The 238,702-nt window shown below is 49.1% G+C and overlaps 5 protein-coding genes and 2 non-coding genes across 11 annotated transcripts; 1 reads left to right on the top strand and 6 right to left on the bottom strand.

Moving 5' to 3' along the window:
• Positions 1-34,920: 34,920 nt before the first annotated feature.
• TNNT2 (troponin T2, cardiac type) lies at positions 34,921-62,454 on the bottom strand. Of its 4 annotated transcripts, none has more exons than XM_038748996.1 (16): positions 60,622-60,676; positions 55,699-55,743; positions 54,919-54,929; positions 54,803-54,817; positions 50,032-50,079; positions 47,962-47,997; positions 47,625-47,679; positions 46,293-46,353; positions 44,495-44,611; positions 43,011-43,088; positions 42,615-42,725; positions 41,764-41,769; positions 41,238-41,347; positions 37,890-37,980; positions 36,786-36,826; positions 34,921-35,243 (listed from the first exon to the last, which is right to left on the bottom strand). In XM_038748996.1, exons 2-16 carry the CDS (start codon positions 55,734-55,736, stop codon positions 35,198-35,200), a joined length of 864 nt encoding a protein of 287 aa, XP_038604924.1. In that variant the 5' UTR covers positions 55,737-55,743; positions 60,622-60,676; the 3' UTR covers positions 34,921-35,197. The 4 variants fall into 4 exon arrangements, with proteins under 4 accessions (XP_038604924.1, XP_038604925.1, XP_038604926.1 ...); XM_038748997.1 differs by having other exon boundaries at positions 54,803-54,814; positions 60,622-60,669; XM_038748998.1 differs by lacking the exons at positions 41,764-41,769; positions 60,622-60,676 and adding an exon at positions 62,401-62,454.
• A 2,588-nt stretch (positions 62,455-65,042) lies between these two features.
• On the bottom strand, positions 65,043-91,151 carry LAD1 (ladinin 1). Its single transcript, XM_038748677.1, has 10 exons — positions 91,080-91,151; positions 76,103-76,228; positions 74,705-75,476; positions 73,799-73,900; positions 72,431-72,474; positions 71,132-71,204; positions 70,634-70,774; positions 68,867-68,956; positions 68,505-68,585; positions 65,043-66,961 (listed from the first exon to the last, which is right to left on the bottom strand). Exons 1-10 carry the CDS (start codon positions 91,115-91,117, stop codon positions 66,956-66,958), a joined length of 1,473 nt encoding a protein of 490 aa, XP_038604605.1. The 5' UTR covers positions 91,118-91,151; the 3' UTR covers positions 65,043-66,955.
• Positions 91,152-100,559: 9,408 nt separating this feature from the next.
• TNNI1 (troponin I1, slow skeletal type) lies at positions 100,560-108,314 on the bottom strand. Its single transcript, XM_038749089.1, has 7 exons — positions 108,233-108,314; positions 107,285-107,326; positions 106,873-107,004; positions 105,046-105,135; positions 102,926-103,102; positions 101,693-101,803; positions 100,560-101,093 (listed from the first exon to the last, which is right to left on the bottom strand). Exons 1-6 carry the CDS (start codon positions 108,248-108,250, stop codon positions 101,696-101,698), a joined length of 567 nt encoding a protein of 188 aa, XP_038605017.1. The 5' UTR covers positions 108,251-108,314; the 3' UTR covers positions 100,560-101,093; positions 101,693-101,695.
• A 1,757-nt stretch (positions 108,315-110,071) lies between these two features.
• Positions 110,072-170,889, bottom strand: PHLDA3 (pleckstrin homology like domain family A member 3). 2 transcript variants are annotated; one of them, XM_038749091.1, is made up of 2 exons: positions 170,450-170,889; positions 110,072-110,103 (listed from the first exon to the last, which is right to left on the bottom strand). In XM_038749091.1, the coding sequence occupies exon 1, from the start codon at positions 170,887-170,889 to the stop codon at positions 170,515-170,517; it is 375 nt and encodes a 124-aa protein (XP_038605019.1). In that variant the 3' UTR covers positions 110,072-110,103; positions 170,450-170,514. The 2 variants fall into 2 exon arrangements, with proteins under 2 accessions (XP_038605019.1, XP_038605018.1); XM_038749090.1 differs by lacking the exon at positions 110,072-110,103 and adding an exon at positions 164,811-165,593.
• On the bottom strand, positions 143,460-143,597 carry LOC119931117. The gene has a single exon (XR_005451978.1). It is a non-coding gene; the product is annotated as a small nucleolar RNA SNORA7 (small nucleolar RNA).
• A 22,144-nt stretch (positions 170,890-193,033) lies between the features above and the next one.
• Positions 193,034-193,171, top strand: LOC119931141. The gene has a single exon (XR_005451999.1). It is a non-coding gene; the product is annotated as a small nucleolar RNA SNORA7 (small nucleolar RNA).
• A 2,015-nt stretch (positions 193,172-195,186) lies between these two features.
• Positions 195,187-232,015, bottom strand: CSRP1 (cysteine and glycine rich protein 1). The gene is made up of 6 exons (XM_038749424.1): positions 231,892-232,015; positions 212,362-212,474; positions 203,245-203,413; positions 201,795-201,924; positions 197,837-197,930; positions 195,187-196,248 (listed from the first exon to the last, which is right to left on the bottom strand). The coding sequence occupies exons 2-6, from the start codon at positions 212,471-212,473 to the stop codon at positions 196,172-196,174; spliced, it is 582 nt and encodes a 193-aa protein (XP_038605352.1). The 5' UTR covers position 212,474; positions 231,892-232,015; the 3' UTR covers positions 195,187-196,171.
• Positions 232,016-238,702: the final 6,687 nt, after the last annotated feature.

The raw sequence follows: 238,702 nt of genomic DNA, 5'->3' as shown, positions 1-238,702 counted from the left end.
TGTGTAAAACGGCTACATGTTTGCTTCTTGGCTTCTCATTCTTAGATTGGTATGAAATGTAATGCTTTCTGTTAGCTGCCTGTTAAGTGCTGAAACAAACTGACGTCATCCAGGAGGCTCCTGCTGTCCTCCTCCTCGTTACGCCTGCCGTTCCCCTCGGACCAGCCGGCGAGGATGGCAGGTTTGGCCTCTGCCACTTGGTGATTGAGGCCAGAGGCACAGAGCCTGGTGCACGGTCAGTGCTTAGCTATTCTTCTAGGGTCAGGGCTGTTGGTCTCGAGACTGACCGTTCCCTGGGAGTGCTCTGCTGGGTGGGACGAGGTCTGTCGAGGGAGTTTGGCTGCAGCTTATCGCATCAGAAAACCTCGCAATTTACCATTTCCCAAACAATCATTCAAGATTTGACTTCCCCAACAGTGGGTCCTCCTTTCAGGTTGGGCCTCCAGGCCATGGCGAGCAGGACGTCAGTCAACCCCTGGAGCTCTGGGCTTGTGTCCACCTGACTGGGGGCCACGGGAGGGGATTTTTCTATTGTCCAGGGTAAGGTGCTGGGCTGGAGCTGGTGTAGAGCAGGTCGAATAGACCCAATCCCAGTCCTCGGGGCACGGGGAGGTCAAACAATCAATCGATGGTATTTATTGAGTGCTTCCTGTGTGTAGAGCACTGTGCTCAGCGCTTGGGAGAATACACTACAATAGAGTTGGTAGATACATTCCCAGCCCACAGCCACTCATTGCTGGAAACCAACGAGGATTAAAAAGCTACACAAGAAGCTGAGGCACTCTAACAAGAAGGCCTTTGGATGATGTCACCATATTGGTTTTCCCAGGAGAGGGGACCAGACTGGGCTGGCCCAGATGGGAGTTGGGATCCTCCTGTTGCGGAACACAATGGTGGAGTGGGCGTTTTTTTCTGGCTGGATCCCCAGCCATTATGAGAAAAGTCACCAGGAGCCCCCGGGCTTGGAGAAATCCTGGCTTTTGCATCTCTGGCTGGAGCTCTAGGCGGGTGGTGCAGCAGATTCAGGATTCTGGGCAGCCTGCAGAGGGATCAAGAGGAGGAAGATGAAAGAAGGCAGAGTAGCCAGGAAAGGGGAACAGCTATGTGGGTTGTAGGGACACCCTGCTAGGCCACAGCCCTTCTGCCAATGAAACCTGTCCAGCCAATGGGAGCCTGTCTGCCCCCATCTCGGTTCCAGGCCTTCCTTTTTTCTGGACTGGTCATCTAGGGCTTCAGCGAATGAGGCTTTCAGTACCTGGCATGTCTTCCCCACACCTGAGCTTATGTGGGGCGGGGTGGAGCCAAGGGGAGGAAGGCATTAGCTTTAGGCCTTTGCTCCCTGAGGATCAGCAGGATCAGCAGGATTTCTGTTCTGCCCCACCCCAAGCCCCCAGCTCTCCCCAGCTCTGCCCAATGAATACCGTTGTAGGGCCAGGAGCAGCAAGTCAACATGACGCTCGATTCAGACTAGCATCACGGAGAGGCTGGGTCAGGGAGCCGGCTGGGGGCGCAGACACCATCAGATCCAGACAGCGATCCAGATCCCCAGGGGTAGGGCTGGAACCTGTCTGCGAAATCACCCCCAGTCCCATCAGCCGTCCAATCCCCAGAGTCTATTGCTTCGACCAGGGAACAGCCGGGTCTCTGAAGGTGATCCTTGAGGTCTGCTTGGGAGCTGTTCTGAATGGGGAGGGGCAGGAGGGGGCCTCCAAGGTACTTATCAATTAAGTCTAGGAATAGCCCTTCAGAGACCCCCACTGCTTGTGGTAGTGATTTTCTGGGAAGATATAAGGACAATTTACTTTTACATGCTAGCGCCATTGGATGAACCACTGGGACCTTGGAGTTCCTCAGACCAAGGAAGACCTACCTAGGCTTTCAGGAGCCCCGGGACCCTACAGTTATTATTACTTCCTATACTTTGCAAGCCCAGAGTGGTTAAGTTACGGGTGCAATGTCACACAGCAAATCTGAGGCAGATCTGCTTCCCAATCCAGTGCTTTCCCTGCCTCCGATCACCCGCTTCCAGAAGATGTTCTCACAATCACACTGTCTTGATACACTAGTCAGGCTAAACCAAAGCTCTGTCCTCTCTGGGACCGAGAGACTCCCACTTGGGCCCTTTCTGATGACCTTTTCTTTGGAAAATTCAGTGACACGAGTTTATCCCTGGAACTTCAAAATGTCCTTTTCTTGTCAATCAAACAATCAATCGTATTTGAGCACTTACTGTGTGCAGAGCACTGTACTAAGCGCTTGGGAAGTACAAGTTGGCAACATATACAGTCCCTACCCAACAGTGGGCTCACAGACTAGAAGGGGGAGACAGAGAACAAAACCAAACATACTAACAAAATAAAATAAATAGAATAGATATGTACAAGTAAAATAAGTAGAGTAATAAATATGTACAAATATATATACATATATACAGCAACTGAGGAACCCGGGTGGGAGAATTCTCCCCATGTTGTCAGACCTCTTTCCTAACCCCAAGTGTCACATAGCCAAGTAGACTTACTGTGGGGCAGACAAACTTTGCAAGGGTGATTTGGGTGTTGGAAACAGGGGTTCCCAGTGGGATTCTGGGGTGGATAGCAGCTGAGGATATTGCAATCAACCCCTAGACTTCAGTAACTAGTGCTGTGAAGAAGGTGGGGCTGGGGAAGGAGCTGATGGAGAGGCAACTAGTGGCACCAGATTTTCTATTTTGGGGACTTAAGGCTTATTTTAGACTTACTAGGGACTAAATTCTCCCAGATATTCAAGATTTCAGAATTCCCCAGTCTGGCCTCAAATTGCAGAAACCAGAAACCCCAAATCTTGAAACAGACCCAGTCACTGAGGAACCAGCCATGCAAGAAACAGCATGGACTTTTAAGTTGAAGCCGGGGTCAGTTCTCCCCACTATGGTACCTCCTTCCTCACCTAGGTTTTTAGGAGTAGGCAGCTGGGGAACCAGGAAGGCTGGGAATTCTCTCTGCCTAGACCTCAGACTCTCACTGCCAGGAGATGCCAAGATGCAGTCCTAATTAGATGAATGCAAGCCTGTAGGATAGTTCCTTCCTACTGGGTACCCCCCTAAGTAACCACCCTGGAGTCGTGGAGGGACCTTGTAAATAACTGCTGATCCTTCCCCATTTGACTTGGGGTGCTGTAAGGAAGGATCGAGTATGGGTATGGCAGCTTCTTCCTTGCTTCTGTGTCCCAGGAGCTTAGGAGGGAGGTAAAGTTGGAAGGAAGCAGTTTGGCTCTTCCTGTCTCTGGGGCATTAGAATGTATGGGTCCTGGAGCATGGGACACCCTCAGCATATACTGTGTATGACCTTTATGTCCTCCAGACTCGTCAGATCTGTATGGCACTGTGTGTATTTGCTTTGTTGGAAATATAGGAAATCAATAAATTGCTGGAGTTTCTTTGAGTGTTTTGGAGAGATGGTTATTTTTATTTTTGTTTTTTTTTTGGTTTTTTTTGGTGGGTCGGGGTGGGAAACAAGATTGAGGGAAAGTTCTGTCTTGGAATCATCCAGACGCATCACCCATTTCCCAGTTAAAGTAAGATCCTAGATTTATTGATGGTGTTTATTACACATTTACTGTGTGCCAAGTACCCTGCAAAGCCCTTGGGAAGAGACAAGCTAATCAGATAATAATAATAATAATAATGATATTTGTTAAGCACTGATTATGTGCCAAGAACTGTACTAAACACTGGGGTAGATATAAAATAAGGAGATGTAGATATAAAATAAGGAGATCCCAAATGGGGCTCAAAGTCTAACTAGGAGGAAGATCCCCATTTTGCAGATGAAGGAACTGAGGCACAGAGAAGTTTAGCGATTTGCCCAAGGACACACAGGAGATGAGTGGAGGAACTAGAATTAGAACTCAGGTCCTCTGACTCTCAGTTTTATGCTCTTTCCACTAGGCCTTACTGCTTCCCAACCCAGATTCAACCCAGTTTCTGCTCCACGTGAGGCTCACAACCTAAGCGGTAAAGGAGTATAGATAGCTTATCCTCATTTGACAGATGGAGAAAGAGAGGCCCAGAGAGATTCATTGACTTAGTCAAAGTCACAAAGCAGGCATATGGAAGAACTGAGAATGCAGGTCTCCTGTTCCTTAGTCCTGTGCTCTTTTCAACTAGGGCTTGCTGCCACACAAAGAAGAACAGGAAACAGTATAGATTTATCAGGATGAAATAGCAGAATTAATAATTGAATCTACAAATAAACAAATATAAATCAATGTTCCCAAAACCTTAGTGGCAGGCAGCATAATAATAATTGTGGTATTTCTTAAATGCTTACTGTGTGCTCAGCATTGTATTGAGCTTTGGGGTAAATACAGGACAATCCAGTCAGACAAAGTTCCAGTCCCACAGTGGAGCTCACAGTCTTAGGAGAAGGGAGAACAGGTATTGAATCCCCATTTTACAGCAGGCAAGTGGCAGAGCTAGGATTAGAACCCAGTTCCTTTGACTCCTAGACCCATGTGGTTTCCCCTAGGACATGCTACCTAGGGAGCACTGTGAGGGAGAGGGCAATCCTGTTGTCAATGCGGTGGGGGCAATTTTGGAACCATTCTACCACTCCACAATACCAGGACCTCAGGTGACTGAGCCACGAGACCCTGTTGTAGTTGAGGTTACCTGAGAGTGAGGCTCCCTTCCCTGGCCCTGTAGATGCTGGAATTCTTTACCTCTTGCCTCAGATGGGGGACCCTAACATCCCTGCGATAGACAGGAGCTGAGACAACAGGTACGGCCCAAGATCTCCTCTCCAAGACGCCCCCACACCTAGTTGCAGTCTCACAGCTGGCAGGGACATTTTCAAACCAAAGGACAACTGGACTTCTAGACAAGCTCTAACGGGTCCCTGAGGGGCTTTTGAACACATGTCATCTAGCTGGGAGATTTTTTTTACCTCTACAAGCAGATAACCATCATGTACTTGGCTACTTTTCCTATTGCTATAAGGTATAAAACCCCAGGTGAATCTGAAAAAATAAAAAATAAATCATACTCTGAATTTTTTAAATCTTCAGAATGCTTTCACATACAAAATAAATCATACTCTGAAGTTTTTAAATCTTCAGAATGCTTTCACATACGTGTCATTTTATTCAGACATTTCCCTAAGGGAGCTTTCCTGGAGCCACACACATATAGAGAGTACAAATATTATTTTAATTGCTTTAAATTATTAAAAACCAAATACAAGTCTACAAATCTTCAATTGCTGTTTTTACTTTCCCTCTTACCTTTTCTTTGATCTAGCTGAATGGGTGTGTGGTCCACCTGTTTCCTGTTAAAGAAACAGGCTTGAATGGGTGTGTGGTCCACCTGCTTCCTGTTAAAGGCCAATGGCATGTGAACTCTGAACTCTTTCTGTCCTTGCTCTTCTCTTCCACTAGGCCCTTAGTGAATGTCTCCTTATCTCCTTCCTTTATCATCTTCATTCCCTTGGGTCCATTTTGAGGAAGGTCAATGACACCATTACTGAGCTAGACCAAGGGCCCAGCCCAGCATTCTTTTCCAACAGTAATAATAGGATTTGTGGAGGGGACTGTGGCTGACTTCCTTTCCAGTTATCTCCAGGGTTAGGAATGGACCTTTCCATATCCATAACTTTTCCCTCTCCCACCCTAGCTTTCCCACAAGTAACCCTCTATGGCTCCCCAACCATGAATACATCAAAACCCTTCTCAATCATAACAAAACCTGGGTTCTAATCACTTAACTTCCCTTTGCCTCAGTTCCTCCATCTGTAAAATGGGGATTCAGACTGGAGCCCCATGTGTGACAGGGACTGTGTCCAACCTGATTACCTTGTATCTCCCCCAGAGCTTAGAACAGTGCTTGACATGGTATGCACTTAACAAATATTAGTAGTAGTAGTAGTTTCTTTTCTGCCTACACAACTTCCTGTGGGAACAAATACCAAATGTTAACCATCCACATTTTTATGGTACTTGCTAAGTGCTCACTATGTGTCAAGCATTACTCTAAACTCTGGGGTAGATACAAGTTAATCAGGTTGGATAAAGTCCCTGTTCCACATAGGACTCAGTCTAAACAAGAGGAGAATAGGTATTTAATCCCCATTTTACAGATGGGGTAACTGAGGCACAGAGAAGTTAAGTGACTTGTCCATGGTCAAACAGAAAACAAGGGGCAGAGCTGGGATTAGAACCCAGGTCCTCTGGCTCCCAGGACCAGGCTCTTTCTACTATGCCACGCTGCTCCTCTGGGGGAGGTCATGTCACTGCTTGGTTTTAAATCTGTCTCCTTCAAGCTTCACTTTGGCCCTTCATCCAGGTGGTGTGAGATTTGGTGAACAACAGTTCTGTGTTGAGCTATCGTCCCCCTTCAGGATTAATAACTATGGCTAACTATGCACTAAGTATTGGAGCAGATACAAGGTTATGAGATTGGGCACAGTCTTTATCCCACCTGGAGCTCAAAATCTACCTTAGCTCCATTGTACAAGTGAGAAAACTGAGGCACAGAGAGGTGAGGTTACTTGCTCTAGGTCACACAGCAGTCTGGAGGCAGAGCTGGGGGCCAAACATGGGTCTTCTGACTCCCAGTCCAGTGCTCTTTCCACTTCTGCCTTTCATCAGAAGCAGCGTGGCTTAGTGGAAAGAGCCGATGTTTGGGAGTCAGAGATCATGCGTTCGAATCCTGGCTCTGCCACTTACCAGCTGTGTGATTTTTGAGCAAGTCATTTAACTTCTCTGGGCCTCAGTTACCTCATCTGTAAACTGGGAACTAAGACTGTGAGCCCCATGTGGGACAACCTAATAAACTTGTATCTATCCCAGTGCTTAGAACAGTGCTTGGCGCATAGTAAGAGCTTAACAAATACCATTATTATTATTATTATTATTATTATTATTATTATCAATTTCAGTCATGGTACTCTGCTCAGCTAGCATCTTAAATACTGTAGAGGCCTAAACTTTTGTCCCCGTTTGAAGGATCCACCCTCTTTCCCCAATATCTGTTCAGCAATGCCAGAAGGGGTTCACCCTCCCAACCCCATTTTACATGAGACAAACCCTAGAGGCAGTGATGTTTTGGGCAGGGCCAATTCAAGAAGGTGCAAAGAGGAAGTTCACCCTCAAACCTCTTTTCCTGACCTCCCTGCCTCCTGTCTCTCCCCACTGCAGACCATACTTCACTCTCCTGCCCAGATCATTTTTCTACAAAACAATTCAGTCCGTGTCTCCCCATTTCTCAAGAATCTCCAGGGGTTTCCCATCCACCACTGCACCAAACAGAAACTCCTTACCCTTAAAGCACTCAATCACCTCATCCCAGCCTATTACATCACAGCCTGCACACTTCACTTCTCTAATGCCAATCTATTCACTGTACCTTTATCTCTTCCATTTCGCCACCAACCCTTTACCCACATCCTGCCTCTGGTCTGGAACATACTCCCCCTTCATATCTGACAGATGATCACTCTTCCCACATTCCAAGCCTTACTAAAAGCACATCTCCTCCAAGAGACCTTCCCTGACTAAGCCCTTATTTCCTCTTGTCCCACTCCCTTCTGCATCAAGCGATTAGTCCAGTGCTCTGCACACAGTCAGCGCTCAATAAATATGATTCAATGAGTGAATCGCCATTGAACTTGGATTTGTACCCTTTATTCATCCCTCCCTCTGCCCCACATGACTTTAAAATGAGGAGGGGAGAGGAGGAGAAACCTTTAGGGAAGAGGAGGCCTCTAGACTGTAAGCTCAATTTGGGCAGGGAATGTGTTTGTTATATTGTTATATTGTACTCTCCTAAGCACTAAGCACATCACTCTGCAAACAATAAGCTCTCAATAAATACAATTTACTGACTGACTGAGGTGACACCAGCTCGGAACATTGTGGTAGCCATAAGGATAGAGACAAAGAGAAGATTCTGTAAAGTACTGGAGAGAAAGAGCTGACAGGATTTAAAGACAAAATAAATGAAGGTGGCAAAAATCAGAAAAGAATCAAGAAAATATCAAGTTTGTGGACTTTTGGGACAGAGAGAATGGTCAATTCTTTGACTATGTAGGGGAAGGGAGGAGAGGGCAGTTTAGGAGAGAAGGTGAGGAGTTCAGTGATTGCTGTATTGATTATGAGGAAATTCTCATAGAGCTGTCCTGGCAGCAGGAGAAAATGCAAGATCGTAAGGCGGATGAGATATCTGGACTGATGAGGTGGGTTTCAGGATCAACTGCAGAGAGGTGGTATTTGTAATACTGGGATGGAAAGAATAACTGAAAAGCCAAAGGAGTAAAGGTCTCAGAGAAGGGCCCTGAGGGACACCCCCTAGTTCAAGGAAGAGAGGATAAAGAAAAGTCAATGAAGAAGATGGAGAAGGGGTAGTTGGAGAGAAAGCAAGACAATCAAAAGAATACTAAGGTTGAAGAAACCAAGGCCAGGAAATGTCTAGGCAAAGGGAATACTCTACTATGTCAAAGGTGGGCTAGAGGTCAATGAAGATTGGATACCTTGATTAGAGTGTCATCTCAGAAGAAGGGGGTGAAAATTGCACTGAAGAGGGCTGAGCGTTAGAGGAGAACAGCAGGACGTACTAAGTATGTACAACCCATTTAAGGAGCTTGGACAGAAGTGAGAAGAGGGAGCTGGAGGGGTCAGAAGGTGATGAAAATTGTTGCTTAAGTGAAGGGGAGATTGAGCATGATTAAAGATATTAGAGAAAGAGCCAGAGAGGGAAAGAGGGAAAGAGTGAGGGTTTCTGAGAGGTTGCTGGTGGAGATGTGGGATTGTCCATGGAGGGGAGGGGAGGAGGGTGTCAATGGCTCAGGCAGAGGGTGTAGATTTCAACTGGGCAGGAGACCATCTCTAGAAATACAGGGAAGGGGGATAATGTGGAAGTAGAAGAAGTGAGGGGCCCCTTGGGGAAGTCCACATCCAAGGGCCTCTCTTTTGTTATTATTTGTTAGCATGGTATTTGTAAAGCTCTTACCATGTTTCAAGTACTGTTCTAAGTGCTGGGGTAGATAAAAGTTAAATAGACTGGAGCCAGTTTCTATCCCACATGGGACTCACAGTCTAAGTAGAGAGGAGAACAGTTATTGAATCCCCACTTCACAGAAGAGTAAATACAAGCTCAGAGAAGCTAAGTGACTTGCCCAAGGTCACAGAGCAGACAAGCGACAGAGATGGGATTAAAAACTGGGTCCTCTGACTCCCAAGGCCTGTACTCTTTCCACTAGGCCACCCTACTCTGCTTTTGCTAACAAAATAAGTAGAGACATCATTTGGGGTCAGGAGGATGAGGTGGATGGGGGTTACAGAGGGCTGCAGAAGGGATACAATGGTTTGGAATAGTCGGTGGGGACTGTGAGTGTGAACCATTAGGGAGGGAGAGGAGTGATGGCAAGCAGACAAAAGGGTAGAGTTCTAGTAAGAATAGACCAGCATGGAGTGGCAGAAGTCAGCCCATTCTCTGGGTACCCACCTCCATGCCCAATGGTGGGAGAACAAGCAGAAGTAGAGGAAGTGGATTATGGGGCGATCCAAGGATGGGGTTTGGAGGAGTGAGAGTAGAGTTAAGTGGAGAGTTGAGTCCCTCAGTGCTGAGGGCAGAAAGGGAGAGCTTGGAAGAGACCTCTGAGAGGTAGCACAGCTTGGAACAGATGGACCCTGGAGGTCTCAGTGGAAGCAGAGGAAAGTTTGGGAAGTGGGGGTTGACTGAGATGGCAGGTGGGGAGAGTTTGGTCTAAGAGGGATCATTCATTCATTCATTCAATCATTCGTATTTGTTAGGTGCTCACTGTGTGCAGAGCACTGTACTAAGCCCTTGGGAAAGTACAATAGATGCAATAGAGACAATCTCCACCCACAATTAGCTCACGGTTTAGAGCAGGTGAAACAGATATCAATATGAGTAAACAGATATCAATATAAGTGAATAAAATTACATATATATATATATATATATATATATATATATATATATATATATGTGCTGTGGTGGGGGGAAGCAAAGTGAGCAAGTCAGGGTGATGCAGAAGGGAGTGGGAGATGAGGAAAAGTGGAGCTTAGTATGGGAAAGCCTCTTGGAGGAGATGTGCCTTCAGTGAGGTTTTAACGGGGGAAGAGTAATTGTCTGGCAGATTTAAAGAGAGAGGGCATTCCAGGCAGAAGTAGAATGTTGGCCGGGGGTTGGCAGCAAGACGGGAGAGATCTAGGCACAGTGCGAAGGTTAGCAGCAGAGGAGCAAAGTATGTGGACTGGGTTGTAGAAGGAGAGAAGAGAGGTGAGGTAGGAGGGGGCGAAGAACTGGAATGCTTTAAAGCCAGTGGTGAGGAGTTGGGTTTTTTTTTGTTGTTTTTTTTTTATTTGGAGGTGGAAAGGCAACCACTAGAGATTTTGGGCCGGGGAAGAGGGGGGTGGCGGTGGTCACATGTCCTGAACTTTTCTGTAGAAAGATGACCCAGGCAGTAGAGTGAAGTATGGACTGCAGTGGACTCAGTGGACTCTCAAGGGAGGGAGTGGAAGGGAGGCTTCTGTCTCTGGAGAATTCTTGAAATGGGATGCCCCTCTGTCCTGGGTGGTTTAAGCATTCACTTGACTGGAGGCAGGGGGATGGCCCAAATGAACTCCTACAAGATCCCTCCCAGCTCTAACAGTCTAGGATCCTTCTGGTTTGTGATGGTTTATTACCTGGGGTGTGTGGGAGGAGAGAAGGTAAGCTAGTAGCCATTCAGTACCGAACAAGAGAAATTGGGCTGAAGTACTGCAGCTCAAACTAAGACCTAAAAGGAGAAGTTACTCAGTTTAGAAACTATGGATGACTGAGAACAGGAGAGACCACCACCTCCTCAGCCCCAGCATCAACAATTCATTACAGTGTTTAGAACAGTGCTTGGCACATAGTAAACACTTAACAAATAACACTATTATTATTATTTTTATTATAATTACTGATTGCAACTTCCTTTATGCAGAAGCTCTTGAGAGCAAAGCAGCAGACACCGTCCTTGCCCTTGAGGAGTTTACAATCTACTGTTTTGATCACCTTTAAACTGTGGACCACTCCCTTCTCTTGGAAAAGCTACCTAATCTTGGATTCACCCCACCCCAGGTCTCTCCTGGTTCTCCTCCCTCTCTGGCTGCTCTTCCTCTGTCTCTTTCACCAGTTAATCTTCCACCCCATGTCCCCTACCAGTGGGTGTCTCTCAAGTCTCTGTTCTGGATCTCCTGTGTTTCTCATTTTTTTATGGTATTTGTTAAACACGTACGATCTGTCAAGCACTGTTCTAGGCGCAGAGGTAGATGCAAGTTAATCAGGCTGGATATGTGGGACTCACAGGCTAAGTAGGAGGGAGAATGGTTATTGAATTTCCATTTTGCAGTTTAGGAAACAAAGGCGCAGACAAGCAAGTGACGTTGCGTGGCTCAGTGGAAAGAGCACGGGCTTGGGAGTCAGAGGTCATGGGTTCAAATCCCGGCTCTGCCACTTGTCAGCTGTGTGACTTTGGGCAAGTCACTTCACTTCTCTGGGCCTCAGTTCCCTCATCTGTAAAATGGGGATTAAGACTGTGAGCCCCACGTGGGACAACCTGATCACCTTGTATCCCCCCAGCGCTTAGAACAGTGCTTTGAACATAGTAAGCACTTAACAAACACCATCATTATTATTCCCCTTCTAGGCTGTGAGCCCACTGTTGGGTAGGGACTGTCTCTATATGTTGCCAACTTGTACTTCCCAAGTGCTTAGTACAGTGCTCTGCACACAGTAAGTGTTCAATAAATATGATTGATTGATTGTCCAAGGTCACATAGCAGGAAATGGAGGAGTTGAGATTAGAACTTGGGTCCTCTGGCTCCAAGCCCATGCTTTATCTACTGGGCCACGCTGCTTCCCATATTTATCCACACGCTCTTGGGGAGCTCATTCACCCCATGACTGAGCCCATTATTGGGTAGGGACCGTCTTTATATGTTGCCAGTTTGTACTTCCCAGGCGCTTAGTACAGTGCTCTGTACACAGTAAGTGCTCAATAAATACAATTGAATGAATGAATGAATGACTTCCAGGTCCTTCTTGCTTAGCCCCTGTCTCCCTCTCTATCTGAAATCTCACCTTTCCTCTTGCCTCTGGGATACCTCTAATTGGTTGATCACTGACACCTCAAGCTCTGTATATCAAAAACAGAACTCCTTTTCCCTCCCAAATTCTCTCCTCTGCCTAACTTTCCCATCCCAAGATATTATCCTTGACTTCTTGCTCTCTTTCAACTTTGACATTCCGTTGGTTAGTAAATCCTGTTGGATTTTCTTCCATTACATTTCCTGGATCCACCTTTTCCTCTCCATTCCCGTGGCCATACACTAGTCTAGGGGCTTGTCGTAACTTGACTTGATTACTGTATCACCCTCCTCATTGGTCTCCCTGCCTCCAGCCTCTTTCCTTTTTAGTTTTTTTTTTTTATGCCTTTAAAATGCCTTTAAAATGTCTGGATCATTTCTCTAAAACATTACTCTGCCCACCTCTCACTTCTCCTCAACTGCCCCCAGTGGTCACCCATTCATCTTAACTGCCTCTGTTAGCCAGCTGTTTTTCAGGGTTCCTGCTGGATGTGTCCACAGAACACCCTAGTTAATTCTTCAGTCAGAAACCTACACCATTGATGGCCTAGCCCTCTGCAGGCAGAGACAGAACTAGAACCCAGGTCTCCTGATTCCCAGATCTGGGCTCATTCCCCTGAGCCAACAGCAGGGTGATCCCAATATCCCTTCCACCGTGGCTCCAATAGGAATATTAACTCATTTCCCTGTTGCCACAGAGAGTGGTGGGAGAGTTTATATGGAACTGCTCCCAAGCTCTTGGAAAGAAAGGGACTCTGTGCTCTCCAGCACAATGTGCTATTCTTCTGTGCATTCCTACAGGGCAGTGAAACAGTGTTGAGTACATACAAGCCCCTGCAATGCAGTGAGACAGCGCTAAGTACGTAAGAGCTCCTGTGGTGTGGTAAGACAGTGTCTAGCATGTGCGGGCTCCTGCAGTGTGGTGAGACTGGACTAAACATGTATGGGCTCTCTAAGGAAACTGAGGCTCGGGGGGGGGGGGGAATAATAGTAATAATAATAACTACAACAACAATAATAATAATTGGGGTGTTTGTTAAGCACTTACTATGTGCCAAGCACTGTTCTAAGGGCTGGGTTATCTACAAGCCTTCTATTAGAGAAGCAGCATGGCTCAGTAGGAAGAGCCCTGGCTTGGGAGCCAGAGGTCATGAGTTCTAATCCTAGCTCTGCCACTTGTCAGCTGTGTGACTTTGGGGAAGTCACTTCACTTCTCTGGGCCTCAGTTCCCTCATCTGTAAAATGGGGATGAAGACTGTGAGCCTATGTGGGACAACCTAATCACCTTGTATCTCCCCCAGCACTTAGAACAGTGCTTTGCACATAGTAATCACTTAACAAATGCCATCATCATTATTATTATTACAAGGTTATCAGTTGGACACAGTCCCTGTTCCACATGGGGCTCACAAATTGTAAGATCACTGAGGGCAGGGAATATGTCTATTGCTATATTGTAGACTCCCAAGCGCTTAGTACACTGCTTTGCACTTAGAAAGTGCTCATTTAAACCTCATTTTTACAGATGAGGAAACTGAGACACAGAGAAGTGAAGTGACTTGCTCAAAGTCACACAGCAAACAAGTGGCAGAGCCAGGATTAGAACCCAGGCTCTTGGTTTTTCCCTTAGGCCAAGCTGCTTCTCTAAGTGACCAGGAAGTGACCAGTCAGTTTCTACCAAGGTCGCTAGTGACAGAAATGGCCTAACAATGGGAAAAGCCAGAGGCTGGGAGTCAGAGGACAGCCAGAGGCTGGGAGTCAGAGGACCTGGGCTTTTCTCCTGGCTCTTGAAGTTGGAGCTAATGGACTTGGGGTTGCCTACGGGCCCCCAGACTGGCAAACCAGAGTCCTTGCATAGGCAATCTCACTGATAGAAAATTTATAAAAATCTTAAATAATTCATGGTAGGGGCAAGTCACCACATAATAATTGGTTTAAGAAAAACTAATCATATAAAGTCAGTAAATAATCAGCAGCTTAAAAGCAAAGCAAATAAGCAAAATTGAAAAACCATGATAAAATCATTAAGTTTACATTATATAGTGAATTACAGCAAAAATACAATACATTTTTGCCACTGCTTTTTAAAAATGACTTGCATAGGCAATCCCACTGAGGGCAGCCTGCTGTAGGCAAAGAGGGATTTAAAGCCCAGGAGGGCCAAGTCAAGGAGAGGGATTTGGGATTTGATTTGAAGGATAAGATCAGGGAGAGGGATATGAACTCCTGAGAGCTAACGTCAGGGAGGAAGATTTGAAACCAACCCCCACCTCAAGGTCAGAGTGAGGGAAGACAGCAAGACTGTACATAGCCTGGAGTCCTACAGAGTTGATCTTCAGTATACATGCAGCTGCTTTAAATATAATGATGATATTGACCAAATGTTTACTATATGTCAGCACTGTGCTAGATGCCAACCCAATCTGACACAGTCTCTGACATTAATATGAATAAATAATTTAGACTATCATTTAAAGATATGCTCATAAGTGCTGTGGTTGAGGGTGGGGTGAATATCAAATGTCTGAAGGTCACAGATCCAAGTGCATAGATGACACAAATTTCTGGAACCGCTCAAGTAGAAGGTTCAGGCATATTAGCATCAGAACAAAGATATCAAGTAAAGTATTCCTGCATACTATCAACAAAAGGTGAAAGAATCAGAACTATTTGATAACAATAATAATTATCATTATTGTTGAGCACTTACTATGTGCCAAGCACTGTTCATAGTAAGTGCTCAATAAATATGATTGATTGATTGACTGATGGGGCTCGCTCTCTAAGAGGAAGGAGAAAGGGTATTTTATCCCCATTTTACAAGTGAAGAAACAGAGACCCAGAGAAGCTAGGTGACTCACCCAAGGACTCAAGGCAGGCACAGCGCAGAGCCGGGACTAGAGTCTCTGCCTTCTGATTTCCAGGCCGTGCTCTTTCCACTAGGACCTGCAGCTTGCTGGTCAGTGCCCTGCAGGAGGGGGTTGGGGCAGGAGCAGGAGGGTGGGTTGGGATAGTGCCGTCCCCCAGATCTGTCAGAAGTTTGGGATCTGATACCCATGTCTCCACCGCCAGACATGCACACACACAAACACGCGCAAACACACAGTGTGGCCTACTAGATAGAGCACAGGCTGGGGAGTCAGTAGGACCTAGGTTTTAATCCCAGCTCTGCCATTTGTCTGTTGTGTGACCCTGGGCAAGTCACTTTACTTCTTTGTGCCTCATTTCACTCATCTATAAAGTGGGGATTGAGATTGTGAGTCCCACGTGGGACAGGGACTGTGTCCAACCTGATTAGCTTGTATCCATTGCAGTGCTTACTACAGTGCCTGGCACACAGAAAGAGCTTAACAAGTATCACATTTACTACTACTATGCTCTCTCTCTCTCTCTTTCTCTCAATTTCTCTCTCTCTGTGACTCTGCCCTCCCCACACTTTCACGCCATCTCACCCTTGCTCATTTCCCCACAGGACTCTTCGATCCTCAGATGGCCCTGATCCCAGCTAATACCCAGCACAGGGATGTGGGCACTGAGAAGGGGGGCCCCCTGACACCAGGAGGAGGGTGTGAGGGGAGAATGCACTTCTGCATTCCTCTGGTAACTTTCCCACCCTCCCGCTCCCTGCACATCCTCCCTCTGCTAGGCTCAGCCTGGCAACTCACGCTCTCCCAACTGGCCCTGCAGGTCCCACGTTGGCTACAATCCCGGAGTCAGCAGAAGGCTGGGCTGGGCCGGGCCGGGCCGAGGATGGGCTGTGAAAATATCCTCCGTCACCTCCCTTTCTCTTCAATGCAGGTGACGCGGCCCATTTCCTCTGTTGAATGTTGCTGGGTCGTCAGTTTGGCCAACTCCTCTTCCCGCCCTCTGTGCAGGACTCCCCCACCATGGGTCACGCCTTCTGTTAGAATGGTTTTTCTGCCATTCCTCTTCCTCAGGTCCTCCCCTCCAGAGCTGCAGGAGCTTCCCTGGGCCTAAGGGGAGAGCCCCACCCTGCTCTGTAATGACTCCAGCTGCAGGACCCAGCTGGTAGTTCTGAAAAAAGCAACCTGCAACTCAGGGCAAAATGCCCACGCTGCCCAGCATGTTGGAGAGTCTGGGTGTGGCCCGATGGAGTCGCCCTTTGGTTTTGCTGTGCCATCCGTTCTGGTGCCAACAGGGCTACAGCAGCAGGGGTTTGGGCAGTAGTTAGGGGTTCAGCCAACTTTCTGTGGGAGGTACCTCTGTGCCCAACTGTCAAGGCAGTTCCCACTGGGGCACAAGCTGAAATGTGGGCCCAGGAGAGGGCAGAGGCCAGGAGAGAGACTCAAGAAGTAGCATGGCTAGTGGAAAGAGCCAGGCCTGGATGTCAGGGAATCTGGGTTCCAATCCCGGCTTTGCCACTCACCTGCTGGGTCACTTTGGACAAAACACTTCACTTCTCTGTGCCCCAGTTTCCTCAGCTGTAAAATGGGGTGTTCTCCCTGTTCTCCCTCCCTGTAGACTGTGATCCCCATGTTGGACAGGAGCTGTGTCTGACCTGATTATCTTGAGTCTATCCCAGTGCTTAGTACAGTACTTGGCACAAAGTGAGAGCTTAGTAAATACCACAACCATTATTATTATGATTGACTGGGGACAAAGGGCTAATTATGGAGGGAGGACTCAGTTTGCTAGTGCCAAATGGCTCTCATAAGCCCAGACAAAAATCCACATAGGATCCAGAGGGCTCCAGGCAGTTCTCTGGCCAGACCAGGGGTCACTGGACACTCCTTCCTGGAAGGGCTTGCCCACATCTCAAATCCTAGAGACTTAGGTAGGAACTGCCTGCTGGCTTGTGTCGCCTCCCAGCCACTTGTCCATCCCAGGTGCTCAGTATGGGCAGGGCACCTGGGGGGTGCTCAGTAAATAGTATCTCTACCACTTCGGCAATGGAGCTCCCAGGCTCTCTAACAGGGACCGTCTAAGGGAGACAGGGCCAGGGAGAAGATAAGGATTGACTCCCATCTTTGGGGAAGAAGGAGCAGGATGTGGCAAAGTGAAACTGGGCCCAGTCCAGAAAGGCTTCTTTCATTCATTCATTCATCCACTCAATCATATTTATTGAGCACTTACTGTGTGCAGAGTAGCGTGGCTTAGTGGAAAGAGCATGGGTTTGTGAATCAGAGGTTCTAATCCCAGCTCCACCACTTGTCAGCTGTGTGACTTTGAGCAAGTCACTTAACTTCTCTGTGCTTCAGTTACCTCATCTGTAAAATGGGGATTAAGACTGTGAGCCCCATGCGGGACAATCTGATTACCTTGTATCTACCCCAGCACTTAGAACAGTGCTTGGCACATAGTGCTTAGAACAGTGCTTGGCACATAGTAAGCGCTTAACCAATACCATTATTATTATTATTATTATTATTATTATTACTGTACTAAGTGCTTGGGAGAGTACAGTACAACAATGGAGGCAGTGGGCTGCAATGGCTCTTGGGAAGTGGAAAGTGGCATAAGGGAGGTTCTTGAGAGGAAAGGAGGGTTGCGAGGGGGAGTGAGGGGAGGAGTAAACCTGGAGCAATGAGGGAAAGAAGGGAAACAAGAGGGGCTGAGGGAAGCCTGAGAGCCTCATCCACAGAGTAAAGGAATCAAGGAAGCCACTGAAGGGGGTTGGAAATGCCTTTAAGCCTCCAAACCCTGGAGGAGGAGCTGAGACTCGGAGGAAGAGTAAGGGGAGGGTTGGAAGGAAGAAGAGGCCCGCCCACTGGCTGCCCTGCCCACTAATGGTAAAGCTGGGGCTGATGGAAATCACATCAGGGAAAGGCCTCAGGCCACACCCAGGAGGGGTGGAAATCCCTGAAAGGGCACTGGGTGTTGCCCCCCAAGCCTCCGCATTCAGCCTTTCATCAGTCACTGCCCAGAGAGCCTTCTGTCAGCATGTCCGTTTGATCCACAGACATATCTTTAAGTTATTCATTCATTCATTCATTCAATCGCATTTATTGAGCGCTTACTGTGTGCAGAGCACTGTACTAAGCGCTTGGGAAGTACAAGTTGGCAACAGAGACGGTTCCTACCCAACAGCGGGCTCCCAGTCCAGAAGGGGGCGACTGACAACAAAACAAAACATATTAACAAAATAAAATAAATAGAATAAATATGTACAAGTAAAATAAATAGAGTATTAAATATGTACAAACATATACATATATACAGGTGCTGTGGGGAGGGGAAGGAGGAGTTATATGTTATAAATTATTCATTGATATTAACATCTGTCTCCTCATCTAAGCTCTTTGTGGGCAGGGAATCTGTCTGCCAACTCTGTTGTATTGCACTCTCCCAAGCGCTTAGTAAAGTGCTCTGCACATAATAGCACTCAGTAAATACTCCTGATGATGAAGTTGCCTGGTTGGGTCCATGCTGGGTATGGGAGAATCATCAGAGCTGTCAACTGCTCAGTGGACCCAGGCAAGCAGGGAGTCAGTGAGCCGGATCCTCCCCGCCGCTCCATCCCTCAGCTTTGCATGACCAGCTGGAAAGGGCTAAGCTCAGGGGAGGGATAAGTGATGGGAGAGCCAGGGGAACCAGTTGGTGGAATCCTGAGGCAGCCATCCCCTGAAAGTCCCTCAAAGCTGGGAAGGGCAGAGAAATAATAATAATAATAATAATGGCATTTGTTAAGCATTTACTATGTGCAAAGCACTGTTCTAAGCGCGGGGGGGGGGATACAAGGTGATTAGGTTGTCCCACGTGGGGCTCACAGTCATCATCCCCATTTTACAGATGAGGGAACTGAGGCTCAGAGAAGTTAAGTGACTTGCCCAAGGTCACACAACAGACATGTGGAGGAGCTGGGATTCGAACCCATGACCTCGGACTCCAAAGCCCGGCCTCTTTCCACTGAGCCACACTGCTTCTAAGAGAAAGAGACATGGGCTAGAAGGAGTCACAGGAGAAAGCAGGGATGCAGCATGACCTAGTAGAAAGAGTGTGGACTGGGGAGCCAGGGGAGCCTGGTTCAAAAACCAGCTCCACCACTTGCCTCCGAATGAAATTGGGAAAGTCATTTAATTTCTGTGCCTCAGTTGGCTCAGCAGTAAAATGGGAATTTGATACCTGTTCTTCCTCTAAAAGTGTAAACCTCAGGGACTGTGTCTGACCTAGTTACCTTGTAACTACCCTAGCATACCCCAAAGTCTCTTCCCCCCTTTCTCCAACCTCCCGGCTCTCAACACTCTCTGCTACTCTCCCATCCTTCCCAGCGGTATCCTCAGAGGAACTCTCCTCCCTCCTCTCAAGTGCTACTCCGGCCACCTGTGCTTCTGACCCCATTCCCTCTCATCTTATGAAATCTCTCGCTCCATCCCTTCTCCCCTCCTTAACTTCCATCTTCAACCGCTCACTCTCCACTGGTTCCTTCCCCTCTGCCTTCAAACATGCCCATGTCTCTCCCATCCTAAAAAAACCCTCTCTTGACCCCACCTCACCTTCTAGTTATCGTCCCATATCCCTCCTACCATTCCTTTCCAAACTCCTTGAACGAGTTGTCTACACGCGCTGCCTAGAATTCCTCAACAACAACTCTCTCCTCGACCCCCTCCAGTCTGGCTTCCGTCCCCTTCATTCCACGGAAACTGCGCTCTCAAAGGTCACCAATGACCTCCTGCTTGCCAAATCCAACGGCTCATACTCTGTCCTAATCCTCCTCGACCTCTCAGCTGCCTTTGACACTGTGGACCACCCCCTTCTCCTCAACACGTTATCTGACCTTGGCTTCACAGACTCCGTCCTCTCCTGGTTCTCCTCTTATCTCTCCGGTCGTTCTTTCTCAGTCTCTTTTGCAGGCTCCTCCTCCCCCTCCCATCCTCTTACAGTGGGGGTTCCCCAAGGTTCAGTGCTTGGTCCCCTTCTGTTCTCAATATACACTCACTCCCTTGGTGACCTCATTCGCTCCCACGGCTTCAACTATCATCTCTACGCTGATGACACCCAGATCTACATCTCTGCCCCTGCTCTCTCCCCCTCCCTCCAGGCTCGCATCTCCTCCTGCCTTCAGGACATCTCCATCTGGATGTCCGCCCGCCACCTAAAGCTCAACATGTCGAAGACTGAGCTCCTTGTCTTCCCTCCCAAACCTTGTCCTCTCCCTGACTTTCCCATCTCTGTTGACGGCACTACCATCCTTCCCGTCTCACAAGCCCGCAACCTTGGTGTCATCCTCGACTCCGCTCTCTCATTCACCCCTCACATCCAAGCCGTCACCAAAACCTGCCGGTCTCAGCTCCGCAACATTGCCAAGATCCGCCCTTTCCTCTCCATCCAAACCGCTACCCTGCTAATTCAAGCTCTCATCCTATCCCGTCTGGACTACTGCACTAGCCTTCTCTCTGATCTCCCATCCTCGTGTCTCTCTCCACTTCAATCCATACTTCATGCTGCTGCCCGGATTATCTTTGTCCAGAAACGCTCTGGACATATTACTCCCCTCCTCAAAAACCTCCAATGGCTACCGATCAATCTGCGCATTAAGCAGAAACTCCTCACCCTGGGCTTCAAGGCTCTCCATCACCTCGCCCCCTCCTACCTCACCTCCCTTCTCTCCTTCTACTGCCCAGCCCGCACCCTCCGCTCCTCCACCACTAATCTCCTCACTGTACCTCGCTCTCGCCTGTCCCGCCATCGACCCCCGGCCCACGTCATCCCCCAGGCCTGGAATGCCCTCCCTTTGCCCATCCACCAAGCTAGCTCTCTTCCTCCCTTCAAGGCCCTGCTGAGAGCTCACCTCCTCCAGGAGGCCTTCCCAGACTGAGCCCCTTCTTTCCTCTCCCCCTCGTCCCCCTCTCCATCCCCCCATCTTACCTCCTTCCCTTTCTCACAGCACCTGTATATATGTATATATGGTTGTACATATTTATTACTCTATTTATTTATTTATTTATTTATTTTACTTGTACATTTCTATCCTACTTATTTTATTTTGTTGGTATGTTTGGTTCTGTTCTCTGTCTCCCCCTTTTAGACTGTGAGCCCACTGTTGGGTAGGGACTGTCTCTATGTGATGCCAATTTGTACTTCCCAAGCGCTTAGTACAGTGCTCTGCACATAGTAAGCGCTCAATAAATACGATTGATTGATTGATTGATTGATTTAGTACAGTGCCTGGTACATAGTAAGCACTTAACGAATAGCACAATATTTACTATTATTAGAAAGAAGGAGGGGCAGAGGGATGGGAACAAGGTACAAAGGGAAGGGGATGATAAAGATGGAGAGAGGATCAACCCCTTTTCAGGTCTTCAACTCCTGTCCCAGACCCCCAGCCGGTTTGCTTAGCTCCCACTCCCCTGGTCTTTGCTTTCCTCCTCCCTGACCAAGGTTTCAGTTGGGTTTTCATGGCCCTATCCACTCTTCCCAAATGACCCTGTCTTATCTCCTCCTCATCCCACTTCCCAAGTCTCCCAGCTGAAAAGCATGGACTGCTCTCCCTTTTTCCACTTTCATCACCCTCCATCTACCTCCCTAGAATAATCAGCTCCATCCCAACCCTTCCCCTAGGCTTCCTGGGGCTGAAAAGGACCTCCGGGGTTCACCTTGTCCATCCCCCTATGGCTGGGCCAGGAGGCAAGGACTAATTCTGAACAAATAGGCGTCTCTCCACCAGAGTAAAAAACTCTACTGCCTGACTCCAGCTCCAGGGTTTAATCAATCAATCAATCAATCAATCATATTTATTGAGCACTTACTGTGTGCAGAGCACTGTACTAAGCGCTTGGGAAGTACAAGCTGGCAACATATACAGTCCCTACCCAAGAGTGGGCTCACAGTCTAGAAGGGGGAGACAGAGAACAAAACCAAACATACAACCAAAATAAAATAAATAGAATAGATAGGTACAAGTAAAATAAATAAATAAATAGAGTAATAAATATGTACAAACATATATACATATATACAGGTGCTGTGGGGAAGGGAAGGAGGTAAGATGCGGGGGATGGAGAGGGGGATGAAGGGGAGAGGAAGGAAGGGGCTCAGTCTGGGAAGGCCTCCTGGAGGAGGCGAGCTCTCAGTAGGGCCTTGAAGGGAGGAAGAGAGCTAGCTTGGCGGATGGGCAGAGGAAGGGCATCCCAGGACCGGGGGAGGACGTGGGCCGGGGGTCGATGGCGGGACAGGAAGGCTAAGTAGGTGTGAATGAGGTTGTCCTTAATGTAACTTGGTGATAACAAGGGCCTTTTTCTCGGGGTGGCGGGGGGGGGGGGGGGGGGGGGGGAGACTCAGTCAGGACCGGACCGGGAAGGGGGGTTGGGGGGCACTATAAGGAGGGTCGCTCAAGAATGTTAGGGCTGGGAACATCCCTAGTGCCAACTCCATGACTCTCCTGCTGCCACCTCAGACACTTCCTTTCCTACCACTGATTGATTGATTGCCTCTGCCCTGCTGCCCACACTTCCCCATTTCCTCCCTGCTCCCATTTTCAAGACCTGGACAGCCATCAGCTGAGAAACCTGTCCTAGAGGGAGAAACGACAGCTGAGCATCTCCTGTGCCCAGGGTGATGGGCCTACCTCTCCCCCACAGCCAAAGGAGAGAAGCCCATTGCCCACTTCTAGTGGAAGATGGAGCTGGCATCTATCTGGGGGTGGGCAGAGTGGCCCAGAGGTAGGGAGGAGCTGAGCCAGCTCCAGCAGCAGGAAGACACTGCCTGATCGAATGCTTGGTCTTCCCCAAGCCCCCAGTCCCCTTTGCCTTCCCTGTTCCGCCCGGAGCCAACCTACCTACCCCATGGTCTCACCATTTTGGGAAATGGCAGGGTGTGGCTGGGGAGAGGTTGAGGCTCCTAATCCTGCAACTGTCTGCCCTCCCCATCTATTGTGCACAGCAAGCGCAAACCCCCGCCCTGGGACAACCCAGGGATCTGCCGATCTCCCACAACCTCGCCCTTCTGCTTTCCTAAAATATGGGCCCCACCCAGGCCCCTGCTAGCTCCCAGCCCTTCCCTGCCCTGGCTTCATGGTGACACAGCATTGGGCCGGTCTGGGGTGTGGGGGCCGGGGGGAAGACGGGGCTCTGGGCACCTTGTTTGGCTAGTAGTGCAGCCTGGGACCTACTAGATTGTCAGCTTCTCAAGGACAGACCAGAGTCTTCCCCTAGCGGCCTCTCAAAGTGCCCAGGCCTGGCCAGACTTTACCTCCAGTGGACACCATCTACTAACTTGCCAACAGACAGACGACTCTCTCAGGTGGGGTCCTGCATTTCGATAAGATCAGATCCCCGGGGTCAAATTTGGCATCTCACTGAGGAGCCCAACACTGTTCCCTGCTTCCCAGCCCCTGCCCAGACACACAGGATTCTGGAAAGAGGGAAGGAGGAGGAGGAGCCTCAAGGGAGCTCCCATCAAAATGGGTGTGGTGGAGGGATGGGCAGGTTTAGAACCTGCCTCTCCAGCTGGAGCAGAATTATTGTTTCTTTGGGTCTTGTTGATCCTTTGTGGGCTCAGTACAGATTTCCAAGCTCTCCATGCCTTGGATTGTCCCCCTTCAAGGCAAGAAATAGCCATTAAAGAATCTTGTCCGTTTCCTGCCTCTGACTGAGGCAGCCCCTCACCCAATCCACACATATCAGAAGTCTCTTCTGCCCTTTAAAGATCCATCTTGAAAGGCATCTGATAGCCACCCCCACTGCTTCTGGGCATCTCCGGACTAGTCTGGAACACTTCCTGTTGTCAACCCCAAGCTATGAGTCCTGGACTGCAGAACTGCCAGCCCAAGGACCCTCCCCAGAGAGGAGAAGACTTTCAATAGTTGGGATATTTGGATGCAAGAGTCGGGGGGCTGAGAGAGAGATCCTGGTGAGAACTCTGTGGAAATCTGGACTGACTAACTGCACAAGGGAGGGGCATTGGAAATGGGACATTCATTCATTCAATCATATTTATGGAGCACTTACTGTGTGCAGAGCACTGTACTAAGCGCTTGTGAAGTACAAGTTGGAAACATATAGAGACGGTCCCTACCCAACAACGGGCTCACAGTCTAGAAATGGGAGAATGATATTTTCTGTCATTCATTCATTCATTTTACTGAGCACTTACTGTATGCTGAGCACTGCACTAAACACTTGGAAAGTCCCCACCCCATTCTGTCCTCCAGAATCAACTTTTCTCCTCACAGGCCAGTTTCTCTCTCAGAGTTCCCTGCCAGGAAAATTTCAGCTCCTCTCCCTAAGTGATGGGAAGAGGGGAGATACTGAGTGAGGAAGGGAAGACTTAATAGGGCTGTTTGAGGGGGTCTGAGGCAGAGCCAGGATCAGAGAACTAGATGATGCCTCCTAAACTCATAGACTCCTCAAAGACTCGAGGAATTCCTTGGTTGTGGAATCTCCCATCATTCATTCATTCAATTGTATTTATTAAGCACTTACTCTGTGCAAAGCACTGTACTAAGCACTTGGCCCGAAGGTCTTTACAACAGAATCGACCCCCAATTGAGGCAGGAGGTTCAGATTCTGACCTACCCAGGGGGCCAGGCCAGGTAACCACCTAGATGCCCCCTTAGCTCATGGAGGAAAGAGAGAGGGCTTGGGGATTACCAGACATTGACCAGGCTCCGAGTCTGAACAGAATCTGCCCACCCTGCTGCCCAGAGCCGCTGCCCTGCCAACGAGGGCAAGCCTACCTACTTGTACCCAAACCTCCTACCCTAGGCCAGCTTCATACAGTGAAATGTGACCCCTCGGTGATGACCCAACCCAGCAGAGCAGGGCAGAGAGCAGGAATCAGCTTAGGGAGAGATCAACAGTCTGTAGAGAGAGACTAGAAGAGGGGGGATGTGGCCGAGTTGAAACAGATAGGAGAAGCAGGTGGGTCCCTTGATGAACTGTGGATAGAGAACTGCCCCCTCCTCTATCCTGCTGGATCCATAGGGATGGTAGTTTGAGGGGATACCAGGTTCTGTCATGTATGTGATTCCTCTGTGCATGTGTGTGTATTAGTTATATCATCACTCATAGTATCATAGTATCGCGATCATAGTATCATTTTACATTCATTCTCTTACCATCGACTACCTCATTCCTCCTGATGGGAAAGGAGAACTGAGCAAAATGAACTGAGGCCCACAGAGGTGAAGGAGTTAACCCGAAGTTACACAGCAGGGTAGGGACAGATTTGGGGCTACAGCCTCCATTTCCCACTTGCCTCCTGCCTCCCTCCCCGGGATCCCCCGGAGAAACCACCCAAGAGTGAAAAGGCGGACCACTGCTTCTGGGGGAGAGCTGGATCTCCAAAGCCCCACTGTGGTCACCCTGAAGGTAATCGGACTGTGGGGTACATTATCCCTAAAGAAGGCCCTCCTGGGCCAGTTCACCCCCTGCCAGTACTGCCCACCCCTTCCCACACTCAACACCCTCTGCAAGACCAGTGGGAGGGACAGGGAAAAAGAGGTGGTGGACCAGGAGCCCCCTCCCTTCCCAGCTTCAGCCCAGTCAGTGGGCCCGAACAGTGGCAGGAGGAGCGACTCATTGGAAAAGTCAGTTTTGGAACTGTAAGGAAGTGTTCAGAGAGAACTCCACTTTGAGACTGCCAAGCGCTCCTGGGTCCTGGGCCAGGCTGAGGGGCGGAGACCCCATGTACATGGAATATCCTGCGTCTACCCCACACGCAGCAGTGGTCAGTGCAGAGTGAGCACTCCATCGGTGCCGTAGCTTTCCGTTCAATGCCCGAGATACCCCGAGACCCCAGCAGTGAGGCCCACCTGCCCAGTGTCACAGGACCACTGCCCATGTCTCCCATCTCCCTCTGGACTATCCCAGCCTCCTGCAGAAGGCTGAGGACAAGTGAGATTGGTCCCAGGTCAGGGGAGGCTGGACAACTCCATTATCTCAAGGTCTGACCAGGACCCCCAGGATGGAGACAAAAACACTGAGAAATCAGGACAGGAAATGGAAAAAGCAGAATTTAACTGGTGGATTTTGAGCACTGACAAGAGGGATTCACTGAAAGTGTGGAATAGAAACCTTTGAAATAGGAAATTCCCCTCTGTCCCTCCATCCTCCTCTGCCTCCTCCATCACCCTTCACTGCTCCCAATCCTCTCTCTGGAAAAGGGGAGCTGGAGTCCAGATTGGAGGTGGAAAGCACTTATATGTACACATACATATATTATTATTTTTATTAATGTTTGTCTCCCTCTTTAGATTGTAAGATCATTGTGAGCAGCAAATGTGCCTACTAACTCGATTCTATTGTACACTCCCAAGTGCTCAGTACAGTGTTTTGCACATAGTAAATACTCAATAAAGCACTAGTAAGCACTTAATAGAGAAGCAATGTGGCTCAGTGGAAAGAGCATGGGCTTGGGAATCAGAGGTTGTGGGTTCTGATCCTGGATCTGCCACTTGTCAGCTGTGTTACTCTGGGCAAGTCACTTCACTTCTCTGTGCCTCAGTTACCTCATCTGTAAAATGGAGATTAAGACTGTGAGTCCCAGGTGGGACAACCTGATAACCTTGTATCTACCCCAGAGTTTAGAACAGTGCTTGGCACATAGTAAGTGCTTAACAAATACCAACATTCTTATTATTAAAATACCATGATTGGTTGATTGATAATAATTGTAGTATTTGGTAAGTGCTTACTATGTGCCAGGCACTGTATTAAGCTCTGAAGTGGGTACAAGTAAATAGAATTGAACACACTTCCTGTCCCACCTGGGCTCACAGCTTCAATCCCCATTTTACAGATAAGGTAACTGAGGCACAGACACATGAAGTGACTTGTCCAAGGTCACACAACAGACAAGTGGAGGAGCTGGGATTAGAACCCATGACCTTCTTCCTCTCAGGCCCGTGCTGTATCCACTATGCCATGCTGCTTCCAGAGAGAAGGAAGACCTGAGAAAAGTGGAGGAGGGGTAGACACATTTCTGAGCATTGTGACATGCAATCAGTTTACAGGTTAATGATGCAAAAATGACTGCAAATCCATCACTTCTGAGTCACGCTAACCCAGACACTTTCTGGAAGTAAGTTCCCACCCAGGATTTAATAAACAACCCTTACCTGCTCCTCTGTCCCTCAGGCCCTGGGCCCTAGCTCTTCCAGGGGTGGAGACAGTAAGGGTAAGGAGATGGCAAGGAAACTCAGACCTGGGGAATGAAGTGGGGAGGAGGAGAGGGAAGAGTTTCCTCTCTGGGGAAACTGAGGCCTGAGACTCCTGTGGGACAGGCCTTGTGGACCTCTGCTCCCCATCATCAGGGCATGCGATCTATGGGGATATCCTCCCCTTCCTTCCCATTCGTCACCACCTGGAAGACGGACCTTCCTGCCTGTTCAGTCTGGGGGTGCCTGTGACCGCTTAGCCTAGTAGCACCCCTGACTGCAGCAGTGAGGAGCCCTGGGGCCTCTTCTTCAGGCAGTCATAAACTGTGGCTCTTATTCCTGCCTTCTGTCTCCCCATCTAGACTGAAAACTCACTCATTCATTCATTCATTCAATGGCGTTTATTGAGCACTTACTGTGTGCAGAGCACTGTACTAAGCGCTTGGAAAGTACAATTCAGCAACAAAGTGAGACAACAGCACAATTCGGCAACATATAGAGACAATCCCTACCCAACAACGGACTCACAGTCTAGAAGGGGAAGAGCATTGCACTTGGGAGAGTACAATATAACAATCTTCATTCATTCAATGGCAGCGTGGCTCAGTGGAAAGAGCCCGGGCTTTGGAGTCAGAGGACATGGGGTCGAATCCCGGCTCCACCACGTCTGCTGTGTGACCTTGGGCAAGTCACTTCACTTCTCTGAGCCTCAGTTCCCTCATCTGTAAAACGGGGATTAAGACTGTGAGCCCCCTGTGGAACAACCTGATCACCTTGTATGCCCCCAGTGCTTAGAACAGTGCTTTGCACATAGTAAGCACTTAACAAATGCCATTATTATTATTATTATTTATTGAGTGCTTACTGTGTGCAGAGCACTGTACTAAGCGCTTGGGAAGTCAGTACCTCATTTCCCGGGTGAGGTCACTGAGGCCCAGAGAAGTGAAGCGACTTGCCCAAAGTCACACAGCTGACAATTGGCAGAGCCGGGATTTGAACCCATGGCCTCTGACGCCAAAGCCGGTGCTCTTCAAAATTGAGCCCCACTGGGGGAGGGCGGGAGGGTGAGTTTGGGGTCATCATCATCATCAATCGTATTTATTGAGCGCTTACTGTGTGCAGAGCACTGTACTAAGTGCTTGGGAAGTACAAGCTGGTGACATATAGAGACGGTCCTTACTCAACAGTGGGCTCACAGTCTAAAACCGGGGACCCCCGGCCCTTCCCCGGCCGGCGCCTACCTGGCAACTGAGCTCTTCCCGGGCCCGGCTCGGCTGCGCAGGGGCCGCCGTCGCCGCCATTCCCTCCGCCTCAGCGTTTCCCTCAACCTTGGCCTCGCGGCCTTCACTTCCGCCACTGTGGGCAGGGAACACGTCTACCAATTCTGTCATATTGTGCTCATTCAAATGCTTAGCAAAGTGCTCTGCACACAGAAAACGCTCAATAAATACCATTGAATGATTGATTCCTGCTGTTACACTGAAGCTCCTGACATAGCAGGGCACACATTTAATTTGCTGGATTACTGTATTTTTTAATGGTATTTGTTAATCTCTGACTACGTGTCAGGCACTGTACTAAGCCCCGGGGTAGATACAAGTTAATCAGGTTGGACGCAGTCCATTTCACACGTGGGACTCAAATCTTAATCCTCATTTTGGAGCTCACTCTTAATCCAGATGAGGTAACTGAGGGACATAAAAATTTAGTGGCCTGCCCAAGGCCACACAGCAGACAAGTGGTGGAACTGGGATGAGTCCCATGAGCCTGTTGTTTTCCTGAGCTTCAAAAATTAGATCCCTAGTGGACTTTGTCTGAAATATTCTCCCTGACCCTCTCCCCAGCTCTTAGAGACAATCCCTGCCCACTTATGAACCCAACCTCAGCCCTCCCCATCCTTAAGCCTTCCTAAAATCTCATCTCTGAGAGCTCACCTCCTCCAGGAGGCCTTCCCAGACTGAGCCCCCTCCTTCCTCTCCCCCTCCTCCCCCTCCCCATCCCCCCACCTTACCTCCTTCCCCTCTCCACAGCACCTGTATATATGTATATAAGTTTGTACTGATTTATTACTCTATTTATTGTATTTGTACATATTTATTCTATTTATTTTATTTTGTTGATATGCTTTGTTTTGTTGTCTGTCTCCCCCTTTTAGACTGTGAGCCCGCTGTTGGGTAGGGACCATCTCTATATGTTGCCAGCTTGTACTTCCCAAGCACTTAGTACAGTTCTCTGCACACAGTAAGCGCTCAATAAATACAATTGAATGAATGCATGAATGAATCTCGTTTTCCACAACATGAGAAGCACACAGCCTAGTGGATAGATTACGGGCCCAGGAGCATGGCGAAGTGGATAGAGCACCCAGGCCGGTGCTCATGGGTCATTCTCAAAAGGTCATGCGTTCTAATCCTGACTCCACTACTTGTCTGCCATGTGGTCTTGGGCAAGCCACTACACTTCTCTGTGCCTCAGTTACCTCATCTGTGAAATGGGGATTAAGACTGCGAGCTTCACATGAGACAATCTGATTACCTTATATCTACCCCAGCACTTAGCACATTCCTTGGCACATAGTAAGCGCTTAACAGATACCATAATAATTATTATTATTACTACTTCCCAAGCGCTTAGTACAGTGCTCTGCATATAGTAAGCGCTAAATAAATACGATTGAATGAATGAGTGAATGAATACTGCTACTACCACTACTACTACTGTAGGGGAGCAGAGGCAAGGCTCAATTCTCAGGACCAGGACACTTGGCTCCTCTTGCTCTCACTGATGATATTATTATTTAGGGCATTTAATGAGTGCTTCCTTCATGTCTAGCACTGAACTATCTGTTGCCAAATAGTGCTTTCCAAGCACTTAGTTCACAGTAAGTGCTCAGTAAATACAATTGATTGAATGAATGAATGAATGAATAAGAAAGGGTTCCAGGATGTGGGGAGGACATGAGCAGTGGATGCCAGCAGGGAGGAGGTAGAGGAGGGCCAATCCCCTGGGTTCATTCATTCATTCATTCATTCAATCGTATTTATTGAGCACTTACTGTGTGCAGAGCACTGTACTAAGCGCTTGGGAAGTACAAGTTGGCAACATATAGAGACGGTCCCTACCCAACAGTGGGCTCACAGTCTAGAAGGGGAAGACAGAGAACAAAACAAAACATATTAACAAAATAAAATAAATATAATAAATATGCACAAATAAAATAAATAAATAAATAGAGTAATAAATATGTACAAACATATATACATATATACAGGTCCCCACAAAGGAGGCTCCTGGGCAGGAGGCCACGGATTAATTCATTCAATCGTATTTATTGAGCGCTTACTTGTGCAAAGCACTGTACTAAGCGCTTGGGAAGTACAAGTCGGCAACATATAGAGACGGTCCCTACCCATCAACAGCCTCACAGTCTAGAAGGGGGAGACAGACAACAAAACAAAACATGTAGCCAGGTGTCAAAGTCGTCAAAACAAATAGAATTATAGCTATATGCCATTATTGACCAAATGAATAGAATAGTAAATATGTACAAGTAAAATAGAGTAATAAATCTGTATAAATATATACAAGTGCTGTGGGGAGGGGAAGGAGGTAGGGCCGGGTGGGGATAATAATCATAATGATAATAATAATAATAATAATATTTGTTAAGTGCTTACTATGTGCCAAGCACTGTTCTAAGTGCTGGGGTAGATACAAGGTCATCAGGTTGTCCCATGTGGGGCTCACAGTCTTAATCCCCATTTTACAGATGAGGGAACTGAGGCACAGAGAAGTTAAGCGACTTGCCCAAGTTCATTCATTCATTCAATTGTATTTATTGAGCACTTATTGTGTGCAGAGCACTGTACTAAGTGCTTGGGAAGTACAAGTTGGCAACATATAGAGATGGTCCCTACCCAAAAACGGGCTCACAGTCTAGAAGGGGGAGACAGACAACAAAACAAGCCCACTGTTGGGTAAGGACTGCTTCTATATGTTGCCAACTTGTACTTCCCAAGCGCTCAGTACAGTGCTCTGCACACAGTAAGCACTCAATAAATACGATTGAATGAATGAATGAATGAATGAACAAAACATGTGGACAGGTGTCAAGTCATCAGAATATACAGAAATAAAGCTAGATGCACATCATTAACAAAATAAATAGAATAGTAAATATATACAATCAATCAATCAATCAATCAATCGTATTTATTGAGCGCTTACTGTGTGCAGAGCACTGTACTAAGCGCTTGGGAAGTACAAGTCGGCAACACATAGAGACAGTCCCTACCCAACAGCGGGCTCACAGTCTAGAAGTAAAATAAACTCTTATGTATGTACAAACCAATATGTTTGGTTTTGTTCTCTGTCTCCCCCTTCTAGACTGCGAGCCCACTGTTGGGTAGGGACTGTCTCTACATGTTGCCAACTTGTACTTCCCAAGCGCTTAGTACAGTGCTCTGCACACAGTAAGCGCTCAATAAATACGATTGATTGATTGATTGATTGAATGATTACGAACAGATATACAGGTGCTGTGGGGAGGGGAAGGAGGTTGGGTGGGGGGGATGGGGAGGGGGAGAGGAAAGAGGGCAGTCACCCAAGTCACAAAACAGACAAGTGGCAGAGGCGGAATTAGAACCCACGACCTCTGACTCCCAAACCTGGGCTCTTGCCACTGAGCCGCTCTGCCTCTCAGCGCGGCTGAGAAGATGGGGAGGAGGAGAGGGGAAAAGGGGGCTCAGTCTGGGATGGGGGGGAGGCAGGGAGGCAGGCTGGGGAACCGCTCTGCCGGCCCCGCTAGGGGGCGCCCCACGGAGGCAGCGCCACGATGTTCCTGCACCGTCCCAGGACTCTAGCACCACCTGCTGGCGACAAAGAGCCTAGGCTTGAGAGCCAGGGGACCTGGGTTCTAATCCATCCCCCCCGCCGCCTTACCTCCATCCCCTCCCCACTGCACCTGTATATATGTATATATGTCTGTACGTATTGATTACACTATTTATTTTATTTGTACATATTTATTCTATTTATTTTATTTGGTTAATATGTTTTGTTTTGTTGTCTGTCTCCCCCTTCTAATAATAATAATAATGATGGCATTTATTAAGGGCTTACTAGGAGCAAAGCACTGTTCTAAGCGCTGGGGAGGTTACAAGGTGATCAGGTTGTCCCACGGGGGGGCTCACAGTCTTCATCCCCATTTTACAGATGAGGGAACTGAGGCACAGAGAAGTGAAGTGACTTGCCCAAAGTCACACAGCTGACAATTGGCGGAGCCGGGATTTGAACCCATAACCTCTGACTCCAAAGCCCGTGCCCTTTCCACTGAGCCACGCTGCTTCTTCTAGACTGTGAGCCCACTGTTGGGTAGGGACCGTCTCTATATGTTGCCAACTTGTACTTCCCAAGAGCTCGGTACAGTGCTCTGCACACAGTAAGCGCTCAATACATACGATTGAATGAATGAATGAATGAATGAATTTCACTTCTCTGGGCCTCAGTCACCTCGTCTGTCAAATGGGGATGAAGACTGGAAGCCCCACGTGAGACAACCTCCCTTCTCTCTTTCTCCAGCCCAGCCCACACCCTCCGCTCCTCCACTGCTAACCTCCTCACTGTGCCTCGTTCTTGCCTGTCCCACTGTCGACCCCCGGCCCACGTCCTCCCCCTGTCCTGTCCCTCTGCACATCTGCCAAGCTAGCTCTCTTCCTCCCTTCAAAGCCCTACTGAGAGCTCACCTTCTCCACGAGTCCTTCCCAGACTGAGCCCCCCCTTCCTCTTCTCCTACTCCCCTCCCTCTGCCCTTCCGCCCTCCCCTCCCTACAGCACTTGTGTATATTTGTACGTATTTACTTCTCCATTTTATTAATGATGACAATTATTAGACCATTATTATACATTTATAGTTATATATTATTTATATAATATTATTATATTATTAGTATTTTAAGATTATTGTTGTTAGAATCTTAGCTATAATTCTATTTATTCTGATGGTATTGACACCTGTCTACATGTTTTGTTTTGTTGTCTGTCTCCCCCTTCTAGACTGTGAGCCCATTGTTGGGTAGGGACCGCCTCTATATGTTGCAGATTTGTACCTCCCAAGTGCTTAGTAGAGTGCTCTGCACACAGTAAGCATTCAATAAATATGATTGATTGAATGAATGAACCTGTTGACCTCCTATCTACCCCAGTGCTTAGAACAGTGCTTGCTACATAGTAAACACTTAACAAATACCATTATTTTTATTATTATTATTATTAATATTATTATTATTATTATTATTATCATTATTACCCCAGTGCTTAGAACAGTGCTTGGTACATAGTAAGTGCTTAACAAGTATCATTATTATTATTATCAGTGCCCTGCAGATCTGCTGCGGGGGCGAGAAGTAAGAGGAGCGTAGGAGCATCCCTAATAATAATGATGGTATTTGTTAAGCACTCACTTTGTGCCAGGCACTGTACTAAGTGCTGGGGTAGATACAAGCAAATTGGGTTGGACACAGACCCTGTATCGCAGTTGCAGTTTCAATGCCCATTTTACAGATGAGGTAACTGAGGCACAGAGAAGTGAAGTGACTTGCTCAAGATCACACATCAGACAAGCAGCAGAGATGGGATTAGAACCCATGACCTCTGACTGTGCTCCGTCCACTACGCCATGTCCTTTAACTCCCCGAGTTCACTGCTTCTAAGAAACTGAGGCTGTGGCATTTTCTCCCTCCTCTTTTTCTCCACCTTTCTACATTGCTCCTGAGATGAAAGGATCCCCCATGCCTCATTATTATTATTATTATTATTATTATTATTATTACTATTATTATTATAATTACAAATTTGTGTAGTGCTTTGATTTTTCCAAAACACTCGACATATCTCATGTGGTCCTCCAAAATTCCCAAGTATTGGGTGATATTATTCCCATTTTCTGGAGGAGGAAGCTGAGTTCCAGAGAGGTCACCCTGCAGGCCAGTGGCAGACCAGAGTTTCCACTAGGCTGGGTGTCTTTTCTTTAATAGCTGTCTTCTCCACTAGACTGAAAAACTCCTTGAGGGCAGGGAATTGTGTCTATTCATTTCATTATATTCTCCACATATTTAACACAGTGTTCTGCACACAGTACATGATCAGTAAATACTACCAATTGATTAATTGATCATGGAAACAAACAAAAAAATCAAAAGAACAACTAAAATCCCCTGGCTGGGGGGCGGGGGGTTGTCAATGAAATAGCTTGTCAATTTCCCTGACTTTCAGCCAGAATGACCTCTAACCCATTCCCAACAAGGATGCCTCATGTTCTTAAAAATCCTTATGGGGAAGGTCACAAGGTAGCAATATTGCCTAGAGGAAAGAGTTCAGAACGAGCAGACAGGAAACCTGGATTTTTATCCCAGCTTGGCTGATGGCCTGTGATCACTGGTGCTCTCACCACTGTGGCCTGGGTTCTATTCCCAGTCATGGAAACCTATTTTAACTGGTTTGCATGACATTAAAAGAAATAAAAAAACAAAAGGTGACACAGCAGACAAGTGACAGAGCAGTGGTTGGAACCCAGGCGTCTTGACTTCCTTATTAAGTCCCAGAAAATGGTGCAGTCTGTGGTCCATGCAAGAAACTGGGAACTGTGGTGTTCTGAGTTTTAATCCCATTCTTGGCTCCCTATTGGACTGTGACCCCATCCTGCCTCCTCTGGGGACCTCGGTTAGTCTTTTAGGGAAATGGATACCACAGCCGTTTGACTGCGTTGATTTTTATTTACAGGCTCAAGAGCTCTGACAAGATGTAGCCACGGGCCCATCTCGGCTCAGTGCTCCGGACCCCACTTGGACACTCGGGGATGGGCTGAGGTGCGGGGAGGCAGCACCAGAAAAGGGGGCGTGGGGGTGAAGTGGCCTATAGGATCAATGTGATTAGGGAGGTGTCAGCTCTCAGTCTTCTCTCCTCCCTCAGCCCGGGGAGGGGGAAGGAACTGGGCCCACCAGGCCCTTCCAGGCCCAGTCAGGACTACTACTTCCAGCGCCCGGTGACTTTAGCCTTTCCTCGAGTCTTGGAGCTGCAAGGGGAACAGAGAGAGTGGGTCAGAGGAAAGAAATGTTGCAGAGCGGCTGTCAGTGAGGCCCAGTTGCCAGTCCTATCTGTCAGGGGGCAGGACGGGTGCTACTCAAGGATCAGACCCACCCAAGGTACCCCTGGTCCTAGGGCAGAACCAATATGGACCCCCTGCTCCCCACTCCTTGGGCCTGGCTTCTGTCCTAGACTTTCCAGCACAGGTCTGAACCCTCAGGTCTTCAAGGCAGCACAATGTTGAGTGTGAGCTCCCTCTAGACTATAAGCTCCTTGTGGGCAGGAAATGTGTCTACCCACTCTGTTGTATTGTACTCTCCCAAGGGCTTAGTACAGGGATCTGCACACAGTAAGTGCTTAATAAATACCACTGATTGATAGTCTGTGGGGCAGGGTGGGACTCAGATTAACTGGAAGCACCTCACTGGCAGGAAATGTGTCATTTCTTTATTTTACATTTCCCAAGCACCTACTAGCATACACTGCACTACAGGGCACTCAATACATGCTGCTACTACTACCACTCCTATTATTAACAATAACAACAATATTAATTCATTCATTCAATCGTATTTATTGAGTGCTTACTGTGTGCAGAGTACTGGGCTAAGTGCTTAAAAATAAAATGCTTACTATGTGCCAAGTACTATTCTAAGCGCTGGGGTAAATACAAGGTAATAACAGTAATGTTAAGTGCTTAGTCTGTGCAACACACCGTACTAAGCATTAGAGGGGGTTGAAGCTAATCAGATAAGACCCAATCTCTGTCCCACATGGGGTTCACTGTCTAAGAGGGAGTGAGAACAGGTATCAAATCCCCATTTTACAGATGAGGAAACTGAGGCACAGTGAAGTAAAACGACTTATCCACGGTTGTTCAGCAGGCAAGTGGCCAAGCTAGGATTAGAACCCATTTTCTCTGACTCAGGCTCTGTGCTTTACTTTAGGCCATGCTGCCACTGTTCCTCCTCCTCCTCCTAATAATAATAATAATTATGGTATTTGTTAAGTGCTTACTATGTGCCAGGGACTGTTCAAAGTACTAGAGTAGATACAGAGTAATCAGGTTGTCTCATGTGGGGCTCACACTTTTAATCCCCATTTTACAGATGAGGGAACTGAAGCACAGAGAAGTTAAGTGACTCACCTAAGGTCACACAGCAGACAAGTGGTAGATCCGGGATTAGAACCCACATCCTCTGACTCACAAGCCTGTGCTCTTTCCACTAAGCCACACTGCTCCTACTAGTCCTGCTGCTACTACTACTATAACTATTATTACTACTATAATTACTACTACTTCTGATGGGGGGAACAAGTGCAAGGGAAGGCAAAGGGCAGTTTGCTAAAGGCTAGAAAGGGAGGGAAGGTGTGAAAAGGAGAGAAGGTGGAAAAGGAAAGAGAAAAGGAAGGCACAGAAGGCAGAACTGAGGAGAGCTCAGTTTCCTATTGAGGAGGAAGAGATAGATAAGAAGGAAGAAGAGGGAGGATGCGGGGGTCAGATGACGATGGAGAGAGCCTGAATACTTACACTTTCTGGTTATCGTTTATCCGGTTCCGGAGAACATTGATCTGCAAGGAAGAGCAAGGGGGGACCAGTCAAAACAGTTCCTTGGGCGACCTTGGAGCTGGGATGGAGAAGCCAAGTGCCTGGCAAGGCCGAGGCACAAGGATGAGCATTGGCCATGACTTGGAGGGACCCAAGGGTCCTGTTTCCAGCCACCAATTTGACCCCACTGTCAGCGGTGAATCCGGTGTCAACAGTGAACCCAGTGTCAGCATTGACCTCATTGTCAGCAGTGACTTCTCTGTCATCAGTGAACCCACTGTCAGCATAAACCCCACTGTCAGTGGTGAGATCAGCACCAGAGGTGCCTACCCAGCAGATCTTTCTTCTAGAAAGCTCAGCTCCCTCTTGCCGCCAACCACCCCAGCCATAAACTAGTCAATCTCTGAGAGACCCAAGAAGATGTGGAAAGACCATAGGCCTGGAAGCCAGAAGGACCTGGATTCTAATCCCAGCTTCACCATGTGTCTGCTATATGACATTGGGCAAATCACTTCACTTCTCTGTGCCTCAGTTCCCCCATCTGCAAAATGGGGATTCAATACCTGTTCTTCCTCCTTCTTAGACTGGGAGTCCCATGTGGGACCTGCTTATCTTGCATCAACCACAGCACTAGTACATTGTTTGGCACATGGTAAGCGCTTAACAAATACAATTATCATTAAGATATCTTGCGCCCGACTAACATGGCATTGTGGTTCCAGAGACAGACCAGCAATCTCCAGATCATTAGCCAAATTTAAGTCATAGAGACAAAGCTGAAAGGGACCTGAGAAATGGGCTGGGGCTGCAGCATGAATGATTTGGGCTAGACTGAAGGAAGATCTTTAACCAGGTGTGTGTCTCTGGAACTGGTGTCTGAGGCGTGTTGCAGCATCACTTTCCTTGGAGATCTGGAGCCCCAGAAGAGCTTCCCGCCTGTGGGGGTGGGTCAGGCCAGGGGAGACCAGGTCTCTCTCCTGGCCCTCGGCGGCTGCCCAAGGGGCCGGGAGCCGGGAGGATAAGACGGGTCTTTCAAGGAGTTGGAGGGGCGAAAAGCAGGGTTGAGAACAGGATGGCCAATCTCACCTCATACTTCTGCTGCTTGAGTTTCTCCTGCAGGTCGAACTTCTCCGCTTCCAGGTTGTAAATGCTTTGCCACAGGCCTTTGGCCTTCTCCCTGCAACCCAAACCGGTGGTCCGAGTTGGGACCACAGAGGTATGGTCAGGGCTCTTCCCATCTCTAGCAGACCCCTGGTCCCAACCTCCAACCCAGCCAGGAGACGGCCTGCCAAAAAAGGTCCACCTTGGGCATAAGGCCTTTTTCAGGACTCAGAGCCACCTAAAAAAATCCCCATTGGCTCAGTGGCTCCCAGAAGCCCTCTGATTGTGAAGCAATTCCAAAAAACTGACTCAGAATCCCTAGCAGAGACATAGGCTCCCTCTTGCCTACCAATTTATTTGTTTATATTAATGTCTGTCTCCCGCTCTAGACTGTATGCTCGTTGTGGGTAGGGAACACGCCTACCAACTCTGTTATACTGTACTCTCCCAAGAGTTTAGAACAGTGCTCCACACGCAGGAAGCACACAGTAAATAGGATGGATTGATTGAGTGAATACGTCCCCTTGACTGCCCCAGTTCACTGTGATGCCCTCTCGTCCCCCAAGACAGGTCTCCTGATGTATGTTTGTGGGGGCAGAGCCAGCAGATTAGGCCAAAAGAACATTCCAGGAGCCCAGGGTTCACCAGAATGGGCTAGCCCTCCAGCAGGCACCCGGAGTTACAGCACCCCTCATAGTGGCTCAGTGGAAAGATCACGGGCTTGGGAGCCAGAGGTCATGGGTTCTAATCCCAACTCTGCCGCTTGTCAGCTCTGTGACTTTGGGCAAGTCACTTCACTTCTCTGGGCCTCAGTTATCTCATCTGTAAAATGGGGACTAAGACTGTAAGCCCCACGTGGGACAGCCTGATCACCTTGTAACCTTCCCAGCGCTTAGAACAGTGCTTTGCACATAGTAAGCGCTTAATAAATGCCATTATTATTATTACTATTATCCAACGCACAGTCTGGTGAAAGTCTGCCACCTAGTGTTCATCTTTGGGAACTGCATCTCTCCAATTGAATTGGCCCTTAAAGAAAATCCGGCGTGTCCAGCGCTCCCCTTCTAACTGTAACTTGTTCTCATCTCTCCCATTTCCATCTCCTTGCTCACACTGTTTCCCCGGGCTGGAACTCCCTCCCCACCCCCCGGACCGCAGGCCACCACATCACAGCTCTCCCCCTATTCAAAGCCTTCCTAAAATCCCACCCTCTCCAACAAACCTTCCTCCATCAATCCCCAACTTCCCAGTGGTATCTAACCAACAGCTACCTCTAGTGTCTAAAAATGTCTATGTGCCCGCTGCCCTAGTGTAAATTTGTATAGTCAATCAACTGAGTTATATTTGTAAAATCAATCAATCCTCCCTCTGACTTAGACTGTGAGCACCATATAATATTACTAATAATAATGATGGTATTCGTTAAACACTTATTATGTTTCAAGCACTGTTCTAAGCTCTGGGGTAGATACAAGGCGGGTTGGCCCAGGTGGGGCTCAAAGTCTTAATCCCCATTTTCCAGATGAGGTAACTGAGGCACAGAGAAGTTAAATGATTTGCCCAAAATCACAGCTGAAAAATGGCAGAGCTGGGATTAGAACCCACAACTTCTGACTCCCAAGCCCATATTCTTTCCACTAAACCACACTGCTTCTCTGTGGGGCAGGGACTGTGTCCAACCTGATTGTATCAACTCAGTGTTTAGTTCAGTGCTTGGCACATAGTAAGCACTTAAGTGCCAAAGAAAACAAAACAAAACAAAACAACCCCAAAGTGTGCTTTTAATTGTCTATTCCAGTCATTCTTTAGGTGAATACTTTAATGTCTTTATGTCCACCTTACCATTACAGTGTAACCTACAAGTGGGAAGGCAGGAAATACATTTCATATCCTTGTTGTACTTTCCCAGGTGCTTAGTACAGTGCATGGCACACAGAAGCTACTCAATAAATACCTTTACTCCTCCTACATCTATCCCACCAATCAATTCATAGTACTTAGTGCTGAGTATTTTCTGTGTGCAGAGCATGGTGCTAAGCACCAGAAGAATACAGAGAGTTAGTAGACATGATACGTGACTCCAAAGAACTTACATTCGATCAGGCAAGACAGAAAAATAATTTAAAAGGCGGAGAAAACAACAGCGTATAGGAATATGAACATGGGTTCTATTGGGGTGGGGTGTGAGTCTCCAAGTGCTTAGGGGTTGTGGAAGTGCTGAGCATGGGAAGGAATAGACTAGGGAGATGAGAAATGAATCAGGGAAAGCCTCCTGGTAGGGATGTGATTTCAAAAGGGCTCTGAAGATGGGGAGAGAGGAGATGAACCAGATGTGAGAGGGGAGTTAAGTCCAGGCAAAAGGGAGAGTGTGAGCAAGATGTTGAAGAGAGAAAGAGGCCTGCCGAGTAGAATGTGAGCCCCATGTGGTACAGGGACTGTGCCCAACCTGATTACCTTGTACCTACCCCAGCACTTAGAACAGGGCTTGACACATAGTAAGTGCTTAACAAATCATACAGAGAAGCAGCATGGCTCAGTGGAAAGAGCACGGGCTTTGGAGTCAGAGGTCATCGGTTCAAATTCTAGCTCCGCTACTTGTCAGCTGTGTGACTTTGGGCAAGTCACTTAACTTCTCTGGGCCTCAGTTATCTCATCTGTAAAATGGGGACTAAGACTGTGAGCCCCACGTGGGACAACCTGATCACCTTGTAACCTCCCCAGAGCTTAGAACAGTGCTTTGCACATAGTAAATGCTTAATAAATGCCATTATTATTATTATTATTAAATGCCATCATTATTATTATCAATTATTGGCTTAAGAACAGTGAAGGGTGTGAGCTGCTGTTTGGTGGGAGAAGAGGGGAGAAAGGATTGAGTGCTTTATAACCGAAGGTTAGGAGTTTCTGCATTATGCAGAAAGAAACAGAGAACCGTTGGAGGACTTTGTGAAGTGGGGAGGTTTACAATATTTTAGAAAAATGATCTGGGCAGCAGAGTAAAATGTGGTTCCTCTGAAGCCCCTCTTGTCCCAGGCCCCCTACTTCCAAACCCTCCTGCTCCCAGACTCCTGCCTGAGACTCCCTGATCCCAAACCCTCCAGTTCCCAGACACTCTTCCCCCAGGCCCCCTTGAACCCAGATCCTCCTGCTCCAGGCCCTCCCTGCCCCTAGACCCTCCAGTTCCTGAGCCCCCAAGCCCTCTCCCCCTCCCAGTTCCCCCTGATCCTGTACTCCCTGCCCCCCTGCACCTGGGTCCCCTACCACCAGGCTCCCTTCCCCAGACTCTCTGCTCCTGGACCTCCTAACACCAGTCTCCGTGCCCCCAGATTTCACCTCAGCTGATCTTCATTCAGATGGTCGATAGCCAGAACCTTCCTTCTCTCTGCCAGGATCTTCTTCTTCTTCTCTCGCTCTGTCTGCTTCTTCCCGCCTTTCCTCTCCGTCTGGAGGAGGGGGAATCCAGAAAATGGGGATGCTTATGTCTCATCCCAATCTGAATGCAGCACTGCCCCTGACTCTCAGGGGGAACCCAAGAACCCTGGAGTCCCACCCAGACCTTACCCCCTCCATCCCCTCCCCACTGGTCTACCAATGACTCTTAATCCTAGAGGTGCCCAGATAGCAACTTAGTCCACCCAAAAATTATTCTCAACTCTGCAGCCTTTGCTTTCTAAACCCCACCCCGTTTCCTGCCCACTGTTTCCTGTATTTCCACCCCTCCCATCCCCCATTCTGCCTCTTCCCCCTTGCCATTCCCCATGATCAACACCATCCCACTGCTAACTGCTCTAGCTCTTTTCCCAGAGATCCCACATTCAGGAAGCCATCCCTCATTGTGCAGTGAGGAGCAAATACCCACCTTGCCCTGCTCAAACGGGAAATCATGAGAGAGAGATAGACAGACAGACAGCAGGCAGACAGAGAGACCCAGGGAGAAAGACACAAGAGAAAGAAAGATTGTAGGGGCGGCGGGGGGGGGGGGGGGGGTTGGAAAGGGGCGGAGGAGAAGGAAAACCAGGAAAAGTTAACAATCTGGCTTGTCCCCCCCACCCCCCCGAAAACACATTTATAGATTCTTATGCCTGGTTGGCCCATGTGCCCATCAGAGCCAGGACTCAGGGGGCCTAAGGGGGCAAGAAAGAACCATTCTGCTTCATGCCATCTCACCCTGCTTTCTTGGCACTAAAATATGATGGTGGGTTGCCACCGACACTGCCTCAACTGGGTTTAAGACAGTATTGGGGTGAGAGAGCGTGGGGATGGGCAGAAGTAAGTCATAGGTGTGGCCAGGGCAGTGGTACTGGTTGGAAGCTGCCCCGAGACCACTCCTGCTGTTGATCCCACCAGGATCTTTTCCTGGGAGTAAAGGGAGTTCAAGAAGAGGCTACACAGATCGGCCTGGTGCCCCTGCACATGGAGGGGCTTGAGGGGATTTGACGCCTGGGGGGGCCAGGGTGGCTGAGGCCGAGGCTACTGGGGGCCATGGCAGCTGCAGGATGGGAAGTTTCCTCTGGGGCCAAACTCAAGACAGACCTATGACTTCTATTGGGGGTCAGAACCTCCTTCCTTAGGTCAGCCCTGATTATTCCTGGGGCAGTGGGAGCGCTTTCACCTTGGATATTTTTACGGGGAGAGGGCAACTGCCAGTGAGGACCCCAATCCTTCCCAGAAGGCCTGGTGGCACCTCGGGGAGCCTGACCATCCTCCCACCTTCTGGATATAGCCGCCGAAGTGCAGCATGTTGGAGAAGGCCTTCTTCTTCCTGGCGTCGTCTGCAGCCTTCCTCCGGTTCTCCTCCTCCTCCCGCCGCGCTTTCTCTTCCTGAGGGCACGGGAGATCTCAGGGTGCTTCTAGGGCAGGTGCCCCTCCCAAGTGTTAAGCTAGACCTTGTGACCTCTGACCCCACCCCTCACAGTCCATGGGGAATGTCAAATTGGGTCTGGTGACTTCTGACCCCACCCCTCAGAGTTAGGGGGGAATTGCCAAGGTAGGGCTCATGAACTTTGACCCCAGCCCTCAGACTCAGGGGCAGGAGGGGAGAGGGGAATTATTTTAATGCAGGTTTTCCATTCCTGCAGGAAATTCCTGCAGGAGTTGGGACCTCACCGCCAACCGTGTCTGCCGCTCCTTCTCACGCTCATTCCGGATGCGCTGCTGCTCTGCCCGCTCAGCCCTCCGGTTCTCCTAGGGATGGGAGGGGGATGGGGGTGTTGGCACTGGGGCAGGAGGCCATCTCTCTCCCTCCCTTCAGGCTCGTGTCTCCTCCTGCTTTCAAGACATCTCCATTTGGATGTCTGCCCGCCATCTAAAACTCAATATGTCCAAGACTGAACTCCTTATCTTCCCTCCCAAACCCTGCCCTCTCCCTGACTTTCCCATCACTGTTGATGGCACTACCATCCTTCCCGTCTCACAAGCCCACAACCTTGGTATCATCCTCGACTCTGCTCTCTCGTTCACCCCTCACATCCAATCCATCACCAAAACCTGCCGGTCTCACCTCCGCAACATCACCAAGATCCGCCCTTTCCTCTCCATCCAAACCGCTACCCTGCTGGTTCAGTCTCTCATCCTATCCCGACTGGATTACTGCATCAGCCTCCTCTTCTATCTCCCATCCTCCTGTCTCTCCCCACTTCAATCCATACTTCACGCTGCTGCCTGGATCGTCTTTGTGCAGAAACGCTCTGGGCATGTTACTCCCCTCCTCAAAAATCTCCAGTGCTACCAATCAACCTACGCATCAGGAAAAAATTCCTCACTCTTGGCTTCAAGGCTCTCCATCACCTCGCCCCGTCCTACCTCACCTGCCTTCTTTCCTTCTAAAGCCCAGCCCACACCCTCCGCTCCTCTGCTGCCACTAACCTCCTCACTGTGCCTTGTTCTCGCCTGTCCCGCCTTCAACCCCCAGCCCACGTCCTCCCCCTGACCTGGAATGCCCTCCCTCCGCACATCTGCCAAGCTCTAGCTCTCTTCCTCCCTTCAAAGCCCTACTGAGAGCTCACCTCCTCCAGGAGGCCTTCCCAGACTGAGCCCCCTCCTTCTTCTCCCCCTCCTCCCCATCCCCATCCCCCCTGCCCTACCTCCTTCCCCTCCCCACGGCACCTGTATATATGTCTGTACAGATTTATTACTCTATTTTACTTGTACGTATTTGCTATTCTATTTATTTTATTTTGTTGATGTGTTTTGTTTTGTTGTCTGTCTCCCCTTTCTAGACTGTGAGCCCACTATTGGGTAGGGACCGTCTCTATATGTTACCAACTTGTATTTCTGAAGCGCTTAGTACAGTGCTCTGCACACAGTAAGCGCTCAATAAATACAATTGAATGAATGAATGAATTGGCCACCTGGAGGTTGGAGGGAAAGGGGGAATAGCAGGGTTGGGATGGTCCCAGGATCTTGGGAGGACTTGGGGAGCTGGGGGATGGGGGGGTCAGCACCATGAACTGGTCACCACTTTCCTACCCTTGAGGATCAACACTGACCCTCCTACGGTGTCCTCCAATCCCTCCTAGATGGGTGAAGTGTCCCGTCCTCCCAGGGGCTGGGGGTGAGCCAGAAAACAGGGAGGCTGCTGGCATGCTCACAATCCTGTCCTTGAGGGAGATGAGCTCCTCTTCTTCCTTCTTCCTGTTCTCAAAGTGCGCCTCGATCAGAGTCTGCAGCTCCGTCAGGTCCTTCTCCATGCGCTTCCGGTGGATATCCTGCCAGGAAGGGCCACGGGGGCTCAGCTCAAGCCCTGCCTCCGTGGGCAGTTCTGAAAGTGCCTTCCCTTGGTCCCAGAGGGATCCCAGTGGGACCCACTCTTCATTGTGACTGTGGGGAGCCTAGAGGGCAGTGGGGCTTAGGCCTAAAGGCTGTCAGCTCCTTGTGGGCATGGAACATATCTTCCAACTCTGTTGTACTCTCCCAAGGGCTTGGCACAGTGTTCTGCACACAGTAAATGCTCCATAAGTACCATTGATTGATTGATCAATAAATACCATTGATTGAGGGAACTGGTGTTGCCTAGTGGAAAAAGCACAGGCCTGAGAGTCAGAGGACCTGGGTTATAATCCCAGCCCTACCATTTATCTGCTGTGTGACCTTGGGCAATCATTTCACTTCTCTGTAACTCAGTTATCTCATCTGTAAAATGCAGATTAAGACTGTGAGCCCCATGTGGGACAGAGACTGCCCAACCTGATTTCTTGTATCTACCGCAGGGCTTTGTACAGTGCACATAGTAAGTGCTTAATAAATTCCACATTTTTTTTTTGTTAGAGCTGGATGAGGACTGGGTTTTTTCAGCTCTTATGGGAAATGCTCAGGTCATGTCAGCACCCTGGGCTGGGAAAAGCTGGGAGTCCAGCTCACTCAGCTGTTGAGGCCACCAGCCCCGCCACCCCCATTGGCCCCACAGAGGAGGCACCAGTGCTTGGCTCAGAACATTTAAGTGGTAGCAGAAAATCTGGGTTGACAGGAGAGGTCACAGGATGGGGGTTATGGGTAACTGCTCACAGAAAACTGAAGAAAGGATCCTAATGTCAGTTTGGCCAGTCTTCTGCCCTGTGTAGGAGCCACATTAAGAAGTCTGGCATTTAGAATAATACTTTGCACACAGTAGGTGCCTAATAGATGCTGATAGTTCTTATAGTAATTCATAATGATAAATATTAATCATTAATTTTATATTTACTTTACCACAAAGGGCATACTTGATAAGAAAATTAATTTTGGCCCAGTGGAAAGAGCAAAGACTGAGTCAGAAGAACTGCTTCTAATTCCAGTTTCACTATGAGCACACTGTGTGGCCTTGAGCAAATCACTTGATTTCTCTTTGCCTCTATTTCCTCATCTGAAAAATAGGCCTGGAATGCCCTCCCTCTGCCCATCCGACAAGCTAGCTCTCTTCCTCCCTTCAAGGCCCTAGTGAGAGCTCACCTACTCCAGGAGGCCTTCCCAGACTGAGCCCCTTCCTTCCTCTCCCCCTCGTCCCCCTCTCCATCCCCCCATCTTACCTCCTTCCCTTCCCCACAGCACCTGTATATATGTATATATGTTTGTACATATTTGTTACTCTATTTATTTATTTATTTATTTTACTTGTACATATCTATTCTATTTATTTTATTTTGTTAGTATGTTTGGTTTCGTTCTCTGTCTCCCCCTTTTAGACTGTGAGCCCACTGTTGGGTAGGGACTGTCTCTATATGTTGCCAACTTGTACTTCCCAAGCGCTTAGTACAGTGCTCTGCACACAGTAAGCACTCAATAAATATGATTGATGATGATGATGATGATGATAAGTATCTATTCTCCCTCCCTCTTGGGTCCACACAACCCTCACCTACTGGCATACTCCCAGCCCCCTTAGTTCTACCCAATACTCCATCCAAAACTCACATCAAAGTCCACTCTCTCCCCATCTGGGATCTTTGGTGGCACCAGATTGGGCATGAAGGGCCTGGAAGGAAAAGAGAAACTGAGTCAGGAATGATAAACCAGATTTTAGGGGTCCAGAGTAGGGGAGTCCACAGTTCAGCGAATCCTTCTGTGAGTCAGCACTTGAGATTGTAAGCCTCACATGGGGCAGGGACTGGGTCCAACCCAATTTGCTTATCTCCAACCTAGAGCTCAGTAGAGTGCCTGGCACAAAATAAGTGCTTAACAAATACAATTATTATTATTATTGTTATTCCTTCTTCCCCCCAGGCAATGTTGCCAGCAACCAACTCTCAGTAATGCAGGGGCTGATGAGCTGGATATGTGAGTTATTCAGACCTCTTTGCTTATCCTACTCCCCTTGGTCCCTGCCTTTTGACCAGGCCCCTGGCCCATAGGTAGACGGATGGGGCCATTAATGATAGGGTCCTGGAACACAGTAAGACTGCAAGCATCGAGCTAATTTCAACCCATCAGAAGATGGGGCATCTAGGTATCTATATGGGAGTGTTTAGATGTGGGTGGTCTAGACAGAAGGGGTCTAGAAAGGGGGGTGAATACTGGGGGCCGTGCTGCTGCGGATGTGTAGATGGGGGATGTGTAAATGGGGGATGTGAAGATGGGAAATGTGAAGATGGGGCCTATGCAGGTAGGAGCGTGTACATAGGTAGATGGGGGATGTGTAGATGGAGAAAGAGTAGAAGGGAATGTGAAGATGGGGGATTTGTAGTTGGCGGATGTGAAGATGGGGCCTGTGTAGATGAGGACAAGAGGTAGGGAATGAACAGATGATGACATATAGGTTGGGGGGGATGTGCAGATAAGGCACATTGGGCATTGGGTATGTGTAGATGAGGCACTATAGATGGGGATGTGTAGATGGAATGCTTCTAAACAACCAGATGAGAGGTCTAGAAAGGGGTTTGTTGACAGGGACTGGCAGATGAGAGGCATCTGGATTGTCAGGAGCTGGCGAGGAGTCTACATATATTGACAGGGGACATCATGGTGTCTAAAAGAGTACATCTGGATGAGGTATCTAGATGGGGGGTGTCTCAAAGGTGTGATGTAGATTGGGGGCATGTAGATAGGGGGTGCCTAGGCAGAGAGCATCTAAATATGTCCTGACTTCTAGGCCAGGGACTTCCAGCAGAGCTCTTAACAAGCAGTCTGCCGCTGGCAGTCAGCAACTGGGAGCTAATTAGAGCAGGCTGGAGACTGGAATCCAGGAAGTCTGTTTCCCGCAGGCCGCCCCTTCCAGAGCCAGCATGGCCCAGGACCCATCCCACTTACTTGGGTTTTGGTTTCGACTCCTCCACTGGTTCATCTGCAAGACACAAGAAAAGCCCTAGGGAAGCTAGTGGACAACAGCAAATCCCTCTCTCTCTGCTTTTAAATCACTGTGGGAAAGCTGCCTCCTCCAGAAAGCCTTCCCTGATTCACCCCATCCACCCTCCAATCCTCTAGCACTGTTTATGCCCTCTTCCTGCCCCTTATCTCTCATTTCTCAACCCCAGAGAACTTCCCCACATTGCTCCAAGAGCAGTCTGATACTCCTGACTGAAGCCTTCTTTTCATCTTCCCTGCCAACCCTGGACTATTGTCCTCCTCCCCTTCCTCCTCCTTTTACCTTCTGCTTCTTTCGCTTCTTCCTCTTGTTCTGTTTCTAATAATAAAAATAATAGTATTTGTTAAGTGCCTACTATGTGCAAAGCACTGTTCTAAGCGCTGGGAGGGATAAAAGGTAATCAGATTGTCCCATTTGGGGCTCATAGTCTTAATGCCCATTTTACAGATGAAAAATGTATGAGAAGGGAGACATGTTTCTATATGAGGCAGTCTACATGTTACATAACTCCTGAATCAGAACCCCTGAGGGCAGAATCTTACACCCCAGCCCCCGATCTCCATTACTCAAAAAATATATATATATTTGTTAAGGGCTTTCTTTGTGGCAGGCACTGATATAAGCACTGGGATGGATACAAGCAAATTGGATTGTACACAGTTCTTCTCCCAGATGAGACTCACATTCTCAATCCCCGCTATACAGATGAGGTAACTGAGGCACAGGGAAGTTAAGTGACTTTCCCAAAGTCACACAGCGGACAAGTGGGCAGAGCTGGGACTAGAACCCAACTCCTTCTCTCTGGCCCGTGCTCTATCCACCAGGCCACTCTGCTTCTCAAGTCTTCCCAAGTCACAATCCCTGGGCTTCATTCTCATCTCTCCCACCTCTGACCCCTGGCTCCCTCCCCATTCATCCACCAGCTATTACCACTTTTAGAGGCCTCATGAAATCCCACCTCCTTCATGCTGCCATCCCTGATTAACTTTCTCCTCCCCGAGTCCCATCGCTACTCTTCTCATTTTACCAGTCAGGCTCCCACAGCTGCTGGTAACACTTTTGTACAAATCAATTTATGGATTTAATTATTCAGCCACTAATTCATTCCCCTTTCTATTTTCTAGTCTCTTTCAACTCCTTTAACTAATTCGTTCTGTGTTTGCCTCTCCCTCACCCTCATTAGATTGTAGCTCCTCGAGGGTAGGGATGACATCATTTATCTCTGTTATACTCACCCAAGTTTTTAGTACAGTGCTCTAGTACACAGTAAGTGCTCAATAAATAGTATTGATTGATCATATTGGAATCACAACCTCCTGTCTCTCCCCACTCCAGTCTATACTTCATGCTGTCACCCGAATCATCTTTCTTCAAAAACGTTCAGGACATGTCAGCCCCCTCCTCGGAAATCTCCAGTGGTTGCCTATCCACCTCTGTACTAAACAAAAACTCCTCACCACTGGCTTTAAAGCACTCTATCACCTTGCTCCCTCCTAGCTCACTTCACTTCTCTCCTTCTACAACCCAGCCCATATACTTTGCACCTCTGGTGCTGACCTTCTCAGTGTGCCTTGATCTCCCCATCTTGCTGCCGACCTCTGGCCCACACCCTGCCTCTGGCCTGGAATACCCTCCCTCCTCAAATCTGCCAGACAGTCACTCTCCTTGCATTCAAAGCCTTATTGAAGGCTCCAAGAAGCCTTCCCAGACTAAGCCCCACTTTTCCTCATCTCCCACTCCTTTCTGCATCACCCTAACTTGCTCCCTTTGCTCTTTCTGCCCCCCCTCCGCAGCCTCACAGCACCTATGTATAGATCCGTAATTTTAGTTATTTGTATTGATGTCTGTCTCCCCACCTCTAGAATGTGAGCTCGTTATGGGCAGGGATTGTCACTGTTCATTGATGCATTGTTCTTTCCCAAGTGCTTAGTATAGTGCTCTGTACACAGCAAGTGCTTACTAAATACAATTGAATGAACGAATGAATCCCACCAGAGTTGCCTTTCAGATGGGTTTCCCCACAAACACTCAACCTTCCTGTTCAGTTTGACCATTCACTTCCTTGGAGGAATAATCAGCATTTGTTATTCCTTCCAGCTCCTGGGATTTAAGGATTCTAGCCCATCACTTGGCAAAAACTGAGAGCCTGGGCTCTGAGTCAGGCACACAAGGTATAGATTCATGCTGACAAAATCTAGAGGGTTGCCTTGAAGGCTTCCCTCTTCCTAACAGGATCCATATGGGATCCCTCCAATAGCTCCAGATTTACACCATCTCTCGGAGTTCCAAACCGCTCTCCACCATCCTGGGGAGGGCCTGGGGACTGGTAGAGATTTCTCTTGAGTGTGATACCTTCTTCTTTGGTCTCTTCAGATTCCTCCTCTGCAGGCTCCTCTTGCTCTGAAAGACAGTGAAGATCACAAAAGGTGAAGGATTGAGCAGCCACTTGTGGGGTTTTTTTGCAATCCAGGATGGACCTCGAGCCCCTGGGCAAGGGAAAGGGGAGAGTATTTGGTGACAATTCACTTCCAGGAATTGGAAGCATTTGGTCTAGAACAGTGGCTGGCAACATTTTTTTCCTTTTCTTTTTCTTTTTATGCCATTTGTTAAGCACTTACTTTATGCCAAGCATTGTACTAAGCGCTGAAGTAGATACAAACTTGTCAGGTTGGACACAATCCCTGATCTGCATGGGGCCCCCAATCTTAATCCCCATTTTAAAGATGAGGTAACCAAGGCACAAAGAAGGAAGTGACTTGCCAAAGGTCACACAGCAGGCAAATGGCAGAGCTGGGATTAGAACCCAGGTCCTTCTGACTCCCAGGGTATGCTCTATCCACTAGGCCACTCTTCTTTTTGTTTAAAAGAGTCAAACACAATGAGAACTTTGAGCAGTTGGTGTGCAAAGAACCAATGATACAATTGAAACATGCATTGATGTAACAAACTTCTTTGTGAATTTAATGGCTTTAAATGCCTCATCCTCACCTTGCATGGCTACCACCCCTGGCTCAAGAGCTAGATATGACTCCTGAACTACAGGTCTCCAATTTCTGCCTGTTCCAACTCTTTCCTTGTACTTGATGGACTCAAGGCTTTATCCCAGGCTGGTTGACTAGAACCTACTTAACAATATTACCTTGGATTTGTAGCTGGCTTTTATTTTTTCCAGAGCACTTTCACATCACTTATTTCACTTTTAGCTGCCCAACACCCCTATTAGGTAGGGAGAGGCAGGTATTATCATCCCCATTTTACAGATGAGGAAATTGAGGCCCAGAGAGGTCCATTGACCTGGTTAAAATCACACAACAGGCCAGGGGCAGAGCAGGGACCAGAACCCAGGTCTCCTGACTCACAGCTCCAGGTTCTTTCCATTAAGCCACACTGCCTCCCATGGCCTCAAGGGGTTGTGGGTAGATCAACCATAGGGAAGACCAAAAGTTTATTTTGGGTCTTAGGCAGCCTGGTCCAAGGTGGGGGTAGGGTCAGTTCCAGCACTAAACTGGTATGGTCCATGCTTTTTCAATCAATCAGTCATTTATTTATTGGTTGCTTATTGTGTGCAGAGCAGAGCAGAGCACATGGTACTGTGAAGTATGGTACAGAGAAGCAGCGTGGCTAAGTGGAAAGAGCACAGGCTTTGGAGTCAGATATCATGGGTTTTAATTCTGGCTCCACCACATGTCTGCTGTGTGACCTTGGGCAAGTCACTTAACTTCTCTGAGCCTTAGTTACCTCATCTGTAAAATGGGGATTAAGACTGTGAGCCCCACGTGGGACAACCTGATCACCTTGTATCCCTTCCCCAGTGCTTAGAACAGTGCTCTGCACATAGTAAGCACTGAACAAATGTCATCATTATTATTATTGCTCCCAGCAGCACTGCAGGTACTAGTGTAGACTGTAAGATCGTTGTGGGCAGGAATTGTGTTTGTTTATTGTTACACTGAACTCTCCCAAGCACTTAGTTCAATGCCCTGCATACAGTAAATGCTCAATAAATGTGATTGATTGATTGATTGATTGCAGGGCTTGGAGAAAATGGGGGGAATCATCTGGCTGACATTAGCTGTAGTGAACGTTAGGGGCTAAGGGTTAGTATTTGCTAGGAGACTGTAAGTGGTGTTTGAGTTCTTCATTCTGGGCCTAGCTACTGCTAGGCCTTTCCATTGTGCAGGGGAGGACAATGGATCCATCGATAAGTCAATCACTGGCACCTTAAAGGAAAGGCTACTAAGCTCCGGTCTGACTGCCACCTTGGAGACATAATAATAATAATGATGGCATTTGTTAAGCGCTTACTATGTGCAAAACACTGTTCTAAGTGCTGGGGAGGAATTCAAGGTGATCAGGTTGTCCCACGTGGGGCTCACAGTCGTCATCCCCATTTTACAGATGAGGGAACTGAGGTTCCGAGAAGTGAAGTGACTTCCCCAAGGTCACAAAGCAGACATGTGGCAGAGCCGGGATTCGAACCCATGACCTCTGACTCCAAAGCCCGGGCTCTTTCCACTGAGCCACGCTGCTTCTCTTAAGTCAAATCCTAACCCGTATCTCCTCTCTCAGCCTTCCGGGCTCATGGAACAGAGATAGGCAACGGGCGGGGTAGGAACCCAGGATACCAGGGAGGTCTGGGCTAGAGGAAACCGACGGAGGTGGTAGCAGCGACGACGGTGGCAACACTCCCAGGACCCAGGCACCCAAGACCCTTCCACTCACTCCCTCTCAGAGGTAGGGAGGGGCAGGGGGCTTTCAATCCTCTCCTCCCTGAGGGTCTATAGCCAGCCTTAGGGGGCTCAGCCCATTGCCCTTTCAGGATGGGGAAAGCCAAGTGTGAGGAGGGTCTCTGAGGAGAGGGCAGGGTCAAAAAGGGTTTTCAGCATGGTGGGATGAAAGGGGTCCTTAAGGCAGGGAGACAGTTGTGACAGTCCTCTCACCCTGGTAGAAAAAGATTATCCGAAGAGTTTTACTGAAAACAGCCTTTGACTTAAGTGATATGGAAATGGGGTGGGGGACGGGGGAGCTGAAATAGCTTATAGGTCTATGATATCTCTGTGTGGTTTCAAGTCTGAATATTTGGGGGAATTTGTTTGCACAGACTTCAGCTAAGCACCAAGAGGGGAAAAGGCCGACCTTGATGACAGGAAGATGAGAAGCTTCAGGGCCCAAGCAGACCATGAGGGGGCCAGAGAAATGGTCAGGCGGAATGCAAGATAGCACCCCTGGCCCCCACCCCTGCTCCCACTTCTGGCAAATTGAGACCTGCTTTGGCAAGGTGGGGAACAGGAAAGAGGGGGAAAGGAAGGCAGAGAATGGGCAGGAAAGGGGAAAGGAGGTACTACCGTCTTCTTCCTCTGCCCACTCTTCTTCTTCAGAGCCTGGAAATGGCAGCAGCAAAAGCAAGAGTTGACAGTGGTTAGTTAATTGATCAGCGCCAAGCGGGGAAAGAAGTACTGCAGCTCTCCACTCCACTTTTGTTTTCTGGAGGGCTGTAGAGCCACTTTTCCAGGGTGGAGTGGAAGACCAAACCCATCCCTCCCACAGAGGGAAAATATACACCTCACTCTATCACACATACACACACACACACACACACACACACAGCTCTTTGACATGGGAAAGAGAGTCTGGTTGTCGGTCCTGCATGTAATAAAAACTTCTGTTTGGCCGTCACAATGTGTGGCACCCTTGTCTGCAGACATGTGGCCTCTGTGCCTCAGCAGGAATATGGTAGGAAGGAACGAGTGCAGCTACATGGTACAGTGCAAACCACCATCACTAGAATCAATTCCTCTGGGCAGATTCTCAGGCCTTAAGTCTCAGGACGGAGGCTTATACTCTCTCTTGGTGTGAGCCTTCATCCTTTCTACACTCATCCTCAGAAGCAGCCATAGCATCAGCAGCAGCAGCAGCAGCAGGAGCAGCAGCAGTTGTCTGGGAGTCTATCTGGAAGGTTAGTTTGGCTTCAATTCTGGCCTCCCCACAAACCCAGAGTCAGGGGTCCAGCTCCAGAACTGTGCTAATCAAGGGAGCTACTATTAGCCTGAAGGAAGCCAAACTCCATGAGTGGGGGTGGAAGGACAAGGGGTGGAAGAGTTAGGGCATCCCCTGACCCCCATTCTAGAAGCCCTGTTCCCAACACCAGCTGGAAAGAACTGGGTTTCCACATAAGAAGACCCTGTAGGGAAGTTCCATGCTGCCGCTTCCTGAGTTGATAGGTTCTCTCCAACTTCTCTGTAAATGGCTGATCTTTGGTAGAGCTTGAAGTATCTCTCTTCCAACCCAAGCAAGGGGGAAAGTTTCCCCAGAGCACGGGACTGGCAGACGTTTCAGGTGGTCCTCTGCACCCCAGCAATCTACCTGCCCCCCTGCTCCCACCCCAGCAGGTGCCCAACACCCAGAGTGGACAGAGTGTTAGTACTGGCAGGTGCCAGTTGGGTGGGGATAGGGCCCACTACCACTGGGTTGGATTAGTGAAAGAATGATCTCACTGCCACCACCAACACCAAGGTGCCCAGAGTATAAATCTTGATTGGCTCTGTGTCAATCTGAGGAGGGTCTGCCCTGCCCCACCTCTTTCCTTCCTCCCTCTCAGCAGTGCTCTGATTTGCTCCCTCCTACCTACCTCTTTCTTGCAGGGAGGACAGGGAGGCTGAACAGACCTCTCCCTAATTCCCTCCTGATGTAGCTTGGCAGCAACCCAACCCACCCTGCCCTAGAGACCTGCATGCAGGAGGAATTACCTGGCTGCACCCCTGGGGACCCCTAGGTGTGGCAGGTTGGGCTGGGCAAGGAGATGGTATAAGGGTGAATGGAGATCTGAGGGTGCAGGCAGGCTCCCGGGCTGGTCTTGATTTTGGAGGGTGGGATTTCTGTGGCAGGGCTTCCCAGGACTGGGGGTCCTTTGTGGGACTTTGGAGGAGTGGTAATTGAGCACAGCAGCTTGGACACAGTACCTCTTTCCTCTCCCTACACCCCATTACTCGACAAGACAGTGAGTAAATGTGATGAGTGACTGAGAGTCCAACCCTGCAGGTAGGGGTGCAAGGAGCTGAGGTTTCTACAGCCCTCGGTCATCAACCTCTTGGGGGTAAAAACAAAAAAGCCAGATAGAACCCACCTTCCACAGCTTCTTCTGTCCGGACGAGGAGAGGAGAGAACAGAGAAGGAGGAGAATGGTCATTTTAAAGTCTCAGCATCTCTTGAGCCAAAGGAAGACAAATTTGGTTTTCTTACCTTCCTGCTCCCTGTGAACAAAGGCCCAAGGGTTAGCCACAAGACGAGCCCGTCAACCCGACCCCTGATCCAATGACCTCATATCCCCACCCCCCAAGCCTACCAGGTCTCCTGGAATCCAAAATAGCCCTAGCACTGAGCCCTCTTATCTAAGGAGCCCCTGTCTTCCGCCTCAGCTGGAAAGAATGCAGAGCAGGACTGCCTGAAGAGGGAACTGATAATCAGAAGGGTGGAATGTGGACAGCCAGGCCAGCCCTTATCACTAAACACCTCAAATGGGTAAAAGGAGGGCAGCAGTTGTCACACACACACACACATACACATTTTTACCACCTCCACCAACCCATGAATTAACATATGCCACCATCCATCCCCAAGTGTGAACACTCCCATGTGCACATTCATATATAAACATACCACATAAACACACATATACATTCACACTCACATACTTTCGCCAAACACAAGTCTCTCACACAACCTCAGCCATCCAGCCAGTTTGGCAGATCGATTGAAATCTTCCCCTGGGAGTGTTCTAGAAAAGTGGTAGAGAAGCTTAGGGTATGGATGGGAGGTGGAGAAATTTTCTGGGAGGGGTAAAGGAGGAAGAGGATTCTTTAGGGGTGGGTGGGAAGGAAGATGAGGGAAGAGGGTTTAAGAATGGGGCAGAATGGGAAAAAGGAGTCTGGCCTGGGGGCTGTAGGATGGACAAGGTGAGTTTAAGGGCTGGGATTGCAGAGAACCAAAACACCCATTGGCTTTCCTAGATCTGCTACTTACTCTTCGTAGCTTTCCACGACTTCTTCCGTGTCAGACATGGCCAAGCTGCTTAACAAAGCAAGAGTTGATTTTGGTGAAGAGCTAAGCAGGATGGTGTTTTCTTTTAAAAATATATTATTTGTTAAGTGTTTACAATTTGTTAAGCATTGTTCTAAGCATTGAAGTAGATACAAGTTAATCAGGTTGGACACAATCCCTGCCTTACATAGGGCTTGCAGTCTAAGTAAGCGGGAGAACAGGTATTGCATCCCTATTTTACAACTGAGGAAACTGAAGCACAGAGAAGTTAAGTGACTTGCCCTAGGTCACACAACAAGCACGTAGCAGAACAGGAATTAGAAGCTAGGTACCCTGATTTCCAGGCTGTGTTTTTTCTACTAGGCCACCACTGCTTTACCATTCTTTGGGATATAGATGTGATATATGTGGTATTTGTAAAGTGTTTATTTATGTTCCAAGTACAGTACTAAGGGTTGAGGCTTGGTGGGGCTTGGGTGCTCAGGAATCATTTCACCCAACGATCCAAGGTCAGAGCAGGTCAGGTTTCCAGCAGAAGTAAGCCTGAGCCCAGAAGCCTGGGGTAGGACTTCCTTCTTGAAAGAACCTGGCAGCCAGTGAACACCCAGGCCTTTCGTCTCATGGGTCTTCCTGCTTTCCTCCCAGGGATTTTTCCTGCAGGTCTCCCATCCCAGAGCATTCTTTGGAAGGGGGAAAACACAGCTGCTTGCACAGCTGCAGATAGACTCATATTTACACCACCCATTCTAGTCATTCATTTAAAATTAAATGAATAACCTTTCAGTGTTCCAAAGCTGCAAACCTTCATTTAGTCCTCTTGAAGTTGATAAATTACCCTTCTGGCTAATCCATGTGCTGTAGCTATCATTTTACCCTCACCACCCCCGGGGAGACGTATAGAGTACTATTCCACTAATAGGGAAGCAGGGGGTGGAGAGGGGATGACAACACAGGATGGCCCAGGCACCAGTGGAAAAGCTGGACCCTGTCTGAATTTCCATGGTTCTTTCTGCTAGACCCTGTGGGCCTCTCTCAATGAGGGTCCAGGTTTCCCAGAATCCTCCACTGGGTCCTCAGGGCACCCATCAACACAAAAATAATAATTAATGAATCCCTTCTGCATGTAGAGTTCTGTCTTGGTGCTGGGGAACATTCAATAGAAATGAAACCCATCAATTGTATGTATTGTGCGCTCACTGTGTGTAGAGCACTCTACTAGGTACTTAGGAGAGTACAATAAAACAGAGACTGTAGATATGCACGGGCCCAGGAGTCAGAGAACCTGGGTTCTAATCCTGCCTCTGCCACTCACTTGCTGTGTGACCTAGGGCAAGTCACTTAATTTCTCTGTTTCACAGTCATTTCATCTGTAAAATAGGGATTAAATAACTGATCTCCTGCCTACTTACACTGTGCGCCCACGTGGGACTGGTACTCTGTCCAACCTGATTTATTTATCTACCCCACTGCTTAGAGCAGTGTTTGACACATAGTAAGCACTTCATAACTGATACTATTATTATATATTCTCTGCTCTCAAGAAGTTTACAGTCTAATGGAGAAGACAAGTAGACAAGTACTGCCAGAGAGACAATAGGCCAAAACTTAGCTATGGCAGGATAAAAACAAAAGTGGTCAAATAGCAAGGTCACAAAGAAATGAACAGATGGGCTTTTGAGTGCTTAGATGGCCAATGGGGTTTTTATGACCAGTTGGGTGGGTCATGATTCCAGAAGACCCATTTAAGCATTGACCCACCTAAGCAACAACCATCCAATAGGATGTGACTCTAAGTGGTGGGGCTACTGAGTGAGCCATCCCCTTGGCAAATTACTCCTCCACTGTTGGGATCACTTGACCACAAGGACGTAGACACCCTCAGGGAGTAGTCTTGCCAGGCAACATCTCCCCACCCTCCTGCTGCTCAGCTGTCTCATCTGAGCGCCAAACTTGGGACTCTGAAAAAGGCTAACCCTGAGTAAGACTATCTTCATCTGCCCTTGGGCAAGTTCCTGGAATGGGTGCTGAGGCTTCTGGGATTCGTTATGATCTGTGTGACATCATTAGAGAATAAGATTAGGTGATGGGCAGATGGGCCACTTGACATGACCACTAGGAATGTCCCTTGGTAGTTCAGGGCAAGCTGTCCCCTCTCCCTCATCCTGGCTAGATTGTAAATTCCCTACTAGGCTGTAGGACCCTTGAGGGCAGGGATTGTATACTCTCACTGTCTACTGTACTCCCAAGCACTTAGTACAGTGTTCTACACACAGTAGACACTCAATTAATATCCTCATTAAATATCCTCTTCTCCCACTCCCTTCTGCATCACCCTGACTTGCTCCCTTTGTTCTTCCCCACTCCCAGCCTCACAGCACTTATGTACATACCTATAATTTATTTATATTAATGTCTGTCTCCACATCCTCTAGATAGTAAGCTCATTATGGGCATGGAATGTGTCTGTTTACTGTTGTATTGTACTTTCCCAAGGGCAGAGTATAGTGCTCTGTACACAGTAAGTGTTCGATAAATATGATTGAATGAATGAATCAAATATTTCTGAATGACTGCTCAACCAGGCTCTGTATCAACACACATCTGTTTAAATGAGTTCCATGAGGGCAGGTATTGTATCTACTTACTCACTATGCATTGGCAAGTTACTTAACGTTTTTGGGCCTCAGTTATCTGTAAAATAGGGATTTAGAGTGTGAGCCCCATAGGGGACAGGGACTGTGTCCAACCTGATTAACTTGCATCTATTCCAGCGCTTAGAACAGTGCTTGGCAGATAATAAGCTCTTAACAAATACCATCATTATTAGTATTATTATTATTATTGTATGCTCCCAAGTGCTTAGCACAGTGATCTGCACACAGGAGGCACTCAGTAAATATTACAGACTGACTGCATGGCCAGGCTGTTCATCAACTTACATCAGCACTTAGTACAGTGCTTTGCACATAGTAAGCGCTTAACAAATGCCATCATTATTATCTGTCTAAAAAAGCTCCTTGAAGGCAGGGATCACTATCTACTTACTCTATTGGATTCCCCCAAGCATTTAGTACAGTACTCTGTGCAAGGTAAGTGCTCAGCTAGTAGCGATTGCTTGAGGCTAGGGAAGTGTCTGGGGAGGGGCTGCTGTGACTGTAAGAACTGAGGCTGGGGAGACTAGGCAGGGAAGAAAGCTTGACAGAGAGGAAGCTGGCAGACCCCCTATGAACACGAATGCCTGGATCAATGCCACTCCTCCTCTGGACTGGCAGTGAATACCTCTGCTCTGTGGAGCCTGTAAGACTCCAGTGCTTGGGGTCTTCCCTCCCACAAGCCCCTGAAAGAGCTCAACTTGGGCAAACCAGTCCCATTCCCAATTCCCCGACTCTCCTCCTGGTCAGAGTATTCCAGAGGGGCGGGGAGAGGAGGGTTTGGAGAGAGAGGAAACCCTGCCAGTAACACCCTCTGGACTTCCCCTGTGGGTCCAGCCCACAGATGCTGACTGCACTCTCCCCTCTGCTTCCCCATCCCAGCTAATAATTATATTAATTGTGTTTATGCAGCGCTTCCAATATGCCAAGCAAAGGTGTAGAAACCACACAATCGAACTGGTCACAGTCCCTGTCCACATTAGGCTCCCTGTCTAGGGGGAGGGGAGAACAAAGATTTAATCCACATTTGACAGATGATGAAACTGATACCCAGAGAAGTTAAGTGACTTGTCCAAGGTCAGACATCAGGAACGTGGCACAGTTGAGATTAGAACCCAAGTCCCCTGATTCCCAGGCCCATGTTCTTTCCACTATTTTTTTATGGCATTTGTTAAGCACTAACTGTGTGCCAGGCACTGTACTAAGTGCTGGGGTAGATACAAACTAATCAGGTTGACCATAGTCCTGGCCCCACAGTGGGCTTGCAGTCTTAATCTTCATTTTACAGATAAGGTAACTGAAGCACAGAGAAGTTAAGTTACTTACCCAAGGTCACTCAGCGGAACTGTGGCAGAGCCAGGTTTAGAACATAGGTCCTCCTGATTCCCAGGCCCATGCTTTCTCCACTAAGCCATGCTGTTTCTCTAGGCTGCCGGCTGTGCCCCCAAAGGTGGTGGATCTCCAGATTCAGTCCCCAAGATTGCTCTTCCCAATAAGTCTCCAACCAAGATGGCCTCTCCGTGGAGCAAAGGGGAGAGATAGCGACACCTTTCCTTTGTTCCCCTGTGAAGGGGGCCGCAGAGATAAGAGGAGAACCAGGAGAGGATGGAGTCTGTGAAGCCAAGGTCCAAGGGCCAAGGTCCAAGGGCAGGGAGGATGAGGAGATAATGAGGGAGGTGATAAGCCACTCTGCCTCTGACTGACAGTGAACATAAAGCAGGCCCTTTGGCTGTGGAAAGAGAAGGGCCTGGAAAGGAGAGGGGATGGATGGAAAGGCCGTTGGGCATCTGCTCTCCTCAGAGCACCACTTTGGCCCCCAAAGAGGAATCACCCAAGAGGCCAGTCACTATTTTCTTTCTCTCGAGCTTAGTGGGAAGAGCAAAGGCCTGAGAATCAGATGATCTGATTCTAATCTCAGCTCTGCCCCTGTCAGCTGGATGCCCTTGGAGCAGTCAGTTAACTTCTCTGAGCCTCAGTTTCCTCATCTGGAAAATGGGGACAGAATTCCTGTTCTCCCTCCTTCTCAGACTGTGAGCCCTGGATGGGGAAAAGGACTGGGTCTACCTACCCCAGCACTTGGCAGTGCTTGGCAGACAATAAGTATTTAAAGACCAGCATTATGTTTATTATTAAGATGCAGCAACCCCCTACTCCCCACAAATCCCTGAAGTCCCGAGGCCTCTCTGCTAGGTGCAGCTTAAGGGGTGGATGGATTGATGGAAAATGCCTTGAAGAGAAAGTGCCAAAGTCAAACCTGCCCAGACCAGGAAGGGTCCCAGGTCTGCTCCAGTAGAGGCTGCCTTAATCCAGGGCCTGGGACAATCAGGAGAAGGGGAGAGAGGTCAATTTAGCATCTCAAACCGTCGGAAGTGCTCCTGCCCCTCCAAAGTGGGATGGCCCCTCACGCCACAGGGGGAGCTGGAGAGTGGAGAGGGTTTGGAGAGCTCAGCTGAGGCAGTGGGATTTGAGGTGGGGGAAACCCCAACAAGATTAAGGCAGGAACAGTGGGGAGAGCCAGGACAGAGGATTGCAAAACAGCATGGCTCAGTGGAAAGAGCACAGGTGTTGGAGTCAGAGGTCATGGGTTTGAACCCCAGCTCCTCCACATGTCTGCTGTGTGACCTTGGACAAGTCACTTAACTTCTCTGAGCCTCTGTGACCTCATCTGTAAAATGGGGATTAAGACTGTGAGCCCCACGTGGGACAACGTGATCACCTTGTATCCCCCCAGTGCTTAGAACAGTGCTTTGCACATAGTAAGCACTTAACAAATGCCATCATTATTATTATTATTTGTTATTGCAAGGCTGGCCTTGCAGAAGAGCCCAGGCTGGGGTGGGTAAAGAAATATGTAGAATCCCCTTACAGTCTCCATCCGAGGCAAGGACTGAAGGGTGACTGACAAGGGGAAGGGAGGGTGGATGAGCTTCTTGTTAGATCTGGCTTCATAAAACCTTTTATGGTTTGACCCAGGCTGGGGATTCCCCAAGACTGCATCTATGGCAATTAGTGGCATGGCCTAGTGGAAGGAACACAGACTTGGGAGTCAGAGGACCTGGATTCTAATCCCAGCTAGGCCACTTAACTCCTTTGTAACCTTGAGCAAGACACAGCTTCTCTGGGTCTCATTTCCCTCATCTTTAAAATGGGGATTCAATGGCTGTTCTCCCTTCTACTTAGCCTGTGAGCCTGATGTGGGACAGGGACTTACTCAAACCTAGTTAATTTGTATCTACCCCAGCTGTACCATGCTTGGCACTTAGTAAACACTTAATACCACCATTATTATTACCTTGAAATAAACGAGGTAACAGCTGGGAACACAGGTTCCAGCTGTTGGGCTCATAACACTCTCTGACCCATTTCCAACAACAGCCCCCCACACCTGTCCAATGCCCTCTTACCACATCTCAGCAAGAAGGGAAATCTGGGGCTCTAGGGTGGGACCCAAATGTCATCTTGTTTAACCCCCCTGCTTTCAGAGTCCAGTGGGAGGGTGCCCCAACCCCACCCTATACTGGGATAACTGATTCAAAGGGCAGATGATCTCTGTTTACTGCCTGCAGAGTATCCATTTCTGCCCCCCATCCGGAGACCCTGAGCTGCTCTTCACTCCCCCCTCGGTGGAACACTGTTGAAAATGCAAAGGGAAGGATTTAGACTATACTTAAGGAAAAACATTTAGACCAAAAGGGGTGTTAGACCCTGGAGGAGATGGCCAGAAAAGCCCTGGAATTTCTTTCTCTGAAAAACTTTGAAGAGCTAGAAGGCTCCCCGCAACAACTGGGAGACTTCAGAGACAAGAGGCAGGGAGATGGATGTAATGACTCCTAATAGTCCCTGCTAATGGCCTGGGACTTGAGTCTCTGGTCTGACTCCCTCATCTAGATATAATCACCTGCTCTTGGGATCTCAGATGTGGATGGATGGCACCTGCAGACTCCTCCAAATCACATCTCTGCCCCCAAAAGTAGTCCCTCAAGCCTCTGCCCCTCCTTGCCAGAATCTGCCGGATCGAGGCCTTCGATCTTACCTCAGAGACAGTCTCAGCTCCCTTCTGCTGGTGCCTGCGAAGTGGAACTGGTGGGTGAAAGAGAGTGGAGGGAGGTTTTAACCAGGCCAGCCAGGCTCCCTGCCCTGGCCCCAAGCCCTGGCCCCGATTGGAGGAATGTCAGAGAAGAGGAGAGAGGAATGTTTGCGATAGTCACCGTGGCTATTTTGGCAGGTGCATCGGACTCGGCTCGTGGCTCTCAGCCGCTCCACACACATACACCCCCCCCACAAAGCCTTATATGCCCATGCGATTGTCCAGTGGCTGAGATGGACTATTTTAGATCGGGGCCCAGGGCCGACCCTCGAGGGCCAGGCAGAGATGGGATAAAGGACAGCTGGCCCCTGCCACCATTCAGATAAGCAGACACCCTGGTGGCGGCTGAAGGGTGGAAAGTGGGCCAGGAGGGTGGGCCAAATCCCAGCCAGTCCAAGAGTTGGCCTGGTCCCTGGGCTTTATTCTGCTCTCCGCCAACACAGGACTCCTAGGGGAGATGCGAGGACCCCCTGAAATAGGACAGTGGAATCCAGTGGTTAGAGCCTGCCACTAAATAATAATTTTGGTATTTGTTAAGCGCTTACTATGTGCAAAGCACTGTTCTAAGTGCTAGGGATGATACAAGGTGATCAGGTTGTCCCATGTGGGGCTCACAGTCTTCATCCCCATATTACAGATAAAGTAACTGAGGCGCAGAGAAGTGAAGTGACTTGCCCAAAGTCACACAGCTGACAAGCGGCAGAGCTGGGATTAGAACCCATGACCTCTGACTCCCAAGCCTGGGCTCTTTCCACTGAGCCACGCTGCTTAGAACAGCACATAGTAAGCACTTAACAAATACCATAATTATTATTATTATTATTATTGATACAAAGCAGCTGACTGCAGAGAAAGGAAATGATTGGAGGTCAAGTGGCTGGTACATGGCCATAGAATTCATTGGGAGCCTGCAATGTATAAGGCACTGTGCTGAGTGTCCTGGGGATACATGTGGTTTTTCGCCTTTCCCTCCAGGGCAAGGGTCTGCTCACTGGCTCCACTTGTCATGCTGCAGTGTGGAGCACCTTGAAGGAGGGTGCCAGACCTGGGCCAGAGTGAGGCGGGGCTTCCTGGTGGGCCCAGAACACCCTCATCTGGTCACCAAAACCCTCACAACTCACCTGGGAAGTGGTGTGGCCTTGTCGGTTCTCATCCCACATCTACCACTTGTCTGCTGTGTGACCTTGGACAAGCTGCTTAACTTCTTTATGTCTAAATTTCTTCATCTGTAAAATGTGGATTAAATACCCGATCTCCCTCCTCAGATTACTAGCTCCTCTTGGGACAGCGACTGTGTTTGATTTGCCTGTCTACTTGTTTTGTTCTGTTGTCTGTCTCCCCCTTCTAGACTGTGAGCCTGTTGTTGGGTAGGGACCGTCTCTATATGTTGACAATTTGTACTTCTCAAACGCTTAGTACAGTGCTCTGCACATAGTAAGCGCTCAGTAAATATGACTGAATGAATGTATATATCCCAACTCTTTGTACAGTGATTGGCACTTAGTAGGTGCTTAACAAATTCTACTTCTCAATCAGCTCATCCCCTCTCATTAGACAAGCAGCATGCCATAGTGGATAGAGCACGGGTTTGGGAGTCAAAGTCATGGGTTCTAATGCCAACTCTGTCGTTTGTCTGCTGTGTGAGCTTGGGCAAGTCACTTCATTTCTCTGTGCCTCAGTTACCTCATCTGTAAAATGGGGATTGAAACTGTGAGCCCCAAGCGGGACAGTGACTGTGTCCAACCCCATTTGCTTGTATCCACCTCAGCACTTAGTATAGTGCCTGGCACAAAGTAAATGCTTAACAAATACCACTATTATTATTATTCAATCTCATTGATTTCTACAATCCAACATGTATGCTTCACTCCTCTTATGCCAACCTAATTATTGTACCTCAGTCTCATCAATTTAAGCATGAGCCTCTTGCCCACATCATCCCTCTGGCCTGGAACTCCCTCTCCATATCCCACAGACCATCACTCTCCCTACCTTCAAAGCCTTATTAAAATCATATCTCTTCCAAGAGGCCTTCCCCGACTAAGTCCTCATTTTCCTCTCCCCCATCATCATTGCCTGCGTACTGGGATCTCTACCCTTTAAGCACTTGATATTCTCCCACTCTCAGCCTCATGGCCCTTACATATATATCTTTAATTTATTTTAATGTCTGTCTCCCCCTCTAGAGTGTAAACTCATTGTTGGCAGGGACTGAGCCTGCCAATTACTATAGTGTTCTCTCCCAAGAACTTAGTACAGTGTTCTGCAAACAGTTAGCACATAATAAATATAAAGTATTGATTAATGTGTTTTCTAAAATTTCTCAGTACCTAGTCAGGAGAATGGGCAGAAAGGTAAGGGAGCAGAGGGAGATTATGGGGAGAGTGGGACTGGAAGAGAGGGAGCTGGGTGTGCATCTTGAGCTGCCCTCCTCTTTTCCCCATCCTGGCCTGGGGGCCCAGAATTTCCACAGGCTCAGATGAACCTGGAAAGGCTGACCAACCTGTTCAAAGGAATAGGCCTTCCCAACCCCCCAGTATCCGTTCCCCCATCCCCATACTAAATCTCAAAAAGATGGGGAAAAAGGGTATAGGACAACTATGATTTTATTCAAGACAAAAGCTTCTCCACAGAATCATGAATTAATCCCCTGGTTTAGGAACCAGGAAAGCAGTTTCCATCAGGATACCACCTTGAAAGCAGGGGGCAGGGGAGTGGGGAGAAGGGAGGAAGGCTCGACGGAGCCTGTCAGCCACGATAACGCTCCACGGTAGTGATGCCAGGAGACTTCAGGAGAGTTCCTCACAGGGCCAAGAGCCAGGCCAGCCCCTCCTGCCCCCCAACCCTCAGGGGCCCCCCTGCTGTAGGCACTCCCAGAGATTAACCTCAGGCAGGTCAGGCTGGGGCCCAGGTTGCAGCACAGCCTCTGGACTGGTCCTTTCCTAGCACACCCCCAAACATCCCCAAACACCCCCAAACCTGAGGAAATGTCTGGAACCAGAGTATGAGCCCACAGAGGCTGAGGCCAGTGGTAATTCTCCTTTGAAAGGAAAGGGCGGTCAGCTAGCTCAAACCTACTCAGCGGAGAGATGAGTGACTCATCTGCCACAGGTTGGAAAACTAAAAGCTATGGATGCCCCCGACCCTTTCCGCCAGCCAGAGCCCGGGCTTTAGAGAGGAAATACCACTGACTGGCTATGTTATCTATGAATTTCAGCCAGCCCTGTGTCCAAGTTCAAGCTAGTTCCGGGTCCGTGTCTCACCACTGGGGGCCATCTTTTCCCTCAGGTTCAGCCTGATCTCAGCCTTGGTGGGTAATCGGCCCAAGTGGCCAATGTGTGAGTAGTCTCTTTCCCTCCTTCTCTCTGCCTCAAAACAGACTGAACTGGGTGGCACCTGCCTTCTTTATCACTCACTTGGCACAAATGACCATTCACTTCCCCAAGGAGGCAAGGGGGGCTGGCGAAACTATGCTGGCCTCTTTGGGGTCCAAGGTTCAGGGGCTACTACAAAACAGGCTGGGGTTGGGGCCTTTCTACACTCAGAATCCCCTGTACCCTCTCTCATATATCCACAGCAAAAAGTAGGGGCTTGGTGCTTGAGGACGGAAGAAGAGAAAGACAGCGAGGAGTGGAGAAACAAAGATGGAGGAGCATGATAATAATACACGGAGTGGGGAAACAATAATACTCTAAAACAGTACTCTGAACCCAGCAAGCATTAAATAATAATCTAAAACAGTACTCGGAACCCAGCAAGTGTTAAATTCATGTTGTACTGATTGGTTAGGGGACTGGTAGGGGGGCAGACTGTCTAAATGAAAGGATGAACAGCGGGCAGCTTGGAAGAAGCTTGCCTGTTTGGGTCTTCCCCGCCTTTCACACCTCCTTTGAGGTTTCGGACCTATAGCTGTTTAGGATAAAGAAAGGAGGGTGACAGGGAAGGGTGGATGGGGGAGTCCCAGAGAGCTCCAGAAGCAGATGGAGAAACACACTGGGGAAGGAAAGAAGCAAATCTGGTGGCTGAGAGATTCCACTAGGCAACCCACCCTGGGGTCACTGGTAGAGGTGGTGCACTGGAGGGAGAAGTGACTATTTCTATTCTTCTGTGGCTTCTTTGTGCTTGGTCCCCATGTCTACTGTACAGAGGCCTTCCATAGAGCTGAGTGGGAGGATTGAATCAGCTTCACAGATTCACAGCCTTGTGTCCTCAGAGGGCATGACCCCAGCACTGAGGCAAACACCGGGGCCTCAGATAGAGAAACATCTCAGAACAAGGCAACTATTTTGTTGCCCTCATTTTCTCTCAGTCCTCAACCCCAGCCAGCTCCCTCTGAGATTGCCAGTCCTCCCAGAAGCTCCCTGGTCCCCCTCCAGGACCTGGAGTCCAATCCCAGCAGGTTCCAAGGTCAGCAGTAGTAGGAGAAGCAGAGCAGGAGCGAAGGGCAAGAGCAAGGTCTGTGGGGTCCAAGCCCGGCTGGTGGATTCTGAGGCACTTCCTGCTACAGCTGTGGGGGCAAAGGTCATAGTCAGACTGGGGGACTCAATCCCAGATGGAAAACACAGTTATTCTTGGGCGAGCTCAGCTCCAGAGTGCAAAGGCCTGCCTCCTGATCCACCTTCTCTTCTCCATCCTAAATGCTTCCAATCAATGGTATTTAATTGGCCACCTACTGTGTGCAGAGCATCGTACTAAGTGCTTGGAAGAGCATGATAGCAGTAAGGCCCATAACCCCAATTGGTCTTGAAGGGTAACATATCTACCCAGGTTCTTAGCATTTAGTAAGTGCTTAATAAATGCCATAAGCTCACTGGGGGCAGAAAACATGTCTGACAACTTGGTTGTATTGTACTCTCCCAAGCACTTAGTACGATGCTTTGCACATAGCAAGCACTCAATGAATAAATATGGCCAGGCCAAGGATGTGGTTTTTAGCCCTTGTTTCATGGGGAGGCCTTAATAAGGGGCCAACCATTTTCTCTTTAACCTTGTTGCTGCAAAGTCAGGAGTGAGGTGAGTAGGAGGAAGGGGAAGTGACACTTCTCATACTTTTTACCCTACAAAGCAACTGGACACTGAGCCACAGACACATGACTAGCCACAAGTACATGATCAGCCACCAGCATAGGACTGGTCTAGGCCTCTACTCAAGGCAGGTTTCCAGACTGCTGGTTGCCTGGTTGGTTGATAGTGGCCAGACTGCCCGCTCCTTTATTAAAGGAGGGTAGTTGCTTATATAAGTGAGGTCACACACAGCCTTTGGAAACAGAGCCAACCTGGAATTTTTCCAGGCTGGGCCAGCCTAGCAGGACATGGAAGGTGTGGGGATGGCAGGGAACTGGCAAGAAAAGGAGCAGGGGCTGAAAGGATCATGGGCCTTTGGCCAGGAAATTAACCCCAGACTGGATGTTTCTGAGTCAGAGGTTCAGGCACTTTCGAGGAGGGGCCTGCAGCACAGCTGGTGGCTTTGGTTCTCCCAGCTACTATTTGATGCCCCAAAACAGAGCAGTAGGTGTGGAGTCCCAGACTGAGCCCCCTTTTTCCTTTCCTCCTCCCCATCCCCCCCACCCTACCTCCTTCCCCTCCCCACAGCACCTGTATATATGTTTGTACAGATTTATTACTCTATTCTACTTGTACATATTTACTATTCTATTTATTTTGTTAATGATGTGCATTTAGCTTTAATTCTACTTGTTCTGATGACTTGACACCTGACCACAAGTTAAGTTTTGTTGTCTGTCTCCCCATTCTAGACTGTGAGCCTGTTATTGGGTAGGGACCATCCCTATATGTTGCCAACTTGTACTTCCCAAGCGCTTAGTACAGTGCTCTGTGCGCAGTAAGCACTCAGTAAATATGATTGAATGAATGAATGAATGAATGAGTATCTGGTGCCACTCAGGGCAACAGGAATGCCCATCCCCAGGTTTGCAACTGTGGCCAATGGGGGCTTCAAAGTGGGTGGGGAGAAAGGAAAGGCCACACCAAGTTAGCAGGTCTTAGGGGCTCAGACTCCACTAGCTCCTCCGCTCAGCCACGGCTCTTACCTGTGTGTCAGTGGAAGAGGTGGTGACTTTGTCTCCCTGGAGAGGTCCCTTGATGGAAGCAGCAGGCTCCCTCTGCACATCCTGAGGGGGATATGTGGGATAGAAAAGGTAGAAAAGAAGGAGGACAAGGAGGAGGAAAAGACGAGAAGAAGGGGGAAGAAAGCGAAAAGAGAAAAGGAAACTGGAATGAGAAAAAAACTGAGAAGGCCCTAGAGGTAGGCTGGGTGGAGCAGGAGGAATAAGGACCTCGATAGACCAGGAGCAGGACTGAACCTACTCTGTACTGGTCTATCCCTGCCATAACCCTCCCTTCCCACCCCCAAGTAGAGGCACCCATGGCCCAGAGGGAGGAGGCCGGTTACCTTGGCCACTTGGTCCTCCCTGGATTTGTGGCTCCGGCTGATCCACAGGTTGAGCCGCGATGTCACCACCCCTGAGAGCTTCAGCTCCTCCTAAAGTGAGAGACCCATGCATCCGGGTAAGGGGAAGGGCACGTGGGACCCCGGAACAACCACCATGCGGGCAGGGAGAATTGAAAAGAATTTGCAAACGTGAAACTGCAATTCTTATAAGTAGACTGTGAGCTCACTGTCGGCAGTGAACACGTCTACGAATTCTGTTGTAGTGTACTCTCTCAAGTGCTTAGAAACAGTGCTTTGCACACAGGAAGAACTCAATAAATACCACTGATGATGATAACTTTTCTGTGCCTCAGTTACCTCATCTGTAAAATGGGGATTAAGATTGTGAGCCCCATGTGGGACAGGGACTATGTCTAACCTGATTATCTTGTATCTACCCCAGTGCGTACAGCAATGCTTGGCACAGAGTAAGCACTTAAATATCAAAATTATTATTATTATAACTCAGTGTATTGCAGGGAGGAGTCACAGCTCATCAGCATATGCAAATGAAAGTCTGGTCTAGGCAGGTACACCCAAGGAGTCCCCAACTTGTCCTCTTTGCCCCTTCCAAGACAATTTTCCAACTGTCCCTCATTCTTGCCTCTCCAGCCTCCATCCCCCACCCATACTATTCAGAAGCAGCGTGGCTCAGTGGAAAGAGCACCGGCTTTGGAGTCAGAGGTCATGGGTTCAAATCCCATTTCTGCCAATTGTCAGTTGTGTGACTTTGGGCAAGTCACTTAACTTCTATGGGCCTCAGTTACCTCATCTGTAAAATGGGGATTCAGACTGGGAGCCTCCTGTGGGGCAACCTGATCACCTTGTAACCTCCCCAGCGCTTAGAACAGTGCTTTGCACATAGTAAGTGCTTAATAAATGCCATCATTATTATTAAGGGCTCCTTCCTTTCCCAAGTCTGACAGACCACAGTGCTACCCACATTCAACGCCCTTCTCAAACCTCACTTCCTATAATGACTCACCCTCTCCAAGTCGTTCCCAGCACCTCGTCATACTAACCCACCAGAATCACTGACACTTGTATCTTCTGATCTGCAGCACTGAACCATTCAACTCCATGTTCCTTGACTTCCTTTGACTACTCTATTTGTAAATATTTTCAGGCCTATCTCCCCAACTAGAGGGGACTTGTGAGTAGAGAGGGTATAATTTATCTGTTTTATCTGTTCTCCCCCTCCTCCCCTTCCCCATCCCCCCGCCTTATCTCCTTCCCCTACCCACACCACCTGTATATATGGATATATGTTTGTATGTATTTATTACTCTATTTTATTTGTACATATTCTATTTATTTTATTTTGTTAATATGTTTTGTTTTGTTGTCTGTCCCCCCCCTTTCTAGACTGTGAGCCTGCTGTTGGGTAGGGACCATCTCTATATGCTGCCAACTTGTACTTCCCAAGCGCTTAGTACAGTGCTCTGCACACAGTAAGTGCTCAGTAAATACGATTGAATGAATCTGTTTTGTTCCTTCCCAATCAACGGAACTTAATTAACGCTTACTCTCAGTACCATATACTGTATCCAATGGGTGCTCAGTATTTACTACTTCTATTTTTGCTGCTATTACTATAGCTGCTACCACTGCTGTTTTTGCTATTTTGGATGCTACTACTGCTGCTGGTGGTACTCCTCCTGCTGCTGCTGCTCATCCTGCTACTCCTTCAGTTCCAGAGGGCAATTCCTCCATCAGCTGCATGCTCACCTTCCGATGGGAGGTGGGAAGTTCGGCCCGGTTTGAGCTGACCCGTTCCTTCTCAAAGAGGCTCCGCTTGCTGGCCACACCCTTAGGCGCCACGACCAAATCGGTCCGGGAGGAACTGGGACACTTGATGGATTCTGATCTCTGAAACCAACGGCAGCATCCCTCTGCTTCCCATACCACCTTCCCTTCCCCACCTTCTGCCCTCTACCCCCGACACCTAGTCCAGACCCCGTCTCTTCCCCTTCATTCCGCAGGACCAGGCCTGCCTTTTAACGCCCCCAACACCTAGACCAGCCCATCGCTCCTCCCTTCCTTGGGCCTGCTCTTCCACCCCCACACCTAATCCAGCCCCCCGCCCCTCCCTGTGACCGGGTTTTCCCTTTATCTCCCACATCCGATTCGGGCCCCGGGTCCCACCCCCATCCCATACAGAGCAGGGCCTGCCCTTGATTCCCCCACACCTAGGGCAGGCCCTCCTCAGACCTCCTCACCCCTGACCTGCACAGCAGAATTGTATTTTTCCAGCTTCTCCTCTAATTTGACCCTACTGGGTGGTATCCTCATGCTGGCACTGCGCAGGTAGGGGAGCAGATGACAAAAAATCCCAACAAAAACAAACAGTCAGTATCTCTCCCAGGAAGCTTCCTTCTCCTCCTAGGGCCCAGGCAGCCTCTGAGGGTCACACACTCTTCCCAGGAAGTTGTGCTCATACCTGTCAGAGACAAGGGGAACAAGCACCACAACCCAGGCACTCCCAAGGCCTGTGCTCAACCCCTCTCACACCAGAGGCTGCAGTGTGGCTCAATGGAAAGAGCACAGGCTGTGGAGTCAGAGGTCATGGGTTCAAATACCAGCTCCGCCAATGTCAGCTGTGTGACCTTGGGCAAGTCACTTATCTTCTCTATGCCTCAGTTACCTCATCTGTAAAATGGGGATGAAGACTGTGAGCCCCCCGGGGTACAACCTGATCACCAGCGTTTAGAACAGTGCTTTGCACATGGTAAGCACTTAATAAATGCCATTATTATTATTAATATCTCTGCTCTGACCTCAAACACCAGGGCTCAAGGTAATAATAATCATCACTGTGGTATTTCTTAAGTGCTTAACGATGAACCCAGAACTGCACTAAACTCTGGGGTAGATAAAAGACAATCAGGTTGGACACAGTCCCTGTCCCACATGGGGCTCACGCTCTAAGAGCCAGGGAGAACAGGTATTTTTTCCCCATTGTACAGATGAGGTAACTGAGGCTCAGAGAAATTAAATTGCTAGATTAGAACCCAGTTACCCTGACTCTAAGGACTGTGCTCTTTCACTAGGCTAGGCTGTTAAAGGACTGTCCCCTCTCTGTGACACTGAGTATCACCAACTGCCCTTCTGCCACCCTCCACCTCTACCCAGGGTGAGGGCAAGCAATGTCCCCAAGGACAACCCAAGTCTTCCACCTGCTGTACAGGAGGAAAAATGTGGTGTTCCATCCCTGGCCCTGCCTGGAAGCCAACATCAGCCCACGCTGCTGCCCGGACAACCTTCTCGCTCTACAACATTTTGGTTGCTCCTGCTCTTCCCTGGACTTGTGGTTCCAGGTCAACCTCCCCACCTGCCATCACTCCACCCCTACTCTGCTCAGGGCTTGTCTTGGCTCTGACATGTTGGTGCCGAGGGAAATTGACAGGAGGATGTCTGGGGTGAGCTGGGGATTGTCTCCCCTAGCCCCAAGATTCCCCCTTCCCCTGGTATTCCCATTTTGTCCCCTCTGTAATGGGGTCCAAGCCAGAAAGACTCCCCTCTCACCTGCGGGTGAAGGGCATCTCTGAGCTCTCTTTCTTGGACTTCACCTGGAAAGCACAAGGAAAGACATCACTGAAGAAGGAGCACTAAGCTGCAGCAAGGGGAAATGGAGTTAGAACCAAGGAGAGGCTGCCAAGCCACCAGGAATTTAGACAATGGAGCAGATGCCTTAAGGCAGTCATGTACTCCCAGCCCTGGAGACAGACACCCAGGGGTCTGGGGTGGTTTGTGGGCTCACCAGTCTGGAATCAGGGGGCTGGGCAGAGACCCTGAGGTCCCTTCCAGCCCTCAGAATCTGTGATTGGCTCTCTGGCCAAGAATGAAAGGAGTGGGGAAGAGTGGGGAGCGGAGGAGGTTCCCCTGGTTAATGCTAGGGGTGGTCTGGCTTGGGTAAAACTGCAAGAGCACAGGGCCTCATGGGAACCTAAGCTTGCCCCATTGAAATGTTGGAATTCAAGAATCCTCAGGCAAGAAATGACCTCTTGGGGTCGTTTAGCCCAACCCCCTGCCTCTAGGCTGGGCTTCAACCTTAAATGTCCCACACATGGGCCAGGCAGTGGCCTAGTCCCATCCGGCTGTTCATGCCTCTCATCCTTCGGTTGCCTCCCAGGGCTGAGGTAGCCTATTTCCCCACACCAACTCCCGGTCAACCCGTATCCAAACATCCCCCTTGTTCCCTCCCCTACTCCAGGGAAGGTGGGATGACAGTTGATTTTCTTGATAGTACAAACCCATTCCAGAGAGATGAGAATTTCCTGTGTTTCCAGTCCACACACGTCAGTCCTCTAACACCAACCTACTCACTGTATCTCGATCACGTCTATTTCACCACCGATCCCTCGTCGATGTCTTCCCTCTGGCCTGGAACTCCTTCCCCTTTCATATCTGACAGACCACCACTCTCTCCACCTTCAAAGCCTTACTAAAATCACATCTCCTCCAGGAGGCCTCCCCACACTTAGCCCTCATTTCCCCTACTCTCTCTCCCTTCTGAGTTACCCTTACGTTTGGATCTCAGCCCCACAGCACTTATGTACTTACCTGTAATTTATTTTGATGTCTGTCTCCCCCTTTAGACTGTAAGAGCCTTGTGGGCAGAGAATGTGTCTACCAACTCAGTTATATTTTGCTCTTTCAAACGCTTAGTACAGTGCTCTGCACATTGTAAATACTCAATAAGTACCACTGATCGATTTCTAAAGCACTTAGAAAAGGTGATTCTCAGCCTTCCTTGTTCCAACTGCCCTCCCTGTTGGGGAGGTTTTCCAGTGTCTAACCTGAATCCCTTCCCTCTACAGGGAAAGCCCTCCTCGGTCCTTGGTGGCTTGGCGACCCACCGGTTCCCACCCTCCAGAAGACCTTGGCTCTTACCCGGAAGGAGATGGTTCTAGGACTGGCACGCATGAGGGAAATGTTGCACGTACTCTGGGTGGGAGAGGTGACCTCATCTGCCTCCGCCCTGCCAACCTTCACCTGGACAAAGGGAGAGACCAGAGGGCTCAGGCTGGGATCCTGGGAATGATGGGATGCACCAGTCTGAAGAACGCTTTACAGCCACCCCTACCACCCCACACTCTGCTCTGTCAAAGGGACAGCAGGAAGCTCAGAGTGGCGGGCAAGGAGGGATGGTCTAATGAGGCCTCAGAGGGTGGCTGACACAAAGATGCCCATCCAGCAGGGTCAGGCTACCTCTGCCTATGAGTTGGGCAAATCCCCATTTTGTCAGGCCTATATGGTGCCCTTGGGGGAAGGAGTGGTGTGGGGGATGGGCATGAAGGGATGGGTCAGGGGCCCAGTAAATGATTTTTTATGGGTACCCCCTGCCTTGTCCCAAAATATGTTCCAGCTTCTCTGCAGGCCTTCAGACAAATGTCCAAGTGCCACAGGTAGTCCTACCCTGCTGCCCAGGATGCTGGAGGGGAAAGAAGGATAATAATTGTGGCACTTGCTAGACATGTACTCTGTGCCAAGCACTGTGCTTGGTGTAGATATAGTATAATTAGATTGGACACAGCCCTCTCCCACATGAGGCTCACAGTCTAAGACCAGGGAGGACAAATGGCTATTTTACATTCATTTTTGACAGATGAGAAAACTGAGGCCTGTGCTCCACACAGCAGTCAAGTGGTGGAGCCAGAGTTAGAGCTCAACTTTCCTGACTTCCAGGCCTGAACTTTTTTCACTAGGCATTGCTGTATTCCCATGTGGGGAATGGGGAGAAGGGATGGAAAGCGAAGAGGGGGAATCCTGGAGAAATTCTGAGTGCTTGCCACTGACCTGAAGAGTGATGGGCTTCCCACACACAGCTCCTATTGGTAGTGCTGTCACTTTCTGCTCTTCTCTCTGATTTTCCCTAGCAGAGACCTTCTGTCCTGATGGTTCAGGTCTCGGTTGGTCTCCAGTTGGAGTATCCTGGCCCAGAGCAGAGGCCAGAGGCTCTGCCTTCTTCCCTCGGGGTTCTACTCCCTTCAGATGTTTCTCCTCCTTGCCTGACCCAGTGGTTCCTTCAGCCTGCAGTCTCCTATGCTCCCTGATGAGTCTCTGACGGGGAGGTGGACGAGGTACTTCCTTCTGCTTTGTCCCTAAGTCCTGGGGCTGTTCTGGGCCCTGGTGTCCAACTGGCTTCACTTGCTGCCTTTTGGTCTCTCCAGGCTCTGCTTCTTGTCTCTCCTTCTCACTCTCTCCAACCTCTGCTTCATGTCTCTCCTGCTTCTCACTGCCTTCAGCCTCTGCTTCCTGTCTCTCGTTCCCTCCAGCCTCTACTTCCTGTCTCTTGCTCCTTCCAGCCTCTGCTTCCTGTCCCTCACTTTCTCTGGCTTCGGCTTCTTGTCTCTCCTGCATCTGGCTCTTCCCCGCTACTTCATCCTGCTTCTGACTTGAGTTACTCTCTGTTCTCTTCCTCTCCTTCCTCTGGCTCTGCCCAGGCTCTGCCTGCCTCCTCTGCCGCCGCTCGGATCCCGTCCGCAGTACAGCCTCGAAAGCTTCGTCCTGGTCAGGAGAGGGTGGTGATGACAACTTGAGGACATTGCCCTCATCCACACTGGGGAGCCTGCAATGGCCAAGGGAGAAGTCACCTGGAATCCGGACTAGGTGTGGGGAGGCTTCAGGGGAAGAGGCCAGGTTGGGGAGGACCTTGGGACTTGAGGAAAAATGAATCATTCTCACTTGGCACAGTCCTGCCTGCCTGGCTCCTGGGGCTATCTTCTGGTGAAAGAATTGGCCTTGAGAAAAGGCTTGCCCTCTCCCCACTCCAACAGAGAGCTTTATGGGAAAGTCATATTGTCTCCCCTTGGAACTCTGGGTGTGGGCCTGTTATGTGGAAGGAGAAGCTGGTGGAGTCAGAACCCTAGGGCTTGGGGGATGGTGGGGAATTAGGGACTTGGAAACAGCCTGAGAGGAAAGCCAGGGTTGGTCTGTAGTTTCTCCACCCCATCCTACTCCTGGCCCAGCCAGGACCTCCCCTCATCCCCCTGACCCAGGGTAATTCCAAGAAAATCTAGGCTGAGGGACTAACCCCAAACTGGATTGGAGGGGATGGAGCTTGGGAGAGGGAATTTTTAGAGGAAGAAGCAGTGCCGAGTTAGAGGGGGAAACTGGGGCATGGCATGGCTGGACCGGGCCTCCATTCCTGGGGGGGATCCCTGACACACACACCTCCGACCCGCCCCATCTCACCTCTCCACTGCCTGCTGGCCACTACTGGGGGCTTCATCATCTGTAGAGGAACTCAAGTTGCGGTATCTTCTCCGTCGTTCCCTCTTCACCTCCTCTTCATCTTCCAGCGACCACTGCTTGGCCAGGCTGCAGGACAAGGGGTTGGGTCAGATCCTGGAGCCAGAGGCAATGGCGACAGCCTCCTGGTCAGGCCATGTGGGGGTAGGGAGGGTCCCCTTGTGGGGTGCTTTGTTCCCTTGTTAAAGCCTTCTAGGTACAAGAAGGGTTAGATCCACGGTTTGTGCTCCACCCTTAGCCTCTGCACCCCTCCCTGCCACCACCACCTCCTCCTCCTCCTCCTGGTCAGGTTGGAGATAAGTGGACCTTGCAGATGGCTGCGCCCCAGGGTCGCTCCAGCTTGGGGCCCCTGGAACCTGGAGTGGAGGGTGTTGCTGCTGCTACTGTTCAGAGGCAAGGGTGCTGACCTATTCCATTTTTGCAAAAGGTTCTTGTGTCAGGCAGCGAAATGTGAGGCACAAAGACACCTCTCCTGCCCCAGATAATGAGAGTTTGGACCAGATCCCCAAGGTAATTGAGAGGACCCGATTGGAAAAGCACAGATTAGGGTGCTGAAATGGATTTATAAGGAATTTAGTGATTTGGTCCATGATTCCCCCAGCAAGGTGTTCTGCAAGTCCATCTAGGGGCTATATATTTATTGGCAAGCCACAGTTATGGGACCCAAAGACAGCCTGTATCAACACAGTGTATTCTTTTTGACAATTAATTTTCCTACAGACTACCCCTTCAAACCATCTAAGATGGCATTTTCTCCTATCATTCCTCTCCAGACTACTTCAGTGAGTTGTCTATATCCACTGTCTCCAGTTCCTCTCCTCGAAACCCTCCAATTGGCTTATGTCACCTTCACTCCACAGAAACCACCCTCTCAAAGGTCACAAATGATCTCCTTCTTGACAAATCCAATGGTCTCTACTCCATCCTAATCCACCTCAACCTCTCAGCTGCCTTCAACACTGTTGACCACCCCCTGCTCCTGGAAACATTATCCAATATTGGGTTCACTGACATTGTCCTTTCCTGGTTCTTCTCTTTCTCTCTGGCCACTCATTCTCTTTTGCAGGCTCCTCCTCTGCCTCCTACCCTCTGACAATGGGAGTACTTTCATTCATTCAATCGTATTTTTGAGCGCTTACTGTGTGCAGAGCACTGTACTAAACACTTGGGAAGTACAAGCTGGCAACATATAGAGACGGTCCCTGCCCAACAACGGGCTCAGTTCTGGGTCCCCTTCAATACTCCATTTATACCCATTTCTTTGGGGAACTCATTTGCTCCCATGGCTTCAAATGCTACCTCTATTTGGTTGATTCCCAAATTTACATCTCCATCACTGATCTCTCTCCTTCTCTGCAGTCTCAAATTTCCTCCTGCCTTCAAGACATCTCTATTTGAATGTTCTGCCATCTTCTCAAACTTAACATGTCCAAAAGAGAACACCTCACCTTCCAACCCAAACTCTATCCTCCCCATGCCTTTTCTGTCACTGTAGACAGCACCACCATTCTTTCTGTCTCACAAGCTTGTAACCTTAGTGTTATCCTCGAATCATCTCTCTAATTCAACCCACATAGTCAATCTGTCACTAAATACTGTTAGTTCAATTGTCACAACATCGTTAAAATCTGCCTTTTCCTCTCCATCTAAACTGCTACCAAGTTAATCCAATCACTTACCCTATTCTAAGCCTTGATTATGGTATCAGCCTCTTTGCTGACCTTCCTGCCTCTCCCCAATTTAGTCTATACTTCATTTTGGTGCCCAGATCATTTTTCTACAAAAATGTTCAGTCCATGTTTCCCTACTCCTCAAGAACCTCCAGTGGTTGCCCAGCCACCTCCGCAAACAGAAAATCCTTACTCCCTCCTCGCTGCTCTCCCACTACAACCCAGTCCACACACTTTGCTCCTCTAATGCCAACCTACTCACCATATCTCAAGCTCATCTATCTCACCACCGACTTCTCACCCACATCCTGCCACTGGTCTGGAATGCCCCCCTACTCCCCCTTCATACCCAACAGACGATTATTCTCCCTGCCTTCAAAACCTTACTGAAGGCACAACTCCTCCAAGAGGCCTTCCCTAAGCCCTCATTTTCTCTTCTCCCACTCCCTTCTGTGTCACCCTTACAATTGTTTTTGCTCTGTTTTTTCACCCCTCCCTCAGCCCCACAGCGTTTACGTACAAAGCCATAATTTATTTGTTTATTTTAATGTCTGTTTCCCACTCTAGAGTGTAAGCTCGTTTTGGGCAAGGAACATGTCTACCAACTCTGATATATTGTACTCACTCTCCCTAGCAGTTAGTATAGCGCTCTGCACACAGTAGCCACTCAATAAATACAATTGATTGATTACAAGAGCGAATCTCACTAACGAAGATCTGAGAGCTTGAATTGTGAACGAGGGACTCACAAAAACAGCTAATCTCTGATTATCTTTAGGAATATGCCATGGTGTACGAGCAGTCCAGCTTGGAGGCAGTGGGTGGGATGACTGGTGCAGGGGGAAAGACGGACGATTGTCTGGTGTTGTTCCCCACACACCCCCAAGAGCTTAGTATAGTGCTTATAGACATTGAAATAAACAAATAAATTATGGCTATGTACATAAGTGCTGTGGGGCTGAGAGAGAGGTGGAAATCCACAACGCAAGGGTGACACAGAAGGGTGTGGGAGAAGAGGAAATGAGGGCTTAGTGAGGGAAGGCCTCTTGGAGGAGATGTAAGTGTTCAATGCAGTAAGTGGTCAATAAATACCACTGATTGATCAATCTCCAGATCAGCATTCTCCCCATCTTCCAAACCCCACTGATATATCTCCTTCAGGAAGCCTTCCAACACTAACCTCTCATCCCCACCCTACCCTATCTTCCTTCCCTGCTGCCTTAGTCTCACCCTTTAAGCACACAGGCACTCACCACTCTCATGACAATATCCTTATACTCTGTAGCTTCCTTTACCTGAAATTTATTTTCTACTGTTGGTCTCTGACTTTAGACTGTAAGCCCCTTGAGAGCAAAGATAATAATAATAATGATGATGGTATTTGTTAAGTGCTTACTATGTGCCAGGCACTGTACTAAGCGCTGGGGGAGATACAAGGTAATCAGGTTGTCCCACGTGGGGCTCACAGTCTTCATCCCCATTTTACAGATGAGGGAATTGAGGCATAGACAAGTTGTTAAATTAAGCCCAAGTCACACAGCTGACAAGTGGAAGAGCCGGGATTAGAACTCATGACCATGATCATGTCTACTCATTCTACTGTCCCAAGAGCTTGCACACTTCAATCACTCAATAAATACCATTGATTGATTGCTGGGGGATAGTATCGGGGTTTATTTTTTCCCACTGTCTTCCCTGCCTGTAAAGCAGGGGAGAGGAATAAATCAGACCAATTACAGCTAAGGTTGTAATTTTTAGATTGTGAGCCCCACAAGGGACAGGAACCATGTTTTATGCTCATACGTGTATTTCTCCTAGCACTCAGTACAGTGCTTTGCACACAAAGGGCATTTAATAAAAATTATTACTACTACTGAGGTGGACATGGACTCACCCCATCTGATTGCCCTACTCCAGTATCAGGTTTTTCTTTCCCAACCCCATGGCAAAGAGTGCTTTCCCATGCTCTCCAGGCTGCCTCCCTTGTCCTTTAGCCCCCAACCTCTCCTCTGGAGCCTCCAGCCTGCTGCCCCCAGAAGGAATAATAATTATTAATAATAATAATAATAATGGCATTTATTAAGCACTTGCTATGTGCAAAGCACTGTTCTAAGTGCTGGAGAGATTACAAGGTGATCAGGTTGTCCCACATGGGACTCACAGTCTTAATCCCTATTTTACAGATGAGGTAACTGAGGCACAGAGAAGTTAAGTGACTTGCCCAGTCACATAGCTGACAAGTGACAGAGCCGGGATTTGAACCTATGACCTCTGACTCCAAAGCCTCTGCTCTTTCCACTGAGCCACGCTGCTTCTCTAATTGGCAGCCATCCCAATCTTCATTGCCCAAGACCTTCATCCCATTCCTTTGCACCAGCTGAGCAGCCCATCCCATTCCCTGGGCAGCCTTTTTTGACTTCAGTGTGTTTTCAACCTTGCTGGCATTGATACAAAGTTCACAGTTCTGCCATTCCTCCTTGACTATTCGCTGAGACACTAGCAACATGACAAGGTCTGAGGGGCATTTGGGCCAACACCCTCCCTCCAGAAAGGTCTGCCCGGAGGACATGGTGGGCGGACACCATTTTTTAAAGGGGAATACCACATCCTCTCTCAAGGCTGTTTCATTCCTAGGTCTCACATCTTTAACAGTCAGAAAGTTCTTAACTGCCTCTAACCTAACTCTGTCTTGCTGCAACTTGAATCTGTAAACAACTACCTCTACTGAGCTGTCTTTATTGGAGCCTGAAGGCAGTGTTTACATTACCAGATCCAACCTACCCCTGCGGAGGATCTAGTAAATTTCTCAGGCCACCAGGACCTCCCTTCCCAAAGCCACTGCTCAGCTCCCTCCTCCTCCTCTACTCCAGGTTGAACAGCCCCAGCTCCTTGAACTTTGCCTCAGCCCTCTTTTCTGCTCATTACCCTGGAAATTCCTTGAAAGCAGGGAGGGTATGTTTCTTTTCAGGTGTGCCCCCAAGTCCTCTGCACTCAGTACATGCTCAATAAATATTGATTGATTAATTTTCTGATGACCCCCTCTAAATTCTCCTAGGAGTGAGAGGTCAGAGGGTGGAGACAGCATGGCCCAAACCATTCGGAGGTCCTGGGGGCAGTCCTAGACACAAACTCACCTTTGTTCTCTTGCTTTCTGTCTTTCCTGATGCGAGGGGACTTAGAGAGTGTTGACTTGAGGGCGACCCCAGGCTGGAACGCCCCCTAAATGACCCAATCTTCCAGTCCAGGTTGTGGCCCTAGCCACTCGCGGTCTCCTCCCTGTCTGAGGGCTCAGCCTAGATCCCTGCTTTTGTTTTCTTGCTTTCTGTCTTTCCTGAGGTGAGGGGACTTAGAGAGTGCTGACTTGAGGACAACCCCAGACTGGAATTCCCCCTAAATGACCCAGTCTTCCAGTCCAGTTTGTGGCCCTAGCCCCTTGGGGCCTCCTCTCTGTCTGAGGGCACAGCCTAGATCCCTGCTCTGAAATCGTCAGCAACCCAGGCTTCCCCATACCAAGTCCTACCCCGTAAGGGAGATCCTCATAGCCCCCCAATGGGGGCTTAGCAAACCAACAAGTAGCAAGAAAGAAGGAGAGTGAACAAGGGGTGACTGAAGCAAGTTTAATTTGAGGATCTTTCTGTCGCTGTGGGTGGAGGCAGAGGAACAGACAAAATGACCTCTGGAAATTTCCTTGGCCAAAGGTCAATTGACCTGAGTTATCGGAAGAGCAAAAACTCCTTGAAAATACCCCAGTGTCCTACATCATTTCTAGTCCTATCAGGCTACTTGGCCACTGGGGGACTGAGAGGTGCCGATCCCCTCCTAATGCATCCTGGGAGTCCGAACCCTCCTCTCACCCCACTGATGCAGCCTCACTCTCTCAAACTATTCCAGAGCAGGTAGTCCGGTCCCCCTGGGACCTTGCCCCTTGTCCTCATTCATGTCCTGCTCCCGGGCACCCAGGATCGCCTTGTCATCACCGGCCTCCTGCTGGAACATCTTGCAGAGGACAGGCGGTCAGTTAGGGTTATCCAAGGGCTGGTCAGCCCCAATGAAGAATGTCAGGGCAAGAAGCTGCACAAGCATGGAGTGTTGGTGAATCATTAATACAGGGCTGGGCTGTGTAGGGCCAGCCAGAAACCCCCAGCAGCCCAGCTCGGCCATGTGGTAAGGGAAGCGGAGAGGAAGAGGAGAGAGGAAGAGCAGGGGTGCCTGGTGAACACTTTCAAGCAGAGCACAGGCCAGACAGAGGCAGGGCGGCCAAGTGGCTCGAGTTTCAGTGACTCACACCTCCATCCCTCCTCGGGTTGTTTTTTAATAGGGCTCCATGGAGCTTCCCTCTGCTACCGTGTGTTTAATCAAGGGAGCTGTGGTCTGACGGAAGGGGTGGCTCTGGTGCTCAGCTGTGCAGGGTTGCCCACACCCTGGGGGTGCGGGCCTCCTCACTCCTCCTCCCCCACTTCCTGCTGCCATGGCAGAGCAAGGAAAAGCAGAGGGTGGGAACGAAGGGTGCAGGAGGGGAACAGTAATCAGGACTGGGAGTTAGGAGGCCTGGGTTCTAATCCTGGCTCTGTCACTGCCTGTTGGGTGACCCTGGGTGAGTGTGACCCTGGGTGAGTCATTCAACTGCTCTGTGCCTGCGTATCCTCATCTGGAAAAATGGAGATAAGATACCTGTTCTCTTTCCCATTAAGCCAAGAGCCCCGTGTCCCCATGGAATAGGGACAGTGTCTGATCTGATCCAACTGAATCTACTCCAGTGTTTAGCACATAATAAGTTCCTCCCCCTCCCCATCCCCCCTCGCCTTACCTCCTTCCCCTACCCACAGCATCTGTATATATGTATATATGTTTGTACATATTTCTCTATTTATTTATTTTACTTGTACATATTTATTCTATTCATTCTATTTTGTTAATATGTTTTGTTTTGTTGTCTGTCTCCCCCTTCTAGAATGTGAGCCCGCTGTTGGGTAGGGACCGTCTCTATATGTTGCCGACTTGTACTTCCCAAGCACTTAGTACAGTGCTCTGCACACAGTAAGCACTCAATAAATACGATTGAATGAATGAATGAATAAAAAATGCTACAATTAATCATCATGACTATGGAGCACTCAACACATTGCACTGTTTCAGACCCTTGGGAAATACAGAATAAAGAAGCAACACATTCCCCATTCACAGGAACAAGGGAGACAAACATAAAAAGAAGAATCGTGTTAGACTGTAATTTCACTGTGGGCAAGGAACGTGTCTACCACATCTGTTGTACTGTATGCTCCCAAGCAGTCAGTATAGTGCTCTGCACAAAGTAAGTGCTCAATAAATACCACTGGTGAGGAAGGAGGCCACATGTGGTCGTGGATACTGTAATGGGTATCTGGGCATCGTCCCTGCCAGGAGCTAGGGCACAGGCCTCTGCTCTGGCCTCTCGGCCTGCTCTTGAGCAGGGCATTGGTCCTCTCTTTGTGCTTAGCTTCCCGCTAGGGGAGAAACAACCACCTCAAAGATACTTTTTTTTTAATGGTATTTGTTAAACACTTACCATGTTCCAGACACTGTATTAAGTACTGGGGTAGACACAAGCTAATCAGGTTGGACACAGTCCCTGTTTGGCACTGGGCTCACAGTATTAATCCCTATTTTACAGACAAGGTAACTGAGGCCCAGAGAAGTCAAGTGACTTTCCCAAGGTCACATGATAGACAAGTGGTGGAGCTGGGATTAGAACTCCTAGAGAAGCAGCATGGCTCAGTGGAAAGAGCACAGACTTCGGAGTCAGTGGTCATGGGTTCAAATCCTGGCTCCACCACTTGTCAGCTGTGTGACTTTGAGCAATTCACTTAACTTCTCTGCACCTCAGTTACCTCATCTGTAAAATGGGGATTGACTGTGAGCCCCCTGTGGGACAACCTGATCACCCTGTAATCTCCCCAGCGCTTAGAACAGTGCTTTGCACATAGTAAGCGCTTAATAAATGCCATCAAAAAAACCCAAAACCTCAGGTCCTCCTGACTCCCGGGCCTGCAGTCTATCCACTATGCCACATTGTTTCTTGTTCAAAAGGGAATGGAGAGAGCTACTTGACTCCAAATTCTATAGCCCCACTAGACTGCAAGCTCCTTGTGGACAGGGAACTCTACCAACTCCACTGATAGGAAGCTCCTGAGCACTTAGTACTGGAGCTCTGCATCCAGTAAGCACTAAATAAATACAACTGACTGATTGACTGGGGATGGAACTCCCGGCAATAAGTTCTGCTCTTTATACAATCTCCCCTCTTTCCCACCTGCCGGCACATTTCACCTTGCCTCGGGTCACCCACTCCCATCTGACCCTGGGAGGCTGACCCAGCTGCAGGAGAGCCCTGGGTGGGAAGACAGCAAACCCGGGTTCTAACCTGGTTCAACTCCTGATGCACTGTGTGATCTGGGGCAAATGCCTCCCCTTCTCTGAGTCTCGGTGTTTCTCTGTGTACAATAGGGAAAATCACCCCCACCCTTCCCTGTCATCCGAAGGACGGAGGGCAGAGATCAAAGTACTTTGGGCTCTTTGGAGATAAAATGCTCTATAAAACCAAGGGGGTATATTTTTTATTATTATTCACTCATGTGATGACAGCTTACTTGCAGTAGGGCAGAATTTTTATAAAGTTACTAAGTCTTCTCCACTTGGTTAGGCTCCCTTCCCACCACATCGGAAAGGGGCCAAGCTAAGGCCCAGAGAGGTCTGGAAGCTTGCCTAGGATTACACAGCCACTTTCAGTCCAACTCCCAAACTGGGTTTCCCTAACACCAGGGAAGCAGTGTGTTCTAGTGGAAGGGGCACAAACCTGAGAGTCAGAGGGCCTGGGTTCTAATCCAGCTCTACCACTTACCTTCTGTGTTACCATGGCAACTTCTCTGTGACTCAGTTCTCTTGCATGTAAAACGGGGATTTGACACGTGTTCTCCATCCTATTTAGAAGGTGAGCCCCTTGAGGGACCTGATTATCTTGTATTTACCCCAGTGCTCAGTGCTGTGCATGGCACATAGTAAGCACTTAATACCACCACAGGCTAACACTTCTCAGTTGTGAGATATGCACTTTGGATTCCTCCTGGGGAGGGACAGAAACCCTGTTTAATTCTCATCTATCTCCCACTACTTAGTATAGTGCTTTGTATGGAGTAAACAATAATTGTTCTTCCTACAACTAGTACTACTACTTCAATAGGAAATTTCTTCCCATAGCGGTTGGAAGGTAGAGAAATGCATCTTGGGGGAAGCAGTGTGGCCCAGTGGAAAGAGCACATGAGACAGAGGACCTGGGTTAAAATCCCAGGTCTGCTGTCTGAGCGACCTTAGGCAAGTCACTTAACTTCTCCGAGCCTCATCTGCAAAATGGAGATTCAAAACCCATTCGCCCTGTTACTTAGAATGTGAGTCCCACGTGGGACCTGATTATCTTTTATCTACTCCAGCATTTAGTACAGTGCATGGCAGAGAGTAAGTGTTCGACCCCGTCCAATCTGGCTTCCGTCCCCTTCATTCCACAGAAACTGCCCTCTCAAAGGTCACAAATGATCTTCTTGCCAAATGCAATGGCCTCTACTCCATCCTAATCCTCCTTGCTCTCTTGGCTGCCTTTGACACTGTTGACCACCCCTCTCCCCCCACCCCCCCAACTGGACACATTATCCAACCTAGGCTTCACTGACACTGTCCTCTCCTGGTTCTTCTCCTAACTCTCTAGATGCCCATTCTCAGTCTCTTTCATGGGGTCCTCCTCTGCCTCCCAGCCCCTAACTGTGGGCATCCCTCAAGGTTCAGTTCTGAGCCCCCTTCTATTTCCCATCTCCACCCACTCCCTTGAAGAACTCATCTGCTCACATGGCTTCAACTACCACCTCTATGAGGATGATTCCCAAATCTACTTCTCCAATCCTGATCTCTCTCCCTCTCTGCAGTCTCACATTTCATCCTACCTTCAAAACATCTCTACTTGGATGTCCTGTCATCTCCTCAAACTTAACATGTCAAAAGCAGAACTCCTTAGCTTCCCACCCAAACCCTATCTTCCTTCTGGCTTTCCCATCACTATAGGCAGCACCACCATCCTTCCTGTCTCAGAAGTCCATACCTTGGTGCTATCCTTGACTCCTCTCATTCAACCCACATATTCAATCTATGAGTAAGTGCTCAATAAATACGATTGAATGAATTAATTAATCTGTCACTAAATCTTGTCAGTTTGACCTTCACAATATCACTCATATCTGCTCTTTCCTCTCTTTCCAAACTACCATATTAATCCAAGCACTTATTCTATCCCACTTTGATTACTCCTTGCTAACCTCCCTACCTCCTGTCTCTCCCCACAGCAGTCCATAGTTCACTCTGCTGCCCAGATTGTTTTTCTACAAAAACGTTCGGTCCATATTTCCCCCACTCCTCAAGAACCGTCAATAGTTGCCCAGCCACCTCCACATCAAGCAGAAATTCCTTACCATCTGCTTTAAAGCACCAATCACCTTGACCCCTCCTACGTCACCTCATTAATCCCCGACTACAGCTCAGTTCACACACTTCTCCCCTCTAATGCCAACCTATTCATCGTACCTCTATCTCATCTATCTTACTGCCGACTTCTCACCCACTTCCTGTCTTTGGCCTGGAACATGCCTTCCCATTTCATGCCTGACAGACAATTATTCTCCCTGCCTTCAAAGTCTTACTGATGGTACATCTCTTCCAAGGGGCTTTCCTGGCAAAGCCCTAATATCCTCTTTTCCCACTCCCTTCCGTGTCACCCTGACCTGTTCCCTTTATTCACTACCCACACCCCTAGCCCTCAGCACTTACATAAATATCCATAATTTATTTATATTGTCTGTCTCCCCCTCATTCACTCATTCAATCATATTTATTGAGCGCTTACTGTGTGCAGAGCACTGTACTAAGCACTTGGGAAGTACACGTTGGCAACATACAGAGACAGTCCCTACCCAACAATGGGCTCACAGTCTAGAAGGGGGAGACAGACAACAAAACATATTAACAAAATAAAATAAATAGAATAGTAAATATGTACAAGTAAAATAGAGTAGTACATCTGTAAAAACATACATACAGGTGCTGTGGGGAGGGGAAGGATGTAGGGTGGGGGGGATGGGGAGGGGGAGAGGAAGGAGATTGTAGATTGTAAGCTTGCTGTGGGCAGGGAATGGGTCTGTTATATTGCACTGTACTCTCCTAAGCGCTTAGTACAGTGCCCTGCACACAATAAGTGTTCAATAAATGTGACTGATTGAAACAAATACCACAATCATTATTACTATTGCCACAGAACACCAGGCAGACCAAGATTATCAGTAGAGTTCAAGATGAGTATATAACAATTCACCCTTTAATGAATTTTTCTAGCACGCCTGTTTTCCACAGCTCATTTTTTCCCACAACGACCACCTCATTCACAAAGTCACTGCTGTGTGAGGTGGGGAGATAAGTAGGACTTATTCCTCCAATTTTACAGATGAGGAAACAAACTCAGAGAGGTGAAGTAACTTCCCTGAGGTCACAGAGCAGAGTGGAGGGCAGATCAGTTACTAGAACCTAGCACTCCTGACTCTCTCTCAGACCTCTCTGACTTCCATCATGAGCAGTGCAGATGGGAAGGGAGGCATTAAGGAGGTTAGAAGCGGAGTCCGCAGGGAAAACACTAGGGAGAAAGAGGGGAGCCCCATCCAACTGCTTAATAAATGCCATCATTATTATTATTATTATCATCATCACCACAAGGTCAGAATGAAGTAATGTGTCTACTGTTATATTGTACTCTCCCAAGCACTTAGTACAATGCTTTACACACAATAAGCGCTCAGTAAATACGATTGAATGAATGAATGAGGGCAGCCATCGCGCTGGCTGGTTGGGGCCTGTTCTGACCCAGAATGGCCCTGTTGTGGGCCTTGTGTACCTCACCCCCGTGGCTAGCTAACGCTGCTGGTGGCCCCTGGCTTGCAGCAGGGCTGGGAGCTGAGAGTTCCTTCCCGTCCAGTCCCTTGGAAACGCACAGGTTTCCGGGAGACTCCCCGCAGCTAGCTTTCTCCCCCAGAATAGAACCTGTTTTCCCTTCTGGACAGAAAGGCAAAGGGTTTCGGAGGAAGAAATTCAAATCATCCTAGGGACACGGGTCCAAGGAGGTTCTCACTTGGACAACGCCCCCTCCCTCCCTCCTCCCACCCGCCTTTTTAAACTCCTTCCTCTTTTTCCCAGGGCTTAATCCTGCCCTCTCAGTCCCCTCCCACCCCATTTCCCTGTCTTGGGGGTTAGAGCTAGGGCCGGGATGGGAGTTGGGAGGGGATATTCTCTCCCCCCTCGCCCGGGCTGCCCCTATGCTCTTCCCCAGGCCTTGGAAGCCCCTGCAGCGGATCCCCCAGCCCATGGCCCTGGGGTCCCCGAGGGTCTCTCAGTTGCACGGAGGTGGGACCTAATCTCAGTTCAATCCAGCAATACCGCTAAATTTCTCCCCCAACCCCCTCCCCATCCACCCGGGACAAGAATAATAATAATAAAAATGGTATTTGTTAAGCGCTTACTATGTGTCAAGCACTGTTTTAAAGCGCTGGGGTAGATACAAGGTAATCAGGTTGTCCCACGGGGAGCTCACAGTCTTAATCCCCATTTTACGGATGAGGTAACAGATTCAGAGAAGTTATGCAACTTGCCCAAAGTCACACAGCTGATAAGTGGAGGAGTCGGGATTAGAACCCACGACCTCTGACTCCCAAGCCCGGGCTCTTTCCAATAAACCATGGTGCTTCTCCTTAAGAAGAAGCTGCCAGACCAGTCCGAGTTTTGCGATTTGAGGCATAGTGGATAAAGCACGGGCCTGAGAGTCAGAAGGTCGTGGGTTCTAATCCCACATTCGCTTATCTGATCTGTGACCTTGGGCAAGTCACTTCACTTCTCTGTGCTTCAGTGACCTCATCTGTAAAATGGGGATGGAGACTGGGAGACCCAAGTGGGACAGGGACTGTGTCCACCCTGATTATTCATTCATTCAATCGTTATTTATTGAGCGCTTACTGTGCGCAGAGCACTGTACTAAGCGCTTAGGAAGTACAATACAGCAAATAAAGAAAGACACTTAGCTTGTATCCACCCCAGCGCTTAGTACAGTGTCTGGCACACAGTAAGCGCTTAACAAATATCACAATTATTATTTACCCCTTCCTCCACCTCGGGCTCATCTCACCCATCCTTCCCTCCCCGGGCTCCCGGCGTCCAGGATGGGGACGAACGGGGCCAGCGGACGGAGGTGCAAAGAGAAGGGGGCTCCCGGACCCCCTAGTTCTTGGAGAAGGGGGATCCTGAGCTTGGGGGGCTTTGGAGTTACCTCCTCTGTAAAGTGGGGATTAAGACTGTGAGCACTTTGTGGGACAGGGACTGCATCCAACCTGATTAGCATGTATCTTCCCAGCGCTCAGTATAGTGCCTGGCACAGAGAGAGCGCTTAACAAATACCATAAAAAAAAAGGAGAGCAACTCCTCGGGCAATTGCCCCACACCAGTCTGCTGCACTGGTCTCCCAAAGGTCCACTGCTCTGTTACTGTTAGAGCCAGTGTTTTACTCTTGTTTTAAAAGTGTTTTTCCTTCCCTTCACAGACTGAGCTCTTTGCGGGCTGGGATTGGCACTCTTTATTGTTTTATTGTAATAATAATAATGATGGCATTTGTTAAGCACTTACTAAGTGCCAAGCACTGTTCTAAACACTGGGGGGGGGGAATACAAGGTGATCAGGTTGTCCCGTGAGGCTCACAGTCTTAATCCCCATTTTACAGATGAGGTAACTGAGGCACCAAGTAGTTAAATGACTTGCCCAAATTCACACAGCTGACAAGTGGCGGAGCCGGAATTAGAACCCATGACCTCTAGCTCCCAAACCCGGGCTCTTTCTACAGAGCCACGCTGCTTCTCTAACTTTCCCAAGCGCTTAGTACCTTCATTCATTCATTCAATTGTATTTATTGAGCACTTACTGTGTGCAGAGCACTGTACTCTAAGCGCTTGCAAAGTACAAGTTGGCAACATATAGAGACGAACCCTACCCAACAACGGACTCAGTCTAGAAGGGGGAGACAGACAACAAAACAAAACATGTAGACAGATGTCAAAGTCGTCAGAACAAATAGAATTAAAGCTCAGCATAGAGTGCTCAGCACACTCTAAGTGCTTAATAAATAATAATAATAATGATAGCATTTGTTAAGCACTTACTATGTGCAAAGCACTGTTCTAAGCGCTGGTGGGGGAGATACAAGGTGATCAGGTTGTCCCTCGTGGGGCTCACATTTTACAGATGAGGTAACTGAGGCTCAGAGAAGTTAAGTGACTTACCCAAGGCCACACAGCAGACATAAGAGAAGCAGCATGGATCAGTGGAAAGAGCATGGGCTTGGGAGTCAGAGATCATGGGTTCAAATCCCAGCTCTGCCACTTGTTGCTGTGTGACTTTGGGCAAGTCACTTAACTTCTCTGTGCCTCAGTGACCTCATCTGTAAAATGGGGGTTAAGACTGTGAGCCCCACGTGGGACAACCCGATCACCTTGTAACCTCCCCAGCGCTTAGAACAGTGCTTTGCACATAGTAAGCGCTTAATAAATGCCATCATTATCATTATTATTATTATTCTCTGTGCCTCAGTTACCTCATCTGTAAAATGGGGATTAAGACTGTGAGCCCCACATGGGACAACCCGATCACTTTGTATCCTCCCCAGTGCCTAGAACAGTGCTTGGCACACAGTAAGCACTTAACAAATACCAAAATTATTCTTATTATTATTAGATTGTGAGCCCACTGTTGGGTAGGGACTGTCTCTATATGTTGCCAACTTGTACTTCCCAAGCGCTTAGTACAGGGCTCTGCACACAGTAAGCGCTCAATAAATACGATTGATTGATTGATTGATAATATGTGGCGGAGCCGGTATTAGAACCCACGACCTCTGACTCCCAAGCCCAGGCTCTTTCCACTGAGCCATGAATGAATGAATGGAGACCTGGGGGTAGACTGTGAGCCCACTGTTGGGTAGGGACCGTCTCTATATGTTGCCAACTTGTACTTCCCAAGCGCTTAGTACAGTGCTCTGCACACGGTAAGCGCTCAATCAATACGATTGATTGATTGGGGGTGGAGGCCTGGACCTCGGGACCCCCTCTTTCCCAACCTTCACACACACACACACATCTGGGCGAACTCACCTGGACAGCTTAGACCAGTTTTTCTCCCGGAAAGACATGGTCCCCGAGGACGGCGGGCACCCGCGCTGCCAGGCCGAGGACGGCCCCAGGAGTGCCCTTCGCCTCGGCCCCTCCCCTCCCTCCTCACCTGGTCCCTCCCCTCCCTCCTCACCTGGTCCCGCCCCTCCTCACCTGGTCCTCGGACCCCTCCAGGTGGGCGCCACCGGGCCCCGCCCCGCCGGCCCGTAATGTGCCGACCAGCGGCACCGTTGGAAACATTGGGGTGCCACCCAAACCCAGGGCGAGGCTCCCCCGGGGGCCCGAGTGGCCCCTGGCCCTTTCCCCCAGCAGCGTGGCTCAGTGGAAAGAGCACGGGCTTTGGAGTCAGAGGTCATGGGTTCAAATCCCGATCCCGCCACTTGTCAGCTGTGTGACTTTGGGCAAGTCACTTGACTTCTCTGTGCCTCAGTTCCCTCATCTGTGAAATGGGGATTGTCTGTGAGCCCCACGTGGGGCAACCTAAACACTTTGTATACTCCCCAGCGCTTAGAACAGTGCTTTTAGACTGTGAGCCCACTGTTGGGTAGGGACTGTCTCTATATGTTGCCAATTTGTACTTCCCAAGCGCTTAGTACAGTGCTCTGCACACAGTAAGCGCTCAATAAATACGATTAATGATGATGATGATGATGATGCTTTGCACATAGTAAGCGCTTAATAAATGCCATCATCATCCTCATCACCCCCCGGGCCCTGGGCTTGGCTGACGAGCAGTCCGGACGGATGCCCCCCTTCCTGCTGGGGAACCTGTCCGACCGGCTGCCGCCCGGTTTCAAACCCTTCTTCAAACTAGTAATAATAAAAATAATAATAATGGTGGTATTTGTTAAGCGCAGAGAAGCAGCGTGGCTCAGTGGAAAGAGCACAGGCTTGGGAGTCAGAAGTCATGGGTTCTAATCCCGGCTCCGCCACATGTCTGCTGTGTGACCTTGGGCAAGTCACTTCACTTCTCTGAGCCTCAGTTACCTCATCTATAAAAGGGGACTTGGGACAACCTGATCACCTTGTATCCCCCCAGCGCTTAGAACAGTGCTTTGCACATAGTAAGCGCTTAACAAATGCCATCATTATTATTATTATTACTATGTGCCAGGCGTTGGGGTGGTTACGAGCAAATATTCCCTTGTATCTCCCCCAGCACTTGGAACAGTACTTGGCACATAGTAAACGCTTAACAAATATCATTATATTATTATTGCATTCATTCATTCAGTCGTATTTATTGAGCACTTACTGTGTGCAAAGCACTGTACTAAGCACTTGGGAAGTACAAGTTGGCAACATATAGAGACGGTCCCTACCCAACAGTGGGCTCACAGTCTAGAAGACTTACAGTCCCTGTCCCACTTGGGGCTCCCACTCCCAATCCCCATTTTACAGATGAGGTAACTGAGGTCCACAGAAGTGAAGTGACTTGCCCAAGGTCACACAGCAGACAAGCGGCAGAGTCGGAATTAGAACCCATGACCTTTTGACTTCCAGGCCCAGGCTTAATCCACTACACCATACTTCTTCCCACATTACCTTGTCGCTCCCTAAGCACCGCGCCCTACCACCGCACCCTACCTGGGGCCCGCACCCCTCTCTCTGGCTCAGATTTTCTTACACAACTGAAATGACTACAAGGCGACTCACCTTCTCCCTCCCTCCTCCTCCCCCACGCCTCTCATCTTCCCTGCTCCTCTCCTGCCGCCGGTAACAATTATAATTATGGTATTTGTTAAGCGCTTACTATGTGCCAAGCACTGTTCTAAGCGCTAATTATCATCCTATTTGTTAAGGCCTTACTAGGTACTCAATACGGTTCTAGACACTGGAATAGATACAAGATTATTAGGTCACCGTCCCTGTCCCTCACTGGGCTCCCAGGCTGAGGGGGGCGGGGAGAACCGGGATAGAAGACCATTCATTCATTCATTCATTCAATCGTATTTATTGAGCGCTTACTGTGTGCAGAGCACTGTACTAGGCGCTTGGGAAGTACAAGTTGTCAACATATAGACACGGTCCCTACCCAGCAACAGGCTCACAGTCTAGAAGACCTGGGAGTCAGAGTCCCTGGGTTCTAATAATAATAATAATAATAATAATAATAATTATAATCAGCATGGCTCAGTGGAAAGAGCATGGGCTTTGGAGTCAGAGGTCATGGGTTCAAATCCCGGCTCCGCCACTTGTCAGCTGTGTGACTTTGGGCAAGTCACTTAACTTCTCTGGGCCTCAGTTCCCTCACCTGGAAAACAGCGATGAAGACTGTAAGTCCCACGGGGGACAACCTGATCACCTTGTATACTTCCAAGAGCTTAGACCAGTGTTTGGCACACAGTGAGCGCTTAGCAAATGCCATCATTATAATTATTAACCCCCAGAGATGCTTGCTTTGAAGTCCCTGAAGAGGAGTCTCTTGATAGGGGTTCCTAAATGCCCCAGCTGCCGGTCAGGGCCTGCAGAAGATGAGCTGCTCCCTGTGGCGGGAAGATAAGGAGTTCAGTCTTGGATAATGGACAATCCATGGTCTTTTCCAGCAATAACGAAGGGCCTTATCCGTGTTGGGAAGAGCTGTTTCTGTGGAGTGAAGTGTGCAGAAACCAAACTGGAGGAGATCCAGGAGAAAATTGGAGGAATGAAAATAGAGACAGCAAGTGTAGACAACTCGCTCAAAGAGTTTGGAGAGGAATGGTAGGAGGGAGCTGGGATGAAAACTGGAGGGAGCCATGGGGTCAAGGGAGGACTTTTTAGGGTAAGGGATAAGTGTGTTTGAAAACATGGGGAAAATGTCCATTGGGAAAATGAACAGATGAAGATGGCAGCTAAAGAGTGAAGAAGGTAGGGGGCAAGTGTTTTAATAGGTATGAAGAAATGCGGTCAGAAGTGCAGGTGGAGGGCATAGATTAGAGAGTTGGTGAGAGATCATTTCTTGAGATACTGCTGGGAATATTGGGAGAGTAGAAGAGGGAAGAGGAAGAGTGGGTGACTGAAGAGGACCAGAGGATATTTTAGGGAGATCACACCTGATGGTGTCAATTTTGTTAATGAAGTGTATGGCCGGGTCATTAGGGGAAAGAGATGGTGGGCATAGAGGGAAAGATCTTTCCTCTGACTCTCTCCTTTTGGTCACCACTTGTCAGATCATCAGATCAACAGCTGCGTTCTTTTATGGTATTTTTACTAAGCACTGGGGTAGATACAACTTAATTAGGTTAGACATAGTCCCTGTCCCACATGGGACTTTCAGTCTCAATCTCTATTTTACAGATAAGGTAACTGAGGCCCAGAGAAGTGAAGTGACTTGCCCAGGTTCACACAGCAGGCACATCGTGGAGCGGGCATTGGAACCCAGGTCCTTCTGACTCCCAAGCCCGGGCTCATGTTGTTTCCCCATAAACATACATCTTGTCCATTGAATCCATGTTGCAAAAATATTCCTTCAGTGCGATTAGGACCTAATTTTCTTGTCATTAATACTGAGTTTAGCCTATAGGTGTCCTTTCTCTCCCCCTCTTCCTCTCCCCCTCCTCCCCATCCCCATCCCCCCCACCTTACCTCCTTCCCCTCCCCACAGCACCTGTATATGTTTTGTTTTGTTGTCTGTCTCCCCCTTCTAGACTATGAGCCCACTGTTGGGTAGGGACCATCTCTATATTTTGCCAACTTGTACTTCCCAAGCACTTAGTACAGTGTTCTGCACACAGTAAGCGCTCAATAAATACGATTGAATGAATGAATGAATGAATGGTGGCTGCAGCAGGCTCTCACCCATGCGGAACGAGGCTCGGCCACAGCCTGGCCAGCGGGTGACAGGAACCACGTGGGGGGTGGCTGGGGCTCTGTGGGGGAGCAGCCAGGGCGCTGTTGGGGGGCAGCCAAGCTAATCATTGACTTCCCACTCCCTGCCAGGCTCAGCACTTTGGTCCAGCTGGAGCATTGCCCTGTCCCAGGAGGAAAAGATCCCGGCCTCTTCCTCCTTTCCTTGCTCACCCTCCACTGCTCACTGTGGGCAGGGCATGTGTCTGCTAATATTGTTATATTGTACTCTCCCAAGTGTTTAATACTCTGCTCTGTACACAGTAAATGCTCAATAAATATGACTGACAGACTGACTTCTTGCCTCTCCCTGCACGCACCTCTTCCCTTCCCCTCTCTCCCTCACCTTTCCCCTCCCCTCCTCACTCCCCTCACCTCTCATCTCTTCCCCTCTTTTCTTCTCCCACCTCTCCCCTCCCCCTCTAGGCTTCCCCTTTCCTTCCCCCCCATCTCTCCCCTCAGCTCCTTGCCTCTCTCCCATCCCCTTGCCTCTTCGCTCCCCTCCCCTTGTTACCTCTCCTTTCTCCTTTCCTGGGCTCTGACCTTTCTTTGATTGTAAGCGTCCTCCACCCTCCACCATACTAAGCACTAATCCCACCTATGTATTCTCTCAGCATTTAGTACAGTGCTCTGCACAAATGAGCATTTAATAAACACTGTCACTACTACTTCCCTTCTCAGGCTCCTCTCTTCACTCACTTCTTTTCTCTCTTCATGCCTTCTCCCTTCTCTGGTTGTCCTCTCCTCTGCCCTCCTTACTTCCTTCTTCCTTTCTCCAACCCCCCGTGGGGCCCAGCCCCCAGCCCCAGCTGGTTAGAGTCCAAACCCCTTGCCCACCCCCTTCCAGTTTCAACACTCTGAGGGGGGAAAAATTTAGGTGTGGTATTACATGGGGTCCACCATTATGGGCATTGGGGGGAGGACCCAGAGTCAGTGACCTGGCAACTACTGCTTGGACTCCTCCCTACTTTGTTCCCCCCACCAGCCCTCACAAACCGAGAGGGAAGCCAAGTCCAGAGAGACTGGTGTTGCTGGGCTGCCATACCACTGAGGAGAACACACCAGCACTCCTGTTTTTCCCCCTTTTTATAGTATTTGTTAAGCACTTACTATGTGTCAGGCACTATACTAAGCCCTGGGTAGATAGTCCATGTCCATCATGGGCCTCTATTCTTAATCCCCATTTTACAGATGAGGTCACTCAGTCACAGAGAAGTTAAGTGACATACCCAAGGTCACACAGTGGACAAGTGGAGAAGCCTGGGTTAGAACCCAGGTCCTTCTGACTTCCAGGCCCATGCTTTCTCCATCAGGCCACCCTGTTTCTCTCTTCCAAAGTCTGGTGCTAAGTGGCCTGTAATTCATTCCAAGTTAAGAGACCAGAAGAGGCCCCAGCTCCCATTCTTTTCCCACCACTTCCCAGGTCCTCCACCACTGGAATTCTCAGGCACATCAGGGTTGGGCTCTTCGCAGCCTCTGCTAACTCACAGTGCTGAGAGTGCACTCCCCTGCTGCCCTTCCCCTACCTCTCCCTAAACTTTTTTCCCCTGCCCATCCCCTGCCCTCTTCCTGCCCACTCCCTACTTCCTATACCCCTCTGAACTTTCCCTGCTCTCCCCTACCTCCTTCCCTCCTAGTGTCCCTTTCCTGCTCTCACACAGATACCTCTCCCCCACTAGGGTCCCCTCTGCAGTCTTCTAGTGCCCCTCCTCTCCTCGGTTGTCCCTCTCCCCTGCCTCTGCCTGCCTTGCCTCTTGTGTTCCCAGACTCCCTTCTCCACCTGCCCCTTCCTCCTCCCTTCTCCTGTATCCCCACTCCACCCCATCCCCAATGCTCTCCAAATATTTTTTCTTCTTCCTCCACACCTTGCTTCACTCTGAGTATATTTGATCACTCTAGGGCTCCAAGTTCAGCAGCCCCAACCCAGCATAGAGGCGTTGAAGACCTTTGGCTGGCCAAGCCCTCCAGAGATTATTTCATCCACCCCTGGCTTTCCACCAGACTGCACCTGGCCCTTTCCCAAATCTCTTGTGAGGGAGACACACAATCACCCTTAGCAAGCCATTCTAGAGTTTTACACACTCATTGTCTGGAAGCAGGGTGGGACGAGATTGTTGGAAGAGTTTCATATCAACCACCCCATTAACAATAATTGTGTGGTACTTTTCAAGAGCCTTCTCTGTGCCAAGCACTGTATTAAGCACTAAGGTAGTTACAAGACAATCAAGTTGGATACAGTTTCTGCACCATATGGAGATTACAGTCTAAGTAGGAGAGAGAACAGGAATTGAATCCCCATTTTAAAGAGGAGGAAACATAGGCCCAGAAAAGTGAAATGAGTCACCCAAGGTCACAGCAGGCAAAGGGCAGAGCTGGGATTAGAACCTAGGTTCCAGGCCAGTGTTCTTTCCCCTAGATCAAGCCGCTTTCCATGATTCACCAGCCTGATCTGATTCTTCTGGGAGTGGAAGCTGGGCCACAGATGCCGGGGGCCACAAGTCTTCTGCAGAGGACAAAACCACCCCAGGGGGAGGAGCTGAGAGTCTGCCTAGTTCAGTGCGAGGGCCTCATGGGCACTCAGAAGTCCCTACCTTCCAAGTAGGGTTAAACTTTGGGAAGTCCTGGGCAATCTTTAATTGTGTCCACTTTGGGTGAGGGGCAGCCACAAGAGAGATAGGAGGTATTACCTGGGGAATATATTTTCAGCTCAAAGACTCTAGGGTTTTGTTTGGCCCTTCTGGCAGAATTCCCAGCTGAGTCCCTGCTTCTATCCTCTCTCCACTTACTTTTAGCTCTCCCTGTCTCTGTTCCTCACTTCCCATAGCAAGAGGGCTGATTCTCAACTTGGGTTTTGTGGCCCCCCGGGCTGCTCTAACTCAGCACCCAGGGGTGCTTGGCATGGGGTCAAAGATTGGGCACTAAAAAAGGGCTATCACAGAAGCAGTTTTCTTCTGGAAGTTTTCCAGTGCCCAGGATTCTCCAATCAGAGTTGGAGTGGGACAGGGAGGGCAGGGCTGGTGGGTGTTCAGGATAGGCTGGGCAGGGTGCCCAGGTGCCAATGTCCTTGGGAGCTCCTAATCTCAGCAGGTTCCCCAGACTTCTCCCGTTGGGCAGGTGGGAAGGGCCAGATCCTTGCCCCAATGCCCACTCATGGTAGTCCCCTTCTCCAACTTCCAGACCTTTAAAGGAACAGCCAGTCAACATGGGGCCAGGTCTACTGGTCTCTGCCTCTTTCTTCCGGAGTTTACATTGATAGCGGTTGGGAGAGCAGGTGGATGGGTGGGAGGAGTGGCAGAGCTTGGCTGTGTGGTTTATGTACTTATGTTATTATCTGTAATTTATCTATTTATATTAATGATGGTGTATTTTTAAGCGCTAACTAGGTGCCAGACACTGTACTAAGCCTGGGGGTGCATAGAAGCAAATTGGGTTGGACACAGTCCCTGTTCCATGTGAGGCTCACAGTCTCAAGCCCCATTTTACAGATGAGGTAACTGAGGCTCAGAGAAATGAAGTGACTTGCCCAAGGTCACACAGCAGACAAGTGTCAGAGCTGGGATTAGAACCCATGACCTTCTGACTCCCAAGTCCATGCTCTACTATCTGGAGAGGGAGACAGACATGTGGCAGCGCAGTGAGTAAACTCATTGTGGGCAGGGAATGTGTCTATTATATTGTGCTACTGTACTCTCCCAAGCGCTTAGCACAGTAAGCTCTCGATAAATACAATTGACTGACTGACTGCCTGACTGGAACTGGTTGAGCTGAGTTTGTCAAGCCTGACTTTTCCCACAGAGGCCCTGGGTTCACTCAGGCCAAAGAGGGTCCTGTCAACTGGCTACTAGAGGTTGCTCTCTCCTTTCCCCTCATCTACTACTTGGAGGTGTCCTCTTCCTGCCCCCTGGGGCCCCCTCCCTTTTTCTAATTGTAGGGGAGGTGGGAGGAGACTTATTAAAATCACATCTCCTCCAAGAGGCCTTTCCCGACTAAGCCCTTATTTCCTCTTCCTCCCTCTTCCTCTTCCTACCACTCCCTTTTGCATCGCTCTTGAACTTGGATTTGCTCCCTTTATTCACCTCACCCTCAAAACTTATGTACACATCTGTAATTTATGTATTCATATTAATGCCTGTTTCCCTCTCTAGACTGAAACCTTGCTGTGGGCAGGAAATGTATCTAACTCTGTTACAGTGTACTCTCCCAGGCGCTTAGTACAGTGCACTGCTCATAGTAAGGGCTCAATAAATGCGATTGACTGAGATGAAGTGGGAGAATCCCTGCCCTAGAATTATGGAGGCGCCATCTAGTCGCGATTTACAAAACTGCAAGGGATCTTCGGGTTCTTGGACAGCCCAGAGGGCGTCAATCCTAGGCCGAGGGCGATTAGGAACCTCTTGCCCATCTAGGCCTAACGAGGTTTTAGGAAACTAGGACAAAGCCGTGGACATCGGAAAGGGCCTTGGCTAGAAATGAGTATATTTGGAAAATTAGAAAAACAGGGTTGCCTAGTGAAAAGAGCCCAGGATCGGGAAGAGACCTGGGCTCTCATTCAGGTTCCACCATTTGCCTGTTGTGTGACCTTTGGCAAATCACTTAACTTCTTTGTGCCTCAGTTGCTTCATCTTTAAAAGGGGACTTTTAGACTGTGAGCCCACTCTTTTAGACTGTGAGCCCACTGTTGGGTAGGGACTGTCTCTATATGTTGCCAATTTGTACTTCCCAAGCGCTTAGTACAGTGCTCTGCACATAGTAAGCGCTCAGTAAATACGATTGATGATGATGATGATGACTAAATCCCTTTTCTCTCACCTTAGACTGCCAGTGGGACAGGGATTAAAACTTATCGCACTATATCTACCCTACCGGTGCTTGGCACTTAGGAGGCACTTCACAAAGCCCACAGTTATTATTATCATTGTTACTGGAATTGGAGTTGGATCAAGTGACTGTAAAATAGCTGTAAACCCCATTTCCCCACCTGCAGTTCCTGGGGCCACCCTGTTCTGGCTTCCCAGGAAACAACTATTAAAGCTCATTGTGGGCAGGGAATGTGGCAGTTTACTGTTGTATTGTACTCTCTCAAGCATTTAGTAAAGTGCTCTGCACTCAGTAAGCCCTCAATAAATTCGATTGAATAGGAGAATGAACGAATTATGCGAAATGGAGACACTGAAGCTAGGACTTCTTGGAGGATTTTCTTTCTCTGACGTGTTCACAAAACATCCTCCCAGACCTCATTCTTTGAATATGACTCTGGTTCCAACCCTACCAATCACCTGCAGGAAACTGGAGCACAGAGGGGGAGAGGGATATTCTCCAGGACACACAGCAAGTCAGTGGCAGAGCCAGTCTGCTCCGCCGGTGTCTTCTGTTGTATCTTTCCCATGCTCTACAGGGGGACAATCCTCCCAGCACTGTTTCACAGGCTGGGAGAGATGGAGGGGAGAAGGGCTGGCCAAAGGGAAGGGCCCTAGGAATTGTGTGGTGGCCTCCCACCCCCACCCAAAGCAATAACCCAAGCACTTAGTACAGTGCTCTGCACACAGTAAGCACTCAATAAATATGATTGAATGAATGAATGAATAACCACAAGAACCTCCAACCTGCCAGGAGATGGCTTCTTTTAATGTACAGGCAAGGAGTCACACCTGAAAAGTGGATGGAAGGGAAAGGGTGAGACAAGAACAGAGAAGAGGGTGAGAGGGTTGGGAGGGGTTTGGGGGGGGAGGTTGCCAGCCTGGCACCAGCCTGGCAGAGATGCGGGGAAGCCCCCTGTGGGCAGGTGGGCAGGGTGAGTTGGGGAGAGAATGGCAGGGATGCCACGGGGAAGAATGAGCTCTGGGACCTTCCTGGCTTGGCAGGGGCTGAGATGAAACCTCAGGTCAAGCCCGTAGCCTGGGGTCGAGCTGCAGCCTCAGGTAGGGCCTCAGCCTAGGTTCCTCCCACACTGGGTGCTCCAAGTCCGCTTCCCTGGCCGGCTTCACTGGGGGCTGCAGCCCAGGGTCGTAGTATCTGGCGATGGCCGTGAGGCTAGACCCAGGAGGCCCAGGACACGAGATCCGGCAGAAGCATTTGAAGGACTGCTCTCGGTGGGGGCCGGGAGGAGGGGCGTGAGTGCAGGCAGGGTCAGTGGGCAAGGGCTGTTGCTACAGTTCAGTCAGGAAAACCCACCTAGAAGAAAAAGTCAGAGAGCATCTTCCTAGAATGAGGAGTAGGAAAGAGGGTGAGATGCTGGATTTCCCCCTTGGTCAACTGAACCTGAGGACCCTCTCCCAGGGAGGGCTGTGCTGAAATAGTCCAAAGACTGTATGCTCCATGTGGGCAGGGATAATGTCTAAAAATTCAATTGTGCTCTGCACCCAAGTGCTCAGTAAATATCAGTGTGCCCTTTAGTGGCTATGGTACTCCTCCTAAACCACTCACACAGCTCCTCCCCAATACTTCCTGGTTCCATCCCTGTATCTTCCCCCTCATTCCAGCCAAGATACGCCCCATCTCTCCCAAGCTCCTCTGCCCCATGATAGCCAGCCATGCCCCCAGCTTCCCAGGCTCCATCCCACCCTTTCACAGCCAGGCATGCCCCCTCTTCCTAAACTCCTGTCCCTGCCCCCATCTCAGCACAGCCCCCACTTCCAGAGCATCTCCAAGACTCCCGGGCTCAACCTCATGGCGACCACAGCCATGAGGAGTTGGCGGCGGGGGTGGGTGGGGTGGAGCAGAGAGTGGGGGTGACGAGGGGGCTGGAGGGCCCACAGGGCCTCACTCACTACCTTTCATTGGGTAGTTGGAGACTTGGCAGCATCAAACATCTTCTTCCGTCCCTCCATGCCAGACATGGCCTCAACATTCTTCCGCCAGTCACCCACCTCCACCGGGCGCTCCTGGAGGGACATGTAGGGTGAGGAGTGGGGGAGGGCTCACCCAGGATGACAGTTTTAAGGCACATCTTGTCTAAGAGGCTTTCCCTGACTAAGCCCTCCTTTCCTCTTCTCCCACTTCTTTCTGCACCACACTGCCTTGCTCCCTTTATTCATCCCTCCTCCCAGCCCCACAGCACTTGAGTACAAATCTGTAATGCATTTATTTATATTAATGCCTGTCTCCCCCTCTAGACAGTAAGCTTATTGTGGGCAGGGAATGTGTCTGTTTACTATTATACTGTACTCTCCTAAGCATTCATTACAGTACTCTGCATATGGTAAGTGTTCAATAAATATGATTGACTGACTGACCGATCTACCATCCACCTCTTTGTCCTCTGACCCATCAATCCATGTCCAACTCCTCTTCTCTTCAATTCAGGCTTGTCCTTTCTGTCCCTGTCTGTCTTTACGGGCTTGGGTGGTCCCAGTGCCTGACCTGTCACCCATTAGCCTCGGTATTTCTCCAGGCAGGGACTCTCTGTGCCCTCTACCATGACCCCAATCCTCTGATTTGCACTTTTTGAGCTCTCCGGATTGTTCAGACTTTGGCTTAGATCCTGGATACCCAGGCCCATAAACCCAGTCCTCAGGCAAACTGGACTTTAATCCTGGGGGAGGTCACACTCCTTTCCTGCCTCGACCCTGCCCTGCTCCCGGATCCTGCCACACTGTAGTTTTCAGGAGTCAGAGCCGAGACACCCAGGAAAGGGGCAGGGGTGGGAGTGGAGTTGGCGGCTTTCTTCCCAGAATGAGAACCTCCCAGTTACCTAATGGAGCCCCCAACGTGTGATCCTCAGATGCTAAAACTGGGCTCTCCTCCTTTCTACACCTAGGGAGGGCTGGTAGCTTCACCAGAGTTGGGTACCTGTGGTGAGGTGAATCTGAAACTCACCAGCAGAGGGTATTGTTTGTCCCTCAGGGGACAAGGGAAGTAATCTTGGATGAGTAGGGATGTACACTGTGGTTGCTCTGGCACCCTGTGGGCTGGCCCTGTCCTTATTCTATGGCCCCTCCCCTTGCCCATTTCCAGTGAAAGGGAGTCAGGGCTCTGACTCAGAGGTGGTTGGTAGTGACCCCCACCTTCTCCGAATCCTCCTTCTTGACCGACTTGAGGTTGGCTCTCAGGTCCATGGACACCTTGTGCTTGGAGCCAAGCAGGGCCCGGAGCATGGCATCAGCCGAGACCCGAACCCGGCGTAGAGGGGGGCGCTTGAACTTCCCCCGCAGGTCCATCACCTTCAGCTTCAGATCTTTGATCTGCAGGGGGAAGGGAGAGAGACTCAGCACCCAGAGGCTAGAGACTTCAGCACGAGCTTCACTGCCAGACAAGATCCGGCCCTGCCTGCTGCTTCCAACAGCCTCCTGTGCCTTTCAGGAAGCTGAGACCTTGGGACCACAGAACATGAGCTGAGAAAACAACCACAAACCCACTTCCCCACAGGAAATCCTGCTTTCTGCCAGCAAAAAAAGAGGCAGCAACGTGGCCTAGGAAAAAAAGCATAGGCCTGGGAATCAGGGGACCTGAGTTCTAATCCCTGCTCTGCCATTTATCTGCTGTGTGACCTTGGGCAAGTCACTTAGCCTTTCTACACATTAGTTTCCTCACCTGTAAAATGGGGACTAAATATCTGTTGCCCAGCTTTCTGTGAGTCCCATTCATTCATTTATTCATTCAATCATATTTATTGAGTGCTTACCTTGTGCAGAGCACTGTACTAAGTGCCATGTGGAACATGGACTGTCTGATCTGTCTGTATTGTATTTACCTCAGTGTTTGGCACATAGTAAGTGTTTAACAAATACCACTATTTTATAATGAATAATTTACTTTACAACTTGAGGTGCCCCTAGGGGAAAAGGATCTTAGACTCCTGAAATCAGCTTGTTCTTTCCCTAAAAGAGTGGCAAAGTGATCTAGTGGGGACATGAAGTCAGAAGACCCAGGTCCTAAATTAAGCCCTTCCACTGACCTGCCATATCACCTTGGGTGAGTCACTTAACCTCTCTAGACTGCAAAATGGGGCTAAAATACCTGCTATCATGACCTATTAGACCATGGGCTCCAGTGGGGACAAGAACTGGACCTGATCTGTTTTCTTTGTACCTTTCCCAGCGCTTGTCAAATAGCAAGTGCTTAATATGGGAAGCAGCATGGTCCATTGGATAGAGCATAGGATGGAGAATCAGAAGGACGTTAGTTCTAATCCTGGCTCCACCACTTGTCTGCTGTGTGACCTTGGGCAAGTCACTTTACTTTTCTGTGCCTGTTACCTCACCTGTAAAATGGGGATTAAGACTGTGAGCCCTATGTGGGACAGGGCCTGTGTCCAACCTGATTAGCTTGTATCTACTCTGGCACTGAGAACAATGCTTGACACCTAGTAAGCACTTAACAAATATTATTATTATCATTATTAATAAGCCATCATTATTTTGGAAATCTGTGCTGAATGTTTGTTTACTCAGATGCAGATACCTGCCAACCCTGGGGTTGGTAGATTGGGAATCTGTGGTCTAGAGAGTTATTCTCATCCCTGGCCTTGTGGGAAAGAGTCGTTGGGTTTTTTTTTTTAATGGTATGTGTCAAGCACTGTTCTAATTCCTGGGGTTGGGGCTGACATTCTAAGTAGGAGGGAGAACTGATATTGAAATCCCATTTACAGTTGAGGAAACTAAGTCACAGATAACTTAAGTGACTTTTCCAAGGTCACACAGCAGGCAAGCAACAGAGCTGGGATTAGGACCATTTGGTTCCACAAGGTCACACTGCAGTTCAGAATCTGCCAGCATACAATGGTGCAGAAGTTGAGCTTGAAGATGCCTCAGAGAGGTCCTTAAGACCTGCCCCCCGAGGTCATGTATGAGAGAGCGCTGTGCTCCTAGATTCAGGAGACCTGGGTTCTAAGCCCAGCTCTGTCTGTACCCAGATAACACGGGTGGAAGTGCATTTGCTAGTGGCAATGCACCACACCCCTTCCCACCCATTTTCTTGTGACATCTCAGGCCCCAGGGGAGACATAGCCTGCAGGAAGAAGACAGCACACAAGCGACCAGCACTGAAATTTACTCCCTCCTGTGCAAAGTCTCAGGCCTGAAGCTTCAGGACAGGGGCTCATCCTCCCCACCGCCATCATCGACATCATCATCACTGGGCCGCTCAGCCAGCTGAAGTCTCCGTCCGCCTGGCCCTGGACCCTCACCTCTCGGGTGTTGTGGACACACTTGGCCTCGATGTCATACCTCTCTTCGTCCACCACTTCCACCTTCTCGTGCAGTTCCCGGCACAAGTCCTGGGGGGAAACGGAGAGAGGGAAACTGATGGTGGAACAGCCCAATTAGGTTAGGGAGAGGAGAGGGTGTGTATGTGTGGGGAGGTTGGGGGTGGTTGGGCACCTAGATTGGGGGCATAGGAGAAAGGGAGTCTCTATTGTGTTCTCCCAAGAGCTTATTACCATTGATTGACTGATTGGTTCTCCTCCACTAGTTTGTAATCTCCTTGAGGGAAAGGATCTTGTCTACCAATCAATCATATTTATCAAGCGCTTACTGTGGGCAGAGCACTGAACTAAGCACTCAGAAGAGTACAACATAACAGATTTGGTAGATGTGTTCCCCGCCCACAACAGTATCCACCAGCAATATTGTACTCTCTCCCAAGCACTTATTACAATGCTCTGCACAGAGTAAGTGCTCAGTAAATACTAATGATGGATCGACTGATTCTCCACCAACTTGAAGGTCCTTAGAGGGCAGGGATCATGTTTAGCTATTCTACTGTACTTGCCAAAGTGCTTAGTACAGACTCAGTAAATACTATTAATTAATTGAGACTGAGAGGCTTTGCAACTTGGAGGGGAATGAGGGGGAGTTGGGTCACCACAGCCGAGGCTTTGGCTGGTCATGAGGCAAGATGTCTGGTGTAGACATGAGATTCCTGGAGGAGGGCTCTGGCAGCAAAGGAAAGGTAGGTGTACTGGAAAACAAGGGCCTCCTGGGTTCTAATCCCTATTTTGCCCCTAACTTGCTTTGTGACCTCAGGGGCCTCATTCAGTCAATCTGGGTCTTAGTTTTCCTTGCTTTTAACATGAAAGCAATCACCCTGTTCCTCCCTCCCCTGTGGGGACAGGCCTCTTCAAAGCCCTACTGAGAGCTCACCTCCTCCAGGAGGCCTTCCCAGACCGAGCCCCTTCCTTCCTCTCCCCCTCGTTCCCCTCTCCATCCCCCACATCTTACCTCCTTCCCTTCCCCACAGCACTTGTATATATGTATATATGTTTGTACATATTTATTACTCTATTTATTTATTTATTTATTTTACTTGTACATATCTATTCTATTTATTTTATTTTGTTAGTATGTTTGGTTTTGTTCTCCATCTCCCCCTTTTAGACTGTGAGCCCACTGTCGGGTAGGGACTCTTTCTATATGTTGCCAACTTGTACTTCCCAAGTGCTTAGTACGGTGCTCTGCACACAGTAAGCGCTCAATAAATACGATTGATTGATTGATTGATTGATGAGGACAAAGTGAGATAACAGATTGGAAAGGGTACAGAGCTCCCAGGAAGAATGCCAATAGACACTAAACTGTGTGAAGTGCAACCAACCAATCATGGGTGTCTCTATCCAAGCCCCCCGCCACCCTACAAAGAAGTGTTCATTCTATTTGGTGGAAGAAATATCAGGTAGGAAGAAGTAGAGTTGAGAAAATGGAGGGAAGCAGGAAGGGATGAAGGGGGAAGTGGAGGGAAAGTAGCTCTGGAGGGATCTCTCATGACCCCTTGCTGTGACCCCAGCAGTGATGGACATCTGGATCTCTGAGGAGTGTGTGGGGGTGCCGGAGGGCAGAACCTAGAGGGATGACTCACCCTCACTTCTTGCCACCCTACAGGATGCCACCCAGTTGTGGGGGGAGAGGGGTTGTAGGAAGAGGACAGCCATGGAAACCTAGCTGCTATATTGGAACCTCCACCTTTCCTTACAGCTATGGCCATGCCCCAGCTTCCCCTGGGGTGGGCAGTGGCTGACCTGGAGGGCACTGAGGGACAGCCCCCTGGTCTGAAGGGTTGGGATCCGCTCGGCGAGGTAGCGCTCCTTCTCAGCTTCCTTCTCCAAGCGCTCTTGTTCCCAGCACTCCTTAGCTTTGGCCAGCATCAAGCTCTAGAGCACACAGGAGCAGACAACCCACTAAAGGATGGGCCCCAACTGCTTAGGACCTCTCTCCTTGGGCCTGCCCCTCCCCCCAGCCAATTCCAGCTTCAGCCTCCTCCCCTCCCTTATTTCTCCCCAGCCCACCCTCTTTCCCCTCCACCCTGCTCCACCCAAGAGACATCTGGGATAGTAGCCCTCCGAGACCCTGGCCCTTCCTCAGCCCTCCTTCCCAGCCCCATCTCACTCTCAGGGACACCCTGGGTTGGGTGGCGATTCTGGGTGGACTCACCTTTAGCAGGAGCTTGCGTGAAGCCGTAATCTTGGATTTCCTCTGAGTAAAACAGAAGGGAAGGGAGAGGCAGGTCAGAGACTCCCTCACCCAACCTGCCAACTCCCCCAAATTCCAAAATGGGGATGGGTGGAGAGCTCATTGGAAAGCCAATTCCCAGAATGTTCTTCTGTACTTAAGATGTTAAAACTAAACCCCTTCCCAGAGCTGTCAAAATCCCCAGTTCAGCCAATTCCTCAAAGAAAATGAATCCTTAAGGCTGTTGACAGCAGCACCCACCCTTCGTAGTTGCCCTCCCACAATCAAATCTTCCATGCCCCAGCCCTGCCCACCTTCATGTGCAGGCTCTGGCCCTTGGTCACTGAGCATTAGCCATTATCTCCAGGAATGATAGTGCTTAGTAAAGTGCTCTGTGCACAGTAAGTGATCAATAAATACCATTGTTGGACCGATTGGTTTACAACCACAAGCTTTGGGGTTTTCCCTAAAGTGACTCCCCTGTTCACTGTCTGTGTTCCTTTCCTTGTTCAGAAGGTCTTCCCGAGGGTTTTCCCTTGATTCTTACTGGATCTCTTGTTTGGGTCCAGCTCTGGACCCATCCAGGGGTTGGATGACTTCAAACCCTGCTCTATGTCTTCAAGATGCGAATGAGACCAAAGTCACAGGACCCTAACCCCAGCTCTCTTCTTCACAGATAATCAATGGCATTTATTGAGAACTTTCTGGATACAGAGTATTGCAATAAGCCCTAGGGAGGGTACAACATAACAGAGTTGATAGAGACATTTCCCACCCACGAGGAGCTTACATACACCCACTCGAAGATGGGGAGGGAGGTGATCTCTGGTGTAGCAATGGGGTAGAAAGACCCCTCCCCATGCCCCTTCTCCCCCCCTCCTCCCCACATCCCTGCATCCCTCCTCCTCCCCCAATTCCCAAATCTCTTACCTCCCTTTGGAGATCCATTCGGAGAAGGAAAAAGAGAGAGAAGAGAAGAACAAAAGAATGAGGATGAAAAAGAATTCACTGATAACTCAGAATATCTCTGGCTGGTCTCCACAGACAGTAGTTCACCAAAATTAGAGCAGGTCTAAAAAAAACCTGGCAGTTGGCCAATTAAGAATTGTCATGAAAAGGGAAAAAAACCTCCTGATGTCAATCATCCTTCCAGTCTTCCTTGGCACCGACCAGGTTGTGATCCTGCTAAGCTTCGGAACGGGATGGCCGACAGGAAGTGGATGGCCAGGGGTCCTGGGAAATTTGGAATCTAATAACGATGGCATTTATTAAACTTCTACTATGCGCCAAGTGCTGTAGTACACAAAAAGTAATTGGATTAGACACAGTCTAAGAGGAAGGGAGAACAAGTATTTTATCACCATTTTACAGATAAGGAAACTGAGGCCCAGAGAAGTTAAGTGGCTCACCCAAGCTCATACAGCAGGTAAGGGGAAGGCAGAGCCAGAACTAGAATCCAGGTTCCCAGTCCATGCTCTTTCCATGAGACCATGCTGGTTTTCTCAATACGTCTGCAAAATTCTTGGACTACTGTCACTTCATGAGAAGCAGCATGGCCTAATGGATAGAGCATGCGCCTGGGAGTCAGAAGGACCTGATTTCTAATCCCAGCTCCTCCACTTCTCTGCTGTGTGACCCCGGGCAAGTCATTTCAATTCCTCTGTGCCTCAGTTACCTCAACTGTAAAATGGGGATTAAGACTGTGAGCCCATGTGGGACAGGGACTCTGTCCAATCTGATTAGCATGTATTTACACCAGCATTTAGAACAGTGCTTGACACATAGTGAGCACTTAACAAATATCATATCAAATATCATTGAGAAGCAGCATGGCTCAGTGGAAAGAGCACAGGCTTTGGAGTCAGAGGTCATGGGTTCAAATCCCAGCTCTGCCAATTGTCAGCTGTGTGACTTTGGGCAAGTCACTTAACTTCTCTGGGCCTCAGTTACCTCATCTGTAAAATGGGGATTAAGACTGTGAGCCCCCCGTGGGACAACCTGATCACTTTGTAACCTCCCCAGCACTTAGAACAGTGCTTTGCACATAGTAAGTGCTTAATAAATGCCATCATTATTATTATTATCATCATTATCATCACTAGAGGTGGCATTTGGGAAGGACCTGAGGGTGAAGAGGGCCAGAGAAGGGCAGCCGAGGGCACCTTGAGGGAAAAAAGAGAGAACTAGCCAGAGGTAAAGGGAGTGGCAGCCTGGACAAAGCTCAGAGTCCCTTGTTGCTTCTCCCTGCAGGCTTTCTCCTCAGCTTTTCTGCAACTGACCATTGATTAGCCAGAAACTCCTGACTGATGGCCAAGGCTTCTTATTGCCCACCAAATCATGTCTCTGCATTGATCCAGGAGCCAAGGCCCAGCTTTCCCTGGACAACACTTGCAGAGCTCATGGGGGCAGTCAATCCTCACAAGTGGATTTTCCACCTTGTGGGTTGTCACAAGAGTTGTTTGTTCTCACTGGCTGTGAGTCTCCCTTCCTTCTGACCTTCTGCCCCAGCAGTCCCTCTCCTCAGGACCCATCACCCTGACCATCCTGGGGTGACTCACCCCCACTGCTAACTCAAGTCCAAACCACCCACCCCATTTTATATCATCTGAGTCACTGTACTCCCCATACACAGAGCTAGTCAGGAGTTGATGTGCATATATGGAGAGAACTTGGGGAACCCAAACTGCTGTCACTGATGGGCTCAGACTTCCCAGCCATAGGTGGGAATGCAAGGGGATGCAAAAGTCAAGTGGAAATCAGAGCTACTTACACTTCCGGCATGATGGCTGATGGGTCTGGACCTGGAAACAACATGGAAGTCATTGTTATTAGCGAAATATCACATGAATAAATCAACACATCGACAGTTGTGTCCTCAGGGAGAGGAAAAATGTGGTCAGCTTTGATCAGCAGTCTCCTCCAAGAAGCCTTCCCTGACAAACCTCTCATCTCCTCATGTTATTATTACTATGATAATTATTATTATAATTTTTATGGTATTTGTTAAATATATACTGTTTAAATGTTAAATGTATACCCAATATAGTGCTCTGCCAGGTAAAGACTGGTGACTGGCTGGTGTCTGGGGAAGAGGCGGACTGGAGGGACATTACCATTACCATGATTTGCTTGTATACACCCTAGAGCTTAGAACAGTGCCTGGCACATAGTAAGCGCTTAACAAATACCAGCATTTTTATTATTGAGGGAGAGGAGCCGTGCTGTAGGAGAAGGAGCCCAAGATTGGGAAAGAGGAGTCCTGGGTTCTAACTCTGCCCTCGGGAAAGTCACATAACTTCTCTGTGCCAAATAATGGGGATTTTACTCACATTAAGGTTTATCTCCCCCTCTGGACTGTAAGCTTATTGTGGGCAGGGAATGTGTCTGCTAATTCTGTTGTATTGTGCTCTCCCAAGCACTTAGTACATTGGTCTACTGGCTTCACAGACTCCGTCCTCTCCTGGTTCTCCTCTTATCTCTCCGGTCGTTCTTTCTCAGTCTCTTTTGCAGGCTCCTCCTCCCCCTCCCATCCTCTTACTGTGGGAGTTCCCCAAGGTTCAGTGCTTGGTCCCCTTCTGTTCTCAATCTACACTCACTCCCTTGGTGACCTCATTCGCTCCCACGGCTTCAACTATCACCTCTACGCTGATGACACCCAGATCTACATCTCTGCCCCTGCTCTCTCCCCCTCCCTCCAGGCTCGCATCTCCTCCTGCCTTCAGGACATCTCCATCTGGATGTCCGCCCGCCACCTAAAGCTCAACATGTCGAAGACTGAGCTCCTTGTCTTCCCTCCCAAACCTTGTCCTCTCCCTGACTTTCCCATCTCTGTTGACGGCACTACCATCCTTCCCGTCTCACAAGCCCGCAACCTTGGTGTCATCCTCGACTCCGCTCTCTCATTCACCCCTCACATCCAAGCCGTCACCAAAACCTGCCGGTCTCAGCTCCGCAACATTGCCAAGATCCGCCCTTTCCTCTCCATCCAAACCGCTACCCTGCTAATTCAAGCTCTCATCCTATCCCGTCTGGACTACTGCACTAGCCTTCTCTCTGATCTCCCATCCTCGTGTCTCTCTCCACTTCAATCCATACTTCATGCTGCTGCCCGGATTATCTTTGTCCAGAAACGCTCTGGACATATCACTCCCCTCCTCAAAAACCTCCAATGGCTACCGATCAATCTGCGCATCAGGCAGAAACTCCTCACCCTGGGCTTCAAGGCTCTCCATCACCTCGCCCCCTCCTACCTCACCTCCCTTCTCTCCTTCTACTGCCCAGCCCGCACCCTCCGCTCCTCCACCACTAATCTCCTCACTGTACCTCGCTCTCGCCTGTCCCGCCATCGACCCCCGGCCCACGTCATCCCCCGGGCCTGGAATGCCCTCCCTCTGCCCATCCGCCAAGCTAGCTCTCTTCCTCCCTTCAAGGCCCTCCTGAGAGCTCACCTCCTCCAGGAGGCCTTCCCAGATTGAGCCCCTTCTTTCCTCTCCCCCTCGTCCCCCTCTCCATCCCCCCGCCTTACCGCCTTCCCCTCCCCACAGCACCTGTATATATGTATATATGGTTGTACATATTTATTACTCTGTTTATTTATTTATTTATTTATTTTACTTGTACATTTCTATCCTACTTATTTTATTTTGTTGGTATGTTTGGTTCTGTTCTCTGTCTCCCCCTTTTAGACTGTGAGCCCACTATCGGGTAGGGACTGTCTCTATGTGATGCCAATTTGTACTTCCCAAGCGCTTAGTACAGTGCTCTGCACATAGTAAGCGCTCAATAAATACGATTGATTGATTGATTGATTGATTGATTGGTCTACAAATAGTAAGCGCTCAGTAAATGATTGATTGATTGAACCCCTCTTCTCTCTCCCTGTAAAACTGGGAGCTCCATGTGGGAAAGGGATCTGTGTCCGGTCTGCATGTATCCCAGTGCTTGGAACATAGTAAGCACTTAACAAGCACCATTATTATCCCCTATATGGGGATGCTTTGCCCTGCCTTCACCCTGTCCATCCCTAGGCTGGTCTTCTTTCCTTTAGGGAGCCCTAAACCCATTTCCCTGTGCTGCCTGGCTGTGGAGAGTGAGTGGATTGCGAGGGTCACAGATCCAGCTGCCTCCCTAGGGCTCAGGGAGTGCGCCGGAGGTGGCCAGGGACAGCTAGTAAATTCCTGAAATGCTTCAAGCCCGCTGAGCCAAAATTAGACCTTTTATGGCCCTACTTATCCCAAGTCATGGTCCCAGGCAAGTTCAGAGAGAAACATGAGTTGTGACTCACCCCTAGAATAATAGCCAGGACTGAGCCAGTTTAGGCAACTCCTATCATTGGGCTTCAGGCCTACCACACATTGCTCACAACCCCTCACAACCCCACGTCTCTTCCCTCATCCCCTGCAACCCCCTCTTGCCACCCCAGCTAGGCAATTCCTCTGCGTCTGGGCCATATCCCCTGTTCTTTCCTCCACCTGCAAAACTCCCCCAAGTCCTCTTTACCAAACTGCAACTTTCCTTCCCCAAACTACTAAAAGGTCACCTCCCTCCAGAAGACTTCCCAGGTTAACTCAACCTGACTTGGGGCAGTTAATTAATTTTGATGGCTCCGATTCCTTTGGCCTTTGAGGTCCTTTTCCACCACTGAGGTCTGTGTCCATGGTTGGTTTCCCTATGCCTGGAAGAAACATGGTCTGGTGGATAGAGCAGGGGCCTGGGAGTCAGAAGGACTGGCCTGGGTTCTAATCCCCACTCCACCACTTGTCTGCTGTGTTACTCTGGGCAAGTTACTTCACTTCTCTGGGCCTCAGTTACCTCATTTGTAAAATGGGGATTAAAACTGAGAGCCCTATGTGGGACAGGAACTGGGTTCCACCTGACTAACTTGTACCTAGCCCAGCACTTAGTATAGTGCCTGGCACATATTAAGAGCTTAACAAATACCATTAAAAAAAATACTCCGGACAGCTGTGGCCAATGGCCTTGGGGCAAGGTCTTCCTCCCCACATATGCTGAGGTCATACCTTGTGGGGAGACTGTCCCTCTGGCCACAGGGATGATTCTTGCTGAGCCTTGGGTACCTGGGCCTCCACTCAGCCAGTGTGGGAAAGCAGAGGAGCAGGGTCCTGTACATCCATCCTTGGTGGAAGTAGTGACAGGCAGCGGCAGCTGGCTCCTGGTTATTATCCCAACCCAATGCGGAGGCTGGGGGCCACTGAAGATACGCACCTGCCCCACTCACCCTTCTCCTCGCCTCACCCTCTCCACATTTCATGGCCTGTGGCCCCTGCTCGATGGGGTGGGAGCCAGCCTCCACCACAACCATCCCAGAAGCCCCTGAGGTAGTATGGACAAAGGGACAGGCCATGGTTGTCAAGGCTCCTGGCACCTTACCACCTTAACACCTTCTCCTGGAAGCCCTACTGCCACGATCCTGCCACCCCCACTGCTGCAACATAAACACAAACAACCATCCCCTCCAGACTTGCTATTTCTTTGTACTGTCTCTGCAGTGCCAGGGTTGGAAGCCACCTCCAAAGCCCTGTTTGCCCGGCATGTGAGTGAGTGTACACTGCTGAGTGGCTGTGCAGGGGAACTGTGGTGAGGGGAGCCCAGACAGACAGCTGAACAAGCATCATCTCAAGGCAGCATCCTGAGAGGCTGGGTCCATGCAGGGACAGAACAGAAGCCAGAGGGGCCAAAGTGGTGGTTTTGAGTAACAGAGGCCAGGACCCTTATTCCACTCTCTCTGGGGTCTCCGTAATCCAGGCCGGGTCAGCCTGTGAGAGTTACAGGCTTTCTGCTCTTTGACACCCAGCTTTGATTTCAATTTGTCCTGATTTTCCCCCTGTGGACTCTGGAGGGGTTGAGGGGTAGCTGCTGGAGGGTTTGGAGACAGAGGGCTGGACCAGACCACTTCTCCAGATCCCTTTTGGTTCTAGAGGCTGTGAGCCCTTGATTGTGTGTTTGGCTGGTGTCCACACGTGGGGCCCAGCTAGGGGCCCAGGCCGGGGAGAGGGAGACAGGGCACAGATAGCCAGTGTTGGCTGGTTGGGGGAGACCTTGGGCTGGGATGGTTAAGCCAATTGCAGTTGGAAGCAGAGTAAAGTGGGGCAAGCTCTATCCCTGTATTCATTCATTCATTCAGTCATATTTATTGAGTGCTTACTGTGTGCAGAGCACTGTACTAAGCGCTTGGGAAATACAAGTTGGCAACATATAGAGACGGTCCCTACCCAACAACGGGCTCACAGTCTAGAAGGGGGAGACAGACAACAAAACAAAAGATGGAGACAGGTGTCATAATAGTCAGAACAAATAGAATTGTAGCTATATGCACATCATTAACAAAATGAATAGAATAGTAAATATGCACAAGTAAAATAAATAGAGTAATAAATCTGTACAAACATATATACAGGTGCTGTCGGGAGGGGAAGGAGGTAGGGCGGGGGGATGGGGAGGAGGAGAGGAAAAAAGGGGCTCAGTCTGGGAAGGCCTCTTGGAGGAGGTGAGCTCTCAGTAGGAGCTGTATGTAGCTCTTCCTCTGCTGACCCCCTCTAAGGGACACTCCTACCCCATTGGAAGGGGCTGAAAAGGGGCCAGGGTTATAAAGCTGGGATGGGAAGGGGACAGTCGGGGCTAGGGGTAGGCAGAAGGAGTTCCTCCCACCCCCAATACCTATGGAAGAACAAACAGAGCACCCAGCTCTGGGTGAAATTAAAAACACACACACAGCGTCATCATCAACATCATCATCAAAATAATAATAATAGTTGTTAAGCTCTTATTATGTGCCAAGCACTGTACTAAGTGCTGGGGCAGATACTTGAGAAACAGTATGGTCTAGTGGACAGAGCATGAGCCTGGGCATCAGAAGGACAAGGGTTCAAATCCCACCTCTACCACTTGTCTGCTGTGTGACCTTCACTTCACTTCTCTGTGCCTCAGCTCATCTGTAAAATGGGGATAAAGACTGGGAGCCCCATGTTGGACAGGGACTACGTTCAACCTGATTAGCTTGTATCTACCCAGCACTTAGTTCAGTGCCTGGCACATAGTGAGCGCTTAACAAATACCATAAAAAAAATTAAAGATAAACAACCAGGTCAGACACAGTCCCCGTTCCATATGGTGTTCACAGTCAAAGTGGGGAGAACAGGTCCTGAATCCCCACTTTACAAAGGTAGAAAATGAAGCCCAGATAAGTTAAGTGACTTGCCCAAGGTCACCTAGCAGGCAAGAAGCAGAGCTAGGGTCACAGCAGTTTACTGACACCCAGGCCCATGCTTTCCCCTAGCCCATCTTGTTTCTCACATGCAGACATGCACTCTCATAAGCACTTACACAATACTCACAAACATTTTAAACACACAGACATACTCACATGCACATATCCACACTGGCATACACTCACACACACACACATACGCATACGTTCTCCCAGTCAGGTACACACACTCCCATGCCTACCAAGTCAGTCCGTCCTGGGCATCTCACTCCTCTTCTTCCCCAGAGACTGCTCCTCTAAGCCTTTAAGTCCCCAGACACTTTCTGGACCAGTGACTCTCTGTCCCCTGTGGGTTCTCCCTTCCTCCCTCTAGTCACCTGCGCTTTGTTGGTTTTTGGGGGTAGGACCACAGAAACTCCTTACCACTTACTGTAAAGGACTCAATCACCTTGCCCCCTCCTACCTCACCTTGCTACTCTCCTACCACAACTCAGACCACACACTTTGCTCCTCCTAATGTTAACCTTCACATGGTACCTGGAGCTTGTCTATTTTGCCATGGATCTCTCGCCCACTTGCTGCCTCTGGCCTGGAACGCTCTCCCTCTTCATATCTGACAGACATTTACTCTACCCAGCGCCAAAGACTTATTGAAGGCACATCTCCTTCAAGAGACCTTACCTGACTAAGCCCTCCTTTCCCTTTCTCCCACTCCCTTCTGTGTCACCCTGACTTTTGCCCTTTATTCATCCACCCTCCCAACCGCACAGTATTTATATGCATATCTGTGATTTTATTTATTTATATTAAAGTCTGTCTCTTCCTCTAGACTGTAAACTCATTGTGGGCAGAGAATGTTTCTGTTATTTTGTTATATTTTAAATAATGATGGCATTTATTAAGCACTTACTATGTGCAAAGCACTGTTCTAAGCGCTGGAGAGGTTACAAGGTGATAAGGTTGTCCCCCGGGGGGCTCACAGTTTTAATCCCCATTTTACAGAAGAGGTAACTGAGGTACAGAGAAGTTAAGTGACTTGCCCAAAGTCACACAGCTGACAATTGGCAGAGCAGGGATTTGAACCCATGACCTCTGACTCCGCAGCCCGTGCTCTTTCCATTGAGCCATGCTGCTTCTCTCTAGCTCTCTCAAGAGCTCTCCCAAGCACTCTCCCAAGCACTTAGTAGAGTGCTTTGCACACAGTAAGCACTCAGTAAATACCATTGACTAACTGGCTGACAGGAGAGAGACTCACTGGACAGTGCTTTGCCTCAGTCCAGGCCCTGAAAGGTGTCTGGCAGTACCCAGGAACTTCTCCTTTAACAAGTGAATCTCAGTTGAGCCACACCTCCTTTTGTGAGTGCCCTGCCCACTCCTCCTCTTCCTCCTTCTTGAGCCATTCAGATGCAGGGGCTGTGCCCAGGACCGCATTCAGGACAGCGGTGGTGGAGGAAAGGACATCAGCCTCCAAGGAGTGAGCCATCAACTCTCATGCCCTTCAAGGCCCTGCTGAGAGCTCACCTCCTCCAGGAGGCCTTCCCAGACTGAGCCCTTTCCTTCCTCTCCCCCTCATCCCCCTCTCCATCCCCCCATCTTACCTCCTTCCCTTCCCCACAGCACCTGTATATATGTATATGTGGTTGTACATATTTATTACTCTATTTATTTATTTATTTTACTTGTACATTTCTATCCTATTTATTTTATTTTGTTGGTATGCTTGGTTCTCTTCTCTGTCTCCCCCTTTTAGACTGTGAGCCCACTGTTGGGTAGGGACTGTCTCTATGTGTTGCCAATTTGTACTTCCCAAGCGCTTAGTACAGTGCTCTGCACATAGTAAGCGCTCAATAAATACGATTGATTGATTGATTGATTGATTGATGCTCGACCTCCCTCTCCGTTTTTCCTTGGGGAGAGTTGGTCGCTTAGCGCCCACCTAGCTTCAGCTTCACTTCCTCTAGACTGTAAGCTCACTATGTGTAGGGAATGTGTTTATTGCAGCGTGGCTTAGTGGAACAAGCACCAGCTTGGGAGTCAGAGGTCATGGATTCTAATCCCTGCTCTGCTACTTATCAGCTGTGTGACTTTGGTCGTCATTTAGTTTCTCTGTGCCTCAGTTTCCTCATCTGTAAAATGGGGATTAAGACTATGAGCCCCATGAGGGGCAACCTGACTACCTTGTATCTACCCAGTGCTTAGAACAGTGCTTGGCACATAGTAAGTGCATAACAAATACCATCATCATAATTCTAGACTGTGAGCCTATTGTTGGTAAGGATTGTCTCTGTTGCTGAATTGTACTCGCCAAGCACTTAGTACAGTGTTCTCCACACAGTAAGTGCTCAATAAATAAACTGAATGAGTGAATGAATGAATACTGTACCCTCCCAGTACAGTGCTCTGTACACAGTAAGTGCTCAAGAAATACCACTGACTGACTGACTTCAGCCTCAAAGTGAATCCAGCCATGATTGGGCAGCAGTGGTGGCACTGCCCACACCCTTGCCCCTAGCCTGGACCTCCTGTGGCCCTACCTGGTGGGATCCTACCAAGGTTGGGATTTCGAGCTCCAAGTCTGGGCATCACTGCTGGCAAAAATGCCACGTCAGGTCAGCGGTCAGGGGGTGTTTGGAGGGGCCCTCAGACAATGACCACAGATGCCATCCACCTATCTGGCCCCTAAATCTGCTAGCCCATTAATATAATAATGGCATTTTTAAGTGCTTACTATGTGCAAAGCACTGTTAGCCATCCCAGGGCTATTGACTGCCTCATCTAGCTACCCAGCCAATCCAATCTAACCTGACCCTCTTTCTCCATCCTCTATTGCTACCCTGGCTCCCCACCAGGCTGGCCACCTGAAGGTACTGGGGCTGAGTCCGGGGTCTGTGGAATCGAGGACCCCAACACGCAGGGGAAGATGAACTACATGAATTAATTGAAAGAGCCCTGGATCCAGGGATCATGGAAGTGCTGGATGTCGAGTGTCGGGGTCAGTAGTCCTCCAGGTGGCAAAGGTCCAGTTTTCCCAGGGTGACTAGGGGATGAAGGGGTAGGGGGTGTCTGTGGGGGGCCTCCTGACTGAGGAAGAGATGGAAGTGGGTTCACAGAAGTGGGCACCCTCAGAAGTCAGGGGAGAGGGGCTGTGCAAGGGGATCCTGGAGGGAGGAGTCAGTGTGGAGTAGCAGCCCATACCCAGTGCCCATCCAGGTGGGATCCCTGCCCAAAGGACAACAGATCTTCCAGTTCCTAGGCAGCTTCAGGGCAATCCAGTGGTCCTGAGGCCAATCAAATTTCCCCTAAACTGAGCTCACTAAGCCTCTAGTTTCTGTGGGATCAGGGCATCAGTCACCCCATTTTGTAAACAGTCCTCTGAATTCTCCTTCACAGGCACATCTGGGGACCCACTACTCTGGAGCCTTACTCTGAGCCCTCCTGGCCCCTTTTCACTCATCCCATCTCCACCAGTGCCACATCCCTGGCCAGAGAAGGGGGTGGGGAGAACGTGGTGGGGTCTGGGTCCCAAGGCGGCCTAGCAGGCCCTGGGCAAGGGGAAGATCTCCCACCAGCACCTCACCAGTTCCCCCACCTAGAACAATGAGGCCACTGGAGCCTGGCTCAGCAGGAGTAGGGCATAGAGACAGAGACAGAAACAGAGAGAGACAGAGACAGAGAGAAACCCTTATAGTGACTTCGGAGTCAGATCCTTCAGCTGCTCTAGAGTTTGACCTTCAATCTGGTCCCTGGATCCCCCTTCCCCAGTGCCGCTGCATATTTCGGGGGCTCAGGAGAGGGCGAGGGAGAGAATCAGTTCCTCCCACCCCTCGATTGTCACTGTGGCCCAGTGCCAAAGTCCTGGGCTCTCTGGCCCTGGGGCAGAGAGCTGGCAGTCAGGCAATCCGGAGTCAATGCCCCAGGAAACAGCTGCTCGGACTGGTCAGGGGCTTTCTGTCTTTAAGGTTCCAAGTTCGTGAGCCGCAGAAACAAGCACAAGCACAGCCCTGTTAGGTGAAGCGACATACACGCTTCTCATTTTTCTCGAGAGACTCTTAATACTAACAATACTAAACACTGTGCAAAGTGCTGGGGTAGATCGAGCACTTAGAACAGTGCCTTGCACATAGTAAGCGCTTAATAAATACCATCATTATTACACAGTACAAACAGATCAGGCCCAATGCTTGTCCCACATGGGGCTCACAGACTAGTGGGAAGGGAGAATGGTTATCTTCCCCTCATTTAAACAATGGTAGTAATAATAATAGCATTTGTTAAGCCCATCCCTAAGTACTGGGAGAAATAGAATGAAATCAGGTCAGATACAGGCCCTATCCTGCATGGGGTTTGCAGACTGAGTAGGAGGGAGAATGGGTACTTAATCCCTATTAATCCCTATGCCATAAGCAACATGATTTAGTGGCTAGGGCATGGGCCTGAGAGTTAGAAGGTCATGGGTTCTAATTCCAGCTCTGCCACTTGTCTGCTGTGTAACCTCGGGCAAATCACTTCACTTCTCTGGGCCTCAGTTCCTTCATCTGTAAAATGGGGATTGAGACTGTGAGCCCCATGGGAGACAGGGACTGTGTCCATCCCGATTTGCTTGTACCTACCCCAGTGCTTAGTACAGTGCCTGGCACATAGTAAGTGCTTAACAAGTACCATAATTATTATCATCATTATTTTACATACTGAGGAAACTGAATCACAGAGAAGTAGCCCAAGGACACACAGCAAGTGGTAGAGCTGGAAGTAGAACCCAGGTTTCCTGACACCCATTCATTCATTAATAATGATAGCATTTATTAAGCGACCCAGGTTTCCTGACTTCCATTCATTCATTAATAATGATAGCATTTATTAAGCGCTTATTATGTGCAAAGCACTGTTCTATTCATTCAATTGTATTTATTGAGCACTTACTGTGTGCAGAGCACTGTACTAAGCATTTGGAAAGTACAATTCAGCAACAAATAGAGATAATTCCTGCCCAACAACGGGCTTACAGTCTAGAAGGGAGGAGACAGACAACAAGACAAGTAAACAGGCATCAATACCATCAATATAAATAAATAGAATTATATATACACATCGTTAATAAAATAAATAGAATAATAAATATGTTCACATATACACAAGCGCTGCGGGGCAGGAAGGGAGGTAAAGCAGAGGGAGCCAATCGGGGTGATGGGGAGAGGAGGAGAAGCAGAGGAAAAGGGGGGCTTAGTAGGCCCTTGACATTGACCTTCTTCTCAGTCTCACAGCACTTATGTACATACCCATAATTCATTTTAATGTCTGTCTCTCCCTTTAGACTGTAAGCTTCTTCTGAGCAGAGAATGTGCCTACTGATTTCTTTTGTATTGTACCCTCCCAAGTACTCTTTACACAGTAAGCACTCAATAAATACCACTGATTGATTGATTGGTCCCCACCCAGATCTCTTCCCCACCTCCTCCACCTTAGTTATCACCCAAGACCTCCCAGCCCCTCACTCCCCTCCCAGGGCTTCCCAGTCAGTGGGGAGACCTTGGCCCCCTGAACGACTCCCAAATATTGCCTCCTAGCTACCCCACCCCCCACCCCCACCCCGCATCCCTGGCAGCACGAAAACGCCCAGCCCCACCTGCGGCCGGACAACTCCCCAGCCCGTGTTCTTTCCACTAAGCCACACCTCATCCATGCCCTCTGTCCCAGCACTTATCACGGTGCTCTGAGCTTATTAAACAATATTAAAACTACTGAGGCACCTGGTCGTCTCACAGTAGCTCCCCGATGACCTCTCCCCCCACCCCCAAAAAACTTGGGAAGCAATGCTTGCCCAACTGCCTTCCCATCTCTGCTCCCCCCACAGCCCACCGCTCGAGGCTGAGCCAGGGCTCCTGGGGGCTGGGATGGAGCGACAGAGGGCTGCTGGATGGGGGGACGATTTAAACTCTGGGGTTTGCAGAGCTGCAGCCAAAGCCCTCCTGGTCTCAGCAAGGAAATAATCAAAGTTCAAGGTATTGGAAAGCTGTTTAACTCAGAGTCCCAGATGACCGGGGGCCGTTGAGTAATCATAATAATAACTGCGGTATTTGCTAAGCACTTACTGTGCACCAAACATGACTAAGAGCTGGGATAGATAAAGAGGGAGAACAGGCATTGAAACCTCTTTTACAGGTCAAGAAACTGAGATGAAGGCAGGTTGAATTGATTTGCTCAAGGTCACACAGCAGGTAAGTGGCAGAGAGGGGATTAGAACCCAGGTCCTCCGACTCCCACTAATGCTCATACACTAGGCCATGCTGCTTATCTGGCTTTTCCCCCCTCGGTGGCCCCTGGCCCTGCCACAGCCACTATCTCTTAAGGGCTCCAACAGCTTGCTGCAAAATGTTCAGAGAGTGTCTGGAGAAGGCCTGGGGAATGCCCAGGGAGCTCCGGGAGAATGCCTGGAGAATTCATTCATTCAATCATATTTCTTGAGCACTTACTGTGTGCACAGCACTGTACTAAGCATTTGGAAAGTACAATTCGACAACAGATAGAGACAATCCCTACCCAACAGCGGGCTCAAGTTGGGCAGGTAACACTTGGCCGTGTGGAGGGCAAACTTGGGATCCCTGTAGCAATGCCCCCCAGAGTCTTGAGTGTGTTCCAGGGGCTGAGACCACCCATGGACTACACCCCCCCCCCACCTCATTTTACATGCCCCAACATACTAATGCCTGGGGAACACCTGGAGAATGCCCAGGGGACATCCGGGGAGCACCCAGAGAATGTCTGGAGAATGCCTGTGTAATGCCCTGGGAATACCCGGGGAATGTCCTGGGAATGCCCAAAGAATGCCCAGAGAATGCCTCGAGAGCGCTGCGTCAACTTTGCCCATCCACTTGGCTGCAGTGGTGGCACTGCATAGTGTTTCTCAGAGGGCGGGGATGCTGCACCCAGGTGGGACATTTTGCATGTTGGGAGCCGGGGACTCTCCCTGCAAACCCCCTAGTCCACTTTGATAAATCCCAGAGGGTACTTGGGGCCCAGGAGCTTGCGGGAAGGTTAGGGAGCAGGCGGAGAACAAAAGTCTGGAGGGGGAGTTGGGGGGACAGGTACTTACCTAGGACGATGCAAGTGAAGCCCAGAGCGTTTCTGCGGGGCGGAGGGTGGAGGGCAGCGGACTGAAAGGGGCCCGGCCAGAGACGAGACTATAAAATCCTCCTCCAGCTGCAACTGGTGACTAAAAATAGCACAGCCTCACAGACCCCCCCCCCCCCACACCCCATCCCTTTTGTGCAGGCACCCAAACACACACACACACACACACACACACACACACACACACACACACACACACACACACACACATGCATTCTTGCTGCGTGGACACAGGGGTATCTGCACGCCTTGGTTCTCCCATGCATTGGTCATTTGAAACAAGCTCAAGCACAACCCTGTTAGGTGCAGCGCCATCCACGGTTCTCATTTTTGTAATGAGACTCATAATACTACTATTACTACTAATAATAATTATTATGGTATTTGTTAAGCGCTTACTATGTGTCGGGCACTGTACTAAGTGCTGAGATGGACACAAAAGAATTGGGTTGGACACAGTCCCTGTCCCACATGAGGCACACAGTCTTGATCCCCATTTTACAGATGAGGGAATTTAGGCACAGAGAAGTTAAGTGACTTGCCTAAGGTCACACAGCAAACAAGTGGTGGAGCCAGGATTAAAATCCATGACCTTCTGATCATCTCCACCCCACTGTCATCCCCACAGAAGTTATGTGCACATATCTATAAATTACATAATATAAATGACTCATTCATTCATATTCATCTCTGCCTTCTGGAAGACTTAGCAGAAGACAGGGAAGGGAGGTGGGGGGGGGGCGGGGGAGACCCCACAGCTTTTTTGATGTTGTTGTTAAGCACTTATTACATGCCAGGCATTGTACTAAGTGATGGGGTAGATAAAAGCTAATCGGGTTGGATACAGGCCCTGGCCCACATGGGACTTAACAGTCTTAATCCCTGTTTCACAGAAGAGGTAACTGAGGCACAGAAGAGTGAAGTGAATGGCCCAAGGTCATTCAACAAACAAGTGGTGGAGCTGAGATTAGAACCGAGGTCCTCGCACTCCCAGGCCTGGGTTCTTTCCTCAAGACTACGCTGCTTCTCGGCATCTATATACCCCAGAGCTTAATGTCGTATGCTAAGCACTGTACTAAGTAAGGGGGTAGATAAAGTACAAACAGATCAGACCTAGTCCTTGATCCACATGGGACTCACAGTCTGGTGGGGAGGGAGAATGTGTACATTTTCATTTAAATAATGGTAATACTAGTAATAACATTTGTTAAATCTTTCTCTGTGCCAAGTACTGGACTATGACCTGGGGGAAATAGAACAAAATCAGGTAAGATACGGTCCCTGTCCTACATAGGGTTTGCAGTCTGAGTAGGACGGAGAATGGGTACTTAATCCCTATTTTACATATTGAGGAAACTGAGGCACAGAGAAGTTAAATGATTTGCCTAAGGACACACAACAAGCAAGTGGCAGAGCTGGAAATAGAACCCAGGTTTCCTGACTCCCAGGGCCATGTTATTTCCATTAGGCAGCACAGCTTCAGGCTGTGAACATGCCTAAATCCACAGAGTGTTTGCAGTGGGTATGAGCCTTGGGGGGGATAGGTAGAGGATGAGAAAATTTGGGCCAGAGTTGCGAGGGGCTAGTCCCAAGGCTGATGGCCAGCTGCTCTCATCTGGGTGGCCCACTCCACTCTCCCTGAGCCCAATACTGAAAGAGGAGATTTGGGAGGATCTGGGTTTTCCAGCTCCAGAGCTTCTAGCCCAGATGTCAGGATGTTGGGAGACCAGGGCTGCCAGTCTGGAGATCTGCCCATGACCTTTCCACCCATCTCAAGTCTGAGACTTCTTCCCCTTCATCTGGGGGGACCCAGGGCTGTATGGATCCCAGAAAGATCAGGGGTGTTCAGAGAAACCCCCGACTGTCAGCTGAATTCAGCTCCTGTTTGATCTCCAAGAGCTTAGTACAGTGTGCTTAGTAGTTAGCACATAGTAAGCGCTCAATAAATATGATTGAATGAACTCTCTGCTCCAGGACTCACAGCAGGAAGGCAGACTCCCCTTCAGGGCCCCAGCGGGAGCCATAGCTCAGGGAATCATTCTCAGACAAATCAAGGGAGGATTCAATTATTCTCACCCAGCCTCTGGAAATGGAGGGGAAGGAGAAGGGGAGGCCTTGGCTTGGCCATTGAAAGTTGGCTGAAATGGCCCAGGAATCTTAGCAGGGATCTTAGCAGGGAGAAGATTCCCTAAATTATTTATTTATATTAATGTCTGTCTCCCCCTCTAGACTGTAAGCTCACTGTGGGCAGGGAATGTATCTACCATAACTGTTACAGTGTACTCTCCCAAGCACTTAGTACAATGCTCTGTACACAGTAAGTGCTCAATAAAAAAATGATTGATCGATTGAGAACAGGCCTAGAAAAAGGCTGACCAATGACAGCAGTCAGGGCCTTGGCAAGACCAACTCTCAAGCTGACAGCCCAGGGGGGGAGAAACCAGGAAATTCTGGGGAACTGAGCTCAAATTCTGCTGTAATAACTTGGGGTCTGCTTGGATAAGACTATCATCCTTGAGCAGAAGAGTAGGAAAGAGCAGAAGGAGGCTTGGTTGGAGACAGTCCACCAAAGAGTTATGATGGCTTTGGAGAGCTGAGGTCCACAGTGACCTTCAGTCAGGAAGGATGGGTGAGCCTTGGGGCCGACACTTAGTGGACTTCAGGACTGAGAACCAGGGTGGCCACTTGCATGCTCTCGCCCCAGGGGCTGACTTTCCACGAGGGCACAGAATGCAGCAAGCTGAGTAGGCAGACATGAGGACGGCAAATTATAGAGCGTTTGGGCAGTTTTCACCTTCTTCACAGCCAGCAGCAGGAACAGCCAGGACTAGAACTCAGGTCCCCTGACTCCCAGAACTGTGCTCGTCCCATGGGACACCAGCAGGACTGGGACCACAGTGAAGGGCAGCAGGAGATCTGAAAGAGGACTTCGGTTCAGAGTTTGGAGTTTTGCTGTGTGATAATAATAATAACAATAGTAGTAATGACAGTATTTGTGGTGTCAAGCACTGTTCTAAGCATTTGGATAGATACAAGCTAATTAGGTTGGACACAGTTCCTGACCCATGTGGGTTTCACAATCTTAATTCCCAGTTTACAGATGCGGTAACTGATGCATAGAGAAGTTAAGGGACTTGTCCAAGGTCACACAGTGGATAAGTGGTGGAGGCAGGATTAGAACCCAGGTCCTTCTGACTTTCAGGCCTGTTCTCTATCCACTAGGCCAGGCTGTGAGAACCAGAGTCTGCTGCAGATGGGTGTGCCCACTCTGCAGGAGGAAAGTGTCTGGGAGGAGCAGAAAGCGGGGTGGGATTGGCAGATGTGGGTGGAGGGCCATGGGAATAGCCCGGGGGGTACCCGTCCGCAAGGTGGGTTCTGGGGGCTCAGTTCACCAAGAACCAAAAACAGATCAAGGCCAGCTTGCCTGCTCCACCCATGGCCAGGTCCTCCTCTCCTCCAGCCCCTGCCTTTGTCTCCATCCGGGCAGATGGGGATGACACCTGTTCTCTGTGTATTTTTAGGACAGATCTGGTGGGCAAAGAATTCTCCCCCTATAGTCAGGGAAAGACAATGCCTGCTATGTCAATCCTGGTAGCTATGCTAGTTCAGGCCAGGGTGGAGCCAGGGATGGGGGTGGGCGCGGGGTGAGCCAGGGCCAGGGGCATCGGAGAGGGCCCAGAGGACATAGCTTGTCCACCCTGGCAGACAGCCGGGGGCTTGATTGGGGTCTGCTCTTTGGGGATACCCCTGAGGATCCATAATAAATGAGGATTGACTGACAGTTCGCAGCAGGCTGGGAGCTCTAACAGGACACACAGAGCCATTACGAGAAGCAGCATGGCTCAGTGGAAAGAGCACGGGCTTTGGAGTCAGAAGTCAGGGGTTCAAATCCCGGCTCCACCAATTGTCAGCTCTGTGACTTTGGGCAAGTCACTTAACTTCTCTGTGCCTCAGTTACCTCATCTTTAAAATGGGGATAAAGACTGTTAGCCCCCCGTGGGACAACCTGATCACCTTGTAACCTCCCCAGAGCTTAGAACAGTGCTTTGCACATAGTAAGTGCTTTATAAATGCCATTATTATTATTATTATTATTATTATTATTATTATTATTCTCCCTGCCCTCAAGGAACTGAACTGAATAGGCTCGCCTTCTGAGGAGGATTTGTTCTGTTTGCTTCTTGCAGGGAGCTGGTGTGCCCCTGGCATCAATCAATTGTATTTATGGAGCATCTACTGTGTGAAAAACACTGTACTAGCTGCTTTGGTAGTAAAGTATGCAGTATGGCCTAGTGGAAAGAATAAGAGGCTGAGAGTCAGAAGAGCTGGGTCCTATTCCCTGCTCTGACACTTGCCTGATGTGGGAATTTAAACAAGTTACTAACTTGTCTGTGCTTCAGTTTCTTCATTAGTAAAATGGGATTAAATACCTGTTCTCCCTCTTATTTAGTCTATGAGTCCATTGAGGAACATGGACTGTGTCTGACCTGGTTACCTTGTTTCTACCCAAGCCCTTAGTACAGTGCTTGGCACATAGTAAGTGCTTAACAAACATTAACATTATTATTATTATTGTTATTGTTATTTGGGAGGCAGACATTAAAATACATTACAAGGAGTAGGAAGTAACAGAGTATAAAGGTAAGTACATAAATGCAGACTTCAGACATTTGATGGCCCAAGGAGGACAAAACTTTAATCATTCATTAATTAATTAATTCATTCAGTCAGTCAGTCATACTTAGTGAGCGCTTACTGTGTGCACAGCACTGTATTAAGCACTTGGAAAGTACAATTTGGCAACATATAGAGATGGCCCCTACCCAACAACAAGCTCACAATCTAGAAGGGGGAGACAGAAAGCAAAACAGAACAAGTAGACAGGTGTCAATACCATCAAAATAAATAGAATTATAGATATATACACATCATTAATAAAATAAATAGAATAATAAATATGTATTCATTCATTCAATCATATTTATTGAGTGCTTACTGTGTGCAGAGCACTCTACTAAGCGCTTGGGACAAATATACACAAGTACTACGGGAGGGGAAGAGGGTTGGGCAGAGGGAGGGAGTGGGAGTGATGGGGAGGGGAGGAGGAACAGAGGATGGGGGGCTCAGTCTGGGAAAGCCTCCTGGAGGAGGTGAGCTCTCAGTAGGGCTTTGAAGGGAGGAAGAGAGCTAGTTTGGCAGATGTGTGGAGGGAGGGCATTCCAGGCCAGAGGTAGGACTTGGGCCAGGGGTCGACAGTGGGACAGGTGAGAACAAGGCACAGTGAGGAGGTTAGCAGCAGAGGAGCGGGGTGTGCGGGCTGGGCTGTAGAAGGAGTGAAGGGAGGTGAGGTAGGATGGGACAAGGTGATGAAGAGCTTTGAAGCCAATAGTGAGGAGTTTTTGTTTCATGCGTAGGTTGATAGGCAACCACTGGAGATTTTTGTGGAGGGGAGTGACATGCCCAGAGAGTTTCTGTAGAAAGATAATCTGGGCAGCAGAGTGAAGCAGGGAGAGACAGGAAGATGGGAGATCAGAGAGGAGGCTGGTGCAGGAATCCAGTCGGGATAGGATGAGAGATTGAACCAGCAAGGTAGCGGTTTGGATGGAGAGGAATGGGCGGATCTTAGCGATATTGTGGAGGTGAGACCGGCAGGTTTTGGTGAGGGACTGGATGTGTGGGGTGAATGAGATAGTGGAGTCAAGGATGACACCAAGTTTGCAGGCTTTTGAGACGGGAAGGATGGTAGTGCCGTCCACAGTGATGGTAAAATCAGGGAAAGGACAGGGTTTGGGAGGGAATATAAGGAGCTCAGTCTTGGACATGTTGAGTTTCAAATGGTGGGCAGACATCCAGGAAGAGATGCCCTGAAGGCAGGAGGAGAGCAGCCTGGCTTAGTAGAAAGAGCATGGGCTTGGGAGTCAGAGGACATGAATTCTAATCCCGACTCCGCCACTTGTCTGCTGTGTGACCTTGGGTAAGTCACTTAACTTCTCTGTGCCTCAATTATCTCATCTGTAAAATGGGGATTAAAAGTATGAGCCTCGCATGGGACAACCTGATTACCCTGTATCTACCCCAGCACTTAGAACAGTGCTTGGCACATAGTAAGAGCTTAACAAATACCATTATTATTATTATTATTATTATTATTATTATTATTATCATTATATGAGCCTGGAGGGAGGGAGAGAGAACAGAGGAGGTGATGTTGATTTGGGTGTCATCAGTGTAGAGTTGATAATTGAAGCCGTGGGAGCAAATGAGCTCACCAAGGGAGTGAGTATAGATGGAGAACAGAAGGAGACCAAAAACTGACCCTTGAGGCACCCCTACTGTAAGGGGATGTGATGGGGAGGAGGAGCCCGTGAAGGAGACTGAGAATGAATGGCCAGAAAGATAAGAAGAGAACCAGGAGGGGATGGAGTCTGTGAAGCCAAGGTTGGATAGCTTGTTGAGGTGAAGGGGATAGTCCACAGTGTCAAAAACAGCTGAGATGTCGAGGTGGATTAGGATAGAGTAGGAGCCATTGGATTTGGCAAGAAGGAGGTCATTGGTGACCTTTGAGAGGGCAGTTTCGGTGGAGTGTAGGGGACAAAAGCCAGATTGGAGGGGTCTAGGAGAGAGTTGGAGTTGAGGAATTTGAGGCAGCGAGTGTGGACGACTCATACTAGGATTTTGGAGAGAAAAGGTAGGAGGGAGATAGGACGATAACTAGAAGGGAAAGTGAGGTCGAGAGGGTTTTTTAGGATGGAGGATACAAGGACATGTTTGAAGGCAGAGGGAAAGGAATCAGTAGAGAGTGAGCAGTTGAAGATGGAAGTTAAGCAGGGGAGGAGGGAAGGGGTGAGAGTTTTTATAAGATGAGAGGGAATGGGGTCCTAAGCACAGGTGGACAGGGTGGCACTTGAGAGGAGGGAGGAGATCTCATCTGAAGATACTGCTGGGAAAAATGGGAAAGTAGAGGAGAGGGCTGAGAGCGGGGTGGATGGAGAGGGGGGGTGGTGACTTTGGGGAGCTCAGACCTGATGGTGTTAATTTTACTAATTAGGTAGGTGGCCAAATCATTGGGGGCGAGGGATGGAGGAAGGGGAGGAACAGGGGGCCTGAGGAGGGAGTTAAATGTCTGGAACAGCTGATGGGGTGAGGGGCATGGGTGTCAATAAGGGAAGAAAAATAATTTTGCCTGGCAGAGGAGAGGGCAGAATTAAGGCAGAGAGAGGATGGGAGGCAAGGTAGGGTGTGATGCTCTGAGAGAGATGGATGGAGTCGAGAGAGCAGAGGACTCTGTGAGGGAGTAATATAGATTTACCGGGGGTAGGAGTGTGAGAGAGGAGACAGGTGAGAAGGTTATGGTCAGAGAGAGGGATTTCAGAGTTGGTGAGGGTGAGGTAGTGAAGCAGTAAGAGATGACGAGGTCGAGGGTGTAGTCAGAAGGACCTGGGTTCTAATCCTAGACCTCTACTTGACTGCTGTGTAACCTTGGGTATGTCACTTGGGTATGTCACTTAACTTCTCTGGACCTCAGTTTCCTCATCTGTAAAATGGGAATTGTCTGTGAGCCCCATTTGGGACAGGGCCTGTGCCCAGCTTGTTTAATTTGTATCTTCCCCAGCACTTAGAACAGTGCTTGACACATAGTAAGTGCTTAACAAATACCATCATCATCATCATCATCATTTGCTGCCCTGTCCTGCTCTGTAAGATGTCACTATGTAACTCAGTGCACAGACGTAACATTCTGTATGATGTCACCTTGTTACACTGTATGTGCAAGCTTCATTCAGTATGACTACATGCTCTGACTCCCAGACTTAGGGACTCTTGCCCCGTCCCCATCTTTCTGGAGCCATTTTGTCACTCAGCTTTCCATTCACACAAGCACCACTTTTGACTAGCTCTCCGGTTTAGGTCTTTAACTCCCCATAATGTCAATTTCCCATTCCCTTCCCACCTATGGTACACCCTGAGCATGCTCTCCAAAGCCTGCCCTGGCTGGCCTCACTCTCAATCTAGGAAAGGTCCCTGGAGAAGGTGAGTTGAACAGAGAGAGGTTAGAGAAGGGATGCCAAAGCCAAAGGGATGACTGGACTCCAGCAAATGGAACCGGTCAATCAATCAATAGTATTTATTGAGTGATTACTGTGTGCAGAGTATTGTACTTGGAAGAATACAATGCAAGAGTTGGTAGACACGTTCTCTGCCCACAGTGAGCTAACAATCTAGAGGGAGAGACAAATCAATATGAATAAATGAATCATGGATATGTGCATAAGTTCTGTGGAGCTGAGGAAGGTATGAAAAGGGAAGCAAATCCAAGTGCAAGGGTGACACAGAAGGGAGTGAGAAGAGGAAATGAGGGTTTAGTCAGGGAAGGTCTCTTGGAGGAGATGTGCTTTCAATAAGGCTTTGAATGTGAGGAAATTAATCGTCTGTCAGATACGAAGAGGGAGAGGGTTCCAAGTCAGCAACAGGACATGGGCGAGAGGTCGTCAGCGAGATAGACAAGATCGAAGTACAGTAGGTAAGCTGGTATTAGGGGAGTGAACTGTGCAAGCTGGGTTGCAGTAGGTGACGTGGGAGGGAGCAAGGTGATTGAGTACTTTAAAACCAGTGGTAAGGAGTTTCTGTTTGATGCGGAGGTGGATGGGCAACCACTGGAGGTTCTGGAGGAGTGGGGAAGCATGGACTGAACATTTTTGTAGAAAAGTGATCCGGGCAGCAGAATGAAATATGGAGTGGAGGGGGTAGATAGCGATAATAATAACAATAATAGAAATAATAATAATGAGATATATATTAAACACTTATTATGTGAGCCCGTTGTTGGGTAGGGAATGGTTCTATATGTTGCTGACTTGTGCTTCCCAAGCACTTAGTACAATGCTCTGCACACAGTAAGAGCTCAATAAATACAACTGAATTGAATGAATGAATGTGCTAACTGCACTGTGCTAAGTGCTACCCCAGCACTTAGTAAAGTGTTGTTGGACATAAGAAGTGCTTAATAAATATCAGACACAGCCCATGTCCCACACAGTGTTCATAATGAATACAAGTATTTTATCCCCATTTTACATAGATGGAAACTGAGATGCAGAGAGGCTAAATGACAAGGTCACAGAGCTACTCAGTGGCAGAGCAGGGAATAGAGTCCAGGTCTCCTAAATTCCAGTGCCATGCTCATTCTACTAGGCACCTGAGCTAGTGGAAGAGGTTGGTAGTGTCCCACTGAATACCACAGACCAATTCTCACCATGCAGAGGAGAGCAGCCCTAGACATGGATTCCACTCTGCTTGACCCCAATATCCAAAGTCCCAAAGTTAAAAGCATGTCTCTTGGCTGACTCCTTGACTGGATTATAGCATACTGGATACAGGCGCTCTCTGGGGTGGCCACTGCTGGCTAGCAGAGTTTAGGTTCAAGCTGGACTGGAAGCAGGGGGATGGACATTTTGACCTCTTCAGGATGACCTCTTAATCTAGGCTTTTGTGAAGAAGAGAAGCTGGAGGGAGAAACCACCTAACTGCCTTCTGGTGAAAGCCATTTCTGAAGAGGAAGCTGACCGTGTTCTCCATATCCAGAGAGAGCTCAATAGGATGAAAGGGAGTTTGACCAGAGAAGGAGTTTGACCAGAGGTAAAGAACCTCCTGTCAATCAATCAATCAGTCAAGCATATTTATTGAGTACTTACTGTGTTCAGAACACTATCCTAATCTCTTTGGAGGGTACAATATAACAGAGTTGGTAGTTGTTATCCCTGCCCACAGTGACCTTACAGTAAGGGGGATTAAACACTAGGACAGGGGACCAGGGAAGATGCCATCCTTAAAGATCTTTGCAAGCAGGAGAGTCCCTTCTGACCTTCCCATCTGTCAATCAATCAATCAATCTAAGGTATTTATTAAGCATTTATTGTGGGCAGAGCACTGTACTAATTATTTGGGAGACTGAAATAGAATTCATAGACATGATCTCTGTTCTCAAGGAGTTTATAATCTTTTGGAATGGTCAATCATATTTATTGAGTGCTTACTGTGTGCAAAGCACTGTATTAAGTGATTGGGAGAGTACAGTGTAACAGGGTTGGTAGACAGGTTGCCTACCCACAGTGAGGTTACGGTCCAGAAGGGGAGTTAGACATTAATATAAATAAATATGGTCAAAGTGAATGACTAATGGGAGGAGGGGGCTGGCCCATATGACCCCTCAAAGAAGCAACAGGACACAAATGAAGGGAAGAGGGGAAGAGGGCAGAGGCAGGAGGGTCCCAGAACAGGACCAAGCTAGGGAAAGGGACAGATCATAGGTTGGAGGGTTTCCAGACCACAGTTTCCCAGGGTCTGGCGGACAGCCCACTCCCTCCACCACTCCCTCCCTTCAGGGGGCCAGGGGGCACAGGAAGCCAACAGGCAGATGCTGTTAAACCTTTATAAGGCCACAGGCCTGAACTGGGGGCCGGCTCTCAAGCATCAGCTCTTGGACAGTTGTACCCTCCTTCCCCCTTGTCTGTGCCGAGATTGTTTTCGAACCTGGAAGACCCAAAATTAGTAGGTGACAGAGATGCCAGCCCCCCACCCCTGGCTGCCCACCCCCAACCCCCCACTCCCGACTGCCCACCCCCAAGTACGCAGCCTGGGCCGGCAGCCGCAGACCAAAGATCCTTCAAGTCTGAGCTGCCTGAAGCTCCTGGGCCACGTGGTTGCTGCTTTTGTCTGGCTAAGGTCCAGAGGGAGCGGGCCAGGGCAGGCATGGGGAGGGCAGAGCAAGGATCCACGCTGACGGAAGCTTCCTTTCCTATGCCTTTGACACCCGCGACCAGGTGCCTTTTGGGGCAGGGTCTCTCTTGGGGGATTTCTCTTCCTGTCCTGACTGCCTGGGGCCATTTATTTATAGTAATGTCTGTCTCCCCCTCAAGACTGTACGCTCATCGTGGGCAGGTAATGTGTCTGTTTATTGTTGTATCATACTCTCCCCAGTGCTTAGTACAGTGCTGTGTACACAGTAAGCACTCAATAAATATGATTGACTGACTGACTCACCATCCCTGGAGGGAGGAGGGGGAAAGGGAGAGGGAGAAAAGTGGGGAAAACAAGGGGCTTTTAGCCCCAAGTCTATGTCAGTAGGTGTCGGCTTGAGAAGCCCCGGCCACTATTTTAGAGCCTCCTCCTACTAGCCCAACCCAAACCTGCCCTGGTCCCCAGCCTTGGTGAGGTTGTCAGGTGGAGAGGCCCAACCCACCCCACCCCCTCAGCATTCCCATGCATTTCCTTACACTTTAATGCTTCCCTTACCTCTAACTGATTTAATGTCTGCCAGCTGCTTAGTGAGCCATTAGAACACAAGCTCATAAGTGGTGGCAGCCTGGGATGGCCAATGGTCCCTCCTGCCTAGGATTCTGCCTCCAAGTGTGGCCACAGAACACTTGAAGGACACTCGAAGGACACTCAAAGGAACGACATGGGGTGGTTGCCCTCCTTGACATTCAGAGAAGCAGTGTGACTCAGTGGAAAGGGCTTTGGAGTCAGAGGTCATGGGTTCAAATCCCAGCTCCGCCAATTGTCAGCTGTATGACTTTGGGCAAGTCACTTAACTTCTCTGTGCCTCAATTACCTCATCTGTAAAATGGGGATTAAGACTGTGAGCCCCCCATGGGACAACCTGATCACCTTTGTAACCTCCCCAGCACTTCCCAGCACTTAGAACAGTGCTTTGCATATAGTAAGTGCTTAATAAATGCTATTATTATTAATCCTAATGGTTATGAAGATGAGGCCCAACAGGACCGACGGACTGACCCCAGCCCACCTCAAGGACCGATGGCCACTCTTCTATCTCGGGGGGTGGGGGGGGGGGGTAGCAAAGAGATCCTCCTACGAGCCAGAATCCCTTCTTTTCATTCAGGGGAGGGTGGCACAAGTGACCCTTCAACATCCCCCCGTCTCTGTCCACAGTTGTGGTCATGTTGGGGATGCTGTCTCCCTTGAGCCGGGGGGCCCTGATGACCATGGTCTTGTTCTTCCTCCCCTTTAGACGGTGAGTCCCATTTGGGGTAGAACCTAAGTCCAACCTGATTATCTTGTATCACCCTAGTGCTTAGTACCGAGCTTAGCAAGTACCATTAAAAAAAAAAATAACTCCTAATTTTCCCTCTAGTAACTATTTTCCGAACCCTATTTGAATCTACTTGGGTCCGCACTGCTTTTTGTAGTAACAAATTCCATGTTTGCCTTTGGCAGGTGAAAAAGCATTTTCTTTTGCTTGTCCCTGGTCCACCACTTTAAACTGCAATGGGGGCCCCCACATCCTGGTGCTGTGGGATCTGGAAAAGAGCAATTGCATGTTTGTCCAGTCACCATTCTTGATGACTGTGTGGGCTTCAATCATCAACCTCTTCACCTTCATCTTTCTTGACAGGAGTCCAGATCTTTTCAGTCTATCGTCATTCAAAGGCTTCTCTTCCCTCTTGATCACCTTGGTTGCTCCTCTAGACTGGTTACCCTCGCTCTTTGCGCGAAGGTAACATGTCTACCGACTCTGCTACATTGTACTCTCCCAAGCGCTTAGTACAGTGCTCTGCACATGGTAAGTGCTCAATAAACATGATTCATTGATTGATTTTCTGTACCTTCTCCAGCTCCATACTGCCTGTCCAAAATTTGGTGACCAGAATGGCTGTGTTCCAGTGTTTTACAGAGGTTTCATCCCTAAGGAATCCCTGGGCAAAATCATGTCTTCCAGGAAGCCTTCCCAGATTCAGCCCACCCAATTTCAGCTGCCTTAGTGGTCTATGGGAAGTGGCGTGGCCTATTTGAAAAAAACCAGGCCTGGCAGTCAGAGGACCTGGGTGTGATTCCAGATTAGCCACTTGCTTGCTCTGTGACCTTGGGAAAATTTCTTAACTTCGCTGTGCCTCAGTTTCTTCAAGTGTAAAATGAGGATTCAATAGCTTTTCTCCCTCCTACTTAGACTGTGTCTGACCTGATTAACCTTATCCACCCCAATGCTTAGAATAACAGTGCTTAACACACAGTAAGTGCTTAACGAATACCATAAATACTATTATAATGTGAGCTGAAGTGATCCTGTGGGCTTGGTTTTGCCTTTATCCAAGCACATCTTGCACGTTCTTTGGCTCTGCCATGTGAGCTTTATATTTACTCTGCTAAACTTTAAACTCCTTGAGGGCAGGGATTGAGACTTCTAAGTCTCTTGTTGACAGATTGACTTTCGTGACTTTGTCAGCTTCTTGAAGGCAGGGACTGTGGCTTCTTCCTCTGTCCTTCTCCAACATGTTTATCAATGGTATCAACGGCATTTATTGAGCACTCCTGTGGGCGGAGCAGTGCTCTAATGTTTAGCACATAGTAAGTACTCGATACATGTCGTAATAATACTAAGCGTTAGAAATAAAAGCCAGCAAGCTGCAAATCCGGCCTCGACAGGTGTGGGCCCATTGACCAGAGGGTGCTCAGGACTGCCTCGGGACAAAGGGCTGATCGGCCACTGATGACGGGAAACCGTTTGAGACCTTGGAGTAACCCAAAGACGCGATCTGCCGGCTGTCTCCCCTGCCCCACTCCCTCACTGACCTTGATGATTCCCCGCCTCCCTCAACAAAGGCTCTGGGGGCTCATGACAGACTTAGAAACAACAGCTGAACCTTTGTTGTTCTTAAACATAGCCCCTCAGAGTTCATCCCTGAAATATGCCCCCTCCCCACTCTGCCGTCCCCTGACTGTGGTCTGGGTTGAGGGGGGCGGCAGAGGGAGTCAGAACAGAACACAAACAGACCCAGTCCAGCTGCCTCACCTTTCCCCTCATTAATCCTCATCCCCTGCTCTTTGAGTCCTGCAAAAGGCGAGCCAGACCTTTGTGGAAATCCCCCATAGACACACCCTGCCCATGCCCCCTGCTAGCCCCCCACACTCTTCCCAAAACCCTAGACTCTTGTGGACCCTCAGCTGGGTGGACTGGCTGCTTGGATGATAATAATAATAATAATTGTCGCATTTGTTAAGCTCGTGCTATGTGCCAGGCACTGTTCTAAGTGCTGGGGTTGACAAGGGTTGGACACAGTGCCTGTTTAGGCTCACAGTCTTAATCCTCATTTTACAGAAGAGGGTACTGAGGCACAGAGAAGTTAAATGACTTGCCCAAGGTCACACAGCCAACAAGGGGTGGAGCCAGGATTAAAGCCCAGGTCCTTCTGATTCCCAGAACCATGTTCTATCCACTAAGCCACACTGCTTCTCATTCTGTTGGGGAACTGATAGGGTGAGGCTGTACAGGGCCCTGAGCTACTGGGCTGCTGTCTGTTCATTCATTCATTCATTGAATTGTATTTATTGAGTGCTTACTGTGTGCAGAGCACTGTACTAAGAGCTTGGGAAGTACAAGTCGGCAACATATAGAGAAGGTCCCAATCCAACAATGGACTCACAGTCTAGAAGTCTGTTGACTGAGTTCTCCCAGAGAAAACCAGAGTGGACACCTCGCTCCTCCAGTGGGGACCCCAAGGGGACCGGAGGGCAGGGCTGCTTCAGACGTGATGCCAGATAGGTGCTTGCCTCTAGGGGCATGGGCAGGGGGAGGCCATGGATGACTATGGTCCAGAATGTGTAAGTACAGACTTGATTGGAAGCAGCATCTGTGGGGACAGGAACTGGGAAAGGAATGCAATTCATTCATTCATTCATTCACTCATTCAATCGTATTTATTGAGCGCTTACTGTGTGCAGGGCACTGTACTAAGCACTTGAAAAGTACAATTCAGCTACAGATGGAGACAATCCCAACTCGACAATGGGCTCACAGTCTGGGGTTGGCGGGGGGATTGGCTCTTGTGCAATGGCCCTTGTGCAATGAAGGGGGATCCCTGGGGTCCCCCTGGAGAGATGCTCAAGTTTTGGGGGTCCGAGCTGGCTTCCACATGACATTATCACAGTATGCTGTGCATGCACACAGAATACTGAAATGATGTCACATGGGATATGAAGTCAGCATATCGAGTAACTTGACTATGTCATAAGGAGGGGTGGGTAGGAAAGTTTTCCCTGCCTCAATAGTTCCTTGTCCTCACTTCTCTTCATCTCTCTCCAGTTCTCGTGATCTCCCCCCTTTCTTGTTATCTCTCCCCTTTCTGGTTAAACCTGCCTTCCTTTAACTCTTACAGGTAATTTCCTCTGAGCCTTCCCATACTAGGCCCTCATTTCCTCTTCTCCCAATCCCTTCTGCATCACCCTTGCACCCATCCCTCAGCCCTGCTGCATTTATGTACATACCCATAATTTATTTATTCATATTAACATTTGTCTCCCCCTCTAGACTGTAACATGCAAAGAACGTGTTAACCAACTGTTATATTTCATTCTCCCCAGCACTTAGTACAATGCTGTACACACAGTAAGCATTCAATAAATATGATGGATTGATTGATTTAGTGTCTATCACCCTGTCCACTCTAGGCCCATTTTCTTTCCTCTCTGTTCTTTATTGCCCATCCATCCCTCCTTGATTCTCTCTCTAGGTTGACTCACCCTTCTCCAGCCTTGGTCTCGCTCACACAATTAGTGTAGAGTTTTGGAACATTTCACTGGAAAGCACCTCTGAGATGGGGAATGGCACCATTTTTGAGCCCCTCTAAAAAGAATGGGTAACAGCTTTCTAAGCCCTACTGGGGATCTAAAACAATACTTACAGGGGCAGAAAAACTAACAAGAAACAGCCCTCAAAACCTAAGAGGCAGATTCTAGACTATAAGCTCATTATGGACAAGGAACTTGTCTACCAATTCTGTTATACTGAACTCTCCCAAGCACTTAGTACAGTGCTTTGCATACAGTTAGTGCTCAATAAAAACTACGGATTGAGGCAGTGTGGCCTAGTGGAAAGAGCACAGGACAGAGCGCTGTGCTAAGCGCTTGGGAGATTACAGTACAATAAGACACATTCTCTGCCCATCATGAGCTTACAGCTTAGGGTAACGAGTTTACAGTCGAGAGACCCATTGGATTTTCCCCCAGACCCCTTCATTCCCTCCCTTCCCTGAGTGCTCCTTGCTCCTTCTTCTCCCAGGATGCTTTCCGGCCCTTCCAAGAATGATCGGTTGCCACTTCCCTTCCCAGGACAACTTTCTCGCTCCAGAGGACACACTGGACAGTCAGGCCAGCCTGGAGCTGGGGCTGGAGAGCCTGGCTGCTTTATGAGTCTTCATTTTCTCCAGCCTGCGGATACTTACTCAACCTCCACGAATGTCATCCAGCCCAGAACCTCCTCCTTCGCCCCCTGTTCAGCTGTCGGTGGGAGCCCTTGTCCAGTGAAGCTGGACGCACTGTCGCCTGATGGCCCCCAGAGGGCAGTAACGAGCAGTGAATGATCCCAATCTAAGGGCCCTCAGTCTGATGCTTCCAATCAATCAATCAATCAATCAATCAATCGTATTTATTGAGCGCTTACTGTGTGCAGAGCACTGTACTAAGCGCTTGGGAAGTACAAATTGGGAACATATAGAGACAGTCCCTACCCAACAGTGGGCTCACAGTCTGGAGGAGGCAGTTGTCCCCCTTCCCCGGGGCTGGGGTCATCGCCAATGGGGGAGGAACTTGGGGTCTCTGAGGTGCTAGGGGCTACACTGAATGATAACATACATCTCCACCCTCAGTCAGGGGCTTCAGTCAGGTAGAGCGATTCAGGAAAGAGCTGAGAACAGAGTAATGATTAATAACCCAGAATGTATTCATAAGCATAGCCAGTGCTCCCACTCAACTGTCCCATTAGATCGGAGGACACAGAAGAAAACGTGCCTAAAGTCCAGAGTGACTCTGGGCTCTCCATTTCCAGTATGGAGGGAACCTTTCTCCAGCCTCCCAACTCAAAGGTATTGTATTCTCATAAGCACTCAGTACAGTGCTCTGCACACAGTAAGTGCTCAATAAATACCATTGATAATCAGCCTCCTCTCTGATCTCCCATCCTCGTGTCTCTCCCCACTTCAATCCATACTTCATGCCGCTGCCCGGATTGTCTTTGTCCAGAAATGCTCTGGGCATGTTACTCCCCTCCTCAAAAATCTCCAGTGGCTACCAATCAATCTGTGCATCAGGCAGAAACTCCTCACCCCGGCTTCAAGGCTGTCCATCACCTCACCCCCTCCTACCTCACCTCCCTTCTCTCCTTCTACAGCCCAGCCCGCACCCTCCACTCCTCTGCCGCTAATCTCCTCACCGTGCCTCGTTCTCGCCAGTCCCGCTGTCGACCCCCGGCCCACGTCATCCCCCGGGACTGGAATGCCCTCCCACCCCACATCCACCAAGCTAGCTCCCTTCCTCCCTTCAAGGCCCTACTGAGAGCTCATCTCCTCCAGGAGGCCTTCCCAGACTGAGCCCCCTCCTTCTGCTCCCCCACGTCCCCTTCTCCATCCCCACTGTCTTACCTCCTTCCCTTCCCGACAGCACCTGTATATATGTATATATGTTTGTACATATTTATTACTCTATTTATTTATTTTACTTGTACATATCTATTCTCTTTATTTTATTTTGTTAATTGTTTGATTTTGTTCTCTGTCTCCCCCTTCTAGACTGTGAGCCCACTGTTGGGTAGGGACTGTCTCTATATGTTGCCAACTTGTACTTCCCAAGTGCTTGGTACAGTGCTCTGCACCTAGTAAGCGCTCAATAAATATGATTGATTGATTGATTGATGATGATGATGATGATGAAGGGACTGGACTTTCTGACCAATAGTGACTGGGGAGTCTCCTTTGCTAGCACCCATTTAGGAAGCCCCCCCTGCCATCCTGCCCCAAGTATATGTGTTTGAGCTGAGCGAACTGACCAGTCTGGAGAGGAGGGGATTGACAAGGTGACCTTCAGCTGGCTCACCACAACAGAACACTACTCTCTCCATCTTCAAAGCCTTACTAAAATCACACCTCCTCCAAGAAGACTTTCCTAACTGATCTTTCATCTCCCTGGCTCCCTCTTCTTTCTACATTGCCTATGAACTTGAATCTGTACCCTTTAAGCACTAACTTCACCCCACGTCCCCTACACTTATGTACATATTTGTAATTTATTTACTTATATTAATGTCTGTCTCCCCGCCCCCCCCAAACTGCAAGGTCTGTAAGGTCAGGGAATCTCCCTACCAACTCTGTTGAATTGTACTCTCCCAAGCACTTAGTATGACACTTTGCACACAGTAAGTGCTAATACCATTGATTGATTGACTGATCACCTTGGTCTGGTTGGGACTGACATGGTCCCTGGGAGGATTTCAGAGGAGGGAGACCCCTTAGTGAGGCCAAAGTGTCCCACCAAAAGGTAGTTCCCCGATTCTTACCCTCCTCTTCCTCTTGAAAGATGGAGCTTCTCTTTTGAGGATCTCTACCTCCAGGGGAAGGTGGAAGGGCCCTCAAAAGCTTCCTCTTCAAATGAGATCATTCTCCTCCTTCCAAACACTCTTAAAAAAATTCAACTCCTCCAAGAAGCCTTCCCTTATTAACTCCACCTGGCACTCTCCACCCCAGCCATTCCCTTCTGTATGAGGTAAAGTCCCTTCAGCTCCTATCTGCTCAGCTGTGAGCTGACCACCAGCCCTTACTTCAAGGCTGGGGTGACACACATGAAAGCTGGACAATGTATATTCATCCTTGCTGCCTAGGCCAATTCAGACTGCTTTGCACCAGGCTGAACGTGTAGTCCCTGCTTCAAGCTAACTTTCTAGCATTTATAAAAGAAAGAAAAGCTCAAAGTGGAGGCTGTGTATCCTTAGCTTAGCTACATATCTAAGAATTAAATAATAATTATGGCATTTGTTAAGCACTTACTGTGTTCCCAGCACTGTTCAAATCTCTGGGATAGATACAAGGTAATCAGGTTGTCCCACATGGGGCTCACAGTTTTAATCCCCATTTTACAGATGAGGTAAATGAGGGGCAGAGAAGTGAAGTGGCTTGCCCAAGGTCACACAACAGACAAGTGGCAGAGACAGAATTAGAACCCATGTCCTCTGACTCCCAAGCCCATGCTTTTTCTACTATGCCACGCTGCTTCTCTGTGTTTCCATAAAGTGCTCTTATGTATTTTTAAATATTCACCCCACCCCCTGAATTTTTACCTTGTTTTGGGGTTTGCCCTATCTTTTCCATCAAACTGTCACTTCCTCCAGAGAAGGGACCATGTCTTTTCTTTACTCTGCCCTGCCTCACTCTGCCAATCACTAGGGGAAGATGACTGTGCCAATCAGAGTGAGCGTGTGTCTGTGCCTATCTCCTCATCATACTGATTAGACTGGCAGTCCCTTGAGGCTAGGCTCTGGTTATGCTTCCCAGGACATAAGGACATGAGAAATGCAGAAGAGGATCAGACCAGTGAACCATTTGGCCATGAATTTTGCCTCTAACCGAAACAATTTGTTGCTTAGAGGAACTGTGTGATGGTCACCCCCATGGACCCCCATCTTCACAGTCAGGTGCTCCTTCAGTTAAGGCTAAAAACCTTGCCCCTCCCTAGCCCTACCTTTTCCTTTAAAATTTAATAATGGGTAAATTGATCTATACATTTATCCAAATCCTTCTTGAATCTGTTAATCCTTTTGATCTGCACAACTTTTTGTGGTTAAAAGTTCCATATTTGCCACCCCCTGCACAAAGTTTTTCCTTTAGTTTGTTTTGAACCTCCTAACTTTCAGCATCATTGGGTCCTCCCTGGGGCTGCCTGGGATTGGGGCATTTGATGAACAGCATCAACAACAGTGTTTGCCCTGACCATAACCACTGGGATCCCTCCACAATCATGCAAACTTCCATCTTGCTCCTCTCAGCCTTAGTCTATTCTGGCCTCAGCAGCCGGCAAAGTGAGTCTGTGCCTCTCCTGTCTTCACCATTACACTGTTAGCCAGCAGAAGCAGAACCCAGATCCTCCCCTTTCTCTGCCCTCAGTAATCGAGAAAGAGAAAGAGTGCATGTGTGAGTGAGTCTGTCTGCCTGTCCTGATTCCCCACCAGTCAACCCCTTGAGGGCAAGACTAGGCTGCTTTTTCCATTTTTCCCCACAGTGCCTGGCATAGAGCTGCACCTCAAAGGCCCCCTGGGCTGACCATCTCTTCTTGGCTGTGACCTGGCATGAAGCAAACCCCAGAATTTTGAGAAGCAGAGTGGCCTAGTGGGAAAAACAGGGGCCTGGGAGTGAGAGAAGAGGAAAAGTGGGCTTAGCCAGGGAAAGCCTCTTGGAGGAGATGTGCCTTCAGTAAGGCTTTGAAGGTGGGGAAAGCAATTGTCAGATATGAGGAGGGAGGGCGTTCCAGGCCAGAGACAGGACATGGGCGAGAGTTCTGCAGCAAGATAGACAAGATCGAGGTATAGTGAGTAGGTTGGCATTAGACGAATGAAGTGTTTGGGTTGGGTTGTAGTGGGAAAGCAGTGAGGTAAGGTAGGAGGGGTTAAGGCTTCCCTCATCCCCCACAGCACTTATGTACCTATCTTTATACTCAGTTACCTCCCCTATTGCGGAATAATGTCTAGTAATGCTAGTATGTTATCTTAAGTGCTTAGTACAGTGCTCTGCACATAGTGAGTGCCCTTGATTGATTGATTAAAATCATGGGTTCTTGACTCTCAGTTCTCTCCCAGAACACCCTGCTCTCCATCTACAATCATTCTGGTAGTGTATCCATAGAGTTTTCTTGGTAAAAATACAGAAGTGGTTTACCATTGCCACCTTCCGCGCAGTAACCTTGAGTCTTGAGTCTCTGCCCTTAGCTCTCTCCCACGCCACTGCTGCCCAGCACGGGTGAGTTTTGACTCATAGCAGATTGCCTTCCACTCGCTAGCCACTGCCCAAGCTAGGAATGGAATGGGTATGCCTCTGCTTGATCCTCCCTCCCATAGCTGTGACAGGTAGAGTACTGGAAACTCTCCAGGTGCAACCCGGAGAGGGGCAGCCCTGAGGTAGGTTCATGCTAATTAGGTCAGACACAGACTCTGTCCCAGATGGGGCTCACAGTCTAAGTAGGAGGAAGAACAGGTAATTAATCCCCATCTTACAGATGAGGAAATAGGTAAAGAGAAGTTAGGTGACACAGCAAGCAATTGGCAGAGCTGGAATAATAATAATAATGATGGCATTTATTAAGCGCTTACTATGTGCAAAGCGCTGTTCTAAGCACTGGGGAGGTTACAAGGTGATCAGGTTGTCCCACGTGGGGCTCACAGTCTTAATCCCCATTTTACAGATGAGGTAACTGAGGCCCAGAGAAGTTAAGTGACTTGCCCAAAGTCACATAGCTGACAAGTGGCAGAGCTGGGATTTGAACCCATGACCTCTGACTCCAAAGCCCGGGCTCTTTCCACTGAGCCACGCTGCTTCTTGGAATCAGAACTCAGGTCCTCTGACTCACGGGCCCGGGCTCTTTCCACTAGGCCATGCTGCTTCTCTGCTTGTAACTTAGCCTCTATGCTAAAGCTGAAGGGACCAGGAACATAAGAACAGACTCTCTGCACCTACACCCTTCTCTCCTTCTCCAGCCCAGCCCGCACCCTCCTCTCCTCTGCCGCTAATCTCCTCACCGTGCCTCGTTCTCACCTGTCCCGCCATCGACCCCCGGCCCACGCCATCCCCCGGGCCTGGAATGCCCTCCCTCTGCCCATCCACCAAGCGAGCTCTCTTCCTCTCTTCAAGGCCCTACTGAGAGCTCACCTCCTCCAGGAGGCCTTCCCAGACTGAGCTCCTTCCTTCCTCTCCCCCTAGTCCCCCTCTCCATCCCCCCATCTTACCTCCTTCCCTTCCCCACAGCACCTGTATATATGTATATATGTTTGTACATATTTATTACTCTATTTATTTTACTTGTACATATCTATTCTATTTATTTTATTTTGTTAGTATGTTTGGTTTTGTTCTCTGTCTCCCCATTTTAGACTGTGAGCCCACTGTTGGGTAGGGACTGTCTCTATATGTTGCCAACTTGTACTTCCCAAGCGCATAGTACAGTGCTCTGCACACAGTAAGTGCTCAATAAATACAATTGATTGATTGATTGATTGATCATGCTCACTCATCAATGGAATTCATCTTATGTCCACAGCTGGGGCTCTGGGTGATGGAGTCAGCTGGCGCCTACCATCACAACATTGGAATTGACTCAGAGGCTTGTGCAGCATTATCCACTCTTCCCCCATCCCTGCCGGTTGTGTCTCTGTGGGGACCAGAGTGCAACAAGCAAAGCAGGGATGCAGCACATTGCAAGGCGCAGGCCAGTTTTTTAGACAAACCCCATTTATAACCAATGACCACAATACAATGTTGATACTAAGCTATTGCCCCTAGACTGGAAGTTAGTGGCTAGGTCAGCTGCTTTGGTAATAATAATAATAACTGTGGTACTTATTAAGCACTTGTACATGCTAAGTACTGTTCTAAGCAATGGGGTAGACATAAGTTAATCAGGTTGGACACAGTCCCTGTCCTACAAGGGACTCACAGTCTGAATCCCCATTTTACAGATGAGGTAACTGAGGTGCAGAGAAGTGAAGTGGCTTGCCCAAGATCACACAACAGACAAATGGCAGAATCAGGAATAAAATCAGGAGCCCAGGACTTTCTGGCTCCCAGGCCCATGGTCTATCCACTAGGCCATGCTCCTTCTCTATATGATATAGAAAGGAGGGTGACTAGGATGGGGAATAATATAATACTACTACTAATAATAATAATAGTATGTGTTGAGTGCTTACTATGTGCCAAGCACTGTTCTAAGCATTGGGGTAGATACAAGGTAATCAGATTGTCCCATGTGGGGAATCATAGTCTTAATTCCCATTTTACAGATGAGGTAACTGAGACACAGAGAAGTTAAGTGACTTGCCCAAGGTCACATAGCAGACACGTTGTGGAGTCGGGTTTAGAACCCACATCCTCTGACTCCCAAGCCCGTGATCTTGACACTAAGCCATGGTACCCACTGCAGTCTTCACTGCCCACATTAGCCAGCTATTTCAGGGTCTGTACTGGGCCTGGCCACCCTGTGAAATGTCCTGAAGCCTGTCCTGTCTCTCAGTCTGAAGCCTTCACCACCAATGGCACAGCCCTGACAGTCACTACCCTATTTCTGTGTCTGACCTGATTAACTTATATCTGCCCCAATGTTTAGTGCTGTGTTTGGCTTAACAAATACCACAAGTCTTATTATTATTATTATTATTACTGTTTCTCCCCCCCCCCCCCCAACCCATCTGCAGTCGCAGCGAGTGGTGGGTGGACATTTGTGGGGACGCTGTCCCTCTGCAGGAGGTTCCTCAAGCACAGAGAGAAGAAGTGACTGGCCTGAGGTCATCCAGGAAGTCTGGAGAGCAGAGCCAGGATAATAATAATAATAATAATGATGATGGCATTTGCTAAGCGCTTAGTATGTGCAAAGCACTGTTCTAAGCACTGGGGGGATACAAAGGGAGAACAAGGTGCGGGCTGGGGGAGTCAGAATCAAACAACTGCTCCTCCAGAATCAATCAATCAATCAATCAATCGTATTTATTGAGCGCTTACTATGTGCAGAGCACTGTACTAAGCGCTTGGAAAGTACAAATTGGCATCACATAGAGACAGTCCCTACCCGATAGTGGGCTCACAGTCTAAAAGGGGGAGACAGAGAACAGAACCAAACATACCAACAAAATAAAATAAGTAGGATAGAAATGTACAAGTAAAATAAATAAATAAATAAATAAACAGAGTAATAAATATGTACAACCATATATACATATATACAGGTGCTGTGGGGAGGGGAAGGCGGTAAGGCGGGGGGATGGAGAGGGGGACGAGGGGGAGAGGAAAGAAGGGGCTCAATCTGGGAAGGCCTCCTGGAGGAGGTGAGCTCTCAGCAGGGCCTTGAAGGGAGGAAGAGAGCTAGCTTGGCAGATGGGCAGAGGGAGGGCATTCCAGGCCCGGGGGATGACGTGGGCCGGGGGTCGATGGCGGGACAGGCGAGAGCGAGGTACAGTGAGGAGATTAGTGGTGGAGGAGCGGAGGGTGCGGGCTGGGCAGTAGAAGGAGAGAAGGGAGGTGAGGTAGGAGGGGGCGAGGTGATGGAGAGCCTTGAAGCCCAGGGTGAGGAGTTTCTGCCTGATGCGCAGATTGATCGGTAGCCATTGGAGGTTTTTGAGGAGGGGAGTGATATGTCCAGAGCGTTTCTGGACAAAGATAATCCGGGCAGCAGCATGAAGTATGGATTGAAGTGGAGAGAGACACGAGGATGGGAGATCAGAGAGAAGGCTAGTGCAGTAGTCCAGACGGGATAGGATGAGAGCTTGAATTAGCAGGGTAGCGGTTTGGATGGAGAGGAAAGGGCGGATCTTGGCAATGTTGCGGAGCTGAGACCGGCAGGTTTTGGTGACGGCTTGGATGTGAGGGGTGAATGAGAGAGCGGAGTCGAGGATGACACCAAGGTTGCGGGCTTGTGAGACGGGAAGGATGGTAGTGCCGTCAACAGAGATGGGAAAGTCAGGGAGAGGACAAGGTTTGGGAGGGAAGACAAGGAGCTCAGTCTTCGACATGTTGAGCTTTAGGTGGCGGGCGGACATCCAGATGGAGATGTCCTGAAGGCAGGAGGAGATGCGAGCCTGGAGGGAGGGGGAGAGAGCAGGGGCAGAGATGTAGATCTGGGTGTCATCAGCGTAGAGGTGATAGTTGAAGCCGTGGGAGCGAATGAGGTCACCAAGGGAGTGAGTGTAGATTGAGAACAGAAGGGGACCAAGCACTGAACCTTGGGGAACTCCCACAGTAAGAGGATGGGAACTCCAGAAATCAATCAAAGGTATTTATTGAATGTTTACTATGTGCAGAGCACTGTAATAAGACCTAGGGAATGTGTCTGTTTATTCTTCTATTGTACTCTCTCAAGTGCTTAGTACAGTGCTCTGCACACAGTTAGTGCTCAATAAATACGATTGAATGACGGGGAGAGTACAATGCATAGAATTAGCAGAAATTCACCTGCAGATCCATGCCCCCTTGTTGCCCTCTCTCAAAGCACTTGGGTTGGGGGGAAAGGGCAAAGTTTAATAATAATAATAATAATAATGGTATTTGTTAAGCGCTTACCGTGTGCAAAGCACTGTCCTAAGCGCTGGGGGGATACAAGGTGATCAGGTTGTCCCATGTGGGGGTCACAGTTTTAATCCCCATTTTGCAGATGAGGTAACTGAGGCACAGAGAAGGTAAGTGACTTGTCCAAGGCCACACAGCTGACAAGCGGCGGAGCCGGGATTAGAACCCATGACGTCTGAGTCCCAAGCCCGTGCTCTTTCCACTGAGCCATGCTGCTTCTCTTAGGGGTGTTGCTGGGCAGGAGGCTCTGGCCGGGCAATGTTGGTTGGAAAGTTAAGGCCTCTGGCAGAGAACTGCAACCCTGGAGAGGGACTGGAGAAGTGAGTGTTGGGCCGTCTCTATATGTTGCCAGCTAGTACTGCCGAAGCGCTTAGTCCAGTGCTCTGCACACAGTAAGCGCTCAATAAATACGATTGAATGACTGAATGACCACCAGGGGGCGCTGACATCGTTCGCCACCGCCCCCCTCGCCTTCCTCCTCTTTCCACCCACAATAGGACTGAGCCCCGGCGGAAATGAACAATAGCGCGATTGATCCAAACCTCGCATGAAAGACAAATTGTTCAGATAAGGCACATTCCCCAGATCCTGCCAACCCCCCTGGGTGTGTGGAATTTCAGGGAAAAGTTCGTTTGGCTGGGTCTCGTTCTGGCCTCCACCCCCATCTTCTCCTGCTCTGCAGCCTCCCCTGGGCTTCGGTCTGGGATTCTCCAGGCCTGGTGATGGGTCTGGAGGAGCTAGGCCGGCGTGAGAACGGGTCTGGGCTGGGAAGATGATGATGATGATGCTGGCATTTGTTAAGCGCTTACTATGTGCAAAGCACTGTTCTAAGCGCTGGGGGGGTTACAAGGTGATCAGGTTGTCAATCAATCAATCAATCGTATTTATTGAGCGCTTACTGTGTGCAGAGCACTGTACTAAGTGCTTGGGAAGAACAAGTTCCACAGGAGGCTCACAGTCTTCATCCCCATTTTACAGATGAGGTAACTGAGGCACAGAGAAGTTAAGTGACTCTCCCAAAGTCACACGGCTGACCATTGGCAGAGCCGGGATTTGAACCCATGACCTCTGACTCCACTGAGCCACGATGGTCAACAGTGTCGGGCAGCTGAGAGTTCAAGGAGGATTAGGATGGAGTAGAGTCCACTGGATTTGGCAAGGAGGAGATCATTGGTGATCTTTGATAGGGCAGTTTCTGTGTTGTAAAGGGGACAGAAGCCAGATTGGAGGGGGTCAAGGAGAGAACTGTAAGAGTGGAACTAGAGACAGTGGGTGTAGACAACTTGCTCAAGAAGTTTGGAGAGGGATGGTAGGAGGGAGAGGACTCATCCAACCAGCAACCTCGTCTCCTTGCTGCTGTCTCTGTGGGACCCCCAGGGGCCCTGGGGGAGGAGGGGTCCTTGCCGAGAATAGGCCCTGTCTGACCCAGCATGTGGGGGTCAGATCTCGGGTCCAGCTGTAACATCAGACCCTTCCAGGCTGACTCCACTTATCAGGAACCCCACCAGCCCTCCCTCAGAGGGCCACGCTCAAAGCCAGGTTCTCCCCAAACCTTTTATAGACAGCTCGGTCAGTCACCAATCTGCATCCCCCACTTCCAGCTGCTGAGCAGGAGAAGAGGCATTCCGGACCCAGGATACTCAGGGCCCTTGACATTCAGGGTCAATGACACTCAGGGCCTGTGTGCCACTGACCTCTCGCCTAAGTCCTTCCTCTGACTTGGAACGCCCTCCCTCCTTAAATCCGACAGACAATTACTCTCCCCCCTTTCAAAGCCCTATTGAGGGCACATCTCCTCCAAGAAGCCTTCCCTGACTAAGCCCTCCTTTCCTCTTCTCCCTCTCCCTTCTGCATCGCCCTGACTTGCTCCCTTTATTCACTGCCCACTCCCAGCCCCACAGCACTTATGTACATATCCCTGATTTATTTATTTATAATGAAGTCTGTCTCTGTGGACAGGGAATGTGTCCGTCGCATTGTAATATTGTATTCTACCAAGCGCTTAGTACAGTGCTCAGCACACAATAAAAGTTCAATAAATACAACTGACAGATTCATTCATTCATTCATTCAATCGTATTTATTGAGTGCTTACTGTGTGCAGAGCACTGTACTAAGCGCTTGGGAAGTACAAGTTGGCAACATATAGAGACGGTCCGTACCCAACAGCGGGCTCACAGACTGATTGACTCAGGGTCCGTGACACTCAGAGCCTGGAACACTTGGGGCTCATGACATTCAGAGCCTAGAACACTCCAGGCCCCATGACTTCCAGAGCCTTCGGAGCCCTCCTGGTTCTGTACCCACAGTCTACAGCCCCGAACAACAGCTGATTGTCTGGGATGGCTGGGTGGGGCCAGACGAGCTGCTCCGAGGATGTAGTCCACTCCAGGGACATCTGCTCCAGTTTCCCTTTGGAACTTAACAGGGGGTGCAGTGAGGATGTCACCTGGTCTGGGGGCAGCCCAGCCTGGAGCTGGGTGCAGATGACCTGACCCTCAATGACCTGACCCTCACCCTCAGCTAAGGGTTTGACCAATTGCCACCAACCCTGCCCCCAGGGGAGCCTGAGGGGCCACAGTAGGCGGGAATTTGTTCATGTGTCCTCCAGTGACTACAGGCAGAGAGGCTGGGGTTGGGGGGCAAGCTCCTTTCTCACCCCAGTGAGAAACTGGAGAAAATAATCACCACTTGTCTGCTGGGTGACTTTGGGAAAGTCACTTCACTTCTCTGTTCCTCAATTACCTCGCCTGTAAAGTGGGGATTAAGACTGTGAGCCCCATGTGTGACATGGACTATGTTCATCCTAATTATCTTATATTTACCCCAGTGCCTAGTCCAGTTCCTGGAACATAGTAAGAACTTAATAAACAGGATAAAAGTAGTATTTATTAAGCACTTACTATGTGCAAACTGTTCTAAGCAGTGGGATTGACACAGTAGTAATAATGATGGTATTTGTTAAGTGCTTACTATGTTTCGAGCACTGTTCTAAGTGCTGAACACTGTTCTAAGCACTGGGTACTGTTCTAATAATAATAATAATAATAATAATGATAATAATGGCATTTGTTAAGCGCTTACTATGTGCAAAGTGGTTCTAAGCTCTGGGGGGGATACAAGGTGAACAGGTTGTCCCATGTGGGCTCACAGTCTCAATCCTCATTTTACAGATGAGGTAACTGAGGTTCAGAGAAGTTAAGTGACTTTCCCAAGGTCACACAGCAGACATGTGGCGGAGCTGGGATTAGAACCCATGACTTCCGACTCCCAAGCCTGTGCTCTTTCCACTGAGCCACGCTGCTTCTCTAAGTGCTCAAACACAGCCCCTGACCCTCATGAGGCTCACAGTCTAAGTGGGGGCACGAACAAGTATTCTATCCCCAATTTACAGATTAGGATGTAAGTGACCTGCCCAAGGCCACACAGCAGACAAGTGGAAGCCTGGGGTTTAGAACCCTGATCACCCAACTCCTTGCTCTTTCCACCAGGCCACAAACCCCTACCTGTCTGTGAAAATGTCAGTAAAACTGGCAGAGAGTTGGTGTGTGGTAGGCGATGTACCTTCAAATAAATTACAGGTACAAGGAAATGATAGAACATAACAATAAGCACATAAATGTTATGGAAGGGGGTTGGAAATGCATAAGTGGCAGGGAAAAGCTTAAATAGTGTAGGAGGTGAGATGAATCAGGGGAGGCTTCTTGGAAGAGATATAAAGATAGGGAGAACAGTGTTCATGCAGATGTGGAGGGGAAGGGTGTTCCAAGTAGGAGGGCACGGGGAGGTGAGAATAAGGCTCAGGGAGTAGGCTGTGAGCTGTAGTGGGAGAAGAGACAGGAGTAGTAGGAGAAAGAGAGCTGGTCTCTAAAATCCATCCTTTCCTCCCCATCCATACTGTTCCCATGCTGAAGCAAGCATTTATCTTATCACACTATGACTACTCACAGGCCTCCTTGTTGACCTCCTTATTTCTTGTTTCTCCCCTCTCCAGTCCATAATTCACTCTGTTGGCCAGATGATTTTTCTACAAAAACCATTCTGTCCATGTCACCCCACAGCTCAAGAACCTCCAGTCGTTGCCCAACCTCCACATCAAACAGAAACTCCTTACCATCGGCTTTAAAGCCCTCAGTCAGTTCACCCCTTCTCCTATCTTACCTCTCTGATTTCCTACTACAAACCAGCCTGCACACTTTGCTCCTCTAAGGACAACATACTCACTGTACTACAATTTCATCTATCTCACCACTGACCTCTCACCCACATCCTCCCTCTGGCCTGGAACTCCCTCCCCTTTCATATACAACAGACCACCCCTCTCCCCAGTCAATCAATCAATCAATATTTCCCCATGTTCCAAGACGCACTAAAATCACATATCTTCCAATCAATCAATCAGTGGTATTTATTACCCTACTGTATGCAGGGCACTGAACTAAGCCCTGAGGCAAGTACGATATAATCAGGTTGGCAAGACATGATCGCTGCCCACTAGGAGCTTACAGTTCAAAGGGGGAGGCACACATTTAAAAAAGATTACCAATAGGGGAAATAGCCAAGACACCTTCTCCAGCCAACCCTCATTAAGAATAACAGTTTGGTTTAAGGTGATGTTTAAGGTGCTTCGAGGTAAATTTCCTCACTGGCCGTATGGGTTAATCTGCCCTCTCCCATATCAATGTGAAATTGCTTATGGTGGTGTTTTATTTGCTTTGTAAATTAAACCTGTAGCTTACTGTGTTTTTAATAGAGCCAAAATAAATTTTATCAGACGTTGAGCATACCTATTCAGGTAGCACATTGTAAATTCTCACAACTTATTGCAACAACCAGTGAAAACATTCATTTAAAAGTGTTCATAGTAAAGTGATTAGAGAAGCAGCGTGGCTCAGTGAAAACAGCACGGGCTTTGGAGTCAGAGGTCTTGGGTTTGAATCCTGGCTCCGCCAATTGTCAGCTGTGTGACTTTGGGCAGGTCACTTGACTTCTCTGTACCTCAATTACCTCATCTGTAAAATGGGGATGAAGACTGTGAGCCCCCCCGTGGGACAACTTGATCACCTTGTAACCTCACCAGCGCTTAGAACAGTGCTTTGCACATAGTAAGCGCTTAATAAATGCCATCATTATTATTTCCCTTATTCCCTGTCCCTTCTGTGTTGCCTATGCACTCAGATCTGTACCCTTTAAGAACTTGAAGTTCAAGCTAAATTCAGCCCCACAGCTCTTATGTACAAGGACTAGTTAATTTGAATATCTGTCTCCCCTTCTCAACTGTATGCTCCCTGTGCAGAGGGAACATGTCTACCCATTCTGTTTTATTCTCCCAAATGCTTAGTACAGTGCTTTGTGCCCAACAAGCACTTATTAAATACCATTGATTGATTGGTGGAGTGAGCTGAATGAAGGGCCACGGCTGTTTAATGAAAAACAAAGATACCCAAAGACAGGGAGAGTTGCTGTCCCATCCCCGGGATATACAGTGTTCTAGGTTCCAGGTTTGTTCCCTCTCCTTTTGTGCCTCTCCTTGCCCAGGAATGTCATCCAGAGCCTCAGTGCCCACCTACCTGCAGGTGAATGGACAGGGACTAATCATTCAATCATATTTATTGAGTGCTTATTGTGTGCAGAGCACTTTACTAAGCACGTGGGAGACTACAATATAACAGACACATTCCCTGCCCACAATGAACTTACAGTCTAGAGGGGGTTTCTTGCTGCCAGGTGCAGCCTGGCCCTTGGGTGGGACTCCCCTGGCCAGCCCATGGTTCGGTTCCGGGAGCCCAAAGCCCGACAGAGGTTGGCCCTAGGTCTACCTTCTCCACCCCTTTCCGGGACCAAGAGGGTCCATCCGGGGTGCAGCACCCAAGGGGTTAAGTGTAGGCTTCCTTCCCTGCTGGATGATGCAGCTACAATAAACAATACCCAAGTGGCCATCCAATTGCCCTAGGACACTTCCAGCCACTCTAGACCTAGACTAAGGTTCCTGGCACTGAACCCCAGGCGTGGGGAGTAGGGGGTGGGTGTTGGGGAGGAGGGGGTCACTGGCCAGCCCCAAGGACCTCACCCCTTCCTACCCAGCTGTTCCAGGCCATGTCCACCCTGGAGGAGTAGGGGGGGAACCAGCCCTGGGGGTTGCGTGAGAGGTCTGAGAAAGTAGACAACACCATCCCTAGGGAGTGGAAAGTGTAAAAAGCTATCCTTGGGGAAGGAGAAGAGTGGGCAAAATCATCCCGGGGGTGAGCGGGAGGAAGATTTGGGGAAGAAGGTTGGGGCAGAGAATGGGAAGAGTGGACAGAACCATCTCTGGGGAGTGGGCAGAGTGGGCAAAATCATTCCTGGGAAGTGGGAAGAGTAGGGGCAGGAGAAAGTGAGCTAAACCACTTCTGGGAGAGGGAATAGTGGGGAGACAGGGACTGTGTCTAATCTGATTGTATGGTACTTACCCCAGTGCTTATTTAACAAACACTATTATAATCACCAAAATAAAAGTGAACAAAACCATTACTGGGGAGAGGGGTTGATCAAGGGAGGGGTGGCCAAAGCTGTCCTGGAGAGGAGAGAAAATTAGTGAGTACACACACTCACACATACACACCACCACCACCCCCTCTGCCCAGGGTTGGAAAGAGTTAAGCCCTCCAAAGAGTCTCAGTCAAGCTGCAGCTGTCTCCGTGGGCGGTGGATTTACAGTTCCCAACGGAATCGGGCAGCGATTCCCTGTGTGGGAGCGAGAGTATCTTGCTGAAAAGAAGGAAGTTTATCCTCCTTGCTGCAGCCAGATTCCAGGGTCCTCTGGCCAAGGCCTCCCACGCGGCGCCAAAGTGAGAACGGGGAGAAGCCTGGGGAGGTGGAGGGGAGGGGGGCCCAGAGCTGGCCGCCATCCCCTTCCTCCCTCAACCCCTCTCCCCCTCCCTGAAGCAATGTCTTTCAGGGACAGGGTCTAGCAACACAGGCTGGGCCCCTGGGAGGCAGGGCTCCTGGGTTCCAGTCCTGGCACTGACCCCTTCTTCTCTGGAGAGAAACGAAAAAGAGGAAATTAACTGGAGCTGCAGCAAGAGTAAGTTGGATTAGGGTGAACATCCTGACATTCAAGTGCTGTTCTGGGGTTTTGGGCACTAATTTGCCTGGAGACAGGGGATTGGATTGGATGACCCTTCACAGACTCCCCCTATAGACACTGAGGCAGGACTGTCCCTTTCTGGCCTGGTGGAACTCAGTAAATCCATTGCTTTTCAGAGTCGTAACAGGAAGACTGAACATTTCTGGGTTGCCAGCTGGGGTGAGCAGAGCCAGGTGACCTGCTCCTCCTGACCCTCACTGGGATCGGAGAACATGTCAACCAAACCAGAAGCAGTATAGCATAGTAAAGAGAGCATGGGCATTTTAGTCAGAAGGTCGTGGGTTCTAATCCTGGCCCTGCTACATGTCTGCGGTGTGACCTTCAGCAAGTCATTTCACTTCTCTGGGCCTCCGTTACCTCATCTGTAAAATGGGGATTGAGACCGTGAACCCCATGTGGGACAAGGACTGTGCCTAACCTGACTTGCTTGTATCAACCCCAGTGCTTGGAACATAGTAAGCACTTAACAAATACCATTATTATTATTATACAACAGTTGGTTGGCTTTCAAGAGTTTCCCCTGCCTAGGCTTCAATTCCCCTGGAAATCAAAACTGGAGCCCAGGAGAATGGGTGGGAGGGCAGGGAAGGGGATGCTAGGGAGACTGAAGATTGGCCAACAGACTGTCAAAGCTGGCTGTTGTTTTATGGAAAGACAGCCTGGGCACAGCCCCTAAGCTGGCACAGACCCCAGGGTCTGGTGCTCATTTCCCACCCTTCAGACCTGATGGAAGGAGACAGCAAATTACTTTCCTTGGAGACCAACTATCTGGTTTCTTTTTCACCCAACGCCCAATGTCTTTGGATCCCTGAGCCAAAGGGGCTTGACCCCCAGACAATATGGCTTCTCCTCCCCCAGCACATCGGCAGGAAGTGCTCAGGTCTATTTCTGAACCATGCGACTGCCCTACCACATCTATGTCAGGAATAATGCCAATTTAGTAATAGCAATTGTATTTATTGAGCACTCACAGGGTTTAGTGCACTGCACTAAACACATGGGAAGGTACAACAGATACATGAGACACATTCCCTGCACAGAAGGAGCTGACATTCTCCGGAGGGTGAAAGACAGAAATATTTATATGTCAAGTAATCTGACTAAATAGTGAACACTACAGTTTACTAAGCAGCATGGCCTGGTGGAAAGAGCATGGGCCTGGGAGTCGGAGGACCTGGGTTTTAATCCTGGCTCTGCCATTTGTCTGCTGTGTAAACTTAGGAAAGTCACTTAATTTCTCTGTGCCTCAATTACCTCATCTGTAAAATAGAGATTGAGACTGTGAGCCCTATGTAAGGTGCCCTCACCCTTGGATTTGTTCCCTTTTTTCACTCCTCCCTCAGTCTCACAGCACTTATCCGCATATCTACAAGCACTCTAGACTTTAAGCTTGTTGTGGGGAGAAAACATGTCTGTCAACATCTATCTATCATGTCTATCAACATGTCTACCAACATGTTTATCAACTCTCAGTAGCTGCCAGTCAACCTACACATCAAGCAAAACTCCTCACCCTGGGCTTCAAGGCTGTCCATCACCTCACCCCCTCCTACCTCACCTCCCTTCTCTCCTTCTCCAGCCCAGCCCGCACCCTCCACTTCTCTGCCGCTAACCTCCTCACTGTACCTCGTTCTCACCTGTCCCACCATCGACCTCCTGGCCCTCATCCTCCCCCTGGTCTGGAATGCCCACCCTCTGCACATCCGCCAAGCTAGCTCTCTTCCTCCCTTCAAAGCCCTACTGAGAGCTCACCTCCTCCAGGAGGCCTTCCCAGAATAAGCCCCCTTTTTTCTCTCTTCCTCCTCATCCCCCCACCCTACCTCCATCCTCTCCCCACAGCAGCTGTATATGTTTGTACAGATTTATTACTCTATTTATTTTACTTGTACATATTTACTATTCTATTTATTTTGTTAATAATGTGCATCTAGCTTTATTTTTATTTATTCTGATGACCTGACACCTGTCCACATTTTGTTTTGTTGTCTGTCTCCCCCTTCTAGACTGTGAGCCCATTGTTGGGTAGGGACGGTCTCTATATGTTGCCCACTTATATTTCCCAAGCACTAAGTACAGTGCTCTGCACACAGTAAGCACTCAGTAAATATGATTGAATGAATGAATATTGTATTCTCCCAAGTACTTAGTACAGTGCTCGGCACATAGTGAGCCCTCAATAAAAAAAAAGTTTGATTGACAGGGATTGTGTCTGGTATCAACACCAATGCTTTGTACACTGCCTGGCATTTAGTAAGTGATTAACAAATTCCAGAAAAAAATGAACACTACTGCCGAGGGACATAAATATGTAAGTGTCAGAGGGGGCTGTTTGGTTGATGCAACTTGGGTAATTGGGAGTTAATCAGGGAAGGCAGGATGGGGGAGGTGGAATTTCAGGAAGGCTGTGAACCACCTCGGACTCAGTGGGTTTCCTTGGAAATGTGGGGAGGGAGTTGGGCCACAGAGTAGCTAGGGGATTCAGGGCAGCGGCCATCTGGGCAGGGAGCCGGTCTCTAGCTGGCGTGCCAGGCACAGAATGGCCCCTTGACCTTTCAGAGGGTGATTCAGACCTCAGTGAAGAGAGAGATGATTCCATCTCTGCTGCCTCCCCCAGCCCTAAAGGAGCAGCAGGTATTTTTGTGGCTTTAAAAATACCCTGCGCCCTTGACTTGCTGGTGGATGATGACATTTAGAAATGGATTGGGAAGGAATAGGGTGGGAGATTGGTTGAAACCAGCCTGAAGCCCTCTGTCTTCTGAGCCCATTTTAATGCTGGTGCCCTGCTTAGGCCTGGTGAGACTGTTAGATGATCAGAGTGACCTCACCATGCAGGTGGAAGCAGGAAGGCTTAGAGGATAGAGCATGGCCCTCAGAGTCAGAAGGACCTGGGTTCTACTCTTGACTCTGTCACTTGTCTGCTGTATGACCTTGGGCAGGTCACTTAACTTCTCTGTGCCTCAGTTACCTTGTTTGTAAAATGAGGTTTAGGACTGAGCCCCATATGGGACAGGGACTGCATCCAACCTGATTAGCTTGTAATCTACCCCAGCACTTAGAACAATGCTTGATACATAGCAAGTGCTTAATAAATACTATTATTATTATATACTATATTATAATAATGTACTATAATAATAAAATTGATGTAGGAATCTCAAAAAATCATGTTGGAAGACATTTTTATAGAATATCTTCAGGCATATTTAAATATTATTCATTATATCTTAATACCCTAGCAGGCAGTACTGAGTCTTGCCACAGAATCAAAAGCACCAGACCCAGGGCTTCCCGGTACCCCCTCACAGAACTTTTATCATTTGTGCGATCTCAGGAGAGGCTTAGTCGGGGGTCTGCTTGGTTGGAGGGGCGGTCTCCCCACCCCCAGCCCTCAACCTTCATTGCTTCCACCCATTCTCCAGGAGGTCCTTTGTTCCAGTCTGTTTACCTGCTTTTGGTTCTAGTGAAAATGTTTCTGATAATCATGCTGTGAAATGCAGATTTTGGGGTTTCTTCTCACTAGAGACTAAATCAGCTGGTCCCTGGTCCGGGAAGCCCTAGGCCACACAGGCTGAGCTGATCCTTTAGGGTGGGGAACTGGAGAGCTTCCCTGGGGATAAACAGCTGAGATTTCTCAGCTGCTTCCCTCCCTTCCCCTCCCCTGGCCCGGAACTCCACAAACACATGTCTAATTACCACCCTTCTGAGTCGGTCCTTTGATTGGTTTCTCTAATCCTGTCTGTTTCAGGGTGGTTCATTTTCTGTCAAGAGGTAGTGAGAAGTAGGAGACCTCAGCTGGCATCCCTGAGTTCTGGTTCAAAACCACATGCCATGTAGTCTTGGGAAAATCACTTACCCAACTCTGGGTTTTGGTTTCCCTAACTGGGGAAAGGAGATACTCTATCTCGTTACCTCCCTGCTTTGCCCGGATGTGGAGATGAATGAGATCACAAGTTTAAGACTCTGGGGCAGTGGAGAAATCAAAGGTGGAGTAAATAATGCATCCATTATAATCGGAATAATCCTGGCTTTCTCTGCCAAACCTGGTTGAAACCAGGAAGGAAGAGAAAGCCCAGGATATTATTTGCTAGTGCCAAGGTCCTCATTTCATCCAAAACCAGTTGCCTCCTTTTCCCCACCACCCTTAGAAGCCTGGCAGCATGTGGCAAACTGGTGATCTCTAAGGTCAGGAAACCTCTGGTGGTGGGGGGGCGGGGTGAGGTTGAGCAGAGGGGTCATTATTAGTAGTAAAGAGGCTGTTTGGAGCAATATAAGAGTGGTCAAGGTTTGGGGCAGAGAAGGGGAGGAGACTGTTAGAGGCAGTTCCTGAGTGAGGGAAACTTCTATGAAAGTAGTTGGGTGGGAATAACAGAAAATGGGTCCCCAGAATTTAGCCAGAGTCCAATTTATCTCCGGTGGTATGCAGAATGACTGATGGGGTGAGAGGGAGAGATTTCCCTCCTCTCTCTCTGGAAGCTGAACTCTGCCATGAGTGCCTCTCCCTTCTACCCCAGCAGCCCACAGCACCTTACCCTCTAGTTTTCAATCAATCACACTTATTGAGCTCTTACTGTGCACGGTACTAAGACTCACTCCCTGCCCATCATGAGTTTACATTCTGCTCCCTTATCCTTCACTTTTTGCCTTTTTTAATGGTATTTAAGCACTTACTATGTTTTTGTTTTATGCTATTTAAATGTTTACTATGTGGGAGGCACTGTACTAAGGGCTGGAGTAGATACAAGGTATGTCCCACATGGGGCTGTGTCCCACATGGGGCTCACAGTCTTAATCTCCATTTTACAGATGAGGTAACTGAAGCACAGAAAAGTAAAGTGACTCACTCCAAGGTCACACCACAGACTAGTGGCAGTCAGAATTAAAATCCAGGTCCTTCTGACTCCCAGATCCCTGCTCTAACCACTAGGCACACTGCTTCTCTTTCCCTTTTTGCCTCTGTTTTTCTCCATCCCCTTCCTGCTCCACCCTCACTTAGCTCCTGTCCCAACTTCCTTGACCCCGCATCTTCCCTGACCCTGAATCTTCGCTAAAGATTGGAACCCAGTTCTCAGCGGGTGAGGAACCAAGGTGGTAGCTGGGAAGCTGCGATGAAGAGGAAAAAAAAGTGTGTGTGGGTTGGGAGGAGTGGCTATCTGGAGCAGACTTGACCAATGAGAGAAGAGAAGAGGAAGGAGTTACATTTAACCTTTTTGGGCATGCCAGCTGGAAAGCCTACAGTGAGCAGGCGCCAGAGATTGGATTGCAAATGCAGCCTCTCAGTTCAGAAGTATTTTTCTCATCTTCAGTTACCTGACTTTGACAGTCTGTCCTGCCAATGCCTCGCCCCTTCAGTCCCCTGGGCCTTGGAATGGAAGCTGGATCAAGGCATCAAGTGGGGAGGAAGGGGAGAGGTGTGAGATGACTGTGTTTTCCATGGAAGCGCTGACCACGGAGATGCCTTAGGACAGAGAACAGGGATTGGTTTTCCATTATTGCCCCAGATAGCTGCCATTTGGCTGAGGTCTGAGATCATTAAACAAGGGCCAGAAAGAGCCTTGAAAGGTCATCTGGTCAAACACCTTGTCACCTTCACTGTCCTGGAGAGACCAGAATCTAAATTGGGTTTTAAAGTTCTCCACATCTATCCTGATAGCCTGGTAGCCAGTAGCTTGGCTCGATGCTAATTCCCTACGGCAGGCAGGATATCCACCCTCCGACGTAACGAAACTCGGTCTTGTGCAATGTCAATCCTCTTCCTCTTGTTTAGCCCCAGAGAAGGCCTGATTACTGTCCTCCCCATGGTGACCCTTCACCCAGAGAGCTCCTGCAAATCCCTATCCCTCAGCTTCCTCAACCCCCTGACTTCTTCCACTGTTCCCTCCTGTTTCCCAGTTCACTCAACTCATCCCAAGCAGGTGGTCCTCAGGGACCAGAGGCAGCCCTCCATAGAGTACCCAACCCTCTTCCGTCCCGGTGTCGGGGACACACAACCTTGAAAATCGAGTTTATCCTCATTCTCTTGTGCTGCAGCTCAAGACCATTTCTACAGATTTAGTTCTCAGCCTCTTGGTGGTGGGGAAGAGGGGAGTTTCCAAACTTGCCGCCCCTCAGGAGGATAATTTCTGGCCCCCTCACCGACCACTGTTCTCCCCGGCTCCCATCCGCCATCCCAGCCCATGACCTCCCTCATCCTTTCTCGCCCCCTAGAGATGAGCTGTGTGGGAATGAGTTCATCCAGCTTCCAGCCTAGGGGCTCAATGAGGCTCCTGCCGGTTAGCTTAGCCGTGAATCGCCCTGTTCTATTTTCCGAGCGGTGAGTCATCTGCTGACAGACAGGGCTGAGGACAGGATGCAGGGGTTGCTGGGGTGTGGAGAGAGCCATCAGCTCCCACCCGTCCACCCTGCGGCCCTCCGGGCCCAAGAAGCACATTTTCCACCTCACATGCACTCCCCCCTTGCTTAATACAGCCTGTCCTCCCCTCCCCCACACCATTCTCCCAGGGCCCTGCCCTGGGGCACTCCAGATTCCTAAGGGGTTAGAGTGGGGTGGAGGGAATTGGGATGTTTCAAATCACAAGATTTCTCAGAAACACTAAGTCCTCGTGGTCCTCATCTTTGGGGACACAGCTGCACTTGGATCAATAGAACTCTTTGCTTGCCTCACCCACCAGTATGCCAAGAGCCCAACTGTGGCTGTACTGGATCTCGCTGGGCCCTGAACCACCCAGTGGGTTCAAACCACTACCCCCACTCTTCGTTTCAGTGTGGGCGGTTCTAGAAGCCATTTTGCAACTTCTGGGCTCCAGGAAGTTCCAGGCTGTAGCCTGATGGGCCTGGCTGTAGATCCTGCTGGGGAAAAGAGCCAGTGCTGGGGCCATTCTCTAGTCTGTAAGCTCATTGTGGGCAGGGAATGTGTCTGTTTATTATTATATTCTCCCAAATACTTAGTACAGTGCTCTGCACAAAGTGCTCAATAAATAAATATATAATAAATGGCAAGTCCATTATCTTCCCTGCAGCCTCAGTTTTCTCAGCTGTAAAGTGGGGAGAAGCTACCTGGTCTACTCTCTTTTAGACTTTGACCCATGTGATAAAGGGATTGAGTCCAACTGATTACTTTGCATTTACCAGCCTCAGGGCTTAGCACAGTGCTTGGCACAGGGTAAGCATGTAATGAATAGCAGAAGTAAACCCAGGACTTATAGCTGGCTGAGAAATGGGTAATGTGACTCTTTACAGCCACAGGCAGGTGATAGTGTGAGCATCCGAGGCAGGAGGTCTTACAAAGACACTATGTCAAAAAGATGGGCTACTGTTTCTGTTGTTGCCACAGTTCCTGACTCTGTGCTAACTGCGGCACCAATGCACCTAAGCCTGGGTATGAGGCATCAGGCTCCTCCCCTCTGCCTATGGCATTTCCCAGCCTGCATTGGGGGGTTGAGCAGGGGGCACCCCCTCAGGAGGTGAAAGCAGAGGAGCAGGGTGGATTTATGCAGAAAGGCCCCCCAGGTTTTTGGCTGGCCCAAGTGGTTCTGGTCTGGGAGGATCCAAATACTCACTGCCACCCCAGTAAAGTCCTGAAACCGTCCCCAGCATCTCCTAGAGCTCGGGGTAGTCCCAGCAATGCCAAGTGGGCCAATGAGGGTAAGAGAAAGTGAGTGGTTGGAGCCTCTCCCCCTCCCCTGGAGCAGCTGCCCACCCACTCAGGAGGCTCCATACTCAGAGACTCCTGTCCTGGAGACCCACAGGCTGTTGGCTCAGGGAAGAGGCAGTGAGTCTGTGACCCGCTTGAAGTGGGTGTAGTGGGCAGACACCTGAGAACTCACCACTCTCTCCCGACATCGGCTCACCCCAAGACTGGTTTTCCCTCAGTGAAATCTGGCCCAAACCTCCCCCCAACAAATAACCCAGGTGTCTTGGTTCCTCAGCTGGGCCTTCTGCCAGCTCAGGGCTCCAGCCAGGCACTCCACCATGGGCCAGGTGCCTGCCCTGCCCTGTGGGTCCTCTATGCTGTAACCTCTACAGCCCTCTAGACTGTAAGCTCCTTGTGGGTAGGGAATATGTCTACCATTTGTTATATTGTACTCTCCTAAGCTCTTGGTACAGTGCTCTCCACACACTAAGCACTCAATAAATACCATCAGTTGATTAATAGGTTCCTCAAGGGCAGCAGCTGGGATCTTCTCTTTCTTCTCTCCTCCCTGCCCCTGCCCCTCCTGTGCAATAGAGGAAGCTGAGCTCTCAGGACTAATAGCAGAGGATGAGAGGAAGCATGACCTAGTGGAAGAGTGCAGGACTGGGAGGCAGAAGACCTGGGTTCTAATCCTGACTCTGCCATGTGCTCACTGAGACCTAGGGCAAGTCAGCTAATTTCTCTGTGCCTCCATTTCTTTAATGGTACAGTGGAGAGTAACTACTTGTTCTCCCCCACCCTTAGACTTTAAGCTCTAAGTGGGACAGGAACCATGTCCAACCTGGTTATTGTGTCTCCATCCTATGTGCTTAACAAATGCCACAGTTACTGTTATTTTTTCAGAACCCAACAGTAGGAAGGGACCTCCAATGGTCATTAGTCCAGCATTTTGTCTCTAGGCAGATGAATGATTAAACCACCCAAAACAGATATGTCTATTTTTGTTTTTAATCTCCATCAGAGTGGAGACAGTCCAACCACCCATGGTCTCTTATTCTATCTAATGTTTATCTCCATAACAGGTCTTCCGTCAGCCTGAACTCACTTCTTCTGAACTTTCCAGCCTGTTTCCTCTGGCCCTCACTGGACATGGTGAACAAGTGGCCAGCAGCCTTCTTGTAAAACTCTTCCTAGGCTGGAAGAAACTTATTGTCCCTCCCTGAATCCTCCCTTCTCCAGGCTAAAACGACTCCAATAGCTTTCCTCACACAGCACTTGTTTTCCCAACCTTTAATCATTTGTGGCACCTCTCTAACCCCTTACAGTCCTCCACATCCACTCTAGACTATGATCTCATTGTGGGCAAGGAACATATCTACCAATGCTGTCGTACTATCCCAAGGGTTTAGTACAGCGCTCTGCACACAGTAAATGCTCAAAAAATACCACTGAGTGATTGATTCACAGCACAGATATCAAACCTGGACCTGGACCCCAAACCCTCCAAAGATCTGTCTAAGCCAGGCAGAAGAGCTCCTTCCTGACTCTAGGCATGTTCCACTGCTGTTGATCATCCGGGTGCCACATTTTTTTAATGACAGCATCAATTAATCAATAGTATTAAATGGTTCTGAATCACATTTTCCCAATTTAGTATCATTTGCAAATTGGCTGATGATGGGTGACCTCAGGCCTCTCTCTGTACCTGTTTCTGCATCAGTGTTAGAGAAGAGGAGCCTGGGTCTAGGGAGAATGGAGAAACAAAGTCAATCCCATTCTGAGTTTCTGTAAAATAGTAAAAGGGGGCCGCGATTCCTTCTTTTCAAGAGCTGCCAGGAAAGAACTCCATTGGAGCCATGTGAGCAGGTGGGGAGGGAGTGGAAGTAGAAGCCAGGCCTGATGTGGCAGAGCTGCCTTCAGGCCCAAGGAGAGGGGATTCAGCCCGGCCAGGAGAGAGAAGCCAACCTGCCTACCCCCAAGAAGCAACATGGCCTAGTGGAAAGAGCAGCATGGCCTGGGAGTCAGAGGACCTGAGTTCTAATCCTGCCTCTGCCAATTGCTAGCTGTGTGACATTGGACAATCATTTAGCTTTTTAGTGTCTCACTTTCCTCAACTGAAAATGGGGATTCAACACCTGCTCTCCCTCCCACTTAAGATTATGAGCTCCAAGCGGGACAGGGACCATGTCCAACCTAATTGACTTGTACCTACCCCAGCGCTTAGAACAGTGTTTGACATATAGTAAGTGCTTAACAAACAAGATGACGCAGCCAAAGAAAAAGACACTGGCAAAGACACTGTTACTGCCTTGGGCTGTAATCAGCAAGAAATAGCTCCCTGCCACACCAAACAGCCTGGCTGCTGGGCAGTGAGGGGGTGGGCTGGGGGGGCCTGGAAGGAGGCACGAGGCACAGTTTACCCCTTGGGGAGACCCCACCCACTCCCTCCCAAGTCTTTCTCGGGCTTGTTCTGCAGCAAGGTTGGGGGACACACAAAGTAAGCCTGAGTTGTGGGAGGTGTGAGTTCTTCCCCAGCAAGTCTGGCACCAGAAAGGCTGTGCTGCCCCCCGAAGCAGGGGCAGCCCAGCTGATGCCTCTCGGCACTGGAAGAGTGGTGGGCAGGGGTGGGGGCTGGGACAGGGTGGGAAGTCCAGGACTCTCCAGTCCACCGCTTCCTTCAAGGTCGGGGTGCCCGCTCCCCCAAGCCCTGCTTGAGGTGTCCAGAGTCCGCAACAGGGGCCGGCAGGCGGGCTCCAGTGTGGGCCAGGTTTTGTCGGAGGCTCTGGAGGAGGGCTGGGAGGGGCCACGAGGAGCCACGGTGGACAACAGTCCTGGCCAGATCAGCTGCCCTGAGCTCCCTGGAGATTTGATGGGGCTGTGGACCTCAGCACCCAGAGCTCCAGCTCTCCAGGTCAGACAGAGGGCAGTGAGGGCACACAGGGTTCGATCTCAGCTTCGCGGCTCCTCTTCTCTGACCCAGAGGGCTAGATCCAGGGCCGTTCTGGGGTCCGCTTCTCTGGGCCACCATCATCCTTGTGCAGAACAGTTCAGATCCTTGGTGCCCAGGGCCTGAGAAGCTGTGGAAGCAAGGTCAGTGGTTAGGGAAAGGTTAGCAGACCCTGTGAGTTCGGGGGGGAGGGCATAAGGGGGTGCTCATGGTGGATTCAGGGGGCACAGAGAGGGCCTGGGTGGTAGGGCACAAGGCAAGTTGGGCCTGAAGGCAGCTCTGGCCTTTGAGTGTAGGGTCTTGCCTTCTGAGCCAGGGGTGAGGGAAAAGGCCTCCATTTCCCCAAGGCACTTTCCCCAAGACTGATAACAAATTAGTTACAGATAATAATCATCTCCCTGGGCAGCCCACACATACTGTCTCTCCCAGCTTTCATGGAGCTGAAACCTCCAGCTGGGCTTGGCCTCACTGTTTCCTGCTCCAGTGACTGCTGCTCTCAGTAACCCTAGGCCCAGTAGGCCAGTGGGGTCAGTTTCAAGTACTGCCCTCTCCCCATCCTATGCCAAAAGGCCTGACTGGGCAGCTTCTCTGGCCAGGCTCCTCTCAGCTCTGCCGATCCCAGGGCAGAACCGGCTACGTAGCTTCCGCCGCCCCTGCCCCCACTCTCCACAGCAGAAGCTGGGGGCAGACTCCAGAAACACCCCAACTTCTCACCCTTCTGCTTTGCCCCGGAGCCCACTGGGCTAGGTCTGGCTCCTGGTTCTTTTAACCTTTTCCTCCTCACTGGGCACCCTTTCTCTCTGTCTTTCCACAGGGTGGAGGAGGAGGTGACAGCTCCTTTCTGGAGGCAACGGCTGGGACAAAGCCTGGCATTGGGGGTAGAGGAGGACATCAACCTGCCCTTTTTCCATGGTTCTGAGGGCAGGGCTGGGCAGGGAAGCGGCCCAACTCAAGAGAAGCCCCTCCATCTCCAACGGAGGCTGACCGCAAGCTAGGTGCAAAAGGTGAAGCCTTCAGCTCCCAAGAGCCTCTCTTCAGAGGTCTTCTTTAGGCTGGGAGAGGAGGGTCTCCAACCCTTGTCCAAGAGCACCCTCCTAGCTCCCCAGGAAGAGAGAGGGGAAGGAGTGGAATGAGGCAGCAAGGCCGGGGCCCTGGAGCCCTGGGGTAGACCCCTCAGCCCCCTCTTCCTGTCCTGCTCCTCGCTGACTCTGTGCATGACGTTGGGCAAGTCCGGCCCACTCTCTGAACCTCAGTCCTCCCGGGGAGCCAAAGTGACCTCTCTAGCTGCCCTTGCCCTGCTTCCAGGAGAGATGGAGGACAGGGGAGTCCAGGGTGGCTAATGCAGCTCCGGGTGAAAGTCACCAGGTAGAAAGAGGGCGGGATGGGAAACAGGCGAGCCACAGTTCTCAACCTCATTCTGACACTGTCCAACACTCCCGCCCCTCCCCTCCCCGCTCCACCCCCTCAGTGTCTGCTGTTCTCCCACGATGCTGGGGCTGGGGCACTGAAAGCAATTTTACCGACCACCGACCAAGTTCAGGACCCAGGGGAATTCCCGTCCATCTTAGAGATCCCCTGGGGCTAGCGCTGGGGAGGGCAGGACATGTGGGTCTCAATAATAATGATAATAATATGAATTGTAGTATTCTTTAAGCATTTACTCTGTGCCAGGCTCCAGGATAGATTCAGTACAATCAACTAAGACACAGAACCGGTCCCTCCTGGGATTCACCATTTAAGAGGAGGGAGAACAGGTATTTAATCCCCACTTTACATGTGCGGAAACTGAGCCACAGAAAAGTGCCCAAGGTCACAGGGCAAGCATGTGACAGAGCCGGGATTATAACAAATCTCCTGGCTCCCCATCCTGTGCTCATCCCACTAGAGCACGGGCTTCCGAAGGGAAGCCTGGCTAGGACCTGCGGGCCCCTGGGCCTCGGTGGAGAGGGAGGAGGGGCCAGGACTCCACCACTTGTCTGCTGGGTGATCTTGGGCAAGTCGCTTTACCTTTCTGTGCCTCAGTTACCTCATCTGTAAAATGAAGCTTGAAAAAGGCACTGTGTCCAACTCAATTTGCTTGTATCCACTCCAGCGCTTAGTACAGTGCCTGGCACATGTAAGCCCGTTGTGAGCAGGGATTGTCTCTATTGCTGAATTGTACTTTTCAAGCGCTTAGTAATAATGATGGTATTTGTTAAGTGCTTACTATGTGCCAACCACTGTTCTAAGCGCTAGGGGTGGGGGGGCTACAAGGTAATCAGGTTGTCCCACGTGGGGCTCACAGTCTTAATACTCATTTTACAGATGAGGTAACTGAGGCACAGAGAAGTGCCTTGCCCAAAGTCACAGAGCTGACAAGTGGCGGAGCCGGGATTAGAACCCATGACCTCTGATTTCCAAGCCCATGCTCTTTCCACTGAGCCATGCTGCTTCTCAGTACAGTGCACTTAGTAGAGTGCTCTGCACACAGTAAGCACTCAATAAATATGACTGACTGAGTGACTAGTAAGTGCTTAACACATACTCCGTCGTTGGGACCGTCTCTATATGTTGCCGATTTGTAATAATAATGATGATGATGATGATGGCATTTATTAAGCTCTTACTATGTGCGAAGCACTGTTCTAAGCGCTGGGGAGGTTACAAGGTGATCAGGTTGTCCCACGGGGTCTCACTGTCTCCATCCCCATTTTACGGATGAGGTACCTGAGGCATAGAGAAGTTAAATGATTCGGACTTCCCAAGCGCTTAGTACAATGCTCAGCACACAGTGAGCGCTCAATAGATACCACTGAATGAATGAATAGTAAGCGCTTAACACATACTCCGTTGTTGGGACCGTCTCTATATGTTGCCGATTTGTAATAATAATGATGATGATGATGGCATTTATTAAGCTCTTACTATGTGTGAAGCACTGTTCTAAGCGCTGGGGAGGTTACAAGGTGATCAGGTTGTCCCACGGGGGGCTCACTGTCTTCATCCCCATTTTACGGATGAGGTACCTGAGGCATAGAGAAGTTAAATGATTCGGACTTCCCAAGCGCTTAGTACAATGCTCAGCACACAGTGAGCGCTCAATAAATACCACTGAATGAGTGAATAGTAAGCGCTTAACACATACTCCGTTGTTGGGACCGTCTCTATATGTTGCCGATTTGTAATAATAATGATGATGATGATGGCATTTATTAAGCTCTTACTATGTGCGAAGCACTGTTATAAGCCCTGCGGAGGTTACAAGGTGATCAGGTTGTCCCACGGGGGGCTCACTGTCTTCATCCCCATTTTACGGATGAGGGACCTGAGGCATAGAGAAGTTAAATGATTCGGACTTCCCAAGCGCTTAGTACAATGCTCAGCACACAGTGAGCGCTCGATAAATACCACTGAATGAGTGAATAGTAAGCGCTTAACACATACTCCGTTGTTGGGACCGTCTCTATATGTTGCCGTTTTGTAATAATGATGATGATGATGATGATGATGGCATTTATTAAGCTCTTACTATGTGCAAAGCACTGTTCTAAGCGCTGGGGAGGTTACAAGGTGATCAGGTTGTCCCACGGGGGGCTCACTGTCTTCACCCCTGTTTTACGGATGAGGTACCTGAGGCATAGAGAAGTTAAATGATTCGGACTTCCCAAGCGCTTAGTACAATGCTCAGCACACAGTGAGCGCTCGATAAATACCACTGAATGAATGAGTAGTAAGCGCTTAACACATACTCCATTGTTGGGACCGTCTCTATATGTTGCCGATTTGTAATAATAATGATGATGATGATGGCATTTATTAAGCTCTTACTATGTGCGAAGCACTGTTCTAAGCCCTGCGGAGGTTACAAGGTGATCAGGTTGTCCCACGGGGGGCTCACTGTCTTCATCCCCATTTTACGGATGAGGGACCTGAGGCATAGAGAAGTTAAATGATTCGGACTTCCCAAGCGCTTAGTACAATGCTCAGCACACAGTGAGCGCTCGATAAATACCACTGAATGAGTGAATAGTAAGCGCTTAACACATACTCCGTTGTTGGGACCGTCTCTATATGTTGCCGTTTTGTAATAATGATGATGATGATGATGATGATGATGATGATGGCATTTATTAAGCTCTTACTATGTGCAAAGCACTGTTCTAAGCGCTGGGGAGGTTACAAGGTGATCAGGTTGTCCCACGGGGGGCTCACTGTCTTCACCCCTGTTTTACGGATGAGGTACCTGAGGCATAGAGAAGTTAAATGATTCGGACTTCCCAAGCGCTTAGTACAATGCTCAGCACACAGTGAGCGCTCGATAAATACCACTGAATGAATGAGTAGTAAGCGCTTAACACATACTCCATTGTTGGGACCGTCTCTATATGTTGCCGATTTGTAATAATAATGATGATGATGATGGCATTTATTAAGCTCTTACTATGTGCGAAGCACTGTTCTAAGCCCTGCGGAGGTTACAAGGTGATCAGGTTGTCCCACGGGGGGCTCACTGTCTTCATCCCCATTTTACGGATGAGGGACCTGAGGCATAGAGAAGTTAAATGATTCGGACTTCCCAAGCGCTTAGTACAATGCTCAGCACACAGTGAGCGCTCGATAAATACCACTGAATGAGTGAATAGTAAGCGCTTAACACATACTCCGTTGTTGGGACCGTCTCTATATGTTGCCGATTTGTAATAATGATGATGATGATGATGGCATTTATTAAGCTCTTACTATGTGCAAAGCACTGTTCTTAGCGCTGGGGAGGTTACAAGGTGATCAGGTTATCCCACGGGGGGCTCACTGTCTTCACCCCCGTTTTACAGATGAGGTCCCTGAGGCCCAGAGAAGTGAAGTGATGGGTACTTCCCCAGCGCTCAGTACGGTGCTCTGCACACAGTAAGCGCTCAATGAATACGATCGAACGAGTGAGTGCATATCCCCATCGCTGTTATTATTTTTATTAATATTAGGCCGGCTGGGTCCGCGGCAGTTCCTTACCTTGCGCGGCGTCCTGGCTCCTCGGAGGGGAAGGGGAGGAGGGCGGAGAGGCTTTGGCCGCCTCCCTAGGAGACCAGGGTCCCCGCCCTGAGGCTCTGCCGGGCCCGCACGCCCTGGATGGCCTGCTGGTTCTTGAACTTGACCAGGCCGAGGGTGATCTGGGCGTTCCAGCCGGGGTCCTCCAGCGGGCAGCGGAAATCGATCTCGGCCCCGGCCTCGGTGACCAGGGTGAAGTAGACGTGGCGGCCGGTGCACTCGACGCACTCCACCGCCTTGATGCGGGCGAAGCTGAGCTCCTTGGGGCGGCCGCCCGCGCCCTTGGCGTCGAACAGCTGCAGGCCCTGCTCCGTCAGCACGCACCGCTTGCGCTTCCACAGCTGCAGCAGGCCCCCGCTGCGCTTCTCCAGCACGCCCTCCTTCAGCACCTTCGCCGACGCCATGGGGCCGGACCCGCGGACCCCCGGTCCCCCGGTCCCCCGGACCCCCGGACCCCCGGACGGACCTCTCCTCCTGGCTCCCGCCGGCTGCGCCCAGGCGCTGCCCGCTAGTCCCGCTCCCTAGCCCCCGGCCCCAGTGCCCGGGCCCGAGCAGCCGGTCCTTCCTCTTTGTCCGGGCTGTGCGGCGGGCCCCCGCCCGGCCGTCTGCGCGCCGGCTGCGGGATGCGTCGCTACATGCCCCGCTGCTCCCTTTCCGCGCCCAGCCCGGCCGCGCATTCCTGCCCCGGCTGCTGACCGCGCCCCGGCCCCGGCCCCCGGGAGGGAGGCAGGCAGGCAAGCAGGCAGGCAGGCAGGCCGGGGAGCCGCCCAGACACGGGGCGGGGGCGGGGGCGGGGGGCAGCCCGACCTCATTCACAAATTGGCGAGGGCCGGCGGCGGGGAGGATGGGGGGAGGGGTCGCCGGCTTCTCCGCTGCTCAGCCTATTGCCGCCGCTGCGCACTCATGGGTCATCCGACCCCCTGGACCCCCACCCCCGGACCCCTGGCTCCCCAGCCTCCTGTCTAACAGGACCCCAGGTCCCCAGACCCTCGGACCCCCTGACCCCTAGGCCCCCAGACCCTCGGACCCCCGGACCCCCGCCCCCCACCCCGGACCCCTGGCTCCCCAGCCCCCTGTCTAACAGGACCCCAGGTCCCCTGACCCTCGGACCCCCTGACCCCTAGGCCCCCAGCTCCCCGGACCCCTGGACCCCCGCCCCCACCCCTGGACCCCTGGCACCCCAGCCCCCTGTCTAATAGGACCCCAGGTCCCCTGACCCTCGGACCCCCTGACCCCTAGGCCCCCAGCTCCCCAGACCCTCGGACCCCCGGACCCCTGGCTCCCCAGCCCCCCGCCTAATAGGACCCCAGGTCCCCAGACCCTCGGGCCCCCTGACCCCTAGCTCCCCTGACCCCTGGACCCCCGCCCCCCACCCCCGACCCCTGGCTCCCCAGCCCCCTGACTACCAAGAGCCCTGGCTCCCCAGACCCCAGATCCCAGGTCCCCAGACCCTCGGAACCCTGGCTTTCCAGTCCCCTGACTACCAGGATCCCTGGCCCCCGGACCCCAGGCTCCCCAGATCCTCGGGCCCCCTGTCCCCTGGACCCCCGCGCCTCACCCCCGGACCCCTGGCTCCCCATTCATTCAATCGTATTTATTGAGCGCTTACTGTGTGCACAGCACTGTACTAAGCCCCCTGACTACCAGGACCCCAGGCTCCCTAGGTCCCCAGACCCTCGGACCCCCTGCCCCATGGTTCCCTCAACCCCTGGCCCTCCATCCCCCTGGCTCCCAAGCTTCCCAAACCCCTGGCTCCCCAGGCCCCTGGACCCCAGCTCCCCAACTCCCTGGCCCTCTGGCCTCTTGGGCCCCCGGCTCTCCAGCCCCCCGATTTCCTGCTTGCCCCCAGCCCTATGGCCCCCCAGCTCCCAGGCCTGAGTTAGAAAGGGTTGGGCTGCTGCTGGAGCGGTAGCAATGGCAGGGTTGGGGGAGATGAGGGGCTCTGTTGGTAATGGCAAATCTTCGGTGCCCTCCTAACTGGAGGTTGTGTTGTCCTGGTCACCTCTACCCAGCCTCTCCCAGAGCCCCAGACCCCTCCCAGGGCTTGTGAGCCTGGAGTGGTGTCTTTGATGGTCCAAGCTCTGCGTGGGGGAGGGGACTGCTCGGGGATGGGGTCCTGCTGCTCAGGGCACTGAGAAAAGGCAGGGGTCTGTCTGGGGGCTTACCTTGGGAAACGGGCTTGGGCAGGAGCTTGGGGCACCTAGGGAGGAAGCCGTGACAGGATGGGACAGGGACAGGCCCCTCCCTTGCAGGTGAGAGGGCAGCCAGTGGGGGATGGTGGGGTATCCCTCAGAGTCACTGTGGGCTAGGGGACTTTCTGTTCACCATCTAGATTGGGTGCAGGAGACATTGGGTTAAGGGAGAACTGGTGCAGCGATCAGGTACTGGGGCCTTCATTTTTCCCACACTATTTCTATGTTTGAAGGGAATCCTAGCTCCAGGGGCTTAGGTGTGGGGCCCTGGGGCCATGGGATACCGGCCCATGTAGGAGTAAGTGAAGACAGGATTATTCTAGGACCCCAGGGTTCTAGTCCCCAAACCCTGAATCCCTCTGGCAGTTCCAGACCTGCTCTATGCCTCCATTCCCTAGACTGCAAGATCACTGTGGGCAGGGAATGTGTGTTTATTGTTATATTGTACTCTCCCAAGAACTTAGTATAGTACTCTGCACACAGTAAGTGCTTAGTAAATTCGATTGAATGAATGAATTAATTTCCCCAGAGGATCCCACAGGTTCCTGGGTGCTATTCACCCAACAGTAAATGACATTCAAAAAGAAGTGCCCCACACATCTCTCTCTCCCAGATTATGGTCTCAGTCTAGCATTAATTAATTCATTCAATCTTATTTATTAAGTGCTTACCTTGTGCAGAGCACTGTACTTAACTCTTGGGAAAGTACAATACAACAATAAAGAGTGACAATCCATGAGCTTTCTCTCTCCCTCTCTCTCTCTCTCTCTCTCTCTCTCTCTCTCTCTCTCTCTCTCTCTCTCCCTCCCTCCCCCTCTCCCTCTCCTTGGTCCTGGGAGGCAGGTGGAGAGAGAGGGAGGGACAGAGAAAAACATTCATTCATTCATTCAATCGTATTTATTGAGTGCTTACTATGTGCAGAGCACTGTACTAAGCACTTGGGAAGTACAAGTTGGCAACATATAGAAACGGTCCCTACCCAACAACGGGCTCACAGTGTAGAAGGGGAAGACAGACAACAAAACAAAACATCTGAACAGGTGTCAAGTCATCAGAATAAAATATATCAGGTAAATATATATGGTATTGATTTATCTGATGTATATATATATATATATATATATATTACACACACAAGTGAATCAGGATGAAATATCTGAAAAAGCAATAGGATTCACAACTTAATTACTTCTAGACAAATGCTGGGGTTGGGTAATGAAATATTAAGTGCTGATAGGGTGGTATAACATGGTGTGATGGGAATTAACTAGAGATGAGACGGGAATGAAAAAAGCTGAATTTACAGACTATTAACATGCCAGAAATCTCATTTTTCTAAATCCTTCCTCCTACTGTGACCTTTCTGAATATGGATCTTTTGCCCCATATTAATCCAGTAGCAAAGATGTAGTCCCTGCCCTTGAAAAGGTGACAATCAGAGGAGGCAACACAGGACTTGACACACGTGGGTACAGGCATACAAACACAGATACTTAGAACAGTGCTCGGCACATAGTAAGCACTTAACAAATACTATTATTATTATTATTATTAAGCACAAGTGACAGGCAGATAACTTGAAATATGAACACAGGCAAATATTGACAGGGATATATACCTGGTTGAAAACTAGGACATCGTACCCCATCCCAAGCTTCCCCTTTTCTCTCCCTCAGAGGCTGAAAGTCGGTGGGGGGTAGGGGAAGAGAGAACAAGTGGCATTAAAGCCCCCCCATCAATTCCAGAACAGCCAGGCAATGAACCTCAGGAAGATGGGGAGTCCTACACTGAGCAGATTAGAACGGCCAGAGCCAGGTGGAATTCACTTGGAGGTTGTGGGCTTTAAGTCAGGGGGTCCCGAGACCTCCTCCGCTGCCCCAGAGGGGATTTCCAACTCTGGGTCATCAGCCTTGATCACAGCTGGAACAAGCAGTCTGGGTTGGCTACTGTTGTGCTGGCGGCAGCTGGTCTGAGGCGGGACTGTTGGGTCCTAAGGGCCCAGGTGGCTGGCTCCAAACCAGCCCCAACATAGAGGAAGGTGGGCGGAAGGCCCAGGGAGGTCTTTTGGGCCACCCTTAGTTGTCCAACAGAGTGCTGGAACCAGCTGGCTGAATGTCTTTTGGCTTGCCACTTGGCAATCTGAGATCTGAGGATTGTCTGGTTCTAAGAGTGTGGAGTCGTTCCAGATTAGGAAGGAGGTGGGGAGGGAGGGGTAGTTTACTGGATTCTAAATCTCCTGAAAGAACTGAAGTGAAATGCCCTGAATGTTGGGAGGACACCAGAAAACTGGGCCACTCTTCTACTTCCTCCATATGGGTCCTTCCCAGGGATACCCAGGTGATGCTCCCTTTGTTCTTTCCCCCTCTCAGCCCCACAGCACATATCTGGAATCTATTTATTTGCATTGATGTCTGTCTCCCCTCCTCTAGACTGTAAATTCATTGTGGGCAGGGAATGTGTCTGTTTATCATTATATTGTACTCTCCCAAGCACTTAGTACAGTGCTCTGCACATAGTAAGTGCTCAATAAATATGATTTAAAGAATGAGTGAATGAATAAGTGCAGTGCTAGGATTTCCCAGGACTGTCTATGGGCCTCCAGTCCTCCCCTTTCCCGCCTCCTGCCCCCCAGGGCTCAGGAAACAGCAGCTGGGTCCTTGAGGGCAGTCACCATCCAGAGCCTCCTTCCCACCAGGCAGCCCTCCTAGATTAATAATAATAACTGTGACATTTGTTATGCACTTACTGTGTGCCAGGCACTGCACTAAGTTCTGGGGTGGATACAAGCAAATCGGGTTGGACACAGTCCCTATCCTGCAAGGGACTCACAGTCTTAATCCCCATTTTACAGATGAGGTAACTGAGTCATAGAGAAGTTAATTGACTTGCCCAAGGCCACACAGCAGACAAGTGGCAGAACCGGGATTAGAACCCATGACCCTCTGACTCGCAGGCCTTTGCTCTATCCACTACACCATGCTGGTTTGATCCCATCTCCCTCATTCAAAATGATACATTTTTACAGGATGTGTCCTTCTGTTCATTTTAGAACCTCTGAACGTAAAGAATTCCATGATCATTTTCCCTGGTAAATTACCATGTTCCTCACCAGTTTCACCCCTCACATACTTTTCACACCAGAAATGTGCAAATGCCAAGGAAGATTTGCTCATAAATGATTTTGTGTCAATCGAAATCCTGAATAGATTGTGGAAGAATTATGGTTTGGTGGCACGTCCATCACAGACTTCATCTGAGTTGGCTGGAAACTAATATTAATAATAATACTAATGGAATTTTTTAAGCGCTTACTATGTGCCAAGCATTGTTCTACTTTACGTGGTTTCAGATATCACCTCTGGTGTTGATGTTCGTTAGTGAAACGTGAACACACAATTAAATATGTGGTGTCTGAGTCATGTGAATTTTTGTAGTAGATTAATGTTGCTCTTTGGGGCAGTACTGCCATTTTGGCACAGAGCACTCCAAAAATCAGCAGTAAGCCATCAGAAATGTAATGCATAAACTCCACAAATATATGCCTGAGGACAATAATCAATCAATCAATGGTATTTATTAAGAACTTATGGTGTGCAAAGCACTGTATTAAGTGCTTGGAAGCGTACAATATAACAGAGTTGGTAGACACCTTCCTTGCCCACATTGTACTTAAAGTCTGTGCTCTCCCCATCTAAACTTAAACTGTAAGTTTAAGCTGTTTACAGCGGGCAGGGATTCTTTTATATTGTTATCCTGTTATATTGTACTCTCCCAAGCACTTAATACAGTACTTGGCACACCATCAGCGCTCAATAAATATGATTGATTGATGACACAGTGTCCCTTCAGGAATGACGGACAGGCCTTAATCCTGAGACTTCAGTGCCCAAACCTTGCCCAAAGGAATCCATTTTGGTGCTAGTAGCTTGAGCAAGTTCACTGGCTTTCTCTCTCTCTCTCTCTCTCTCTCTCTCTCTCTCTCTCTCTCTCTCTCTCTCTCTCTCTCTCTCTCTCTTTCTCTCTCTCTCTCTCTCCCTCTCTCTCTCTCTCTCTCTCTCTCCTACCCACTGTGTTCCTGTTGAGGCACAGAATACAATGAGCAAAATAATAATTGTGGTATTTGTTAGACCCTTATTATGTGCCAAGCACTGAGACATAGCAGATAATCAGGTCAGGAAATCTCCCTGTCCCACACAGGGGTCACAGTCAAAGCGGGAGGGAGATGAGCAAGCAGATAGGCAGGGGTGCAACACAGTGCAGAGAACAAGGTGAGGTTTTCACCTATATCAACCTGCTGCAGGCAGAGCCTGGTATAGAACCAAGGTTTCTTGAGTCCCAAAGCACTGCCCCTCCACTGGACCAGAAGTAGGGGGAAGGAGGGGAAGATGTTTGGGTGAAAAAGGTTAGAATGCTTCACGTTCTCAATCTATCTGAAGGCATTAGGTCTGAGCTGCTCTCCTAGGTCAGAAGAATGAGTCCATCCTATCACTGGGTGGAAACAGGATGCTTGCAGGATAATAAAAATAACAATAATAATAATAATTTGTGCCCAGCGCTGGAGCAAAGTGGTCTAGTGGATAGAGCATGGGTCTGGAGTCAGAAGGATCTGGGTCCTAATCCCAGCTCTGCTACTTGTCCACTATGTGACATTGGGCAAGTCACTTCCCTTCACTGTGCCTCAGTTACTTCAGCTATAAAATGGGGATTATGACTGTAAACCCCATGTTAGATATGGACTGTGTTTTACCTGATTATCTTGAATCTACCCCAGTGCTCAGTACAGCATCAGGCACACAGTAAGCACTTAACAAATCATTCAATCATTCAATCAATCAATCAATCATATTTATTGAGCGCTTACTGTGTGCAGAGCACTGTACTAAGTGCTTGGGAAGTACAAGTTGGCAACATATAGAGACAGTCCCAACCCAACAGTGGCCTCACAGTCTAGAAGGGGGAGATACCATTTAAACAAATACCATTTAAAAGAAAAGTCAGATCAGACACAGTCACTGTTCCACCTGGGACTCACTGTTTAAGGGATAGGGAGAACAGGGAGAAAGAGGGAGAGGGAGAAACAGGCACAGAGAAGTTAAGTAACTTCCTGAGGTCACAGAGTAGCCAATTTGTGGAACAGGGATGAGGACCCAGTTCTCCTGACTCCTACTTCTGTACTCTTCCCATTAGACCATGCTGCTTCTGTGATCTGTGTGTTGGGGAGAGTCCTGACAACCACCATGATATTCAGGGATGGACCCCTTTCTCCCTCTGCATCCCTCACTTTCCTACTAGGGACTGGCCTTTCCATTCATTTACCCAAACCCCTCCTTGAACTTCCTGCTACTTTGGGTCTGCACAATGTCCTGTGCCAATGAATTCCACCCGCATACCTGTCCATGGGGCAAAGTGTCTCTTTTTGTTTGTACTGGAGCTCCCACCTTCAAGGTTCAGTGAGTGCCCCTCTGTGCTGTGGTTGTGGCATTTGGTGAATATGATTCTGTGTTTTCCCTGTCCACACCCTTCGGGATTTTGTAAACTCTCAGCATGTCCCCTCCAAGAGTTTTTGTCTTGGGGAATCTTAACCTTTTCATCCTGCCCTTATGTAGAAACTGCTCCATCCCCCAATCATCATCATCATCGTAACTGTGGTATATGTTAATCACTTACTATGTGCCAAGCACTGAGGTAGAAACAAGATCATCAGGTTCCATGTGGAGTTTACAGTCTAAGTAGGAGGGAGAACAGATTTTGAATTCCTATTTTGCAGATGAGGGAACTGAGACACAGTGAAGGGAAGTGACTTGCCCAAGGTCACACCGCAGGTATGTGGCGGAGCTGGGATTAAAACTCAGGTCCTCTGACTCCCATGCCTGGGCTCATTCCACTAGGCCAGGCTACTTCTAACCTGGTCATCTTTTACCTGTCACAACCAATTTCTGGAGAGCATGGGTTGGGTCCTCAGGGGCTCGGGCTCTAATCAGACCGTTGGCCAACTGTTTGACTTAACCTCTCTGGGACTTGGTTATCATCATTATTATCCTTATGCTATTTGCTAAGTGCTTACTATGTGTAAGGCACCGTTCTAAGCATTGAGGGGGATACAAGGTAATCACGTTGTCCCACTTGGGGCCCACAGTCTTAATCCCCATTTTACGGATGAGACAACTGAGGCTCAAAGAAGTTGTCACACAGCTGACCCACAAGCTCTGACTCCCAAGCCCGTGCTCTTTCCACTGATCAGTGGGAAAGGAGAATCCACTACCTCCAGATGTCATTTTCTCAACCAGGTAACTTGTGGATAATAGCCTTTGTTTTCTTCTTGGATTCTTGCATAGACTGGGGAGGATCCTAGTTAGAATATGGTCAGGGCACAAAGTGAAAGTGAGAAGCACAAAGTGAAACTCAATATTCTGGACTGGAGAGGTTCCCTTGTACCCCAGATCGCTTAATTCCCACCTAAATTCCTCTGCCTTCCAGCATGACTCTTCTGATGCCCCTGAATGAAATCCCAGACAACCTCCTATCTTTGCTCTCTCTTTCCCTTATTTATCCTGCTCTCCAAATTGGAAACAGATACCAAGGGCCAATAGAAAGTTTTCTCTCTAGCTGGACTGCCAAGTTCCTATCTTCTCCTATCTTCTCTTTCAGAGTGATTTCCCATCTCATCACTGGGTTGGGATCTGGTCCTCTGAAATGAGTCCTGTGTCAATGGAAGGACCCTTTTCCAGCTCTCTCCTACGTCCATGCCTCCTCTGCTCACTCCACACCTAGTGCTGCTCCTGAGGACTCAGTAACCTTGCCTTCTCCTACCTCACCTTGCTATTCTCCTACTACAACCCAGCCCTCACACTTCTCTTCTCTAATGCCAACCTACTCAACTGTACCTCGATCTCGTCTATAGCACTGCTGGCCTCTCACTCCCATCTTGCCTCTAATCTGGAACACTCTCCCTCTTCAAATCTGCCAGACAATCACTTTCCCCACCCTCAAAGCCTTATTGAAGAAATATCTCCTCCAAGAGAACTTTCCCAACTAAATCCTCATTTTCTCTTCTCCCACTCCCTTCTGCATAACTCTTGCTCTTGTATTTGAGCCCCTTTTTGACCCCTCCGTCAATCCCACGGCATTTATATACAAATCCATTATTTATTCTGTCTCCCACTCTAGATTGTAAACTCATTGAGGGCTTGGAATAATAATAATAATAATGGCATTTATTAAGCACTTACTATGTACAAAGCATTGTTCTAAGCGCTGGGGAGGTTACAAGGTGATCAGGTTGTCCCAAGGGGCGCTCACAGTCTTCATCCCCATTTTCCAGATGAGGGAACTGAGGCCCAGAAAAGTGAAGTGACTTGCCCAAAGTCACACAGCTGACAAGTGGCGGAGCTGGGATTTGAACCCATGACCTCTGATTCCAAAGCCTGGGCTCTTTCCACTGAGCCACGCTGCTTCCCTGTATGTGTTGGAATGTGTCTACCAACTCTGTTATATTGTCTTCTACCAAGCGCTTAGTACAGTACTCTGCACACAGTAAGAGCTCAGTTAATATGATTGATCCATCAATGGATTGATGGTGATGCAGCCTCCAGTCTGCCCAGCCTCAGACCCTGTTGATCTCCCATTAAACTGATTCTTCATTTTCTAGGTGATTCCCGGGACTGGGTTGGCCTAGCCCACAGGGCACTGGAGAAAACGCCAATGGCCTGAGATGATGTGGCTGTTGGTGGAGGTTGTGGGGAGGTAAGGGAAGATAAGCACTGGCCAGCATTACAGTCTTGCTCTGCTCCTGCCCCTCAAGTGATATCCTGAGGTGATGGTGGAAGATGGGAGCAGGGTGAGGGTACCCCCCCTCCCCCGGGCTACATTTGTTCACTCACTGGGAGCAGCCCTTAGTTGTGGGGGTACAGCTGCTCTTGGTGGGGGGCAATGCCCAGTGCCCCTCCCCCTGAGGGACTCCACTCCAACAAGCCCTGCCAACGGGCCTGGATTTGTGACTCTCCAGATTTGAGAAGGAATCCACCTGCTTTGGGGTCGGGCAGGGCACAGCACTCTGTTCTCAGTGGGTGGACAAGGACAGGAGGAGGAGGAAGAGGCATGGGAGGAGAAGGAGAAATGACAATAATAATAATGATGATAACTGTGGTATTTGTTAAATGCTTACTATGTGCCAAGCACTCTATTAAGCACTGGGGTGGGTACACACAAATTGGGTTGGACACAGTCCTTGTCCCACATGGGGCTCACAGTCTGAATCTCCATTTTACAAATGAGGTAACTGAGCCACAAAGAAGTGAAGTGACTTGCCCAAGGCCACACAGCAGACAAGTGGCAGAACAGGGATTATAACCCATGACCTTCTACCTCCCAGGCCCATCCTCTATTCACTATCCATGCTGCTTCCGCCAAAATAAAGGCTGGGCTTTCAAGGGACAGCTGTTAAGTACCTACTATGTGCCAGGCACTGTACTAAGCACTGGGGAAGATACAAGCTAATCAGGGTGGACACAATCCATGTCCCACATGGGGCTCACAGTCTTAATTCCCATTTCAAAATTAAGTAACTGAGGCACAGAGAAGTGAAGTGACTTTCCCAAAGCCACACAGCAGATAAGTGGTGAAGTTAGGATTAGAACCCAGATCTTCTGACTCCCAAGCCAGTGCTCTATCCACTAGGCTATAAGAGGAAAAGAAGGAGGGGGGTGGGGGGAGAGGATGATAAAGAAGAGGAGGGAGTGGAGGGAGAGGAGGGGGAGGAGGAGGATGTGATGGAGGATGGGAAGGAAGGGAAGGCATGGCAAATGAAAAATGACATTGTCTCCATGTCAGGTCCCAGCCAGGAAATTTTCCCTGCTCCAGCAGGGGTGGCCCAGCCTTTTGGCCCCCCGAATCAGTCCCCTTATCATGCCTCCCTCCCCCGCTGCTCTCTGTGCCACTACTGACCAGTGGAGCTATGAGGAGGGCATGGTCACTCTGGACAGGAGAAGTCAGTCAGCCTGCAACCCGATCAGACCCATGCATATACAGAGACTTTATCCATGTTTTTCCCCTTTCAGTGGGAATTTGCTCTACATTTTCATTTGTCAAAACCAGGACAACACCAAGTGTGTTTGACTCTGAACTGAAAATGTGTCAATTCAGCAAGAAATCCCTTTGGAGACTTGGGGTGGGCGGAGGCAGGGAGGGGAGGGGAGAGGTGGGGGTGGAATCTGCTTATTTCCAGCTCTCCAGTGAGAGCAGCTCTGCGCTGCAGTACTTAGCCATTCTTACCTGTAACTTTTTTGAACGTCTGTCCCCCCTCCTTTAGACTGTTAGACACTGATAGTGTCTCCCAACTGTGTAATATACTGCTCCGCACACAGTCAGCACTCAATAAATACCATTTACTGATTGATCTCTCCTTCCTCATGACTCCTTTCTCCAGGTTTTGGATTCTACCATCTGGGTTGGGATAGACTCCTCCTTTCAGAGCCCTGGTGGAAGATGGGCTAGGAGCCACCCCCTCCCTGCCCGCAACAGCCCTTCAATCCCAGTCCCTTTCACCATCCCTTGGAAGTCCCTTCCCTGGCCTTCCTGGACTCCCAATCCTGCTGAAAGCCCCAGGAGCAGGACACCCTGAGAGCCACCATCAGAGTTCTGCCTCCTGGAGTCTCCCCGGGGCCTACCTGCACCTCTTTCATGTATCAGCCTTTGTTTAGAGCTCACGGATCCTTTGGTCCCCCATCCCCTGGGCCCCCCAACCCTCCACCCACCCACTCCCTGCCCTCACAGGGCAGAGCAGGAGGGCCTTAATCAAAGTTTCTGTTTCTTTTAACTATTTTGATTTATAGACACAGTTGCAACAGACATCAAGTGTTCGGGCCCTGATCTGCCCGAGCTTGCTCCTGGGTCTGGCTTTCTCCATGGAATTCCCCCGCTTTTAATTGCTTTCCAAACCCAATAACTTTCCTGATTCATCCGGGATACCTTTCGTCTGCAGGGAGAATTAAGCCCCTTTATGAGAAGCGATGGGCCGAGTCTGGAGTTGAGAAGGCATTTGATCGGTGCAGTTCCATGGGACTCGAGGTGTGCCTGCAGCTCTCTGCCAGCTCCCCAATCCCTCCCCCAGAGGTTTGGGGAGGTGGTCTCCTATCCCCCAGGGATGGGAGAGAAGCACGTGGTGACCAGAAAGAGGGCACAGTCCTGAGCACTAGATGGGGGTCCAGAATCAATCAATCAATCAATCAATCGTATTTATTGAGCGCTTACTGTGTGCAGAGCACTGTACTAAGCGCTTGGGAAGTACAAGTTGGCAACATATAGAGACAGTCCCTACCCAACAGTGGGCTCACAGTCTAAAAGGGGGAGACAGAGAACAAAACCAAACATACTAACAAAATAAAATAAATAGAATAGATATGTACAAGTAAAATAGAGTAATAAATATGTACAAACATATATATATATATATACAGGTGTTGTGGGGAAGGGAAGGAGGTAAGATGGGGGCGACGGAGAGGGGGACGAGGGGAAGACCGTCCGTCTGCCCAACGGAAATCAATCAATTAATCAATCGTATTTATTGAGCGCTTACTGTGTGCAGAGCACTGTACTAAGCTCTTGGGAAGTACAAGTTGGCAACATCTAGAGACGGTCCCTACCCAACAGTGGGCTCACAGTCTAAAAGGGGGAGATGGAGAACAAAACCAAACATACTAACAAAAGAAAATGAATAGAATAGATATGTACAAGTAAAATAAATAAATAGAGTAATAAATATGTACAAACATATATACATATATATACAGGTGCTGTGGGGAAGGGAAGGAGGTAGGATGGGGGGATGGAGAGGGGGACAAGGGGAAGCCCGTCCGTCTGCCCAACGGAAATCAATCAATCAATCAGTCAATCGTATTTATTGAGTGCTTAAAGTGTGCAGAGCACTGGACTACACGCTTGGGAAGTACAAGTTGGCAACATCTAGAGACGGTCCCTACCCAACAGTGGGTTCATAGTCTAAAAGGGGGAGACAGAGAACAAAACCAAACAGACTAACAAAATAAAATAAATAGAATAGATATGTACAAGTAAAATAAATAGAGTAATAAATATATACAAACATATATACATATATACAGGTGCTGTGGGGAAGGGAAGGAGGTAAGATGGGGGGGATGGAGAGGGGGATGAGGGGAAGCCCGTCCGTCTGCCCAACGGAAATCAATCAATCAATCGTATTTATTGAGCGCTTACTGTGTGCAGAGCACTGGACCAAGCGCTTGGGAAGTCCAAGTTGGCAACATATAGAGACGGTCCCTACCCAACAGTGGGCTCACGGTCTAAAATGGAAAGACTTGCCCGGAAAGGCCAATTCCTTGAGGTGAGGTTTCCGCGGCCCTGCCACCGGCCCGCCCGCCCACCCGCCGTCCCGGGTGTGGGGGAGCGGCCAACGGCAGAGGCCAGGGTGGGTGGGGGGCCCCCGGGGTGCCGACCCCCACCTCAGCCGGGCGCTTCTAGCCCCCGGCCCCTGGCCTCGACTCTTAGAGCCTTCCACTTTTGGACTGATGCCCTCAAATGTGGCTGCCTCTCCTGCCTATTCTCACTCCCCCTTGGGAAGACAGAACACTCTTTGGGGAGGGGGCCTGTGGAAGGTGGGATCTGGAGGAAGGAGCTAATGGAGAGATGGGGGGAGCGGGGCCTGAGACTTGGAGGTCAGGGATCCTCAAGTTTCTCTCTGAGGCCTTCCTCCAGGTGAGGATGTGAGGAGGAAGGAGGGCACCTTTTGATTACCCCTATCCCTTGGCCTAGAGGAGGAGCAATGTGTAGCGAGGAGATACACCCCAAGTTGACTGAGTCAATTGAACCATCTCCCTCCATCTGACCAGTCTTCCTGACCAGTCCAGAAGCACCCATTTGGCACTAATTTAACAAATTCCCCTCATTCCAGGACCAGTGCCTCAGCCCTGCCTGAGAGCCTGCTCCCAGGGAGCTGTGATTCCCAAATGTAAGCAACACAGACCCCAAGGGATCACTGACTGTCCCCACCCCACCCCCTGCCAGCCATCTCTGTAAGGAACAGAGTGAGGAGTGAGGGGAGTGGAAGGATGGCAAGGAGGATGCCTACCCAGCTGGGTGGTAGGTATCAGAAAGAGAAATTCTGGGGTCTTGGAGATGTGCAATCTACAGACCTGAGAAGCAAATGGATTTCAAGGCTCCCATCTCATCGGACTCATGAATCATCCCAAGATAAGATCGGTCCTTGGCTGGGACTGCTAGCCTCTGCCCTGCTCCCTGGAACTTTGTGAGTGAGAGAGGCTGGCTTTCAGTCCTGTCTCGGGGTTCATGAGCCAGTTCTTTCCAAGATCTTGTTCTAGAGAGTTCACATTTAGCAATGGTAGAAGTAATGGCACTTACAGAGCACCTTCTGAGAACAAAACACTGTGCTAAGTGCTTAAGAAAGTACAAGAGAAGCAAAACACATGTCCCCTGTCCTTGTGGAGTTTACATTCTAATGGGAGGGGCAACAATAGGAAATTATTTATCAATTGCCATAGCAGGAGGAAGAGCCAGGATCAGATAGGGAGCAGAACAATTTTGAGAGGATGAAGCTTCAGAATAGATTACTTTTTAAATGGTATTCATTAAGTGCTTACTATGTGCCGGTCACTAAACTAAGCACTGGAGTAAATAAAAGCTAATCAGATTGGACACAGTCCCTGTCCCACAGAGGGATCACAGTCTTAATCTCCATTTTACAGATGAGGTAACTGAGGCAGACAGAAGTTAAGTGATTTGCCCAAGGCCACACAGCAGACAGTGGTGGAGGCAGAATTAGAACCCCTCCTTCTGACTCCCAGGCCCAAGCTCTTTCCACTAAGCTTAGTTGTTGTTGTCTCTAGGGGGCTGGCTAATGACCCACAGGAGAAGGCTTAGGATCAGAGGTTGAGGGATTGCTGTATGCAGTTTAACATTTATGGGCACCTTGAAAATGTTATTTAAACTGGCACCTCTGACCAGCACCAAAAGGTCAGAACATTTTTAGCAATTGACTGAAGGCTGCCATGCCTGCCCAATGCTCTCCCCTCAAAGTCAGGTCAGGTCTATGGTCTGCAGGCCTCATGAGGCCTGCCGTGAAAGTGGTTCTGGCCCCCTAAAGGGACCACCTCCCCCACTGGCTAGAGGAATGGAAGGACACTCAGTCCCAGTCCCGATCCCCGCTCCTTCCCCAGGTTTGTCATTTCCGCTGACAGCTGGGGTCCTTGCTCGTAGCCAGTAGGGCTGGGCTGCATCCATTTCCTGCTCTCTGGAGTTCTGGGGTTCTAGGTGTTGAGGGCATCTTGCAGGCAGTTCCCCAGCAGCAGTGATGGCAGCAGCTGTAGCAGTTTGCATTGCATAGAATAATAATAATAATGGTCTTTGTTAAGTTCTTACTATGTGCCAAGCACTGTTCTAAGTGCTGGGGTAGATGCAAGGTAACCAGGTTGTCCCACGTGGGGCTCACTGTCTTAATCCCCATTTTAAAGATGAGGGAACTGAGGCCCAGAGAAGTTAAGTGGCTTGGCCAAGGTCATACAGCTGACAAGTGGCAGAACTGGGATTAGAAGAGAAGCAGCCTGGCTCAGTGGAAAGAGCCCGGGCTTTGGAGTCAGAAGTCATGGGTTCAAATCCCGGCTCCATCAACTGTCAGCTGTGTGACTTTGGTTAAGTCACTTCACTTCTCTGGGCCTCAGTTACCTCATCTGTAAAATGGGGATTAAAGACTGTGAGTCCCCCATGGGACAACCTGATCACCTTGTAACCTCCCCAGCGCTTAGAACAGTGCTTTGCACATAGTAAGTACTAAATAAATGTCATTATTATTATTATTATTATTATTATTATTATTATTATTATTATTAGAACCCATGACCTCTGACTTCCATGGCTGTGCTCTTTCCACTAAGCCATGCTGCGATGAGGCCAGTTTAACATGTGTGTGTGTGAGTGTGTGTACGTACACAGGTATGTGAGAGAGAAACTGATCGTGTGCAAGAGTTAGAGATTTCTCTGTATGTATGAGAGATTGTGTGAGAGGGAAACTGGTTGTGTGAGTGTGAGACTGTGTATGTTTTCCAGTGTGGTAGGGTGAGAGGGTGTGAATGTATGTGAGCACTGTGTCTGTCCATCTGACTGTCACTGTGTTTCTCTACGTCTCTGTTTCCTTCCTTCCTTCTTTCCTGCCTTCTCCGAGCCCTAATCTTGGACAAAGGAGATCCCTGCCCACACACTGAACGTACAAGAAATCACTAGCAGTCTCCAATTTAATTACTTTGGTTCTGTTTAAAATAATATTTTAGTACTGATTAGCAATTAGCAGCCTTTTAGATCCAAGACCCGGGACGAGGCCTGATCACTACAGCCGCATACCCACAACGGTATGTTCGAATCGCCAGTCCAAGAGAGTGTCTTCCCACAACCCATGGCAAACATATGAGCTGGCCCAGCTGGCCGGGCCTCTCACTACAAGTCTGGACTACCACCTGGTGTCAATTGAGGGGTGTGCAGGGTCACCCCACAGTAGCAGCGCCGCCCCACACCGCGCCTTGGGAACTCGGGGGGCTGCTGCCGGCCCCCCCAGCCCCCCACAATTGCCTGGCTGCCCCTCACCCTGCTCCTACAACCCGGCACCAGTCAAGAGTTTATGGTGATGACCCACCTGTCCCACGGGAGGTGGGATGGTCCTAAATTTCAGGGTCCTGACTCACAACCCCCAAAATGGCCCGGGCTGCTTTCAGCCGGGCATTGGTAGCTGCGGTGAAAAGGGATGCTGTTAGCCGCTGATTGTGTCTACCAACTCTGCTGTATTTGGTAGACAAATACAAATACAGCATAATATTTACTATTTATTTTGTTAATAATAATAATAATGGTATTTGTTAAGCGCTTACTATGTGCAAAGCACTGTTCTAAGCGCTGGGGGGGATCTACAAGGTGATCAGCTTGTCCCACGTGGGGCTCACCGTCTTCACCCCCATTTTACAGGTGAGGCACAGAGAAGGTAAGTGAGTGGCCCAAAGTCACACAGCTGACAATTGGCAGAGCCGGGATTAGAACCCATGACCTCTGACTCCCAAGCCTGGGGTCTTTCCACTGAGCCACGCTGCTTCTCATTGTTGGGGGAGATACAAGGTAATTCACTCATTCATTCAATCGTATTGATCAATAATAATAATTATTATCATAATTATATATTATTATTATTTATTGTTATATAATTATAATATAATCGTTATTTTATTGTTATGGCATTTGTTAAGTGCTTACAATATGCCAAGCACTGTTCTAAGCACTGGGGGAGATACAAGGTAACTCACTTATTCATTCAATCGTATTTATTAATAAGAATAATAATTAATGATGTGCATATAGCTTTAATTCTATTTGTTCTGACAATTTTGACACCTGTCTACATGTTTTGTTTTGTTGTCTGTCTCCCACTTCTACACTGTGAGCCTGTTGTTGGATAGGGACTGTCTATATATGTTGCCGACTTGTACTTCCCAAGTTCTTAGTACAGTGCTCTGCACACAGCAAGCGCTCAATAAATACGATTGAATGAATGAATGTATTGTCCTCTACCAATCAGTTCAGTGCTTTGCACTTTATAAATGCTCAATAAATACCACTGATTGATTGATTAATTGCTGAGGCTGTGGTGGGAGAATTGGCCACTTCTAGGCCTTTCCTGGAGTTTTTAGGGTGGCTGAGATGGCACGGTCAGTTCCACTCAGCCCGACTCCTCAGCTGGTGCTCTGTTCTGGTGGCCCTGTCATGGCTTCAGGACCCTGGCGCTTGGGCAGGGGTTGGCACAGAATGGGATAAGGAAGCCATGGGTTCTAGCTGAGTGGTGTCTGGATACACTTTGCTCATCTAAGGCACTTACATTTGGATTTGTACCCTTTATTCACCCCAGCCTTAGCCCCACAGCACTATAGTAATAATGATGATGATAATAATATTAGTAATAGCATTTGTTAAACACTTACTATGTGCCAAACCCTGTACTAAGCTCACCGTCTAAGTAGGAGAGAGAACAGGTATTGAATCCCCATTTTGCCAATGAGGAAACTGAGGCACAGAGAAGCTAAGTGACTTGCCCAAATTCACACAGCGGAAAGTGGCAGAGCTGGGATTAAAACCCAGGACCTCTGACTCCCAGGCCTGTGCTCTAGGCCATGATGCTTCTGTGTACGTGGCTTCAGAGCCATAATTTATTTATTTTTATTAATGTCTGTCTTCCCCTTTAGACTGTAAGCTTGTTTTGGGCAGGAATCATGTCTACTAACTGTGTTATATTTGTATTCTCTTAAGGGCCTAGTATAGTGCTCTGCACACAATAAACACTCACTAAATATGATTGATTGATCGATTGATTGATAACAGCCAATCTACTCACTGTACTTCCATCTTTATTCATGTATTCATTCATTCAATAATATTTATTGAGGGCTTACTGTGTCCTGCAAGATGTAAGTCGTAAGCAGCAGAGACTGAGGGCTTCCCTGGGAAGAAGCTGGGAGTGGTGGAAGGTGGGAGAGGTCAGAGATTAAGAAGAGAGACGGGAGAGATTCAGAGGGAACTGTGCAGTAGAGTCCGAGTTGGCTCTCCAGGCTGGCCAGATAGGCTGAGGAAGAACAGAAGCAGGGAGGCTCCAGATGCCAGAATCTCAGCCCAATTTGCATCTGCGGGGTCCAGTCATCCACTCTGATATTGGACTGTCCGGTTTCCACCTGGCCTGTCGGGATGCCTTCATGTTTGGTATTTAGATTTACAGAGCCGAGTCCCGCGGCTCAGACATGAGTTGGAGTTCACCTGAGACTGGGAAGGAGACTCAGAGAGTCTGGGGTCAAAGCGAGCTCAGGGGCTGGAGTCCCAGATATCCCTGGAAAAGAATTCCAGGACCAGGTAGAATTGGTGTTTCTGAGTGAAATGGTGCATAAGTGGCCCCTCATTTTACCTCCTTCCCTTCTCCACAGCACCTGTATATATGTATATATGTTTGTACATATTTATTACTCTATTTATTTATTTATTTATTTTACTTGTACGTATCTATTCTATTTTATTTTGTAGTATGTTTGGTTTTGTTCTCTGTCTCCCCCTTTTAGACTGTGAGCCCACTGTTGGGTAGGGACTGTCTCTATATGTTGCCAATTTGTACTTCCCAAGTGCTTAGTACAGTGCTCTGCACACAGTAAGCACTCAATAAATACGATTGATGATGATATTACCTCATTACATTAAGCCGTGTGGCTGGTGCAGTGGCCGGTGCAGTGGCCTGTGCAGTAACTGGTGCACTGTATGGGACCGTACAAGAGTCTCCCTGTCCAGTATTCACCAGGGTTGTCAGCGGTCACCCTGGGGTGGGGACCCCAGATTGACTCTCTGATGCAGTCCATAAGTGGCAGGTGCTCTGCCTTTCTGTCTGTGGTTCTCAAACATGTCCACCTTGAGGCGTCCCACAAGCCCACATGCTCCACCCTCCTTCCATTACAACCAAAAGTTTTGAGTCTTTAGTAATTTAAATTCATTCATTCAATCGTATTTATTGAGCGCTTACTGTGTGAAGAGCACTGTACTAAGCACTTGGGAAGTACAAGTCGGCAACATATAGAGGCGGTCCCTACCCAACAACAGTTCACAGTCTAGAAGAGAAGTTAAGTGATTTGCTCAAAGTCACATAGCAGACAAATGGGTGGAGGAGGGATTAGAACCCATAACATCTGACTCCCAAGCCCAGGCTATTGTCACTGAGCCACACTGAAGTCCCACAGTTCTGTCTTTGCAGCCCCTGAATGACCAATCAAAGCTCGGCTGCTCTAGTCTTTGTGATTTCTTAGATTTCTGCACTCCATGAACCTAGGACCAGAAGCAGTGCCACCAAATATTTCTCCAAAAAGTGCAGTGTGAAGGAGCACACCTTAGTGGAAGTAGACCAGGCCTGGGAATCAGAGGATTTGAGTTCAAATCCCAACTTGTCTGTTTTCTGCCCTTGAGCAAGTCCCTTCACTGCTCTGTGCCTCAGTTTCCTCATCTGTAAAATGGGGATCTCCCTCTTTTCTAGACTGAGCCCATGAGGGACAGGGACTGTGTTCAACATGATTATGTTGTATCTACCCCAGCATTTGATATGAAACTTGGCACATAGCAAGTACCATTATTATTATTACTACTATGCACCTTTCTTGAGTCTGGTATTTTTTCCTTATGCTTACCCTCTAAGAGTCCATTCTGGATGGGGTCATGCATTTACACAAATCCTTCTTGAGGGAAGCAGTGTGGCTTCGTGGAAAGGGCACAGGCTTGAGAGGCAGCAGCCAGTTCTGCCACTAATCTGTTCTGTGATCTGGGGAAAATCACTTCACTTCTCCGTGTCTCAGTTTCCTCCTCTGTAAAATGGGGATTAAATAATAATAATAATGATGGCATTTGTTAAGCACTATGTGCCAAGCACTGTTCTAAGCGCTGGAGTAGAAATCCTACTCCCTCCTACTTAGACTGTGAGCTCCAAGAGGGACGTGGACTGTGTCTGACCTGATTATCTTGTATCTACCCCAGTGCTTAGTACAGTGCTTGGCACATTAGTAAGCACTTAGCAACTGCCATAAAACCTACTGATGTTTTTGGCTTGGAACAAATTCCTTGTGCTAATGCCTAGTGCCTCAACTCGTTTCCTCTCCTTTGTTTTGAATCACAATGGGTGGCCCCAACTTTAGCGAACAATTTACACCCTTCCCGATTATATGAACATCAATCATGTCCCCCATCAGCCTCCCTCTTCCAGTCTGAAAACTCCTAACCCTTTCAGTCTATCCTCCCAAGGAAGCCTCTCCCCTTCCTCCCCCAACCCCATGCTCAACACCCTGGCTGCCTTCCTCTGTCCCTTCTCCAGCTCCAAATTGAGAAGCAGCATGGCGTAGTGGCTAGAGCACATAGTGGATAGAGCACGGTCCTGGGAGTCAGAAGGTCGTGGGTTCTAATCCCAGCTCTGCCATTTGTCTGCTGTGTGACCTCAGGCAAGTCACTTCTCTGGGCCTTAGTTCCCTCATCTGGAAAATGGGGATTGAGACTGTGAGCCCCACGTGGGACAGGGACTGTGTCCAACTCAATTTGCTTGTATTCATCCTACTGCTTAGTGCAGTGCCTGGTACCCACTAAGTGCTCAACAAATGTCATCATTATCATCATCATCACAATGTCCTTCCTAAAGTGCAAGACCCAAATTGCCCACAGTCATCTGGAGGTGGGCATGGGCTGGTTTTTTACAGAGGCCACAAGATGCAATTGTCCCCAAGTCCCCTGGTTGAGGAAGTAACCTATAAATAATAATAATAATGGTGGCATTTGTTAAGCACTTACTACATGCCAGACCCTGAGCGAAACACTGGGGGAGATACAAGATAATCATTCATTCATTCAATTGTATTTATTGAGTGCTTACTGTGTGCACAGCACTGTTCTGAGCACTTGGGAAGTACAAGTTGGCAACATATAGAGATGGTCCCTATACAACAGTGGGCTCACAGTCTAGAAGGATGAGAAGGGATACAAGGTGATCAGGTTGTTCCCCGTGGGGCTCACGGTCTTTATCCCCATTTGATAGATGAGGGGACTGAGGCCCGGAGAATAATAATAATAATAATGTTGGTATTTGTTAAGTGCTTACTATGTGCCAAGCACTGTTCTAAGCGCTGGGGGGGATACAAGGTGATCAGATTGTCCCCCTTGGGGGTCACGGTCTTCATCCCCATTTTCCAGATGAGGGGTCTGAGGCCCAGAGAAGTGAAGTGACTTGCCCAAGGTCACACAGCTAAGTGGCAGAGCTGGGATTTGAACGGTGCTGGGCACATAGTAAATGCTTAATAAATGCCATCATCATTATTATTATTATTCTAAGCACTGGGGGGGGATACAAGGTGATCAAGTTGTCCCCCTTGGGAGTCACGGTCTTCATCCCCATTTTCCAGATGAGGGGACTGAGGCCCAGAGAAGTGAAGTGACTTGCCCAAGGTCACACAGCTGACAAGTGGCGGAGCCGGGATTTGAACGGTGCTGGGCACATAGTAAGCACTTAATAAATGCCATAATAATAATAATAATGGCATATAATAATAATAATGATGGCATATAATAATAATGATGGCATGTAATAATAATAATGATGGCATGTCAGACACTGTCCTTAACCCCCTCGAGGCTCATACTTTAAGGTCAGTCACTCAGTCGTATTTATTGAGTGCTTACTGTGTGCAGAGCATTGTACTAAGCACTTGGGAGAGTGCAATATAACAATATAAGGGAGCGAGAATAGGTATATAATCTCCATTATTTACAGACACACCTCTCAGAGTCGCACCTGGAGAGTTTCCAGTACTCTACCAGTCTCGACTATGGGAAGGAGTGTCAAGCAGAGGCATATCCATTCCATTCCTAGCTTGGGTAGTGGCTAGCAAGTGGAAGGCAATCTCCTACAAGTCAAAACTCACCTGTGCTGGGCAGCAGTGGCATGGGAGAGAGTCGAGGGTGGAGACTGGTTTACTGCGTGGAAGGAGGCAATGGTAAACCACTTACATATTTTTACCAAGAAAACTCTATGGATACACTACCAGAACAATCACAGACGGAGGTGCGGTATTCTGGGAGAGATGTGTGCACGGTGTCGCTATGGGTCGAACACGACTCTACAGCATAAGACAACAACATTACACAGAGAAGTTAATTAACTTGCCCAGGGTCACAAAGCAGGCACAGGGAGGAGCCGGGACGAGAACCAAGGTGTCCTGACTCTGTGGCCCGGGCTTTTTCCACTAGGCCCTGCTGTTTCTCGTCCTCCTGCCCGTCTCCCTTAGAAGGTCTGTGTGAAACAACAGCTGGCCGTGTGTGAGACTTGGTGTCACTTGGGGGCCTCAATCCAGCTGCCATGGGCAGGTGGCTGGGCAGGGAGGGACCTCCCCCCTCCTTCCCATTCTTGGGGGCTTCTTTGGAGTTTCCCTGGGCCGACTTTGACTTCGCTGGCTCGGAGAAATTGGGGCAGACGATGGGAGAAGGGGTTTAGGGTCGAGGCCTGAGCCTGCACTTCGCCTGCTCATAACTCTCAAGCTCTAAACCAGCCAGCCGAGGAACCTGCAGAAGGGAACTGGGGAGGAGAGCAAGGAGAACTGCTGCCTGTGGGCCGGAAGGTAGGATCCTGAAGCCCACCACTGGAATCCTTTAGTGGGGCCATCAGGTCATTAGGTCCAATCTCCTGCCTCCACATAGGTCACTGACATTAGGTCACTGGTTCATTTCCGGCTCAAGGGACTCTTCAGTTTTGGGAAGCGGTGTGGCCTAGAGGAAAGAACATCGGCCTGGGAGTCAGAGGACCTCACTGTGGCTTGGCCACATACCTGCTTTGTTACCTTGGGTAAATCACTTAACTTCTTTGTGTCTCTTTCCTCATCTGTTAAGTGGGGAATTCAATACTTAATCTCCTTCCCCCTTAGACTGTGAGCTCCATGTGGGGCAGGGATTGGGTCTAACCTGATTATTTTCGATTTAAAGCAGCACCTAGTGCAGTGCTTGGCACATAGTAAGCACTTAACAAATACTGCAAGTATGAATTATTAACAATAATGATAATAATAATGATGGCATTTATTAAGCACTTACTATGTGCCAAGCACTGTTCTAAGCACTAGGGTGATACAAGGTAATCAGGTTGTCCCACATGGGGCTCACAGTCTTAATCCCCATTTTACAGATGAGGTAACTGAGGCCCAGAGAAGTCAAGTGACTTGCCCAAAGTCACACAGCTGAAAAGTGTCAGAGTCGGCATTAGAACCCATGACCTCTGACTCCCAAGCCCGTGCTCTTCCTCTGAGCCACACTGCTTCTCTATTATTATTACAATTAGTTCAGCCAGGGCATTGGTTGGTCATCAAAAGCTCCAGTCCAGTTGTCAGGAGTGCCTGCCTCTCCAACAATCCCTTGGTCATCCCTGCCCTCTCCCGGGAAGCTTCAGGAGCTACGGCAAGAGGAGGACTGGGGAAGCTTTGAAGGGGAGATTGGAGGTGGGAGGAGGGCAAAAGAAGAGGGGTCGGGGTAGGTAAGGGTCAGCAGGACCAGACTCCCTACCACCAGGTATCACACCCATCTCTCCAGGATCTCCTGGGCTGGACCCTCCCCTACCACCCACTCATGTGACAGGACAGGCTGTAGCCTAAGTGGCCTCAAAAGAGGTGTCTGTGTGGATTTTTAAGCTCTACAGATATGGCGATTCCATTCCTTCTCTGCAAGGCCAGGGCTGGGACTCCCTCTTCTGAACAGTAGGATGGTATGGTTCCTTCCCCTGGTTTGAGAGGGCAGCCATGACCCCTGACAGAGCAGACTGTACCAGTGGGAGAACAGCTCAGACTTGTGGGAGAGCAGCAGCTGATACTTCTGGGAGAGTGGGCAGCCGTGCCCTGGGGGAGAGCAGTAGCCTTTCCCTCTGTAAGAACGGGAGACCTGTGGTTTCTTTCTAATAGCTTTATTGGCATATAGGAGATGGACTTGAGGGCAACCTGGGTCCGTGGCCTGTACAGTAGATCCATCAGTTTAGTGTTCTTGCTGTGCTTGTGTAAGGTCTGCATGGACACCCTGTACTCTCTGCGCCCCAAGGTGTGCGTGTGTTGGGGCGAGGGAGGGAAGAGGAAAATGACTCCCTTTCCCTGCCAAACCCCAGAACTTCTCCTGAGGGCAAATGAGGTTAAGCTCTGCCTCCTTTGTGTGTGTGGGGTGGGGTGGGGAGTTTGATCCCGAGGGGAGGGGAATCGTCCCTGGGGTGTGAGATGGAAGGGAACCCACAGGGGATGACGGAAACTTTCTTCAGTAAGCCAGAGGCTTCTCCCTTAACCCTAGGGGTGTGAGGGGTCTTGGGCAGCAAGTGGAGTATCTCATTGACCAAGAGGGAGTTGAAAGCCACCCCTCCACTATACCCAGGAAGAACTCTTCCCCCTCCCCCAGAGCATCCTCTCTCTGCCACCCCTGAACTCATGCTTCTCTCACCCTCCTTCATACCTCCTCATCTCCCCACTTCCAGTCCCCCTCTCTGCCTGACCCTTGGCCACTAGGGGAGGTGGGAAACGGACAGGGAGAAACAGCAGCTCAAAGGGCTAGTAAGCATAGGGCTAGTGGTTCAGGAAGGAAGTCAGCCCCCTTTTCTGCCCATGATGGAAAGGAGGCTCCTTGACCACTCCCCCACCTTCCCTCACTGGCCATCCCCTCTCCCAACCATGCTGGGCAGCCCACTGTCACATGTAGCTAGTGTCAGCTTGCCAGCTCTCGGGAGCCAACAGACCCGGGACAGAGACCCAGAAAGGAGAAAGTAGGACCCTGTGGTTGCTGGTGCTGGTGAGGAGTGGAGAAAAAGAAGGGTGGGGAGAGAGAAAGAAAGAGAGAAAAGCTGCACAATGCCAAAGGATCCTCCGTGCTGGGCTTGGCTGGGTGCGCTGCTCCCTCACTCCGAATGGACCAGGGCTCCGGCTCCTTGGCCAAAGCCAAAACCCTTGGGCCCAAAGTTTTTGGCGTAACAGCCTAAGAAGGGAAGAAAAAGTTAGAGTTTAGCCCCCAAACCATCTCTAACATCTCTAGGAAAGGGGGTTTTGCATCTCCCAGGAACCTCATTTTCAGTGCCTCTCAATCCCTGCTCAAAAGCTTTTCCTGAAATCTAACATGAGTTCCTCTCGCTCCAATTTATGCGTCTTCCTCCTTTTTTGTCTGTGAAGCCAGAGAGCATCCTTTTAGGAGACTGGCTAATGTACTCTAAGAGCCTGCTTAGACCCTCCCCTGCCTTCTCTTTTCCAGGGTGAATGATCCTTTTCCTCTGCATATTCTTCTTGAGTTCAACCCTCTAGTTTATGACTTTTGTAGGGTCAAAGAGCTTAGGGGAAGATGAGTGTGATTGGGCTTGGGGTCTGCCCTCTATACCTTCCCCCATCGCTCGATTTCCTCTTCCCCAAAGAAGCCAGCCAACTTCCCAGTGTGTCTTGGGTCAAGGTGGACAAGGTAAAGTGAGGGTGTGGACTGATTCGGGGAATACCTGGGACTGGAGGTCAGGAAGATTTAGCTCCTTGGGCTCTTTCCAGAACCCATCATCCATTACATTCAGTCTTGCTCAGAGGCAGGGGCATGCTTCTCTTCCTCTAGAGCACTGACTTGCATGGCTAACTTCATACAGAATTGTGAACTACAAGACATCCAGGCTCTAGAATTCCCCCAGAACTTGGATCTTGCTTTCCTGCCTCTAAACCTTTACACATGATTCTCTGCTTCTGCCTGCCATCCTCCACATCACAGTTTAATCCCACCGCCTCCAGGAAGCTTTCCTGACTGATTGACTCCATGCCCTTTACAACCTCATTCCTTCCCCCAGCACAATCCATGAATCACTTCTTCCTTCAGCTCACTCTTGTTCTATCTACATGGGAATTTGTTGAGATTTGATGTGTATCGATGTTACCCAAGAGTCTGGGAGCACCCCGGGGGCCAGACCAAGGTTTTTCTCTTTTTTTTTGAATGGTATTTGTTAAGTGCTTACTTACGTGCCAGGCACTGTACTAAGCGTTGCGGTAGATACAAACTAATCAGGTTGGACACAGTCCTGGTCCTACATGCAGCTCAAAGTCTTCACCCCCATTTTACAGATGAGGTAACTGAGGCACAGAGAAGTTAAGTGACTTGCCAAAAGTCTTCCGCAGACAAGTGGCAAAGCTGGGATTAGAACCCAAGTCCTTCTGACTCCCAAGCCTGTGCTCTACCCACGAAGCTTCTCTGTTTCACAACTGACCCCTCCAGTGTTCCATTTCAAGCCTTTGCACCTTCAGACACTTATCAGACTTGGCAATAGGTGAACTCTCCAGGAGCCTTGCTGTCTGCCCTGATCTCTCCTCCCACTTAGGGGTGCTATCTAACACTCTAAACCACCAACTTGGGTTCAAACAACAGCTGCAGGGCTCCAGGGGGACAGAGGGAAGATGTGGTCATTCCTGCCTGCCCTGAGTGAGCTCAGCAGAGAACAGGCTCCCTCACTCCAGAGACAAAGTAGCTCCAGCCAGCCATAGGTCAGTTCCTTGGCCAAGCCCAGCTTAGCCCTCTCCACCTGCCTGGCTCAACACCTACTGACCTTTGCAGTAGATCTCGCCATCCTTATCTGCCAGCGTGGTGGACTCCAAGCCTTTGCCACACTTGGCACAGCGGAAGCAGGATTTGTGCCAGGACTGGTGGAAGGAAGAGAGAGCGAGAGAACAGAGGCGTGAGTTTTGGGTTGTTGGTTTTTTTTAATGATATTTTTTAAGTTCTTACTATGTGCCAGGTACTGTCCTAAGCGCTGGGGTGTACACAAGCTAATCAGGTTGGTTATAGCCTCTGTCCATGGTCAGCCCATGCCGTGCCATCCATCAGACCAGCCTGCCTACCAGCCAGATTTCAGAGAGTTGGCAGCACCACTGGGTCCCTCCAGAAATGTCTTCTAGACTGTAATCTTGTTGCGAGCAGGGAACAGGTCTACCAACTCTATTGTATTATACTCTCCCAAGTGCTTTATACAGTCCTCTGCACACTGTAAGCATTTAATAAATACCTCTGGTGATGATAATGATGATCCCTTGGAGAAGCTGTGAGGACCCTAGAACTGGCAAAGGGTGCACTGGCTTCAGGCTCCAGTCCTGGCTCCACCAGAAGGGTCTTGGGCCATTGTACTGCCTCTGCCTTGGGACCCCTCCCCAAAGAGGCAGATGGATGCCCACCAGCTCTTGGGATCATGGTATGACGGGTAACAATAATAATAATTAATAATAATTACTTAGGCTGTGATTAATTTGTATCTACCCCAGTGCTTACAACAGTGCTTGGCACATAGTAAGCACTTACAAAGTACCATAATTATTGAATTATAATATATATAATAATAATAATAATTGCAGTATTTGTTAAGGTCTTATTGTATGCCAAGTTCTTCGCTAAGCACTAGGCCAGATACAAGTTTATCAGTTCAGTTACAGTCCCTGTCCCACATGAGGTTCACAGTCTAAATAGGAGGGAGAACAGGTATCGAATCCCCGCTGACCTTGGGCAAGTCACTTAACTTCTTCATGCCTCAGTTACCTCTCTGTAATATGGGGATTAAGACTGTGAGCCCCTTGTGGTACAGGGATTGGGGACTGTGTCCAACCTGATTAGCTTTGTATCTACCCCAGTGCTTAGTACAGTGTCTGGCACATAGTAAGTGCTTAACAAATACCATAAAATAAAAGTAAAAATAAATAAATTTATGGATGAAGAAACCGAGGCCCAGAGAAGTTAAGTGACTGGCCTAAGGTCTCACAGCAGACAGTTGGTGGAGCCAAAATTCCTGGGTCCTCTGACTCCCAATGCCCATGCTCTTTACACTAGGCCACACTGCTTCCCAGGAATCAAATACAGTCACCCTTTATCTGACCACAGGGTACAGAGTTGTCCCTTTTCCCAGCAGAGCCCAGGGACCTTCTGGGTCCTCCCCCATGGGTCTGTAATGGACATAGACCCCACAGCCTCCTCCAAGCAGGCTCTAGAACCAGGGCAGGGGTGACAGAGCTCATCGACTCCCTCCGGGGCCTAACTGAGCTCTGTAAGTTTGTCAAGATCTCAGAGATGGGCAGAGAACAGGGACTCCCAAAGGGCCACCTAGGAACGGGCCACCCAGGAACCTGGCCAGACACCTGCTAGGGGCAAGACCAAGACTGCGGCTGGTGAGGTGGCACCTAGGGCCTTGCCGATAGCTGATGGTGCTCAGGGCAGCTCCAGAGAAGGGTAGCTAACAGGCTATGAGGCTGATGAAGGCACAATCCCTGAGAGCCGGTGAGCAAACCGAGACCAGGGGGCCAGCCGAAGCATCAATAGGAACTTCCAGTGGTAAAGTTCAACAACAGGGATGGCCTGGAAAGGATTGAGAGACAGAAGCCTGGGAGACTGCTGCTCCTTCTACCTTGGCATGGCCCTGGAGTCGGGGGCCGGTGGGTCCTCTGAGCCACATTTCCTGGCAATCTTACCTCTTAGGACAAGCTGGGACATCGACCCAGGCTCCCTGGGTGCATGTCCCAGGATGAGGTGCCTGGGACATACGTAGTATCGATTTGTGGCCTCTCTTTTATCTCTACCCCTATTTATTCACTTATTATCCTCTACACCCATAAGCTCATTGTAGGTAGGGAACATGTCTACCAACTCTATTGTATTGTACTCTCCCAAGTGCTTACTATAGTGCTCCTGCACACAGTGAGTGCTCGACAGATACCATTCATTGACTATTAATACATTGATAAGGCTCACAATCTAAATTAGGGGAACAGGTATTGAATCCCCATTTTACAGATGAGATAACCGAGGCCCAGAGAAGTGCCCAAAGTCACAAAGGAGGCAAGCAGTGGAGTTGGATTTAGAACCCAGATCCTCTGACTCCCAGGCCCAAGATCTTCCCACTAGGCCACACTGCTTGCAGTGGGATCCAGGGAAGTTGTTTATTAGTATGGAGGAGAAGTCAGCATGTTTGAAGGCAGAGGGGAAGAAGAGTAGAGGATGAAGATAGCATTAGGGGAAGGGATGAGGAAGGGAGCTAGAGTTTAGGGTTTTTAAGAAGTGAGAGGGGATTGGGTCCATGACACAGGAAGATGGGCGGTCAATTGTGAGGGCAGATGGGAGACTGCTTCTCAAGAGACAACTGGGAAGGAGGATAATGTAGAAGTGGGAGTCAAAGAATGTGCTTTCCCCAAGGGCTTAGTACAGTGCTCTACACATAGTGAGTGCTCAATAAATACCATTGATTAACTGAAGAATGCTGGGGACACTGTGGGGGGATGACCTCTATCTGTCAAAAAACAATCTAGCAAGACTTTCAGGGTTATGGTCAGGGAACAGGTCTGCTAATTCTGTTGCATTGTACTCTCCCACATGGTTATTACTGTGGTCTGCACATAGTAAACCCTCAATAAATACTATTGATTGATTGACTGATCGACGGATTAGAAAGGGAAAATGCAGGGGGCCTGGGGCTGGGAGCTTGGGTGGTCGGGGATAGTTGGGGTCTGATGGCTCTAGAGAAAGGAATCATCGAGGGAGGTAGAAGACAGTTAAACTCTCATCTGCTTAACAAGATGAAAGAGCTGAGCTGTAGCCAGAGAAGGGGAACTGGAAGAGGCAGAGGTCAGCCTGGTTTCTGAGTTTTGGCCAAGAGTGCTCAGCTGTCCGAGTGCAGGAGCAGAGGAAGTGGACTCTAGGGCCTAACCAGGGCTGGGAACAGTGGTTTGTGAGAGAGTCAGAAGGGCAAGTCTACTAGAGAGGGCAGTGTGGAAGGTGGGACCCTTGAATCTAGGGATGGAGGTGGGGGTCACGAGGTCCAGGAGAGGTAGGCTGGCTTAGGACAGCTAGTGAGGATCCAGTGACTGGAGGTCTCAGTGAGGTGGGGCTGTATGGTGTCAGAGTAGGAGGTTGGGGTGGGAAGCAGGAATTCAGGACAGATGGTTGGACGAGGAGAAAGAGTGAGGAGGAAATATCAGTATGTGCCAAGCACTGTACTAAGCACTGCTGTAAATACAAGACAATCAGGTCAGACACAGCCCCTGTGCCACTTGGGGCTCATGGTTCCAATGACTTGGAGCAAAGCCTCGGGACCCAGGAGCCCTGAGTCGGCTGGGAGACTCCAGACGAACAACTAAATCTAATGGAGTCTGCTTCCTACTCAGGAGCCCCATTCCATGAAGAGGAAAAATCCAGCCACTATCAGGAAGACATTTTCGATGGGGTGGACCCCGTCATGCTCAAGCAGCATGGTGTAGTGCATAGAGCACAGTCCTTGGAGTTACAAGGTCATGGGTTCTAATCCTGGCTCTGCCATTTGTCTGATGTGTGACCTCGGGCAAGTCACTTTACTTCTGCTTCAGCTTCCTCATTTATAAATTGGGGACTGAGACTGTGAGATCCACATGGGACAGGGACTGTGTCCAACCCGATTTACTCGTATCTACCTTAGTGCTTAGTATAGTGCCTGACACATAGTGCTTAATATAATAATAATTATTATTATCCACCCCTGGAGTCAGCCAGCTTACCTTCCCGGCTCCAATCACTTTCTCCGCAGCATAGACAGCTTGCCCACATCGTGGGCACCCGTCGGCACCCCCTATCTTCTGGGCAAATTTGGAAGCGTTGGGGTTGGTCAGGGGCCTGTGTCCAGGAGTCCTGCAGTGGCACAGAGAGCCCCCCCACAAACGGGATCATAAAACTGCAGGCAGCTCAACATAAGCCACAGTACCGCCCTGCTGCACTGTAAACTCCTTGAAGGCATGAATTATATCTACTCACTCTATGGTGCTCTCCCAAGGCTTAGTACAGTGCTCTGCACACAGTAAGCACTCAATAATTACCATTAATTGGTTGATGATTGTCTCTTGCTCCCCATCAGACTTTGGGGAGGGTCTGTACCTTCTGGGGGCTTCCTGCGATGGCAGTCCCACCCCACCCAGCCAAGTTGATTCTCAGACTCAATGCAGACACCCGGTGACCTTGGCAGGAGCCCAGGCAGCTGTGTTTGTCATGTTTTTGGCTTCTGGCACAGTCTGGGGAGGCAGGAAGCACGCAGAGTGTGTGTGGGTGAGGCAGCTGCCAGTCATTTTCCAGAGCAGGAGAGAGGGGAGATGACCTTAGTGGGGGGACACTCCCTCCAGGCCAGGGAGGAGACACCCATGGCCACTACCATTAAAGTAACTCCTCCCCTCCGGCTCTCCCATCTGCTGCTGTCAGCTCTCTGGTGTCCTAGGCCCCAGTCACCCTCCACTTCCAATATGCTCTCTTGTCATCCCCTAGAGTCCTCCTTCAGCAGGTCTCACCCTGCCGCTATGCTCTCCCCAAACCCACACCCTCTTTTCCAGCCTACTCATTCATTCATTCAATTGTATGTATTGAGCACTTACGGTGTGCAGAGCACTGTACTAAGCACTTGGGAAGCCCAGCTACTTTCCTTGGCATGCTCCCTCCCCCTTTGGCCCTCTCCCGCTTCTAAGCCTTCTGCCAAACACCAACTGGCCCAACTGGCTACTCTCTGCCCTCCCACTGTCCTTCCCTTACAGCCCCAGACCTCTTCTTCAAGGACACCCTCCCTACTACTTAATCATTCCCACTCTCTCCCCTGCCCATGCAATCCCAGCCCACTCTTCCCTTCTTCCCACTGGCCATTCCTGCATTACCCAATCCCCCCAGTTCCAGGTTTTCTCATCTCCCTGATCAGACTGGGAGCTCCCGGAGGGCAGGCAAGGAGGGCAGGCATGGTCTTGGGACACTGCTCCACCCCCTGAGGTAGGTGCTCAACTGGCTGCCTGGGAGTGGAGTGTGTGCCTGTCTGGGTGTGATGTGGGTATGGTGTTTGTGAATGTCTGTGTGTTGCAGTTGGCTCCGGGGGAGCTGAAGTGGGGTGGGGCAGAAGAGGAGAGGAAAGTCTCTGTGACTCTGGAGCAAGCCTTGTCTGTCCCAGCCCGGGCTCAGCAGGAGGCAATCAGGACTCACTCCTCATGCTTGATTCCCAGCGACTCGCCCTTGTCGGTGCTCAGGGTCCCGGCACCCTGCCCGTAGCCGTAGCCCTTGGGCCCGTACTTCTTGCCATAACAGGACTTGCAGTAGATCTCCTCCCCGTGCACAGCCACGGTGGTGCTGTCCAGGTTCTTCTTGCAAACCACTGGTGAGGGAGAAGGCAGAATGGTGAGAGCGGCTGTGGCTAGGGGTGGAGAAATGAAGGAGAGTCAAGGGGCATGAGGAGTGGAGGAACAGTAGGGCAGGGGTGACCAGGGAAGGGCGGAGGTGCCATTTATGGAACAGTAGGTCCCCAGCAGCTGGGACTATAGGACTCCAGTGTTCCAGTTTCCTGGAGGCAGGATTAGGAGGACAACCAGGTTTATCTAGGGCCTGCCCTGGAGGAGCTCAAAGCACTTAACTTCTAAACCTCCCGAGCACTCAGCCACCTTCCATGTTCCAAGGGGGATAACCAAGATTTGGAGAGTCCATGTGTAGGATTCAAACCCAGGGAATCGGGCTCCCAGGCACTCCTTTTTCTCCACAGTGAATCTCTCATCTGCCCTGTGTTTACCACTGTCAGATGATCAATCCCTTGGGGTAAATGGTGGTTTCTCTTCTTTAGTAATTCAACCGTATTTCATTCAATCATATTTATTGAGCACTTATTGTGTTCAATAACTGAGGTATTTCTTCAGAGCTTACTATGTGTTTATTTTAACATCTGTCTCCCTGTGTAGACTGTGAGCTCTTTGAGGTGGAGGATCTCAGCAGCCAGTTCTACTGTATTGTCCTTTCTTAAATGCTTAGTATAGGGCTCTGCACATAAGCACTCAATAAATACAATGGATAAATTAAGTACCAAGTGGTGGGGTAAATGCAGTCAAATTAAACAAAGCCCCCATCTATGGGGGAAGGGAGAACAAGTTTTTAACCAGTTTTACAGATGAGGAAACTAAGGTTTAGAAAAGTGAAGTGACTTGCCCAAGGTTACACAATAGGTAAGTGACAGAATTAGGTTTAGAACCCAGGCCTCCCGACGCCCAGCCCTACGCTCTCTCCACTAGACCGCACTGCTCTTCTTTCCCCCTCCTCTCCCCTAGCCCCCAGAACAGGATCTGGGGTCTGAGCCGCCAAACTTCTCAACATTTCTGGCAATCTATTCCCAGATAGCCTTCCGTTGCCTCACATGGTTATTTTCTGAGAGCCATGCCCTCTGAAGCAAGCCGTCCAGCTGTTTCTCCTCCCAGCGGCCTCAGCAGCACCCTGTCCCTCCCAGCTCCTGGCTCCTCTGTGGGAGGTTGGAAACTGTCTTCTTGCCCATAAAGGCTTTAGGAGGAATGTACTCCGGGGCCCCCCTCCCCTCAGAGCCCAGAACGGCTCCTTAGGTTAGAGACTTTCTCCTAAATATGGATTCCTCTGGCTCCCTCTTCCTCACTCCCGCTGTTTGAGCCGGCTAAATATGGTGCTTTCCCTCCTTTCCAGCTGCTTGGACTCCCTGGAGCTTGAGTGGAAAACAGAAGAAGGTGGGGCTGGGACGGGGGACAGGCAGTGATACTCCCTCCAAACAGGGAGGGGTACGGGAATGGTCGGAGCAACTGGCTCAAGGATTCTGATTGTGGAAGCTAATGACTTGGACCCTGCTGGGGTGGGTAGGAAGTAAATAACACCAAAAACTAGAGGGTCTCACATCCATCACAGCCCTCATCATCCTGGGCTAAAGCCTATGGGAGTCCAAGGGCCCATTCAGGACCGGGCAAGGTGAGGAGGCTGTCTCCTTCCAAGAAATTTGCTGCCCAAGCTCAGATGAGTTCTGCCCATTCACCCCTGTACATCTAACATCTTTCTGAGGGCTTTAGGTAAGTCACTGTCCAAAGACAGGGGGCTGGACTGGTTGACCTCTGGGGATCCCTTCTGGCTCTAGAATTTTAGTGATGGGAAGATGGGCGGAGAATTCTGGCAGTGGGTATTGCGTAGCCAAGAACCTCTCCTGCTCTTAATAATGTCTCAATGAATAAAGCTGCTGCCTCTCACTGTTTTCAGCCCAGAGTGGAGAGCTAGGGAGACGAGCATTATGGGAGGGTGGACCCACTAGGCCAGGTGAGAGGGCTTGAACTCTCCCAGGAGCCCTAAATCTCCCAAGCAGAGAGGTTTCCCACCCAAGGCTCCCACACAGCTCACCTAGTTAGTGAGGTCCCGCTACACAAAGCCCTGAGTCCTTTGAAAGATAAGCAACAAAACCAAGCTCCATTTTTGTATTGTTATTTATACAGCCAAGCGGACACACATATATTAAGGAATTCACTGTCCACTGGCAGTAATGCCTGGACACTTGTCACGTAACCATAGCGCTTTAAACACGGCTAAAATTATGATGTGCAGGCCCCATGTCTGAATTGTTATAATGGGCAAAAGTCACTGTTAAAAAGGGTAAAAGTCATCAATCAATGGTATTTATTGAGCGCTTACTTTTTTATGGTATTTGTTAAGCAATCACTATGTGTCGAGCACTGTTCTTAACGCTGGGGTAGATGTAAGTTTATCAGGTGGACAAAGTCCCTCTCCCATATGGGGCCCACATTTTATATCAGAAGGAGGAGGATTAAATCCCATTTTACAGATGAGGTTACTGAGGCATAGAGATGTTAAGTGATCGCACAAAGTCACACAGCAAGGAAATGACAGAACCAGGATTAGAATCCAGGTCCTCTGACTCTCAGGCTTGTGCTCTTTCCACTACTAGGCTATGCTTCTTCTCCCACGCTCTCTTACTGTATGTAGAGCACTGTACTAAGAGCTTGGGAGGGTACAATACAATAGAGCTGGTAGACGTAATCCTTGCCTTCAAGGAGGTTACATTCTAGTAGGAGAGAGAGAGAGACACTAAAATAAATTAAAGAGAAGGGACACAACAGAGAATAAGGATAAGAACATATGTGCTGTGGGGTGGAAATGGGGTGAGTAACAAAGAGCTAAGGTGGTACAGACCTAAGTGCATAGGTAAGGCAGAAGGGAAGGAGAATAGGGTAGGGAGATGAGAGGCTAGTCAGGGAAAACTTCCTGCGAGAAATATGATTTTGTGGGGACTTTGAAGATGGGGAGAGTGGTGGAGGATATGGACCAAAGGGAAGTAAAAATAAAATAGTAATTATTAGTCACTCTCAGGGTCACACCAGGAGTTTCCAGTACTCCACCAGTCTTGACCACAGGAGGGAGAATCAAACAAGAGGCATAACCATTCCATTAGTAGCTTGGGCAGTGCCTAGTGACCGGAAGGCAATCTGCTACAAGTCTAAGCTCACCTGTGCTGGGCAGCAGAGGTATGGGAGAGAGTTGAGGGCAGAGACTCGTTTACTGCACGGAAGGAGACAATGGTACAGCACTTCTGTATTTTTACCAAGAAAACTCTATGGATATACTACCAGAACAACTGCAGATGGAGTTGGGGCATTCTGGGAGAGAAACATCCATGGTGACACTATGGGTTGGACATGACTCGACAGCATAAGACAACATTAATTATTAGAACTAATCCTAATACTGACAGCTCCATAAGCCCAGATGCATTCCATCAACAACAATATTTAAGAGCCTTCTGGGAGCGGTAGTGTATTAGGGACTGGGGAACACACTGAAGTGAACATAATCTCTGCCCTAAGGGAGTTTACACTCTGATGAGGCAGACAAGCAGATGCAAATTGCCAAATTACAACAGGTAAGAGAATAAAAGCATAGATACCAATGGTAAAAGCCAAAAGTACTGTAAGATCTGTGTTGGCAGGGAATGTGCCAGGCATAGAACTACACACTGGGGTGGATACAAGCAAATGGGGTTGGTCAGAGTCCCTGTCCAATGCAGGGCTCACAGCCTCAATCCCCATTTTGCAGTAGAGGTAACTGAGGCCCAGAAAAGTGACGTGTCTTGCCTGAGGTTACACAGCAGATAAGTGGTAGAGTCGGGATTAGAACCCCTGACTTTCTGACTCCCGGGCCCGTGCTCTATCCACGACGCCATGGTGCTTTTTAGGGGCTCTACCACTGGTCTTGGAATTGACTGTTCATTTAAGGACATTTAAGTTTTTGCAGTCCTCAGAGGACATGGTGCTTGGCTTTTAATTGACTTTCCCATAATGCTTTGCTAACTTGCCGGTGTTTACAACAGTCTCCTCTATTTGTCTCTTTGTTTTGTAGAGCTAGGCAGAGTAAAAGAAACAGTAATGGTAATAGCAATAATATTGAGCCCGCTGTTGGGTAGGGACTGTATATGTTGCCAACTTATACTTCCCAAGTGCTTAGTACAGTGCTCTGCACACAGTAAGCGCTCAATAAATACGATTGAATGAATGAATGAACTCTGTTGTATTGTACTCTCCTAAATGGTTAGTCCCCTCTCAGGGTTGCACCTGAAGAACTTCCAGTACTCTACCAGTCTCGACTATGGGAGGGAGAGTCAAGCAGAGGCCTTCCCATTCCATTCCTAGCTTGGGCAGTGACTAATGAGTAGAAGGCGCTCTGCTATAAGTCAAAACCCACCTGTGCTGGGCAGCAGCGGCATGGGAGACAGTCAAGGGTGGATACTCAAGTTTATTGCATGGAAGGAAGCAATGGTAAACCACTTCCATTTTTTTACCAAGAAAACTCTATGGATACACCACCAGAACAACTGCAGATGGAGGTGGAGCGTTCTGGGACAAACAGGTCAGGGATGACTCAATAGCAAAAGACAAGACAAATGTACAGTGCTCTGCATGCAGTAAGCATTCAATAAATACCACCGATTGATCAAATAGATGACCAATAAGCAAAGAGTCGAAGCAAGAGTGTTAAGATGACTGGTGGGGCAGTACAAGATTCGAACGGTAGGAATCGGTCTGGGAATGCTTTTTGGAGGAAGGGAGGAATGTAGTTTGGCAGATCTGGATGGGGAATGAAACTTCATCATCAATCATCAATCGTATTTATTGAGTGCTTATTGTGTGCAAAGCACTGTACTAAGCACTTGGGAAGTAAAAATTGGCAACATATAGAGACAGTCCCTACCCAACAGTGGGCTCACAGTCTAAAAGGGGGAGACAGAGAACAACACCAAACATACTAACAAAATAAAATAAATAGAATAGATATGTACAAGTAAAATAAATAAATAGAGTAATAAATATGCACAAACATATATACATATATACAGGTGCTGTGGGGAAGGGAAGGAGGCAAGATGGGGGGATGGAGAGGGGGACGAGAGGGAGAGGAAGGAAGGGGCTCAGTCTAGGAAGGCCTCCTGGAGGAGGTGAGCTCTCAGTAGGGCCTTGAAGGGAGGAAGAGAGCTAGCTTGTCGGATGGGCAGAGGGAGGGCATTCCAGGCCCGGGGAAGGCATTCCAGGCCCGGGTGAGCAATGATGGGGAAACTGGCAGTTGTGAGTAAATAATACTAATAATATTTATGGTTTTTGTTAAGCAGTTACTATGTGCCAAGCAGTGTTCTAAGCACTGGGGTAGATAATTAGATAAGCAGTGGAGCCAGGATTAGGGCTCAGTGGAAAGAGCCCAGGCTTTGGAGTCAGAGGTCATGGGTTCAAATCACGGCTCCACCAACTGTCAGCTGTGTGACTTTGGGCAAGTCACTTAACTTCTCTGTGCCTCAGTTACCTCATCTGTAAAATGGGGATTAAAACTGTGAGCCCCCCCAAGGACGACCTGATCACCCTGTAACCTCCCCAGTGCTTAGAACAGTGCTTTGCACATAGTAAGCGCTTAACAAATACCATCATTATTATTATTATCCTCTGACTCCCAAGCCATGCTTTTTCCACTAAGCCACGCTGCTTCTCAACGATGGATAAATTAGCTTGGGAGAGTGAAGAGTGTAAGCTGGGTTGTAGTGAGAGAAAAGAGAGATTAGGAGAGGCAGATGATAGGATGCCTTGAAGCCAATGATTTAAAGTTTTAACTAACCTCTCATCTCCCCCCAGCATTCTCCTTCTGTGTCACATATGAACTTGGGTCTGTAACTACTAAAGCACTTTGCTACTCACTCGACCCCCACAGCATTTATGTTCATACCTTTTCTCTACTGCTTTCCCTACCTTTAGTGTATTTTAATGTCTATCTCCCCCATTATTCTGTAAGCTTGTTGTGGGCAGGGATTGTATTATATTCAATACTCCATTATAATGTATTTTCCCAAGTGCTCAGTTCAGTGCTCTGCACACAGTAAGTGCTCAATAAATATCATAGATTGATTACTCTTCCAAGTTCTTAGTACAGTGCACTGCACACAGAGAGTGCTTACTAAATTCCACTGATCGATTTTAGGCAACAAAAATGGGGAGCCACTGGAGGATCTTAAGGAAGGAAGCTGTGGGTTCCAAATAGGGTTTTAAAAAGATGATCCACTGTACTGAAGAGAGGGGAGGCCTGAAGCATGGAGACCAGGGAGAAGGCTGGTGACCAGGATTTGAATTGAGGTAGTGGCAGTAAGGATGGATGGCAGTAAGGATAGAGTAGAACAGGCAGACCCATGAAACGTTTTGAGATTTTTGAGACCAACAGTATGGGACAGGAGTCAAAGAAGACCCCTAGGTTGCAAGCTTCTGGGGCCGTGGAGCATGACGGAAGCTGAGAAGGCAGATGGAGAGGTGCCAGTGGGTTGGGTAAGGCATGGAGGCTTCCAGCCTCAAGCTCAAGGGGTACATGGGATGCTTTGCTGCCCTGCCCGGTTTCTTTAACACCTTTCAATTCTGAAGCTCCAAGTCACCCTCAGCCTCGGCCCCAGCCCACCAAGACTTGCCCACCCTCTTTACCTCTCTCTCAGGCCAGCTAACTACCTTTCCCACCCCTGCTTGCTCTCCTTCTCCACCCCAATAGACCCCACTTGGGGAGCTGTTCGTCAGAGGGCAAAGGTTAAAGAACATTCCTTCTGAACAAGGGAGTGGGGCCTCTCCTTCCCAGAAGCCTGGAGCCTCCTCCATCCCGGCCTGCCAAGTTCTCTCCTGCTCCCTCTGGAAAAAACAAACAGTCAGAGGATTCCAGAGGGGGAGCCGCCTAAGACAGTGTCTGCTAACAGGCTGCTGCTGCTGCTGTTTTCAGAGGGCCTCCAGGGACCAGCTGCAGTCAGTAACAGTTCCACCAGAGTCTGTTTGCTCTCTGTCAGCCATTCCCTCCACTGGGACCCTCACTCCAGAGGCTTGGATGGGTTAGGGTCTGTTGTATGATCTTGGGCAAGTCACTTAACTTCTCTATGCCTCAGTTACCTCATCTGTAAAATAGGGATTAAGACTGTGAGCCCTATGTGGGGACAGGGACTGTGTCCAACCTGATTACCTTGTATCTATCCAGCAGTTAGAACAGTGTATGGCACATACTGCTTAAGAAATACCATTATTATTATTATTATCATTCATTCATCTGTATTTATTGAGCGCTTACTGTGTGCAAAGAACTATATAAACTCTTGGGAGAGTGCAATACAGTAATAAACAGATACATTCCTTGACCACAGTTTATAGTCTAGAGAGGATGATAATAGTAATAATAATAATATTAGTATTTGTTAAGCACTTACTATTTGTCAAGCACTGTTTTAAGCACTGGGGTAGAGACAAGGTAATCTGTTTGTCCCACGTGGGGCTCACAGTCTGAATTCTCATTTTACAGATGAGGTAAGTGAGGCACAGAGAAGTTAGAGATGCTGAGAAGCAGTGTGGCTCAATGGAAAGAGCATGGGCTTTGGAGTCAGAGGTCATGGGTTCAAATCGTGGCTCCACCACTTGTCAGCTGTGTGACTTTGGGCAAGCCACTGAACTTCTCTGGGCCTCAGTTACCTCATCTGTAAAATGGGGATTAAGACTGTGAGCCCCCTGTGGGACAACCTGATCACCTTGTAACCTCCCCAGTGCTTAGAACAGTGCTTTGCACATAGTAAGTGTTTAATAAATGTCATTATTATTATTATTATTATTATTATGAAGTGACTTGCCCAAAGTCACACAGCTGATAAGTGGTGGACCCAGCATTAGAACCCACAATCTCTGACTCCCAAGCCTGTGCTCTTGCCATTCAGTCACACTGCCAGGAACAACCCCCTCTACCCTTCCCTGGGTCAAGTCTTGGCGAAGTGGCACTGCACCGGCAAGGCCGCTGGATGCCCATTCCCTACACCGTCTGCCACCCAGAGGGCAGGAGCTGGTCTTGTCCTGTTTTCCCACCGAGCTGCTCGGCTAAGGGTGGGTGCGAAGAAGCAGGACAGCCTAAAGTGGAATGGTCCCTCCAGTTGCCACATCTGTACTGGACCAGCTGAAAACTGGACTTTTGATACAAAACTGAATATATGGTCTACTTAGCCCTGGCCCAGCTGGCCTCCTATTGGAAGCCAGGATGTTTGAGTCCTCGTTCCAGCCCCACCAGCTAGACTGCCAGAGGCCAGACCCTTGACCCCTCTTCACTTCCCCACCCTGCGGCTTCCTGTCCCATTTCCTCCAGTGGGCAGTGGTTAGCCCCACCCTGCCTCTTGTGTCAGCAACTGCAAAAGGCCTGGAGCTACTTCATTTGCTCATAGGGGCCTCAGCATCCAGGGACACTAAGGGGAAAAAGTGCCCAACTCTAGAGACCGTGGGGAAATGGGCTGCTGGCGGTTCTCGCTTGGCCAAAGGGCCCAGCAGACATGGACGACCTTCCTGCTGGCTTTCCTGTCCCTGGCTGCGGACAATGTCAGTCAGTCAGTCAGTCAATCATATTTATTGAACATTTAATATGTGAAGAGCACTGCACTAAGTGCTTGGGAGACTACAATATAACAATAAACAGATCCATTCCCTGCCCACAACACGCAAACAATTTAGAGGGGATGCCGGGATCTGCCGTCGCCTCCCTCAAGCGGCTGGGCTTCGGTGAGAGGGAAGGAGTGGGGAGGTTAGGGGAGGAAGATGTCCCACTGGAAAGTTTCTCCCACGACCCTGCAGAGTGCTGCTCTCGGCCCCTTCCAACCAACACACCTCCCCAGAGAACAGAGGGACCCCACAGCCTTCCCTGCCCTGGCTGGCTCTGTGGGCCTCGGGCCCAAAAACAGATCCATGTTCAGCCAGCTCTGGCCGCTGAAAGGCCCGGCCACTCTGTACTCACTGCACAGGAAGCATGACTTGTGGAAGCTGTTGCCTTCGCACTGAACCTCCTCGGCAAAGTAAACGGTCTTCTTGCAGACGCCACACTTCTTGCCTCCTCCCCAGTTCGGCATGCTGTGGCAGGGAAACAGATACACGGTGGGTGAGAAAGACAGCAGGAGGAATGGCGAACGATGTGGAGGCCTCCTGCCAGGTGTGGGGCCCCCACCGACGTGCTGAATGCCACCCAGTAGCCACGTGTCCATCAGAAGATGTCACTGGCCTCCAATTGAAGGCCTAATATAAAACATTGGTATGTGGTAATTATTGACATCAAAATGGGAGGTTTGGGGGAAAAGCCTTCTTTCTCTCCAAACTCTCGATGCCCAGCTCTTCTGTACATGGCCTAGGGGATAGACTGTAGGCCTGGGAGTCAGAAGGACCTGGGTTCTAATCCCGACTCCTCTATTGTCTACTGTGTGACCCTGGCCAAGTCAGTTCACTTCTTTGTGCCTCAGTTACCTCATCTTTAAAAAGGGGATTAAGACTGTGAGCCCAGTGTCTAATTAGATTTTATCTACTCCAGAGCTTAGAACAGTGCTTGACACACAGTAAGCACTTAACAAATACTATTATTATCATTACTGTTATGGCCATTTACTGGGAGACTCAGTGATTTATGCTGCTATGTCATTTCAGTTTACTGTGCTCTACTACCTGCCAATAATAATAATAATTGGTTAAATGCCTATTATATGCCAAGCACTACATACCCCTTAAAGTAGATACAAGATAATCATGTGAGGCCCAGTCCCTACCCCAACACAGGGCTCAAAGACAAAGTGGGAGGAACAAAAAGGAATTGAATCCCCATTTTTCCAGATGAGGAAACTGAGGAACAGAGAAGTTATGTAACTCGTCCTAGGTCACAACAGCAAGCAAGTAGCAGAGCCAAGATTAGAACCCAGGTCCTCTTACTCCCAGGCCGTGCTCTTTCCACTAGGCTAACCTGCTTGCTCCCTCTATTTGAGAATTGTTTTTGTCCATCTCTTCATCTCCTTTAGACGATGAGCTCCTTGAGGGCAGGGAACATATATGGCTTCAGCTTGTCTCTCTCAAGTGCACTCAGTAATAATAATAATAATAATTATTATTATGGTATTAGTTAAGAGCTTACTATGTGCCAAGCACTGTTCTAAGCTCTAGGGTAGATACAAGGTAATGAGGTTGTCCCACGTGGGGCTCATAGTCTTAATCCCCATTTTACAGATGAGGTAACTGAGGCACAGAGAAGTTAAGTGGCTTGTCCAAGGTCACACAGCAGACAAGTACCGGCTCGTACTTTCCAAGCGCTTAGTACAGTGCTCTGCACAAAGTAAGCACTCAATAAATACAACTGAATGAATGAAGTGGTGGAGTCGGGACTAGAACCCACATCTTCTGACTCCCAAGCCCGGGCTCTTTCCACTAAACCATGCTGCTTTCAATAAATGCCGCTGATGGATTGACTGATCGTAGGGAGGGAGTAAACAAAGGGAGGGGAGCCAAGAGAGTCTCCTCTTTGGAGAGGATACCAGATGGGCAGCTCCAGGCCAAGAATTCTCCTCTGTGCCCACCCCCCAGCCTTCTCTCTCTCCTCCTTTCTGCTCCAAGTTCTTTTCTCCAGGTCCATTCTGCTCCCCACAGCTTAGGCAGCTCTGCCTCGGCCAGAGAATGGTGGAGCCGGAGATACCGAGCACAGACCCATGGTTACAGCTCACCCACCGGTCCAGGGCCTCAGGAACGGGGGGCCAGAGCAGCCAGAAACAGCTCGGCTGGAGGAGTAGAAATGTGCCCAGTGGAAAGAGCACAAGACTGGGAGCTAGTGGACCTGGGTTCTACTCCCAGCTTTGCCACTTGCCTGTGGTGTGAGCTTGGACAAGTCATTTCACTTCTCTGGGCCTCAGTTTGCTGCCTAGTGGCAAGGGCACGGGCTTGGGAGTCAGAGGTTGTGGATCCTAATCTTGGCTCTGCCATCTGTCTGCTGTGTGACCTTGGGCAAGTCACTTAACTTCCTTGGGCCTCAGGTACCTCATCTGTAAAATGGGGATTAAGACTGTGAGCCCCATGTGGGACAGGGACTGTGCCCAACCTGATTAGCTTGTATCTACCTCAGCACTTAGAACAATGCTTGGCACATAGTAAGCGCTTAACACATACCATTATTATTATTACTTATAATAATCATAATAATAAAATAATGGGAATTAAATACCTGCCCTCCCTCCCTCTTGGACTGTGAACCTCATGTGGGACAGAACTGGGTCAGAACTGTTAAATTTGTATGTAGCCCAGCAGAAGGGAGAGGGAAATGAGGGCTTAGTCAGGCAAGACCTCTTGGAGATGTGCCTTCAATAAGGCTTTGAAAGTGGGGAGAGTAATTGTCGGATATGAAGAGGGAGGGCGTTCCAGGCCAAAGGCAGGATGAGAGGTGGGTGAGAGGTCAGCGGCGAGATATTGAGGTCCAGTGAGAAGGTTGGTATTAGAGAAGCCAAGCTCTTAACAAATACCACAATTATTATTCCCCAGACAAACAATGTTTTCAAACACTCCTTTTTGGATCATCTCTGTGTGACTCTTCTGTTCTTGCCAGTTTCTTCCAAGCAAAGTATACAGCAGACAACGCTCCTCATTGCTGCTGGAGATGGTGAAGACAGAAGAGCTGGGCATTTATAATAATATCAATCCAAACAGTGCTTTTTTATTTTCCAAAGTGTTTTCACACGTGTCTTATTTTAATCTCCCAACAACTCTGTGAGGGAGGGAGAGGTAGGACCTATTATCCCCATTTTACAGTTACAAAGAGAGGTTAGGTGAATTATCCAGGGTCACACAACAAGCCAGTGGCAGAGCTAGGATAAGATCTCAGGAATTCTGACTCCATGTACCAAGCTCTTTCTACTGGATCACACTGCCTCCTCCCCAACCCACCCCCGAAGAGGAAGTGTATGCAAAACCTTGTGCCCCACCACCTTCATTGCCCATCTTTTCTGTGCCCATCTTTTCTGTGCCTGCATTGCCCATCTTTTCTCACCTGTCTACATGTTTTGTTTTGTTGTCTGTCTCCCACTTCTAGACGGTGAGCCCGTTGTTGGGTAGGGACCATCTTTATATGTTGCCAACTTGTACTTCCCAAGCGCTTAGTACAGTGCCCTGCACACAGTAAGCGCTCAATAAATACAATTGAATGAATTAATGTGGGTTTATTTGAGATACTGACTTTGCAATTTGAGAGCTTTATATAATTCCAGGGTTGTTAGCAGCCATACATGCAGAGTGTGCCTTTACACAATAGAAGATCTGTTAAAGACATTGTTATTTAGGTATTACCTCTACAGCTTGAGTTCATCAATCAGTCATATTTATTGAGTGCTTACTATGTGCAGTGCTTACTAGGTGCTGTACTAAGCACTTGGGAGAGTACCATACAACAATATAGCTGACATATTCCTTGCCCACAGTGAGCTTACAGTTTAGAGAAGGAGACAGACATTAATATAAATGAATAATTAATGGATATGTACATAACTCTGGAGGTGGGTGATGAATAAAGTGAGCAAGTGCAGAAGGGAGAGGGAAATGAGGGCTTAGTCAGGCAAGGCCTCTTGGAGGAGATGTGCCTTCAATAAGGCTTTGAAAGTGGGGAGGGCGTTCCAGGCCAAAGGCAGGATGAGAGGTGGGTGAGAGGTCAGTGGCGAGATATTGAGGTCCAGTGAGAAGGTTGGTATTAGAGAAGCCAAGTGTGTGAGCTGGGTTGTAGTAGGAGAGTAGTGAGGTGAGGTGAGGTAGGAGCGGGCAAAGTGATGGAGTGCTTTAAAGCCGATAGTAAGCAGTTTCTGTTTGATGCAGAGGTGGGTGGGCCACCACAGGGCAGCATGGCATAGCAGATAGAGCACTGGCCCGGGAGTCAGGAGGTAATGTTTTTTTAATCCTAGCTCTTCCACTTGTCTGTTGTGTGATCTTGGGCAAGTCACTTCACTTCTCTGGGCCTCAGTTACTTCTTCTGTAAAATGGGGATTGAGACAGTGAGCCCCACGTGGGAGAGGGCCTGTGTCCAACCTGATTTGGCTGTATCCACCCCAGCACTTAGTACAGTGTCTGGCACATAGTAAGCACTTAATAAATAGCATAATAAATATTATTATTATCATCATAGAGGGTAATATATGCACCAAGGGTACATTGTAACAGAGTGGAACTTGGGAGCAGGGGGAGGAGAGGAGAGGAAAGACAGCAAGGTGTTTGACTGGGGAGGGGGCCAGGGACTCATAGAATGGTGGGATGAGCTCTCTCCTCTGTCCCCATTAGAGTCACTTGGCACATTAATTTCTTGTGCCTAGGTTTACCCATCTAGAAAGAAAGGGAGAGCATTCCTTCTCCTGTTCTAGACCTGGGGATCACTTGGGCTCTCAAGTATGATTCTGCCAGCCTGCTGACCCTCAACTTTCCCAATCCTGGATGTTGAGTTCCACTGATCTCCCTACCCCAAAAGACAAGCAGTGTGATCTAATGGATAGAGCACTTAACTTCTCTGTCCCGCAGTTACCTCATCTGTAAAATGGGGATTAAGACTGTGAGCCCCCTGTGGGACAACCTGATCACCTTGTAACCTCCCCAGCGTTTAGAACAGTCGTTTGCACATAGTAAGTGCTTAATAAATGCCATTATTATTATTACTATTATTCTAATCCAGGCTCTTCCGCTTTTCATTCATTCAATCATATTTATTGAGCGCTTACTGTGTGCAGAGCACTGTACTAAGTGCTTGGGAAGTACAAGTTGGCAACATATAGAGACGGTCCCTACCCAACAGCGGGCCCACAGTCTAGAAGGGAGAGACAGCTAACAAAACAAAACATGTTAACAAAATAAAATAAATAGAATAAATTTGTACAAATAAAATAAATAAATATTCATGCATTCATTCAATCGTATTTATTGAGCACTTACTGTGTGCAAAGCACTGTACCAAGTGCTTGGGAAGTACAAGTTGGCAACATATAGAGACGGTCCCTACCCAACAGTGGGCTCACAGTCTAGAAGGGGAAGACAGACAACAAAACAAAACGTATTAACAAAATAAAATAAATAGAATAAATATGCACAAATCGAGTAATAAATACGTACAAACATATATACAGGTGCTGTTTGTTTTGTTGTCTGTCTCCCCCTTCTAGACTGTGAGCCTGTTGTTGGGTAGGGATTGTCTCTATCTGTTCCCGAATTGTACTTTCCAAGCGCTTAGTCCAGTGCTCTGCACACAGTAAGCGCTCAATAAATACGATTGAATGAATAAATGAATGAAGGAGGTAAGGCGGGGGAGAGGAAGGTGGGGGCTCAGTCTTAGTCCAGTGCTCTGCATACAGTAAGCGCTCAATAAATACTATTGAATGAATGAATGAGTGAAGGAGGTAAGGCGAGGGAGAGGAAGGAGGGGGCTCAGTCTTAGTCCAGTGCTCTGCACACAGTAAGCGCTCAATAAATACTACTGAATGAATGAATGAAGGAGGTAAGGAGGGGGAGAGGAAGGAGGGGGCTCAGTCAGTCCAGTGCTCTGCACACAGTAAGCGCTCAATAAATACTACTAAATGAATGAATGAAGGAGGTAAGGTGGGGAAGAGGAAGGAGGGGGCTCGGTCTTAGTCCAGTGCCCTGCACACAGTAAGCGCTCAATAAATACTATTGAATGAATGAATGAAGGAGGTAAGGCAGGGGAGAGGAAGGAGTGGGCTTGGTCTTAGTCCAGTGCTCTGCACACAGTAAGTGCTCAATAAATACTACTGAATGAATGAATGAATGAAGGAGGTAAGGTGGGGGAGAGGCAGGGGGCTCAGTCTTAGCAAAGTGCTCTGCACACAGTAAGCGCTCAATAAATACTATTGAATGAATGAATGAATGAAGGAGGTAAGGAGGGGGAGAGGAAGGACGGGGCTCAGTCTTAGTCCAGTGCTCTGCACACAGTAAGCGCTCAATAAATGCCACTGAATGAATGAATGAATGAATGGAAGACGTGAGCTCTCAGTAGGGCCTTGAAGGGAGGAAGAGAGTTAGCTTGGCGGATGTGCATTTAATGAATGCATTAAATACGATGGAATGAATGAATACGATTGCATGATTGACTGAATGAATGCATGCATACATGCATGCAAGGCGGCGGGGCTGGGGCAGGCCCTCTGGGCCGTTCCCGGGCCAGGCTTTGCGGCCAATCGGATCCCCCGATCGTGATTGGCATCGCGACCGCTTCCCTCCGTCCCTCCGTCTGTCCCGGCCGCCTCGCTCGGGCCCTCGGCGAAGCGCTCCGCGCCTCCCGCCATACCTTGTTGCTCTGTCCCCGCGCGGCCTTTACGACAGACCGAGTCCGCCGAAGCTGCGCTCCGCCAGCCCCCGACCCGGCGCCACCACCTGTGACCTTGGGCATATCACTTCACTTCTCTGTGCCTCAATTACCTCTTCTGCAAAATGGGGATTAAGACTGTGAGCCTCATGGGGAACATGGACTGTGTCCCGCCTGATTAGTTCGTAACTACCCCACACTCGCCTGGCACATAGTAAGCACTGAACACAAAAAAACAAACAAAAAACCCACTCCTCTTCTTGGTCCTTAGGCGAGTGGCCAGTACTCTTACTGGGAAGAAGTTTCTGCCAGTCAGGTGGCAGGGGAAAGATAAGAGCTGTGGCCATGAGGCGTCAGAAGGGGACATACCAGAAAACCCCCTGGCCCATGGGAGAGGCAGGCTCTAGAGGGCTTTGGTAGTGAAAGCCAACTCCAAACCTTGCTTTGTTCCTGAACTAAAAGGCCCTTTTCCCCCCGGGGAGAATCACAACCCAGGGACAGAGCTCCACACAGGCCAGGCCTTGTTCTCCTTGGCTGGAAATCGGAGAGCTGGAGGGGAATCAGAAAGGCCGGACGCCTTGTGTGCAGCAACCAGTGGGCTGCCTCCACCCCCAAAAGCCTGGAAACCTCAGCCGTCTGGCTGGTCTCCCTGTAGAAGTGGAAAAACCAGTTCCGACCTGCCTCTTCAACTCCCCCTTTGCTGCCCGGGACCCTGGGGAGGCTAGGGTTGGAGGACACCGAGGTCCAGTTTCAGGGAATTTGGTCTCTGTATTCTTCTTGGTTTCCTGGGAGTTGCTGGGGACTCTGGGACTCCCGTCTTGGCTCCTCGCTGATCCCGGTGGTCCTGGGCCCAGCCAGGAGGGGCTGTATTCAGTGAGTGGCCACTTAAGGGCTTCTCTTGGCCCCCCCCAAGGCCTGGACCTCTGTGTCTTGCTCACACCGCCTCCTTGCTTCCTGGCCAGCCCCTTCTTTCCAGCCAACTTTTAGCTGCCTGGAAGCCTGGATTGCCTTAAAAGGAAACCTGTTTCCCAGAGTCTGTAATTTCACTCTGCTGGGACCTTCTTTCAGAAGCTTCAGAGACAGGAGTCCTGGGGGAAGGCTCTAGAGACGGGCCCTTCCCCACTCAGTTGGGGAAACCATGAAACAGTCACGGCCAGGGGGAGACTTGAGACCATTAGGGAGAAAGCAGCTTTCTCTGGTCTGAGCTGAGTCAGTTGCCGGCTAGCCAGGTGTCCTTCCATCACCGTTTCCCTCACTAAAAGGCTGGTCCTTCCCTGAACTCTAGTTTGGAGTGGGACGAGTCCAGTTTCCAAAGTCAGAGGAGGCAGTATGGTCTAGTGGAAAGAGCTGGAATTAGAGAGACCTGGGTTCTAGCCCTGGCTCTGTCCGCTTGCCTGCTGTGTGACCTTTGGCAAATCATTTAACCTCTATGTGCCTCGGTTTCTTCATCAGAAAAATGGAGTTAAGCTACCCACTCACCCCACCTCTTAAACTTTGAGCTCTATATGGGGCAGGGGCTGTGACTGATCATCTTATAACTACTAGTGCTTTACACCTTTTAAATGTTTATTACTATTTTCAAAAAAGAGGCAGCTGCCTGAGGGCAGGGGGAAGGGGTGGGAGGAATCTAACCCATCCCCAGGTCATACCTAGACTGGAGGACTCCAAGGAGGTAGCTTTTTTGGACCCCTGCCCCCAGCCATGTTTTCTTTCTTCAGCAGACAAACTGGACGAAGCCAGATCAAGAACAGAGGTCTACTCCCCTGTCCCACACTGGTCCAAAGTCCCCATAGGTAGCTAATGCTACCATAATAAAAAATAATAATAATTGTGGTATTTGTTAAGTAATTACAATATGTCAGGCACAGTCCTAAGCTCTGGGATAGATACAAGATGACTGGGTTGGACAAAGACCCTGTCCCATATAGGACTACAGTCTTAATCTTATTTTACAGTTGTGGGAACTGAGGCACAGAGCCATGAAGTGACTTGCCTAAGGTCACACAGCAGACAAGTGGCAGAGCCGGTAATAGAACCTATGACCTTCTGATTCTCAGGCCTGTGCTCTATACACTACACCATGCTGCTCCAACTCAGCCCCTTGTGCATAACTTGTAAGCCCCATGAGAGACAGGTACCATGTTTAAGTGCCACATGTGCATTCTTTCCCAGCATTTAGTACCAAGCTTTGTTTTGCACAGAATAAATGCAATTACTACTACGTTTAATTCCCACATGTGTACTCTTTCCCAGTATCTAGTACTGAGCTTTGCTTTGCACAGAATAAATGCAATTACTACTACTTCATAGTCCCAGACCTCCCACAAGCCACCAGCGCAGAGGCTTCTTCCAGCTCAGTTTCCAAGAAGTGGCAATATCTGCTAGCTACTGTGCTGACTAGGGACAGCTGTGGGCAGGAGGGTCTAGTGCCTGTCTCCACTCAGCCAAAGACTCTACTGGTTCTGCCATAACTTACTCCCCTGAGTTTCCCATCTACCAAATTAGAAGGATGAAAAACAGGCACAAAGCAGGGAAGCAGCATAGTCTAGTTGAAAGAGCACATTCCTAGAAGTCAGAGGACCTGGGTTCTAATCTCCCTCTTCCATGTTCCTGCTGTGTGACCTTGGATAAGTCACTTAACTTCTCTGTATCTCAGTTTCCTCAACTGTAAAATGGGGTTTCATTACTTGTTCTCCCTCCTACTTAAACTACAAGCCCTGTGTGGGAGGGGGCTATGTCCAATCTGATTAACTTGTATCTAACCCAGTGCTTAGAGGAGTGTTTGGAACACAATAAACACTTTACAAATACCATAAAAACATCTCTGCCTTCCTGATCATTCCCATTATTGAACTGTTTTCTAGGCCAAGTAGCTTCTTGCGTGGTCTCCCCAAGGCCAAGCAGAACTGGCTTCCTTCTGAGACCCTTCTCAGCAGAGGGCTCTAGGGACAACTCTCCCCTCCCCTCTGTTCCTATTATGTGTGCTCTTTTTTTAAATGGTATTTGTTAAGTGCTTACTATGTTCCAGGCACAGTACTAAGTGCTGGGGCAGATACAAGTTAATCGGGTTGGACACAGTCCATGTCCCATATGGGGCTCACAGTTTCAAATCCCTATTTTACAGATAAGGTAACTGAGGCAAAGAGAAGTGAAGTGACTAGCCCAAGGTCACACAGCAGACACGTGACAAAGCCAGGAGTAGAACCCATGTCTTTCTGACTCCTTGGCTCTGCTCAGCTCTCTCTCACACCTGGGCTTTATAGATTTAGTGTCCTACGTCATTTCCTGCAGTTCGAGAATTGGGATTCTGGACGTGGCGGTGACCAGTCCAGTCAATATTCCCATCTAATGGGCTTGGCTCTTTTTGCCTTGATTGCAAGGCAATGACAACCAAGCAATGGGCGGCCAGGGCATGGCAGGTCCAGTCTTTGAAGGGGAGACAAGACCCACCAATCATTAAAGTCTGACCACGGACTTTGCTGATGATGTACACTGGAGACTGCAACCAGTGCTTGACCATTCACCATTTAGCCTCTTATTTGTTCCTTCTTAAAAATTTGCATGAGGTGTCTCCAACCTAGTGCAAAGGGGCTCCTTAAGGGCCCACTTTTCATTTTGAATGCAGGGGAAAAGAGCAGGCAGCGGACAGGCTTCAGAGACTGTACAAGCCAGAAAGTCATGGGGGGAGAGCCCACTGTTGGGTAGGGGCCGTCTCTATATGATGCCAACTTGTACTTCCCAAGCGCTTAGTACAGTGCTCTGCACACAGTATGCGCTCAATAAATACGATTGAATGAATGAATGGGGGGAGGGTCTTCTCTTTAAGAATGTGAGCCCAATGTGGGACTGGAAGTATGTCCAACCCACTTTGCTTATATCTACCCCAGTGCTTAGTACAGTACCTGGCACATAGTAAGTGCTTAAGAAATGTGTTATTATTGTTATTATCATTATTATTATTCTCAGACAGGATTGTACACCTTCAGGACTTGCCCAAGCTCTGGGAAGAGTTGAGGCTGAAAGTTCTGCTCCCAAAACTGTGGGGGCCACAACCCATTTAGGGGGCACCCAAGAGCAAGTTCAAGTTCAGTGGTCCCAGGAACCTGAACACCGCCACCAGACAGCAGGCATTTCACATTGGCTGGAGGGAGATGAAGCTTTCCAAGGTCAAAGTTGGCCCCAGTTGAGAGTTGCCTTGGCTACGTTTGTCTCCATTTCACCCTGTTCCCAAGACTGTGGGTTGGAACCAGTAGGGAGAGAGAATGGGATGGCAGCTGCCAGCCGGATATGTTCCCACCAAAGGGGGCAAGCTAGGTCCCGCTCTGGGAGTTAGAGCCTTCTGCTCCTAAATCTCCCTCTAACTTACCCTTGCCCCATTGTCTCCCGCATAGCCAGTAGATCAGACAGTTTTCAGAGACACTGAGGTTCCGAAGTGTCTTCCAACACAATTATAAAAATTGCCTAAGCCTTTCACTAATCTCTAGAGCTGGAATTTTCCTATGCAAGTTTCTCCCACTTCCATTCAATTGTAAGTCACCTCAGGGCAGATTCTGGGTGTTCATTCATTCAATCATATTTACTGAGAGCTTACTGTGTGCAGAGCACTGTACTAAGAGCTTGGGAAGTACAAGTTGGCAACATATAGAGATGGTCCCTACCCAAAACGGGCTACAGTCTAGAAGGGGGAGACAGACAACAAAACAAGTAGACAGGTGTCAATACCATCAGGGTGTTTCATAGCAGGGATCATGCCTACCAACTCTATTGTATTGTACTCTCCCAAGTGCTTAGTACAGTGATCTGCACCCAGTCAAGCATTCAATAAATATTATTAATGATTGACGCTCCTTAGCATAGAGCTGTGGGGGCAAAAACTCCTCACTCTCAGCTTCAAGGCTCTCCATCACCTCGCCCCCTCCTACCTCACCTCCCTTTTCTCCTTCTATAGCCCAGCCCGCACCCTTTGCTCCTCTGCCGCTAACCTCCTCACTGTGCCTTGTTCTCACCTGTCCCGCCGTCGACCCTCAGCCCACATCCTCCCCCTGGCCCGGAATGCCCTCCCTCCACACATCCGCCAAGCTAGCTCTCTTCCTCCCTTCAAATCCCTACTGAGAGCTCACCTCCTCCAGGAGCCCTTCCCAGACTGAGCCCCCTTTTTCCTCTCCTCCTCCCCATGCCCCCCGCCCTACCTCCTTCCCCTCTCCACAGCACTTGTATACATTTGTACAGATTTATTACTCTATTTATTTTACTTGTACATATTTACTATTCTATTTGTTTTCTTAGTGATGTGTATATAGCTATAATTCTATTTGTTCTGACAATTTTGACACCTGTCTACATGTTTTGTTGTCTGTCTCCCCCTTCTAGACTGTGAGTCTGTTGTTGGGTAGGGACCATCTCTATATGTTGCCAACTTGTACTTCCTAAGCACTTAGTACAGTGCTCTGCACACAGTAAGCACTCAATAAATATGATTGAATGAATGAATAATGGACTACATATGTCCATCTCACTACAACACCTGTTCCCCGATGAAAAGACAATCAGAACAGATTTCTGCCTCAACAGAGCCTCAAACTGGTGTCTGCCTAGTTCGGGAATGCACATATAATAATAATAATAATAATCATCATCATCATCATCATCGTTATTATTATTATTACAGTAATTGTTAAGCACTTACTCTGTGCCAGGCACTGTACTAAGCACTGGGGCAGATACAAGCAAATTGGGTTGGACACAGTCCCTGTCCCATGTGGGGCTCACAGTCTCAATCCCCATTTTACAGATGAGGTAATAATAATAATAATAATAATTAGTAATTATGGTATTTCTTAGGTGCTATGTGCCAAGCACTGTTCTAAGTGCTGGGGTAGATACAAGGTAATCAGGTTGTCCCATGTGGGACTCACAGTCTTAATCCCCATTTTACAGATGAGGTAACTGAGGCACAGAGAAGTTAAGTGATTTACACAAAGTCACACAGAAGACAAGTGGCAGACCCAGGATTAGAACCCAGGTCCTTCTGATTTCCAGGTCCATGCTCTACCCAGCAGGCCACACTGCTTCTCTAGATGTATCAAAGGCCCAGGGTTGAGCTAATGGGGGGGATGTGGGGAGGGGTGGATGGAGGGAACAGTGCTGGGACAGGCCTCTAGTCACCTGCTCTGCTTACCTCTTCCCCCCTCCTTCCCAGCTGAACCCCAAGGCCCTTGGGACAGTGAGGATGGGAAGAGCAAGTGTGACCCCTCTCCAATGGACATCTAGACTGTGAGCTCACTGTTGGGTAGGGACCATCTCTATATGTACTTTCCAAGCACTTAATACAGTGCTCTGCACACAGTAAGTGCTCAATAAATACAATTGATTGATTGATTGATCTCACCCCACCAGGCCTCAACTATTCTACAACCAGTCTCCCACTCTAGACTGTAAGTTTGTTGTGGGCAGGGAATGTGCCTACCAACTCTGTTATCTGTACTTTCATAGGCGTTTAGTACAGTTTCCACACAGAAAGCACTCCATAAATATAATTGATTGATAGCTCTAGCTGAGATCTTCCTCTCTCCAGTCTCATATCTCCTCAATCAATCATATTTATTTAGCGCTTACTGTGTGCAGAGCATTGTACTAAGCACTTGGGAAGTACAAGTTGGCAACATATAGAGACGGTCCCTACCCAACAGTGGGCTCACTGTCTAGAAGGGGGAGACAGAGAACAAAACCAACATATTAACAAAATAAAACAAATAGAATAGATACGTACAAGTAAAATAAATAGAGTAATAAATATGTACAAAAACATATACATGTGCTGTGGGGAAGGGAAGGAGGTAAGGTGGGGGGGATGGAAAGAGGGAGGAGGGGGAGAGGAAGGAGGGGGCTCAGTCTGGGAAGGCCTCCTGGAGGTGAGCTCTCAGTAGGGCCTTGAAGGGAGGAAGAGAGCTGGCTTGGCGGATGTGGGGAGGGAGGGCATTCCAGGCCAGGGGGATGACGTGGGCCAGGGGTCGACGGCGGGACAGGCGAGAACGAGGCACGGTGAGGAGATTAGTGGCAAAAGAGCGGAGGGTGTGGGCTGGGCTGTAGAAGGAGAGAAGGGAGGTGAGGTAGGAGGGGGTGAGGTGATGGAGAGCCTTACATTTCTACTTGGATATCTTCCCATCATTTCAAACTTAACATGTCCAAAACAGGGCTCCTTATCTTCCCACCAAAGCTTGTCCTCCCCGACTTTCCCCATCACTGTAGAGGGCACCACCATCCTTCCTTTCTCACAAGCCCATAACCTTGGTGTTACTCTTGACTCCTCCCTCTCATTCAAAGTACATATTCAATCCATTCCTAAATCCTGTCGATCCCACCTTCACAACATAGCTAAAAGCCAGCCTTTCCTCTCCATCCAAACCACTACCACGTTAATACAATCACTCATGCAAACCTGCCCGGATTACTGCACCAACCTCCTTGCTGATCTCCCAGCCTCCTGTTTCTCCCCTTCCAGTCCATACCGGATCATTTTTCTACAAAAACGCTCAGGACACGTCGTCACCCCCCTCCTCAAAAATTCCAGTGGTTATCCATCCACCTTCACATCTAACAAAGACCCCTCCCCATTAGCTTTAAAGCAGTCCACCACCTTGCCCTCTCCTACCTCACCTCACTTCTCTGCTTCTACAACCCAGCCCACACACTTCGCTCCTCTAGTGCTAATCTTCTCACTGTGCCTCAATCTCGCCTATCTCACTGCCGACTGCTAGCCCACGTCCTGCCTCTGGTGTGGAATGTCCTCCCTCCTCAAATCTAACAGGTAATTACTCTCCCCTCCTTGAAAGCTTTACTGAAGGCACACCTCCTCCCAGAGGCCTTCCCAGACTAAGTCCCACCTTTTCTCATCTCCTACTCCCTTCTGCGTCACCATTTGCTCTTCCTCCATCCTAGCCCTACAGCACATATCTGTATATTTATTTGTATTCATGTCTATCTTTCCCGCTTTAGACTGTAAGCTCATTGTGGGCAAGGAATGTGTCTACTGTTGTATTGTACTCTCCCAAGTGCTTAGTATAGTGCTCTGAACACTAAGCACTCAATAAATACGATTGAATGAATAAATGAAGATGGCAGGGGATGCAGAGAGGTGTGTGCGTGTGTGTGTGCGTGTTTGGAGGGGGCCACTAGGATTGGCCACAGGCACAGGCCACTGAGGCAGCTGGTCCACTCTCTTCCTTCCACACTAGCCATGTTCTTTCTAACGGGGGCCCTTGCACAAGATTCACCAGGGCAGGAAGGCCAGAGCTATCAGGAGGTTCTGAACCAACAGAAGACATTGTCTCTGGCCACGGGGCTATCCGGACGGGGACTAGAGGACACCCTGGACTCCTGGTGCTTTCTCCAAATCCTGCCTCTTCTAGGGGAATTGGATTATGGCATTGGGCTTTTTATGGGGTTTGGTATATCAGCTCCTACCCCAACTCCTAAAAGCCGGAGACAGGGGAAAGGGTAATACAGACATTTATGGCCAACTACACTTGTTTTTGCTTCCCTGGGGACAGGGTGGCACCCCTTTTAACCCTCAGATTCACCAAAGGAAATGGAAACGTCCCTTATACCTGCAGGCCAGAACGAGGTCATGGAATTTCATTACTGCTCTCTGGAGGGAGGGACTTTGCCTTCCCAGCCCTGGGGGAAGCCGCAATGACAGGCTCGGCGGAAACACCAGATGACTGGGTATTTACACACTTTACCATACATGGGAATCGCTAATGGCTGACGTCAGGCAAATTCCTGGGGAGCGATGTATTATGGCCACATAATTATCATGCGAATTCCTGAAAAATGAAGACAGTAGGGGTGGGGGAGGGGAAGGGGCCATCCTTCCCCTGCCCCACAAACCCGAAGATGGCAGTGGTACTTGACCAAGGAAGAAAGCCCAGTCCCATCCTTAAAAGCAGACTTGCTCCCCTCCCTACCACCAGTTTGTCGTCACACCCCAAATCTGATATACCACTGAATCAGAGTGGATTCTCCATCCACCCCTGAGGATTCTGGGCACTCAGTTCTGGAAACCCTCAATGGCAAAAGGATAGGTGGAAAAAACTCAGAGGTGAATTTGAACTCAAAGCCCCTCACCATCCTGTGTGACTGCAACTCACTTAACCTCTCTGGGCTTCCTAGTCAATGGAAAATCTGTTCAGATATCCCCCACAGGGTTGAAACATGACAAATCCCAATCCTGATGGGAAGCAGCATGGCCTAGAGGAAAGAGCATGGGCCTAGGAATCAGAGGACCTGGGTTCTAATCCTGCCTCCACCCCTTTTCTGCTGTGTGACCTTGGACAAGCCACTTCACTGTATCTCAGTTTCCTTATCTGTAAAATGGGGATTAAATCCTACTCCCTGCTATTTAGACTATGAGCCCCATGTGGGAAAGGACTATCTCCAAACTGATTATCTTTTATCTACCTCAGTATTTAGAACAGTGCGTGGCACATAGTAAGTCCTTAAAAATACCATAATTAAAATTATTATTGTATTACAATTCCTCTCAAGACTACTGGACTAAGGGATAGCTCACTCTATCCCAAGAGAACAGAAGCTGCCCCATCTTCCTCTCACAACATCAATCAGTGGTATTTATTGAGTGCTTACTATGTGCTGAGCACTATACTAAGCACTTGGGAGAACATAATACAATTGAGTTGGAAGATACTCATTCCATGCCACAGAGACATCTCTAGCAGGCCTAGAACCTTTCACAATATAGCATCCTTGCAAAGTCTAAACATTTTATCAGTCCACAAAAATAGACTAGCTATCAAGGAGGAGGAAAAAAAAAAGCAAAACAACAAAAAAAAAGCCCATCAGTAAGAGATAAGCACTTTTATGTTTGCCTAGGATTGAACTGTTTCTCCCCCACAAGTGTGAGTAAACAGTGGCTATTTTCAAAGCCCAGAAAGGCTAGACTATAAACTCAAGGGCAGGAATCATGTGTACTAACTTTACTGAACTCTCTCAAGTGCTCAGTACACACTTAGTACTGTATGCTCAGCCCACAGTAAGTGTTTAAAAATACTAGATTCTTTCCAGACTGTATCACACCAACCTGGATTCCTCAACTCCCCCATGGGTGATAGCTTCCCCACATTTCAGTCACTCTTTTCTCCCTCACAATAATAATATTTGCTATAATAATAATAATGATGATGATGGCATTTATTAAGCACATACTATGTGCAAGCACTGTTCTAAGCGCTGGGGAGGTTACAAGGTGATCAGGTTGTCCCACTTGGGACTCACAGTCTTAATCCCCAATTTACAGATGAGGTAACTGAGGCACAGAGACGTTAAGTGACTTGCCCAAAGTCACACAGCTGACAAGTGGTGGAGCGGAATTTGAACCCATGACCTCTGACTCCAAAGCCCGTGCTCTTTCCACTGAGCCATGCTGCTTCTCTTTTTTGCTGCTATGATTATTATGGTACTTGATAAGTGCTTATTATGTGCCAACCTCTGTTCTAAGCACTGGGGTAGATACAAGTTAAGCAGGTTGGACACAGTCCCTGTTCCTCATGGGGCTCACATTCTTAATCCCCATTTTACAGATGAGGTAACTGAGGCCCAGAAAAGTTAAGTGACTTGTCCAAAGTCACACAGCGGACACGTGGCAGAGCCAGGATTAGAACCCAGGTCCTTCTGCTGCACCTGTTTGCTTTGGGTTCCCCAGGGGCCTCACCGAGCCCAGCATGGAAAGTCCAAACTTCCCCTCTACTTTGAGAGGAACCTCCCACCACCGTTTTAGGCTCCTGGAAAGCCCCAACGGCCCACGGATCTACACCCCACCCTTAGCTCTTTGAAAGTCCTTCCCTGGTTGAACTATAGTGACCGGAGGCACTCGCCCTGGAAATCTTTTCACTGGAGGGAGGTCATTTGGTGTGGGATTATGGGGGAAAAAACCAGACCAAGCTCAGGGTTCTCTGCACCCAATGTGGGGGTGGATGGGGGGGCATCTACACACCCCTCAATTGTCCTCTACCCTCAGCCCCACAGCTCTTATGCACCTATCTGTAATTTATCTTAATGTCCGTGTGCCCCACTATACTGTAAACTCAATGTGGGCAAGGAAAGGGTCTACTGCCTCTGTTATGTTGCACACACCTAAGTGCTTAGTAAAGTGCTCTGCACACAGTAAAGGCTCAATAAATACCACCGGCTGACTCTTACAGCTGCAGGGGGGTGCAGGGGGAAACTTGGGAGAGCCAAAACCAGGCCAGGCTGGAGGAGATCCTGTACTCTCCTGAGGCCGGAGATGAAGTCTGGCAGGCAGGAAAGGGCAGAGCACTTAGGAATCGTGTGCAGGAAGTCTCTCATTAATAAAGCAAATCCTCCAGCCAGATCGGAGGCCGGCTGAGACTGCCCAACTTATCTCATGGGAGAGTTCCTACTGTAAAGCGGCTGATGTGGCCAGGCCAGGGAGAGGCTGGAGCCAGGTCTTTAGGGAAGGAATTTCAGGAAGTTAGTGGGTTGCCTCCCCTCCCCCGCCGCCAAACCTAACCAGATCTTTCAAACAGACGGAAGAAAGCCCGGGCCAAGAGCTTTTTGCAGCATCCTGAACCCAAAGGGAGGTGGTTGGGGATGGGGAGGGGAAACCCAAAGACCCTGGAGGACTGGGGAACCAGGGTAAGTTTCTAGTTCGGCCTCCTAGAGTTTCAGATGCAACCAGAGAAAAAGCGGGAGGAAGGGTGGAACAAAGTTTGCATTAGAACAATGTTTGCGTTTTACTACTACTACTAATAATGATGGCATTTAAGCGCTTACTATGTGCCAAGCACTGTTCTAATCACTGAATCCTTTGACTCAACTGTACCAACCAGCTGTTCCAAGAACTTTCTTTGGAACCAGGACCTTGCCCCTTCCCATAGACTTGGGCTGCAGAATTCCAGAGATGGAGGCAGAGGGGAGACAATAATAATAATAATAGTATTTGTTAAGCGCTTACTATGTGCCAAGCACTGTTCTAAGAACCCACCCTCCCTCCTGCCATTCGTGCGTATAGCATCCCCCCTTCCCGGGGCACCCCGGGACCGGCCGTGCCAGCCGAGGGCCTCGGTGAGGAGGGGGGACGGGGGTGGCACAGATGCCCTCATCCTCCCGCTACACAATGTCCGAGTGTCATCGGGCCAAGAGGCTCTCGCATTGTCCGCTCAGGGGAACCTAGCCTGGACCTCCTAAGCAACGAAAGGCCTCATTCATTCATTCAATCGTACTTATTGAGCGCAGATCATTGTACCAAGTGCTTGGAAAGTACAATTCAGCAGTAAAGAGAGACAGTCACTGCCCACACCGGGCTAGAGAGGGGGGCTCCAGTCTCAAGACTGCAGGTGGAAGTGGGTGGGAGGGAGAGGAGGAGGGGAGCAGATGAGACTAGAACACCCCCCCCACACACACTTCAGCTGGAGAGGGGGCATCCCCCCAATAGCTCCATCGCTCAGCCGGGGGTCGGGGAGATGCCCATATTGGGGCATTCTGCTGGGGGACCCCTGCTGTCTCCCCGGGCCTGGCATCAAAGGGGGTGGAGGGGGTCACAGCCACCCCGAGAGCTGGTCAACGGCCCTTAGGCCAGTCCACTGGAGGGCAAGGGGGGCGTTGGGCAAGGTGCTGGAGAGACAATAATAACCGTGATAATAAAGGGCATCTGTTAAGCGCTTACTATAGGGAAGCAGCGTGGCTCAGTGGAAAGAGTCCAGGCTTTGGAGTCAGAGGGCATGGGTTCAAATCCCGACTCCGCCAACTGTCTGCTGTGTGACTGGGCAAGTCTGTGCCTCAGTTACCTGTTCTGTGTCCCCGGGGGACAACCTGATCATCCTGTAACCTCCCCAGCGCTTAGAACAGTGCTTTGCACATAGTAAGCGCTTAATAAAAGCCATTATAATCTTCTAGACTGTGAGCCCGCTGTTGGGGAGGGACCGTGTCTATAGGTGTACTTCCCAAGCGCTCAGTACACACAGTAGGCGCTCAATAAATACGATTGAATGGATGAATACTATGTGCCAGGCATTGCGCTGAGGCAGCTAGGAAGCCAAAGGGATGAGGGCACAGCCCCTGGAAACGTCTGCCCCGTCCGGGGCCCCGACGGCGAAACACTGTACCGTTCCGGGACACCGGCGGGAGGCTGGGGGGACTCACCCGGCGGTCGGCTGGTCCGGGACTGGGTCCTGGGTCCTGGGTTCGAGTCCCGCTGTTCGGGTGCCGCTGGGGTTTTGTTGAGGTCCACGGAGGGCGGGTCCCCGCGCACTGCACCAACCGCCGGGGGAACCGGGGATGGGGGGGCTGGGCAGGCGCTCGGCCCGCCCAGGCCTGGACGTCATCGCCTCCCCTCCCCTCAGGGCCGCCCCACCGCCCCCACGGATTCATTCATTCATTCATTCAATCGTATTTATTGAACGCTTACTGTGTGCAGAGCACTGTACTAAGCGCTTGGGAAGTCCAAGGTGGCAACATCTAGAGACGGTCCCTACCCAACAGCGGGCTCACAGTCTTCATAATAATAATAATGGCATTTATTAAGCGCTTACTCTGTGCAAAGCACTGTTCTAAGCGCTGGGGAGGTTACAAGGTAATAAGGTGACCCCGTGGAGGCACATAGTAAGCGCTTAACAAATACTATTATTATTATTGTCTCCCCTCCTCCTCCATTTCTGGAATTCTGCAGCCCAAGTCGCTGGGAAGGGGCAAGGTCCTGGTTCTAAAGAAAGTTCTTGGAACAGCTGGCTGGTACAGCTGAGTCAAAGGATTCAGCGATTAAAACAGTGCTTGGCACATAGTAAGCGCTTAAATGCCATCATTATTTTTAGTAGTAGCAAAACGCAAACATTGTTCTAATGCAAACTTTGTTCCACCCGTCCTCCCTCTTTTTCTGAATCCCCATTTTACAGATGAGGGAACTGAGGCACAGAAAAGTGACTTGCCCAAAGTCACACAGCTGACAATTGGCGGAGCTGGGATTTGAACCTATGACCTCTGACTCCAAAGCCTGTGCTCTTTCCACTGAGCCACGCTGCTTCTCATTCATTCATTCATTCATTCATTCATTCATTCATTCATTCATTCACTCATTCATTATTTTGTTAATGATGTGCATATAGCTTTGATTAATAATAATAATGGCATTTATTAAGCGCTTACTCTGTGCAAAGCACTGTTCTAAGCACTGGGGAGGTTACAAGGTAATAAGGTTGCCCCATGGGGGGCTCACAGTCTGAATCACCATTTTACAAATGAGGAAACTGAGGCACAGAGAAGTGACTTGCCCAAAGTCACACAGCTGACAATTGGCGGAGCCGGGATTTGAACCCATGACCTCTGACTCCAAAGCCCGTGCTCTTTCCACTGAGCCACGCTGCTTCTCATTCATTCATTCATTCATTCATTCACTCATTCTTCACTCATTCATTCATTCACTCATTCATTATTTTGTTAATGATGTGCATATAGCTTTAATGAATAATAATAATAATAGCATTTATTAAGTGCTTACTATGTGCAAAGCACTGTTCTAAACGCTGGGGAGGTTACAAGGAGATCAGGTTGTCCCACGGGGGGGCTCACAGTCTTTATCCCCATTTTACAGATGAGGGAACTGAGGCACAGAGAAGTTAAGTGACTTGCCCAGAGTCACACAGCTGACAATTGGCAGAGCTGGAATTTGAACCCATGACCCCTGACTCCAAAGCCCATGCTCTTTCCACTCAGCCATGCTGCTTGTTCTAACGACTTTGACACCAGTCTACATGTTTTGTTTTGTTGTCTGTCTCCCCCTTCTAGACCGTGTGCCTGTTTTTGGGTAGGGACCGTCTCTATATGTTGCTCACTCGTACTTCCCAAGCGCTTAGTACAGTGCTCTGCACACAGTAAGCACTCAATAAATACGATTGAATGAATGAATGAATTCATTCATTCACTCATTCATTCATTCACTCACTCACTCATTCATTCATTCACTCATTCATTCACTCATTCATTCATTCATTCAATCATATTTATTGAGCACTTACTGCGTACAGAGCACTGTACTAAGAGCTTGGGAAGTACAAGTCGGCAACAGATAGAGACTGTCCCTACCCAACAACAGGCTCACAGTCTAGAAGGGGGAGACAGACAAAGAAAACAAAACAAGTAGACAGGGGTCAAGACTGTCAGAATAAATAGAATTATAGCTATATACACATCATTAATAAAATAAATATAGTAAATATGTACGAATAAAATAAATAGAGTAATAAATTCGTACAAATATACACAAGTGCTGTGGGGAGGGGAAGGGGGTAGGGCAGAGGGAGGGAGGGGGCGATGGGGAGGGGAGGAAAAAGGGGGTGGCTCAGTCACTCACTCATTCATTCACTCATTCATTCAATCATATTTATTGAGTGCTTACTATGTGCAGAGCACTGTACTAAGCGCTTAAAACTCTATTATACTGTCCCAAACGCTCAGTATAGTGCTCTGCACACTCTAGACTGTAAACTCCTTGATGGTAGCGAATCAGGTCTGCTAACTCTGATGATAATAAAAATAATGGTATTTGTTAAGTGCTTAGTAGGTGCCAAGCACTGTTCTAAGCACTGGGGTAGATAGGAAATAATCAGGTTAGACAAATCCCTGTCCCACATGGGGCTCACAGTCTCAATTCCCATTTTACAGATGAGGTAACTGAGGCACAGAGAAGTTCAGTGACTTAAGTGATCACACAGCAGACAAGTGACGGAGCCAGGATTAGAACCCACAACCTCTGACTCCCAAACCCGAGCTCCTCCCATTAAGCCATGCTGCTTCTCCAAACGCATGAGAATGCTTCTCATTCATTCATTCACTCATTCATTCATTCAATAGTAATGATAATAATAATAATGGTATATGTTAAGTACTTACTATGTGCCAAGCACTGTTCTAAGTGCTGGGGTAGATACAAGGTAATCAGGTTGTTCCAATCTTAATCCCCATTTTACAGATGAGGGAACTGAGGCATAGAGAAGTGAAGTGACTTGCCCAAGGTCACACAGCAGACAAGTGGGGAAGCTGGGATTAGAACCCACAACCTCTGACTCCCAAGCCCAGGCTCTTTCCACGAAGCCACGCTGCTTCTGGCATTTCTAGACTGTAAGCCCGCTGTTGGGTAGGGACCGTCTGTATATGTTGCCAACTTGTACTTCCCAAGCACTTAGTACAGTGCTCTGCACACAGTAAGCGCTCAATAAATACGATTGAATGAATGAATTAATATTTATTGAGCGCTTACTGTGTACAGAACACTGTACTAAGAGCTTGGAAAGTACAATTCAGCAACAGACAATCCCTGCCCAACAACAGGCTCACAGTCTAGAAGTGGGGGAGACAGACAACAAAACAAGTCAACAGGCATCAATATAAATGAATAGAATTAGAAATATTTATGTCATTAATAAAATAAATAGAATAATAAATATGTACATATATACACAAATGCTGTGGGGCGGGGAAGGGGGTAGATCAGAGGAAGGAAGTTGGGGTGATGGAGACGGGAGGAGGATTATAGGAAAACGGGGGGGCTTAGCCTGGGAAGGCCTCCTGGAGAAGGTGAGCTTTCAGTTGGGCTTTGAAAGTGTGCTAGTTTGGCGGATGTGAGGAGGGAGGGCATTCCAGGACAGAGGTAGGATGTGGGCCAGGCAGGGGTCAACGGCGGGACAGGTGACAATGAGGCCCAGTGAGAAGGTTATCGGCACCAGAGGAGCATAGTTTGAGGACTGGGCTGTAGAAGGAGAGAAGGGAGGTGAGGTAGGAGGGGGTGAGGTGATGGAGTGCTTTGAAGCCAATTGTGAGGAATTTTTTGCTTTGTAGGGTCCGGGTACTCGGGGGCCGGCTAGGGGAACGGATCCCTTTCCCTCTCCGGCCTCCGTCCCCCAGCTCCCCTGACCTAAAAGAGCAAGGGCTTGGGAATCAGAGGACATGGGTTCTAATCACAGCTCTGCCACTTGTCTGCTGTGTGACCTTGGACAAGTCATTTCATTTCTTCTGTGCCTCAGTTACCTCACCTGCAAAATGGGAATTAGGACTGTGAGCCCCAAGTGGGACAACCTCATTACCTGGCATCAAACCCAGTGCTTAGAACAGTGCTTGGCATATAGTAAGCTCTTAATAAATACTATAATTATCATTATTATTATTATATTTGCAAACAACAATGTGGAAAGCTGCATGACGTAGTGGATAGAACATGGGACTGGAAATCAGAAGGGCATGGGTTCTAATCCCTGCTCCGTGTCTGCTATGTGACCTTGGGCAAGTCACTTCTCTCCTCTGGACCTCAGTGACCTCATCAATAAAATGGGGATAGAGACTGTGAGCCTCATCATCATCATCATCAATCGTATTTATTGAGAGCTTACTGTGTGCAGAGCACTGTACTAAGCGCTTGGGAAGTACAAATTGGCAACATATAGAAACAGTCCCTACCCAACAGTGGGATCACAGTCTAAAAGGGGGAGACAAAACCAAACATACTACAAAATAAAATAGAATAGATATGTACAAGTAAAATAAATAAATAAATAAATAGAGTAATAAATATGTACAACCATATATACATATATACAGGTGCTGTGGGGAAGGGCAGGAGGTAAGATGTGGGGGATGGAGGGGGGATGAGGGGGAGAGGAAGGAAGGGGCTCAGTCTGGGAAGGCCTCCTGGAGGAGGTGAGCTCTCAGTAGGGCCTTGAAGGGAGGAAGAGAGCTAGCTTGGCGGATGGGCAGAGGGAGGGCATTCCAGGCCCGGGGGATGACGTGGGCTGGGGGTCGGTAGCGGGACAGGCGAGAACGAGGTACAGTGAGGAGATTAGCGGCAGAGGAGTGGAGGGTGTGGGGTGTAGAAGGAGAGAAGGGAGGTGAGGTAGGAGGGGGCGAGGTGATGGACAGCCTTGAAGCCCAGGGTGAGGAGTTTCTGCCTGATGCACAGATTGATTGGTAGCCACTGGAGATTTTTGAGGAGGGGAGTAATATGCCCAGAGCGTTTTTGGACAAAGATAATCCGGGCAGCAGCATGAAGTATGGATTGAAGTGGGGAGAGACATGAGGATGGGAGATCAGAGAGAAGGCTGTTGCAATAGTCCAGACGGGATAGGATGAGAGCTTGAATGAGCAGGGTAGCGGTATGGATGGAGAGGAAAGGGCAGATCTTGGCAATGTTGTGGAGCTGAGACTGGCAGGTTTTGGTGACGGCTTGGATGTGAGGGGTGAATGAGAGAGCGGAGTCGAGGATGACACCAAGGTTGCGGGCTTGTGAGATGGGAAGGATGGTAGTGCCGTCAACAGAGATGGGAAAGTCAGGGAGAGGGCAAGGTTTGGGAGGGAAGACAAGGAGTTAAGGAGTTCAGTCTTTGACATGTTGAGCTTTAGGTGGTGGGCAGACATCCAGATGGAGATGTCCTGAAGGCAGGAGGAGATGCGAGCCTGGAGAGAGGGGGAGAGAGCAGGGGCAGAGATGGAGATCTGGGTGTCATCAGCGTAGAGATGATAGTTGAAGCCGTGGGAGCGAATGAGGTCACCAAGGGAGTGCATGTAGATCGAGAATAGAAGGGGGCCAAGCACTGAACCTTGGGGAACCCCCACAGTAAGAGGATGGGAGGGGGAGGAGGAGCCAGCAAAAGAGACTGAGAATGAACGACCGGAGAGATAAGAGGAGAACCAAGGACTGTGTCCAGCCCAATTTGCTTGTATCTACCCCAGTGCTTAGTACAGTGCCTGGTACATAGTAAGAGCTTAACAAATACCATAATTAAGAATCAAATCCAGGACTCAGTAACATTTCATTCATTCATTCATTCATATTTATTGAGAACTTTCGGTGTGCAAAGCACTGTACTAAGCACCTCCTGCTGAATAGGCAAAAGGCAAAACTTAATAGGTCCCGGGAGTGAAGCAGCCAGACTTAATGCATAAAACAAGGGCCTGGGAGTTAGAGGACCATGGTTCGAAACCTTCCTCCGGTATGTTTCTGCTATGTGACCTCAGGCAAGTCACTTTACTTCTCTGTGCTTCAGTTCCCTCACCTATAAAACAGGAATTAAGACTGTGTGTCCTGTGAGGACTCACAACTCAATTGGCTTGTATCTGCTTCATTACTTAGTACATGCTTAATAACTACCATTAAAAAAAAGGGAGTTGTGATTTGGTCTCTCACTAACAGTGTGACTTCAAACAACTCACTTAACCTCTGTGTCTCAGCTCCCTCATGGAGGCGATGGGGTCACTAATACTTTGGCCCTTCCTTTCTCATGTGGAGAGGAAGATGTGATCCTTGATGTGAGGGTGCTTTGGAAATTAAAGCACTCTGCGTAAATACACAGTATTACTGAATTATTGTCATGACCTGATCTACCATTTAGAACACTCGGTGTTCAGATAAGAAAGGGGGAGGTCTGAAAAGTCACAAAGAGCCCTGGACCAGAGCCCAGGATCCACTTTACAAGATTGAACAAGATGACAGCATCCGCAAACACCAACCCATCCCAACTAAGCATTTCAGTCCAGCCTCTCTGGAGCTGTAGGGGTTGTGTGACTCATGGAGTGTGGGCACCAGAGAGGGTCAGTCCCATCTGGGTAGGCACCACTGATCTCATCAGGAACCCCTGAATTCTGGGCCTAGTGAGCAGCTCCCTGGGGGCAGGGTGATTCACTTATAATAGGGAGGAGGTGAGAGGGCATGTTGTGTGTGTGTGTGTAGGAAAGAAGGGAAGTCAGCAGAATCCATTGGTTGTATTTATTGAGTGCTTACCATCTGCAGAGCATTGTACTAAGCACTTGGGAAAGTACAACAGAGTTGGTAGTCACATTCCCTGACCACAGTGAGCTTTCAGTCTAGAGGGGGAGACTGCAGAATGCACAAGGATGGGAGCTGAAGACCCTGAGGAAAGCTCCTCTCTTAGAGTTTATAGTCTACAGTCTACAGTCCTTCTAGACTGTGAGC

Source organism: Tachyglossus aculeatus, chromosome 7, assembly GCF_015852505.1.
Source record: "Tachyglossus aculeatus isolate mTacAcu1 chromosome 7, mTacAcu1.pri, whole genome shotgun sequence".
NCBI lineage: Eukaryota > Metazoa > Chordata > Mammalia > Monotremata > Tachyglossidae > Tachyglossus > Tachyglossus aculeatus.
Note: the sequence above shows the minus strand (reverse complement) of the source record. Positions and strands in the feature narration are given on the sequence as shown.

Bases quoted from the DNA above. Each gene is read 5' to 3' on its own strand.
- PHLDA3 (XM_038749091.1), bottom strand. From the start codon at position 170,889: ATGGCGTCGGCGAAGGTGCTGAAGGAGGGCGTGCTGGAGAAGCGCAGC.
- TNNT2 (XM_038748996.1), bottom strand. From the start codon at position 55,736: ATGTCTGACACGGAAGAAGTCGTGGAAAGCTACGAAGA. The intron at 47,680-47,961 runs GTAAAAGGAGGA...TAGCTTCCCTAG, and splicing joins AGAAGCGAAAGAAGCAGAAG to GGCTTTTCTTGTGTCTTGCA. The intron at 43,089-44,494 runs GTGAGCATGCCA...TCCCATCCCTAG, and splicing joins TCTCCCTCAAGGACAGGATT to GAGAACCGGAGGGCTGAGCG.
- CSRP1 (XM_038749424.1), bottom strand. From the start codon at position 212,473: ATGCCGAACTGGGGAGGAGGCAAGAAGTGTGGCGTCTGCAAGAAGACC. The intron at 203,414-212,361 runs GTGAGTACAGAG...CTCCCTCACCAG, and splicing joins CAAGTCATGCTTCCTGTGCA to TGGTTTGCAAGAAGAACCTG. The intron at 196,249-197,836 runs GTCAGTAGGTGT...TTCCCTTCTTAG, and splicing joins TGGCGAGATCTACTGCAAAG to GCTGTTACGCCAAAAACTTT.
- LAD1 (XM_038748677.1), bottom strand. From the start codon at position 91,117: ATGTCTTTCCGGGAGAAAAACTGGTCTAAGCTGTCCAG. The intron at 73,901-74,704 runs GTCAGTGGCAAG...CCCTTTGTCCAG, and splicing joins GGAAGCCCATCACTCTTCAG to GTGAAGGTTGGCAGGGCGGA. The intron at 70,775-71,131 runs GTCAGGGGTGAG...CGTTGGTTTCAG, and splicing joins AATACAATTCTGCTGTGCAG to AGATCAGAATCCATCAAGTG.
- TNNI1 (XM_038749089.1), bottom strand. The intron at 107,005-107,284 runs GTGAGTCCACCC...TGTGTGCTCTAG, and splicing joins CACGCAAGCTCCTGCTAAAG to AGCTTGATGCTGGCCAAAGC. The intron at 105,136-106,872 runs GTCAGCCACTGC...GTTTCCCCCCAG, and splicing joins TGTCCCTCAGTGCCCTCCAG to GACTTGTGCCGGGAACTGCA.